The following is a 288,358-nucleotide window of genomic DNA, read 5'->3' as shown; positions in this document are numbered from 1 at the left end:
CTCTTGGAGAGGAACCAGGGACCCCCAACAGATATTGGCATTACAATTGAAGAAAGAGGTACGAAAAGGTGAATTAACATTCGTGGCTGCTATGAAGCTAAAGCCACTCGACGAGAAGGTCATTCATGAACCTCCTGTGGTGGCGAATGTCTTGAAGGAGTTCATAGATGTTATGTCACCCGAGTTGCTGAAGACTCTGCCACCATGCAGAGGCATGAATCATCATATCGAACTAGAGCCAGGAGTGAAGCCTCCAGCAAGATCACCCAACTGCATGCCCCCTCCAAAGTTGGTAGTGCTCAGAAAGCAGTTAGGTGAATTGCTAAATGGTGGTCTCATCCATAGTTCTAAAGCAACATTCGGAGCTCCAATTCTCTTCCAAAAGAAACAAAGATGGGAGCCTCTGACTATGAGTCGATTATCGAACCCTTAACAAAGTAATAGTGAAGAATAAGTATCCCATCCCACTCATCGTGGACTTGTTCGACCAATTGGGCAAAGGCAAGTATTTCTCTAAACTTGATCTCCGATCAGGGTACTAGCAAGTGCGCATTGCTGAAGGCGATGAAGCGAAGACTACCTGCATGACCAGGTATGGAGCGTTTGAGTTCTTGGTGATGCCTTTCAGCTTAACCAACACTCTAGCCATATTATGCACTCTTAGGAACCAACTATTCAAAGAGTATTTAGATAAGTTCGTGGTCGTCTACTTGGACGATATCATCATCTACAACCAAACACTCAAGGAGCATATCGAGCATCTTCGGACAATTTTCAAGGCTCTCAGGAAGAACACTTTGTTCATGAAAAGGGAGAAGTGCTACTTTGCTCAAACGAATATCTTATTCTTGTGGCATCAAATCGGTGATGACTCCATTCGAATGGACAAATCGAAGGTGCAAGCTATTGTAGAATAGAGAACTCCAAAGAAGGTGCCAGAGCTGAGATCCTTCCTTAGTTTCGTCAACTACTATCGATGCTTCGTAGCAAGGTATTCGAAGCGTGCAACTCTACTAATAGAGTTGCTGAAGAAGGAGCAGCCTTGGAGTTGGTCTGATAAATGTGAAGCTGCCTTTTAAGATATGAAGGCTGTTATGTTGGAAGAACCGATGCTCAAATTACTGAACTATGGGGAGCCCTTCGAAGTCCATACAAATGCTTCAGAACTTCGCTATTGGGAGAGTACTCATGTAGGAGGGTCATCCAATGACCTACAAGAGCCACAAGCTTAATGAGACCGAGCAGTGGTATCCGGTGCATGAGAAGGAGATGACAGTGGTGGTCCACTATCTACGAGTTTGGCGACACTACCTTCTTGGATCGCAATTTGTGCTTAGGACAAAAAACATCGCTTTGAGCTATTTCCAAACTCAAAAGAAACTCTCCCCAAAGCAAGCACGATGGCAGAACTTCCTAGCCGAGTTTAATATAGAATTGGAGTACAAGCCCGGAAAGGAAAATGTCGTGACTGATGCATTGAGTCAGAAAGTGGGGTGTGTAAATGTCGTACAATTGGAGGGTAGAGGCCAAGCAAATCAGTTGCACTACAACTTCCTTTCCAAGATCAGGGATGGACTGTACAGTGATCCTCAAGCAGTAACCCTAATGTAGCTCATTAAAGAAGGCAAGGTATGATGATTTTGGGTCCAAGAGGGACTCGTTTACATAAACGGGAATAGAGTTTATATCCCTCGAGTGGACAATTTGAGGCGTGAGCTCTTAAGAGAGTGTGACGATTCTCTTTGGGCTGGACATCTGGGCATTCATAGAACCTTAGCTCTCATGGAGAGGGCCTTCCACTGGCTTAAGATGGAGACTGATGTGGAGGAATATGTTCAAACGTGCCTCACTTGCCAACAAGACAAGGTGGAGCAGCGGAAGTCGATGGGACTTTTGGAGCCATTGCTCGTACCAGAAAGGTTGTGGGAGAGCATTTGCTTGGATTTCATATCAAGCTTGCCAGCAGTAGGGGGACTCAGATCGATACTCGTGGTAGTCAATCGATTTTCAAAGTATGCAACTTTCATTGTTGCACCCCTACACTATTCAGTAGAGGAGGCGACCAAGCTGATGATAAAGAATGTGGTGAAGTATTAAGGAGTCTCGCACAATATCATTAGTGATTGAGACGCTCGGTTCCAGGGATGATTCTGGATCGAGCTATTCAAATTGTTGGGGTCTAAGTTATACTTCTCCACAAGCCTCCACCCCCAAACGGATGGCCAAACCGAAATGATAAACTCACTCCTGGAGCAATATCTTTGGCACTACGTGAGTGCCAACCAATAAGATTGGGTGAAGCTGTTGGACATTGCCAACTCTTCTACAACTTGCAGGGGAGCTCTGCATCTAATAAGAGCCCATTTGAGATCATTACAGGACAACAACCATCGACTCCTCACACCTTGGCTATTCGATATACTAGGAGTAGTCCGTCAGCATATCACTTTGCAAAAAAATGGCATCGAAATATAGATATTGTACGTGCTTACTTGGAGAAGGTGGCAAAAAAGATGAAGAAGTGGGCCGACTTGGGAAGGTGACCACAGGAGTTCAAAGTCGACGATTTGGTATTGGTGAAGCTCCAACCAACATCACTCTAATTCTTTAGGAATAAGGTACACAAAAGTTTGGTGCGCAAGTATGAAGGGCCCTTCCCAATTATCAATAAGGTGGGAAACGTCTCCTAAAGGTTGCAGCTATTGGCATGATTCAAAATTCATAATGTTTTTCATGCCAGCAACTTGAAAGCCTACCAGTCAGATCCGCAAGATGCTTCTCGAAGTGTTCCAACTTGGCTACCCCCCCCTAGAGCATCCTACGAGAAGCGAGTTGAAACCATTCTGGCGGATCGCAAGATAAAGCTATCCAATGGAGTTGAGCGGACCGAGTACTTGGTGAAGTGACAAAAGCTTCCCTAAACTAAAGCCAATTGGGAGCCCAAAGATGCCCTATGATATGAAAAAGCAATCATCAATAATTACCAACAAGCATCGAAGAGAGCATCGACAGTTTAAGTGGGGGAGAATGTCATGAACGGTCATTACGCACTCGTAACAACTTCGTTTAATGAATTGTTCGACGCTTTTACATGCTTGTACAAAGATATGGCAGCCTGTTTTACCTTAGTTTTGTATGTTTTGGTATATTATTGGGCGTTGAAAAACTCTTCACAAGTTTATACATTAACTGGACAGGAACTTGCTTTCGTGGCCGTCACTCGGTGAGCAGTTGTTTGTGGACTTACAACTGTTCGTTCTACCTTTTAAAGTCCTAGTTTTTATCCTTTCTCTCTTTTCTCTAATGCACACAAAGTGCTTACTTAATTATTTGTAAAGCTTCTCTATTTGCGAGACGTCAGGATTTGTGCATCGCTCATTTTTAATCTAATCAGCTTTCTATTTTACATGCCCTTCAAGACTTATACGAGGTTGCAACTAGGCTGACCCTTTGCAGATGCGTATGTTGCAAAGGCGCCTTATGACTTAGGCAATCTCAGCTAAATCTGAGAAGTTAGCGCAAGGGTGCTTCACGACTTAAGCAACCTAAGCTAAGTTCATGTCTTAACTGCAAAGGTGCGCAATTTCAACCAAGTCCATAACAGTCTGGTGGAACAAAGCAAAGATGGTGTCGTTGGTGAGTTCATCGGAAAAAGTAAATTGTGCAAAAAATTGCTATTTGTCACTACATTAATTAAATAAGAAACATAGCTACAAAACTACCTGTCTGTCATTTAACCTCAAATTTTCATAAATGCATCCAAAAAGCTAAAGGTACTTTTGTGGGTTACAAGATTTGTGTGATACAAATGATCTCGTCGAGTTTGTATCGAGCTCTAATTCAGCCCAATTAGGTTCCAATTTGATCTAGTTCGAGCTCAAGCCTCACTCAAATTTGGCTCAAATTGAATTCCAATCAAAATCCAATTCAGCTCAGCTAGACTTTGGGTGCCGATTCAAATTCAATTTGGCCAAGCTCTAAGTCAAGTCCAATCTCAAGAAGTAATATCCGATCAGCTCCAACCTTCATCAAGCCCCAATTCTAGTTGGACTCGAATTGGAAGATGACTTTGGGTGCCAACTCGAACAACCAGCCTTCTTCAATCCGACTCCTAGGAGGAGATCGGCACCCCAATTGAAGAGGAGATGATGGCCAGCCGGTTCTTAGCTAAGAAACCTCAAAACTTAGGACTCTGCCCCATGCCTTATCTATTAAATCAAGGGATCTCAGCCCCCTTGAAACCATCGAAGCATCAAGAAGAAAACACAGTGCCAAAGAAACCAACGCTGGTTGTTTGAATGTGTGATCTAAGAGAGTTTTATGTGGGACGGAGTTGGAAAGGTAAAAAAAAACGGAGTTAGGATTTCATAGTTGCAATTATTTTGTTTCTTCGGATATAGAGAATAGCATCATCCATGTATGATCCATATCTAATAACTTCTTGATTTGGATTAGATATTTGGATTCGTTCATGTCAAAATGTGAGTACTTGTAACAAAAATTTTGGGTCAGATTTTGGATGTTATCGGTCTATGTTGAAACGAACCGAATGTATCCTGTTTTCGAGCTTGATCAATTAATGGATGAAGATACAAGTTAATCTTATGGTTCTTGTGAATCACTTGATGGAGGGTACAAATCTTATATTTCAAAAAAAAAAGTCAAAAATAATCAGAAGATGAAACCGAGAAAGTCACACTATCCTGCAATCCCGACTTAGATCTCTTGACGGATAAAGTCAAATGTTTAGACAAATCGCTACACCTTATGGTTGTCATTTAGCCAACAGCTACATATTAGAATTATGTAGATGAAGTACGATTTGATTTCTACGAGACTCCTTTATAGAAATGAACTAGACTCATGTTCTTCTTTCTTTATATCCTTTATTGGATAACTATCCAAGATAGAATAGGGACTAAAGGAAGATAGAATAGATATAATCTCAATTGTGTCATATTGTGTGTAATTATTAGGAGATTCTATCGTGAGAATAGAAGGTTTAAGATAAATGATTAGGAGAATCTCTTTCATCAATATCGGAATTTTGTTGCATACTAAGTTCTTATGTTGTCTATGAGAAGGCTTGGCCCTCTTATCCCGCTTATGCTCATTATCTGTCAGAGAGATTGGTTGCCGTTGTAGTAGACTTTCCGACTTTCCTTTTACATAGAACTAATTAACAATACACATCTGTAACTAAATTGGTATTTTGTGCTTTGCATACTATGGTCTAACTTGCTTTATGCAAATAAGTGACTTTCTTTTTATTGAATCTAATTAAAATTATAATATATTATGCCTAATTAAATAAGATCACATAAGATAATATTTTATTAAGAATCTTCTCATAATTCCTTTAAAAAAATGGAAGTAAATATATGTAAGTTCCACAACAGTCAACATATGATGAATTATTCTACACAATGTCAAAGTAGAAAATATTATAATAATACACCACATTCTACATTTGAACACTTCTATGAGCCAAAGATCCAGCGGCTTTCCCTTGGAAAAGGAGAAAGAGATCCGAAAGCTTCAGAGCACTTCTGCTCTCCTCCTATCGTCCCGATGTTCCTTCTCTCTGATGCTCGATCCTTCGTGCTTCATTGACTACCGCAGCACTATTGCCTTATTGCGTAGCTGCTGCACCACCAACTGCTGCTTTTACCGAGGGATCACCTAGCCGTGACATCAGAATGGTGCCCTCGCCTGTCGCACCCACTTGTTGCATAGAGCATTGTTGTTGGTCGCCTACATCGCCCTCCACAAAGCCACTACATGTATTAGCGGCCTCTAACCAATTCGGTTCTGTGCTGCTGAGGGCACCCACCTTGGGTCATAGCAGCCACCTCCGAGGGCTCCTTTGCCCGTCTCTTCTCTCATGTTCCCTGTGATATCTTTTGCTTCCCGTTGACCCGTCGATCGAAAACATGCGTGCTGATGCTGGAGATGACCAGAATCGTGCATGCAATGAAAGACGCTTGAGCCCGTCTCCTCACGGCCTACTGGAACACCGTCGCCGGGTTCTTCAAGAACTCCTACAGTGATTGGAGGAGGAAGATGACCGAGCTCAAAGGAAGAAGAGGGAACGGAAACTAAGAGGAGTCGTGCAATGTTACTCTGCATCCCATGATCGGCGACTCCACCAAACCACATTAATGGTTCTTCAATTCAGAGAGAGTATACGTACAGTGATCAAACAACATAAATTTTGAGGAAACACATAACTCATTGCTCAAGAGACATAGGCATTGGAACGAGGCCAAGAGCCTTCACTCCGTTTCCATTCCATGGCATGTCGCTGATCTCTCTCTTATTGCCGCTGCTATGCACTTGCCATGGCTGATGAGAACTGTTGGGATACAATCTGGATCTCAGTATTAGGAGATACCAAGACAGAGAGAGAGAGAGAGAGAGATGAGGAGGGTTTTGATTACAAGAATGTCGACAAGGAGAAATGCAGAGGAGAAGGGAATAGAAGTTAAGAGAGTTCGAGTCCAGTCAAAAGACACAAGTCTAAAGGAGGACAAACGACTTCTCTGCTATAGTTTCTTCTCTCCCTTGAGGGGGGATACTGCATGCTTGCAGAGAACAACACCAAATCCAGCAACACTTGGATCACTTTTGCTTACAACCAACTCGTGCTATGTCGAACAGTATCTAAGAAGAATTACCAAAGTCAGTTTAAACACACCCATTTCATGATGAACAGAATTAGCTAAATCAAATTGGCCAAAGAAAGCAGTAGAAAAGGCATAAATAAGCGTAAAAGCCATTCTGCACTTTATATTGTTTGCCAAATATGTGTGAAACTGTTGCTACAGGTACAGGTGATCTGAGCACAGCAAGTAAAATTAATCAGGAGCTGACCAAGGGATTGGAGAAAAAAAATGAAAAAAATAAAAAAAATCTAGTGAGATCAATAATCAAAGGAGTATCAGAAAGTCGATCTATAATTAATATGATTTGACAAATCCTATCTACACAAAGAAAATTAAATTCTTTAATATATAAAATTAACTATAAAACTCTTGGGTTATCCCCATCCAAGTACAACTGTATTTGTATATCTCTCACATAAATCTAAAAAATATTTTCTCGATTCTTTCTAAAAACCAGAAATCACCTTTAGAAATAACCAAAGTATCTTAACTCTTTCTATCGCCAAAAATTTTAAGATTCAAGATGCATTTATAAGAACAAATCTTAATTCACTAAGAATTTTTAATTTAATTAGAATTTATCAATTAATTTGAATATAATTAAAACATCTAAAAATACTTATTAATCTTAAGACAAGATGTTTTTGTTTTACTATTGGACTGTTGGTGGTGCATGTGAAATGAGACTGATAGATACAACAACCTCGCCGGTTGTAAGAATGGACTTGTATTCAGATTTTGTAGGTTATGGAGCTCCATTGAATATACCCTTATCTCTACTCTATTTCGGAGGTTGCTCAATTGGTGAATGAAGACACAAGCCGACCCTATGGTTCTTGTGAATCATAAAATTTATTTATTTGCATGCATGTTCCTTAGATTTGGCAGTCTAAACTAGTTATAGCAAGTTAAAATGTAGACATTAGGTTTTAGATATGTGAAAACTAGATATGGTGATTGGTTTGAATTAGATCAAATAAATTGATTTGGGGTAAGTTGGCCATTCATGTTAATCTGAAATTGGTTTCCTGTGGCCAACACCATCTATTGTTCCACATCTCTATGCTTAGAGACAATGCTATTTTAAGCGTCTGAACCATGTATTTGAAATTAAAAAAAATCCAATAATGGTATTATAAAATTAATACAAATTCTAAGAAAGGCATCATGCTTGGTAAATTATTAATCTTCCTTCCTAATACATCCTCATTGTTTCCATTTCATATCAAAATAAATATAATAAAATTAGATCAAAATTGAAATTTGACCATCCATTCTGCATTAATAAAAAATTATAAGGAATTAATTTATATACTATGCATTTTGCATGTACTTGGAATTAATCGATCGAGAGAAGTCAAACTCGATAGCCTTGAATCTGATCTGGTTCATATCAACTCATTTAGGTGAAATTCGAGTCTCTCTATATAGAATTGGTGCACTATAATATGTTTCTTGAGTCTAATTAAAAAAAAATTATTACATGATATAAGGGTTCGAAGCTACTCTTTATCTGATCATCATTTGTATAACAAATTCACTAATCAGCAAAAAGTCTCAATAGAGACATTTATTTGAGCCTAATATCTAAATAAATTGGTCAGGTTACCCTAAACAGATTTTGGATTCCAGTTATATGAAAATCAACCTAAAGTAGTGTTCAGGTTAACTCATATAACTCATTTTCCCACAATTAAAGTTTAAACCAAACATTTAAGTTAAGTTAGCTATGCCAATCTGAGAAAGAAAATACTACTAGAAAGAACAACAAATTAAGGTTTAGTCCTCAAATATAAGTTTAGATACTAATACAAAATTGGTTGGCCTGGAGTTGATCCATGATGGTCCTTGTCACAATCGAAGTTTTTTTATTTTCATGTGAGCCATCAAAATTATTTCCTTGCAAAAATATTATATAGCATAGATGAAAACAACCGATGTGACAATTTAAATCATTAAAAGGACAAAACTAGTCATCACAAAAAAAAGAAATGAATTCTAGTTGAAAATTATGGTTGTACTAATAGGACAAGTTGTTGAAAAAAAAAACTCTCTTGGGATATTTCTGAGAAGTGCCTCAGTTATTAAAATTCTATTATAACCTCAAGTTTGTATCTAATACCTAGAACATTCTTTTCCTCTCCTTTTTCTAAGGACTGATCTATTGGATGAATCCATATAGTTATTATATTTTTACACTATGTTATAGTAAGTTTTATGATACCATAAAAATACTATAACATAATATAAAAATGCTATTACATTTTATTAAAAAATTATGTTTATATTATTTTTACGTTATGTAACAGTGTTTTTATAATAATAGATATAATATTGTAATGTAGTGCAAAAATATTATGATATATTTTTTATTACATTAAAATATTTTATTGTATTATTAAAAATACTATAATATAATATAAAAACAGTATAACTTAATCAATTCACTGTATGGATTGATTCAGAGGAAAAAAAAAAAAGATACAAGAGAGAAAAAAGGTATATGACTAGGAGTATTCCATATGCTTTTTTCTTTCTCTATTACACCTTCTAATATTAGATTTTACTAATTTGGTATAGTTACAATAAACCATATTGAAAGGATGTTCCTTGGAATAATACTATGAAAGGTGTCTTTTAAGATATTTTTAGGCTCTATAAATATATACATAAAGAACCCTTCATATATGCACATAAAGATTTCTCTTTATATTTTCGATTGTACTGTTGAATTCTATTTAGTTGCTCGGTTATCTAAAAGATGAAATCTCGATAGTGCTCCCAAGAGAAGTAATTCTGATTGAAAATCATGCTTAGTTTCCACACACAGGTATTAGATTTTTCCTTAAGAATATGTTTATGCATCTTCTAAAATATTATCTTTCAATTTAATATTTAAATATTCATGATTTTCTTAATCATATCCATGTACTTTTATTTATTTTAAGATGAAATCTCAATAGATTTTGATTAAGGAATTAATGAAGAATTTTTCAAAATAAATTATTTTCATTTGGTTGCATTATTATGCCATATTCTTTCATTATTGTAACTTTGCATTTGATGTATATAGGGATTAACATCACAATATTTACAAATCATACTCTTCATTTGTTAATTAAAACTAAATTAGGATAAAACCAAAGTTGGATATTGAACCATTTCTTCCCATGATGAAATAGGGACATTGCTTTAGTGCTCAATTGATTAGAATGTCCTAAGAAATATTTGAAAGTAAAATATCAACTTTCAAGATTTTTTTTTTGTCCTATATGATTAGTTGAGAGCCTAAATTAAAAATTTTAAAATGCATATGTTCGATAGTAGATTTCATTATGTCTTGTATTTTATATATCTTATATTGTAATTATTTATAAAGGATTTTAACTTTTATAATATTTATCATTGTATAATTCAACATTGTAATGTAAACGGTTCTCTCTATGAATATAAAAGAAGAAGAAAAGAAGAAAGGTCTTCAAATGTAGGAGCTACGAACAAATCAGTTATAATTTAGAGTCGTGGTGATAAGCTTTGGTCCATAAGATCATATCAAAAATTCTAAAATCAAATTCTCGATAGATTTAGTTCATCAATTATGTTTTTAATATTTAATTCACTTCCCAAGTTATTTAAACTTATTCATCTTGAAGTCTGAGAAAAAAATTATTATGTTTATTATATTATCTAGGGAGAATTATGCTTCGCTTCAAATAATTTCCTTTTGCTATATTATAAAAATTATTTCTATGATATTATTTATATAGTTTATATCTTAAATATAATAAAATTATAATTTACTTTTAAAAATAAAAAAAATAAACTCATGAGGTAACCTAGTGACCTATGGTTCAAGAAATAGTGCAACAATATTGAGACCCATTGACATGAGGAGATTGTAGTGAGTTATGATTTATTATCTTTTGTCATTAATTTGGCGTCCAACGTCTTTTCTTTCGAGCTTTATGACCGTGTGCTAAATTGATTCAATAGTTCATGTATGAAGCGAAAGAATCTAATATTTGATTTGGGTTCTTTTTTCATATATTTTGGGCAGATTTTTGGTATAATTTTTATTATAAAAATATTTTTAACCTGCAAATATGGATTTATTATAAAATGTTAGGATCTCCCATATTTGATGTGTTAGTTTGGTGTAAGCATAAATTAGGTGACCAAGAATATTTAAATGTAGATTAATTATAATTTAACATAGGTTTGAGGATACGTGACAATATGCTCAGGGCCAATCTAATACAAGTGAAATATGTGAAACCTAATCTAGTGGATCCAAGTATCAATGGGGTTATAGATGCATGAACTTATAGGGGCAAAAAGTATATCACTCGGGAAAACACAAAGGTAAATCAATAATATAAAATCATGTAGCTCTATGTTCCTTCATAATGATCCTCCCATTAACACTAAATCAAAAATTAAAATAGATAATAAAAAATATTATCCTTACTATAAACGCTATATAAAGGATTGGATAAGAAGTTTAGAGTCACTCTTTACTCTAGTTTTTCTCTCTCGTGTCTTTCAAAGGAACAATGAGGTTTACTGTTCTTTCACTATGTTGCAACTATTTATTTGATCACATGCTGATGACATTTCAGTGCTTCGTTTTTATGTTTGTTCATCTTTTTCTTAGTGTATAACTTGTAAAACAAAACATCAAGATCGGATTAGATGAGGTTAGATTAGTTCGAGTTGGTTCATAGCTTTTGATTTATAATTTATTGGATTAACTTGAGTAATTAGTAACTTATTCATGGTTTATAACTTCTAATTTATAATTTGTTGGACTAACTCAAGTAATACGTTTCCTCTTCATTCTTTAAATGTTTGATGGTATTTTTCTTTGTTCTCTTTTCTTTGATCTTGTACTTATTTTATCTTATATTTCTACTTGATAGAGAATTAATATAATTGTTAGAAATAAGATAAGTTTTATGGCAAGAATACCTGAAGACATCTTTCTTCTGGAAATCCTCCCAAGGCTTCCTTATGATTCCCTCCTTAGGCTCAAATTCGTTTGCAAGAGCTGGCTTCAATTCATCACCCATGACCTTTTATTTGCACGACAACACTTAAGTTGCAATGGGACACCTGGCTTCATGTATGCATATAATAATTGTACAATTGAATTTCAACCTACCAATATTTTTGACAAATTCAACATTTGCAAACCAGTGTCATTCCCGGATTCCAATGGCATAGAGAAGGCAATTATTATTACCTCCACCAATGGACTCATTTTGTTGAAGTATTATGAAAGAGATTGTAATCAAAGAATCTATTATGTTTGGAATCTAATGACTAACGAGGTTCATGTCATCCCTATTAGCTTAAATCATCATAGATGGCGTGTTTCTGCTGGACTGGCTTTTGAACCATCAGCTACTTCGACTAGTTACAAAGTAGTGGAACTCATAGAAGAAAATCAATATGAGTTCTATGAGTATAAATTCAAGATATACTCCTCAGTCACAAGGAAGTGGATAATGTCGAATCAGAAATTTATCATCCCAAATAAAAGATTCTTTTCCAATCAATGGAATGTTTTGTACAAAGGAGGTGTCATATATTGGAATTCTTTTCCTCATATATTATGGTTTAACCTCAGTAAAAATATCTCAGGCTACATATTACCACCGATGATACAAAATATAACTAAGCATTCGATTGGGATGACAGATGAAGGAATTTTGACAATCTCTCAACTAGGCAAGAATTACCATTTGGTATGGATATTGAATAATGATGGAGTATGGGTCAACAGATATTTCGTATACAAAAATTACCTTTCAGATGACTACTTTTACTGGCACCTACCATACATGGGAGGAAATAGGTTATATATGGTGGCATGTGTGGGTTTCAAGAATATATTATATTACGAGGACATGACGACCGGAGAGCTTATAATGGTTCGTGAGATCAAATTTTGTGATATGCCACCTATATATACATGGTTAAACTATGATATCTTAACCAGGGTAGGCAGCTTGGAAAGCTGAATTTAGTGGGCCTTTACGGTTTGTAAGTGTTGCAAATACAGTTTTATATTACCATAGTGTGTATCTAACTACATATTGATACCTTCAAATTTATTTGTTCATCATCCTTATTCGATGTCATATTTGCTTCTTTCTTTTAGAGTCTATCGTTGTGTATATGTGTATAAGAGGACGATCTTATTTTGAATGGTGATTCTGCATCATGGGTTAGATCCTCAGGATCAAATTTTAATGTATGTAGTCCAAAATTAAGATGTAATAGGTGTTTTTTTGAATGTAATGTGTGGAATCTACGTATTTTGATGATGAAACCAATTGATAATTGTGTTTATGTTTTAATATACATTTTGAGTGACGTAGGATGCTTCGATCAGGATGAGATAATTAAAGTAGGAAAAATCATGTTGGGTTGGAGGAACATGTCAGAAGATTGGACATCGGGCCGATGGATCAATCGACGTATTGATAGAAGGCTTCGGGCCATGGATTCGGGTATCGAGCCAAGAAGAGTGGACATTGCGCCAAGGATATCGGAGTTGCAGAGTCAACTGGCCGATTGGACAATAGGCCATAGGAGAGGATAATATGTCGAAGAATCGGACGAAGCATCGAGGGACCAATGACATGCCGGACAACTTGATTAATGCTTAGTATTAATTGTCTAGATTGAAGTATGTTTTATATGTGCAGGATTAACTACAATGGCAAGGCATGGAGCAAAATGAAGTCCCGGAGTCAAAGATGCGATCACGTTGGGAGTTCGAGAGTTCGTCGAAAGTTCTGGAGGAACCAGCCGAGAAGTCTCGGAGCTTGCCAAAGAAGCTCATCGGAACTTGCCAAGAAGATCGTCGTGAAGTCTAGGAGCTTGCCAGGAGTCCGTCGGAAGTTTGCCAAAAGATCGTCGGAAGCTCACCGGAAGAAAAGACATAAGGACTTGTTTAGCTTAGCAAATGTCTTAGGATTTCGTAGTTAGCACGTAATTGGGCTTGGATTTGGGCCAACCCAATTAAGGCCCAGTTAGGCCCATGTAAGAACTGTGTTAGGCCTAATAAGAAGCCCAAACAATGCCCCAAGGAGTCTCATCGTCGTGGCACAGTCTTCGAGACTATCAGGTGGTGGTACCGCCCCTGGCAGGGTGCTAGACAATGGTACCGCCAGTTTGGGTGGTGGTACCACCCAACACTGGCCCCCAAGGGGTGGTACCGCCAGACCTGGGCAATGGTACCGCCTAGGACAGTGCCAGTCAAACTAACACTAGGCGGTGGTACCGCCCGTGCCCGGAGAACCCGGGATGAGATGTTTTTAGGCTCCAAGTTTGAATCAACTTGAAGCCTATAAATACCCCCCTCATCCTTGGTTAAAGTACACAAGCACAAAGTATTCAAAAGTGAGAAAACTTTGCTGTAATCTCTTTAGAATTCCCTCATCTACTCTAAGTGTTAGATTTCTGGAAGAGAGGAGTGTGAGCGCTTGTAAGGGTTGTCTCCTAAACCCGGTAAAAGGAGAAGAGAGGTGTAAAGGTGATTGGCCTTCGCCTATTGAAGAAAGGCCTCTAGTGGATGCCGGTGACCTCGTCGTATGAGGAAGTCGAAAGTGGATGTAGGTCATATTGACTTAACCACTCTAAAATCTCTGGGTTGCATTTCTTTTGTGTTATATATCTTAACTGTAAACTGCTTTCCTTACTTTACATCAAATACGTTTTCGTACGCTTCAAAGTTAAGATCTTTACGAAAAGGTTTTCGTCGAAAATGACTTTTATCGAATGAAGTTTTAATAGAGATATAATCTTTCCGCTACACTAATTCACCCCCCCTCTTAGTGCCAACCCTGATCGTAACAATTGGTATTAGAGCCCAGGTTTTCTAATTTGGTTTAACACCTAAATAAAAATGGCTATTTTCAGCTTTCAAGAGGGTCACTCTCTCATTTGTCCTCCTTTTTTCAATGGGACGGACTATACTTATTGGAAAACTCAAATGAGATTTTTCTTGCTTTCTTTGGATTTGAATTTATGGCACATTGTCGAATCCGGCTTTAAAAGGTCTTCTCTTCTAATGAAAGATTTGAATGATTTGGAGAAGAAGACTTTTTCTTTAAATGCTAGAGCTATGAATGCTCTATTTTGTGCCTTAGATAAAATGGAGTTTAACCAGGTTTCCTTGTGCGAAACGACTTTCGATATTTGGCGTACTCTTGAAATCACACACGAAGGCACAATTAGTGTAAAAGATTCTAAAGTAAATTTTTTGATGTATGATTTTGAGATGTTTTATATGGAACCAAGAGAAACTATTGGAGACATGTACACCCATTTTATGGATATCGTCAATAATCTAAAAGCACTCGGTAAAATTTTTTCAAACATTGAACTCGTGAACAAGATCTTGCGTTCTCTTTCTAAGAAGTGGGATTCAAAAGTAACGACTTTACAAGAAATAAAAGATTTAAATACATTTATGACATATGAAATGTTGCACAATGCACTTGATGAACATGATGAACAAAATCACTTTCCAAAGAACAAGAAGGATTTGGGACATAGAACATTCGAAGACCACTTTAGCATAAGCTCAAGTGATGGTGAACTTGAACTCACTAAGAAATTTAAGAACAAAAAGAATAAAACTACTTACTTTGAATGCTAGAAGAAGAATAAAAATTGGGATGAATTGAGCTCCTTTGAAGACAAAGAGAAAATCAAGAAAGGCGAGGTGTTAAACTACGCCTTAACCGCTTTCAATGATGAGGTAATCGAAATCCCCCTAATTTACTTCGAAATTACATGATGCTTTTCATCATGCATTTTTTTAAATTTAGTTTTGAATTAATTTTCTTGAAAATTAAATGTTTAAAAATGAAAATGCAAAAATATGATCATTGTCGTAATATTGAAAATGATAATGAAAATTGCATGTCTCATGTTAATGCAATAAAATGTTAAATATAAATCTAATTATTCTACACCTAGTAAGATTAATCTTATGTATGTGCTTGAGAAGTAAGAATGTGTATTTTGATGATATCTATATTGCTTTTCAATGACGATGCATGGCTTTTGTATGGAAGGCTTGATATTTTTTATGAACCTTGTCTTTATTTTTCAAACATGATGTATGGTTTTGACATAAGAACAAAAATTTGAGCATGCTAATATAAAGTCAATCATATAAATTAAAACTAAAGAAGTTCTAGGTATCTATAAGAATCATTCAAAATTATGTTCAATGAAACCTTGTTTGATGTTGTAATGAAAATATTGAAGTTTAGATACCATGATTTGATGATTTTATGCATGAGATTTTAAAGTTATATATGATGATTTTTGTGATTTATTGGACATAGATAGTTTTTATGACGAAATTCATTTTTCGATCCTAAACGTTGATGCATAATTTTATTTGGCATAAATGAAATAAATCACATAAATTTAAACAACTAAAAAGAGAAAAGCATTGGTTTTGAAAATTCTTTTCCTCTATCTTATTGATTTGTATGAATCTCTTGAAAATGATTTTAATTTGACGATTTGAATTTGAATGAGTTTTATTCAAATCATGATCTTAATCTCTTGAAATTATTTGAGATTTTTTTTAATCATGATCTCTTCTTTGTATTCCTATGTTTCTTTTTACGATTTAATAAAGAGGGTATCTATAAAACTAACCATGATCTTGATAATTATGTTTTGAAACTTTATGTGAATCAAGATCGTTCACCATGACTTCTTGCATTTTATTAAAAAATTTATTTATGAATCATGTCTTTTGGTATTCACGTAGTCTTATCTTTCATGACATGATTTCCTTGAATTTATGGCTTGTATTGCTTGAAATGTTTTGGGATGATGCATGCAACACTTATGCTTTTATTGTGATGATATGTGTGATGCATATGATGTGTATCATGATCAAAATGTTGATAAATGGTTAGTGTTTTTGTATCATGTATGATATGCTCATAATGATGAATGATTTATTTTTCGATATCGTGCATGAAAAATGAAATGTAAGGTTTTGAAATTATGCATGTCTTAATTTGAAAATGTGATGATGCACAAATAAGATTGATACTTACCTTTGTCATGATTTTGAAATTGATGTAAAGGGTCTTCTCTTCTTTTTGATAATGACAAAGGGGGAGAAATGTTGCTAGCTAGCTTACACAAGTCAAGAGAAGATGAAAACGTACTTCATGTAGTTTGCTTCATATAAAACATTGTCTCTTGCTAGCTTGTTATCTTGCATTTTGCTAGCTTGCACTTTGCAAGGGAAACAAAAAAAAAAAAAAAAGGCTCAAAAGAGAAGAAAGAACTTGCTATCTTGAAACATCACTACTTGCCAATCTCAAGAAGTAAAACTTACAACTTGCATATTGCAATAGGAAGCAAGAATCGCTAGCTTGCACACTTCAACAAGAAGCTATCGTGCATTACTATCTTAAAGCAGAAAAAATAATGTTGAGTCGGAGGAACATGTCAGAAGATTGGATGTCGGTCTGGTGGATCGGTCGATGTATCGATAGAAGGCTTCGGGCCGTGGATTCGGGCATCGGGCCAAGAAGAGTGGACATTGCACCAAGGATATCGGAGTTGCGGGGTCAACTGACCGATTGGGCAATAGGCTGTAGGAGAGGACGATGCGCCAATGAATCGGACGAAGCCTCGAGGGACCAATGACATGCTGGACAACTTGATTAATGCTTAGTATTAATTGTCTAGATCGAAGTATGTTTTACAAGTGCAAGATTAACTACGATGGCAAGGCATGGAGCAAAATGAAGTCCCGGAGTCAAGGACATGATCACGTTGGGAGTTTGAGAGTTCGTCGGAAGTCCGGACGTTCGTCGAAAGTTTTAGAGGAACCAGTCGAGAAATCTTGGAGCTTGCCAGAGAAGATTGTCAGAACTCGCTAAGAAGATCGTCGTGAAGTCCAGGAGCTTGTCGAGAGTCCGTCAGAAGTTCACCGAAAGATCGCCGGAAGCTTGCCTGAAGAATAGACATAGGTACTTGTTTAGCTTAGCAAATGTCTTAGGATTTCGTAGTTAGCACGTAATTGGGCTTGGATTTGGGCCAACCCAATTAGAGGCCAGCTAGGCCCATGTAAGAACTGTGTTAGACCCAATAAGAAGCCCAAACAGTGCTCCAAGGAGTCTCACCGTCGTGGCACATTCTTCGAGAGTTTATACACGCGATTAGACGACTTCCAAGTGATTCTTGGAATGGAGTTTATACACGCGACGAAGTTGGTGCCAATGTCGTTTCTAAACTCCCTATGTATGATAGGAGGTGATGACTCTTATGTGGTTCCCATCTCTCAGAGGGAACTAGGGACCCCCAACATATATCGGCATTATAATTGAAGAAAGGGATACGAAAAGGTGAATTAACATTTGTGGCTATTATGAAGCTAGAGTCACTCGACGAGAAGGTCATTCATAAACCTTCTATGGTGGCAAACGTCTTGAAGGAGTTCATATATGTTATGCCACCCGAGTTATCGAAGACTCTACTGCCACGCAAAGGCGTGGATCATCATATCGAATTGGGGCTAAGAGTGAAGCCTTTAGTGAGACCACCCTACCGCATACCCTCTTCAGAGTTGGTAGAGCTTAGAAAGCAATTAGCTGAATTGTTAAGCGATGGTCTCATCCGTAGTTCTAAAGTACTATTCGGAGCTCCAATTCTCTTCCAAAAGAAACAAGATGGGAGCCTTCGACTATGCATCGATTATCGAGCCCTCAATAAAGTAACGGTGAAGAACAAGTATCCCATCCAACTCATCATGGGCTTGTTCCACCAATTGGACAAAGCCAAGTATTTTTCTAAACTTAATCTCTGGTCAGGGTATTGGTAAGTGGGCATTGCTGAAGGCGATGAAGCGAAGACTACCAGCGTGACCAGGTATGGAGCGTTTGAGTTCTTGGTGATGCCTTTCGGCTTAACCAACACTCCATCCACGTTTTACACTCTTAGGATCCAACTATTCAAAGAGTATTTGGATAAGTTTGTGGTCGTCTACTTGGACGATATCGTCGTCTACAACCAAATGCTCGAGGAGCATGTCGAGCATCTTCGAACAATTTTCAAGGTTCTCAGGGATAACACTTTGTTCGTGAAAAGAGAGAAGTGATACTTTACTCAAACTGAGATCTTATTCTTAGGGCTTCGAATCGGTGATAGCTCCATTCGGATGGACAAATCGAAGGTGCAAGCTATTACGGAATGGTGAACTCCATAGAAGGTGCTAGAGCTGTGATCCTTGGTTTCATCAACTACTATCGACGCTTCATAGCAAGGTATTCAAAGCGTGCAACTCCACTGATGGAGTTACTGAAGAAGGAGTAGCCTTAAAGGTGGTCTGATAAATGTGAAGCTACCTTCCAAGATCTAAAGGCTGTTGTGTTGGAAGAATCAGTGCTCAAATTGCTGGACTATGGGGAGCCCTTCGAAGTCCATACAGATACTTCAGACTTCGCTATTTGGGGAGTACTCATGCAAGAGGGTCATCCGGTGGCCTTTGAGAGCCACAAGCTCAACAAGACCAAGTGATAGTATCCGGTGCATGAGGAGGAGATGACAATGGTGGTCCACTGTTTGTGAGTTTGGCGACACTACCTTCTTGGATCGCGATTTGTGCTGAGGACAAACAACATCGCTTTGAGCTATTTCTAAACTCAAAAGAAACTCTCCCCAAAGTAAGCATGATGGAAGGACTTCCTGGCTGAGCTTGATATGACATTGGAGTATAAGCCCGGAAAGATAAATGTCGTGGCTGATGCATTGAGTTAGAAAGTGGAGCATATAAATATCGTACAATTGGAGGGCAGAGGCCAAGCAAGTAAGTTGGACTCCAACTTCCTTTCTAGGAACAGGGATGGACTGTACAGTGATCCTTAAGCAATAACCTTGATGTAGCTCATAAAAAAAGGCAAGACACGATGATTTTGGGTCTAGGAGGGACTCGTTTAAATAAACGGGAATAGGGTTTATGTCCCTCGAGTGAACAATTTAAGGCGTGAGCTCTTAAGAGAGTGTCATAATTCCCCTTGGGCTGGACATCCGAGTATTCATAGAACCTTGGCTCTCGTAGAGAGGGCCTTCTACTATCCAAAGATGGGGACTGATGTGGAGGAATATATTCGAACGTGCCTCACTTGCTAACAAAACAAGGTAGAGCAGCGAAAGCCGGTGGGACTTTTGGAGTCATTTCCCATACCAGAAAGGTCGTGGGAGAGCATTTGCTTGGATTTTATATTAAGCTTGCTAGCAGTAGGGGGACTCGAATCGATATTCGTAATGGTCGATCGATTTTCAAAGTATGCAACTTTCATTGCTGCACCCCTACACTGTTCAATAGAGGATGCAGCCAAGCTAATGATGAAGAATGTAGTGAAGTATCGGGGAGTCCCGCATAATATCATTAGTGATCGAGATGCTCGGTTCCGAAGACGATTCTGGACCGAGCTATTTAAATTGTTGGGGTCTAAGTTATACTACTCCACAAGCCTCCAATCCCAAATGGATGGCCAAACCAAAAGGATAAACTCGCTCCTGGAGCAATATCTTTGGTACTACGTGAGTGCCAACCAACGAGATTGGGTGAAGCTATTAGACATTGCCCAATTCTCCTACAACTTGTAGCGGAGCTCTACATCCAATAAAAGCCCCTTCGAGATCATTAAAGGATAACATCCATTGACTTCTCATACCTTGGCTATCGGATATACTAGGAGTAGTTCGTCAGCATATCTGTTTGCAAAAAAATGGCACCGAAATGCAGATATTGCATGGGTTTACTTGGAGAAGGCAGCCAAAAAAGATGAAGAAGTGGGCCGACTTGGGAAGGTGACCACAGGAGTTCAAAGTCGACGATTTGGTATTGGTGAAGCTCCAACCAGTATCACTCCAATTTTTTAGGAATAAGGTATATAAAGGATTGGTGTGCAAGTATGAAGGGCCCTTTCCAATTATCAGTAGGGTGGGCAACGTTTGTTACAGGTTGCAGCTGCCGGCGTGGCTCAAAATTCACAATGTTTTTTATGCCAGCAACTTGAAAGTCTACCACTTAGATCCACAAGATACTTTCCGAAGTGTTCCAACTCGGCTACCCATGACCAAAGCCTACTACGGGAAGCGAGTTGAAACCATTCTAGCGAATCGCAAGATAAAGCTACCCAATGGAGCTGAGCGGACCGAGTACTTGGTGAAGTGGCGAAAGCTTTCCCGAATTGAAGCCAGTTGGGAGCTTAAAGATGCCCTACTGTAACGGACAAACTTCTAAACAAGATGTTGGATGTAATGCTTATGTCTGTCCGTTGTCTTTTGGCATGTTCATGCCTTGTACAGAATGTAAAGGGGCGGCCGAAGGCTTAATAGCCCCATTTTAGTTGGGTTGGTGGCCTCTTTAGGCTTGTAAATAAAGGTTGTGTCATGTGGACACGTTCGAGAGCTTTTCGGTCTGTAATGGACCATTTTACCCTTTATTGTGCAACTATTCAGAGCTTGTAAAGTCTGTTTGTAATTTGCATTGTCTATGAAGTGTTTTTCGGACATGTTTGCTTGTGGATCCCGATTGAGGCGTTCTTTTTAACCCGTTCTCTCTTTTGTTGGTCCTAAGGGACAATGGGAGGCTTCGGGGAGGCTGACCTTTGCGGACGGACGCGCGAGGGTGCCGCACGCCTTAGGCAAAACCAGCTAAGGTCGTGACATTGTGGTATCAGAGCGGGACAAGCACTCATAGAAACACTTGACATGCAAACGTGGGGGACCTAGCGGGGCTGCGTTGAGGGCAGTCAACACACGCGCGACCGTTTGAGGGAAAACGGGCATGGAGATGTAGGGAAAAGAGTCGCTCAGAGGAGCGGGCATCTAAGATTGGCATTCAGAGGAATGGCCAACCCTTCGCGCAAGAGGCACCACGAGAACAGGCAAGCTTGGAAGAATTTGGAGCGCACAAAGGTTGGGATGGCTGAGTTTGAGCTACGGCTCAACGTTGACAACTTTACTTGATGGTGCTCAAGGCAAGCGAGGCGCTTGGCAAAGGACGAGACCATGCAAAGTGGAATGAGTTGCTCAGCGACCGAAAGAGTTGTGCAAAGCTCACAGAGGTGAGGGGAATTGCTAACTCGAAGAATTCGGTACTCATGCATGGGCTTGTATGCGGACGATGGATTGTTCGTGGCCATCCCAAGGCGGTCGAGACTCGGCGCCATGGAGCATTGAAACTTTCTCTTCGACATGCGAAGGATACGTCCGGAGGAGGCTGAAGTGTGCAACGAGTTCAGCATGTTGCTAGGCCTTGAGGGGTGCAGCGGTGGCTGTATTGACGTGGAGGCGCAATCTAGTAAGTGCGTTTGCAAGAGGCAGAACAATGCACAGTTTGTTCAGCAGATCGGAGTAGTCCAAGGGGATAGTGGTCTCCGAAACGAAGAGAGATGTTGCTCCAACGGGACAGTTATCCAGGAGGGATAAGTCTCAGCTCTCCAGAGGGAGAATCATGTGAGACGGACTTCACATGTTGAGGAGGAGTACCTCACAAACAACAACTCCACGAAGCTCGATGGACTGAGCAAGCGGCGAGGAGTCGTCGCATGATCTCGCTTGAGAGAATGCATTGGTGGATGCATTGCGAGATCAAGTGGGGGAGCGACCCAAAGCAACTCAAATGGAGGCACACTTGGAGTCGATATGGAGATCGGACTCAAGGGAGGGCTGACCCGTGGAATGGTGGGCGCGAGGGCCACCATCGACTCAATGCAGAAACGAGGAGCGGAGCAACTTGGGTGTAACTTGGCGAAGTACCCAAACCGCATGAAGGGAGCCAGCATAGAAGTTGGAACATGGAGCAGAGGCACAGCGCTTTCCCTAGACAGAGGTCAAGGACATGAACTCTTGCAGAGGCAGGAGTAGAATCATGCTGTTCCCTGGGTCCTTCATTCTGACAGAGCGGACTCATCTTGCATGGTGCCAAAGACGAAGGGAGCTTCGGGGCACATGCACCTTATCTCGGAGGAGCATTCGATGGAGGAACTAAGGCGACTCAATTTGCGGAGGCGAAGTTGGGTACAGAAGGCCTTAGCACGGGGCAAGAGGACGCAGAGGCGGGTACTCTTGAAGAATATGCCACAGTGTTGTCATTCGAGTTGCTATGAAGGAAGCGGTGCGCAGTGGAGATTGTGCTGGTAGGGGCAGAGGCCCAGGATCCAGACAATGGTGCACAAATTACATTGAAGTCGGTGGACTTCGGGAGCTACTAGGCGACGGACTGTCCTAGAGCGGTGCTTCATCTAGGTGTGACCCAAGAGTGGGTGGATGAAGGTCGATTGCCAAAGGAGCGAACAAAATCGAAGGTGGAGGAGACCCTGCGATGTATTGGCAGAGGCCACACATGGAGGGTTCACAATTCGAGTTTATTCCACAAGGATCAGAATGCAATGGAGATGTCACCAGGAGGCGACATGGTGCAGCGGATCGTGGTGGAACAGTTCGTGGCAATGCGACACACCCGACATAGTCCCGTGAGGGATGAGATCATATGGAGGTATGATCGGGAGCTACTGGGAGCTCCGCTTTGGTGAACAACACGACGGCAAGAAGGGCTATGGATTCAAGGAGTGAAGGCCATGGTACCGTAGAGGCGGGTCTTCCGGGCGTGCACCGAATTTTGCATCGGATGAAAACCTTGGTCATCAGCATATGGGGGCTGGGTTCCACCAAGGGAAAAGTTCGAATGCAAGTACCAGTGAGTCCCATGAGAGGGACTTGATCATGCAGAGGTATGATCGAAGCAGCTGGAGAGTTGGACTGCTCCAGAGCTCATATTCGCTTAAGGGAGCCCGACAAGTCAGAGGACAAGGTCGAGTAAGCGAACGTTGCTACCAAGGAAGCTAAGGAGAACAGAATCGGTGCAAACCCTACAATGTGATGGCAGAGGCCATGCATGGGAGTTGCAGTCTGTCTTTCCATCGACCAAACAGACTGCTTGGAGAACACAGAGGTGTTGAAGCAGGAGGTCGAAAGGGGCGAGGAAGCGACGATGAGTCCAGAGGGACTTAGCTACCCAAAATCAAGCATCAGTTAGAATGGAGGTGGACTCAGAGGAGTGCCACGGAGACATCTCTACTGATTGTGAAGGAAAGGGATACAGAGGCGAAGCGACGGATAGTAGGGCCATGGGCATGGCAGCGCCATGGTACCGCAGAGGCGGGACTTCCGTGCAAGTCATTGATCCCTTGCTCTCACGGAGGGAGAGCGCTTGGTCGTGAAAGGGGCCGAGGAGGTGGAGCATGCAGAGGCAATCTCCAAGTACCGAGACAAGGCTGAAGGGCAGAGGCCAAGAAACTTCGTAAGACCGGTGTCAACAAGTTTCTCATCAAGATAGCCGTAAGTGAAGGACTTCGGGTCATGCAAGAGTGCACGACCAAGGAACGAAGCAGGCAGTACGTGGTGCTGTACCTTTGCTACTCAGTGGAGTAGGCGGCAGGGTTGATGGAGAAGACGGTACAATCCCAGAGGCGACCTCATCTATCAGAGAATTACTCCAAGTTGGGGTGAAAACTTCCTGCATTCCAGAAGTTCAATGGCATTGAGAAGGTGAATCACAGTAGCTAACTCAACGCAAGGAGTGCAAACACTTCAAGTGCTTCAGAAGTGTGAGCAAAGAGCAGGCGAAGGCCAGTAACCAGCTCGATGCACGAAGTACAACCTCGAGGAGGCGGGCGAAGTCAAGTAACCTTTGCCTTCTCAACTCTTAAGAGAATGGGCGAAACCGAGTACCCCAGTTCTCTTATCTATCCAGCAGAGGAGCTCTGCACAAGTTCAAAGACCCTTCGAAGATAATGGAAGACAATAGTTGTCAAAATCCTCACCAACGGTGATCAGTGCTACTGAGAGTAGATTGTCCGCTTCATTTCCCAACGAAATGCCAATCGAAAGCGGAAGTGATGCGAACCTACTTGGATGTGACAACTAACTGAAAGAAGAGTCAATGAGCAGATTTTGTGGAGGAAGGACCCAAAACTTCTGAAGTTTGCGAGGCGATGCTCGTTAAAGCTCCAACAAGCATCCACCCAGTTCAAGCAGCATGTGGAAATTTTGAGAGACTGGCGCAGAAAAGATGGTCTTTTCCTTCATTTGGTGGATCCGCAAGAATCGACAAGGATCAACACAACTCAGCCAACCCCACACCAGAGTCAGAGTCATTGGCGAGTTGAAGCAGCATGGCGGATCAAAGGTTCGACTACTCAGAAACAGCAGCGGAGAGCAGCTGGGAGCCAGGAGGCGCATTGCAGCTAGAGCGGAAGATTGAAGACTCAGCAAAGGCGAAGAGTTGCAGTGTTCACAAAGGCTTCGACGAGGACGTCGAAGGGATAAGTGGGGGAGAATGTAACGGACAAACTTCTAAACAAGATGTTGGATGTAATGCTTATGTCTGTCCGTTGTCTTTTGGCATGTTCATGCCTTGTACAGAATGTAAAGGGGCGGCCGAAGGCTTAATAGCCCCATTTTAGTTGGGTTGGTGGCCTCTTTAGGCTTGTAAATAAAGGTTGTGTCATGTGGACACGTTCGAGAGCTTTTCGGTCTGTAATGGACCATTTTACCCTTTGTTGTGCAACTATTCAGAGCTTGTAAAGTCTGTTTGTAATTTGCATTGTCTATGAAGTGTTTTTCGGACATGTTTGCTTGTGGATCCCGATTGAGGCGTTCTTTTTAACCCGTTCTCTCTTTTGTTGGTCCTAAGGGACAATGGGAGGCTTCGGGGAGGCTGACCTTTGCGGACGGACGCGCGAGGGTGCCGCACGCCTTAGGCAAAACCAGCTAAGGTCGTGACACTACGGCATGAAGAAGCAATCATCAACAACTACCAACAAGCATCGATGAGAGTATTAATAGTTTAAGTGGGGGAGAATATCACGAACGGTCGTCGCGCACTCGCAATAACTTCATTCAATGAACCGTTCGTCGCTTTTGCATGCTTGTATAAAGACATGATAGCCTGTTTTACCTTGGTTTTGTGTGTTTTGCTTATAAAAATATATGTTCGAATTGGTTGTAATGCTACAGTGTGATCGCTCACCGCACCGAGCCAAAAAGCCTCAAAATGGCTTCGTTTTGGCATGTCGCGAGCTGTTTTCTATAGCCCGCTGTAGAACCTAAAAAGTTAGCCATCTCAGCACCCTGGAACCCTTTAGGTGGCACAGAGCTAGATGGGGCTTTGGTATATTATCGGACGTTGAAAAACTCTTCATAAGTTCGAATGTTAACTTGACGAGAACTTACTTTCGCACCCAGCACCCGGTGAGCAGTTGTTTATGGACTTACAACTATTCATTCTATATTCTAAAGTCCTTGTTTTCGTCCTTCCTCTCTTTTCTCCTGTGCACATAAGGTGCTTGCTGAATTTCTTGTAAAGCTTCCCTCTTTGTTCGACGTCAGGACTTGTCCGTCGCTCATTTTCAATCTAATCAAATTTCTGTTTTGCAGGTCCTTCGAGACCTATACAAGGTTGCAACTAGGCTGACCCTTTGCGAGCGCGTATGTCGCAAGGGCGCCTCATGACTTAGGCAATCCCAACTAAGTCCAAAAAGTTGGCACAAAGGTGCTTCGCGACTTAGGCAACCTAAGCTAAGTTCGTGTCTTGGCCGCAAGGGTACCTTACGACTTAGACAATTCCAGCTAAGTCTGTGACGGTCTGGTGGAACGAAGCAGAGATGGTGTCATTGGAGGGTTCATCGGAAAATTGTGCAAAAAATTACTATTTGCCACTACATTAATTAAATAAGAAACATAGCTACAAAACTACCTATCTGTCATTTAACCTCAAATTTTCATAAATGCATCCAACAAGCTAAAGGTACTTTTGTGGGTTACAAGATTTGTGTGATACAAATGATCTCGTCGAGTTTGTATCGAGCTCTAATTCAGCCCAATAATTAGGTTCCAATTTGATCTAGTTGGAGCTCAAGCCTCACTCAAACTTGGCTCAGATTGAATTCCAATCAAAATCCAATTCAGCTCAGCTAGACTTTGGGTGCCGATTCAAATTCAATTTGGCCAAGCTCTAAGTCAAGTCCAATCTAAGTCAAGCCCCAATTCTAGTTGGACTCGAATTGGAAGATGACTTTGGATGCCAACTCTAACAACCATCCTTCCTCAATCCGACTCTTAGGAGGAGATCGGCCCCCCAATTGAAGAGTAGATGATGGCCAGCCGGTTTATAGCTAAGAGACCTTAAAACTTAGGACTCTGCCCCATTCCTTATCTATTAAATCAAGGGATCTCAGCCACCTTGAAACCATCGAAGCATCAAGAAGAACACACAGTTCCATAGAAACCAACGCTGGTTGTTTGAATGTGTGATCTAAGAGAGTTTTATGTGGGACGGAGTTGGAAAGGTAAAAAAAAGGAGCTGGGATTTCATAGTTGCAATTATTTTGTTTCTTCGGATATAGAGAATAGCATCATCCATGTATGATCCGGATCTAATAACTCCGTGATTTGGATTAGATATTTGGATTCGTTCATGTCAAAATGTGAGTACTTGTATCAAAAATTTTGGGTCGGATTTTGGATGTTATCGGTCTATGTTGAAGCGAACCAAATGTATCCTGTTTTCGAGCTTGATCAATTAATGGATGAAGATACAAGTTAATCTTATGATTCTTGTGAATTACTTGATGAAGATACAATTAATGGATGAACACATAACTCATTGCTCAAGAGACATAGGCATTGGAACGAGGCCAAGAGCCTTCACTCCGTTTCCATTCCATGGCATGTCGCTGATCTCTCTCTTATTGCCGCTGCTATGCACTTGCCATGGCTGATGAGAACTGTTGGGATACAATCTGGATCTCAGTATTAGGAGATACCAAGACAGAGAGAGAGAGAGAGATGAGGAGGGTTTTGATTACAAGAATGTCGACAAGGAGAAAAGCAGAGGAGAAGGGAATAGAAGTTAAGAGAGTTCGAGTCCAGTCAAAAGACACTAGTCCAAAGGAGGACAAACGACTTCTCTGCTATAGTTTCTTCTCTCCCTTGAGGGGGGATACTGCATGCTTGCAGAGAACAACACCAAATCCAGCAACACTTGGATCACTTTTGCTTACAACCAACTCGTGCTATGTCGAACAGTATCTAAGAAGAATTACCAAAGTCAGTTTAAACACACCCATTTCATGATGAACAGAATTAGCTAAACCAAATTGGCCAAAGAAAGCAGTAGAAAAGGCATAAATAAGCGCTGAAAGCCATTCTGCACTTTATATTGTTTGCCAAATATGTGTGACACTGTTGCTACAGGTACAGGTGATCTGAGCACAGCAAGTAAAATTAATCAGGAGCTGACCAAGGGATTGGAGAAAAAAATTGAAAAAAATAAAAAAAATCTAGTGAGATCAATAATCAAAGGAGTATCAGAAAGTCGATCTATAATTAATATGATTTGACAAATCCTATCTACACAAAGAAAATTAAATTCTTTAATATATAAGATTAACTATAAAACTCTTGGGTTATCCCCATCCAAGTACAACTGTATTTGTATATCTCTCACATAAATCTAAAAAATATTTTCTCGATTCCTTCTAAAAACCAGAAATCACCTTTAGAAATAACCAAAGTATCTTAACTCTTTCTATCGCCAAAAATTTTAAGATTCAAGATGCATTTATAAGAACAAATCTTAATTCACTAAGAATTTTTAATTTAATTAGAATTTATCAATTAATTTGAATATAATTAAAACATCTAAAAATACTTATTAATCTTAAGACAAGATGTTTTTGTTTTACTATTGGACTGTTGGTGGTGCATGTGAAATGAGACTGTTAGATACAACAACCTCGCCGGTTGTAAGAATGGACTTGTATTCAGATTTTGTAGGTTATGGAGCTCCATTGAATATACCCTTATCTCTACTCTATTTCGGAGGTTGCTCAATTGGTGAATGAAGACACAAGCCGACCCTATGGTTCTTGTGAATCATAATATTTATTTATTTGCATGCATGTTCCTTAGATTTGGCAGTCTAAACTAGTTATAGCAAGTTAAAATGTAGACATTAGGTTTTAGATATGTGAAAACTAGATATGGTGATTGGTTTGAATTAGATCAAATAAATTGATTTGGGGTAAGTTGGCCATTCATGTTAATCTGACATTGGTTTCCTGTGGCCAACACCATCTATTGTTCCACATCTCTATGCTTAGAAACAATGCTATTTTAAGCGTCTGAACCACATATTTGAAATTAAAAAAAAATCCAATAATGGTATTATAAAATTAATACAAATTCTAAGAAAGGCATCATGCTTGGTAAATTATTAATCTTCCTTCCTAATACATCCTCATTGTTTCCATTTCATATCAAAATAAATATAATAAAATTAGATCAAAATTGAAATTTGACCATCCATTCTGCATTAATAAAAAATTATAAGGAATTAATTTATATACTATGCATTTTGCATGTACTTGGAATTAATCGATCGAGAGAAGTCAAACTCGATAGCCTTGAATTCGATCTGGTTCATATCAACTCATTTATGCAAAATTCGAGTCTCTCTATATAGAATTGGTGCACTATAATATGTTTCACGAGTCTAATTAAAAAAAAATTATTACATGATATAAGGGTTCGAAGCTACTCTTTATCTGATCATCATTTGTATAACAAATTCACTAATCAGCAAAAAGTCTCAATAGAGACATTTATTTGAGCCTAATATCTAAATAAATTGGTCAGGTTACCCTAAACAGATTTTGGATTTCAGTTATATGAAAATCAACCTAAAGTAGTGTTCAGGTTAACTCATATAACTCATTTTCCCACAATTAAAGTTTAAACCAAACATTTAAGTTAAGTTAGCTATGCCAATCTGAGAGAGAAAATACTACTAGAAAGAACAACAAATTAAGGTTTAGTCCTCAAATATAAGTTTAGATACTAATACAAAATTGGTTGGCCTGGAGTTGATCCATGATGGTCCTTGTCACAATCGAAGTTTTTTTTTTTTTCATGTGAGCCATCAAAATTATTTCCTTGCAAAAATATTATATAGCATAGATGAAAACAACCGATGTGACAATTTAAATCATTAAAGGGACAAAACTAGTCATCACAAAAAAAAAGAAATGAATTCTAGTTGAAAATTATGGTTGTACTAATAGGACAAGTTGTTGAAAAAAAAAACTCTCTTGGGGTATTTCTGAGAAGTGCCTCAGTTATTAAAATTCTATTATAGCCTCAAGTTTGTATCTAATACCTAGAACATCCTTTTCCTCTCCTTTTTCTAAGGACTGATCTATTGGGTGAATCCATATAGTTATTATAATTTTACACTGTGTTATAGTATGTTTTATGATACCATAAAAGTACTATAACATAATATAAAAATGCTATTATATTTTATTAAAAAATTATGTTTATATTATTTTTACGTTATGTAACAGTGTTTTTATAATAATAGATAAAATATTGTAATGTAGTGCAAAAATATTATGATATATTTTTTATTACATTAAAATATTTTATTGTATTATTAAAAATACTATAATATATTGTAAAAACAGTATAACTTAATCAATTCACTGTATGGATTGATTCAGAGGAAAAAAAAAAAAAGATACAAGAGAGAAAAAAGGTATATGGCTGGGAGTATTCCATATGCTTTTTTTTTCCCTATTACACCTTCTAATATTAGATTTTACTAATTTGGTATAGTTACAATAAACCATATTGAAAGGATGTTCCTTGGAATAATACTATGAAAGGTGTCTTTTAAGATATTTTTAGGCTCTATAAATATATACATAAAGAACCCTTCATATATGCACATAAAGATTTCTCTTTATATTTTCGATTGTACTGTTGAATTCTATTTAGTTGCTCGGTTATCTAAAAGATGAAATCTCGATAGTGCTCCCAAGAGAAGTAATTCTGATTGAAAATCATGCCTAGTTTCCACACACAGGTATTAGATTTTTCCTTAAGAATATGTTTATGCATCTTCTAAAATATTTTCTTTCAATTTAATATTTAAATATTCATGATTTTCTTAATCATATCCATGTACTTTTATTTATTTTAAGATGCAATCTCAATAGATTTTGTTTAAGGAATTAATGAAGAATTTTTCAAAATAAATTATTTTCATTTGGTTGCATTAGTAAACCATATTCTTTCATAATTGTAGCATTTGATGTATATAGGGATTAACATCACAATATTTACAAATCATACTCTTCATTTGTTAATTAAAACTAAATTAGGATAAAACCAAAGCTGGATATTGAACCATTTCTTCCCATGATGAAATAGGGACATTGCTTTAGTGCTCAATTGATTAGAATGTCCTAAGAAATATTTGAAAGTAAAATGTCAACTTTCAAGATTTTTTTTTTCGTCCTATATGATAAGTTGAGAGCCTAAATTGAAAATTTTAAAATGCATATGTTTGATAGTAGATTTCATTATGTCTTGTATTTTATATATCTTATATTGTAATCATTTATAAAGGATTTTAACTTTTATAATATTTATCATTGTATAATTCAACATTGTAATGTAAACGGTTCTCTCTATGAATATAAAAGAAGAAGAAAAGAAGAAAGGTCTTCAAATGTAGGAGCTACAAACAAATCAGTTAGAATTGAGAGTCGTGGTGATAGGCTTTGGTCCATAAGATCATATCAAAAATTCTAAAATCAAATTCTCGATAGATTTAGTTCATCAATTATGTTTTTAATATTTAATTCACTTCCCAAGTTATTTAAACGTATTCATCTTGAAGTCTGAGAAAAAAATTATTATGTTTATTATATTATCTAGGGAGAATTATGCTTCTCTTCAAATAATTTCCTTTTGCTATATTATAAAAATTATTTCTATGATATTATTTATATAGTTTATATCTTAAATATAATAAAATTATAATTTATTTTTAAAAATAAAAAAAATAAACTCATGAGGTAACTGAGTGACCTATGGTTCAAGAAATAGTGCAACAACATTGAGACCCATTGACATGAGGAGATTGTAGTGAGTTATGACTTATTATCTTTTGTCATTAATTTGCCATCCAACGTCTTTTCTATCGAGCTTTATGACTGTGTTCTAAATTGATTCAATAGTTCATGTATGAAGCGAAAGAATCTAATATTTGATTTGGGTTCTTTTTTCATATATTTTGGGCAGATTTTTGGTATAATTTTTATTATAAAAATATTTTTAACCTGCAAATATGAATTTATTATAAAATGTTAGGATCTTCCATATTTGATGTGTTAATTTGGTGAAAGCATAAATTAGGTGACCAAGAACATTTAAATATAGATTAATTATAATTTAATATAGGTTTGAGGATATGTGACAATATGCTCAGGGCCAATCTAACACAAGTGAAATATGTGAAACCTAATCGGGTAGATCCAAGTATCAATAGGGTTATAGATCCATGAACTTGATAGGGGCAAAAAGTATATCACTCGGGAAAACACAAAGGTAAATCAATAATATAAAATCATGTAATTCTATGTTCCTTCATAATGATCCTCCCATTAACACTAAAGAAACAAATAAAATAGAGAATAAAAAATATTATCCTTACTATAAACGTAATATAAAGGATTTGACCAGAAGTTTAGAGTCACCTGAAACTCTTTACTCTAGTTTTTCTCTCTCTTGTCTTTCAAAGGAACAATGAGGTTTACTGTTCTTTCACTATGTTGCAACTATTTATTTGATCACATGCTGATGACATTTCAGTGCTTCGTTTTTATGTTTGTTCATCTTTTTCTTAGTGTATAACTTGTAAAACAAAACATCAAGATCGGATTAGATTAGTTCGAGTTGGTTCATAGCTTCTGATTTATAATTTATTGGATTAACTTGAGTAATAAGTTTCTCATTCATGGTTTATATCTTCTAATTTATAATTTATTGGAGTAACTCAAGTAATATGTTTCCTCTTCATTCTTTAAATGTTTGATGGTATTTTCCTTTGTTCTCTTTTCTTTGATCTTGTACTTATTTTATCTTATATTTCTACTTGATAGAGAATTAATATAATTGTTGGAAAGAAGATAACTTTTATGGCAAGAATACCTGAAGACATCATTCGTATGGAAATCCTCCCAAGGCTTCCTTATGATTCCCTCTTTAGGCTCAAATTTGTTTGCAAGAGCTGGCTTCATTTCATCACCCATGACCTTTTATTTGCACGACAACACTTAAGTTACAATGGGACACCTGGCTTCATGTATATATATAATCATTGTACAATTAAATTTCAACCTATCAATACTTTTGAGAAATTCAACATTTGCAAACCGGTGTCATTCCCGGATTCAAATGGCTTAGAGAAGGCAATTATTATTACCTCTACCAATGGACTCATTTTGTTGAAGTATTATGAAAGAGATTCTCATAAAAATATCTATTATGTTTGGAATCTAATGACTAACGAGGTTCATGCCATCCCTATTAACATAATTCATCATAGATGCCGTGTTTCTGCTGGACTGGCTTTTGAACCATCAGCTACTCCGACTAGTTACAAAGTAGTGGAACTCATAGAAGAAGTTCTATATGAGTTCTGCGAGTGCAGATTCAAGATATACTCCTCAGACACAAGGAAGTGGATAATGTTCAATCAGAAATTTATCATCCCATATAAAAGATGCTCTTCCGATCCATGGAATGTTTTGTACAAAGGAGATGTCATATATTGGAATTCTTTTCCTCATATATTATGGTTTAACGTCAGTAAAAATATCTCAGGCTACATATTACCACCGATGATACAAAATATAACTACGCATTCGATTGGGATGACAGATGAAGGATTTTTGACAATCTCTCAACTAGGCAAGTATTACCATTTGGTATGGATATTGAATAATGATGGAGTATGGGTCAACAGATATTTCGTATACAAAAATTACAATTCAAATGACTGCAATTACTGGAACCTACCATATATGGGAGGAAATAGGTTATATATGGTGTCATCTAAGGGTTTGAAGAATATATTGTATTACGAGGACATGACGACCGGAGAGCTGATAATGGTTCGGGAGATGAAATTTTGTGTTATGCCACCTATACATACATGGTTAAACTATGATATCTTAACCAGGATAGGCAGCTTGGAAAGCTGAATTTAGTGAGCCTTTACGATTTGTAAGTGATGCAAATACAGTTTTATATTACCATAGTGTGTATCTACCTTCAAATTTATTTGTTCATCATCCTTATTTGACGTCATATTTGCTTCTTTCTTTTGGAGTCTATCGTTGTGTATAACAGGACGATCTTATTTTGAATGGTGATTTTGCATAGTGGGTTAGATCCTCAGGATCAAATTTTAATGTATGTAGTCCAAAATTAAGATGTAATAGGTGTTTATTTGAATGTAATATATGACGTTGTTGTTGTTTATGCATGCTTGGAATGTTAATATATAATTACTTTACATTATACACACTATAAAGACTTTTAGAATGAGTCTTGAGAAAGTAATTAAATTATCAATACCAAACAGGATTTGTCTCTTGGCACAATGACAAAATACTTTGAAAGTAATATTATTGTCGTAAATCCATGTGATCATAGGTGACAAGTTGGTGCTAACGTAAATTCAAACAGCGAAAATATCATGGCCAAAAGATTGGAAGTAGAAATCATCATAGTTAATGTTATGAACATATTAGGATCATGTTTAAGGGGAACAACTCTTAACAAATCAATCTTCGAAATTAAATCTTGGATAGAAAGCCCAGAAATATAATTGTGAACTAGAATCAACAAGAAAGTCCATGAGGGTTAAATAATGATTAAGCCACAAATGTAGTCCCTAATCTTGTGGTTTTGGCATCAATAATAGCCTATCTTCTCGTATTCTTAATAAGAAAATGAAAAAAGCCTAATAGAAAATGATAACATCATCTAAGCTTGATTTTATCGTAAAAGATAAAAGAGGAGTAGAGCACCAAAGAAATTGTAGTGCCAATTGATTGTTAGACGGAAGACGCGGTCCAATATCATTCAAGTTGATAAGATGAGAGAGAGAGAGAGAGAGAGAGAGAGAGAGAGGATTTGGAACTGATGATTGCAATCATGAGATGGACGTGAAACAAGTGAGATAGGCTGCGTCTGGTCGAACGAAGTAGAGATGGTGTCGTTGGTGAGTTCATCGGGAAAAATAAATTATGCAAAAAATTACTATTTGTCACTATAATAATTAAATAAGAAACATAGCTACAAAACTACCTATCTGTCATTTAACCTCAAATTTTCATAAATGCATCCAACAAGCTGATGGTACTTTTGTGGGTTACAAGATTTTGTGTGATACAAATGATCTCGTCGAGTTTTTATCGAGCTCCAATTCAGCCCAATTATTGGGTTCCAATTTGATCTAGTTCGAGCTCAAGCCTCACTCAAATTTGGCTCAAATGGAATTCCAATCAAAGTCCAATTCAGCTCAGCGCAAAGAAAATGACCTCCAAATAGACATATCAACCTAAGGGACTTATCGAAACCGAAATGTTCGACACCAATAACAAATGGGATTAAATATTTTTAATTTTAATTAATTTTATATCAATTTTTTGGTTATATCATTAGACATTTATACTCATTAAATCATTATGGATGTACATCAATTTTTAAAAATTTAAAAACAAAATTATGATTTTTATATGATAAATTATTTTAAAAAATTATCGGTTCAAACCAAAATTGAAACCAGTCGAACTGGAATCGGAATCGAAACTGAAATCATTGATTCTAATTCTGGTTCCAAATTCAGCCCCTGTCAGTTCAATTTTGCTTCTTGTTTTTACCATATCAAAATCAGAAATTTTAGAACCGAAATCAATAGTTTTCTTTGAATATAGAGAATGGCATCATCGATGTACGATCCCGATCCTATAACTTGCAGATTTTGTTGGGATATTTGAACTCATTCTAGATGCGATGGTTCTATTGAAGGGACCTGAATGTACTCTATTTCAGACCTTGATCAATTGATGGATGAAGATAAGGATCATGTGAATCATAATATTTATTTTTTTGCATGCATGTTTCTTAGATTTTGCGAGTCAACCAAGTTAACATGCAGACTTTGGGTTTTAGATATGTAAAAACTAGATATGGTGATTGGTTTGAAGTAGATCAAATAAATTGAATTGGGGTAGGTTGGCCATTCATGTTAATATAACATTGGTTTCCTATCGCCGACACCATCCGTTGTTCCACATTTCTATGCGTATACTAATTGTCCATTATTACCATTAGTACTAGGATATGATTTATATTGTTATGCATCCATTTCACTTTTCTTGATGAGGCAATTTTAAGTGACTGAATCACGTATTTGAAAAAAAAGAAAAAAGAAAAAAATTATGGTATTGCAAAATTATATAAGAAGAAGTATAATGGTTAATGTTCTATGAAATTTGATTCCTATTATGCATTAATACAAATTCTAAGGAAGGCGTCATGCTTGATAAATTATTAATTATCCTTCCTCTGCATCCTCATCGTTTCCATTTCAAATCAAAATAAATATATAATAAAATTAGATCCAAATTGAAATTTGACCACCCATTTTGCATTATGATATATTTACACTATATTATAGTATTTTCAACAAGACCATAAAAAACCTATAACATAGTATAAAAATACTATTAAATTTTATAAAAATATTTTGTTTATACTATTTTTACGCTATGTTATGGTGTTTTTAGTAATAACAGACAAAATATTATAACATAGCACAAAAATATAATGAATGTTTTTTTCTGTTATATTAAAGTAATTAAAAACACTGCAGCATAGTGTAAAAATATTATAACTTGATTAATTCACTGTAAAAGAAATGACGAGAGAGAGTGAAAAAGGTATACAACTAGGAGTATTCCATATGCTTTCTTTCTATTTATATTATATATTTCTATACCTTCTAACATTGGATTTGACTAATTTGGTGTAGTTGCAAAAATAAATCTATTGAAAGGATGTTCATTGGAATAATACTATGAAAGGTATCTTTTAAGATATTTTTATGCTCTATAAATAGATACATAAGTATCCTTGATATATGCACATAAAGATTTATATTTATATTTTAAATAATATTGTTTAATTCTATTTAGTTGTTCAGTTCTCTAAAAAGTTAAGTCCATTCTCTCATGTACAGTGCTCGTATAATTCTCACACATAGGTATTATATTTCGCCTTAAGAATATGTTTTTGTATCTTATGAAATATTACATTTTAATTTATTATTTTAATTCCTTAATCAAAATCTATTGAGATTTCACTTTAAATTGTTATAAAATAATTAAAAGTACATAGATATGATTAAGAAAACTCATGAATTTAAAATAAATTATTTTCATTTGGTTGCATTATTATGACATATTCTTTTATAATTGTAACTCTGCATTTGATGTATATAGGGATTAACATCACAATATTTATCAATCATACTCTTTGTTTGTTAGTTAAAAAGAAAGGTAGGATAATGCAAATTTGGATATTGAACTATTCAAGAATTTTTTTTTGGTCCTATATGATTATGTATTCCTTCTATGTTTCAATCTTTACTTTGTTTCTTCTACTATGAGTTTTGATGAACTAAAGTTGTAAGTTTGTTTATTAATTATATTGGAAAGGAATAATTTCTTTTAACAAAATTCTTATTTATTTATTCTTTTGTGATTCATATGTTAACGGTAACTTCATTTCACAAATGCTCATTTATAGCCGTAGAGCTACCACTACCTCATTTTAATTTGTGTAAAGAAGGATTCAACATATTTTTGTCTATAATATATCAATATTATCATTTCTCTTAAGGTGGTGTATATTAAAAAGTATTTTTCACATTACTATCAAAAGTCTATAAAAATCTTATCATATGGATTTGTATTCCAATTTTTAATTTTATAATTTATTTAATTATTTTAGGAACTTATTGAATATTATAGTCTGAGTATTGCTGAGGTTATACATGCTTAAATATCTAATGTTGAATGTTAAAATTATTTAACAATTTTAGTTATCTATGAAAATATTTTTTATATAATTTGAACATGTTATTATTTAGCAAAATTGTAGTTGGTTATAAACTAATTCATATTATAAAAATAAACCATGATTAGTTGAGAGCCTAAGTTGCAAATTTTAGAATGCATATGTTTGATGGTAGATTTCATTTTGTCTTGTATTATATATATTATATTGTAATCATTTATAAATGATTTTTACTTTTATAATATTTATCAATATATAATTCAACATTGTAATGTAAAAGGTTCTCTTTTATTTATGAATATAAAAGAAGGGAAAGAATAGAGGTCTTAAAACGTAGGAGCTATGAACAAATCAACTAGAATTGAGAGTTACGGTGATATGCTTTGGTCCATAAAATCATATCAAAATATCTAAAATCAAATTCTCGAAGGATTTATTTCATCAATTATGTTTTTAATTCGTTTCCCATATTATTTAAACTTGTTCATCTTGAAGTATTTCAATGAGAAAAGAATTATTATGTTTATTATTTTGTCTAGGGAGAATTCTGCTTAGCTTCAAATAATTTCCTTTCACTTGATTATAAAAATTAATTCTATGATATTATCTATATAGTTTATATCTTAAATATAATAAAATTGTAATTTACTTTTAAAAATATTAAACTTGTGTTGTAATGGCCCACGGTTCAAGAAACAATGCAACAGCATTGAGACTCATAACATAAATGATTTTTGAGGGGATTATAGTAACTTGTGATTTACTATATTTTGCCATTAATTTGATGTCTATCATCTCTTTTGATGAGTTTTATGACCATGTGTGCTACATTGATTCAACGGTTAATGTATGTATGAAGTGAAAGAATCTAACATTTGGTTTGTGTTCCTTTTTTGTATCTTTTTTTGGTAGATTTTTGGTATACTTTTCATGATAAAAATAATTTTAACAAACAAATATAGTTTTATTATAATATGTTAGGACCTCCTGAGATATTTGATTTGTTTGTTTGTTGTAAGCATAAATTAGGTGACTAAGAACATGTAAATATAGATTAATTATAATATAACATAGGTTTGAGGATACATGTCAATATGCTCATATCCAATCTAATACAAGTGAAATATGTGAAACCTAATCTAGTGGATCATAGTATGATACTTAATGATGTGGTTATACATCCATGAACTTGATATTGGCAAAAAGTATATCACTCAAAAAATATAAAATCATGTAGCCCTATATACCTTTATAATGATCCTCCCATAGACACTAAATATAAAAAAATATGATCCTTATACATTTTAAGAAAACTCAATATAAACACTTGTTATATACATATGACAAATCCTAAAACTAGTATGATTGGGACTTCACTAATCTTGTCAAATCTTATAACCCAGATAATATGCTCTCTGAAGGATTGAACAAAGAAGTTTCATGCCATAGAGTAACCTCAAACTCTTTCCTCTTGTTTTTCTCTCTTCGTGTCTTTCAAAGGAACAATGAGGTTTACTGATCTTTCGCTATATTGCAACTATTTATTTAATCTCATGCTGATGACATTTAAGTGCTTCATTTGTATGTTTATTCATCTTTTTCTTAGTGTACAACTTGTAAAACAAAACATCACGATATGATTAGATGAGATCAGATCAATCGGTGTTGGTTTAGAGCTTCTAATTTATTAGAGTAACTCTAGTTTCTTTTAATGTTCATTGGTATTTTTTCTTTGGTCTTGTACTTATTTTATCTTATATTTCTACTTGATAGAGAATTAATATAATTGTTCGAAACAAGGCAACTTTTATGGCAAGAATACCTGAAGATATCTTTTATTTGGAAATCCTCCCAAAGCTTCCCTACGATTCCCTCTTCAGATTCAAATTTGTTTGCAAGAACTGGCTTCACTTCATTACCCAAGACCCTTCATTTGCACGACAACACTTGAGTTACAATGGATCACCTGGCTTCATGTATGTACAGTTTTGTCAGACAATTGAATTTCAACCTATCAACATCTTTGGAAAACTCAACATTTGCAAACCTGTGTCATTCTCTATTTTTGATGGCTTAGAGAATGCAAGTATTATTACCTCCACCAATGGACTCATTTTGTTTAAGCTGCATGAAGGGAGTCCTTATGAAAATATCTATTACGTTTGGAATCTAATGACTAACAAGGTTCAACGCATCCCTATTAGCTATAGACATCATAGGGAGCGTGTGCTTGTTGGATTGGCTTTTGAACCATCGGCTACTCCGATTAGTTATAAAATAGTGGAAATCATAGAAGAACGTCAAGAAGAATTCTACGAGTATAAATTCAAGATATACTCCTCTGACATATGGATGTGGGTGATGTCCAATCAGAAACTTATCATGGAACGTATAGATTACTCTTCAAATATAAGGAATGTTTTGTACAAAGATGGTGTCATATATTGGAATTTTTTTCCTTATATATTATGGTTTGACCTCATTAAAAATATATCGAACTACATATTGACACCAACAAGAGAAAATGTGAGAAATCATTTGATTGGGATGACGGATGATGGATTTTTGACACTCGTTCAATTAGGCAAGCATTACCATTTGGTATGGACGATGAAGAACAATGGAGAATGGGTCAACAGGTATGTGGTATACAAAAATAACATCGTTGATAAACATAATTGCTGGCACCTACCATACATGGGAGGAGATAGGTTATATTTAGTGTCAAAGGCTATGGGCTGCAAGAATATATTGTATTATGAGGACATGACGACCGGAGAGTTGATGATGGATGGTGAGATGAAGGATTGTGATATGCCACCTGTGTATACATTTTTTAACCACAGTATCTTAACCAGGATAGGTAGTTTACAAGGTTGAATTTAGCGAGCCTACAGTTTGTAAGTGATGCAAATGCAGTTTTATGTTGCGATAGTTTGTGTCTATATTTTGATGAGTTTTGCAAACCTACCTTCAATTTTTTTTGTTCATCATCCTCATTTGATGTTATATTTGCTTCTTTCTTTTTGAGTCAATCAATGTGTATAAGAAGAGGATCTTATTTTGAACAGTGATACTGCATAGTGGATTTGACGATCAGGATTAAATTTTAATGTATATACGACAAAATTAAGCTGTAATTGATGTTTATTTGAATGTAATATATGACGTTATTTTTGTAATGGGTGTAATATGTGACGTTTTTGTTTATGCATGCTTCGAATGTTAATATATAATTATTTTACATTATACACACTATAAAGACTGACCAAATAAGATTTGTCTCAAATCTTGTTTTAGAATGAGTCTTGAGAAAGTAACATGTTAACCAAAGGCAGACCTAATATTTTAGAATGAGCCTTGAAAAAGTAATTAAATTATCAATACCAAACAGGATTTGTCTCTTTGCACGATGACAAAATACTTTGAAAGAAACATTATTATTGCAAATCCATGTGATCATAGATGACAAGTTGGTGCTAACGTGAATTCAAACAACGAAAAGATCATGGGCAAAAGATTGAAGTAGAAATCTTCATAGTTAATGTTACGAACATATTATAATCATGTTGAGGGGAACAATTCTTAACAAATCAATCCTGGAATTTAATCTTGGATAGAAAACCTAGAAATATAATTGTGAACTAGAATCAACAAGAAAGTTCATGAGGGTTGCATGATGATTAAGCCACAAATATTGTCACTAATCTTATGGTTTTGGCATCAATAATAACCTGTAATAAGAAAATGAAAAAAGCCTAATAGATTATGATACTGTAAGCATAAAAATCATAATATATTATTATCATGCAAAAAATTTTGATGTCAAAATATAAAATCAAATAATAATATATCTAAATTTACTATACATACATTTCGATGCTATTTAGAAAGCTTTTATTTGAGATGTAGATGCACCATCGTTGAATACAGAAGCTATAGCAATGTCAATCTATAAGAAAAACTAGAGTTACCTTCTCCTCTCTTCCTATTCTTTACAGAACCGCTATGAGCAATGGATTTAAGGATAAATGATGAGAAAATATCTATAAACTCTTATTGATTGGTTCACATCATTAAAATGAGATAAGAGAATATATGTAATTTCTCAATCATGTCACGTATCTATGTATTTTTCACGTATCTAATTATTTGCACTAAGTTCCTAGGATGTTTTATTCTTTTATAAGCAAAGGTAGAGGGTATAAGATAACTAATTAAGGGAGTCTCTCTTATCAAAATCATCTCCTAAGGAATTATACAATTCACTAGATTACCTATTTGTTGGCTGATAACTGTAATCAAAATTTAATCATATTCATAATATATCTTACCTAATTAGATAAAGCTGGATAATCTAACATCCTCCTATTTGACCTATTAATAAGCAATAAAATAAAATATATTTAAGAATAATTTTATCCAAATGAATTCTAAAATTTTAAAAATTATTTATACACACGTGAATGTTATTTTAAAAATGAATTCTAAATTATTTTAAAAATTATCTGTTTGTACCAGAAATAAATAACTTTAAGTGTATAAGCAAGAATGTTAATTATAATATCCACTCAAACATGCATCATTATATTTTTTTTTGTGATTTGCTCACAAACCTAATCATAAGAATATATTCTTTCAAATACCTTAGGTTATAAGTGAATGGATCAATAATTAATATAGTAAAAGTTAAGGTATTAATTGACTTTAGTTATTTTTATACTCTTTTCTCTAACAATCAAGTATTTTATACCATAATGTATAGAGTTGCAATAGTACTTATCATTCTTAAAGAAGAAAGTTATTATAATATGTCCTGTATCTTCACAGTCACTTAGCAAATTGAGTCTGATCACATTAAGTTCTAAGATAAAACTTTACAATCATAAAGCTTGATTAGTGGCCTCAAATATATTGTTTTATATTTTTTCCTATAAATTGTCCCTTCAACTGATATAGATATAAAATGTAAAGTAGACTTTCTATTATCAAGGTAATTTTCAAAATCAATACATAAAAAATACTAATCATTTTAAGCTAATCTAATTTTATATATGTGAGCATATATTTATTTGTCCCTTTCAGATATCTTATTATTTTCTTTGTTATTTTTTTAATATTTTCATTTATAGGTAATTTTAATATCTATCAAGTATTTCAGCTACAAAAATGATATATAATCTGGCTTGAGTATATAATAGACTTATAATTATGTATACATAAAAAATATTTTTTATTTGATTCTTTACTAAGTCATTAAAAAAAATACTTGTTTTGATTGAATTTTTTTTATTTTTTTTATTTGTTGAATAAAGTTGTATACTAAATCTCTTTAAGACTTAATCAATATATCTTTTCTGAGACTATTCTAGTAATCATTGATATTTATCCCTAAATATCTTAGTGCTAATAATATAAGATGTCTTATACATATCAATCATCTTAAAATTTTTGGTGAAAAATTTTTTAGCTCAATACAATAAACTAAGATCACTATTAGTAAAAAAAATATTATTCATATATAAGATCAATATAATAAACTTGCTCCGATTGATCTAATCAATAATATTTTTCTTAAGGTCATAAATGAAATTTTTAAATTTACATACAAAATTTTATATTTATTTTATTTTCTCTACAAATCGTTTAGGTTAATACATATAAATCGTAATCCCCAATCAAAAAACTTGCTTTCACATCCTTGTGATGTAACTCAAAATTTTGATAAACCACTATTATCATGATGATTTTTAACTAGTTTATTTAGAAAGAAAAGAGATAAAATGTCTCGTTATAGTAAATGCATTCTTTATGATTAAAAACCTTTGACCATAAGATTGTTGTATCATTTGATATTATCCTTTGAATGATGTTTCTATAATAGACTCTTTTATAGTTGGACAATTAGATGAATTCTCAAACACCATTCGTATTATTGATTTGAACTTTTTTTTATTACATCATATCATTTTTTAGAATCACTACTTTTAATAATTTTATGAAAATAATGCAGGATCCTTTTGATTCTTATATCATAGTTTGATTCTTGTAAATATATCATATAATAATCAAAAATTATAGGTCTCCTTTCATTCTCAAAACTATCAATTGTAGTTATTCTACAAGATCATTAGCGGCAATATCAATATTATGTAAGAGTTCACTAACATTATTTTATTATTAATATTTATCAAATTATTTAATAATTTAAATAATAATAATCTCTCAAATAATAAAGGAGTATCATCTGTATCTCCTCAATATCAAGATGAAATTTTAAGATTTTCACTCCCATTGATTTACTATTTTATACGAATTTTATATTACCATATTCAATTATTCTTGTACTATAATTAAAGCAATAAAATATATATGCCTTTGATTTTTTAAATAAATAATAAATTATTTAAAAATAATTCTTGAATCCAATTCAGCTCCACTCAAAATCCAATTTAGCTTAGTTAGACTTTAACTTAGCATTTGATTCAAATTTGATTTAGTCAAGTTCAATCTCAACGAAAGAAGTAACATCCGATCAACTCCAACCTTCATCAAACCCCAATCCTAATTGGACTTGAATTTGGAGAAGACTTAGCACACTAATACAAACAACCAACCCTCCTCAATCTCACTCCTAGTAGGAGATCGACGCCCCAATTGAAGAGGAAATAAGGGTCAGTCAACTATTCACTAGGAGTCCTTAAAACATAGGACACTACCCCATGCCTTATCTATTAATCAAGGGATCTCAGCACCCTTGAAACCATCGAAGAATCAAGAAGAAAATATAGCACCAAAGAAACCAACTATGGTTGTTTGTTTGTGTGATCTAAGAGAGTTTTACGTGGGATGGAGTTGGAAAGGTCAAAAAAAAAAAGCAGGGATTTCATAGTTGCAATTGTTTTACTTCTTCGGATCTAGAGAATAACATCATCCATGTATGATCCGGATCCAATAACTTCTAGATTTGGATCGAATATTTGAATTCGTTCATTTCAAAATGTGAGGACTAATATCAAAAATTTTGGGTCGGATTTTGTAGATTATTGGGCTCCATTGAATCGACCCGAATGTACCTTGTTTTTTAGCTTGATCAATTAATAGACGAGAAGATAGTTGAGCTTGCAGTATCACATAAGGAAAGTCAAAAAAAATATGAACATAAATGTGTTGTATCTGACTTTAGTAGTGTCTTCTGATGAAACCTGTCATGATTCTTGGCCTCGATTGTGAAATATGATCATTCCATGTTAATTCCTTCATCATCTTCGATTAAAATTTGGTTTTAGATCTTAAATCAAACATTTAAGTAAAGCTAGCTATGCACCTGTGGGAATCAGAGTTACAAATGGAAAATTGGTTGGTTTGAAGTTGAAACCTGATGGTACTTGATACAACAGGAGAGGTCCTTGATGTGAATTATCAAAGGTATTTTCCTGCCATAAGTATGAGAATCATTAAAGGGACAAAAGAAGTATAATGAAAACATGAAGTTTGGTTGAGAAATTAGGTTATAATGATATATAGATTGCATGCACGTAGAGTTACAACAGTTAGTAACCTAAATGATAATTCTGAGTATAGTCAACTTGCAATCCATTTCACAATCGCATTCGGTCTCGAAGGTATCTGACTTTGAACATCATGATGAAGTGAGGTAAATATTTGAGATGCAAAGATCTAAGGTGGCTAATAATTTTGGAGGGACTCTAATATGCATTTTGCATGCACTTAGGATTAATTGAATGAGAGAAGACAAAATACATCAGAAATACAATAAATGATCATTACAGGTTAACCTGAACAGATTTTGGATTTCAGTGAAAATTAACCAAAAGGATAGGTTTGGATCAGATGAAACAACTTGAGTTAGGATGGGTTGGCAATTCCAAATTGAATCTAATCATGGCTTACTATTGCATTAAGTATGCCTTGCAATTCCAAATTGCTTACTACCATGCTTATTTTATGTTAGTGAATTAACTGCTTCAATTTCATGTGAATTAATTATTTAAGTTTCCTAATGAGTTCCCTAATATATATAAAGCTTAATTACAGATAACCATAGTTCACCTGTGGGTTAATAGAATATGCATTGGCAAAATTTTGTGTTTTGGAATATGATGTTTATGGATCCAAATCTCCATTTAGGTTCTACCATTTCTTTTTTTCAAACGTGGGAATGGATCCCGGGTGAAGCTGATCCGATAACATGTACAAAGGATGATCCATAACCAGTAATTTACTCACTTGCCTGCAATTAGAGCCTAAACCAAACATTTAAGTAAAATTAGTTATGCCCTTGCGAGAAAGAAAACACTGCTAGGCAGACCAGAGAACAAGAACAGACAACTCCTCAACAGGAGTAAATCTTCTTGAAGGAAGAATCACAATCGTCAAGTCCTTCCCCATACAAATCATTATATGAGTCGTTGATCGAAATTGCTGATATGTTGGTTGAGATTTGAGAAGGTATCAATGGAGTGGAGGTGACCTATCAAGTAATGCTGTCGATAATCTTTCACGTATTAGCCTTCAGCATCAGTTAGAATATATATAGCTAATGACTAGTTTGTTAAGAACTATTTAAGAGGTGTCATTTATGATTTTTTAATATGTGAGATTTTTTTGAAGGTGCCTTATCTCTTGATAGGATTTTTTTTCATTTCCTATATATTAATATAAGATTTTGATATGTCTATTATGACTTTTGTGATACAAAGTAGATGTCACTTCCTTGTGTCAACATTAAGTTATCAAGAGAACAACAACAGAGGCATTGTAATCAAGCTTTTTTTTATTATAAATTTATGTTTATATTTTAAGTTATTTTAGTTCTTCTATTATTATTGTGTTCTTAATATAGTTTGCCTTCCTGTTATAATATAACGTGATGATTCATCTTCCTGCCGTCGTCGATCTCTCCTGAGTCCAAAACAACCGGCTATATATATTGTTTGATAAGGCCAGAAAGCCAAGATCGCGTTCGTAGTTGGGGAAGGCACCACCTGAGGCAGTGCCGCAGGAATCTCTCCTCCTTTCGTTCCTTCCACTGTGACGTACGTCCCATCGTACTCGTAATAACAACGGATGCCGTCCTTTCTTTATCACCACCTGGGGCGGCCCATCTTACTCCATCCAGCTATCAACCAGACAAGGCACGGTTCTCATTGCTCCACTTGCGTTGGCGACTCTGCCGAGTCTTTGTGTGGTTCCTTTCTCTTTCTTTCTTCTGTTCCTTTTTTTTTTCTTTTTCTCTTTCAGAGCATATGCATGCAAGTCTTCATCTTCCGGTGGCCAACTTGGAGAGGCACTAAGTGGGGTGGGCGAGCATCTTCTCGTGGTGACTTTTCCACCACCACTTTGCCTTCTGCAGTAAGCATTAGTAAAGGATGATGAGACAATAGTATGTGTTACTTGGAGGAACATAAAAGTAGTGACACTTTTATGTGTGAGCCTCGCTCGGTTCCTCCTCCCAAATGCTGGTAGTAACGCCATGTAACCTATTTAATCATGTATTTTATAATCATGACTCGATCTCAATCCCACCTCCATGGACAAAAGGGCCATTTTATCTTTCCATTCCATGACTCCCTCAGACCTCTCCAAAACACATCATATCCCTTCATTTCACTTATATAAACCTACATAGCAGATCACATCAAGTCATCTCTCTCTCTCTCTCTCTCTCTCTCTCTCTCTCTCTCTCTCTCCAATTTCTTCTGCTCTTTTGTTTGCATCCTGAGCCAAAATCCCATCTTTGGCATGGGCTCAGCGGAAGGTAATTTTCAACCATTAACTAGGGATATGATCTGCTATCTTCTAGAGATGTGTATATCCATTTTCTTCTTTTTCTAATATTGCACATATACTTCCCATCTCAACAGAAGAGGTTAGGGAGCACCTGTTAGTGAACGTAGATGGTGCACGCGGCCTGGACTCGCCGGCGAAGAAGGCGAAGCTTCAGGTCCGGGACCTGACGAAGCAGTCGGAGGCGACAGGCGAGGTGATACTGTCGAAAGTGAACCTGGACGTGCCGGAAGGGGTGATCGTGGGGATCATCGGCCCCAGCGGTAGCGGCAAGTCGACTCTCCTCCGCGCCCTGAACCGGCTCTGGGAGCCGCCTTCCGGCTCGGTGCTCCTCGACGGACAAGATATCTGTAAGCTCGATGTCCTCACGCTCCGACGCAGGGTCGGCATGCTCTTCCAGCTGCCCGCTCTCTTCGACGGTAAGTGCTCAGCTTCTTCTCTCAGCCTATGGTCGGGTTTGTTCTTCACTGATGGTGGTTGCAAGCATTGATTGATCAATTGAATTCCACGATCATTGGTCGGGCAAATCATATCATATCATATCTAATTTAATTTGGTTTAATGTATGAAAAATAGGTTTCTTTTTTATTCCCCAATACTAATGCATTATTGTCTGATCATATTCTATAAGAGAAAATCGCATATAGCATGGCCGATCAAGCCATGATATGTTAGCTTGGTTTGACGCTGCTACTTTATTATTATTTATCTTTAGATTAGTAATGTTAGTACAAAAAATTATGTATATTAGATGCGGAGGTGACACATAGCATGATAGGTGAGGTAAAGTTGACATAATTGATACGACCAAATGACAACCACATATAAGATTCCCACCAACCATGATAAATCCAACCACCCATCATTGTAAATGGAATCCCTGTGATGCACACAGATCCCCAACTGAAGTGAGAACATGAACCGCAGTAAATGAGGGTTAAGGTGATGCTTGTGGTGGCTGCGCTAGCTTTTGGTTACGAGGGATAAGTAAATAGATGGTAAGGTGATTCTATTATTGTTAACATAAAATATGTAATCATGCTATATGTAATATGAAAAAAAAATTATATCAAAATTAAAATCAAATAAAATTAAATCTAACAATATATTACGATACGTATCTTTTATTGTTGTTCAGAAGAATAAACCTTATCTAATATATAAGTGTCTCCATCGTCGAATCTGAGATTGAGAGAAAGATCTTAATCTCTCAACAATATTGAGATACACTGAGATCACTCAAAACTTTAATCTCTCAGAGATGCTACACTTTAGCTCAAGAGGTCCTGTCTATTTATAGGCGAGAGCAATGGGTTTAGGACGAATTCCTTCCATCAAGGTTATCTCCTAAGGAATTCTACTTTAACTAAACTTCTTTTCTATTAGTCAATAATCATAATCAGAATTCAATCATATTTATAATATATCTTACCTAATTAAATAGGATCATATAATCTAACATATATATAATCTATATGTCAGTTGTTATAATGTCAACCATTAACTTTAGTTTCTTCTTCAGACTGTCCGTCTGTTCTGCAATATCAAATGAGCATGAGGTGACATGCATGTCATTAGCCATGAAACTAGAATTCGTCAAGATCGTTGTTTTGTGACGACCTAGAAGAAGAAAACCACGGCAATGCGAAGTCGACGGCATAACCGGTGATGAAAAGGAAGAACTAGGTAGGAAGAGATTGTCACAGGCTGCATATGTGAGATACAGTGCACAGTATTTACCCTCTTCAACTCTTGCATGAACCTAGTACAAGTCAGGTTGTGTGGATGAGCAGTTAAGCCATGGAGATTTGACAGTTTCAATCAACAAGTGTAAAGGTGAGAAGAACAACGAATCAGCTGGTGCAGGTAGAACTGCTGCCAGCGTAGATGTAGGAAGACCCAGTGCAGGGCTTATCCCATTCGTGTTCCATGGCACCGTCGATTGAGGGCGTAGCTCAAGTGTCGTGCCCTAGAATGGAACGTACTTCTCCATCTCACTAGCATGATGAGTCCCCCACCACTGTGCTGTGTCAAGAAGGAGACCTCGGTTGGGGATGGAGATGAGAGGGTAATTTGTGCTCCCTGTTTGGGGCAAAATATGGAGCCCCAGAAAGTGGCGTGGACTGGGAGTAAAGAAAGGACCAGTGGGGACTAAAACGAGAAAAGTGAGATGTTAGAAAAGCTAAAGGAGAAGAAAACTCCTTTCATTTCCTCGAGATTTATCTGGTAGTTCATAAGGATAACATCATTTGTGAAACAGGAAGTGTGGCAGAAAACGTGAGATACGGACCTCAACTGAAAGGGAAGAAGCTGACGGAAGAGGAGGTGAAGAAGTTGCTGAGCTTGGCGGATCTGGACCCTGCCTTCGCCTCCAAGGCGGCCTCCCAACTCTCCGTCGGCCAGGCCCAGCGCGTCGCGCTCGCCCGAACCCTCGCCAACGACCCCGAGGTGTGCTCAGCTCCTCCTCCTCCTCCTCCTTCGCATCTCGAGTCGCAGCAGTCAGAGCTGAGATGTGAACATGGTATTGTTTGAATTGATCGCCCTCTCAAGGTGCTGCTGCTGGACGAGCCCACCAGCGCGCTGGACCCGATTTCGACTCAGAACATCGAGGAGGCGATCGTGCGGCTCAAGGAGTCGCGGCGGATGACGACAGTGATGGTGTCCCACAGCGTCAAACAGATCCAGCGCATTGCCGACCTGGTGTGCCTCCTCGTGGCCGGCGAGATGGTGGAGGTACTGGAGCCCGCTCGCCTGTCGGAGGCCCAGCATCCGATGGCCCGCCGCTTCTTGCAACTCAGCTAGCCAACGATCAAGATTTTACCGATATATCTATCTATCTATTTGCTTCCTTTTATGTGGTTGTAGCCGGCGCCTGACTTTGTTCATCTCCCATTGTTGCAGTGTTAGTAGTTAGCTGCTGTAATATCCGCACTACCATGGTACTCCTACTAAGAGTTGGTAGTTTCGGAGCTTCCATGGCAATAAAGAGGTTACATGCTGCTCATTTTCAGGGTTGACTCAGTTTCGAAGCTTCACTCCTCCATTTCCATTCCATGGCATGTCTCTGATCTCTCTTATTGCAGCTGGTATGCACTTGCAATGACTGTTGGGAACTGTTGGAATACAACGTGGGATCACGGTAGTAGGCAATACAGAGAGAGAGAGATGAAAAGGGTTTTGATTGCAGAGGAGGAGAAGGGATTAGGATTTAAGAGTTAAAAGAGTCCAGTCAAAAGACTCGAGGCCAAAGGAGGACAAGCGACTTCTCTGATTTATTTACTTCTCTTAAGGAGGATACTGCATGCTTGCAGAAAACAACCGCAAATCCAGCAACAGGTACAGGTGATCTGATCACAGTAAGTAGAAATTAATCAGGAGATGACCTTGAGGATTGTTGCTGTCGATTTACAGATATGTACTTTGTTCATTGCCAAAGTACAGAGCCACACACAGAGGATAAAAAGAAAGGGATCAAGTTATAACACAAGGTGTTCTTGGTTCCTCTGTTGATGGTGCAGGTGAAATGAGACCGACAGATGCAGCAGGCGAGCTTAATCTCTATCATAGCAAATATACTTAGAAATAATTTATTATAACCATCAATTGCGGTCTTGCCCAATAGATTAGATGTGCAACATCAAGACCAAAAACATATCCCATATATAATATAAACTTGTAAGGCAAGTTATGAAAGTTCAAAATATTCTTTGAAGATGATTTTCCGATGAAATTAACATTTGAATTTGAGTCTCATAGTCATGCGAGTTTCAACTTTCTTAGAAATAATCTTATTAAGTATAAGCTCTCAAGCAACATCAGTCTTCTTATATAACACAACTCTAAATTGTTTTGAATATCGACAATAATCATGTTTGGAGCATAATCAATATTTATCATAACTTGGTTTTCGATTTGATTTGCAATAAAAGAATGACTGCATTCCTTATGATCTTTATTTAATCTTGAATTTTGGATGATGCACCATGCTGGTGTAAAGAAACAAGAAGAAAATATTCTTTTAAATTGACATTGTTTAAGTTGCTTTGATGTTTAAGTCTATAAAAATTCAAATGATTCGATCTAGTACCAAGTTAGAAAACATTCAATAAGAAAAGGTCCCTTAAAAATGCATCTAAAATATCTTTTTTATAGAGTATTGTGCAATCGCTAGGTTAAGACATCATTTGGCCATTAATGATCCGTAAAATTATGCATCAATTAACGAGGTAATGTCTTTATCGAGCTAGCTTCTTTAATAACATTACGTCGCTAATTCTATGAGACTAGATCTTGTCCGACATGTCCATTCAGTGAGTATGACATCTATAGGTGTATCTTATAAGAGACATAAAACTTCGCTCATCGTTCACCTCTTTATTTTTTTTTGTCTAGTAGGCCCTCATGGTTTTAACAAGTGTCGCAACTAATCCTTTGTGAATATATATTAAACTATATCATTTATAATTTTGAGTAAATAGAAGTGCTAATGCTGAAGAAGGATCTAAGTTAAATTATATAGTTAATAAAACCTTTCGAGATCTAAGGATTAATAGTCCCTACTTGGAATATTGGGAGAAACATTTCAACTCAAACTTTGAGATCAAGTTGGGAATTTATATAGTTATTGTGGTTTGGTGATGAGATAACTTCTCTTAACTAGCCAATTTATCCACCGTTAGAAATCTTGGAACGAACGGTTGATCTCCATAGACCATTATATTTTTACGACGGTTACATGAAGGCCCAACTTTTGCACTTTTGGGCCGGCCCAAAGGTTATGAAACATGCTCCATTCTTCTAACCTCGAAATCTCCAACATTCTTTAACGTGTTCTACAAAAGAACAGAGAGATCTTTCATGTGTACACTATGGGTGATTGCAGGTATGAATACTTGTCCAATTATTGAGTTTACGATTCTTGTAATTATTAAGCATGCAAATTTTGGTTGGTTAGTTCTATTGACAGATAGTTTTTGTGTTGTTGATAGTAGATTTGGTCAAAGTCAATTCAAATTCTCGCTCACTTTCCACACAAACATAAACCATGAAGGTTATAGTATGAAATCATAATTCTCATTGTAATTTCAACCAATAGAAACTTGACATGTGAAATTCAATCAGTATTGTGATAATTAAAATGATATGAAATTTGTTTGATATGCCAATATTTTCTTAATGGTCTTCTTAAATATATATTTTTTTGGAACTTAAGAAACAAATACATACAAGTTTTCGATTTGATCATCGGAGAAATTTTACCAAACAAAACTTTCGACATAATCTTTTGCGAGAAATATATCGTATAAGTTCAAAATACTCAACAACGTTTCCCTCTTTTTTGTTTTTTTGGATGTGGTAGTACTCCAAAAAATTGGGAAAGTTAGATCAATCTCGCTATGTCAAATTGATGATCAAATTTAACTTTATTATCCTTTGGATATGCTTGGGCTCATATCTATTTATAGATAGTGAATGTTTGTTTTAAAAACAAAAAACAAAAATAAATGCCATGCCTTCTCCATAGGTTGGTTATATTGAGTCAAACGTGGTGACTAAGGCCCTTATAAAAAATATTTGACAAGTTCAAAGTGGCTGTTTCTTGGAAAGTCAGCTAATTTCTTTTGCACCATATGATGTCTTTTTATGGAAGCAAAGGAAGAAGAACAAAACAAAACAAAAAGAGACCATTTTGACTGACAATACCAGAATAAATGATGAGAAGAGAACTTCATTATCTATGCATCAGATCACTTGTGGCAGTTCCTGTGCTAGTTGAACTTTCCAGGATACCAATTACCCATGGAGCTTGACTTGAAAGATGTGATGGAAGATACTGAAATGGGTCCGAAGACATGGAGATCTCCTCTTCCTCCTCGAGCTTTCTTACCACACTGTTCATGGAACGTCTCGCCTGCGGGTGATACTGAACACACGACAGCGCTACTTTGTACATTGTCCTAGATATCTCGCCCTTGGGTTCTCCTCATTCAAGCCTCTCTCCTCATCTTACATCAAGCTTCTTTCCCAGAACCACCCCAAAGCTGTAGACATAGCAGTTCTGAGTCATAGGCAATGGCATCCACAGCTCTGGATCAGCATATCCGGGATTTCCCCTGGTTCCTGTGAGTGTTGCATGAGCATTCATGCAGTCGCAATCTTTCCAATCCGAAGTCAGAAATCTTCGGCGTGAGGTTCCAATCAAGGAGTATACTGGGCTTGATGTCGTAGTGTACTATCTTCTGCTGGCACTACTCATGCAGGTGTCTGATTCCCTTGGCTATCCCAATTGCATTCTCTCGTAGCCTTCCCCAGTTGGTCTTGTTGTTCTGATGAAGAAGATAGAGATCAAGCGACCCATTCTCCATGAACTCATCAACTAGTGCTTTCACAAAGTTGTCAAAGCAGAACCGATAGAGCCTGACCAGATTGGTATGACAAGCTCTGCTGATTGAATCAACTGCCATAACTGCTCCTCGGCTCTATTGTCCAAGGTCAATCCATGGAGGACCTTGACTGCCACCTTCTGTCCATCGGGAAGCTGACCTTTGTAGACTACTCCGAAGCCACCTGATCCGAGTATCTCTGTCTAATTGTCAGCAAAGTGCATCAGATGCCAAGGTGTAAATCTCATGGGCATCTCTTTCTCAGTGTTTTCAACAAATTGAGAGATGGTATCCATTTCAATGCTCAAATCCTTTCGCAAGGCAGAGCTATGAGAACTAGTAGCAGTGTCATTGGTTGAATGCTCTTGCGCAGAGACTGACTGCAATTTGGTCTTCCGGACAAATTTTATGTTCAAAATAGCTATCACAATGAGCATTGCACCCCCTTAGATGATTCCCACTGCAAAATTTGAAACAATGTTGTTAGTGGGAGGATTCAAGAGTTAAAAGCTGGCATGAAGAGCAGGAACATTGGCTTACTGGTGGCAACAATGGTGGCCCCAGGAGAGACTTTGATAAAGGTTGATGACTCTGAATTTGGCATCTGATAGCACCACAACATATCGTAGATAAAGAGGGGGAATGTATGAGAAGAAATTCAAAGTATGCATGGTACCTTGTACTTTTAGTCTTCTCATATTCTCCATGTTTTCATCTAATTACTCTTGATGTCTTCGTTTCCGATGATGTTAGAACTTAGGAAATGAGAGTACTCACTATGTTATAGTTTGATGAACAAATAGCCAGAAGTGCTTTGAGAACAAATGGTTCATATACTGAAATCAAGGCTCTTCAGAACTTTATTTTCATGTCAGTATTAGGAACCTGTGCCCAAATGCAGTTGAGCATTGTCAAACTTCTCAGCTGACTAACAAAGAAAAGAGGAATAAAAATAATAATATATTTTAATAAATCCTATATAATTTCTACATAATATTCCTAAACCCTCTAACAGGATTCTAAACTTAAATGCAAGGCTAGGAATTATTAGCTCTATAAACCACCAGCCACCTCATTAGGCAATGTTTTGCCGTAAGTAAAGCCATCAGATCACAAATGGGAACCCAACTCTAAAATGAGAAAAGCCATCAATCTCACGGATTAACATCATGCCATAACAGAAGAGAAAGTAAATGGTGAGAAGGCTATGCTTACCTCTTCTGTTCCAAAGCTGAGGTTTATCTGGTTCTGATACCTCTTCTTTCTTGGACATCCAAAGACTGATGCCAAACTACATGGACTTCCATCAGCAAGCTCAATGAAGAAGCATTCAAGAGGTGAATCAGTCATTGTTTGGAATTAGTTGAGACGTGAAAGCCACAGAAAAGACCATCTCATGGCTGCATGCCGACTGGACCTTCTATGGATGGTGGCAGCACTACCAAGTCAACTATCCTTTTCTCAAAGCCCGAAACTTGCATCAGAGCATACTATATATATGGATCTTATAGAAGTTGCTGTCATCGTCTCTCTCGCTTGATGAACACAATAATAAGGTCATGGAAGCAGTGCCTCTTGGCTGATATAATAATAGAGTAGAAAGTTAAAGAGAGCAGCTTTTGTTGCAAATCACATGGCTTCAGACCTTATACAAAATTATGGTTGACCTTGTCATAGTAGTTAAAGAACACTAAACTTATGGTCAATTGATGTAGGTGGTGTGCCCTGAAAGATTACAGCATTAAACAAATGCCTGAAGGGCTAGCATTTCTCCAGTAGATCTATTATATATGTGCTGTTTCTTATATCTGAATATAAGCACTCCACAATTTTTTTGAGGATTCAGCAGCCGCCCTCGGAAATGGATGCCACAACTATTATTTTGAGATTAGTCAAAGCTGATACTACATAGGACATAAATAAGTCATAGGTGGCTTTTGACTTTTTCTGATATCAAAAAGAGTTGGATGAGGTACACGAACCTACGACACTGTTTTTCCTAACACTTAGCCACATTCTAAAGAAATTGATCTTCTTTTGGACAGAAGAGAATCATCCTGTTAACTGAGCTAATGTTGTTGCAGTCTTCATTTTTCTTTGTTCACAAGCTCAACTTTAGCAGGGATGTAGAACAAGTCAGCAGATGAACATGATCCTTCTCTTACCGTTCACTTGACCTTCTGACAGTAGGCAACATCAGAATGATATACAATCAATCTGCAGTGTGTTGTCAAAGCAACAAGTGTGAACGGATAAGCCTTTTTTGGCTTGAGATTAACCTGGTATGAGGTTCTTCTTCACTCAAGTAAGGAAAGAAACCTAATTTCAAGGGCCATTCGCATACTAATGAGCCACACAATAGATCCACAGTGCAACCTCTTCTCCACTTACCGATGGTTATTCTCCAATCTAAAAGGAAGCACAACTTACATGGTCATCAACTCATCCTCAACTAGAGAATGATTTGTAGCAGGCACATATCCAGTTCTCTTCATTTTGTCATGAAGATCATGCAACAGAGTGTAAATCCTCTGAGAGTCAATGTGAGATTTATCACGTACCACAAACACATGGACTCTATTGCCCACCTCAATCCAACTGCATCCAGGTTGTTTCTTTAGTCCTTTACCTTTCATCTGTAACCTTATCTTTGCTGCTTCCTTCCATCTACCAGCTGAAGCATAAATGTTTGATAACAGCATGTAAGACCCAGCATTATTGGGCTCTGCCTCCATGAGCTTCTTGGCTGCTAAGTTCCCAATTTGCATGTCCCCGTGGATATTAGAACCACTGAGAAGTGCCCCCCAAACACAGGTTGCTGAAGGGCCAATCTTTAGCCCCTTAATAAAGCTTGCAGCCTCCTGAAGTCGGCCAGCTCGGCCACAAAGGTCTACCAAGCAAGCATAATGGTCTTCTCGCACTTCAACTGATGGATCCTTCATTATAGACTTGAAAATATTAAGCCCCTCATCAAACAAACCCGAATGACTACATGCTGAGAGCAATCCCACATATGTCACATCATTAGGTTTGAATCCGTTCTGATGCATCTCTCTAAATAGGCTTATTGCCTCTTGCCCATTCCCATGATGAGCGTATGCTGCAATCATTCCGTTCCAAGATACCAAATCCTTCTGGTCTGATAAGTCAAACACTTTCCTAGCTGTTCCAATCTCACCACACTTGGAGTACATGTTCATTATAGCAGAACTCACAAAAGTATCAAACTGGAAGACGGTTTTGCTAACAATCTGATGAATCTGCTGCCCTTCAAGGAAAGCTGCTAAATTGCTAACAGCAGCCAAGACATTGACAAATGTTCCTTGATTTGGGTTAACACCATCCATTAACATCTCTAAGAACATCTTCAAAGCCACCTCATTCTGCTCATCTTCCACATATCCTGTGATCATTGTAGTCCAAGTGATCACATTTTTCTCGTTCATATTGTCGAACAACTCTCGAGCCCTCTTCAAATTTCTATTCTGTATAAACCCGGTGATCATCATGTTCCAGGATATGATATCCCTCTCAGGCATCTTGACGAAAAGATCCAATGCTTCCTCCAGCCTTGAATTCTGGGCATAACCCGAAACCATTGCGTTCCAGGAAACCACATTTCGCTCTGGCATCCTATCAAAGACAGCACGAGCCTCATCGACCCTCCCATTCTGTGACAAGCCTGTGACCATCGAAGTCCACGATATCACATCCCTCTGCGGTATTCTTTCAAAGAGACAGTAAGCTTCATCAACCCGACCAGATTGAGCCAAGGCGGTCACAATTGTGTTCCAGGACACAATATTCCTCTCTGGCATCCGTCGGAACAACTCACAGGCCTCATCAACCAAGCCGTTCTCAGCATACCCAGAGATCATCGTGTTCCATGATACGACATTCTTTTCAGGCATCCGACCGAACAGCTCCTCGGCCTCCCTGATATGCCTCGAACGGATGTAGCCAGAGAGCAAAGCGGTCCAGGTAACGACGTTCTTCTCCGAGTCGGAGCGTTCGAAGAGCGCTCGGGCCTCGCGGAGCATACCGCATCTTACATAGCCGGAGATCATTGAGGTCCAGGAGATGACGTCCTTGTGGGGCGTTTCGTCGAACAGCTGTCGGGCGTCCGCCATCTTGCCCTGGCGACTGAGTTGGGTGATGCCATAGTTGGCTCGTGCGACGCGCGGATCGACGCTGTGGTCAGGGCGTGAAGTGGAGATCCCCGGCGGTCCATTAATGGAGCGCGAGCACGGCGGTGGTCGCTGAGGATGAGAGGAGATGTGGCGTAAGGCGGAGACGGGGATCAGCTTTCGGGCGCGGAAAGAGAAAAAGAGCGATGGTAAGGCTACCCGTGGTATCCTGATACGAAGGTAAACCACCGCCACGAACATTTCATTTCATGGAGGAGTTTCGTGCGGCAGCCGTTCGCAAACATATACGACATCCCAAAAACGGTGCCACAAGAAAGAAGCATAAATTGATCCAAGATTGTGCATTAAGAATATTTTTTACATTAATCTAGCATATAAATATAAAATAAATATTCATATTTTTTTAAAAATTAAAATTGTTATATATATATATATATATATCACAGATTTTTTTATAAATATAATAACTATTTACAAAAATTATTGTTGAATAAAATTTCTCTTTTTCTTTCTATTTCGTTAATAATTATCTATTTTATTCCATGAAAGGTTTAATAATTTTTTAAAATTAATTATTATATCCAAAAAGGTAAATTCATGGGCTCTTTGGGCCTAATGGATGAGTCGCCTAACTTTTAATCGGGCAATTATGGCTTCGAGTTTCAACTGATGTGTTTTATTTTTTCTTATTTGATTTATTTTTTGGGTTAACATGTTAGTAGAATATAAATGAGCTAATTATATATTATCTCCTATAATTAACTATTTTTAACATCTCAGTTTTTATATTTTTAAAAATTATATTAAATCTATATATTTACAAAAGTAAAACATTTAACGAAAATACCACACGTGCTCCATAGAGTTAGCACATACTTAGTGATAAACTCTATTATATTTTCGTAAACAAAATTAACGATACGAGAAGAAACGAGATTAAATATTTTACTTTCATAAGATTCCAATATAATTTTTAAAAATATAAAAATCAAGATATTAAAAATAATTAATTATAAAAAATAATCTATAATTAACTCAGAATTAGGACAGCCACAGATTTACTGAGATAAGAATACCCATCATAATCATCTGAATCAAGGCAATGTAACATTCCAAATCACTACTGCTGACTGCATCTCTTCATTCTCTAGTATACCACTTTTGTCATTTCAGGTATATGATGATCAAAACTTTATCTTTCTTCAATACTACTTTATATCTTAAATAAAACATCAATGATCACTGAAGCAATCCTATATCCGCTTTTAATTTTTGCCACATTGTGTCAGGCTTTGACCATGCGGGAATGCTATTCTATATCAGAAACCCTCAGACCTCATCATTCTTGTGGGAGGAACAGACAGCAGCAGTTCAGTGTATGCTCTTCTAAACACTCATTTGATAAGGACAAAGGAGAGCAGTTCATGTCCATGAAACCACTCCCCATCACAACTCAAGCTGAACTAAACTAATCAGCTCCGCATAAATCTAAAAGGTTTCACAACAAGACCTAAAGGCAACCCATTCTTCAAGGGATGGCCTGAGTGCCTTAAAGATTGATGGAGAGGTTGTTTAGGTGATTTCTACTCCATTGAGCTGGAACTGACAGAAGTAGCAGGTCTGCTTACTTCTTGCTTCCAAGAGTTCTGGGTTAATAATGCTAAGCAGGAGCTTCAAGCATTTTAGCTTGTTGACTTTTGAATCTTTCTTTTTATAACACTGAATACAAGAGGAGGTGATCTCCTTGTGAGTCCAGACTTAGATAAGAACATATTGAAGAAGTAACTGATCACCTACTCACACTATCAACATATTTGTTATCTTAGTGAAGTTTGTGTGTGTTAGTCAAACATATTAATGGCCAAAATTTTGATCCTTATCATTTGCTATGCCAATGTATTTTTTTCATCAACAGCATCTGAAAATTGAATGTGATTGAAAGGGATATACTTCATTAAAAGCTAAAGAACACCATTAAAGTGAACAGGAAATTGCACATGAAATGAAGTTGATTAGGCTCTTCTTTGATCCACTTCCAAGGCCTCTGCAAGTCACAATTCTATCTCAAAGTCATGATCAGAAAGTAATCATCAAGCAAGGAGTAAGGAGATTCAAATGGGAAATGTGAATACAGGTCTCCTCGGTAATATTCTCCGGCTCATAATTATCACTAACATGATGAAGAGAGACTCTTCCGTAGCAGAAGGATGAATGCAATGCTAGTACAATTTAGCTAAATGTTGGTGTCTTTGATACCATATTAAGGATCATTTACAACTATTCTTTAGTTACTGATCTGACCACCATGGAAGCTAAATTTTGCTATTGTGTTCCATTACCTCTTGATCAATCTCTCAATCTGAGATTTCCATCTAACGAATGGAGATAAAATAGCTCATCTTTGATGCTACTTGTGAGATTTTGAAGTGCCTTATCTCTAGCAACTTCACCTGCCCCATAGACAGCATGAAAGAGAGCTTGTTTGCAGAGAATCCACGAGGTCAAAAGGTTGGCAACTAAATAGGTGAGGATAAAAATGAGGCAGGAAAAGATGGGTCAAATTGGAGTTGAATGCCGTGGATGAGTGACGTGGTGGTTGACTAATCGACGCGGTGCTTCAAAGGGAAGTAATGGCCTGTTTGAGCATCTTAGTTTGGATTCTCCTACCAACTAAAGTAGGAAGACAAGAGTTAACCCAAATCATATTATTATGGTATTTAAATATATAATGAATTCAACTGTCGAACTTTTGTTACATATATGAGTATTTCTTTTTTTTTTCTTTTTGCTAGTCTTAACTTGAATTATTATGTTACACTTGGATACCCATATAACAAATAAAATGAATTCTTTTGTTAGATATATATGGATATGTTTCTAGCATTGTTTTAGGTGAGCTAGTTACAAATTATCCTTTAGAATTAGTTATCCTTAGCATCTCGATTTCTATACCTTCAAAAGTTATATTGAGATCACTATACTTACGAAAGTAAAATATTTAACCTTATTTCTTCTTATGTTGTTGACTTTGTTGATGAAAATACTATAGGATTTATCACTAAGTATGTTACTTCACTTCGGTTTATCACTGAGCACGTACAGTATTTTTATTAGCAGAGTTGATGACGTGAGAAGAAATGAGATTAAATATATCATTTTTATAAATATAGGAATCCCAGTGTAACATTTAAAAATATAAAGACCGAGATATTAAATGTAGTTAATTACATGGGATAATATGTAATTAACCAATTTTAGGCGAAAATAAGACTTTTATAACAAATGAATTCTTCGAAACTATATAAGACTTCTTCAACAAATGAATTTTTTTCAATTTTAAATCAAATAAATTTCACTCGATTAAATTATTTTTTTATAGCTTCTCACTCGAAACAAAGAGAATACATCATTTTCTTTTGAATAGTATCATACCATGAGATCATAGTCATCTTTTATTTTTCATGAATAATATCACTTATTTTTTATGAATACCATGCATCTGAAGTGTTAGCTCAAAATTCTCTATCTTTCTTTCTTAACAAGAGCTCAAAATTCAAGATTAACCCTTACTAATGGCTATGAAGAGGGACGAAATCATTCGCATTGGAGCAAACATAAAAATCTAGATCCAGAGGATAAAAATCTCTCCAAATATAAAAAGCTTTATTGAATCTCGCATAGGTAGCCAACCAATAGATGATACAATTATTTTCCCCGAATACATGCATTATCTAATGCATACGATCCTATAGATAATGCATACGATCCTATAAAATGACATGTAATACAATATACTTATGACTTTCAGTTTAGAATATCAACCAATAACTTGTAACTAGTATTAAGATATACTCTAAAATCTGCAAGCACAACAAGTCTCAGCTCTTGTATATAGGTATAATGGTGGAGGTATCTTTCTTGTATCTTAGTTGGAAAAAAAATTCAAAACCATCAACATTCCGGATGCTAAAATCCAATTACGTTCATCAAAATAACAATTGATTCCCAAATGCTTACCCCTTTCCCATTTCCCTCCTCACTATAATATAATCCTTGTGCTTATCTCCTTAGACTAAGACAAGTCTTGTTGCTGATGCCATGATACTCCCCATGAGATTCCAAGTCCTAGGCAAGGACAAGGGAAAGATCACCTACATCTTTTCCCTTTCCTTTGTTTACTTATTTCTAGGTCTTCATGCTTTTTGTAATTAATTCTATCATTGCGGCAATGAGGGCCGCCTTTCCGGCTGTTCTACACCTATCTTTTAAAAGGTGGAAGTGCCTCAACACCAAGGTCAAATGCAAAAGGTTTATTCTAACAAGTGTTGTTTATGGAGAAGCTTTATCAATCACAAGTTCAAATCAGTGAGAGGTTCCCATCCACATGTCCAAGAAAGAGCAGGCATATGTTACCTGAGTAGACTTAGGTCCCTTTGTTCTTTACTGCAATTTGGATCCTTACAATATCAATTATTTTTGTTCATCTAAAAGTTTGAATTTAGCATGTGTATATCCCTTGTAAGGACTCATTATAACATTAGAAACAATATAATTGGTACCAATATTTGATGTTTTAAAACAGTTCTTTCACTTAAATAAACTAATGTTAAACATGATGAGAAGTAAACTTTGCAAGGACATCTATGCAAGAACCCCTATTGCTTAAAAGTATATATGATAGACTTTAAAGTGGTCGAGATATAAATGGGTCATAGGATGGTTGGATTACTGGTTAATCATGATGTTTGTTGTAATAGGGTTGTTGGGTTTCATCAAGAGTTAGGAAAATTTCTTGTTAATTCTATTAGATTAGTTGATAAAAAAAAAGTAGAGTGGGGTTGTGGATAGAGCATATAAGCTTAGCCAGCCCCTCAGCATATTCTCCATCCATCTTTCAGGTCTTAGTCTTCCAAGAATATCCATATGATTCAACAATTCTAGAGTAATTAATCCATGTAGAAGTGAGCTTAGTATACCTTGTAATAGTGTAATTGTCCTATGCATGATGAATGCTCTTTGTTCTAGTTAAAGGAGCTTTTAATAATGGAGTTCTTCAGATGAAGGTCATGGAGCTTTAGACATTCAGCTTTTCTGTTACCATGTCTCCATGCCTAATGTGATTTGATATGATTGATCAATTATATCTCACTGAAAAGATTTGCTACATCAAATGGGTTATGTTTCTTATGAAAATTTGATGTCGAGTTTCCGTAGATTTGCTGAGAATGCCTACATTCATTTGATGTTTGGTAGTTGGTAGAAGAGGAGTATAGTCTTCTCCATTACTTCTGTAGAAAAGTAAGTGTAGAATACTTAGTTCCATAGGCTCCAAGCCCAAGCACAGATCTCAAAGATGCCAGTCATCTGAAAGCATGATGAATGCAGATAACAGTGGATTTGTTCTGTAGATGTAATGCATGAAGAATGAGGTCAATAATGCACTTGTCCCTAATCTTATTATAAACTAGTAGCTTAATTAAGACAGTTTTAAGGAAAGAAATACAATGGATTATCTATATAATATCTTCAGTTCAGCACTATGATACTATTCTTGGCTATTGTAGATTATAATGTAGCTCTCCAATTATTATAATTAGTGCACGCAGTTGTCTCTGAAAGCATATCCCTGTGGACTTTGCAAATCTCATGAGATTTAGAATCTTAAGGTTTTAATATTGTAAAGGTGACAGGGAGCAGTGACTAATTAAAACAAACCCTAATCAGTTTTACCAGCAGCTTTGTCGTATGCAGCAAGCATCACATCACATCTACTACCTCTCTCCAAGTCTCTTCCTATATAGCTTGGCCTCACCTTCTTTGGTTATTCTCCACCAAAGGCTGACATCAAATTCCCTTTAGGCTGTCAGGCTCTGAGAGAGAGAGAGAGAGAGAGATGGGTAGAGCTCCATGTTGTGACAAGGCTAACGTGAAGAAGGGGCCATGGTCTGCTGAGGAGGATGCTGAGCTTAAGGCTTACATTGAAGAGCATGGAACTGGTGGAAATTGGATTGCACTGCCTCACAAGATTGGTTAGTGATTACTTCCAAACCTTTGTCAGCTTTGTCTTTGGCTTTTGATGAATGTACTTCTCTAAGAAAAGATCCATCATGACCAACAGATATATTGATCCGTCCGAAGAGAGTTGTTAATCCCAGCTAACAGATAAATAATATTGTTTTCTTGGAATTAGAAGATAACTCATCCTAAATTGGCAGAAGAGAGTTGCAAGACAACTGTTCAACCAAGAGATGATCAAAGTTGTGATCACATGGAGATGGAGATAGATCTTCTAATCATCAATAAGATTATGAGAGTTCGTGTTCTAATTTAGGGTTCTATTCTCTTTCTTTTCTGATCTCAAGAAACATCACAGGAAATTATGAGAATAAACTTAGCTAGAACCCATTTTTTTCCATCCAGACAAGTGTTTATCTATATGAAGTTTGGTGATTGTTTGCAGGATTGAAGAGGTGTGGCAAAAGCTGCAGACTGAGGTGGCTAAATTATCTAAGGCCAAACATCAAACATGGTGGTTTTACAGAAGAAGAAGACCAGATCATCTGTAGCCTCTACATAAGTATAGGGAGCAGGTGAATCATACAACTTTCTCTCCTCCTTTTCCATGCCCAGGTTAAAGTCTTTCTCCACACCATCAAATGCTATCTGCATCGAATCTAATCCCCAACTTCATGTATTATTGCAGGTGGTCAATAATCGCCGCCCAGCTACCAGGAAGAACAGATAACGATATCAAGAATTACTGGAACACAAAGCTGAAGAAGAGGCTACTCGGCAAGAGAAAAGAATCGTCCCGATCGCACCGCCTCCACCTTAAACAAGCTCTTGATGAGGAAGGCGATGGGACGAACCATGACACGCATTCTCAGGCCCTAAGCGCATCAGCTCTTGAGAGAATGCAACTCCAGATGCAGCTCCAAGGCCTCTGTAACGTTCCCTTCTCGTTCTACAACCCCCCTGCTCTGTGGCCCAAGTACCATCCACTAGGAGATAGGGTTTTCCAAACCCAGCTGACGGATGCCAGTGTTGCCACCCATGAGACTGCGATCGACTCGGCACAACAGGTTGTTTTCCCGATGAAGCCTGAGACACCAAAGTCGATCGGTGCAAACATGCAACGAGAACTGGACTGCTCAGCACTAGGGTTTCAGTCACCTTCGAGTGGGGGTACTCTCAGCATGCAAGCTTGTGTCGCCGCAGGTGGTCAAGCCGATCTCCACAGCTTGCTCTACTGCAAGAGCACATCCAGTGTAGGCGATGAGGAGCATCAACAGCTTGCAGACTTAGACTGTTACAAAGAAATATATGGCGAAAAGGAGAGTTCAGATTGGTGGACGACGACTGGCTTCGAGGATAAGTTGCTGATGGGACCTTGGGACTCAGCTTCTGCCCTCCATTCCGATCCAATGATTCCAGACTATGCACCACGCTACGAAGATCTATAAAGATTGTCGGTGTAGTTATTGTTGTAATTTTAGAGCTACGTACATGTGTTTCCACATGATCATGTATGTATTAAAGATCTATCAATATAAATTATTGTTAATGATACTGTAATGGCCTTCCAACGATAATTATTATTAAGAAAAATATTTTTGACCTTTATTTGAAATAATTTAAAATTTTTAAGACATGAATAGACAAAAAGTATCCTTATAGCTTCAAGTCTAGTCAAATTTTTAGCCACTCATATAGCCTTATTTCAAACCATAACACATTATCCATCTTACTTATTCCTAAAAATTCATTTAGTATCAATCACAAAACAATCACTAGGTTTAAGAACAAGCATCTAAACTTTAATTTTTTTTAAATTGATTTAGCTTTTTATGTATTGTCGAAAGTTATCTTTAAGAGTATCAAGCTCAATTTAAGATAAAAAGATCATATTTATAAAATATTTTTTTTAATGAAGAATCAGTTTAAATACCTTTTGATATATCTCCAATAATTAGTTCCTTAGTATATACATCTATATACTTTCATTCCTTAAATAAGTTTTTGTTTGAAAGTAGATGCATTCGAGTTACTTTGGAGTATTGAATCTTCATTCAAATTTAAAATTATTATAAAAATTATTTTTTTTAATTTCGAAATATTTATAGAAAATAACATGAATAGATTCTTCATCAAAAATATCCCTTATTAAAAACTCAATAAGCTTTAGAGATAAACGAATATCTAAGAAAAATATTTTCATCGAATTTTACATCAAATTTTTCTAAGACATTATTATCATTTAAAATAAAATATTTACAACCAAAACTTTTAAATATGAGATGTTGAGTATTTTATTGTTTCATAATTCATAAAATGTTTTAGATAGATAAGGTCTTATAAGAACCTAGTTCATGACATAGCATATTATATTAACGACCTTACCCCAAAAGTATTTATGTAGGTTATATTTATTAAGCATGATCATTATCATCTCTTATAAGCTTTTATTCTTTCTCTTAGCAACTTTATTTTGTTATGGATTTTTTTGAGTGGAGAAAGTATGATCATACCTATTCATATCATAAAATTTTTAAAAATTAAGATTTTTAAATTCATCACCTGGTCACTACAAATAGAAGAAATCATCAAAACTTTTTTAGTTTGAACTTATTGATACAACTTGTTAAAATATTTGATGTACTCATTTTTATGTGTCTAGAAATATGTTTATGTATATCTACTATAGTCATCAACAATCACAAATGTATATTTACTACCTCTTAGATTTGTAATATCAATAGATCTAAATAAATCCATATAAATTATTTGTAATAGCCTAGATGTGCTTACTTAATTTTTGGGTTTGAAGCTACCTTTTATATATTTTTCTAATTAATGTGTATCAAAAATTTTATCTTTAACAAATTTAATTTTAGGCATTACTCTTATAAGTTTTTTAGTTCTAATTTATGAAATTAATTTCATACTAGTATGTCCTAATCTCATATATAAAATTCATGCATTATCATTCAAAATTAAAAAATAAGTTACATTATGAAAATCATCAACATCAATAGTATAAATATTATCACTTCTTAAAGTTATCACTGATTTATACTTAGTATTTTTATGATATAAGCATGAGATTTAAATTTAATACTAGATCCCTTATCAAAAAGTTGATTAATGCTTATTAAGTTTGTTTCAAACAATATATGAAAAGCACATCTTCAATGAAGAAATTTATTTTATTACTAATATTTTTAATACCAATCATTATTTTTTTATTGTTATTTCTAAAAGTAACATATCCTTCATCTCAACCGTGAGCTGTGAGAAGTTTATAGAATCTTCGATCATATATTTTGAGCATCTGCTATAAAAATATTTTCTTTTGCTTATTATTTTTGAAGATAAACCTACAAGAAAGATAGTTTATTTTAGATACTTATTTAACTTTGGGTCTTTCGTACATATACATTTTAGCGTTAAATCCGTTCCTTTAAAAACGGAAACTAATTTAATATAACTATTTTTTTAAGAGAGCATGTGCAAGTAGCTAGTAGCCAAACTTTTTACAAAATTTATATTTAACTTTAGGAAAATTACGTAGTGTAGGCCATTTTATAAATTTGGTTGGCTTTCAATATGTGCTACTATTTATAAATCCAATGCTTTCTTTTCTAAATACACAATATTGTTTAGCAAAAATCATATCAAGTGACTTATTTTTAATTTTAAATTTTATTAATATTTATCATAAAACTTTTTTTTTTAAGATTCTATTATATTATTTATAACATACCATTAATCCCACATCGAAAGTGTGCAATGTGTATGATTGATTTATCTTGTGCTTCCTCAATTGGCTACCTCGAATTGAGTCTAGCTACAACTTTGAGCTGCCCGAATCTAGCTTTGGAGCTTGGGATTGGACCCTTTGAGTTCGAGTTTAAGCTTGAGCTGGCTTCATCAGATTGGGATCGAAGACTGGAGTTCGACTCAAACTTTGGTCGAGACGAATTAGAGTCAAACTCAATTTTTATTTGATCATCCCTGATCATGATCGAAATAAAGTATAGAGTTAATCTATAAAATAATTATCGAATGGAATGCACAAGGTGGCTAACATATTGGGATGAATGCACATTTATGTCCTCAGTTTTAAGTTGATATGGCTTATGAGATGGTGTGACCAAATCCACAAGGTGCTTTGGAGATGTCATACCCCATCGGATTGTAAACGTGTCATAAAGTCAGGCAAGTTTTGGAATGCTATCATTGCCGATGTAAGAAATGCTTTTGTTACGACAAACGGTATTAGCATCATAATGTTTGATCAGGCTAGTTATAGACTATTTTCTATAACTAATTATCTCTATCAACTCGATTTTTATATTTTTAAAAATTAAATTAGGATATCTATATTTGTGAAAGTGAAATATTTAATTTTGTTTCTCCTCATGTCATTGACTATACTGACACAAATATCATAGGATTTACTATTGAGCACATGTTGATTCTACTGCACTTCAGTTTATCACTAAGAATATATGATATTTCTATCGACAAAGCTATCACTAAGAATATATGATATTTCTATCGACAGAGCTAATAACCTTAGGAGAAACGATGTTAATTGTTTCACTCTCTACTTAAGATTCTTATGTAATGTTTAAAGGTATAGAGATTAGGATATTAAAGATAACTAATTACATAAGATTATATATATATATATATATATATATATATATATATATATATATATATATATATATATAACTATATTTGATGTGTTAGTGATTACATGTCAATGTTTATTTATTTCCTCATCTCAACCATCTGATTGTAATTAATGATGACATATGTCTCTCGATACATTGTGAAAGTAAAATATTTAATTTTATAAAAATAAAATACATATGTCTCTCGATACATTGTGAAAATAAAATATTTAATTTTATAAAAATAAGATATTTAGTTTTATTTTTCCTCGTATCGTCGTCACATTGATAGAATTTACTATTAAGCTAACATATGCTTAATAGTAAATTCAGCATATGTTAGCTCTAGAATTTACTATTGAGCATATGTTAGCTCTACTACACTTCAATTTATTACTGAACACGTGCGATATGTTAAATGTTTCACCTTACTTAAATATTTCACCTTCATAAGTATTGAGATCTTTATATAATTTTTAAAAATATAAAAATTAAGATACTAAAAATAACTAATTACATAGGATAATATATAATTAACTATATTTGATGTGTCAGTGATTGCATATCAATTGGCCTCGAGACATTCAATATTTTTCATCAATCAAAATACTGCTAGTCAGTCGAGTACCAATAGAATAAGCCATCAGCACTTGTCATGTCTTCTAATCCTATTACGAACGTATACAGAATCATTTTTTATATCAAAATATTTATGCCAACTGCATGTAATTTGGAATACTACACCATTAAAGATAATTAATTCCATGCCCTAAAAAGCTAAGTTCATGTCAATAAGAAAATAATTCCACCGCATCGTTCACATCCATGACGATAAGAAAATAATCTATGTGAGGAGGTTGCTACCATGTTTCAATCAGTGTAATCAATCATAGCAGAGTTAACTCATCACTAACATACCAAAAAAATACCCTCATTCTACATCAATAATGTGGAAATAACAGCAGCAGTTTACAAAGTAAATCACTTCTTATCTACCAACCATTAGGCATCTACAACAAGCTTAAACCCATCTCGGAAGTCTCAAGCTAACCTAGCACACACATATGGCAGGTCAAGTTCCTTTTGCTAAGCCAGCTTGACAATGTGGATGGTGACAGTACAGCAGACTAGGCAAGTTGAAAGTAAAAAATTTAAGAACAATTTAACTGACGCCCTGTCAGCCATGGTTTATTTCATCCATAAAATTCCTGCAATGGTAAGGTACATGAAGTTCCTTCTCTAATTGGTATTGCATCAGCGGTTAATGGGCGTATGCATCCGCTCAACGATCCTGCTAACAGCATCTTGAGTCATCACGAGCATGTCATGCAACAAGATGCTATAGACATTCAGTCCCTGAATAACCATGAAATAGATACAAAATGTTTAGACAAACATATAAAAACAAACTACATTGCACAAGTTGTGCAGTTACTCATGATTGCAACACTGTCCACTCATTTTAACCCAGATGCTAGAGAGAAGAAATTAAATCATCACTTACAATTGAAGGCAGTACATTCACATAATGCAGGTTTCTTGTCGCCAACTTCAGCTTGTCATCTATAGGACCACCATCCACCAACAAAACCTTCTTCGTGTTTTCCATCTGGGCAACATAATTGACAATATTCTTTGTCTTGTGGCTAGGTAATGCCAAGTCCTCGAAAACTATAAGCTGTGGAGTATTATCAATAGAATAGTTCCTTGTAGCAAAATATAGGGAACAGACATAACAACAAGAAAGCTCAAGGTACATTACTTAATATTGATGCATGTTAGTTAAAATACTCATTTTAAAATACACTGCATTAAATCTTCTAAATTATACTGGTAAATCTAACTTCAATATTTCTGTAGATAAAATATAGGTATTTCAAATCAATAATCTAAAGGAAATAATAATAATAATAATAATAACAATAATAAACAATATATTTGCTGCCATATTTGTTGATATCCTTCTTATGATTCATCTGCTTTTAACAAGTTCAATCTATGGGCAAGTATAATGCAGGAAAGCTTTTATATGAAAAGCTTTAACCTATTTAGAAGTTACTGCCAACGACAACTCGAATAGTAAACCAGCTTAATGATGACTATAATTCCCACATCCGAGTCCTGATTAATAAAAATGATGGGATTTTTTAATTCCACATCTTCATGTATTCACTTTCACAAAAGATGTCAGTCCTGTTAGCTAGATAATTAACAATTCCAGAAGAGGTTAGATCATCGAAACCTTTGTCTCATACCACATGGTCCTGATAGATTAAAAATAATGAGATTTTCTAATTTCACATCTTCACAAATTCTCTTTCACAAAAGATGTCAGTCCTGTCAGCAGGTAATTTCAATTCCCGAAGAGGTTAGATCTTTGAGACCTTTTATCTCACACAACACAGAAAAAGCAAGAAATTCAAGGAAAAGAAAAGAAATAACATAACCATCAGAATAAGGTCAAAAGGTAAAGGAAAGATGGATAGATCATTAAGAAACGACTTACCTTGCCTTCAGCTGTTCGAGCCGACAATGCAATTTTCAATCCCAAGCGCCGAACCTTCTTTTGCAGCTTAATTGCATGACTTCGTGGCTTAGGCCCATGCATGATGGCACCATGCCTAAACTGTTAATGTGCACTTGGTTAGGTAAAACATTGCTCTTAGAGAAACAAAAAAACCAGACAATTCTAAATCATGCCACATACAGTGGTATGCTAAAATTTTCTCCTAAAAGAAAAGTTTAAATAACCTGAGGTCCACGCAAAGTCCCATGCCTAGCTCTTCCAGTTCCTTTTTGCCTGTATGGTTTCCTACCAGTCCCACTTACTTCACTGATAGTCTTTGTCGAATGTGTACCCTGTGAAACACATTATATGCAGTGATGTGAAGAAACAAATGGTTGAATAAGTTAGTACCAAAAATGAGAACGTAAGATGTAACCGAGAATAATTATCTCAGTTTTGATGATACAAGTCATGCTGCAAATCTTCATACAGATGATGTGCATGATTCATTTCAGTCATCCACAAAAAGTATACATCCACATGCAAATAAACAGAGACATATCTGAAGCCATTTGGTGGGGCCAAGGTATCAGAAAGAAGCCAATTCACCTTGGTGTGACCCATCCATAACCCCTAAAAGCTTATTCAGAAGTTTGACTGATAAGCTTGGGCGTTTCTTATGGTAAGCTATGATGGAACCCAAGCTTCCATGGAACTCCAGCATGTTTCTGATGTTTAAACACACCCAAACCAGCTTTGAAATCCTATCTATTGTTGTTTTAATCTAACAAAAAAAATGCCAAGTATAAACTTGAAGCCATGGAAGAAAACAAGCTTCAATGTCCAATGGAAAGCTGAGGGAGCAAGTGTCCTAATCAAGATAGGAGCTATCATATGCCTATCTGACTCAGGACAAAGGTGCTGAAAGCCCTTTTGGGTAACAAATCATGCCCCAAACATACCAACAATTATAGGAAATGCACTTGGGAAATTTGTGAAAAGAAAAATAAGAGGAACAAGTATTTTAAGGATATTTTGCTGCCTTTTCCATATATCGTTAGTATAGTAAAAAAACAACATAAGAGATAAAGAGTATTATAAGCATCTTGGACATAATTGAGACTTCATTATTTCAGTTATAGCATTAAGAGATCTTATCATTTTCCTCCCTGACATTCTTTCTCTTCTCTCTGCCACTCTTGCTCTTCTTGAGGCACTAATCTCCCTTGAAAAAGAGTAGCTCCCCTTTAGAGGTGGTTGTTTCTATCTTGAAACAAAAGCAACTAGAACTAAGGGCATGTTATAACCAGTGGATCCAGTATGACAAGGAACAAACAGTGCAGATCTCTAAAGTCAATTGTAAAGTGACAGCCCACATTGTCCTTTTATCATGATACAACATTGAATTGTATGATAATTATGAAATATCTTTTGCATGCCAAATAAGATCATCCACCTATTAGCGGAGAATCTAAATATAAAATTTACATCATTGGTCAATAATGTTAGTAGTTCTACTTACAAAGAAAAATATTTTCAGATGACAGATTAGATCCACGATAATCAAGTATTAAAATGAGTATTACTAAGCTTATATACAAGCACCGGTATCAAGACCAATCAGGAATGTAATGTGCAGCTGATTTAAAAATTTGAATGCTGCAGATTACCTGTTGTCGTTTAGCAAGCTGCCACCTTACAACACGGTGGATAATATCCTTCCTAATAGGCACATCGAAAACATCACCAGCCAAAACCATGAAGCCCTTATCCTCACCATGAAAATTTGTCACTCTAGTAACTAAGTCTGCATATTGCCCTACAGTACAAATTCATATTTCACAGGAGATGTAAAACAGAAAAATAAGGAGAAGAAACCTCCATCCGAAACTAAGCGCATTTAGGTCAAAAGACTATGAAAATTACTGCTAACAGGTGGCTAAAAAAAATGACAGTTGAGATCCCAAAGGAAGATACAACAGTTAAATGATTATTGATGATGCTAAATACATGTAAATGATTATTGATGATGCTGAATACAAGTGACTCTTTTTATTGATTATAATAGACGAGCAATAACTGTAGAACATGTCTAAACTGAAGAGACTTTTTCACCAAAATCAATGATATAGCTACACAATACAATATAACTTGCTTCATGAGAAATCCGACTTATCAAAGTACTTTGACCTATTTAGGTGGAGATAACTAGGGACAAGAGAATGAAATTGGGCAGATGATGTATCCTTTGAAATAAATTCTTCCTTATATACACTTGATTCACGCCAAACTAAACGAGACAAAACATTGCATTTCATTTCTCTAATCTCCTCACATCAAAACAAACAGAGGTCCCTCTACTCTCCTCTTCTCCCCATAAGTTATCGTATTTAATATCAGCAATAGAATATTTCTCTAACTTACCCTGTGGCTTATACCCCATTTATTAGATATTTCAAGTATCCGATGAAGATGTATGGTTTTGGCATATAAAATTTATTGATAAGTCTAATTCTAAGTCATCAGATGTACGATCAAATGCAACTGGTTTCATTGACAACACTAAAAACTGATATCCTTGATGATAACTGCTACGCATGCAGGATTATCAGAATTGAAGAAAATGGATTCTTTTGGCAATTGCAATGATATGCTAAAGTATCACAACAAATGTAAAGTACGATAATGCAGCAATATAAGTACCAAAGCACGACACCACCACAACAAGGGAAAAAAGATGTTACCTATATCACGATCTGGCCTAAGAACACTCTTCTTTGTTAGTAACTCCGACGGAATCAGGCCTCCACTTTCTTGAGTCTCGAGGGTGGAAAAACCTTTACATGTGGTGAAAGGCAAACCCCGCTGCAAAAGAACACACATTCATTCCATAAACACAATGCATGATCATCTCAGCCTTAAACCTTACAAGTAAAATCCTAAACAAAAACCGTCACGAATCGATGCAACAGAGAAAGACAAAGAAGAACCTTAAAGAACGACGGATCGATTTGAGTGGCAGAGATGGAAGGCGGAATCGCAAAGGACAGTCTCCGAGACTGCCGCAGATTCCACGCCACACGGGCCAAATTCCACATTCTGTCTGCTCCACTCTCGTCCTCGATCGAAGGATAGAGCCTCGGCGGCTCCGCTTCGCCACTGCCGAGCTCGGAGGAAGGCGGCCGTGCGGAGACCCCTGTGCGGGCGCTCGCCGTTTTGGTGTCAAAATTAGGGCCCGAAGATGGTCGTTAGCGGGTTTCGGATCACCAAACTCGTTCAAAATAACCCGGGTTCGAAACCGCAACGATGCTGCAGGAGTCGGATCCTTATAAGCGGGTACGGGCCGCAGGAAGTGACTCCGAAAATTATTGAACGGTTCGGACGGGTTGCACCAACGGGAGATTATGGACCCAAATCCGATTGTGGAACCAATTCGATCGCAAAAACAAATCTTTGATTTTTCTTTTTTTTTTTTTTTTTATGAAGAACATGATTGATGAAAATGATAGATGGAGATGCTGACTTACTATAGGATATAAGTAAAAGATATATGTGAAATCGAAATATTATTTTATAGATTTTATAAGTATTTCTGGCATAATATTAAGAATGCATAAATGTATACTCATATAATATTAAGACTATCGCGTGGTAGGTATGCATTAGGTTAGCTATGATATTTCTCTCACAAACATCTTGAGATGTAAGGAAGCTATTAGGCTCCTATTAAGTCACTGTTTTGGGGAAAATAATGATATTATAGTTTGTATTAACAGCATGATTTGAAAGGTTTAAAATTAATCATAAATATAAAATTTCGTTCTTCATTTTTGGATTAAAGTAAGTAATTTTAAGACTAAGGTATCATTCCACCCAATATTATAGTCATCATTACTTAATTACTAAGGTATTTTAAGACTAATGAATCATTCCACCCAACTAATACTTCATTACTACTATTTAAGAAATAGTTCTAATATTATAGTCATCACAATGCTACTATATATATGAATTTTTATACATAAAATAACAGTCAAGTGGATGGAGACTTATTGGACTTTGCTACAATCCATTGTAGCTGTTATTATATATAAGAAAGATAAATAACATTCCAAAATTATTATTATTATTATTATTATAGAAATTCCAACATCCATAAATTTTTGAGAGAATTATGCACAGTAAAAATTATTGAGCTGGTTAACAACAGGTCTCTATTTTCTTAAGCTCAAAGGACACAATCCTAATCATCCTAGTTTTTCTTCTTTTTCCTCAAGAAAAAAAAGATCATTGAGAGAAGACTAGAATGAGATCAAGTAGTCCCCATCATCTAAAGCCTAGTTTAAGGTGAAAGCAGCTCTATAATTGAAAGAGTCTTGTATCACATCTGAGTTAAAGTACCTTTCTTCACACTTTTATCTACATGAAACAAAGCATAAATAATCAGGTTGTTGGTTGTCCAAGAATCAAAAAAACATTAAAATTCTCTATGTTAGATGATGATGATTTTTTTTCCCCTTGGGAATAGCTGACTGTTAAGGTCAAACATCATTTCCATTAGACAACAGTTGGTGAAGGATAGATGCCAGTGATGTCTTCTGAAATGTTTCTTCTTGGGAACAGAATACTGTCCATGATTTGAGATGTTCATTAGACACCAAGTGAATGGCTCCAAATATTCCTGTTTGCCTTGTGGCTGCCAAGAAATATGCTGATCTGAGAAACACTAATCTGATAAAAAAATGTATCAGCTAATTGCATATTTCTGCATTATGATCTATTGGAGCTCACAAAGTACCAATTTTTATGACTTGGAAAAGACCAGAAAGATCATTGCAAATCTGCAAGCATATATTGCAATCTTGATAGCAGAAGTTTCTTCTAGTCATAAACCTCATACCTTAATCCTCTATGAATAAAGTAATCCTATTAAGGTACAACCACATCCTTCAACTATGAGTAGTATAATAAAAAATTGTTTCCCCTTTGTAGATTTCTTCATTTAACAATAATAATCTTCTTGTAGAAGTTAATTATGTGGCAGTTTACTTAACAAATCTGGAAATTTTGGTGTATATTACATTATCTACTTGGAGTTTTTTCCCTACTTTTTATCTGGTTTTTTATCCTTTTACAATATTCTGGTTAATGAAGTAACACAAGAACAGAAATAGCCTTTTTGCTTTCCTTTTTTTGTTTTTTTTGTCATTAAGCTGATCAACTTCAGTTCAACCATGAAAAAAAAAAATCTACAAAAGAGATTTATGCAATATGGAAATATAGAAGAAAACAAAAAAATGAATCATGAAGGTTCAATTACTGCAGTTGCAATAAATGAGCCATGAACATCTAAGACAAAGGAATTATGTCCTTCAGTTAGCATGTAGTTGAGCTGTCTTTTCATGGTGCCCTTTCAAAAATCAGAATTAAATAAATAAATAATACCAATCTTTTTTTAAGATTTATGTTTGGTGATGATTTGGAAGAACAACATTGTTTCCATTCCAATTAATAGTGGCTTAGGTGGTGGTGGTTTCTTGGTCACTGTCGGAAAGTAACTTTGATGCTCAACACAATATGAACAAAAACCAGTTGACCATGTAGGTTTGATTCTTCATTATTAATTCTAGATTTGCAGTGTTCTTTCCTTTGTTAAAATATTATTATGTATGATGAAAATTTTAGTTATTTGAAGACTACATATTAGAATAATTCATAGGGGTATAATTATTTTTTATTTTTTCAATTTATAAAATCATATTGATTTTTATTATAATTTAAATCAACTTAACTGATGTAATAGTTTGATTAGTTTCTATGGTACAGTTTGCACACAACCACAATTAGGATTAGGGGTGTAAGTAAATCAATTGTTCATGAGAAGCTCCATGTTTTTCTAATTAATTCATCTAATTTAAAAGTTTTATACTTAAGTAAATTATATAATCTCATGAACAATTCAATAGTAAGTTCATATATAATCTCATTCATAAACTCATGAAAAGTTATAAGCTTGTGAATTATTTCACAAATAGGTGACACTCATCCATAGAGGTTGTCATAAAATTAGTTCATAAACTCATATGTATTCATCAATTAATAAAATGTATGCTTAGTAATTAAAATCAAATTTTTTAATCTTATTTTACAGATAGATTAAACTCATATAAAATAATATCTTCCAAAATTTTTCTTATGTAAACTCCATAAGCTGGCTTTTGGAGGTATTTTATTAATACATTATATTATATTATGTGATGGAGATTAAATCCTGAAGCTACAGAACCAAATTTCCAATGTGTTTGTTGTTGCCATAAAATGTAATGGTGTTGTCTTCCTAGATAAGATTAAGATGTTTCTCCTAACACAAAAGAACAAGAAACTGTCTAACAAATCCAAGCAGTCCTAATTGTCATCAAAATCCGACTTCTCTTTTGCAAGAAAAGCCACACATTTTCTTTACCATGTAAGATTGCCATGTTGTTCATTGAGATATGCTTTCATATTTTATCTGGGTTGGTGTCACCATTTCGAATCAAAGCTAAAGCTTCCAATAAATTATCTGGAAAAAGGAAAAAAAAGCTAAAGTCCAAGTATATTAATCAGGGGAGAGGAGGCTGTCCTCCATCTTTCTAATTCAAAAAGAGAGAGAGAGAGAGAGAGAGGGAGAAATGGTGATACTTGTCTTGCTAAAAGACCTCTCACCAAACTTCCTACTTGTGTTACTGCCATCCGCTGGTGCCCTGTCCTTGTCTCTTTCAGCAAGCAAGGAGATGCAACACTGGAGGCTGTGCTGCCATCTTTAACTTGCCTCCCCCAAATCACTAAAAGATGAGCTTGGAGTGTAGTCTCTGTAAAGCATCCCACCTCTCTCACCGCTCTCCATTTGCTAGTCATTAAACATCGCCAGCTGTTGCCTGATTTATTCAGTTCCCCTTTAGCTGATACAGTTCATGTTGGGAGATCCACTACGGCGTTGTTGAGCTACTTGTACTGAGGTGATCCTCCTCTCACCATTTCCTGAGGCTTCTTAGAAGTCGCCTGCGATCCTGATATGTTGGGAGTACAATCTGTGAGTTGTCATCTCTCTTTTTTATCTCTTTTACGCAGATATATATATGAGTGACATGTATTTGGTACGGGAAATTGGCGGAGTAAATACCGTCACATTCCGCCCATGGATGCATCAGGAAAGTTGAAAGGAATGGAGCGTTTGCTTGTTCGAGACAATGAATAACACCCACATGCATTCGAGCTTTACAACTGCAGATAACCTTCTCCTGTATGTTGTTGCCTTGTGGGAGGGGAGGAAGACGACATTTAAACCTGGCTCCTCTTGCTGTCTGCTCTCCAGTTCTCACTTGCATTCGATGTGGAATGCAGGAAGCTGTGCTGAATTCTTTGTTTCTTGCTTCAAAATCAAATTTTGATGTTAGAATTTGACGGGATGCTCCATTTCTAGATTTTGGTCTGTCAAGGTGTCTTCTGGTCCACTGTTTTTTCTCCACTTTCTTGGGCTGGGTTGGGTTACCCTTCAGGAAGGTGGCAATGGCTCCAAGGTCGGATTTTTCTGACTGGTGGGTAAAGGATTCGCGGAAAGGCACCCCGGTGGTGGTGACGATGGAGAATCCTAACTATTCGGTGCTCCAGATCGATGGCCCCGATGATGAACAAGAATCATTCCGATCCATGGACAAGGACCGAGGGAAGAACGCCAAGCAGTTCACCTGGGTGCTGCTCCTCAAGGCTCACCGCGCCATGGGTTGCGTCGCTTGGGTGGCGGCGGCACTCTGGACTTTGCTTGGCGTCATCAAGAGAAGGCTGGTCTCGCGGCAAGGAGCGGAGGCGCAGAGCGACAAGCCTCGCAAAGCCAGGCTGCTGTTGAAGCTCTTGAGGATGTTCTTGGCGTTGTCTCTAATAGCTTTTGCCTTTGAGCTTGTTGCTTACAGAAATGGATGGCACTTCCCGAAGCCAAATTTGCATCTCCCTGAAAACTTGCACATGCCAAAGAAGATCGAGGTTCAAGGATGGCTGCACTTGGCGTATCTCTCGTGGCTCTCGTTCCGAGCTGACTACATCGCCTACCCGATTCAGATACTGTCCTACATCTGCATAATTCTGTTCATCATACAGTCTGCAGATAGGATGATCTTGTGCCTGGGTTGCTTCTGGATCAAGTTGAACAAGATCAAACCAAGGATAGATGAGGATCCATTCAAGTCAGGTGATGGTCCCGAGTACCAGTATCCCATGGTCCTCGTTCAGATTCCTATGTGCAATGAGAGGGAGGTAATGAGCCAAATTCCAGTTTTCAGCTCCATATCTATGCGATGTCTTCAGTTGATGTTCCTAAGTTTTTGGATTTGTCAGGTGTACGAGCAATCGATTTCTGCTGTCTGCCAAATCGACTGGCCTAAAGACCGATTGCTGGTTCAAGTGCTGGATGATTCCGATGACGAATCCATCCAGTTCTTGATCAGAGCAGAGGTTTCCAAGTGGAGTCAGCGAGGCGTAAACATCGTCTATCGGCACCGAATGGTTAGGACTGGTTACAAAGCTGGGAATCTGAAATCAGCAATGAGCTGCCACTATGTCCGGAACTACGAGTTCGTCGCGATATTCGATGCAGACTTCCAACCAGACCCTGATTTCCTCAAGCTTACCATCCCACATTTTAAGGTAAACACATCCAGTAGTTCTTGATTGGTGTAAAGGGCGAGTTCGAGTGATGCTAGCTGTGCATTAATTTGTGTTCCAGGGAAATCCTGAGCTCGGATTAGTCCAGGCACGGTGGAGCTTCGTGAACAGGGATGAGAACCTGTTGACTCGTCTCCAGTACATCAACCTCTGCTTCCATTTCGAGGTGGAGCAGCAGGTGAATGGAGTCTTCTGCAACTTCTTCGGGTTTAATGGGACTGCAGGCGTTTGGAGGATCAAAGCATTGGAGGATTCCGGAGGTTGGCTCGAGAGGACAACCGTAGAGGACATGGACATTGCTGTTCGTGCCCACCTCAAGGGTTGGAAGTTCATGTTCTTGAACGATGTCAAGGTAGCCAAACCAAATCGATCTCGTAGTGTCATGTTTCTTCCATCATTCCATGAAATCATTCAGCTAACTCTGTGTGAGGAGGCAGGTCCTGTGTGAAATCCCAGAATCCTACGAGGCTTACCGGAAGCAGCAGCACCGATGGCATTCCGGCCCGATGCAGCTCTTTCGTCTATGCCTTCCGGACATCATCGCTTCAAAGGTTGGCGTCTCCTTGAAATTGAACCAGCTTAATGTGTTTGCAATGCATGTCTTAGAGATCAGAATGACGACTTCTGCAGATATCTATATGGAAGAAAGCAAATTTGATCCTGTTGTTCTTCCTGCTGAGGAAGCTGATCCTTCCATTCTATTCTTTCACATTGTTCTGCGTAATTCTCCCCTTCTCCATGTTCGTCCCCGAGGCTGAGCTACCCGTTTGGGTGATCTGCTACGTGCCTGTCCTCATGTCCATCCTCAATATCCTCCCTGCCCTGAGATCTTTCCCTTTCATTGTGCCTTACCTTCTCTTCGAGAACACAATGTCCGTCACGAAGTTCAATGCCATGGTCTCGGGCCTGTGCCAGCTGGGGAGTTCGTATGAGTGGGTGGTCACCAAGAAAACAGGCAGGTCATCGGAGTCGGACTTGTTGGAGGCAGCGGAGAGGGAGTCGAAGAGCTTCGCTCTTCCGACGCTCTACAGAGGAGCATCAGAGGGCGGACTCGGTGAGCTGAACAGACTGAAGGAACAAGAACAGAGAGCTGCCGCTACCCCTGCTGTCAAGAATGCGAACAAGATCTACAAGAAGGAGTTAGCTCTTGCGCTCCTCCTCCTGGTGGCCGCAGCTCGCAGCCTGCTGTCTGCTCAGGGAATTCACTTCTACTTCCTTCTCTTCCAAGGTGTGTCGTTCCTTCTCGTGGGGCTCGATCTCATCGGGGAGCAGATCAACTGAGAAGGTGAAGAATGGTTGTGGTCAACCATACAGAAGAGAAACACAAAGGCATGCAAACTATTATACCATATGCAAGTATCAGTCAAGAGATTCCAATCTAAATACTAGTTCGTCATCTTTGACACACTACACTGCAAATTGCTGTCTCACATTGGAGCAATAAGACCATATATAAGATTCTTGTCAACCTCGTCATCTCAGATCTTTCTGCTACATTCTTTTTTCTCAATCAATATGTAACTTCTGTAAGGCCATTTGTACTTGATGACTGAAAATTTTGGCTCCTGCAGTTCTTTTCAAATGCTGACAGAGTTTGAATGTTTTCAGATCATGTAATTCTGATGTGTATATTTGAGTTCATTCAGTTTATTCTACAGCCAAAGACAGAGTCACTTCTCAGTTGCCTTCATGGCCCTTTTTACTGCTGCTTTTTCCACACTTCTTTTCCTGTTAGTAGTTGCTGTGCCCTTTTCGTTCCTTTTGGTGATGATGACTGGCCATTGGAACTTAGCCTTGGACAGTGTCGGCAGATTAATCAACGGCTTAAACAATAGGCACAATTACCTTTAAGATATACTTATATTTCTACCTTTAGGATCGAAGAAAGAACACAATGCAGGTGAAGGTGAAGTAATAGCCTGCAACTTGCTTCATAAATTTACTGTCACGATGCACCAACCATTCGCCAGCATCTGCGTAAGCTCCAGCGAGGATCAAGGAGCAGACACGGACCGCTCAAACGACAAACATACGAGTGACACTGGTGAACGACTGCGAGTCCGTCCATTGTTATAGGCCCATGTCGAGGAAGCGCGACGGTCGTCTTCGTGGCCATGCGCGAGTAAATCGCCAGTGACCCACTAATCATGCCGACGGCGACAAATAGTGTTTTGTGGTCGTCTGGTGCTTCATGCGAACTTCTACCTCCAGAATTATAGTGTTTTGTGGCCGTCTGGTGCTTCATACGAACTTCTACCTCCGGAATCCTACTTCGCTCTGAGCCGAGCTCAGTAGGCCATGGATGGCGAAGGCATGCACGTGTTGGGGGACTGAGACATGGAGGCAGCAAGCTGTTGCATTCACCACGTGATTTCTTCTTCAGGATGGATAGCTGAGAGACAAATGGAACCGGAGTCTGAACCTCCAGACCCTTTCCCTCCGACGAATCCTTCCTCCCGTGCACCGCGACCTCCTCCCTCCCCCGTTGATGGAACTCTCTCCCAGCCTCCCACCCACACCCCTGTCTCCAGCACCTCATCCGCGGCCCCTATGCCTCCCCCGTGACTCTCTGATCCTGAGTCCTCCCCTCATGGTCCCCCTCCTCACTGAGCAACTCTGCAAAACCGAGGTGGTCATGGCGTGGGAGCGTGGAGACTTGAGATTGCCCTTGAAGTTAAATAGCTGAAAATACAGTTTCTGTCGTCTTTAACTATAGAACTCGACCCGACGGAGCTCATCCCTGCCTGGGAGGAACAGAGAAACTCCGTCTATGGTAAATTCCTCAGCAAAACCTTTCCCCTCGAGTTTCTCAGAACTTTCCCAGAGGACAGACCACTACTCTTCCCCTTCCTTGTCAAAACCTTCTCAACCACTTGCAATAGCATCTTCCAGGTTTCCTGAAGACCAACGAGAGGTAGGAGACGACACCTGGGTCAGACTCCAGAAGCAGCCCAACTGGAGGTGTAACAAACAACCCAATCACACCACCCCTCATTCCAATCAATCTGTTGATTCCGAAACGGCTGTGCATAATTGGATTTGACCCGATGGGTTGCCCTCCAAGATCCGAAAGTCGCCTCAGGAGAGGAGTTTGCCAATAAACCCGAATCCGATCCATTAACATCCCCATCTCATCTATCACACTGTACCTCCCGTTATTGTCCCTCGAAATGGACTTGCTCCTGTCAACTCCAAACCCACTAACCCCTCTCCCCTCGGTAAGGGTGGCGGCAACGTCATCAAAGGTCCGCAAACTTCTATCGTCCTCAGCCCTGCTACAGTGACTTCCCATAGGGTTAGAGGCAATTGGTCTATCTTCAGCAAGGACAGTAGTCGTTGCTCGCTGTCTCCCTTCCCATGCTCGTCGCTTCCCCTTCAATAGTCGTCCCCCTCCTGCTCCTAGCCTTAGCATGCCAATAGGGACCATTCTTGTAGGCGTTGGGTTCGTAACAAGGAGCTCTTCCAATACTCTGAAGCTTCCAACCCCCTGATAGCAGACGCTTTGGCAATGCTGGTGAGACTCAACACTGCTGCTACTCTACATCTTTCTCATAACTGGATTAAGTCTGACCCATTACAAGTTGTAAATTTCGTTAAGGAAGATGATGGTAAGCTAAGGTCTGAGAGATGTTGAAGGAGAGAAGACGGGCCGAAACAAGCTTTGTGCAGCATTCTGGACTCGTGAGTATTTTCCAGTCTCATGTCAAATTCTCTTACCATAGATGCGAACTTCCAACCCCATGGCTCTGAAGCAGCAAAGCAAACTCCACATCATGAACTTTAGCAGACAGAAACCATCATCTTCATATGTCCAGAAAATGTCAAACACCTAAATGCCACTTCAACTTCAACTTGGAGTGAAAAATAATAGACCATCAGTGCTCCCATGGCACTGTTTTCACTGATCTAAATGAAGCCACGAGACAGCTAATTGTTTCTTTCATCACCTTCCTCATCATTGCACTCCCACTTTTGCAAGGCCATGCGCGATAAATGCATCTTGTTTCATCATGATCTTCCAATGATCAGCAAATTTCGTTCTCAAGCCAGTTTCCACCGAAAGAAGAGGCCGCAAGATCGTAAATCTTTTTATTATTTTTCCATATACATTTCCAAGTCTTATGATATCATAATTCTTTAACACACGATATTCTGATTATTCAAATTCTTAATATTATGACAATAGGAGATTTTATTACTACGAAAATATCAAATATAGCCATGCATCTGTATTGCTAACTAGCTAGAAAATATTTTAGATCACAAAAGATACACCTAAAGACTGCACTATAATTGCCAGGTTTATAAGATAATGCTGTAAGCACCAACTATGATAATTGCAATAAACATGTTTATAGTGTTCAAAAAAAGTAGCAGCCAAGTGTTTAGATTAGAATTGTGTACATGAAAAGTAAAATGACATTTGTTTTTTAATCACTCAAAAGTATCACTTCTAAACACCAATTTGTCCAGTAAACACATTACTAAGTTCAGCCCAAAACCAAATAAATATGGACACCTTTAATACTGAAATATTTGCTAGCAGATGAACAAGGGAGATTACAAGAGAACTTTGAGAGTAGGAAGGAAAAGTAAATAAACGCATTCCCCAGTTAGCAATAAATTAGAACTTTCCATGAGTTCATGCATATTTATCATGCTCACACAAATTTCTGACAAGGCCTTCAGTAAATCCAACTCTGCCTGCAATTCCATTATCACTTGTAAGTTGTTTCATTGCTGCTCCACAAATAATTCATGCATCATTTGGCAGTGAAGACAACTGATGTGGCTTTTTTGTGGAAAAAACTATGTAATTAGAAGATGAGGACTCCTGCATTAATTAAATCTGAATGTATTTGTTTACTAAAAGAAAGATCTGATTCCTTTTAAGAGATACCTATATTCTGTCAATAGATCATTTTGTTTTCTTAATTTCAGAACAAAGTGAGACATTTGGCTGCTTGATTGCTTGTGCTTATATGTAAGCATGATGTCTTCAAAGGAAGTGATTACAAGAGATTGTTTCCTCGACAATTTAAGGATGGGAAACAAAAAATGGAGGCAGCCAAAGTCATGTGCAGAATATGTACAGTATTTGGCATAAATTTATTTCTGAGTTTGTAATGGAAAATTTACTACATAACAGCATTTACCTTTCATATTGTTCACAAACATAGTAAATTCATCTTTAATAATAAAATGGTCTGTATATATATAAATAAATAAATAAATATATATATATATATATGTATGTATGTAAATACATGTGTGTATATATGTATATATGTGTGTATATATATGTATATATGTATACATGTATATATATACATATATACACACATATATATATATATACATATATATATTTACATATATATATATACATATATATATATATATGTATATATATATATATATGCATATATATGAATGTATGTTTGTATGTATGTATATAAGATTGTAAGATTACTCTCACTAAGCCAATTAAGAATTTGCATGCTCTGTGATTTTGCTATTTTTTTTCTTTGTTTTGCTAGTTTTCTTCTTGGTTTGTAAGAACCTAGAAGCTAAAATTCTATATGATGCACAAGAATGAAATAATAATCACAAATATTTTTATCATAGAGAAAATATGATTCATACTAAAAGACCATCAATAATATCTTTATGGCAGACAGGATTTTTCTCTCTAAATAATTACTCCAATTTTAAATTCAAATGACACAAAATTCTTTCTGTCATATTTGAATATATATGCTATTTAAGACCGAATAAACTAAAGGAAAATCTAATTTATTTATTTATTTTAAAAGGACTTAAAATTTTGGATTCGAGTCTTTTCTCAATGAGCTCGCAAATCGTATTTGAAGCTTCTTAATTTTTCTATATTTTTTTTTTCCTCAAGACTCCTTTTTTCTATGGACTTCCTCGTGAACTCTTTCTGTATGTCGATATATTAATAATTATCGAAGTCCATTTTGAATTCCTTAAATCTTTTTTCATCTATTGATATAGTAATAATAATATCCCTTCAAGAGCTACAATTCTTGATTTTGCCTACAAGTTCAGCAAAGGGATGAGCATGGCTTGCGAGGTAGAAAACAGAGGGATGGACATGGATTGAGAGGTGGTAGATTATGCCATCTGATTGTACTAAACTGTCACTCCATCAACATTTACTGAATGTAACTTGAAGTAACACTGAAGCCCGAAAGTTGGTGGGGAATTCAATTTTTGCTGCTGGATGAAGTCAGAACCACCTCTTTACTCGATGCCAATTCACTACTGCAGGGTGGAGTAGTTTGTCACAGTAACACAACACAAACTGTTATGAATTGTTCAAATTAAAAAAAAAGTTCTTTTGAAAAAAGTTATTTGAAAAGATGATTTTCTTTATAATTATTTTGATAGTTATTTTTCAAAAGATTATGTTTTTAATAAAAATATCTATAAATAGATACTTAGAGTAAATTATGAATAATATCTTTTTTGGATTCTTCTTCTTTTTTATAACTCTGATTGAATTATATATCTTTTATTTTTTTTGAGAAAGTGTTTATATATGTTTCAAGCTTAAATATATTTTCTATAGTATTCTTAATCTTATGTTTGTTATTGATTTTCATAGTATTTATTATCCTCTTCTTTATTATATTTTTTAATAATCTAAAATTGATATTTTGTGAGTTTATCCAAATTCAAATTCATCGTGCAGGCCATAAATACTATCAAATTATTGAATAAAGATTTTATTTGTTTAGATCATTTAGATGTAATGAATTTTAGCTGTTGGCAAGATAAAATAAAATTCATGTTGATTGTTTTGAAGATCTTCTATATATTTGATCCAAATCTTCAACCAATTCTTAATACAACCAACAATGACGCCGATGAAGGAACAAAAGAAGAGAAATGAAGATAAAGTTATATGTGAATGACACATTCTTGATGATTTTTTTGATTTTTTTGATCGACTTTATGATCTTTATATAGTGGAACCATCTAAAAAAATATTTTGAAATATTTTGAAATTCAAATATCATACCGAGGAGAAATATCCAAAGAAATTTTTAATTTTTAAATATTTTGATTACAAGTTTGTGGATGATAAGCCAATCTTAGCATAAGTGCATGAGTTGCAAGTCATTATCAATCGAATGCTAAAAAAATCAAACTTCTTGAACCTTTTCAAGTAGGGGTTATAATAGTCAAGTTACCTTTATCTTGGAAAGGGTATAGGAATATGATTTTGCATGACTCCAAGGATATCACTTTGGAATAAATTTAAAAATATCTTCAAATCAAGGAGAAATCGAAGATGATAGATAAGAGTGATAACTCTTTTGACAATATAAAAGCAAATGCTATAAATCAGCCTAAGAATTTCAATAAAGACAAGCAAAATAAAGATAATCATTTTAGCCCCAAAAGAGATCAAGGAAAATTTAAGAAGTAAAAGAGTGGAGGTTATTTTATTTATAAAAAACCTAGTCATTTTGCTAGGGATTACAGATTTAGAAAAATAAAAAATCAGAAGTCAATTCCGTTGAAGGAGATGATAATATAATAGCTATGGTGAGCAAAGTGAATATCAAATTTGGCAAGGTTTATGGTTGTTGGTATGATACTTGTATTATTATCCATGTTTAGTATGATAAGATACTCTTTAAGACTTACAAAGAAATCACATATGAGCAAAAAATTCAAATGGAAAATAAAGTTCATTCGAAGGTGATTGGCAAGAGAAATGTAGAACTCACTTTTATTTCGGGAAAGAAAGTCACTCTTACTAATGTGACAAATTTAGAATTAAATTTGTATTTGAATCCGAAAAGTTAATTCTATCCTATAATAGAACAAAAGGCTATTCCGCTAAGAGAATAGTCAAATTATCAAATTTAATAAAGATGTTATTTTTGTTTATATTATTGATTTTCATTTATTATTACATGATATATTGGCACATATTGGAACTAGCTCTATTAAAAGAATGATTAAGTGTGGCTTAATAAATTATTATTTTGATGATATTAATAAATATAAAATTTGTGTTAAATTAAAAATGATAAATAAACTCTTTAAAAGTGTTGAAAGGTATACTAATTTGTTAAACTTAATACATTCTGATATATATAAATTAAATGGCATATTAACAAGAAGAGATAATAAATATTTTATTACTTTTATAGATGCTATATTTAGGTTCACGTTTACTTATTGAAATATAAAAATGATGTTTTTAATGCTTTTAATGCTTTTAAGGCATATAAAGTAGAAGTTAAAAATCAATTAGGGAAGAAAATTAAAGTTTTAAGAAGTGATAGAGGAGGATAATACTTTCATAATGAATTTAACTTGTTTTGTAAACAACATGACATAATTCATAAATGTTCAGTACCTAAAACACCCAAGCAAAATGGATCAGTAAAAAGAAAAATATAACTTATCTAGATATGATTATTGCTATGTTGTTGCATGCTAAATTATCTTATAATTTGTGGGGAGAAGTTTTATTGGATGTATGTTATATTTCAAATAGAATTCCCTCTAAAAAAATAAAATCTCTCTATATAAGTTATTGAAAGGAAGATAATATAATATTGGTTAATTTAAAGTGTCAGAGTGTCTCCATTTTACAAGAATAATGATCCTCAAATGACAAAGTTGGGACCTAGAGAAATCAAATGTGTATTTGTAGGCTATACCTCAAATAGTAAAGTTTATAGACTTCTTAATTTGGAGTATAATATCATAATAGAATCTCGAGATGTAAAGTTCTTTGAACATTTATTGACTTCAAGTAATAATATTCATCCTCCAACTAGTAAAGAGTCACCAATAGAGACATCTCAAAAGGTTGGTAACCTAATATTTCTTTGATTAGATATCAATCAAGTTCAAAAGAGGTTGGAGAGCAATCTCATCAATTAAGGAGAAGCACTTATGTACGGAAAGTAAAATATTAAGATCATATAAGATTAATTCTCAAAGTATTTTCTTTTACCTTGTAAAAGGAACTAATGAGAGTCTTAAAAATAATTTCTCTTATTTTATAAGTGGAATATGATCCTAAAACATTTAAAGAAGCTATGGTCTCTTATGATACTATTTTCTGAAAAGATACTATTAATGATGAGATGGATTCTATTATGTCAAACCATACTTGGGAACTTATCGATTTACCTTCTACCTCTAAACCTATTAGTTATAAATGGGTATTTCATAGGAAATATCATACAGATGATACTCTACATTTAAAATAAGGTTAGTTGCTAAAGGATTTTGACAAAAGGAAGGAATATATTATTTTGACACATGCTCATGTGGCTTGGATCACATCTATTAGAATTATTTTTTCTTTAGCATCAATTTTTTATCCTTATGTTTATCAAATGGATGTCAAGATGATATTTATAAATGAAAATCTTGATGAGGAGGTATATATGGAATAACCTGAAAGTTTTGTTCTACCGAAAAATCAATATAAAGTGTGTAAACTTATTAAGTCATTGTATGGTTTAAAGTAGGCTCCAAAACAGTGGTATAAGAAATTTGATATAATAATTCTTTCTAATAGATTTGTTCACAATGTTACGGATAAATGTGTTTATCTCAAAACTTATGATGACTATATGGTGATAGTTTATCTTTATGTTGATGATATGCTAATAGTGAGCAATAGCATCAAAGGTATTATAGAAATAAAGATATTTTTATCTTCAACATTTAAAATAAAATATTTTGGGCAAGTCGATACTAGGTATCAAGGTTAAAGAAAATAGTAAGGGATATGTTTTGAGTCAAACTTATTACATAGAGAAAGTACTAGAGAAATTCAATCACTTAAAAATCAAAAAAATAAATACCCCATTTGATCCAAGTATCAAATTAGTTAAGAATATTGAAGGAATAATAGCTCAATTAGAATATTTAAGTACTATATGAAGTCTTATTTATGTAACACAGTATACAAGACCTGATATAGCATTGGTAATTAGTAAATTAGTATTGGAAGACTCTTGAAAAAGTTCTTGGGTATCTTAAATAAACCAAAGATTATGACCTATAATACTAAAAATTTCCTTCTATTTTAGAATAATATACTGACGTAAATTGGATATCGAATTTCAAAGTTAACAAATCCACTATTGGTTGAGTGTTCACCTTGGGAGGTGGTATTGTTTCTTGAAAAAATAAGAAACAAATGCATATAACTTACTTAACTATGGAATCAAAATTTATTACTTTAATAGAAGTAGGAAATGAGGCTAAAGGTTTGAGAAACTTTTTATTAGAAATTTTATTGAGTTGTAAGAGTGTGAATTTAATTTCTATATTTTGTGATAGTCAAGCCATTTTAACTCATACATATAATGAAATATATAATGAAAATTCAAGACACATAAGTATATGATTATGTGAGAAAATTAATTAAGAATGAGATTATTTTACTCGTATTTGTGAAAACAAGTGAGAATTTGATTGATCTGTTCACCAAATCTCTTACAAGAGAAGTTATAAGATCAACACCAAAATGGACAAAGTTAAAACTCCTTTGAATAAAATATCCACCAATGATAGCAATCCTACTCAACATTATGAAATGAGTAATGAAGAGTTCAAATGGCAAGAACAAGTCATTAACATACGAAGTGGTTCAGCATTTTGAAATATTTTACTAGTTCTGTCTAAAGATGTTAAAGTGCTAGTTGTCATCGAATAATGATTGAGTTAATTATATTTTTAATAAAATTCAGTCAAGTTAAGATAAGTATATCAAAAAGTGATAACAATATTATAAGAACTTCATCTATATGAACTTAGAAGTGGTGCCTAAGAGTCGGAGTTTCTCTTATAAAAGTTCATAACTTGGTTGAGCATAAAGCCATATTAAGACTGAGTGAGAATTTATAAGGAATATAATAATATTATATTTATGTGTATGGCACTATCGATATTATCATTTGGAATAACAAATTCAAAACTTTTATGCTATTTATGATTTCAACTTCAATTTGTGATGTTTACATTGAGATAATATTCAAATTGAAAGATATATTACTTTATTCATAAATATTATTTAATTATTTAAAAAAATTTAAATTTGAACTAGTGAAGGATTGTTATAAATTGGTCAAATTAAAAAAAGGTTTCTTTTCAAAATAAGTTATTTAAAAAGGTGATTTCTTTTCTAGTCATTTTGATAGTTATTTTTTAAAAATTATATTTTTATAAAAATATTTATAAATAAGTATTTAAGAGTAAATTATGATTATTTATATATTCTCTAATTTTTTAAAAATTATTATTTACTCATCTTCTAAATGTTTATCATATCTATTAAAACTATTTATATCAAACTCATAGTAATTTTTGTTGAGAAGATGATATAAATATCAATTTTTAAGAAAGCATTTATACACGTTTCAAACCTAAATATATTTTCTATAATATTTTTGATCTTATTTCCATAGCCTTTATCATCCTCTTCTTTATTATATTTTCCAGCACAAACAAGGCCAGATTTCTATCAAGTTTATCTCAGTTTTGTGTGGCTCTGATGGTACATACGGATGATGTTGAACCATGGTTTGATAGGCATCGCAAAACAAATGATACAAATGTACAAAAGTGATAATAGTTGAGGGCCATACTTAGCACTACAGTGGACACAACCTAAAGATCTGACAGAGACTTCATTATCTCTTTTCCATTCGAAAAGAAAGAAATAAAATTAAAAGCATAAAAAATAAATGCTACCAAAGAACATTAAGCTCAAAGCATGCAGGACCAACCATCATAATAAAAAATATTAAGCCTCAATAGTTGGTCAGTTGATGATATACAACAGCAAAAGTGCAGCAACAATCCAAATCCAGCAGTAGATCTCATATCATTGATGTATGAACACTTCATACTCCAAAACTGGTGCATGTCCATTTACTTATTTGACACAATAAGATTGTAATATGACACTATAACAACAAGATCAAGGCACAATGAACACACACGATAAGCGTCTTGTAGTAGCTCGGATCTCATTGCAGTGCGTTGACTCTCACAGGAGCAACAGAGAAGCCAGAGCAGTCCAATCCATGGCTCTTCCTGCACTCGTAGTAGAACACGGTGTACACGGCCATGGAGTACAGGTCCCACAGCCCGTTCACGGCCGCGATGATGCATCCGATCCCCATTGGCGACTCCTTCGACCGAGGTGGCCATGAAGCCGTGATGACCGCAGCAAATGCGCCGTAGATCGCCACCTTGACGACCAACAGCATGAGGGTGAGAACCATCCCTCGCTTCTTGTTGCCTATGTAGAGCTCCACGGACCAGGACAGCGCGCCGATCCCCCACGTCTCCTCCACGGCGGTGATCGCCAGACTCATCGACCATCGGGTCGACAGATAAAGATACAGAAGAAATGAGAGGATCGCCAAGCTCACGCCAAATCTGAAGACAGGTCTTGAGACATCGGCCTCCAACAAGACGGTGGCAACACCGAGCGAAGACAGGATCCCGATGCCGATGGTGAGGAGGACTATATAGAACCTTGTGATCATAGTTTGGTACCAGCGGCGAGAGATCCGGAGGAGGAGGTCATTAGGCGTCAAGTCAATGTCGATGTGAGCCATGGCAAAGGTGTACAGGGTGGCCAGCGCAAGGAACAAGTAGCAGAAGAAGAAGAAGAGAGTGATCACAGATGCCAGGCCAGCGAAGTCTTTGAGGTCCCTCTCAATGTCAAGGAGGAGGTTGGGAGGGCGGTGCTTTGTTTCCTTGATGAGGATTGAGATCTTGGAGACTAAATCGAGGGGGATTGGGGCGATGGAGTAGAAGCAGTAAAAGAAGAGGGAAGAGGAGAGGAGGGAGAAGAGGATGAGGGGAAAGAGGAGTTGACCAGACTTGATGGGGAGGTGGAGGGACTCCCAGAGGATTCGGGAGACGCTAAGGGGGGCGGAGGAGACTGCCATGGCCTTGGAGCTGAAGCCCATGGTGGTGAGCAGTGGGAGATCTGGTATTCTTGGGGAGCTGTGAAGTTGCAGATAAACACAGGGTTGGATGTGGCTATGGATTCTTTGGTTTCGTGCAGTGAGAAGAGGGAGGCTGTGTGGGAAAGATGAGCTCGAATTATTGAGCTGGTTTGGCCTGGGGTGAACAGGACAAGAATAAGCATTATTGGAATTGGAATGAGAGGAAAAATAATAATTTGATGTATTAATCTGAGAAACTGAGACAATTTAAAACATGATTAAGAAAGTTATAATTAGATTTTTAAGAACAAAATATGTATTTCATCATTTGTCTTATCCTATATAGAAATCTATGATTAAAAATTATATTTATATATTACTAATCTTTAATATTTTTTATTTTTATATTTTTAAAAATTATATTAAAATATTTATACTTATGAAACTGAAATATGCTTATATAAAATTAAAAAGATAATTTTATAAGATTAAAAAATTAAAAAAATTATTAAGATAACGAAATTAAATATTTTACTTTCATAAATATAAGAATTTAATCTTGACTGTTAAAAATAATTAATTATATGAGATAATATATAATTAATCTAACATATTTATAATCTTTAGATATATCTTTGGGTGGATCCAACTTGGAGGCCCAAAAGATTATTGTATCATAAATTTTAATCGTTTTAAAACATATTACATATATTAGATAATTATTCTTTTATCAACTAACGATAAGACTTAATTAAAATATTAATTCATGGACTAACTAATGGCATAATTTACCCTTTTCTATTTAAATATTAGGAAGTTGTGTCAATCATGTTGGAAAAGACAAACTGAAGTGTTTCTTTGGCATATAAAATATTATGTAAGACACTTATAATAAGATTCAAATATTTGATTATTTATCCTCTATTTCCCGTCTCATACAATAACTAATTCATTAACTTTTGACTCTCGATTATTATTTTAAAATATTTAGTTCCATATTAATATTAATAGATTGATCAAACTCTCATGAGTTAATCTAAATCTTTATTTATTTTTAATAAATTTAGTCTTAATATTTCGTCAAACATAACCTAAAATCATTCGAAACGCATGTACGAATAATCTTTTTTTACTTAAAATTTATTAGACATTAATTGTCATAATCTATTATGTCTAACTCAATAACTTGTCAAGTAAATGATCAAACTGAAGCTAATCATAGTACATTTGTTATGATATTATAATTTATGCTGGTCATTGGGATATCTCCTCATATGGGTAGCATTTGTTTCCTTAACCCACCCCAGGGTGTGATGAACCCTAATTGCAGGACATCCTACTTGCTTCAGAAACAGGGGGCTGATCTTTATGAGGCAATGAGCCAAATCTTTAAGCACCAGAGTTTCATAGAAGTTTCTCTTTGATGTTCTTTGAGCTTTACCAGCATAAATGAATGCTTAGGCTCTTTGTTGGGTTTGGTACCCAATGCATGGTTCTCTGCTTTAGAATCAATGAATCCTTGGCACCGCCTTAGGATGGTCCAAAGTTAAGGAAGAAAGCAGCAGGAAGAAGACACACCATGAGCTGGGGAAGAAGGTGGGTCTAAGGTATTCAAGTGTGACCCTGCACCCACCCCACCGCCATAGTTCAACTGCTCCTGTGACCCTCACCAATGCCAGGTATAAATTTCCAAGCTGTTCTCGTTGAAGAATCTAAGCTTTCTGTGCCAAGTAGCGCTAAATCCACAGCCTGTAACATGGCCTCTTTAGCTTGGCAAACCCCAGCAGCAGATGCATGCTGGTGAATGCATGACTCCACAGCTAAGCAGATGTGGATTATTGCCTCTGCATCCAGTGTAACTTTGACTTACGGTGACAGGAAGAAGAAGTAGAAGTCAGAGGTACAATGATGGAGAAGTTGAATTTTATAGCACAGTTGGTGTGAAATCTTTCACGAGGCAGTACATTATTCTTCCTGGAAATACAATGACATGTGAACATGGACATGAAGTTTCCTTCTCTTCTCAACTTCTCTCAGTTTGCCAACACTTGAAAGGGGAGGGAAATAGAAGACACTCATGATACTATAACTACATGAAAGAACATTGATGAATCTCTAAATAAATTCCAACAGGAATAATCACAAAAACCATATAGAAATGGTCTATCTTTAGCTTCTTCTTCTTCTTTGATCACTTGAGAAATTGTAGCAATCCGAGGAACAAGTAATTGGCTAAAGATGGACATCAGAGATGGTCTCCTATCCTGTTCTGTCTCCCTACGATCCAGAGCAAAGTTCTTCTTGCGAATGAAGGTGTTTCATCCGCCCTTGATATTACACTGTTGTTGCAGCTCCCAGCATCCATCTCCAGATCCAGATCACTCCGGCTTTGGAACTCCGATGGTGCTGTGACTGTGCTGACACTCTTCTTCAGTTTCCGTTCATCTCTGTCTGCCATGCCAAGTGGCGACCGGAAAGAGAAAGCCCGCCTTGATGCGTCCTCAGCAATCGGCTCGTCCGTTCTTGATCGTAGCCAGATCTTTGAGACCGAGAAACTTTCCTTCTTGTGGAGATTGGCACTCATGCTTGCATTACCATCATCACCTCCGAGCTCCATTCTTCTTGATGCATCAAACCCGCTGAATCCATCTCTTTTCGAGTGGCAATCGCATTCTGACATCGCAACCCGGTGGATGGACTTCTTGAGAGCTGGCTTCTTCTTGGTTGGCCTTATAGCAACTCGAAGCAAAGATCTGTCATCCATCACATACTCGCGGGAACCCATGGAGAAACACCTCCTTTGATCCAAACCACTATTGCCGCTGGTAGTGCCTTGACATTGACCTCCGCCGATATCCAACCTCCTGAATTTTCCGAGCTTGACAGGCACTACTTTTGCTTCTGCAACCTCTGCAACTGAGATCCCCAACCCGACCTCCTCCTCTGCTGCGATTTCCTCCGGCTTCTGTGATGTATCGTTGATCAAAGACCGTAAGCCATCATCATCTCCAGGGAGACCAATGTTAGGACTTGGCCCATGTTCTCCCCTATCAGATGCAATCTCTCTGGAACTCTCACTGCTAGACTCGAGAACGAGGACTACAGGACGGCGACTGTCGTTAGGGGAGAAGTCAAGGAGGAGGCACCTTCGACAAAGAGGACAAGTGGAGTGGGACAGCAGCCAAGTATCGATGCATTCCAAGTGGAAAGCATGGCTGCACTTGGGGAGTAGCCTGAGCTTGTCATCAGCCTCGAATTCGCAGAGGCACACGGCGCAATCGAAGGGATCTTTGAGGCCTATAATGGATTTGTAGTTGAAGACAGGAAGAGAGTCTATGAAGGACTGATCCACCCCTGCGTCGTGGAGATGGAAGAGCTGCTGGAGTTGGCCTTGGAAGACTGTGACATTGCTTATAGCATCCGGTTCCCTGTCGTTAGGCTTGAGGAGGTATCTCACGAGCAGGTGGAGAAGACCAGATACGAAGAAGATGACTGCTAAAATGACAATTATGAGAAGGATACTAGGAGTAATCTTGTTCTCGAAGTTAACAATAGGAGGAGGTGGCGGTGGTGGTAGGAAAGCTAATTGAAGGGGAACTGGAGACAGAATGCTCCGTCCTTTGATACTTTCATACAAGACCAAGTCCATGTTTTGATCTCCGTCCAAGCAACAGCATAAAGAGAGACCACAAGAAAGAAGAGAAACGCCCTTAGTATGAAGGACTGAGCAAAACCGTAGACAGATCTCTGTGTTCTGTACTGCAAGAGGAAGAAGAAGAGGAAGGAAGAACAACTGTTGCAGGTGAATCTGAGGCAGTTTGGCAGAAGGGGAGTACTAAATGGGTGGAGAGATTAATGGGGTGTCAGCTGATGGGGTCGGCCATAAATACATTTATTGCGAATGGGCGGTGAGAGAAGTGAAGAGCAATGGGGCTTATGCTAGAAAGGGTCTCTTTTTTAATGGCAACGTGAGACGTGAACATGGTAATTGGTAACGTACTGCAGCCTTATTATGTTAATGGCGGATGTGAATCTTTTGGGAGATGCCGCTCTCTTCAAATCTAAGGCTTTCTCCTCCCCCTTCCATTTGACTTCCCACAGAGCTTCTCTGCACCGGTCTCAATGCTCCCCATTAACCTTCTCTTCCATGCAACTGAGACAGAATGGTTCTGTTCGACTCCAGAATTCTCAGTTTCTCTCTGGTATTGGGATTGCTGCGTGTGGCTCTTCAATGCCTATTCACATAAGAAATAGGGGAGAGAGAGAGAGAGAGAGAGAGATATGCATGGATTGCGGTGGGGTTGACATTGCAAGGGCGCAGGTTTCACGGCGGAGGGATCTCAACAATTTGTGCCGGCAAAAAGGGGAAGTCATGGACAAAACCAGAAGAGCTACGTTTCCTAGACCTTGTGTTTTATGGGGCTTTGGAGGTTTGGGGTAGGAGATGATGGGGTTTGACTTGGTTGCCACGAGCCTGGAGAGACAGATTAATTTGCCGGTGCGAAACATTGATCTTTCCAAGCCAATAATTCATGATTTGATGGTTCCTAATCTGCACTATCCACACTACAGGAGTGTAAATTAGGTGTCAGAAAAGGCCTGACATCACTTGAAATCTTTGCATGCATGAGGAACAAATGGATGCAGTGGCTCCGTTGCTGCACTTATCTTCACTACTGGAGTATGAAGTCACATCACTTGAGATCATGCACGAGAACAAGTCGCTGCTAATGTTCCTCTCCAATCTGTGCTCTGCTCCACCCAAAGACAATAGTCAAACTCATCGTACTATTTTATCTTGGACGACATTTTTGCGTAGTGCAGAAGCACTTGGTTGCTATGTAGAGCAGAGATACATGTAGCTGCAGTAGCTTTTAGAGTAGAGATGTTGAAGAGCAGCAATTAAGGCAGCGGCAGATGCCTAGTGCTTCTACATTTCCTGCTGCAAGTGATATGGCTGAATGAAGCTTTATTATATGTTTGAATACCGAATTTTAATGATAAATTAATGAATGAGGTTACGAATTAATGACCGTTTGAGAAGAATAACGTAGCATAAATTTTAATCATAGAAAGATATATCAATTGAAACGGGAGAATTAGACATTGGGTTGGAGTTCATCATGTCAGAGATCGGGGACCAGAAGGATCCGACATTACGTCAAGAAAATCGGATATTACGGGAGGTCAACATGACGATGGATCAAGTAATATGTCAAAAGAAAGGACGACATACTGAAAATTTGAACGAAGTGCCCGATAAACTAATGACATGTCGGACAATGTAAGTTTTTTTATTGTAATCGTTGTGTCTTGATTGAAGTAGTTTAAGTATCTAATTGAGTTGATTTTGGGTGTAACCATGCCAACTTGATTGGGAGCTTATTGGGCTACATCAATGTTGAATTAAGTTTATTGGAAAGTCAATTTAATGATATGAGGTTGGGCCAGACAGTGGCATTGCTTGTGAGTTGAAAAGTAAGAATTATACTTTTTCAAAAAACCTAATGGTGGTACCACCAAGATCAGTGGTGGTATTGTTAGAACATAATCTTCTAGACTATGTTAAGTAGTGATACCATCCAAGAAGGCAGTGGTATAGCACAGTGCATGCGAGATAGTATCATCAGTATATAGGGATTTAATTTTTTGACTCTATTTTTAAAATCATTTGGAGCCTGTAAATACTTCACTCATGTGGTAGATAAATGAAAATCTTATGATATTAAGTATGTAAACTCTCTTAAAGTGTTGAGTCTCTTCCTCGTTGAATTTAGAAGTCTTTCTAAGGAAGATATGAGGTTTTATTATAAAAGAGATACATGAAAAATTTTTTCTTCAGCAAGGAGAAAGGATTGTTACAAGGATAGTTGATCTTTGTCTGTTGATCATATTATAAGTTAAATATATTTTTAATATCAATTTTATCAATCAAAATTTTTAAATCAATACTTTATTTCGAAAGCATTAATTCACCGGGTGCCTTCACATTATGGTCTCTACGACTGCTCTTCCTTTTCTTTCCGCTGCCACTTGTATATATTGCTGTCTAAACTATACTGGTTTCTAGCAATTGTTAAGATAGACCAATGAACTTTAATAATGTAAATATGTCGAATAATTGAATGAATTAGCTCAATTTTGAAACTCGTGGGCCTTTTATGGCCAGAGGTTGGGCTTCGGACACTAAAACAAGGTCCAAAATTAAAGTGGCCTAAAAGAGTCGTTGAACTTATCGTGATGCCATCAAATCGAGGTGGGGCCTTATACGCACCACGAATCAAAGATGGAATTTTTCTTCTGCTAAGCGACAAGACCCAACTACAAGCGAAGAAGATGGGAATCCAACCTGTATCCGCTCCATTTCTTCTTCTCTGGCCTTCAAGCATTTGATGTCCTCATAAACCTCCATGTCTCGATCAAACTTGAACCACCAAAGTGTCTTTTCCTTCCATCATACTCGAAGCCAGATATTTTTATAACAGTGAACATGAGGTCTCCAACGTACACCAACAACAAAGCATAGTCTAAATGGAAAGTAGCAGTCAGCACCGGGATGTACAAAGCAAGCAAGCATAAGGGGGAAGACTCGTAAAGCTGCGGAATCCGAGGATCATCTTCTAAGCGTATCCTCCTTTCCATGCGTTGTCCCGCCTGTTGTTCCTGAAGGCGCAGCAGCCGATGGAGTAGACGATGACGAGGAAGACGAGGAAGATGATGTTGAGGATGGCGATCTTCTTCCACTTGTCCTTGATGTTGGCAATGACGCCGGCCTTGCAGGAGCTGCAGTCGTAGCAGAGGGTCGACTGATCGTTGTTCCACGTCTCGCAGTCGGTGTTGTTTGAGGCGAAGCCGGCGGCCGGCTTATTCCACACGGTTGCGTTCTCGTAGTCGAAGCGGCATTCTGAGGGAGGCTTGCAGCATCCAGACTACACGGAAAGGACGAAGATTACCAACCAAATAATTGCAATTATAGCAGACAACAATTGGCACACAACATTATTGGGGATGCATGTTGTGTGATATCATTCTATAAGAACTGTTTAAAGCATCATTGAAGGATATGTAAGTATTGACTTCACACGGTGTTGGATGCCTCGAACGATTTAGGAGAACTGACATGCCTTCCACAATGAATCAGCACTAGAACTAAGATGAACAGTGACAAGAACTTCAAGGGAACCCTCGATCCACATACCAAGTTGACAACAAACACAGGAAACTGTTCATCTACAAGTAATCGGATCTCTTGGATAGAAAATTTCGACCATAAAGAAAAAGGGAGATGAAGAAAAATCAAGAACCATGTAAAAAATGTCAATTATATGAGGTGGTGTGAAGCCATTGCCATCGATAGAGACCTATTAATTATGACAACCGGATAGCGAAATCCATAATGATTCCTTTTCATTCTTACGAACGAGGCCCACGCAAGGGAGTAAATTGTTAAGAAACATCACATTCAGATTTGTAATGCAAATGACAAAGTGAAATCCTGCAACAACAGACCAACATATCCAAGAAAATATCAAGATTGAAAACCATTGAAATTTATGCCGAAGAAACAAGAAATTTCGGAAAATAACAAAGAAGCGAGTTCACAAAGTGAGGGGAGTTCCTCCCTAAAAAAACAGTCAAGTAAACTAACAAGAATCCGAGTAAAAAACTCAAAGAAAGTGAAATTACTTAAAGATTTAGGAGGACATCAATTTGTTGGAAGACTACAAATTATTCCCTTATGAAATAATTTTACTTTAAGGTCAGTGGAGTAAAAGTTTTCCTTATGAAAAACACCCCAGAGAATAAAACCGTGTTTCCACGAGTCGAACAAAAAAGGTAACCCAAATCTGTGACTCAAGATTCGATCTTTACGCCTCAGATCGCAAAAAGATGAGATTTTGAGGGCACCTGGATGGGCGAGAGGTTGTCCTTGATGAACTGGTCGAAGGACAGGCTGGCCTCCTGCAGGCTCCGGCAGACCTTGGCGTCGGAGAGGCAGGTGCGGATCTTGGCCCAGTTCTTGGTTTTCTCCACCCGCTTCTGAAGCCAGTGGGAGTAATCGCCGAGGCGGTACTCCTTGTAGCCGCGGCCGGACACGACCTGGCCGGCGCCCTTATTGGTGACGACGAAGGCGAAGACGGTGAAGAAGAAGAGGAGGAGGATGAGGATAAACATGACGAAGAGGTAGATCCAGAGGAGGAGGGAGTTGCGGCAGCAGGCGCCGACGAGACCGGCGAGGGAGACGGCCATCAGGAAGGCACCCAGCACGATCATGGGTGTCTGCAGGAACTTCTCGCAGTCAGTTCCGCCGCCGCGGGTGGCCAGCCATATCCCGCCGCCCAGGATGGGCACCGAGAGTAGAAAGGTGATGAAGTTGAGCACCCCGATGAGGTTGTTGCTAAGCCGAAACATCCTCTCTTCCCCTTCTCTTCTCTTCTCCGAGCAGAGACACCAAAGAGGCTAGCCGACGGTAATAAGGTAAGGAAGAAGAGGTTTGAGTTGTATAGTGTGCTGGGCAGACGAAAGGGTGTGTGCGAATATATATATACATATATATTGGTCGAGAGGCAGGAAAGTTCTCAGTTACTCATTGCACGCGTCAACCTTTCAACGTACCCTCACGAACTACCCTCGTGGTAATTTCCTGCAGCTTTGGGCCCCAGAGGGCGTTCGTTCACATGGCCTCACCGTGTTCTACGAAGGGCAGGTGAAGTTACCGTCAACAGTTGACATCACTACACGACGTCGTCTTTTCTTAATCCGACGTGTGCGGCACATGGGCAGTTACAGTCCTTCAAAATTACTATACTGCCTAATTTGTTATAATTAATATATTAGCTAATTTAGCAGTAATATTGGTTATTTATATTTAATGATGGATCGATCGTATATTAAAGAGAGATTACACTTAACATGATTCTAATTGCGCTTTGAGTTGTGATGCTTGTAGTAAACGAGTCAAGCCCAACCTGTCGTCTTAGCACAATAGAAAACAAATATCTGATATAAATAACATTAGTGATCATAATATCACGCATCATATGATGATGATGATGATGATGATGAGGATGAGGAGATAAGAAGCTACGATTGACGACGGGCGGGACGCCGCAGGACGTGTCACATGTGCGCTTTAAAGACGTGCTAAACCGCAACAGCTAATGGTCACATGTTCTCTGTGTTCGGTACACGTGTGTGGGGAGGAATCGGCACCGGCGGTCCCGGGAGAAGAGCAAGGCAAGGAAGCAATGGAGAGACGTAACGAAGTTACTCCGTCCGCGTTACGTCAGTCGTCGTTTATCCACAACCGACGCGGTTGCGTTGGGATTTCGCGTTTCTTTTTTTCCATTTAAATGTGAGATTGCCACGAAATAATGAAATAAAATAATAAATCGAACTATTACACCCGTCATTTTGTATGTGATGTTTGTGTGGGTTATTTGTCGGTTGATTACGTCGCCTGAAGAGCCCAACCGAAGGATCAACAGAAGTTATATCCTCTCCGTGAGCATAGGAGGCCTGAGCATTCGCTTGGCCGCTATTTTGCAGCACACAAAAGCATTGGATCATTGACTCATTCGTAGTCATCTCCTTCAGAACACTATTAATTCCTCCCTCTCTCGCCCTCGTTACTTATACCATAGCATTCCACGTCCCTCGTCTGCCACAGCACTCAGCTTCCACGCATGGCCGAAGAGGCACCTGCCGATGTCTTCGTTCCACCCACAAAATGCCTGCCCAAATCGCCCTTCCCTCCGCCTCCTCTATCCATGTCTTCCTCCGGTAGGATGACGAGGCTTCTCATACCTCTCGCCGTCTTATCCTACCTCCTCTCGCTCCCGGTGCTGGGGCTCGCCGTGTGGCTCCTCGCCACCCGCGATTACAACTGCGAGGACCTCATGCAAGCGCCACAGATCCGCACGACCATCGGCGTCGGCCTGATCCTCGTGTTCGCCATCAGCAACTTCGTGGTGTACTTCGGGCCGCGGTTACTCATGCCGTGCCACGTGATCCTCTCTGTGGTGCTCGTTGTGATGCTCAGCTCCGGGGTGTCCTTGGTGGGGTTGTACAAGATGGAGACGAGGGGCCTGCCGGGGACGCCAATGTGGCTCCGCAGCCGGGTGATGAATGTGGGGACGTGGGTCGAAATCAAAAACTGCCTTTACGACGACAGGATATGCTTCGACATGGAATATCGATCCTCCCAGTTCACCTCTGGTGATTTCACCATGATGAAGCTATCTGCAGTAGAGGTAAACGAAGAACTCTACCAAATCAAAGAACAATATCGAAACTATCAGAGAAACTAACGATCATCCTTTTTTTCCTGCCCAAAACAAGTCCGGATGCTGTAAGCCACCAGAGATCTGCGGAATGGAGTACGTGAATGCTACATATTGGACATCTGCGACGAGGAAGGATGCCAACGACAAGAGATCGGTTAGAGATCCAACACCCTACGGTTCGTATGATGACTGCCATGTCTGGAGCAACGATTCTACGGTCCTTTGTTACAATTGTGAATCATGCAAGTCGGGCTTCGTGAGGGTCATATCCCACAGGTGGAGGAAAGTTGGTGTTTTCCTTATGGTTATGTCGATACTGTTTGTGATCGTCCATACCGTACGGTTCACCGTCCTTATGTTAGATAGATACAGCACTCACTAGGGACTAACAGCAGTTCCATTTGCTTTGGACTTCCGAGGAGGGTAGCTGAAGTTGTTCTTCTTCCTTCGAGTTCATCATGAAGAAAGCATTTCTTTTAATTTGCTTGTTAACAAACGCTGCATGCAACAACAGTGGCATGAACCTTCACAATAACCATTCTCAGTTTCATGCAAAAAACAGGATATCAGAGAAGAGTATATAAAAGATAAAGGAGAGGGAAAATGAGAGAGATGAAGAAAAGAATGAAAAGATGGATCTTATCATCAAACAGTTACATTTGCTAGATCTTATGAGTGCAACCAAATGTCCAAGAACTCTTTAATCTCAAAGATAATTGCAGTTGGAATTCCAATATTTTCAGTAGTACCTATATATTACGACCAGGGAAATTAAGGGCCTAATCAAAGATAAACTAAAGAAAAACCAAAATCCTTAAAGAAGAGACATTTTTCTGGAACCATTTATCTATTATGTCATTGAAATTGCCTGTTGATCCTGAAGTAGCAGTAACTCATATGGATTTGGCTCTGCAACTGATGGTGGAACAAAGTTGTAAGTTACAAGCAATATAAGGATCAAACCTAACCTGGAAAAAAGAATACTCACTCCATTAGAAATCATGCAACTTCAGAATTATAAGATGGCAAATTTAGTTTATGGTCTCGGATTATTGACTGATAGAAAATCATAGTGGATTAAGTCATGAAATGCTATGCAAGAAGGCTAAAAGAATTAATGGGATCAATCTAAAAAGCAAATAACTTGTAGAAAAAAAAAAAATTCAGCGACTAATTTGTTAATGGTGTCACATAATAAACACTTGTTTTGATATCAAATAAGATTTGTAAGAAAACACAAATGCACTTGTCTTCAGCTTTAAATTCAATAAAAAAAATAAAGGAACAAAAACAAATGCTTAGCATTTAAGAAGTTAATACTTGTGGCATGTCGAACACCACAGGAAGTATATACATATATGTGGTCCATATCAAATGAATGTACTTTTTATGTATCATATCAAATGAATTTTTCTTACTAATTTTCAAATTGCATCTTTCTATGTGGTCCAACTAAAAGAAGGTATAGAATTAGTACAAATGACACGAAGAGTGAAATGATATGGGATAAATAATTATAAAAAGATAATCCATCCTTCTTAAAGCCAATCTTAAGCTTCACTAAGCTTCCTTAAAAAAACCATCCATCCTACTTTTCTTTTTAGTCACAATTATTTGATAATTTTGAATAAAAATATCAAAAAATTGATTTGATCAAGAGAGATGAATAACTTAAATTAAATCAAGAAGCATTATAACACCATCCAAAGGAGTCTACAGAATTTATATTCAAAATTATCTCAGCAGGAGATTTCTTTGGTCTTTGGATGCTTTGAGACTTAATCTAAAAGCATCAAAAGACCAAGGAAGTCTCATACGTTCTTTCCATCCTCAATTATTGTAGTTTATTGGATCATCAAAAAATTATTGTACTTTATTAGATAACTAAAAAAATATTTTTTTTTTATTTATATGTTAGAAATATAATCTTTAGCACCTAATGTTGGTGATTCTAATCGAGGTAATTGATCAGATGACACGATCCAAATTTAGACGACATTGAGCTCTGAATCTCGATTGAAATTGTTATATCAATATTTGTATATTTTGTTATCGTGATAATCATGTGTTCAACTTAGGTAGAGAATAAATATTCTTTCCATTGACGATGATAAAAAAATATATCTTATACATTTAAAAAAAATTATTTGTTATTTAATATACTTTGTAAAATAACAATAACAAATAAAGAGGACGGCCTCCGGGCATCATATTCCAGTCACACACACATTCGATAAAGTATATAGCATCCATATCAACACGAAGATTCATGAGAATAAAGCAAAGGCAAGGCAAAGGAGGCTGCATATGCCGGCCATTATTGAATTCATCGTTGAATTGAAAGAGAGAGGAAAATGCTTCTCTAGGTTGGGTTGGGTTGGATGATGGATATCCACCTCACTTCTTTTGTTCTTTAAATTAAACGAGGAAGAAGAAGAAGAGGAAGTAAATCTATAGGGAAATTACACCAAATTTGTGCTTTTAATTTGATTGGATTTTAACCCAACACACAATCTTGTCTGAAAGAAAACAAACGTAGCGTGGAGAGTAGGCAAAGAATGGGAATCTCATCAACTCACGCCTAATGTGAAACGTATATATAATATGCAATAATACATAAATGTCATTTTTTTGCTACACCAAAACCCAAAGAGAAAAATAATCTCGTTTAAAATAAGAGTAAATTTCAGTACTAGTTTGAAATTTAAGTATAATAAATGTTTCGATTAAAATTTTATGTCTTATTAGTCAATAATTAAGACTAAATAAAACATTAATTAATGAGCAATCGATGTGAAACCCGATTCCCACGGCCGCTTGGCCCGTATCCCCTTGGGAGTCCCGAATGCGTAATTATTTGAGGCGGTGGATTGCCTTTGCCGCCCTATAAATGCGACATGGGCGACTCGCTCACCGCTCTCATCCCTCTTCTTTTGTCTTCGGATTGGTCGCTAGGGTTTCGGCGATCCGCCCCAAGCTTTTTTCTGCTGCTGATTTGGTTGCTAGGCTTTCGAGATCTCGCCGCAAAATTTCCTTGGGTTGCAGCGTTTCGCCATAGAAGCAGTCTCGTTTTGCTCCTTGGGTCGTGAGTTTTGACCATCCTTTGTTTCTTGTTCCTTTTCTACTTACGATTTATGTCTTAATCTTTGATCTACTTAATTTGTGCATGGTGTTGTTTAATTGATGCGATGTTTTCGTAAAAAAAATTCCAGAATTTGATGCTTCCTGTTTTTATGTTTTTCTCCATTCAAAATCTTTTTTTGTTATATAGATTTATGTTTATTACGACTTCTACCAAGCAGACGCTTTTCATCAGTATACTAAGGATTTTGCTTTTACAGGAGGTGTGAATGTTTAATGGAGTCTAAAGGTGGGAAGAAGAAGAAGTCTAGCAGTAGTAATTCATTAGACTACGAAGTTCCACTTGGCTACAGCATTGAAGACATTCGACCGCACGGGGGAATCAAGAAGTTCCAGTCTGCTGCTTACTACAACGTAAGAATCACAATGAGAAAGAAAAAAAGTACAATTTTCCAATTTGTTTATTGATTCCTAATTTGTTGTTTTGATTTCATTGGCTACAGTGCGTGAAGAAGCCATCCTGATAGCCTTTCAGATTTTCCCTCTTCAGTAGAGCAAGGGTATAAATAATTTGACTTCTACTGTTTTGAGAAATCCTTTTGGCTAGCTGCTTTCCGATAACCATACTCTCCTACCAAGCTTTTTTCTTGTCACCAATTCTCCCTCTCCTTTCCCCTGTACCATTTCCTGTATTCGATTCGATGGCAGTCATAATGAATGGTTCTCCAAGTCCTCCCTCAGTGTCACCGAATGGATTTGAGGGATACGAGAAGCGTCTTGAGATTACATTCTCAGAGGCACCTACTTTTGTGGACCCCCGTGGTAGGGGATTGCGCTCCCTTTCACGGGAGCAGATCGACTCTATTCTTGATTTGGCACGGTGCACAGTCGTATCGCAGCTCTCAAACAGTGAATTCGATTCATATGTCCTCTCGGAGTCGAGTCTTTTTGTTTACCCATATAAGATAATTCTCAAGACATGTGGGACTACAAAACTGCTGCTGTCCATCCCCAGAATTCTTGAGCTTGCTATGGAGCTCTCGCTCGCTGTGCTATCTGCAAAGTATTCCCGTGGAACCTTCAATTTTCCTGGTGCACAACCATCTCCACATCGTAGCTTCGCAGAAGAAGTTGCTGTCCTCAATCAGTTCTTTGGCAGCCTTAACTCGGGTGGTAATGCTTACGTGATGGGTGATCCAACAAAGCCGAATCGCAAGTGGCACATATATTATGCAACACAGAAAGCTGAACTGCCAATGGTTACTTTAGAGATGTGCATGACTGGGCTGAATACTGAGAGGGCATCAATCTTCTTCAACAATTCAGTGGATGGCTATTCTTCCGCTAAAGAGATGACGAAATTCTCTGGCATTTCTGATATTATATCTGAGATGGATGTATGCGACTTTGCCTTCGAACCATGTGGATATTCGATGAATGGGATTCATGGCCCAGCTCTATCTACGATCCATGTGACCCCTGAGGAAGGTTTCAGCTATGCTAGTTACGAAGCAATGGGGTTCAACCCATCATCCCTGGTGTATTCAGGCTTGATCGAGAGGGTCCTTAAGTGCTTTGGTCCATCAAAGTTCTCCACTGCAGTTACTATCTTTGGCAGACATGGGTTGTCTGGCACATGGGGAAGGAAGCTTGATCTCGATGGCTATGCCTGTACTGATCTTGTGGAACAGGAGCTGCCGGGAGGTGGGCTGTTGATTTATCAGGCTTTTGCGGTCTCTGCTGTGACTGTCGTCTCCCCTAGATCCATCCTGCATTCCTGTGACAGAGACCTCAAGTATGACAATAGAGGAATCCACTGGGAAAACGAAGAAACAGAGGGAGAGGAACCTAAGATAGGATCATGAAAGTAAGGTTGGTAGTGTATTCGAGTTTGGTTTGTTTTGTCAAGCAGCTAGCCAAGGTTACTAGTGTTAATGTCTATGTGAGAGTCAGCATCAATGCTCTAGGTGGCTTGCTGTGTCTGCCATGATGAGCAGTGCTTGTTTGAATCCAAAACCTTTGTCAAAGTGCTATTATCAAATAAATCCTTGTGATCCTTTTTTTCTGTTATCTGGAATGTGTCATCTCTTTGTCACCTGTTACTGTGGTTGAAATATGATTATGGAATGTGTGATACAGTTGATCTGTTCAGCTTTATGCTCCTGTGTTGGATCCTGCTTGCATTGTAATGTTTATATTCAATTCATTCAAGTACTTGTAATGGATGAAAGCAACATCTGCAGGTACTGTTTAAGACAGTGCCATCAGGACCCTCTTTTAAGAAATGGTAGCACTATTGCCAGAACAAAAATCATCTGAGATCTGTAGTATGGTTTTTCGAATCCAAGGGTGCCTATTCAGAAAAATTGATGCTTCGAGTGGATCATCATTTGCTGTGGTACCTTGTTCAAGAATGATGCAACACTCAATTCTATTATACACACATGAATATATATATATATATATATATATATATATATATATATATATATATATATATATATATATATATATATATATATATATTCTAGTAATGGTTTCTGTATCTTTCTCATCATATAACACTGCATATCCAAATAGCCTTTCTTGTACATAGACAAATTGGTTTGTCATTAATACTAAGATATGCTTCACATTATTATGCATGCATTTCTAGCACAAATCCTTTGTATCATCTCAATCATGTTTATTTTGGTTAAAATACTATCAAATCAGATGAATAATTTGATATTATAGGAAATGATGGAATACATGATTTTGAAATTATCCATTCTAACTTTCTTTTATAGGGTACCCTACACAGTATTATGTGCATTCCTTTGCATAAATATTAATAGACATCCTTTTAAATTTATTTGTCTGGCTTTTACTTTTCATCTATAGAGTTTACATGTTTATAATAAAAATAATTTTTATAAAGTAAATGATGTTGCTTTCCCACACACTATTATTAGCTCATTTATCTTCCTCGACATCACTATTATCCATATGGTATTATCATTAATAATAAGATACAATTCATATTATTGTTAATATAATTTTTTACTCTAAAATATTATTTTAATGGGTATTTCAAATCATCAAAATCAAGGATTCCAAATATTATCTTGTATAATTGAGACTATTTTCATTGCTTGTTTTTAGCCTAAGAAAACAAAGAAAGGAACTTACCAGGTTCCACCAAAATGACTAATTATTAAAAATCATCTTAATCATCCATCAAATTGATTAAAAAATTATGATAATTTATTTTCAATTAAATCAGATGGACGATTGATACAAAATGAAAGGATGATTTTGGAGTTGCAACCGTAATTTTCTCTGCACAATATTTGTTTGATCCTCAAGTTAAATAGTAGATGTAGTATTTATTATACGCTTTGATTCAGTTTGTATGCATCAGATCCTAATAAGATAGGAAGACAAGTGTAGCTAAACCTAATTAACATCGAGCCTCCTATCCAATCATTCTCATTTGGAGCCATGTTGGTCCAATTATTAATTGATTTCTTCGGATGTATGTATTACTTGTAATTCGCAATCTTATTTTTAATAACATAGAGTTTTCTAAATAAATTAGGTTATAGATACAAGAATATTGAATAAGATTGTTAATCCAAACTTTTATGATCCAATATTGAAGAATAAAATCAAAAGGTATCTATCTATTCAAAAAAACAAAGGGATAAAAATACATATTTCAAGTTAATCATTCATCATTTTTTACATGAAAAAAAGAAAATTCTTTTGAGATATTATAAAATGATGTAGTATAATTAGTTATCTTGACATCTGATATCATATATATTTCCCTTGATTACTGTCAACTAGATATTCGATGTGAAATCTCTCATTTCTTCTTTTGAAAACTCGTTATGATTCTAAGTTACTTGTTTTTGTATTTGTTCATAAGTATAATTCAAAGACTTGCTAGATAATATCTTAGAACTCTTCAAATCTTCAAAGGCTATAAACTATTTGCCTCCTGAGATGCCTAGCGCATGAGTGTGAATTCATGTCTTAAATACAATACATCTAAGAGAAGAATCTATTAGACAACTTAATGAACACAAGATGACATAAAAAGAAGAGGAAGAATGTGGTTATCAAATACCATTGCAAAGTTCTCTATAGCGGAAACCATCCAAGTTATTGTTTTACTAGCAAATGCAAAGGTAGCAAAATAATGACAATAGGCAAGGGGGATTTTGGAAATGTAGTTCACTCTTTGGACATACATTGTTTTGCTATTCCTTCAAGTAAATGTCATTTATCTTTCATGGCATCTAATACCACACCTCATCATCATGCATATCCAAATTATGTACATGGTATTGTTATTAATAATAGGATATAATTCATAATATTGTTAATACATTTCCAACATAAAGTAGTGTATCTAAAACATGCTACATTAGGTGTCCGAACCCAACATGCTATAAGATTTATTGGAAGTCATTTGGAGGAGAAACTATGATATAGACTTGATGAAATTTGAGCAAATATATGAATATAAATAATATATATATATATAAAGTACAGAAAAAATAAATCTAAAATATTGATTTGCTGATGATATACCAAATCCATTAACCAAGTTAGAAAATTCAAAATCTTATCTAATAAATTTTTATACCTTAATTATTAGTCTCGTGATAATATATTAGATCCACTCAAGGTTTGAAGGTTTAAATTTATTCAATAAATTATTAACTCCAAAATATTAATCTGATGGGTATTCCAAATCCATTTATCAAACCTTGAGGGTTCAAAAAATCATCTAATAAATTTTGAAGATATTAGCTAGTATAATTGATAAGAGTAATGACTCCTAATAATATTGTATTCACCATTTATCCTTTTTTAAAAAAAGTTATAAGGTTCTATCAATATAATTCATCTAAACCCCTTATATCATCTCAATATCCATCTATTTTGTTTAAAATATTATTATAATTTATTTTCAATTATATCATATGAATGATTGAAAAAATAGGAAAGGATAAAATGGATGATTTTGGAATTGCTCACTATTATTTTTATTACCACAGAGTCTTCTAGATAAATTAGGTTCTAAATAAAAGATTTTTAAAGATTGGTAAATAGTTGACTATAATATGTTTGAGGTTTTAAATCTAATTCACACTTTAATTTTGCACTGAAGAATATAAATAAAAAGATATTCATACACAAACAAAAGAGACAAATTGTAAATTTCAAATGAATCATACAAGATTTTTATAGGAAAAAAAAAAGAAAAATTTAGTACAATTAGTTGCCTTGGCATTTGATTTCAGCTTCTCTCTAAAACAAAGTTTGTCCAATTGAATTGTCTTGAGATATGACTAAAGTGATCTCTTCCTTTGAGCACTCATCATGATTCTTGATTTCTTGCTCTGATTATTGTAGATCATAAAATGATATTCAAGTTCAAAGACTTGCTAGATGAAATCTAAGAACCCTTGATCAGGAGTTAATGCTGGAATCATTTAACCCCATCAGGCTTTATCACCATAAAGCTCTCCTTCTTGATCAGATGTTGCAAGTCTTATTTCCTAACACCAAGTCAAAATAAATAAATAAATAAATAAATAAGCAATTTTCTATAAATAGAGAACAACACTATTAAGCACTAATGTGTAAATTGTAGTAACATTATGTGCACACTTTTAAGGGTTGAAAGTTATAGATGGCACAACAGTAACATTTTGGATTGTTGAAGACAAAGATATAGATGCCACAAAAAAAAAAAAAAGGAATATGGCAATTAGTTCAAGTGTTTGGTTTCATAATATCTAAGTGTGCAAGGAGAATAATAGATAATTCAATAAGATAATTCTTAAGAAGAAATAATGTGAAATTTGATAATATTTTCAAAATATGATAAGCTTACCTCTCATTTTGTAATCAAAAATGATGTTTTTGGGATCAGACCTTGAGCCTCAGGCTTGATTATTCTTACGACTCCTCCGGGAGATGAGGCCTCCATTGTTCTAAGATAAAAATTAATTATACTTTTGATCTTATGTCACTACTTTTTATAGGCTAGTAATGTTCATCGATCTTTCTCATAATATAATAGTGCATATCAAATTATGTTTCTGGTAAAAAAACAAAAATATTGTCATTAATACTAAGATATGCTTCACATTATTGTGCATGTATTTCCAGCACAGAGCAGCGTAGCTGGATGAGTTTATTTTTGGTGCTTGTATCTTCAATATGAAAGTTAATACATAGTTAATTCAATTCTTTCTTATTATCTCAAGCATTCATTTATTTTGATTAGAAAATTAGCAAATCAGATGAATAATTTGATACTATAGGAAAGGATGGAATGCATGATTTTGATATTATTCAATTCCTCCTCTGTATGAAATGTTAACAAATATCCTTTTAAATTTATTTATCACACTTTTACTTTTCATCCATAGTCTTTGCATGTTTTGAATAAAATGATTTAACTTTCACTAAATGGCCTTTCTTGCTATTCAATCTCAATAGCAATTATAAATTTATTTTATTGTCATCCCTTTTATAGTAATAACATAAATACAAATGGAAAAACTGTATGAAGAACACAATAGAGAAACAAAATCATCTAATGCTCATCAATCTTTTTTTTTTTTCTCTTTTGCATCATATGCTATTGAATCAATGAATCCAAAACCTTAAAAAAATCATTAACTATTTGTCTCTTAATCTGTCCATTGTAAGTAATATTTTCATTTTATATGGGAAGTAAGAGAAAAGTTGATTATCAAATATTTTTTTATCAATAATTTATGTTCAATAAGCTAATGATTCAATTATCATATTCGACTAGATTGTGATAAATGATATTAAAGCCGAACTACTATTTGATATATGATGAATCATCCATAAACAAAACTAAAAGATATATCATAGAACTACTGGAGTTTAATTCTAAATCATATTGATCCTCGGTGAGGATGCCAAGTCTTAAGTAGCTAAAATTATAATATTTTAATTTAATATCATATCAAATCATATAGTGATTTAGACTCAACAAGTTAAGGAAGATAATCGAATGGTGAGACACATCCAAAATTCCTTTTCTTGATGAGTTGGTATGTAAATGTACCTTTTAAATAGTCCATCGACATGCCTCCATTAGCTAAAGTATAGGAACATCAAACAGAAATGGGAGAAAGTTGATGATGATGGGGACAGCATCGACTCAATTGTACCTTCAGAAACAGTAGAGAACATCAAACATGAAAAAGAAAAAGAAGAAACATCCTTATCATGCATGACCAAATTCTCAACAACAGTATCATTTTATATCCCCAGGGAAGCCAGAGTCAGGCCAGCTGCTAAAAGCTCAGTTCTTGCAATTAATGTGGCATCCGAGTGAGGTGAAGTTTCGGTTCTGCATCCATTTCTAATGCTGTTGTGTATCGGTGCCATCAAATTCTCAAGCAGTTGAATGCATCTAAAGTAGGGTAGATTTTTCCATGGAAGTCAGAATCTGTAATTGTCAAGTGGACCAGCATGAACAACTCATAACATAGGCCAATAATGAGTTCCACATTGTAGTTAGATTCAGTTTCATATATCTTACTTTTGTTCAATGATTAAGGAAAGATTGCTGATAACTTTTTGTTCTGGTCAGAGTCGTAAGTTGAGTGAAGCTCTTCATCTGTTGGTTAACCATTAAAGGTAGAAATTTTGGTTGAACACAATATAAACTTTGGTAAAGCAACTTTTTCTATGCTTGCAGTATTCTCTTCTCTGTTTATATCAGAAACAGCTATTTTCATTAACATGGTGAAATCAAGTTCAGGAATCTCTCCATTAGACAGTTTTCATCAACAGTAGTCACCACTTCAAACCATGACTGCTTGATGTTAATGCAATGATCCATAAATGGAGAGTCAACACTTTGATCTACTGTGCTTGGAGCACTTGTGCTGCTCTTCACAGAATGGCCTGTGCTGTATGTGCAAGCAGGCAATTGATCGAATGGGGTTGAATGCTCTTACTCTTTCGTTTCTCAACTTAACAAGGAAGAAGGAAATGAGGAAAGAGTTTGTCAGCAAGCTCTTCTTCCTCGTCGGTGCTGCAACATAGCCACAGGGGGTGGATAGGAGTAGTTCTGTGAGCTGTGGAGGTAATAGAAGACAAGCACATCAATCCAACCGACCGTTGTCCCTTCCCACCGCATCTGAACCATCATTGCATGCGTTCACATGGTTGTTGGACAATGGAGAGGAGAAGACAAATGACAAGATTTGCATAGAAGCAACCATCACCACAGCAAAAACAAAGCAACATCTACAAGATGAGACAGTAAGGAAGAAGTGATTGAGCCTATTACGCCAATATCGCACGCCACGAACGCACAAACCTCAAAGCAAGACAACAGTCACCAGCTTTGTATCTTTATCTTCGCCTTCATCTTCATCTTCATCTTCATCTAATGTGTGTCGAAGCCTCCCATCAACTGCCCAATCCATCTTGAGTTCAGCTGCAGCTTCCTTGTGTTGGGCTGCAAGTCCCTCCATCTTCTTTCTTTCTTAGTTCTCCTCCTCCTCCTCCTCCTCCTCCTCCTCCTCCTCCTACTAGTTGGAGCGAGCATCCAAGTGTGCTGCCATGGCAGTAGAAGAAGAAAGCACCATCTCTTCCCGGAAAGCACCCTTCTCCTTTCTCTGGCTTCTCCATCACTCTTCTTCTGCTCTCCTGAACCAAAAGGAAAGATACAAGGACAAAACAGTGAATATATTTATTTCTTTACATTCTTTGACTCACTTACACCTACTATTTGCTCTCAATCTCACTCGCTCTCTCTCTCTCTGTTCGGTGGTAAACCCATCCCCTCCTGGAAAGCACTCCTCTTCTTTGTCCGCCTTCTACATGACTCTTCTTCTCTGCACAGATGTGGACCAGTCAATGTATTTAATTACTTCCATTGACACACCAGATATTACTCTCTCCTCTCTCTCTTCAGTGTTTACCACCATCCTTGTTGAATCTACCCTTTCTTCCTCAGCACCCAACACTCGAAGTAGGCAATAAAGGCAACTCTTGTACACCAGTACCTCCTCCTGCAACACAAAAAGACCTGCGTGTCCTTCTCCACTTCTCAGGGAAGAGACGAACACGAGAGAAGAGCCAACCGTTGCTCATAGATAGATGATCAGGCGGGGAACGCAAAGCAAATGTATCCCCCGGGTTTCACGTATCCAACACAGTCAACTGTTGGGAAGCTTCGGCCGCCACATCCACTGAGACAAGGAGAAAACAGTCTCTCTCTCTCTCTCTATCTCTCTCATACTCCTAATAGCTGAAGAAAAATGAGACCCACCCCTCTTTCTCACTCTAGGCTTCTCCTTTTCACCGTGAAAAGCTGTGAGCAGAGAGAGAACATTTAGCGAGGGAAACGACACAGCCATGGGGGGATTGCTTTTATAGACATCACTACGAACAAGATAGAGGGAGGCCAGCCTTACAATCCGGGCCAGAGTAAATTAATGAGACTTGACGGAAACATTCAAACACTATATTTGTGTTTGTACGAATCGGAAAACGACACTGGCTGCAGCAGTCGGCTGGCTGGTTGAGCTCTCCATCCCATGTGCCATAAAACAACAAGCAAAGGACTCTGCATCTCCTGGACCGCAGAGATGTCCACTGCATGATCCGTTTGCTGAACTTATCAGAAACATCCTCCTCCTCTTCTTCTGTATCTAAGCAGTCGTTTGAGGTATAATCTCATCATTTGGATCATGGATTCTAATGTTCAATAGTTGTAGCTCTGCCGAATCACACAGCATGTTATATGATTGACTCGACATAGTGTAAAAGTCATAATGATGAGGTCATTATTATAGTATAATATATATATATATATATATGTCATATCAACCTTCCCAGTGTTTGTGCACCATCCATACAAAGCAATTGTGATCATGACAAGAAGAACGCAACCAGGGAAACTGTTCTCTATTAAATTCAGACAGAGAGAAGGCTTCGGGTTCAGAGCAGGGCCAGCCATGAAAGGTCTCAAGGACATCAGATATGTCCAAGCTAAGCTTATCGATCTCAATGGTTGACAATTCAACACTTGGAAGATTACTCCTCCTTTGAAATGAGGAGGAACTGTGTGGTGCAGATGGGGAACACTGCGCGACCACTGCGCTCCCTGAGACGACAGACCTCAACACCAATCCATGCTGCTGTCATCTCGGTAATAGAGGAATAGTACTGTGATGGCTGTTGCGACCATGGAGAAGAAACGCCAGTATATGAAGGGGTAAAGCACTAACCAAAGCTTGTGTTTTCTTGTCTCTGTGGTGCCAGTGAATTGAAATCTTCACTACACCTCTGCAGTGATGCATGTTTAAGGTTTGCAGCAATATATAAGGAAATGAGAGGTTGTCATTAATCTCCTGTAGAACCCACTCTACCTACTGATAGGCAGCCCCCTATAATTACTGTAGCCATTTGTCTTGAGAATCCTCTCCCGTTGGTGCATTCATGTGGTCCTATTTAATATCAGGACTCCAATTCCTAATATTATTTGAAGTGACAACAGTAAGAGCAATGGCATAAATCTAACACATTAAATCGATAAATAGATTAAACTATGATAAATTCAAAGAGAGTTAAAGGAAGTAAAATTTTAAGGTACATAATCGTTATCCTAAGCGTATTTCTCACATCCAATATGTAATATAAAGAATAAATGTTAAGGAATATTTATGTATGTGATAAAGATAAAAATGAACTCAAAACTAATCTTGAATTGACAGAGTTTGATAATATATATTTTGGTTTTAACTATCTTTAACTTTATTTTTAACAAAACTATTTATTGATTTAGTTGGATTCTTGGAAGCCAATAAGAGAGATTGTTCACTAAGTCAAAGGTCATTTTATGGGGGAGTGGGGTGATGAATCCACCTTGAGCTTATGGTGATAAAGAGAATCACTGTGGCTGTGTTCCTTGTGCTAAGACTTGCATTTCATCCTTTATTTGTTGCAAAGGCTATATATATTTTGGCTGGAATCAGTGGGATAAGTAGCATCTAATCCAAATTTTATTGAGATGGCAAGCATGTTGTTCATGTTGATGGCAACTGACCTATAACTTGGAAATATCAGCCTTTCCATAATAAATAAATTAATATGAAAAGAATACACCTCTGCAAGAGATTTATTACGAACTTGAAAAGAAATACTTAAGATTGCTATAGATATATGCTTGATGAGAACATGACTAACCTTTGTTATGAAATCATTAATGCTCCATTTGGGTTGGCATAAATTATAAATAATTATTTATTTTTATTGTAATGGTTCTCTTGCTCTAATATTTGTAGACTGACTGATACCTCAAAAGCATAAGAGAGACTTTCCTTTCTCATGATTCTCAAGCAAAATAAAAATGTAAAGTTATACTTTTAGGACTCTACTATCATATTATATTTCTTTTAGTCATTAGCATATTTAGCATACGAGAGTTAATTATAAGTTACTTTATGTAATTAACTATCTTTTACTAAAGTGAAACATTTAAATTCATTGTTTCAACAAAATTTCTCTTTCTCTCTTAATTTTTAATCTTATAAAATTATCATTTTAATCCTCTATAGGGATATCAATGTTTATCTTTTATAAGTATAGAAATCTTAATAAAATTTAAAAGTATAGAAATCGAAATACTAAATGAGGTTAATTACAGTAGATAATTTATAATTAACCTGAAACACGAACATAAACAGTTGGTATAGTGAAGTGTTAAGTCCTATGACATAGCAAGCATAACTCTCGTGTTTAGTTATCATCACGTTTAAAACTCTTACATTGCTAAATAGAAAAAAACTATAAGGATGTGATCAAATCATTATGCCCTTTAGGTCTTGACCAACACATATTGTACGATGATCACTTGAATTATTATTATTATTAGAATTGGTCAAAGGAGTAGTCCGTCCACAATTATATATTTATTACCAATTGCAGTTAAAAGTGAACTGAGAGAAACACATTTGTGAATCACGCGTCTCACGAGCCTACAAAATCCATTCTCACTGCATCTCTGAAGAGAACCACTTGTGATGTGACAAGCACCAACATAGGCTAAGAAGAACTCGAAGTGAGAAGCCCTTCTCAGCTACACAGACCTTTTCTCACCTCATCTTTCCACACACCCAAATCGGTCAACTTTTTTGACCTGATCAGAGAGACAAAACCACGCATACTCAAGCCATCATTATAGAATGAAATATCTTAATTTATTATTACCAGACTAATAAGTGGTGCACCAAATGCACATTAGAGTCGACGTTCAACGTGCGCACGCACGCATGCACGTTCGACTGGACCACGCGCGCCACGCGAGGGTCTGACCTGCTTCCGTGGTCGGTGCACGCAACGTTCTCACGCCGCCTTCACCGACGCGCGTGTGCGTACATGTAACACGTGTTATGCACACACATGCGCAGTTGAGAGACTCCATCCTTCGAGCTTATTATCATAATATTGGCATCTCCATCATGCATTGGTGTCTTCATTGGCCCACCGTTGGGCCCAACCCACTCTTTTTCACCCATTCAATAGTTGAAGCGAGCACTATTGTTGTCTCTAATGCTATTATAACCCATAATGCCATATCATAGAGTATCATTTCCATCTAAAGCGACAACATGATGTGCTTCTCAATTTCCGCCACAAATATATTATGGTATTTGGGTCATTTCAGTGAAGTCTACTGTGCACTGTCCACAAGCCTTTTTTTCCCCTTCCAAAACCTTTTTTATAGCACCAACAACAATCCTTCTTCGTAAACGCCGTGTGTGGCTCACCTTCCGCCTCGCTCGTTCTCTACGCCTCGCTCCCTCTGTTCGTGCCTTCCTCCTCTCAAAACCCATTCCGGTCTCCTCGTCTCGCTTCACTTCTCTCCCTCCTTTAAACCCTAACTAAACCCGCTCATGTGCCTTCGCCTTCCGTCCAATTCGCCACCATGCCGCCCTCTTCCATCAGTCAGGAGCCATCCAGTCTCCTCGATCTCCAATGCCTTCTCCCCCTCGACTCCTTTCTAGGTCGAATTTCCTTTTTCCCTACTTCTTCCTCCTCCGTCCCCTTTAGCTTCCCCTTGTGTTCCGCCCCCCCGAGCAGGAGGAACCGCCGGCCGGCCGCTCTCGCCTCGCTCTCCGGAGGGGCCCCGTTATCCTCGTCGAGGCTCCACCGCCTCTGGGGCGAGTTCAATCGGTTCTTGCGGCTCCACTGCGAGCGCCGTGTCCCGATTGGGTTCGGCTCGATCCGTGTCTCGAATGATGAGATCCGGCTGGATGGCGAGGGTCCCGCGGTCGTCGAGGACGACGGCGTGCCGGTCAATGGCGTGGCAGAGTACGAGAGGCCCAAAAAAGTTCTGATCTTGATGAGCGATACTGGCGGAGGACATCGGGCGTCGGCGGAAGCCATCAAGGCCGCCTTCAATCAGGAATTCGGAGACGAGTACCAGGTAAGGAAGGTTATTCCTAGTAGCGTCTTGTCTTCTGGTTGTGTGATTTGGCTTTCTTGGTTTTAGCTTCGAAATTATGTGCCGATGCAGGTGTTCGTGACGGACCTGTGGACCGACCACACCCCATGGCCATTTAATCAGTTGCCTAGGAGCTATAACTTCTTGGTAAAGCACGGTGCTTTATGGAAAATGACATACTATGGCACCGCCCCTCGCTTGGTGCATCAACCTCATTTTGCGGCAACCTCAACATTTATAGCTCGGTGAGAATTTTTCTTTGTTTTTATTTTTCAATCACCTTGTCTTTGTCGTATAAAAAATTGAGAAATTTGCTTTTTTGTGATAATTAGTATTCTCTCTGATGGTCATTTAGATCCAGAGTTCGCTTACAAGATTTGGACTTTTTGGTTTTCGTGTGCAGAGAAGTTGCGAAAGGGTTGATGAAGTACCAACCTGATATTATTATTAGTGTACATCCTCTAATGCAACATGTTCCGCTTCGTATCCTAAGGGCAAAAGGTCTGTTGAAGAAGATCATCTTTACTACGGTTGTGACAGATCTGAGCACATGCCACCCGACATGGTACGCTTACTTTACAAATCAGTTGACATCATTAATTAGCTTCTGTTTATATTCACAATACTTCATGAGTTCATCATAGTTTTTCTTTCGTTTGGTATGTTGTAGGTTCCATAGGCTCGTAACAAGATGCTACTGTCCTTCTTCTGAAGTGACAAAGAGGGCATTAAAGGCTAGACTGCAGCCTTCACAGATCAAGGTCTATGGCCTTCCAGTGCGTCCTTCTTTTGTTAAGCCAGTGCCACCTAAGGTAGGTAATTTTTCTACCAAAAGAATCAAATTTTATTAGTCAGTCTTCCCTCTTCAAGTGTTATTAATAACTAATTTACTAGTCCTTCACTTGTTTTAAATATCTTTAGTCTTCCTTATTCATGACAGGCTGAACTAAGAAGGGAGTCAGGCATGGATGAGGACTTACCTGCTGTTTTATTGATGGGAGGAGGGGAAGGAATGGGCCCTATCGAAGCTACTGCCAGGGCACTTGGTGATACATTGTTCAATGAGAATCTTGGAGAACCCTTAGGTCAGATCCTTGTAATCTGTGGTCGAAACAAAAAACTTGCCAACAGATTGCAGTCGATTGACTGGAAGATTCCTGTTCAGGTACTATCATTTCTCGTGATTAGTGGTTCTATTACTTATTCATTGGAATCAGTTGATATCAGTCTGATCCAGATCGAAGTTGGCCAAATATGATCGGTTACAATATAAAGTTAGGTCATCCTGATTTGACATTGTCAATCACTCTTGGCTGAATTCTGATTAGACTATCAATTGATTTGATTCGATTTGTGATTTCAACATCTCCAGACTGAGGCACCCTGTTTCTTTTGTTTCCTATCCAATTTTCTTTTCATCCTCTTTTGTCGTTCACATACTTCATCTCTTTCGCCCAATGGAAGATGAGTTTCAGTACCTAAGGGGTGAAAAGAATAAAAAATTGGAAAAAGGCTGGTTAACCCTATAAAAGAGGCCCATAGGAAATTTCTTCAAATTTTCCCCTGAAATTGAGATTTCTGAACTTGTATGGGCTTCGGTGATGTTATATCCAATGACATACCTCTGCATTTTGCTTCATTTTAGTTGAAAGCTTTTTGCTTCTTCTTGGTTCTAAGCACAAATGGCCATAGGTTTCATTTGCAGTTTATTCTTGATTTATGACTATATCTTATAGTACAAAATAATTTTGTTGATATCAAGATTCAAAAATCATGTCTCTTGGTAATTCGCCATACCACAATGATGTTCTCTATCATTATATTCTATTAAGGAGGCAACCTCATTATATGCTCTCTGTTGCAACCAGCATTGAAGTGAAATATTATCAAGGGACATGGTAAATGTCAAATTATGCTATACTAATGCATCGGGAAGGAAAAATGATCCGGTTTTAAAAACAAGTACTACGTGAGAGAAAAGAAAACTGAACTGACTTGCTTAGGAGTATTGAGAAAGATATGATTAGTTTGTCAGAGAATGTGAAGAGGATCAATGGTGGAACCCAAATGGTTAATATTAAAGTCTGTTGTTATGCTTCTAGACATTGTCTAAGAAAGGCATAACTCGCATAAGCTTATTCTAGATATCGCTTCAATATCTATAGTTTAAATGTTCAGTGACTTTTGGCATTCTTTATTTGAAATGTAATTGGACGCAAATCTTGCATGATTCGTATGTTCTGTATGAAGCACTCTTACCTTTATTCATCTTGTTGAATTTCCAGGTAAAAGGTTTTGTTACTAAGATGGAAGAATGCATGGGTGCTTGTGACTGCATAATAACCAAAGTAAATTTTCTTATCTCTGTTTCAAATCTCTGACATGAACTTCTAAGCAACAAATATAATCAGTCTTTTCCTTTATAGGCAGGACCAGGAACTATCGCAGAAGCCATGATCCGTGGTCTCCCTATTATTCTAAATGACTATATTGCAGGGCAGGTAAGCTTGCTTGGATTCTTTAGGTGCACTGCCTTTTCAGTCATTTATGAGTTGGTTTTTGCAACCTTTTATGAGTTTGCTCTTTCAGTACTTTTTGTAAGAGTACACACCATCACAAAAGTACAAACTCATTAAATTGGTCCTTGTAGTTGTTTTTATGTCATGTTTCATGTGATATTAACTAATTGCAACTTTCTAAGCTTTCTCAATAAATCTTCTGCAGTACAATGCTAAAAGCTCTTTCATCATACAGACATGGACATCCCTAGGATTCTTCATCAGCTTTCTTTTATCATAGTAGATTGGACTTGACATCTCACTCAGATTTATGCATAATCGAGAAGAACAACCTTGCCAGTAGGCCCACATAACTTCATAACTTCACAATCCTGGCTAGAGGTTGGTGCAGTGTGTGCTGCTGGTGTGGCAAGTGACGGAAACTTTTGAAAACCCAAAAAGAACTTCTTGGTGATCAGATCTCTTGCCTAGCCTTCTCTATTCTCCTTTGCCATCCCTCATACGGTGTTGTAGAGGGGGTGGGTGCTATTTTTTCGAATTACAGGCTTACAGGCTTTGTTTTTGTACCGCATCAATCCACTGTTCCACTTGGGTTTTACATAGTGGTGTGAGCCACCAGTCCAAGTCGCGGTACTTGACTAGGGGCACCTCTATCGTTGATTTAACCCCCATAGACATGGAGATATTAGGAAGGGTGTATAAATTAAATCAAATAGGAGGAGATCTGATTAGTCTTCTTTCGCATTGGAAAAAGAAACTTGACTCTGTTACAACAAGAATGGATGGAGACAGAAATTCTAAAAAGTGATATGATTTTTCTGTGGTATAAAACAAAGCCTGTAATTCCATCTTATTATTAGTAGGTGATATGATTTGACCCTCCTTTACTATATTTTTCCCAGGGCCAGGCTCAATATTTCCTTTTTTATGTGACTGTAATCTTTTGTTCTTACAGTAACTGATGTTGGAAAGTTGCTCACAATTTTATGGAGACCATGTGAGCTTAAAGTTTGTCTTGGCTGTTCTAGTTTTCAGCCGTCCTTTCAGCAGTTAGTCTCAGTTATGCTTTAAGTCAGATAATAATTTTTGAACATAACAAAAAGTAGAGGAAGTTAAATAGATAGTTAAACTTCACTTCATGTCTCTTATATTGTTCGGGACCTTTATTATAAACTCAAACAAACAAATCAGTCAGTGTAGCTTATTATTTCTTTGTTTGATTACAATTTTTCTATTACAATTGGCATTATGCAGTTACACCATCTACACGCTGGCATGCCAGGATGCCCTTCAATTCTCTGGAAGAACCAATGTCTATTACTTTGAATATTCTGAAAATATAACTCAGGCACCTATAATCCACTTGCAAACTAATTGGATAAGCTTAGTTTATAGATTTCATGTTCCTTCCCGTCTGATGAATGTAGATATGAAAGTTGATATATAAGAAGAGAATGAGTATCAATCAATTCTATTCTTTGATCGTGAAAGGTGTCCTTTCCGATTGACTTATTCACTTACCTCCTAAAAGTCATGTTCTATTGTTGATTAAAACTGAGCTATATGTTTGCATGACAGGAAGCTGGCAATGTTCCTTATGTTGTGGACAATGGATGTGGAAAGTTCTCAAAATCACCAAAAGAGATAGCAAACATTGTTGCACAGTGGTTTGGTCCAAAATCTGACGAGCTAAGAGCCATGTCTCAAAATGCTCTGAAATTAGCACGCCCAGAAGCGGTTTTTAAGATTGTTCATGATCTTCATGAGTTGGTGAGACAAAGAACTCTGGTGCCTCAGTACTCTTGTTCCACCTGACCTTACTATTATCATACTTCACCGATCTGATGATCTGAGTTGTTGGCAATCTTGTGATTCATTTTCAACATTTTTTCTGTATCAATCAAAATAATCCTTTTGCGTGCTTTTTGCACTTTCTTGGAACTGATTCCCAATTTCTTAGTTGCAATCCACACAGGTTGAGTTTCTAGGTTTGAATACAAACGCACTTGAACAAATGAAGAGCAGACATTTTTAGTTACCAAGTCATGCCTACCCTCAATGGTAAGTTTAACAACCATATTTGGAATTTCAGATAACTCAGTTCCAATTTTTTGATGCTCTCAATGTAGATGTATGTCGAGTTAATTGTGAAGCTCATTAAATTGATAGGATACGATGATGACAATATGTACAAGTTAATAATAGTTTAAAATCTAACTTGATTGTAACATGAATCTATATAAAGTTAGACAAGTCTATTACTATTAATTTAAGGTTAAACTACAAGGACTAAGACAAGGCTAAATCTGACGGCCGGAAACTGATAAGATCTTAATGATGCTATGTTTGTGGCTTAACAAACTTGAGGTTAGATTTCGTAATGGATAGTCCAAATCTCCAATAAATCTAACAAAAATGAAGATAGATTTTGCAATGTGGTGGTTCTTTTAGTTCACCCATTTTTCTCTAAGTGTGTTTGGATGCATCTTCAAAACATCCTCGATGAAAAAATCTTCTGTTTATAAAGCTAGTGAATTAAATCTTTTCAAATTTGATCATAACAAATGATTGACATGCATATTAGAAGTGCCCAAATCTAACTCTACATCTATTTGTGTACAAAAAGGGGCTACTGATGTCTCGATCTACCTATTAATATAACCTCCTTTTGTGTTTACGATTTTTGGACGAATTAGGCTTCATAAAAATAATGCGACATATGATTTTTTTGCTTACGAATTCTAAAAAAAATCGCTATTCAGAAATCCTTAAGATCGTTGTTTTTTCTAATATCTGAAACTTCTCAGTCACAAGATTAATCGGTTCAATTATAATATTTTTATATTATGTTATAATTATTTTTAGTAATATCAAGAAAACACTATAATATTAATTTTGTATAGCATTAAATTGTTTTCTTAATATTACTGAAAATATTATAACATTATATTTGTGTTATGTTATAATATTTTTTAATATTATTTAAAAGATTATGTAAAAATAGGAATGATTTATAGAAAAAAAAGAAAAAGGAATTGAGGAAAAGATTATGTAAAAATAGGAATGCTAATTATATATTACTCTCGAAATTAGTTATCATCGACTATCATACTCGTTACACTTTTAAAAATTAGAATATTCATATTTATCAAAATAAAATATTTAATCATGTTTCTTCTCACGTTATCGATTTTACTTACGAAAATATCATACGTACTTAATGATAAATCAAAATAAAATAGAGTCAACATATGTTTATCGATAAACTTAACAATATTTTCATCAACAGAATTAATGATATGAGAGGAGAAGATATTAAATATTTTTATTTTCATAAGTATAAATATCGATTTCAATATAATTTTTGAAGGCATAATGATCGAAATACTAAGATAACTAATTAAAAAAAATAATATGTAATTAGTCAGAAAGAAAGATAGATGATTTATCATCAAATTAAAAAAATAAAGTATTTTCGTATTTGACAGGAAAAGTCATTTTTTCCTACTCTATTGTTCTTCGATAAAAGACCTGATTTCATCGTCGAGTGCCGTAAGATATTGCCAAATAAGATATAAACATTTTGGATTATATTTCCAAGACTATTTTCTTGAGGTGACTTAAATACTAATAAAGTGGACTCTTTATAGGCACGTGATCGTGGAATAGAATTGCATGTCTCCTATCGGCAACTAATAAAAGAAATATATCTCATCATTATTTTGGACAAACTTGCTTGTGCAGCAAGTAATGATGTGAGGTCTACAATCTAAGCGTGCCTGTTGTATATATTATTATATATATCCTAACACCTATATACACTTAATTATTATTAATTATGATTACTAATAAGTTTGAGTGATAAACTTTTTGAAAATCTAATATGTATTTTATTATTTTCATCATTTTATCTTTTTCTTAACCTTAAATTTTAAGTGATAAATATAAAATCAAATTTAGAATAATATATAATATATAGGAAGGAAGCTTTCTTGGGTTAATATATACAAATGTAGAAATTGCAGGGTTTCGATCATAAAAAAAAGATTCGTCTTTTTTAAGGGACGAAGTCACGCTGGGCATCGGGCGGAAGCTGAAAGAAGGGGGGCGATGGGAAGGATGGAGAAAGCAAAGTGTTCCCTACCCTTTCTCCTCGCCCTCCTCTTGTTAGCCTCCTCTTTGGAGGTCGGCGGAGCTTCTGCGTTCGAGCGGCAGGAGAAGGACCGGGTGCTTCGCCTGCCCGGGCAATCCTTCAACGTTAGCTTCGCCCATTACTCCGGCTATGTGACCGTCGACGATGATCCCGGAAGGGCTCTCTTTTACTGGTTCTTTGAGGCCGTCGAGGACCCCGCCTCCAAGCCCCTTGTTCTTTGGCTCAATGGAGGTCCGATCGTTGAAACCTTTCATGTTTGACACTTGTATTTGTGGGTTTGGATCGAAAATCCATTCTTTCGTCGAAATATTAACGATTTTTTTATTCATTTTTTATTCGATGCTTAATTCATTCTGTTTCATGGCATAGACAAAAGTATTTCTTGGTGAGATATTATTTCCAGTAGAGTTATCTTGTGAACCAGTAATATAGGATTCTTGACTAATTAGCATTAACATGGAATTTGATAAAAAGATCGGATTTTTCTAATGGCTTTTGGTCATGTTTCCGATGGCAATAATTTAAAATTGGATTCCTCTTTTGGGTGAACTTTTGTTTGGTTACCAGTATCTTTGAGACAGCACCTTCCAAGATAGGGGGTTTTGGGTAGCTAAATTTTCAATATATTAAACTAATGAGATTGAGATACCAGTAACAGCATTCTTGATAAAATGACAGAGAAATTGAAAGATTTCTTGGATTTGATTGCCTTTATTGGTTGCAGAAATGGAGCTTTAAGAGAACAATTGGCTATGTTTTCTAATCCTGCTTAAGAAAATGAGAAACCTGGCTTTGTTTGGGTCATGGTCGTTGTTTCTTCTCTTGCATTGTAGAAAAGTTGCATTTGGTACCTAATTCTTGGTTTGTTGAGCATGAATTGCTGGTCATGGAAATGCAATGGCTTAGTTTATCTTCTCGACTTTGGATTCACACAAAACTTCTGGCAGGACCCGGTTGTTCTTCTATTGCATATGGGTTGGCCGAGGAACTGGGGCCTTTTCACATCAATGCAGATGGGAAGAGTCTCTATCTGAACCCTTATACTTGGAACCAAGGTAATGCGAAAACAGATTATTTGGTTTTGGACTCTTTCCTTGTTCATGTTATGTCGTGTGGAAGATGACTTTTATTATGGTTTGTGGCTGTCCTATTCTATTAAGTGGACTTATCTGGTTATGCATTCTCATTGATTTTAGTCATCTAAACAGGTCATTGAGATTATGTCCCATCATATGGATATCCAATTTGATATCGTATCAGTCAGAAAAATGAGTGCTTTCTTGTCAATTGAACTGCAATATAATTAAACCGATTCATTCCATATTTAACAGTCCTTTTCATTCTATGTCAAAAATAAAATATATCTTTAACCACACTTCACTAGTTTAGTAAAATTGTGTTAAATGCATCAGTGAGTAAGATATCTGATATCTCTATGCATTCTGCAGTGGCGAACATATTGTTTTTGGATTCCCCCGTTGGTGTTGGCTTTTCCTATTCAAACAATTCTCAAGATGTGTTGACCAATGGAGATAAAAGGACTGGTAACAGTTTCCTTTTCATCATTTTTTTTTGTTTTTTTGGCTTTATATTCTGATAAATTAGGTAAATCTTTAAATGAATTTGAATTTTCAAGTTTGTTTCTTTTTGCAGCAAAGGATTCCTTGACATTCTTGAAGAAATGGTTCAAGCGTTTTCCCCAATATAAGGGACGGGAATTTTATATAACTGGAGAAAGTTATGCAGGTTCGGAGACTAAAAAGGCTTCTCCTTCTACTTTTTTGGTTAATTGTTTGTCCAAAGTGCTGGATTTCTTGCACATATCTATTGAACTTGTATTGTGTTCTTTTTCTAGGGCATTATGTACCACAGTTGGCACAAGCTATTGTACGGTCACAAAAATTGACAGGAGAAAAATCAATCAATCTTAAGGGTTATATGGTATGATTGTAAGATGTGGCTTGTGGCCTAGGTTTTCTTGTGAAGATATGATGACTATGAGACCTTTGTTCATAAATTGGGTGAATTATAACCCTAAATTGGGGGATTCTGTGCAGGTGGGAAATGCTCTGACTGATGATTTTCATGACCATTATGGAGTTTTCCATTTCATGTGGACAGCTGGCTTGATTTCAGATCAGACATACAAGCTGCTAAATGTCTTCTGTGACTTCCAGTCATTTGTACATACATCATCTGAATGTGAAAGGATTCTTGACATTGCTGACAAGGAACTTGGGAATATTGATCCATACAGTATCTTCACTCCTTCCTGTCCTGGAAGTGTCACCTTCTCGAAGAATAAATTACTGAAAAGAAGGCATGTAAGTGTTTTAATTCTGTACCCAGAAGACATGAGATTCTAAGTTGACGTTCTGTTTGTCTATTACAATTTTTCTCTATGAATTTGTTATTTTATAGATCTTCTAGAGCATGAAAAGAGAAAATAAAGCATTAGATGAATTACAATAGAACTCTGGATTGCTTTTTCGTTGTCGATGTTGTACAAGAATATGTTTTTATTCCCCTTACCAGTTGCCCTATTTTGACAGTCAGTTGGAAGCATAGGTGAAAAGTATGATCCATGCACTGAGCAGCATTCTACTGTTTATTTTAATTTGCCTGAGGTTCAAAAGGCTCTCCACATCAATCCAGCCTTTGCACCATCTAAGTGGGAAACTTGCAGGTAAATATTAATTTGCGACTTTTAATCGAATTTTCAGAAGTAATTGTTTGTTCTTGTAGATTATTTTAGTTCTATATATGACAAAATGTGAACTAAATCTGAAGAAACAGTCTCTTCTTGATTTGTAATCCTGGCAGGGAGATCAATATAGGTGATAGAATTAAAGCATATTATGGTAGAAAATTGATAAAGACATGGAATGAAAGAACAAAAGAGAATAGATATGAGAAAAAGTGAATCAATACAAAAGATTGACAACCCTTTTTTTCATGTATAATCAATTATCTAATCACTCTTTTAATCAGTTTCGACTTTTTAAATAAAAAAAAAATCAGGACCCTTCCTTAATAATTTAGGACTGTGAAATAACCTAATAATATAGGTGTTATCTTCCCAAGATAATCAGCTAATCTCTGCCAAGCACCTAACATCTTTCTATTACGAAGAATCAATCTGAAAGTCACTCACAGCAGATGGTGGGGGTAACCAAATTTATGACTTATGATGGTAGTTGGCTTACAAAACTGATTCTGCTTCATCTCTGAGCAATAACGAATTAGCCTTCCAGGTTTGACATTTAAGCAAGTCCTACAACCAAAAAAAATTGAAAATTGGCCAGATTTGATGTGTAGTCAATTCCTACAACCAACAAAAAGTTGAATAATTGACTACTGGTACAGGTTTATTACTAAGAAGATACAAGCTAGACTATAATACAATTTATAATCAAATATCTCTGTGTAGCTGCAAACCCTAAACCTGGACTGCATAATTAATCCATATCTGATGTTCTCACTTCTCTTGTTGATTTCTTGGTCAATTTAATTTGCAGCAAGGCACTCTGTTTCTAGAATTATTTGCATAATAGGCAATTTGTGATAATAAGGGTCTACGAGTCTTCGGTTGATTGTTCCCCTTTCCTTTGTTCTTCTGCAACTGCTGTTGCATTCAGTGGATTATATACATACTAAGTGATAGTATTTACCACTTAGTTATACAAGCATGTTGAAGATGTTGGGTCCAGCCCATATGTGGGCTTGGACAATTTGGGCCATAAGCCCAAATCAATAATTAAGAGAGAAACAAGAGGAAGGGTTCGGGGCAGCAAGTGTGTGCGCAGTGAATGTGTCCGGCGGCGCACAGAGAGGAAAGAGGAGAGAGAAGGAGAGAGAAAGATTAGATTTCTGAGTTTTCTGTTTGACGATCGGCGGCCAAACGTTATCAGTTTTGGCCCAAATTTTATGTGGAGAATCCTTGCAGCAAACTCTACAATCTTAACGGTGTTGATCTACAGTTTATCCTCTCTGAGGTACTTTCCTGTTATATCCACTTTGTGAGACCTAAAATTCTCTTTTGAGGAGATTCATCCTATATGATGATATGCTAGAGCCAAGATCTATGTTCTTGATGTTATTATGATCCTCTAGTTATTCTAGAGAAGATCTATTGTAAACCTGTTATCATTACTATTGATAGTGGAAGTTTGAAGTGGACTACGGTCCCGTAGTTTTTCCCACATTAGGTTTTCCATGTTAAAAGATTTTGTCTCACTGTATGATTGATTTATTTCTCTATTGTTTATGCTGTGCTGATTGATATTAGCATTTGGATATCAAGTTGGTATTTTGATGAGGAACCCATTTTGATACAAAGAGGGAAAAGAATATTTCGCTTTAACAGGTTTTTTCCCAATAAGTGGTATCAGAGCAACAGATTGTTTGGTGCTAGTTTTTCTTGTGTGATTGAAATGGAGCAGTCAGATGGTATGATTAAATTGAACTCATCAAATTATTCCACTTGGAGGCGTTTGATGGAAGATTTGCTTTATTGCAAAGATTTGTATAAGCTCATTAAGGTTAAAGATAAACCTTCTATTATGGACAATGAAGAATGAGAAGTTCAACATAAAAAAGCTATTGCTTATATTAGAAGATGGATGGATATAAACTTGCATGAGCATATTTCTGATGAAACCAGAGCTGATGTTGTTTGGCAAAGGTTAGAAAACCTCTTTGCAAAAAAGACAGTGGGAAATAGAATCTCTCCTCAGAAGGCTTGTAAATTTGAAGTATAAAGATGGTGGTAACATTTTTTGGCATTTAAGCCTATTTCAGAGTCTTGTAAACAAGTTGGTTGCTATGAAAATGAATATAGACAATGAGATGCAAGGATTATTACTTCTCAGCTCTTTACCAGAAAGTTGGGAAACGTATGTGGTGACTATTTGCAACTCCACGCCAGAGGAAACTCTAATTATAGATATGGTTAAAGACAGTTTGCTAAATGAAGATGCCAAAAGGAAAGAACAGGGTGAATCTTTTTCTGGTGCATTTATTACTGAAAAACAAGAAAGACGTAGAAGAAGTCATAGCAGAAATCAACATGGTTATAAAAGAAGATCCAAGTCTAAAAGAGATATCAAATGTTTTTACTGTAACAGGCTAGGTCACATGAAGAAAGAGTATAGGTTTTGGAAGCGAGAACATAATGAAATGAAGAAAAAATGAGAAAGAGATCAATACAGTTGCTATTGAAGGTAATATCACTATTGTCTGTGATGAAGGTTATGTTAGTCTTGTAGCTCAGGACAGTAATTGGGTAATTGACTCTGGTGTTTCATTTCATGTTACTTCTCATGGTGATTTCTTTAGATCTTACACTGCTGGTGATTTTGGTAATGTCAGAATGGGAAACAGTGGTACATATAAGATTATGGGTATTGGAAATATTTGCTTAGAGACCAGTATTAAGATCAAATTAATACTCAAAGATGTAAAGCATGTTTCAGATATTCGTCTTAACTTGATGTCTATAGGTAGACTTGATGATGAGGGCTTTGCACACTATTTTGATGAAAGCAAATGGAAACTTACTAAAGGTTCTCTGATTGTGGCAAGAGGAAAGAAACTTAACTCTTTATGTCATGGAAGCCAAGCTACACAAAGGGGAGATTAATGCAATTCAAAAAGGTGAAAGTATAGATCTTTGGCATAAGAGGCTTGGACATATCAGCGAAAAGAGACTTCAAACTCTTGCTAGAAAGCAGTTCTTACCAGAGTTGCAAGGTACATCTCTTAAATCTTGTGATCATTGCTGCTTAGTTGAAAAAACACATAGAGTTGCATTTCAGACATATCCATCATCTAGAAGATCAGATGTTATTGATTTAGTTCATACTGATGTTTGTACTATGCAAACTAAAACTCTTGGAGGTGTTCTTTATTTTGTTACTTTTATTGATGATCATTCTAGAAAAGTGTAGGCTTTTGCTTTGAAATCTCAAGATCAGGTACTCGATGTTTTCAAGGAGTTTCATGTTAGTGTTGAAAGAGAAACTGACATAAAACTAAAGTGTATTCGATCAGATAATGGTGGTGAGTACAGGGGTCCTTTTGAGAATTATTACAGGTTCTATGATATCAGGCTTAAGAAAACAGTTCCTTAAACTCCTCAACAGAACGGTGCGGCAGAAAGAATGAACAGAACCATTGAAGAAAGGATTAGGTGTATGCTTTCCCTCGCCAAGTTACCAAAGTCATTTTGGGGGGAGGCTATGAGAACTACAGTTGATCTGATAAATCTTTCTCCATCAGTTCCTCTGAAAGGTGATGTTCCAAAGAGAGTATGGAGAGGAAAAGATGTATCTTATAATCACTTAAGAGTCTTTGGGTGTAAAGCATTTGTTCATATTCCCAAAGATGAGAGGTCCAAGCTTGATAGTAAAGCAAAAATATGTATCTTCTTGGGATATGGTCATGAAGAGTTTGGGTACAGATTATGGGATCCAGTGAACAAGAAGATTATTAGAAGCAGAGATGTTGTGTTTCTTGAAGACCAATTGTTTGATGATGGTGATAATATTGAGAAGCCAGAAATCTCTGTTTATATTCCTTGGAGTTTGGGTTCAGTTCCTTCACCTGTAGTTCATGATGATCATGGGGGAGATGAACAAGAAGATTATGGTGAGAATACCAGTGATGATACACCTACAGTTGATGATGCTGAACCAACTGAACAAGCACCTCCACCACCAATTGAGATTCCATTGAGAAGATCCACTAAAGAGCGACAACCATCTATCAGATATCCTCCACATGAGTATATTATGCTTACTGACGGGAGAGAGCCAGAAACTTACAAAGAAGCTATTCTACATGAGAATAAGAATGAGTGGGTTAAAGCCATGCAAGAAGAGATGAGATCCTTGCTTGAGAACCACACCTATGACTTGGTAAAATTGCCTAAAGAAAAGAAAGCTCTCAAGAATAAGTGGGTTTATAAATTGAAGACTGAAAACAATAGCTCACAACAAAGATACAAGGCACGACTAGTTGTGAAAGGATTCAGTCAGAAGAAAGGTATTGACTTTGAAGAAATATTTTCTCCAGTTATGAAAATATCTTCTATCCGAGTTGTAAAAACAATATTTCTTCATGGTGACTTAGAAGAAGAAATTTACATGGAGCAACTAGAAGGTTTCAAAGTTAAGGGAAAAGAAAATATGGTGTGTAAGCTTAGGAAAAGCTTATATGGACTCAAACAGGCACCTAGACAATGGTATAAGAAGTTTGATTCATTTATGATGAGCCAAGGGTATGATAGAACCACATCTGATCATTGTGTGTTTATGAAGAAATTTTCTAATGATGATTTTATTATTTTATTGCTATATGTTGATGATATGCTGATTGTTGGTCATGATGTTGGAAAAATTGAAAAGCTTAAAAGAGAGCTAAGTAAGTCTTTTGCCATGAAAGACTTGGGATCGGTGAAACAAATACTTAGCATGAAGATTCTTCGTGATAGGAAGAAAAGGAAGATTTGGCTATCTCAGGAGACTTACATTGAAAATGTTCTTAAAAGATTCAACATGAGTAAAGCCAAAGCAGTTTGTTCTCCACTTGCAGGTCATTTCAAGCTTCGTTCGAAACAATGTCCTACAAGTGAAAAAGAAAAAGAAGAAATGTCTAGAGTGCCTTACTCATCTGCAGTAGGCAGTTTGATGTATGCTATGGTTTGTACTAGGCCAGATATAGCTCATGCAGTTGAAGTTGTCAGTCGATTTCTCTCAAATCCTGGAAAGGAACATTGAGCAGTAGTGAAATGGATATTAAGATATCTACGAGGTACTTCCAGTTTATGTTTATGTTTTGGTAATGATGAACCTGTATTAGAAGGGTACACAGATGCAGACATGGCAGGTGATACTGATTCCAAGAAGTCCACTTCGGGATTCTTAATGACATTTGCAGGAGGAGCAGTCTTTTGACAGTCTAAGTTACAGAAGTATGTTGCTCTATCAACCACAGAAACAGAATACATAGCAATTATTGAAGCCTACAAGGAAGCTTTATGGATGAAAAAGTTTCTACAGAAATTGAGCTTGAAACAGGAAGGATATACTGTTTACTGTGTCATTCACTTCTCCAAGAATTCAACATACCATTTTATATCCAAGCATATTGATGTTAGATATCACTAGATTCGTGATGTGCTAGAGATGAAAGAATTACAGTTGGAAAAAGTACATACCAATGATAATGGTTCAGATATGTTGACAAAGTCTTTGCCTAAAGAGAAGCTTGAAGCATGTAGGCAAAGAGCGGGCTTGGTACAGCCCATCATATGAGCTAGAGGGGGAGAATTATTGGGTCCAGCCCATATATGGGCTTGGACAATTTGGGCCATAAGCCCAAATCAATAATTAAGAGAGAAACAAGAGGAAGGGTTCGGGGCAGCAAGTGTGTGCGTAGTGAACGTGTGCGACGGCACACAAAGAGGAAAGAGGAAAGAGGAGAGAGAAATATTAGGTTTCTGAGTGTTCTGTTTGACGATCGGCAGCCAAACGTTGTCAGTTTTGGCCCAAATTTTATGTGGAGAATCCTTGCAGCAAACTCTACAATCCTAACGGTGTTGATCTACAGTTTACCCTCTCTGAGGTACTTTCCTGCTATACCCATTTTGTGAGACCAAGAATTCTCTTTTGAGAAGATTCATCCTATATGATGATATGCTAGAGGCAAGATCTATGTTCTTAATGTTATTGTGATCCTCTAGTTATTCTAGAGAAGACCTATTGTAAACTTGTTATCATTACTATTGATAGTGAGAGTTTGAGGTGGACTACGGTCCCGTGATTTTTCTCACATTGGGTTTTCCACGTTAAAAGATTTGGTCTCATTGTGTGATTGATTTATTGCTCTATTGTTTATGCTATGCCGATTGATATTAGTATTTGAATATCAAGTTGGTATTTTGATGAGGAACCCATTTTGATACACAAAGAGAGAAAAGAATATTTCGCTTTAACTGGTTTTTTCCTAACAGAAGAATCAGGTGCTCAAGAAGGAAGATGATGGCAAGAATTGTGGGAATTCATAATATTAGCAAAATTCTTGTAACAATTTAACCTTTCTTCAATATTGAAACTCAGTTCTGCTTCTTCCATTTCTGTCATGCAGTGATGTTGTGAATGAAAACTGGATGGACTCTGCAAGGTCGGTATTACATATTTATCATGAGCTTATAGGCTATGGGCTTCGCATCTGGATGTTCAGGTGACTCTTGTGTTCAGGTGACTCATGTTCACTAATATCATGCTGCCATACTAATGTTTATGATATATTTGTTTCTTCAGTGGTGACACAGATGCTGTGATTCCAGTTACTTCAACACGGTATAATATTGATTCTCTTAAGCTTCCTACGGTGACTCCATGGCATCCTTGGTATGATGATGGCCAGGTATATAATGTTCCCTTTCATACTACAAAGTCCATAGGATTACTCGTTATCAACACAATTTTTCGTTTTGCGTAAAAATCTTCTCTCCAAAATGGTCCTAATGTGCTCTTATTATCTGTTCATATATGTATACATATATGTATATATATATGTATATATATGTATATATATGTATATATATGTATATATATGTATATATATGTATATATATGTATATATATGTATATATATATATATATATATATATATATATGTATAAATACATAGACATCAGTCTTGCTGGTTAACTTTCTTTGATGTCATTGCATCCAAAATTGCCTGTATGTTGCGGCTTTCCTATTTGCCTCTTCAGTCTGTATTTATTTCCAGAAGAAATATTGCACCAAAATTTTTAAATACGGGTCCATTATGGGTTTCAACAACTTATTGAGTTGGTACGGTATCAAAATATCAAGCCCTAGTGTCTATCTGTAACATCCAAGTAGAGGATTTCACCGATAAACATCAACCGTCCAGGTGCACGCTCACTGAGCTGAGTTGTTATATTAAGTCACAAGTCAAATTCCAATTAATAGTCTGCTTTTAGACGAAAGAATGTCTGATTTCTTTTAATTTATTATGTAGTTTTATCACTGTCAGTTTCCAAATAAAAAGTACCTTGTTTAGCAAAGATTATATTTGACTTTTCACTTATATGATTTTCTTTATTTGATGTTGATTTTTGGCAGCTATATCTTTTTGCATCCTTGTGCATTGCTGGCTTAGTAATAATTCTTCTATGCAAAGCAGGTTGGCGGATGGACTCAAGTATACAAAGGGCTCACATTTGTGACCGTGAGGGGAGCCGGTCATGAGGTTCCCCTGCATCAACCAAAACTGGCTCTAGTTCTCTTCAAGTCTTTTCTATCTGGGAGTTCAATGCCAACTTTTACCGGGCTTGATGATTCGTAAGCTCACCATTTAGCTAGGCCCGTTTGTGCAAATTATCCTGTCGAGTTCAGCTATCCAGAATGAGGATTGCCAGGAAAAAACAATCACAGTACGTCATTGGATTTACTAATTCCAACTGTCTGTGAACTTTCCATGATCAAGGAACTACACGATAGGCATGGCACATATTGTTCCCTTCTGCAGTGTTTGTTGTGCTTGTGTTTGGTGTACCTTGAATGTTGTTGCTTGATAATAATCAGCCAAAAATGTTTCTCTTTCTTGAACCAAGAATGAAGTCTTTTTTTTTCCTATTTTGAATGGAAGGCCCAAAGTGTGCTGATTTCTTGTGATTTATACTCCTTTTATCTTTAGCAGATTCAAAGTAAAGTTGCTTGAATTATTAATGCTGGTCTTTTGGATGGTAACCCAATGATGCATGGTTCTTAAAATACAATACCTCTAGTGACGCATTGTGAGAACATTGTTGACGGCCACTGACGAAAGAATTCCTAAATGTTCTCCATAGGTTTCTTTGTTTCCTTTTACTTGCATGGGCCTCAAATCAGCTTCAGCCATTAACTCAAGCTCCAAGTTGGTACTCGAAATCGAAGAACACAATTGGAACTGACACCTTTTCTGACACCACACATTACAATAGCACCCTCAGCGTTCTTCTGCCAACTGCACTACGCTGCTGATGAGCACCACGCGATTTCGGTCTCTGAAACCTCTTGTGATTCACGTGAACACGCAGCAGAAGGATGGCAGTGATTCTGACGGGCCAATTGGGTACTGCTGAATCATGTGATTCCTTGCACGAGTAATTTATGCTGAGGCTTCTGCTCTTTAGTTTAGTTTGGGTCTTCATCAATCATCATAGATTTGATCTCTAATTACCAGATTAGCTCCCACAGTTATCTTCCAGATTTAAACCTTTACAGACATGAACACAATCTCCAAGCCTGAAGAAATTAAGTACAAATAGTATCCAACAATTGGACTAAAACAAACTACAAAAATATTATACTTTAAATAGACAAAGAAGAAAGTAGACTATGATAGCAAATAATATTAATTAAAATAGATAAAAATTTGAACAGACTTATAAAAATCTACCAATTGCTTGAGCTTAAATATTTTAAGTTCATGATTATAGCTGTTATTAACTCAAGATTAAACATATTGTATCAGTTTCAATTAATACAAGTCAGCTCGTATTGCAAGCTTTGGGAACAGCCAAGCCAACACCTTGAAAGAAGGATAATGGCACCCTGCGGCTGTCTCCTCTTGCAAGTGGAAACAACATGCCGGCCACAACCACATAAAAGTTTCTGCCACTCCTAACAAGTGAACGACAGCCCTCGTCGTTGTCCCGAATCTGCTCTAATGGCAGAGTCCACAAGCTCGGGGAATAGAGTAATAAATGATGGCCAAGGCAGCTTTTTGTACTCTCAGTGAACATTCTTATCATGTCTTCTCCACAACTTGGCCCATTCGCCCCCAATGAATTATTCTTAGAATGATTTCTATCCAACTTGTGTTATTTGTGGTTATGGTCTCCAAGGCGTTCAAAGGGGAGTATGGGTGCCAATAATACTTGTGACCTAACTTCCCAACTCACCATTTTGAAGAGAGGAGTATCTATTTGTGGATTAGTACTTCCCATGCATCTCAACTTAACTCAAGAATTATCATTTACTTATTTTTATGAATGCAAGAGGATAACTTTTCATTACACTAAGCAAAATTAAGTATCTCACTAATTTGATTATTCAAACGGTTAGATTATATAATCCTATCTAGTTATGAATTTTGAGTACGATTATCGATCAATAAAAAATAAATTCCTTGAGATGATATTGATAAAAGAGACTTTACTAATTAATTATTCTTGATCTCTGTTATCGTCTATAAATAGGACCTTATATGAACTAAAAATATAATAAACGAATACATGATATTATCGTAAGATTATAGATATTCTCTCTATCTCTCTTTTGTTCATAATCTATCGTTTATAGTGATCCTGTGAAAGATAGGAAGATAGACGATGAGTCTAGTTTTTTTTGTAGATTGATAACTTTTTGGATTCGACAACAATGCACTCGCAGATAAGATAAAACCTTTATAAACAACATCGAGAGATACACATCATAAATTTAAATATATTATTATTTGATTTAGATTTTAGTATTAAAATTTTCATACAATAAAAGTATAAGGATGGTATGTAACCTATTTTTCAATGTTTAGAGAGGCACATGGCATATTGGAATGTTCCACCTCTCACTCCAATATGAAAATATTAGTAACAATTGGCTTAAATTTATTTGGAGGAAAATTGTACATCGCACTGTAGCAAACGAGAATAGTTCACATAAAATATTATTGCACTATGTGTGTGTACGGATAGTGGTTGTGTCTCATCCAATGAACATTGTGTCGCGGCAAGCAATATCTATCTTTCCACCTACTTTATCTCCTCCGCATGCAATTAGATTCAGCCAATGTGCGGATTGTAAGAGAGTAGAATCCTCTACAATTATTGTACGATTCAATTATGATCGAATTCTTTATATTCAAAAATTATGCTCATCAATTATAAATGTTGGTCCATGGCAACCCACAACCAAAGTAAAATCCATTGTGGTGGTTGCAGCTACTCCAATTAATGCTTTCTTTTGTGTTTTTGGTGAAATTGATTTTCTAAACGTGGAAGTACGAGTCATCATCCACCAAAACCTTGTTTATTGTATGTTTGAAATCATGAAATGATTTATTTTTCTTTCACTTTTTGAATATAATGGATTTATTTATCCTCCTTTTACTTGTATATTTTTTAAAGTTGACTTTTTAGAAAAAAAATTATGTTTTTAGACTTCCAAAAAGAAACCCTCAATTTTTAATTTTTTATTTAATGTCTTATTTTCCTCTAACACCCTAAATGTTCTTTGTCATCGTTTCTTGCCTTCGTCGTGATGCCTTACCACATCCGCATAGCCACCACGAGACCCCTCTATGTAGAGCCTCAACCTTGCTCTCGTGAAGCCTCCATCTTAAAACTAGTTATTCATCTTATTATTGTCCTGTCACTACTCCTTTCTTATCTCTTTGTAATGACATCTATAATATCATCATCCCCCTAGGAGGCCCCTACCGTATGCCACATCCTCTTCGTACCGCCAACAACCATCACATCCCCCTCCTCTACGTCCTCTTTGATCTTCATGTCTAGTTCTTTATCTCTCACTTTCTTATTGTCATGCAAAACAATGAGATCTCACGATGGAGTAATATAGGTGACTAGTGATGAATAGCATCAAAGGTCATTTAAGATAGGATAAAAAAATATAAAATTAAAAAATTAAAAAATAGGGATACTCTGTGGGAAACACTCAAAATAGAGGTATTTTCAGATAATCATGCTTGTTTTAATCAGCATTGGTTGGCTTTAAAAATTAATGAATATATCATAATAAATAAACTATATTCTGGGGTCAAAAGTTATGGAAAAAAGAACAACTCCTTAACAAATTCTTGGAGATACTAAGAATGACATTGCTCAGTGTTTGGTCATTTTTGAGGGTATGATATATTAAAACAAGAGAGTTAATTTTATAAAATCAGCACTTGCACTTATAATATTTTTGAATAAAATGCATACAGCAAATGGAGTTTTTCCATTATTCAAAAAAATCGTAATTATTAGATATGATAAAATTTCAGGTTGAGTATAATATAAATTTTCACCTTCCAATAATGGATATATATATATATATATATATATATATATATATAAAATTCTTAATCAGATTATTAATAGTCAAGAGACCGTTATTGTCAGTGCACACGTACCTAAACATTAAAGAGCAAAATACTTAGCATACCCGTTGTGATTCACCCGAAAAATCAGTATTTGTTCCGATTGCATACGCAAGGTGAGAAGGCCGGTGGGGTCCGCGAGAGTAGGCAGGTAGCTAAGGCGGGTAAGACCATGGGTGATCGAAAATTTTGAGTTGGAGTGAAATCGCGCGCTTTCTTCTTATTGTCAAGAGATCATTTTTATGATGCCGAAGTAACGGCGAATCGAAGGCGTCATTGCGACGGCGAGATTAGGGTCCTGATTAGTATGCCCCCTGCGGTTCTTTTTCTTTCGTCCTTGTTTTCGCCTGCAAGATTCTCGCCTTCGATCGGTCGCCAGCGAGGAGCGAATCGCGTCCACGTTTTCCCAGGTCATGTGCTTTTCCAGAATCTTTTGTCTCTCATAATTTGTCACCATCGAAATTATATACTGTGCACGAATAAGATTAGGTCTTTATGTTCATCTTTGCGTTTTAGGTAGGTTTTCCGATTTCAAGTCTTGGCGAAAGTTCTATTTAAGTTTTCTCTGCGATTTTAGGGTTATTTGATTTTTGACAGCAAATGCAGATTTCTTATTACATATCTTTTAATTTTTCTTCTTTAATCTCTTGAAATTGTTTGTTTACTATGAGTTCATAGTGGATGATAAAAAGTTTGCTTCTTTGGTTTGCTTCTCGATTACCAAATCCCCTGCACGTGAATGTCAGTGATCGTCCCCCCACATCACAAAACATCCACATCTATTTCTCAGATATAGATAAAAGTACCCTTCTTCTCCGCGATGGCAGGTGAAACAGTTGTTTCTTGAGCTTTTTTTGCAATTTATTTATACCAAGTGCATTGAAGTTAGTCTCATCGTTCCTTTAAAAAGAGCAAGAAGTTTAACCCCTTCTTGTAGAGAAAGCGACTTTGCTCCCATTCCATTCATTCAATTCCAAGAGATCAAACAGGGGGTGTGAAGAGGCACCCCACCCGACCATGGCAGTCTCGTGAGGAGGACAGAAGACAGAATAGAAACATCAACTTCTACTTATTCCATTAAAGAATGACAAGGAGATGCACATGATCACATCCTTCGTCCCTCACACGTCTTCGGTTATCCCCATGTCTTCCTGCTGGTAGTTTTCTGGTGGCTTAATCTGCCACAAATTTCTCTTTGTGCGACGCATTTGTAGCTCAGATTAACTACCAAGTACTGCATTGCCCGATTCTTCCCACTTCAGATCTCTTCTCTATAGCCCTACGGGTGTGCAGCAACAAAAAATGTCGTTTTTTTCGTGTAACTTCTTGTTATAGGTTTCTGTTCTTTGGATAGCTTCGTTCTTGTTTGATGCCTTTGATTATCCTGATTCTTATAGTTTCTAAATATGTCAGATATGAGGGCATGCTGCTTTCGGTATGAGTGGGTTACACTTTTCTGTAGAGAAGAGCGCATGAACGTCAAGTAGCTACAATGCTTCTGAAGTCAGCTCAAAGAGAAGATACTTTGAGGCTGCCGCTGGTTCTTTCTGAGAACAATGCCATGCCTATCATCACCAGCAAATCCCGGGCGAGAGAAGTTTCTTCTAGGTACGGTGCAGGGATGTCATCAACTACAATTTCCAACCCCAGTACTCCGAGACGATGCTCATCTCCAACTGCCAGTCGCACATCCCCTGTGCGGGCGACATCGCAAACGAAGCGAGCCCAATCAGCAGAGAGGAGAAGACCAATTGCCTTATCACCGAGGTTTTCAACACCCACAACCCCATCTTCTAGGCCTTCCACACCCTCTCATCCATCTTCAACTTTGGCAACACCCATTCGTGATACAGTGACAGAGATGCATGACAAAACCAGGCGGTTGCTCAGCAGCAAAACCCCTGATGGATTGTGGCCTTCGATGCGTAGCCTGTCATCTTCATTTCAATCCGAGTCTGTATCAGTGCCTGATAGTAAGACGGAAAAAGTAGTTGCAGGTTCTTCCTCAGATCATACGGTAAAGCCTTCAGCCAACGGGGCACCAGAGAGGAAAAGGACCCCTTTGAGAGGGAGAAACACTCCTGAGAACTCTTGTCCAATGGATAACTTGAATGCTAGGGTCATTGATCAACACCGGTGGCCTGGTATGCTGGGCAGGAGGGTGTCTGCAAATGCCTTGGCAAGAAAAGTGATACCAACAGACAAGATTAGCAGATCTGCTTCTTTATCAGTTCCATCAAGAGGGGTTTCACCAAAGAGAACCACAACATATGATAGTGCAGCTAGAGATTTCCAGCAACCATTAACTGAGGCAGCAAGACGACCATATCCTGATGGAAGTGGAAGGATGAAGCAAGATGCAAAATTAGATGTAAATACTTCTTCACAACTTCCAGAGAGATCATCCTTAGTAGCATGGATGAGTACCACTCATTCAACACCAATCAAAGCTTCACAACGCTCTTCATCACCAAGTAGGATTTTGTCATTGTCATTAAATACTTCCAGGGGCATGCAGAGTCCATCACGAACAAGACTGCCGACTTCTATTTCATCATCTGGTAATGGAGCTTCTCAAGCATGTGATGCATCCTCTGTCCTTAATTATGCTGTAGAAGTTCAAAAGGGAAAGAAGAATGCTAGTCATATTGAAGCTGCCCATCAGCTGAGGTTGCTTCATAATGCAGTCTTGCAATGGCAATTTGTCAATGCTCAAGCCGATGACACTGTTTCCATTCAGAAAAACAGGGCAGAGGTAGGAACAATAACTGAATACTTTTATTAATAAACTAATTATCTGGATTTTTCAGATGGAAAATACTTTGATACTTCTATCCTGTAGAGAGGGATCCTTTATGTTATTAGTAACGGATATTATATAATATCAAGATATGTAAAAGCTGGTTTAGCTTTATATTCCATAGTTATGTTCTTATAGTTTACATGATATGAGATGCCACATGCTTTCCTTTCTACTTGTAATAAACTAATAGACATTTTTGCCATATCTTGACTTTGGACTTCCAGTTATTCTTGCATTACATCTTATGCATAATTGCAACATAGTTCTATGTGCAACTACCTATGTGATAAATATAGTTACTGTCATTGGATTTTATCATTAGTGGATGCTTGCAACAACTGCATGAATAACATGTCTGTCTTATTTTTTGCCAAACAGAAGATTCTCTATTCTGCATCAAATACTATTTCAAAGTTGCGTGATTTGATTATTAGGAAAAGGAATGAAGTGGAGCATTTGAGACGACAGATGAAGTTGGTCATGATTTTGAGAAACCAAGTATTGTTTTATTTAATGTTTAGTTCTTGTGTGCTATTTATCTAATATTTGATTATTTGCACATTATGTATTATCAACTCTTTGGCTGATTGGAACATCTCCCTGTAGCTGAAAAATAAATTTCCCTCCTTTCAGATCTCTTTGTCATTTTGAGAGGGAATTATAAAAGCATGTTCCTAGCTTTTAGGTTAAACCTTCTCCTATGTAGACTTATTTTGTCTAGGAACCTGACCAATACTAGATAGTGACTAATATTGATAGCCCATAGAAATTCTTTGAATCTTTCAGTGTGACCTTGTCAACTTTCAATTGACTTCATGGAACAGATGATATGATGATGGTTTGACATTGGTTGTGTTTTGTGCACTAGGTTTAAATAGATAAAATAGAGTCTGGCTTCAAAATTTTTTAGATAGAATAGTAATAGATAAATAGCAATCTCAGAAGTATACTTCTTGGGGCTTGAGTAAACTAATCATCAAGGAAATTGTTTCTATTTAATCTAATAAATTTACTTTGACAAAAAATAAAAAGAAGAATATGGAAAAGTGGTGATATTTAACAGAAAAGGCCATATTGGATATAGGGTCAATTTTTTTAAATGCCGTGCACTGTAATTTTTACATGATAAATCATATTAGCTCTTACATATCTCTTGTTTATGATGAATTGAGTAATGAAATCCATAGTGTGTAGGTTAGATCATGTTTTATCTTTTGTTTGTGCAGATATGGAAATGAAAGAGATCACTGAGATGATTTTTTATTATTCAGTTGTCAGAGGGGGTAGTTGATCGTGTGAACTGATTAATATGGAATTAGCAGGATGTCCACATCATTTAGGCACAAATAAAGGGTTGCATTCACATTGTAAACCTAGGGTGTCTATCTTATCCAATTTTGAACTTTCAAAAGATATATTATATTGATTAAACTCATATTTTAGTTGCATCTTGACCTCACATGTTACATCTATCACAACAATGGTGTTTGTGATGCTTGAATTGTGCTACATGCTTATTTCTTGTACTTCAAAGCCAAAACATAAATAAACCAATATGAAGATTGGCCTTGGTCACAAAAAGAAGTTGCAGCCTTTTTTACTTTTCACTAATTAGTATTACTATTTCTCTTTTAAATTTTTATCTAAAATTAAACTCTGAAATTATTAAAAAAAATAAGCTGTGTTTTTATCCTTCTTTTTTAGTGTTCTCATAGAATACTACATTCATTCAATTTGCACTATTAGTGAAGTTCTTTCACATGAAACCATTTTGATCTAGGTGGCATACCTTGACTGTTGGACACAATTGGAAAGAGAATATGATAGCTCCTTATCAGAATCAATTGAAGTTTTTAAGGCAAGCACACTATACCTTCCAGTTTCAAGAGGTGCAAGGGTATGTAAGCTCTAAACTTGTAGATTTCATGTGATCATTCTATGGTTATATTTCATTAAATTAATAAGAAGCTTACTATTTACAACCCCGACAACCTCTTTACTATTGACAACCCTTTAAAAATATAATAAAATATTTTTTACTATTTACAACCCTGATATTATTGATTTTACCCTTTTTTTCCTTCCCCCTTAATTCATCCTCATTGTCTCTCGATGCTGTCTGACTTTGCTCACCACCCTCTCGACGCCATCCTCCGAGGAAGAAGAAGAAGAAGAAGAAGAAGAAGAAGAAGAAGAAGAAGAGGAGGAAGAAGAAGAAGAAGAGGAGGGAGGAGGTATTTATGTCCATTTGGAAAGGGATAGTTTAGAAATATTAAAAAAAATTTAAAATGGGGTTGTAAATAGTAATAAGGGGGCTGTAAATAGTAATCTTTAATTAATAAACGTGCGACATGCGATTTCCTGCTAACTGACCAGTGGTATGTGTACGTATCATATATTGTACTGCATATTTTGCAGCATATACTGGCACAGATGTGTACCCAGTCCATATTCTGACATGAACATTTCATAGCACTGTTGTACACCTTTTGGTGATGACATAATATGACTGGATTGTACAGTTATATGCCTGGGTATTTAGATTATTAGCTTAAACAGTTAACAATTAGCAATTGAATATTTTTTAAAAAAGTTCTTGTTCTTTCAGGCAGATGTATTTTCTGTGAAGAATGCTGTTAGTTCAGCAGTTGATGCTATGCAAGCCATGGGTTTATCGGTTTGTTATTTGCTATCTAAGGTAGTAATTCTATGGAGCTAAAATAATATCAGTTGTCTCTTTGCTTCAAATTCAATTTAGGTCTCACAACTGTAGACACATGTTCTGCACAAAGCAATGTATCGAGCAAGTAGCTATTTGTCTGTTACAATATCATGTGATATTTAAAGTCTTGGAAAGAGAACATGGAATAACATAGTAATCTTGTCTATTGACAAAATCAGTTGGGACTAATATAAGTCAGGGAGTAGAAGAGAAGTAAAAGAAAGAGAGGATTACTAATATGTATAAACAAAGAGGTAACTAAATGATTTAGGTTGTGAATGCTATTTTGCTTCTTGTTGCCCATTTAATTTGAAACTAAGGTTTCCTAAAGGTAATAGACACACTTGTATAATAAGTTAAAGAAGCATCTTACTTGTCTATTACATAACCGTGTAGTGATAAAATATATCTATAAGCTATTAAGTAGTAGGCAGGATGTGTTTCTTTATGTGAAAACGAACTATTGACTTGGATTTATGATACACAGGTAAAGAATACACAGTCAATGATTTCTGAGCTTTCAGTTGTTTCAGCAAAAGAAATGGCTATGCTAGCTGAGTGTAGAGAATTATTAGCTTCAGTAGCAACAATGCAGGTAAAGATTTTTTTTTCTTTTAATCATGAAGAAAATGTTAGTTTTTGGTTGGTAAATTGTCTTCACTGTTATCTTTCTTGATGCCATACCTTTTAAACTATAATGTGCTTTTTTGGTTGTTTGATGGTCTGTTGGCATGACAAATATCAAGATTACTGCTTCCAAGTTTCTATTAGATATATTCTACTATTTGGTTTTAGAATTTTTTTCACAAAATTCACGATTATGATTTTGCCAACTGATTGTTGAATATGCCTCTTTAGATATCATCATGGCATCTCGAAACATTTGAATGATTCTGCTAAACTTAATCAATTCATCGCTCTCTGTTTGATGCCCTAAAAGATATCCTAGTGTGATCTCTGGTTTAGTCACTTTGAACTTTCTCATATATCAGAAACCTCAATACTGTTTTCTTCAACTTCTTTGATATATTTGAATGTTGATCCATGATTGATTTCTCCCACAATTAGAATAATGATGGTGCGAAGCAGATCTTTTGTGCCCTCATCATATTTGTTTTTATTTGTTTGGTGCCTTGAGAATCCTCTCTGCCTGGTTTACCTCTTCAGCTACCATACACCTTTGAGGTTCAAGCTCCCTTCCTATTGGCATAGCCATCAAAGGGGAACCTATTTCAATGACAGACTATTCATTTGATTGACAGAGTTTGAGAATGGTTCTTCATAAACAAATTAGGACATTACTTGTTGCTTTGTTGAGGAGACAAAAAAAATATAGATTTCAATAAGGGGCTAGTGATGATTGAATATATTGATAAGATAGATAACTCAAATTAAAATTTGATAGCACTAATTAGTTGTACTCTTATCTGTAAACTCAATGTGTTGTTCACCAATGATGTCACCATGGACATAATCTCATGAAATAAATAACATGTTGTATTGTATATAGTAAGATTCTAAATATCGTTCCCTACCGATGTACCAATCAACTGTTGGTACGATACGTATCGAGCTGTATCGAGTGTAGCGACACATGATACACTAAGGTGTACCAATATATTGTTCATACCAGTCCTTTATCAGACCGGTATGTATCGCCCTTATCGAGCGGTACAGTACGATATTACAAACCATAGTATATAGGTATACAAGACATCCAATCTTTAAATTCTCTACTATTTAGTGTTAAAGATGAGAAAGGATTGAATTGGTAGAGATAATCCAAGTGACTTACTGATCTGAACAAAGCATTTTGACCCACATGATTAAGACCATTTCGTACTATTTATGCTTGAGTCATGTTATTGGCATTACCTATCAAATTATTGGCTATGTTATAGACATGTTATAGACATGTTATAGACATGCATATCATCAATACATGGATAAGAACAATATATAGTATCCTTTCCATGCAACAGAAATCAAAGAAGGAAAATTTATGCAACGTTCTTTTATAAAAACAGGTACAGGAATCCAGTCTTAGAACATATCTCCTGCAACTGAGACATGGTGGTTACAAGATGAAGTAGTCAACCAATGGCATGCATCCTCAGCTAAACTCCTCTCTAACAACTTATAATCCGCAGAGTTAACAACTACGCTTGTATTATTCTTGTTTTTCCATTTCTTTTTTGTATATCTATCACCTTTTATGTGTTATTTACACATGTAATAGTGCTAACATGGAAAGAAAAATATATATATATATTACAGAGAGTTAAAGCAAGGTTAAAAATGTGGTGTCAAGAACATGGGTATTGATATTTAGAATCCACAGGTTCATAGTTGTTGTAAATAATAGAAATGAGGTTTTGTAGCAAGGACAGGGATTGTCATTCACTTTGGACACTCACTCTAAGAGAGCTAACATGTCTATCACCATTTTAATCCTAGAGTCCAAAAAACTTGGCCTCCATGTTCGTTGTTTTGACTTCAATATCTAAATGCTAGTATTTGATTCTTCTATTTGCTTTGCATCTTTGCTTTTTCTCTATATCGATCGAACCAACCCGGCTCAACAATTTATCCAGTATTTTTTTAGAAGCACAACTCTCTTTCAACGTTGCTTATTTCAACTTGCAGCTGGATAAGATCTTTGGCATTCTCCATCATTCATAAAAAAAGTTATAACATGGTAATATCATGAGATATATATATATATATATATATATATATATATATATATATATATATATATATATATATATATATATATATATATATATATATATATATATATTGAGAGAGAGAGTAGAGTTGTACTAAGAAAATTATTTGATTGACAAGTATTCTTGAGTTACTAGAGCCAATATTCTTGAGGGACAATTAATCCCAAAACTAAAGATTCTTTGAGAAGCTCAAATTATTCTATAAATACTTGATGATGCATCTTTAACTTTAGTTTTGGTGGGGTGAGTGTTCATAGATTACTCTCTAGTAGATATAGGAAGGATGAGAGAAAAGATGAGATAAGTTTTTTGAGGGTGAACAAGTAATCTGTTCATTTTAGTTACAATTGCTAAGCTCATATACAAAGAGACACCTTTCCAAACATAAGTATATGAGCTCGTTCGTCTCCTGTTAGAGGCAAATGCTTACATTCACAGACTGCTTGTCGATAGGAGAATCCTACACCACCATTACCTCTGTGCTTGTGTGCGAATCCTACCTAAAGCACTCGACGACAGAGGAAGTTGGTCATGATTTTGCGAGACCAACTATTATCTTATTTAATGTTTAGTGCTGGTGTGTTATTTATCTAATTTTTTTTTATTTTCACATTATGTGTTATCAACTTTTTGGTTGATTGAAAGGTCTCCCTATAGCTAAAAAGAAGAAAGAACTTCCATTATTTTTGTCATTTTAAGAGGAAATTATAAAAGCATGTTCCTAGTGTTTAAGGTTAAAATCTTCTCCTAAATGATAGAAGAATATGATACATAAATATGAAATTACAACTTTGAATTTCTTATATTTTGTAATCCTCGATCGATTTAAGAATAAGAGATTTGAGGATATGATTTAAGTATATGATTGAAAAAAAATCTCTCTCTCATAATTTATATAAATATGTATTACGTTAATAAATAAAATTATTTCTTTCATAATAAATTTTTCATACTATCAAAGCCATTCTTATTTCAAGCAAGGCTTCCTCTTTCTCATCCTCTCTGTTATTGTTTTACAATTATCGGTTTCTAGTTTTTCTTTCGAATTCGGGTGTTGTACTGAAGATAAAGATATGCGATTCTTGTATAGTAGATTTGCTTCAATTTACTGATCTAATCAGCCTCTTCTAGTATTCGAATAGTTTTTCCAATGATCCTTTATCGTTGTACAGTTTACTTGTGGGCATTCCCTCTGCTCCTACCTTCTACTCAAATCTTCATTGGCATCCTTGGCCCCTTCTTGTCATTGCTAAATTTACTAGCACCTCAAATCTACAATCAACCTTTGACAATAGTCTATTTCCTATCATCATTCTCTCAACTGTGCCATCAGCACTTGCGATCGAGAGAACTCAAAAAAGGAAGAAAAAGATCATCCTTTTTTTCACATCTTAGATCATATCATTCCTTATGCATTTCTCAAATTTGATCTCTTTCGTTAGATCATATCTTTTTCTATGCACTACCCAAATTTGATCTCCTCTAATAAATCAGATCTCTATCATTTGTGTATCAAAATTAGATCAACAATTTGTTCTGAATTTTTCTTATTGGATCACAGCATCTTTTTAGCATATCTTCCTCCTCTACACCATACACTTTAATTATTATTTCCTCAAGAAATAATAATTCCTCTCAACCTATAAGATGTATATCTATCAACGCAATAAACTTAATTCCCTTCAAGCTCTTGAAAGGTGTTAGGTAATATTTTTTAGATATAATCTATTAGATTACATTAATGGCCTTTTAGTTATCCATCAGAAAAAAATCCATATATTAGAAGAACCCATTCCAATGGTAAATCGTAAGTTATGGTTATGACAAGATCGTTTTATTCTATAAGTCGTTCAAGTCTCAATCATTGGCTCTATAGCACCACAAATCTCTTTATATAGCATTATAGAAGAAATATAATCTAAGTTATAAATCACCCTCGTATTGGCATGCCAAGTCTTTTATTTACTCTAATGAAAATAATACAAGAGAGAATTACTATTATTGATTTTATGTAAAATTTAAAAGTTATTATAGATTATTTGATTTTAATAGGTCATCCTTGATCGATGATAAAATCATTTTTCATACTTTCAATGACTTAGGAGTCAAATATAGGGAACTAGTAATAACAACTTAGGCACGTGACTCACAAATATCATTTGAAGGATAATATGACACGCTAATTGATTATGAAACATATATGAAACGAGAAGAGAAGAAGAAGAGACTAACTATCAAAGCTCAATTTAATCAAAAATCCAAAAGAAAAGACAATCAATGCAACTAGTACTTTAATAAAAGACCGAATAAGTAATCTTCTAGACACATGGATAATACATAGAGTCATCATTCTCCATCACACTATTAACTCTCTAACTATGGTGACAATTTCAATCCAAACAAAAAATAGCTTCAAGTGCAACTATTAGTAGTTCTAACATCCCAATAATAATAATAATAAGCAAAAGGTCATTTGTCAACTTTATAATAAAATTAGACACATTATAAAAGTCGGCCAATCTCAACAAGCCTACTACTGCACCCAATTGGCTTCAAGCAAATATTATAACTACTATGATTACTTATATAAGCAATTGGATTATTAACTCTAGTGTTTTTCATTATATCACTTATGATTTGTAGAATGTATCTAACCAAACCGATTAGGGAGATAATGAAAGCATCATCATTAGTAACGATAATGAAATCCCTATCACTCACGTCGGTTCCACAATACTTAATTCACACATACATATTTTTATACTTAAATGATGTTTTGTATACACCTAATATCAAAACAAATTTTATTTTTGTTTTTCAATTCTGTAAACAAAATAATACTTCTATTAAGTTTTTTTCTGATTCATTTCTTGTAAAGGATCTAAGCATTGGGACATCCTTGGTCTGAGGCTAGAATAAAGACAACATATGCAAGTGATCATCAGCTTCATAAATCATCTAGCCAATCGCTCTTGTTTTAGTTAGTGCTTCAATCAATGTGTGGCATCATCGCTTTAGTCACCAGTCAACCTTCATTTAGTAATAATTAATTTCTTGTTACTCCTTTTCAAATTTTAAATCAAGTAGAATTATAATTTATTGTGATGTTTACCTTAATAATAAAAGTCAGAGACTATCTTTTATAATGTCTTTCATATTTTGCACTAAATCACTTGAAATCATTTATAATGATGTTTGGGGCTCTGTCCCAATCACTCTCTTTCATAATTTCATATTTTATATCATTTTCATAGATTATTTCACTAAATATATATGATTATATTTTCGAAGTTACTATAATCTTTACTTATTTTAGAAAGATAGTTGAGAATTTTTTTCAATCTATCATTAAAATAATTTATTCTAATGGAGGAGGTAAATATCACTTACCTTACATTATGTGGCATATAACATCTCAAGTCATTATCATACATACCAACTAGTTAGCTCTACCGAATATAAGCATCAATACATAGTTGAGATTAATCTCACCTTTCTACACCAAGTCTCCATGCAACTTTAACCTTTCAAACTTTAATCTATCTTATTAATCATATGTTTATCCTAATCCTATAACACTAGTCATCATTTGAAAAACTATTTCACAAAATCCTAAACCTTTAAAAACTTAAAGTATTTGATTATCTATATTATCTCTCGTTATGCCCCTACACTTCACACAAGTTAGCACCAAGATTCAAGTTTTACATTTTCATTGGGTGCTTACTTTTTCTTTTCAAAATTTTGCTCCTTCAGTAATACGAGCTACTAGAATAACTAACCATCACTATATTCATATGAGTATATGTCAAACATATTCAAAATGCACCCTCACCACATCAACGAATAATTCTCCTCTAAACTAGTACTTTCTTATTACTCTAGTTCAGTAGCATCTTATAACTTCTCCATCTATCTCTCTACTAAATCAATCTATAATGCTTGATGAAGTAATGCCTTTGACACCACAAATGATATCTTGATCCTCTCCTTAGCTAAGTGACACCGAAGTGCATCAATATGATCAGGTATTGCTACTACTTATTCACAATTCTTATACCTTCAACACAACCCAATAATACCATCGAACTTGGACATCACATGATAATACACTCCAAAAATGAAATCTTTAAATCATATTAAATCCTTGATCTTCATATTACTATTAGCTCTCCACCTGTTTACAATCATCACTTAAGCCATATTATGGATCTTACACAGTACCGATAAGTACTTGATTCCTCATATTTATCTCTCAAATATCCAAGTGTTTTATTTGTAGTCAATAAATTATCAAAATTCATGTATCGACCCTTCACTGCACATTGGTCTATATTAAAATATGTTCTGTGATATCTTAAAGGGATTTAATCATGGACTTCTCCTTCATAAATACCTATTACTTTATTGTCATGTCTTCATCACTAATTGGGCAAGCAACATTGATAATGAAATATTTACATCAGCTTGTATTATCTTCTTTGGGGCAAATATGATAAGTTGAAGTTTCAAAAAATAAAACACAATCGTAAGATCTGCCACTGAAATTAAATACTAAGCCATCGCTACCATCATTGTAGGGCTCAATTGGGTTACTAATATGCCACACAAACTTGGCATTATTTGCTAATCCAATTTTATAATATTCTATGATAATATCAGTGCCACTTACATATGCATCAACCCAATGTTCCACTCACGTATGAAATATATTACCATCAACTTTCACTTTGTTAGAGATCAAATTGTTAAACGTTAAATACATATTTCTTACATCTATACTTTTGATCAACTAGTACTCTCTAGTAAAGACCCTCGCTCGTATGATATTTTAATTGTATCGATCCAAGATTAACATTGAAAGTTCAATTTTGTGAGGACATAATGGAAGATCGCAATATGCCTACAAATATAATAACAAAAATTTTTTAATCTACAATCAATCTATGATTTAATAATCGATCATACATTTAAATATAGACTTGAGGACATGATTGTGAAAGATCGTCAAAATCCATATAAATATATTTATACATTATCTTAATAATAAAATTATATTTCGAAATAAAATTTTCACTATACGGACTTGTTTTGTTTAGGAATTAGACCAGATAGTAGCTATTATTGACAGCGCAGAAATTCTTTGAATCTTCCAGTGAAATGGGATGAACTTTGGACCTAAAAAGTGTTGTTCGGATTTCCTTTTCAATTTCCTCTTTGATTTTAGCTAAAGCAATCAGCACTTTCTTTTCTTCTAAGCCAACCAAATCAATGTTGCGTAGGTGACGAAACACCAACACATATCCATGACGTGAAAGATTGGTAGCAAAAATCACAAGCAATCTTTTAGTATGAAATCCACGTTATCTTAGAAGACTTCCCACATTGTCTCAAACACAAAGCAAACCATAAGGACACGGCTCAGCAGTTGATTCCACATTGCCTGGTATCTGGGCCTTTGGATTTGATGATGAACGGGTCGATCCTCACCCACAGCAACGAGAAGATGGAAGCCAACAGCACCGACCAAATGACGACGATGGTCGGCGTCCGGTTCTGCCGCCCCATCAGCCCTTTGAGGAAGGGATAGAGATGGACGATCACCCAAAACGAGAAGAAGAGCTTGCCGAACAGTGGCCCCCATGACTGGTATCCGTTGTTGATGGCGTCGGAGATCCCCGCGACGACACCTATGATGTTTATGATCAGGACGGTGGTGGGGGGGATGAGCAGAGTTGTCCACTTGAAGGTGTAGAGCTCCCCGAACTCCTCGTCATCCGTGGCCTTGGAGGTGACGGTGAAGTTTGTGTCTATCCCGGCGAGGACTTTCAGCAGCCCTTGGATCACAGCGAAGAGATGAGCTGAGATGCCACCGATGACCCAGAACTGCTCGTTCCTCCACCATTCCTCGATGCTGACTCCGCTCCACCTTAGCTCAAGGATGCCGGTCGCGAAGATGGAGATGAAGAGCGATATGAAGAAGAGGCTGGCGAACGTACTAATCTGCACCACCACCCGATGCCGAAGCATCAGTAGCTAAGCGCAAGGGACGCGGAAGTTTGGAGGTAGCGTCACGTACCGTGGGCATGATGAACTTGTCGGTGAGGAGGCAGATGGCGGGGAGGGTGCAGTAAGCCAAGAGCGGGAGCGAGGTGAAGGGGTAGATGGTGGTGTTGACGTACGCGAAGCGCTCGAGCCACTTGAGGTGGCCGTTCTTGTAACCGTACCACACCGGGCTGTGGCGACTGAAGAAGATCTCCACGGAGCCGAGCGCCCACCGTAGCACCTGGTTGAGCCGGTCGGAGAGGTTGATGGGGGCCGACCCCTTGAAAGCTGGCCTCTGCGGCATGCAGTAGATGGACCGCCAGCCGCGGCAGTGCATCTTGAATCCTGTCAAGATGTCCTCCGTGATCGACCCGTAGATCCACCCGATCTGCAGTAGACAGCCGCCCAAAGCATACGCTCAGAGAAGGCAAACGAGCAGAGTTGTAGTTGGTCTCATCGGCATGATACCTCTAAACCCCATTCGGACTTGTCTTCGTAGCCACAGCTGATGACGTGAATGGCTTCCTTGAGCAAAGCTGCCGGGCTCGACGAGGGCGGAACTCCGCCTTCCTCCATTAGCGTTGATGTGACGAAGGCTGCGGATTGGCCGAATCTCTTCTCGAAGTTCATCTGTGACAACAACACCTCCTTGTCCTCGTCAAGCCCTGCGATCGAGTGCAGATCCTTCAGTGCATCTGAAACAATTCATAGAACACTAGTAGAAGAAGAAGAAGAAGAGACAAGCAAGCGTTCACCTGCATCTGCCGCAGGCTCGTTTGCGCCGCTCTTGGAATACTTCAGCTTCTTGCGACGCCCGAAGCATGGGCAGCAGTCACAGCTCACCATTTTCGGACGCTTCGGGCCCTTGGGAGGGTTGTAGCCATAGAGAGCTTGCCGCCTAAAGACACATCCAGTCCCCACGTACACTGGTCCTTGGATGCCATCCAGACCTTTCATGTTGATCTGATGAGAAACACAGAGCAGTGCCAGTTTATGTTATAAACATTGGTAATGAACCTTGTGATTTCTCCAGCTAACAATGCATCCTAGTTCGCCAGTCTTACGTCGAAGAAGACGGTGTTCCTGTTTGCGTATCGATCGTTCCTGTCGATGCCATCAAATCTCTGAGGGAATTGAACGTAGCAGACTCTTCTTCCAATCTGAGGATCCATCAAGAAGCACATGGCCTCTCGAACGGCCTTGCTGTTGTTGATGTAGTGGTCACAGTCCAGGTTGAGCATGAAGGGTGCATTTGTGAGGACTGCAGAAACACGAATCTGCCAATTGCACGCATTGTAATCCGAGTTAGAAGCACAAATCTAACGTCGTACTGTTCATCGAAAGCATAAGCTGTCATTATGTATATCAAAGAGGAAGCAGGGCTAATTCATTCACCAGAGCATTCATGGCACCAGCCTTCTTGTGATGCTGGAATCCCGGCCGCTTCTCACGGGAGACGTAAACGAGGCGAGGGAGCTCATTTCCCTCGGTATCATGACCTCCACTGTGGCCCAAGAAGACTTGGATCATGCCTGGGTGATCCCGCGTGTTGTTGCCAGGCCATGGCGTGCCGTCTTGCATGATCCAGCCTTCGGTGGGCACTTTCATGGCTTTCGCTACCAGTGCATTGATCCTAACTTTGAACTCTTCATACTCCCTCTGCTCAAAACAGAATTAACAGTACACCATAAACTTATCATCCACCAAATCTAAAAGATTAGAAAGATGAGAATTGCTTCAGGTGTAGATCTGTTCTACCTTCATCACACGGCGCTCCTTAACGAATGTGGGCTGGACTTTGTCCTTGAGGTAATCCACTTTCTGCGAGAAGTACATCTCAGGAGCGCGAGGCTCGATGTTGAACTTCTTGCAGAAGGGAACCCATTTCCTGGCGAACTCAGCAGTCTCTGAGAGGGACTCGAACGTGAGCATCGAAGCGCCATCGTCGGACACATAGCAAGACACCTTGTCCACCGGGTAGTCCACGGCCAAGATGGAGAGCACAGTATTGGCGGTGACAAGCGGAGGCTCCTTCAACGGGTCCACCGTGCTCACGAAGATGTCCACCGGAGATAGCATGGAAGGCTCGCCTTCCCTCTCGTACCTGCAATTGGCCGCGGTTGCAGCTGTTAGGACCGTCTTAACATCAGAAAGATGCAGAACGTCGAGAACAGAGCATGTCACCTGAGAGAGAGGCGATCGAGATAGGTCTCCCGGTCGATGGGAAACCATTTGGGGAACTGATCCAGGATCCATGAGAAGGCAAACCATATCTCACATATGATTGATGTCAGCCAGAGCCCAATGGCATCATGCACCGGATGAAGGATCCGGTAGCGGAGGAAGAAGCCCAGCACGACGAGTCGAAGCACGATCACCATGCGGTAAGGGTTGATCTTGCTCGAAGCGATGGCCACCTTCCTCGACAATGGCTGCCTCGCTTCATCCATTCTGCATCGTAATGGTGATTAGGATGACTGCTAAGGTTATCAGGTTGGATCATCGACGACTTGGAGTCGGCTGTAAAGGACATACAGTGCCATGTCAGGGTCTGCATCATCTGGATCACCTCCAAGGATGCCTTGCTTGGATTTCCACTCGTCCATGCGTTCCTTCCACCCACCATCCTTCTTTTCATCCCACCTTGCACTCCCTGCTTAGCTCCATGATAATTAGTACCTGCAAAATCTTACAAAGAACTGGCTCGAAGTGCCTACCAGGCTCGGAAACTGGGTAAGGATGAACACGCTTGTGCAGTGACGATGAGAGATCTCCATGGTGATGACTGCTAGCGATTTGAAACTCCTCACTCACCTGAGTTGCATTAACATATGATCAAATTGCATTACAAGAATGACTAACTAGTCGACAACCGAAAAGAAAAAGGGGTTGAGTTTACCGGACGAGAGCGACTGCTGGTGATGATGGGTGGGAATTGAGGAGTATTACTCTCGTCGTCGTCGGGTCCCCTGCCGTAGCTCATTTTGCCATATAGCATCGCTTCCGTGATGTGCTTGTTCGACTGCTGCTGCTGCTGTTTCTTGTTTTGCTCTTCTTCAATTTTGAATTCGTGTTCTATGTCATCAACATCTTCTTCGTCTTCATCTCCTTCCACTCTCGGACTCCCTTCATCACATGTAAAAGACGTTGTTAGCTCTGCTTCATGATATCGATTTCTGTGTTCTTTCAGACTGCATAATTTGGTCTTCATCTATACAATTAATAGCAAGACTGAATAATATATCTCGGACCTCCATTAGATCTGATCTCGAACTATTCTTAATCAGTGTTGAGCTTTCCGAGAATAGCTGACCTTTCAGTCGCTTGTAGCGGGTCTTGCACTGTGGGCAGAGTTGAGTCCCTTCTCGCCGTTCATACTCGTAGCACGGCCGGCAAACTGGGAACCCACACTCGTTGCACGCAACAAATAGATCCCCGTCCACCGTCAACCCGATCTCATCGCCGCATATCTCACATACCTGGCCATTCAGCGCCCTCAATGGCTTCGGCTGCACCATCAGCAACGATACATCGCCATTAACAACACCAGAGGAACGTCTACATTTGTGACAGAGGAATCAGCCCTGCATCTTGTCGAGCAATACGTACCTCTTCGTGGCCACGGATGAGCACGAGCTCGTTCCGGTTGTGAGACCCGGCGACCAGTCCGGCGCTCGCCTCCATCAGCGGGCTCACAGTGGATCCGGAGATGGACAGTGAGAGGGATGGTGGATGGGTGAGAGAAGAGAAGAGTCGGGGCTTTTGTAGGCTCTTGTGGCGGACTTCCCTTGGCCTCAAGCTTTAGGAGGGAGGGGTGGTGGCGAGTCCTTGGCGTGGGCCTCATTCCCACACCTAATGTGTTGGTGGCCGGATGCTGGTTGGTTGCAGAGTCTCCATTGCCGCCAAGTGAAGCTACGTCTCTGCTCATGCTCACTCAGCCTTCCCTTTCGCAACTCCGCTTTCCCGCGCTCTTTCAACTACCACATTGCCTTCCAAAGTATTCTTTTACATCCATATGCCATAACTATACCTCAGCTTTTCCTTCAAGCTTTGGGAGCATGTTATCACTAACCACAGTACACTTTCAGAAATTTATGAAAAAGAAACAAAATGTTTCTTCTATCCTTTTCATACGATCGGAATATTAAAAAATGATTGATATAAAATATTATCTTAATTCATCCTATTTCATCATATCTGAAGATGAACCAAATGTTTGACAATCTCAATAGGATTTCATTCTTGAATAAAAATGGATTGTAGAGATTCTCTAAGTCCAATACTTTACCAGGTTTCCACACAAAAAAATATGGGGATGATTTCCTTTAGGTTTCCATGCATTAATATAAAAATGATTTGTTTTAGATCATCATGGAGTTTAATCTTAAAAATCAGATCACATTAGTTGAAGAGTAACTGATCCAAAGGGTAGTGGAGACAAGCTAAGAGTAGTAGTAATTGACACTCAAGGCATGAAAGGTGTGTGTTGCTTGGATCCACCAAATCTGCTTACACAGCACATTGACAACCTTCTGCCACCCTAAATTGCTGGTTTGGATCTCTGCACTCAATAATCTTTTAGGTAGTTACAGAGTGGCCTGACAATTTCATGTCCTTTCCATAATGATGTTTTGATATATTTTTCCTAATGTGTCTGTAATGATGCTTTTTTCCTAATGATATTATGTTTCCCACACAAATTTTCCATTGGATATTTTTTTGATCCTAGTCACAAGCAAATTCTTTCATTGTAGGAACATCAGATCTTTTCAAAGCTTTAGTGACAATCTTGGCAGAAAAACAAACACAATTCATTGAATTATTCACTTCTATTCTCCCTCCATCTTGTCCATTTAGCAATCAAAGTTCCTGTTGTGTGTCCAAACTAGAAATGGAGCATGGTCAGCCATCAAAGTCTGCACATAGAACTAATAGTAGCATTTAGCCTCAGATAGCAAAACCAACCTCAGTTTATAATTGTCTGGCATTCATCACCAGATTATGTACTCCATTTTTTCTGCTGTAGCCAGAGAGTGACATCTCTAAATTCAGTGCTTTGAAAAATTAAATGCAACTTCAAAGATCTTACTGATCCAAATTCAACACCTTTTAGCTAGCAGATCCAAAGCAGGCAGAGATCATTTAATGGCGAAAAAAAAAAAGTATAATATTGAATCTTCAAATCCTTTATACAAGAGCACAAATTTTAGAATGCAACTGAACAACCTTATCATGCACAGAGTATACAGAATAGAGCATGATAGTTCATGTCAGAGAAAGATCCTTATCAACCAAAGTAAACTTAAGCTTTAATAATCCAAGGAAATTAGACATATTTTTCTACAATAAGAAGTGTATGAATAAGAGATGCCAATTAATTGAATTAACCATCACAAGTAACACTAAAATCTCATCATTTAAAATTAACTAATCAGTATCAAAGGCTTCAACAATTGGTGAGCAAACCATAATGAAGGATCATTGGAATATCAAAGAGGAAAAAAGCAACATCATCAAACATCACCTGCAAAGGTTTAAACAATAATATCTTGAAATTTTTTATTTGGCAGCAGCAGTTAGGGTGATATTCCTTTTACAACTGAGAACATTAATCATTGTTCAGAAAATGACATTTAATCTTGTGGTTGATGGCTGCACTCTTTCTATCAATAAAATTCAGACAAAGAGATGTTTTCAGAAAGAAGATATATATTACCTTCTGGCAAGAGCAAAAAATACTACTTACACAAATGTGAACATGCTTTAAATCGCTACTGCAATTGTAGCAAAATATTCATAAAATCAGAACTAGCCACAAGAAAAAGACATGCATGTATTTGACTGAAACATCCTAACAATAGAATGTACCGAAGAAAAGTATTGCATAATGTTATTCCAAGACCACCTAACAAGAAGGAAATGATTTAGTGGAGTTACTTTACTGGGCATGAGAGGTTTTTATTTTCAATATTAATGGGCATGAGAACCTTGACTGTGAAATTTTTTGCTGTACTTGGTTACCTGTCACTAAAAGCAATACAAATGATCAGGACTTACAACAGGCATTTCAATGGTGTGCAATTCATAGAATACAAGAACTCACAGGTGTGTAGCATTTCAATGGCATCTACGCTTGGCACCGCTAGAAAGACGATTGCAAGAAACGCATGCATAACTCAGCAAGTTGACGCAATGATTTATTCATGAGAATGGTAAATGCTACCTCGAGACATGTTGGTAGAGAACACTAAATGGCGGCTAACAGTTAATGAGGAATTCAACTCAATCAGGCAAAACTTGGGACAGCTACTGTGGTGAAGAGGGATTAGAAAGATATGTTGAGTGGGATATTCGGTGACTGAGATCAGAAAAGGGCAGACATATGAAGATGGGGAGAACGGGAAGCATCAGAACAGAGGAAGCACACGTTGAGAATTGATGACAGATAAAAGCAACTACAATGGGTTATTGAAGGGAAGGGCTGCAACAGGCCAGGGGTGTGAAATATGCAATATAGTGTGACAGTCGGCAAAGCGAGGCAATTTAAAGAAAAGCTATCAACTTTTTAACTTGACAATGTCAGCGAAGATGTTTCTATGGACACTTCAAACAGAAGATGGGTCTTCGGAAGATATTATAGAAAGTACACTAAATCCTCTTGCGAAACCCAAATATGCAGCCATCAGCAAGGAGCAAATTTCAAGATTACTCATGCAAGTGCGTCATTGGCAAAACATCAAGCAATACGCAGTCAATCCAAATAATCGAGAAAACAGTACATCATCCCGGAGAAAACGCAATTATTTGTAGCACAAGCAATGAGAAAGACGACAACTCCTTTAGTTCAATACGTGGGTGAAGAGCGATCCTGGCAGTCTCGGGCCTAAACAAGGACGTAGTAATCCACGGGTTGGACACACAAGATCACGTAGAGAGCGTAGATCACCCCGGGGATATAGCCGAGTATGGTCAGCACCAAACAGATGAAGAACTCCAGCTGTTAACAGGTAGAAGCCAGATAGGGATTCAAACAGATTCGACAACGATGAGTGGAGAAAAGGGGATGGGACGGAGGAAGATTGACGTACGCTGCAGCAGCCGTGCCTGAAGCAGACGCCGAGAGGTGGGAGGAGGATCGCGCACAGGATCTCTAGAACCCTGCAGCAGCATCCGGCCATCTTCTCTTTTCCGCAGTCTCCGGTAGAGTTCTGAAAAGATCCGTCGACACAAAGGTAGACAAGACAACAGAGTCGGTCTCCTCTTGGCCGGCGCAAGCAGACCCAGATAACATTTTGCTTACCTAATATGTCTGATATCAGCTATTGGTCCCTAAAATGATGACGAAACAGACAATAGGTCGCATATCTTCGACATAAAAAATGGAGTAGATTTTGGTCATTAGCTAAAAAACAATCATGTCCGATGATCAAAGGCACAAGATTATTTCGATACAATATAATTAATTATAAGTAATTTCGTGAGTAGTATGAATTGGACAAAACATATAATATTCCGATGATTAATAATACACTATTACACAAGTGATATATGTTAACATTATTTAATTTAATATTTTTTTTCTTAGTTAAAAAATAAAAGAGGTAATAAAAATATTTTTGTAATTTTAAAAAATTAAATGGAACAAAAAATCTTAATGTTGAACAGAACAAATCATCTCTTGATCATATCAATGATATACATCAATGTAAAACAAATAAACGAGATAAAAAATTTTGATGTTGAACAGAACAAATTATTAATCGATTATATCACATGGCAAATAAGAAAACTGACCATGAAATAATAGGAAACCAGAAGATCACCTTCAAAACTAATATGAGTAAACAATGTTAAGAGTCAATCTACAATAATAGACTACTGAAAAAACCATTTGTAGAATCAATCTACAATAGTGGATTGCTGAAAAAAAACAATTCTATAATCAATCTACAATAGTCAGAAATGAAAAGAGAGCCAACATTTCTGTCACTTGTTGATTCTAAGTCATTTATGGCATGATCTAACATCTGCATTAATTACAATTGCAAAGCTCGGATACAAGGAGACAACATCCCAAACAAAAGAATTGCCAAGCTTCTTCCAACTCCAGCACCATAAAAGCAAATGCCTATATGCACAGACTGCTTGCCGTAGGCGAGTCCTACAACACCACCATTGCCTCCACCACCTGCAACGATAAGGCGACAATGCTTAAAACCGTTGTCTCGATGGATGAAAGAAAGATGACCGGCAATGTCCCAGATATACATCTAGTTTTTTTGTTTTTAATATCAAGAAACCTTCATTGGAGTCTCCTTTGTGAAAGTTTTTGTTTGGTAGATTCACACGAAAAGAGGCTGAAATAAATTTGAGATTTATAAACTCAAGGTTTAGCAAATTTCTTTCTATAAACATTTGCACGTTTATAACTATTCTTGACCTAACTATAAACAATTAACAAATATTAATGGCCAAGCGAGGACATTAGCTACTGAATAAAATTTAGTTTGAACATTTACACCCATTTCAGCAGATGAATATCTGGAACATCTTCAATTTAAAAAATTAAAGGAATGAGACTAATTTTTCTCCATAACTTATGGTTTCATGACTCGTTAGATTCCATCATCGTCATCGTAACCGGAACATGAATTGTTCCATCATGAACCATATACAACTACAAAGAGAGTACGTATTTTATGCGTGGACCAGTGGAAAGGTACAGAAAACTAACCTTTCTCACCCATGAAATTGGATGCACCTCTAAACCTCCAAAGCTACCTGGTCTTGCCATGAAATTTTCCTCTTAGAAACCCTGTTTGAGTTATTTCCAACATCTCTACACATGGCTAACTTTAAATCATTTGAGCCTCCTCCATTCATTGAACATCTTTTCAATTTTCCCATTTTCAGAATATCCTGCTTCAATTGAAGCTCCATTTCTTCCCCATTCTGCAGTTGATAATAGAGTTCATAGTAAAAGAGAAATGATGCATCTACATAAACAAAAAGGCAGATGATAGTAATACCATTAAAGAGACTTGATTCTTATCAAACCGTGGAGAAGTGCTTGTATTCACAGCTTCCAACACTCGATATTTCTTATCTTGAGAAGGCACTTCCCTTGGAATGGAAACATCCATCGATTGTGCAACACAAAGGGATGAGCACAAGTTTCTGTGAGATTGCTTCTTAAATCGAAGTGGATTTACCGATGAAGACTCCATCGATTGCTTTCCCTTAGTAGGTACTTCATTTGGAACAAGCGAACTCATTGACAGAGCGATGTAGATGGATGGGGACGGGAATGGGACTCGATGAGATTGCTTCTTTAATCTAAATGGGATTCCCTGAGATGGATTTTCTGATAATGTCTTGTATTTTCTTTGCAAGAATCTAACATAACCATTAAAGTGATTTAATTGGAAGAAGATAAAAGTCTGAAACACCCATGTTAAAAGAATTTGAGTCAAACAAAATTAAGGGAGTAATACCTGACTTCAGCCAGGAGCTGCAGTTTCTTTAGTCTTGTCTCTTGTAGTTTCTTCTTCTTTGCTTCCGTTTCCTGAAAGTTCATAAACCAAATATTTCTTAACTGGGACAGATCCCTTCATCTATATCCAAAAATTCTGTAAATACTGGCTATATTTCGTTCTCCCAACTAAAAAAAATACTAAAAACTGTGGGAACATAAAGGTATCAACCCAAGATTCTGACAATAACACTTGCAAGAACCAAAGAATCCAGAAAGATCCTTTGGCAAATCTTAGAATCACTATACCTAGATCTTTCAACTAAATGGACCAAAACTATGAAACAAAGAAAAATAAATGCCTACATCACAAATCAATATAAAATAAAGTCATATAAAATGATGACATACAGGCAAAAATTATAAAAAAAAACAATCTTAAGGAACTAAATCTTGAGATCCACATAGCCAATAAAACAAGAAAAGCCATGGATCTCCAAAACCAGGAAACACGCACAACCTACGATACGAAATACCCTAAATAAAAGATCAATCAGATCCTACAAATCAAATATTTTTATGAAAAAAAAGAAACAGAAAGAGAGAAAGCACATCTCACCTTAAGCAGCTCCATGTAATCTTGCAAGAGGGATTTGTGTTTGAATCTTTGCCTGGCATAATCCCCAAAGGAGGAACAAGAAGTCGATGGAGATGTTTCCTTGGTAATCTTTCTCATCTTCTTCGTCATCCTGACCTCCATCTACAGATGAATAAAAAGAACAAGAGGGAAAGGAGATCAAGAAAAGTCGGATACAAGGCAAGACCCGGAATAGAAACAGGCCTATTCACAAAGAACAGGTCATGAACACAACTGATGGAGAGAGAGAGAGAGAGAAGAAAGAGAGAGAGAGGTGATGATGGAGAAATAAAGGTGTGTGGAGAGGAAGAGAGAGATGGAAAGTTCCTTCTGTTTTCACCCTCCATGTGGAAGGTCTGACCAAGACAAAACTGAAAGAGTCCGATGCAATTTGGGCACAGGAGAGAAGGCCAGCTTTTCCTTTGCCCTTTCTTCTTTGATGGAGGTGAAGGATTTTTCGGGTTGCAGGGGCACATTTCTGGGATGGGATGACGCTGTCGTGAAACACAAGGGTGCCACATTTCAAGACACCCTTCTTTCCCTTCCATGTTTGCCTCTTCCCGACAATTAATTTGTGTTCCACTCGAGGCACAGAGATAGATGACGATACACCGAGAGATTGACGGTGAGCAGAGGTCAGGTCGGGTCTCCTTTGGTTCGTTTGTTGGTGGTGAAGGGGGGAGAGGGTGGCGCGTGAGGTGAAGACACACACCACCCGCCCCCGCGTCCGTTTGACTGGTCGTGGCAAATTGGACAAGGCAACATTCTACCCTTGCAGAGACGTGTTCTCTCTTTATCTTGAGATATAGAACTCCAGGGAATTATATGCTTCAGAATACTCCTGATATATATTTCAGATGCAGGTAAAGGAGACGATTGGGAATGCATTAGCCACCCACGGAGGAAAGAGACCTTGTGTTCCTGTATGTACCAACGAGTGCCCGTCAAATGCTCGACGTAAAGCAAAGCATACAATGAGATGATTATTCAAATAGGAAAATTTCAAGTAAGAATATTCAAATAGGAAATAGAGGGTACTGATCACATTCGATGTTTGCTCTGCCTATTCCATTAAATCAACAAAGGATCTGTACGAGAGCAAAGAGTATCAAATGCCTTGCAACAAGAAAATCTCTATGGATTATGTGTGACCTCAGTAAAAGTGTGCGTTAGAGTATTATCATAATCTCAATGGCCTTCCAGCTTCAGACTTGCTACTCTGATGCATCAGACCTTGAAACCCTCGGCACGAAGGCATCGTAAATGAGCTTGGATCCATTTCTCACAAGCAGCCTCTCCATGCTCTACGATGCATTCATCTCTCAGCCTCTTTGTGTCTGGGCAGGCGCAACAGATCTTCTTCTTTGGCTTTGAATCAGGTGTTGGCCCTGCTGCAGCAAGAACTTGACTGGTCGCAGAAGGATCTAGAGACTTTGCTTGTAAAGGCATTCCAACTGTATTACCCATCGACTCCAAATTGTAGAGAAACAAAAGTACCTGAAACCCTTGAAGAAACAACAATTATTTTTGGCAACAGCAACTGTTGGTACAACAAAGTTATATCTCATAAACTATCAATACATGCATATATGTTCCAGGAAAACATTAAACAGACTACCACTTGAGTTGTCTATGTAACGACTTTTGTCTGTCCAATGTGGTACGTAGTCGTAATGAAATGTTGATTTATGTTCTTGGTAAACATCAAACAAACTAAAAGAATAGCTTCTAGTGACCTGGGTGGCACACCCATTTGATACGACGTTTATCGTCGCCTTGCCATATATTATTCGTGATCACAAAATGAATGTTCTAAAAGATCACAAAATGAACAAAAAGATGCAGAGACAGGCTAAAGGTTTAATAGCTCATTAAAGACCAGATATTCATCTCCAGCATTACATTAGATGCCTTCTTCCAGGAAAACAAAAGCCAAGTTATCTATGCTGTTAAAACATGACATGTACAGAATGCATCCACGAAGAAAGCATATTATCTTCCAAACGAAGGGCATCACTCTGTCACCACATTTCCAACGACCATGAAATGCAGCTGCAACTATTTAAAAAATGCTATTTTACCTATATCCTCCTGTGTTAATTGATATATCAATAGTGTAAAAATACACTAGGAGAAGACGAGAAATCAAATAACAGGACTCAAAAGCACTATCCAATTAAATCCTGGAATGATTGAAGTCATTTAACCACAGGATCTCAGGGAAACAGTGAAAGCACTTCAAGAAAAGTTCCAATGCCAGTATCAATGCAACATAATACATATCCCACTTGTTCGAAAGATAACATAAATTTTCATTTCAGCCTCAAAACTTCGAGCTTCTTTGAAGCCAACAGTTATTTTAGCATAGAACTACTTGGAACAAGCCATCCATACCAATTGTATTCTATTTTCAATAGCTCTTATAAAATCTGGAAATAAAAACAAGAACACTTATAGTACGTCAACAACTTGTCTATGCATCAGCCAACATCGATAGATACAACTGTAGTATTCAAATCTAAACATGGTTAAGCGCAAGTGTGTTGTCAACGTAATTGCATGTATTAATGTATAGCTATAATTATGTAGAGACTATGTATGTGTGCATAACTTTCCCATGCTACAAAATAGGGATTAAGACATGATCCGCCAATGTTTATTATGTTTGTCTTTTGGGGCAAGCTACACAATACTCATACTTCAAATTTAGGGAAAACTTTCATCGAGTTCCTAAATTCCAATTTTTTCACCAACTGACACATCCAGTCGAATCCTATCATAAACTTTCCTTCGGAGATCTTGACGGAAAAGGATTTGACTTAAACGTCAGTGCGAATATTATCCAAATTGCGTAGTATGGTTAACGACCAAGTTAGGGAACGTCGGATAAGATTTGCTAACCAGTACAAGTATGTCAAACAACTTTCCTCGCTATCATGTAAGCAATATGCAGTCAAGTCAGCTCTCTGTAAGACATATCTACAGAAGCTAATGACGATTTGGTTGAAGAGTTAAACTCTGGGTGGAGACGATCAGCAAAAGTTGATCTTTAGAGACCCAACTCAAGTTCTCCAGAATTCAGGGACGCGTCATCGTGCACTCGTTTATTTTGCAAGCAAATGTACTCTGGCGACTCAGATGTAAATCTTGAACCACAGGTTCCATCGCACTCAAGTTGATGCGAATGTATTGTTGGTCAGATACATCCTTCATCGCCCATAACTCAAGCACACGATCCAAATAACTAAGTGGAAGGTCAAGGGAAACGTTTAGACCAAGAGCAATAAAGAAGACCAAAAAATATACGCGAAACAAGCTTTCATCAACCCAGTTATTTCCCCCAGGATCAACATTCCCATTCTAATCCATACAAAAATTACGAAGGGCAATCTAGTTCCCTGCAATTCCTAGCAGAAACTATACAAGCAAAGGTGATTTCTGCCCACATGACCCTTTTCTTTCTCCATCCAACAAAGGGCACCGCAACTTTCAGATAAGAAAGAAACGGCCTAAGGATCTATGAAAGGAGTAACAAAACCAGGGAAAGAATTCTAAAATCAAAGCGAAATCATACCTTCAGAGCCTCCCGTCGCCGCCTTTGGGTTCTTCTTATCGAGCCTTCTCGGGGTATTTAAGACGATGCACCTTCTCATCCCAACCGTTTATCCAAGTCAACTGACGAATCCATTTTGATCGTGGAAGGGGTGATTGACTTGCGAGAAAACCAAGATCCGGTTCAATGAACCGGTTTCGAACCGGGCCTTCGGGCACTGGTCCAATGGACCGCGGATTTATTGAAGATTATTAAGCATTTGAATGTTAGATATCAACAACTATAAAAAATAGGTGAAAACACACACACCTAAATTCAATTTGAGAGGGATTCAATTCAAGTCTGAATACCTGAACTGTTAGAATGAGCTGCTACAATGTTTCCCATCTCAATGCTCGCCAATTAGTAATTTAATCAAGGGTTTTATCTTCTATAAAGAATCAGCCCTAAAATTTCATTATAATAGAATTTTTGGCAAGATTCTGGCAACCATCAGACAGCTCCACCAATGTCTATGAAAACAAGAGGCAATTGCTAAGACTTGTAAACAAGCCATTTTATTCATTGGTTCTTGATATCATGAAAAGATAAGTGAGACATAAGACAGCACTGAGTACACTCATTATTAGCTATAGCACAACTCAGAAAAGCACATAAGTTCTATCACTCCCTTTCCTTCCATTTCTTTTCCAGCCAAGCAGATTTAACAGTGTGCCAATATCATGTGCCCCTGGCGACTTCATTGTGTCATTACTCGAATTCTCTTAGGAGGAGTTCTTCATAACCCATTCGACCAAAGTAGAGACACCAAATCCAGTCGCAGCACGTTTCTTGTCGTTCCACACAGGTCCAGCCATGTCGATATGAAGCCATTGGACCTTCTCATTGACAAACTGCAACAAAATAACGATGTCAGTTTCAGACTGTTCATCATCATCATTATCGTACTTTGATATTACCAAAACATGTACGGGCTTAAATATTAAACCAAGGCATGAAGATCCAGAACATGCTTCTCTATGAAGGTGTTAGTGTAGTAGTCAATAGTCCACACGGTCCTGATTCCACGACATGAGTCAGTTCTTTGGTATCCACGACATGAGTCAGTTCTTTGGTATCTCACTTCAAAAACAATGTTTCCTTTTTATTCATATTCTGTGAGATGGTATATTTCACATTTCAACAAGCTCGTATATGGTTGCATAAGAATACAAGGAACATCATAACCAGGCAATTCCTTCTCACTTCCAGGACCTCTTCATAATTCTTGATCCAAACATTTAGCTAGGCAATTCCAAGCAACTAAACCTATGAAGTTTTATAACACAGGAAAATAGAATGCTTAACCACTGTTAAAAGTAAGTTCATAACTAGAATTAGTCTGAACATCTAATTCGATGGTTTCGTATCCTGATTTTGTGCCCAGTCTAAAATCAAGTACTAATAGTCCAAGCATCTTGTGAAGTAGTTTTATATCCATCCTTACAGAATCCAGGACTGCCATAAATAAGCAAATAGAAAACTAAATGATTACTTTCATTCTAACAAGGCAGTGCATGATTTAAATAACTTATAATATTACCTAAATGAAGCACAGCCAGAACAGCATTAAGAAAAAAGAAAAATGTAGAATTGTTGTGTCCATCTTGATGTAATAATGTAGAACCATATAATAACTTTTGCTTCCTGACATAATCAATAACCAAAACTCAAATGCCCCATGACCTTGAAATTCATTGGCCCCATTGTATATCAGTGATGTTCACATTTTATTTTTTGATTTGCATGTAATTAGGGGGTTAGGGGGTAAAGAAATTATCCTCCACTGTCAGCATTATCCTCCATGTTCAACTTCCATATTATGAGTGGAGCTTGGTGTTGGAGGTTTCAAAAGAATGGTTCATTAAAAAAGAAAAAGTGAACGATTAGGAAACATGTAACTTTGAAAAAGAAAACACCAGGCTTGCGTTTGATTATGGGTTAAGGAGTTTCAACCTGATAGTTATTAGTTTAACCTGCCAAATGCTCGTAAGTTAAATAAGTTTTAAATAAACCGAATGAACTGAGTTTAACCTAATCGGAGATTAAATTATGGGTTAAATAACCCACTCTTGACCTAGGTAATTGACCCTTTCACAACCAAAGAAAAAAGGTGTAAGACAATTTAACAAGGCTACTTTTAATTCCTAACCAAACACAGCCCAGAACCCTATTCCCTCAGCAAAACTTTGATCTATAACATATGTTCATTCATTGCTAGCTATAATAAAGGCTTAATTCTTAAAATTTTATTATCAGGTAGCATAAAGGAAAAAAAAAGGTATTTTAGTTTAAACCTGTTTCAGGAAGAGAGCAGCTGTAATAGATCCACCTTGACGGCCTCCAGTGTTCACCATATCAGCAACACCTGATTTCATCGACTCCCAGTAGCTTTCTTCCAGAGGCATCCTCCAAAACTTCTCTCCTGTAACCTCAGAAGCTGTGACAATCTCCTTGGCTAGATCATCACTAGGGGAATAAAACCCTGTAAAAGTAAAGATCACTTTATTGGCTTCAGATTGAAGAACACAAGAAATGTCAGACCACTAACTGATGCCCATTGACGAACTAAAACATAGTTAGACAAACATATTTCTATTTTTCCATGTGGAATAACTTGGTTCATGAAATTGAAGAATATTATAGCAAAATGAATAACCACGTGCAACCATGAGCTGTATCCTACTCCTACAAGCCTGTACCAAGCAGGTTAACTTGTAAAATTCCTTGTTAAAGAACAGAAAAGTTTGTTAAAGTCCTAAAAGCCAGTAGGAAACAACTCTTAAGTAACTACAGATATTTACATCCTTCCTTTGATTTCCGACCAATATGACCAATCAAAGTATCAAACATACATTCTAAAGCATAATACATGAAGAAAGTGAAGTCCAGAATGTGGCAATTTGAAATAGCCACCACAGAAGCATAAAGCAAAAATTCTTGAATTAAGAAAAAAAAGGAAAATGCATAGTGTAAGTATTAATTTGCTCCCTCAAATAGAATAACAAATAAATGCATTTTTCAAATGGCTTTCCGCTTTATGTTCTTTGCAGTGCCAGCTACAGTAGAGTTGTACCAAGTCGATTTAATTAACCATTTCATGATAACAACTACCAAGAAACTTAATTCATAGAGAAATTGCATTCTCAGGCATTGGATTGCGATCATCGAGGTTCTTTACCTGCAATGCTGGGCCCAAGGGCAACTATACAAGCGCCAGTAAGTGTTGCCAGATCAACCACCTGTGTTAAAGTTATTCAGAGTCAAAGAATTAGGAGTTACTTGGTGCAATGCCTCTAAAAGGAAGTGCCAGATATTAGTCAGAGTTATAAAGGACAAACATTCTACCACAGTTTTCTTTATAATTATAGGAACTAATGTAAAATTCCATTCATATTAATGAATCATTGTACTCATCTCTTCCATGTGATGCTTGTAAGAAACATGAACACAAAGAATAGGTTGAAAACTTTGATATCAATTCATCTTGCAAATATGACAGGCTTGGTGGCATCTGTATGAATGGCTATATGACTTATCTGCAATCATATTTCCAGAAGCTGCACACTTCAATTACATGTATGACCATCCACATGGAGATGTATATTCATCGTGGACTGATGATACATAATTAGTTCATTCAATCTAGCTATATTAAAAACCTAGCAGAAAATATATGCAATATCTCAACCTCAGAATGCTATAGAATCAATCATTCTCTCAGCTCAAGTAGCTCATCTAGAATTAATTATAATAAAATGAAAATAAAAACCAACCACCAAAAGTGCTTGAAACATCCTCCAGTTAAAGACAGAAGATACTGCCATGAAAAAGTAAAACCAATATATTTTCACAATACCTTATCAATGCCTTGGTTACAAGCATAAACCAAAGCATCTGCAAGCGTAAGCCTTCCCTCTGCATCAGTGTTATTGACCTGCAAAAGAAAATGGAAGTTGGACTTGACATGTCTGTATGAGATCTTCCACAAGTAGGTAATAGATATGAAATACATGATAGCCAGCATTATATGATGAATTCCTGCACAAAATTTATTTGGTGATGCCAATTTGTTCATAATGATATCCGCTTTGGTTTTAGAACAGATGTACCTCTAGTATCTTCAAGAACATCACTAGATATCACAAGAAGCATTTTTATGTCCAAATGCACAATTGGAAAAAAGTGGATGTGGTTTATCACAAACACACTAGTAGCAGAAACTAATTAAAATTTTTGAGTTATCAGCAAGACTAGATAATCTAGCAAAGCAACAGGAGTCCATAGCCCAAAGGTGTGCACCCTGGATATAATTAACATCATAGTAGGTACCATGGTTTGCCGTACCGGTCCATACTGCCCGGTACGGGCGGTACGTACCGGTCCGACAGGCTTCCGGTATATGGACCGCCTGTTACCGGTCCAGTACTGTAGCAGTACTGTAGCAGTGCTACAGTGCTCGGCACGCCTGAATATACCGCTCGGTACACCTGGGTGTACCGAGCGGTATACCGTACCATACCGGTACCGAGCCCAGGTCGAAACTCCGGTACGGTACGGTATTGCGAACCTTGGTAGGTATTAGGTAGTAAGTAGTGTGAAGGATTTCTAATAACATAGGACTAAATTCAACCACTTGCAGAAATCGGACAAACAGGACACTTAAACTACTAATGAAACATGATGCTACATAAAAAAAATGGGGCATAATGAAGAAATCACTTGAAATTATATAAGAGTCTTCTATACAAACATTAATGTATTCTGTAAAAAATATTCCAGGTCTTTTCTATTCATTAGAGAGGATTTACAACTAGCCACATTTTATTAGCAAGGCATAGACTGTTATAGAACATCTAGCTGAAAGGTAGAGAAATATGCCCTTTTGGTTGCAATTCAAGCATGCAGTTAGAAAGAATGCCTGATATTCCCTTAAAATGAGTTCACAATAAAAGGGAAACAACAAAAGCACTACTAAGCCAGATAGAAACTGAATCAAACAGCAAAACTATAATATTTTGATCGAACCAAACTACATAATCATTTGCATCTAAAGAGTCCCAATTGATGTATATCCAAGTAACTCATTATTCCAAGGGCCATAAATTATACCTCAATGGTTTTCCCATTAGAAGCAGTGACTATATCACCTGGTCTCATGCCTGTGCCACTGATCATATTTTCACAAGCAGCAGATATGAAATGAACCTGGAAACAAAAATCCTGGTCTCAAAAGCAAGATATTGCTTATGTCTAAAATATTAACATAGCTATGGACTTATTCCTTTTCACCAGATGCACAAAAGTAATCAACTTACTTCTACCCCTGGAGGTTTAATTTGGGCTAAGGCTTTTGCTGCACCAAAAGCGGCTGCAGCACCTCCCATATCAACTTTCATGGTCTCGATTGAACATCCAGGGCCAGTCTTTATGTTGTAACCACCACTATGCAGATAAATGGAATTAAGTCAAACAATTTATTCTGTTTCAGAATTCAAACAATGCTTTTTAGCATATGGTTTGAATACATGATACCTAATGGACAAACCAATTAGTTCTAAAACAAACTCTTACTCAATATAAATGAGACAACTAACAATGGACAACATAGATAATAGGATGAGAAATACATGTTTTAGACACAAATATAGGCATTGTAAGAGAAGAATCAACAGAAGGATTTATTTTAAAATTAAATAAATGGCTAAATTCTACCTCTCTATAAAATAACATGTACCTGTCAAATGTTAAACCCTTCCCAACAATTGCCAATTTTCTCTTCACATCACCATTAGGAGGTTTATAGCATAAGTGGATGAAATGTGGGGGGTTTGAAGAAGCAGCTGCAACACCTAAATATGATCCCATCTTCAACTCTTTGCACTGTTCTGCATCTAATATCGTTGCAGTAAGAACATCACTGTATAATGTAGCTATTTTTGAAGCTTCTTCTGCCAGTGCACCTGACAATCAGGAAAAGTCACTAATTGTAACTCAGTCCCTTCCATATCCAGTAAAGTTGGAGGGCATCACAAGGAGAAGAAAGATGAATCACACTTCTTGATGTTGTAACATCATTTCTCACTAACCAGGTGTAAGCACATTTGCTGGTGCATTTACAAGCTCTTTTCCAAAAATCACTCCAGAGCAGACATCAGTTGCATACTTGAGTTTCTGGTCCACCACTGTTCCTGAACCAAAACCAATGACGTCCACTGTTTTAAGCAGTGGCTTTTTGGAATCTGACCTAAACCTGTTGTCTTCATATACTCCTAGTATAGTTCCTACACACAAACAAAAAGAAGAAGAAGAAAAGAAAAACATAGAAGGTTAAAAGTGATAAAGAATCTGATCAGGCTATCTCCAACAATTACTTAAAAATTCTTCTGATTTCTATTCCACCAGTTAGCTCCCCAGTGATGTTGAACCCTCTCTCTTTACATACAGCACAAAAAGACAACTCAAAACACTGTAGTTCAAACCAACAGAAAAGCTACCAGATGCAATCGCTGAAGCAGCATTTATTTTCAATTCTTCTGATATCCCATCCGAGGATGCAAGACAAACAGCCACACTATTTGCTTGGGCAACCTTTGCAACTCCTGCAACAGCTTCCGCAATGCCTCGGTATGCAGCTGCTGTGGATGAGGAAGATCCAAGCCCAACTAATCCTAGCCTTTTAAAACCCAGCCCAGGTAGCCTGAGAAATGTAGACTGGCCAGCTTTCCCAGTGAAATCCTCCTCTGTAACAGCTTCTGCCAAAAGTCCACCAATCTTGTCATCAAGCCTTTTCAAGAATACATTCTGAAATTTCGAATCTGAGTCCTTCTTCGTATCTTTTTCTGATACAGCCACAGCAAGTAAATCTCCTTTCCATTCTGAAAAATCCATCTCCTTCACGGTGAATGTAATCTATAAAGAGGGATGGAAAAAGGCAAGTAGTGAGATAATTGATGGTGATTATATAAAGTCTGAACCTGTTGACATAAAACTGCTACAAGGTTTATGTTCAGTCTTTTGCATAATTACCATTAGTATGTCATGACTGATTTTAGAATAAAATGCGAGAAAAGGCAATAACAAATATATAACCATGAAAGCCTTGTTGCTGGAATGGGAATGATAAAAGCTGAACAAAAGGAAATGGCAGAAGTAAATAAAATGTCTTGGGAGGAAGGCAGATATCTAATGTCAGTATGTCATGACATGGTTAGTAACAAGAAAAAAGGGCACTTATTCAGTTATAGAATAAGCCCATATGGAAACGGCCACCAAGTTAACTTCTTGTCATGATATACATGAAATTTTATTAGTCAATATGGGATCAGTTCAAGTTTATGGTCCGTTAAGGAAAACTTAAGTTGTAATTGTCATTTGTTTAAAAACAATAAGAACATAAAAAGGCAGCATGATCAGCATGGTATTGATTCAATTTACAAAATTCAGTCATGGCAGAACACAATATGATAAGTTGCATACACACAACAGTCACACTGATGGGCTTCCTAGCAAGTTGAAATACACACAAACAGGAACCCTGCCACATTTATGTTTTTCAGTTATTCAGCAAGAATTAAATGGACCTTTGCATCCATTTTTATTGATAATGCACTGAAGAAACATAAAGTGATAATTTTTGCTTTTGAGGTTGTAAATAATCCATCACAACATGGCAATTGTGGGATAATATGACCAGAAATGGGAGAAATCAGAAGAAAGTAATCTTGAGTTGCATAAATATTAAATACCCAACACATATCCTTTAGGTCACTGGATAAAAGCAAAACTGTAATCATCGATAATTTTTTTCCTTAACATAAATTAATTACTATAAATGATATATTACTTTATTATTAACTTCTATATTTGTATATTATAGTTAAGGAAATGATTAGATTTGGTTTCCTTAATCATATGGATAAGTTAGGAATTCTACTAATCAATTAAATTATTAATTGATTTATTTCCTAATGAGTGATTTGATATTTAGGAAGTAAATAGTTAACATTCCATTTTTGTGTGTGAACTATAAGAAATAAATATTATATTACTTTTTTGTGTGTGAAAGCAAATGTAAAATAAATTAAAAATAAAAATTAAATTATTACTTACCTTTCGGGGAGATCTCATCTTCTCCTATATAAATGGACTATTCATCCCTCATTCTCTACTAGGCCTAACAATAGAAGGATTGAGGAGATGACTTTATGGGGAGATGATATCAAGGAAGGGATAATCGAAAAGAGGTAGGATCCTTTCTTTTTAATTAGTTTTGATTTGTTTTTTGAAATCTTGACATTGAGATTGTTACAATTTTATAATGAATAATGATGTTTTAATTTCGAAATTTCATGATTTTTGAATAATAATAATTGATTTGTGATGTTAGACTAATTATTTGATTTGTATTGATCTTTTAAGATGAAGTGAATTTTAATATTGATTTAATTATTAAAATTCTTATTTAGTATAATAGTTCTAATTTATTTAATTAGTTATATCTATATTTCAAGAATTATGTGTGAATTTCTGTAATGTAATTAGTTTTAAATTTTAGATCATGAATTTAAAGATTTAATTAATGTATTTGAATAATTCTTTAATAATTTTAAATATTAAAATCTAATTTGATAAGAGGAGTCTAATTGGGGTCTGACTTGAGTCAAGTTGATCGATCAGATCGAATCGACTCAGACCATGTGATCATGTACAACCTAGCTTATGTGACTAAGTACAACCTAACCCATGTGGTTAGGCATGACCCAACCCATGTGGCTAGGTACGATCTAATCCATATGGCCATGTATGACCCAACCCATGCGGTAAGGTACGACCCAACCATGTGGTTAGGCATGGACCAACTCATGTGGCTAGATACAATCCAGTCTATGTGACCATGTATAACCCAACTCATATGGTAAGGTACGACTCAACCATGTGGCTAAGCATGGGCCAACTTATGTGGCTAGGTACAACTCAGTCTAGGTGGTCAGATACGACCCCAACTCATGTGTCTATGATCAATTCGTGAGCCAAGCATGGCTTAGTTCAATGGTAAGGCCCAGCCCAACTTATAAGTGAGGCTTAGCCTAGTCCATGAAGTTAAGCCTGCCCAGCTACGTGATTGATATTAGACATATCACGCTCCTTTTATATAGCCCGTCGTACCTCAACTCAACCTAGTATTTAGAACAGGTATATGCAATGTATATAACCCGCCCAAGACTCAGGTGGATTGGTTCGATTTGGGTTAGTACTATACGACATAGTCCAATCTCCTTCTCTATTGGTTTGAGCTCATTAATTGACGAAATCAAACAGGTTTGATCAGTTAAAGCTGATTTAGGGTGATTCCAAACTAACTTGACTGGTTCAAACCTATTTGACCTAATCGAGATCAATCAAATCTAAATTAGACCGGTTTAGGGTGATTCAAGACTGGTTCCATAAGGATTTGGTATTGGTTCCGTTAGATCATAATCGAATTGAGTTTGGTTTAAGTCAATTGAGCTATTCCAATTAGGGTTTTGATTGATTGAGGACTATTTAGATATTGATATTTAATGCTTTTATGATATGATGAATTTAAAGGTTTTATGTGAAGATGTCATTTGGAAATGATTATTGGTTTTCTATGTTTATGATATTGATATGATAAGTATCATGTAGTAGATGTGACAAGACTAGTAGTTCACATTGGGAGTGCATCCTGTGAAAGGAGCTACGGGCCCATCATAGTGCGGAGCCACCAATGAACATAGTCTAGTAGATTTACATCAAGTATAGTCTCTCATAATATTTAATCATATTGATTTCTTGATGTATGCATGAGTGATTGAATGAGTATAAATGAATGATCATGGATGTTTATGTATCCCTGCCGAGGGCAGGTATGGCGATTCCCTTCGGGGATTAGCGGGCCGTCAGACGTGATGGTTAGACGGTTCCTCCATCCGCTGTTGGGAGGAACGTGTCCCCACTTGGGCGGGTGAGGGATACCACTCCATCCGCTGTTGGGAGTGCGATATGGATTATCTCCATCCGCTGTTGGGAGGAATCCATCCCGTGGAATATGCCTCTCTATCCGCTGTTGGGAGAGCGCACCATTGGGTGATGTACGCCTTTGTTATTATGTATATGTTGTATGTGGCTGATGCATGATTTTATTTATTATGCAAGAAATTATCATCATTTTTCTGATGCATAAGTTTTATGATGAATAGATATATTTTCATATTGAATTATTGATATTTGTTTATATTTCATGAATATTGAAGATTATTTTTATGACTTTTCTGAGATTCCTACCAGCATGTGTGGTTGCTGATGTGTTTTTATTTTATATTTATTTTCAGAGTAATCGACTATTGTGTAATAGATCTGAAGCTTGGGTGGAAGAGACTTGTGACCCTGTGAAGAAGATGTCATTTTTGTAGCTAATAGAATATCTACTACTGTAAAGACAATAATTTGAATTCAAAGACGAAAAGAAAAGGAGGGAGTTTATTATGTAAATTATGGATAATAAATTACTGATTTATTATTCTTTTTATAAATTCGGGATGTGACAAATTTAATGGTATCAGAGTAATGATTTTGAGGACCTGTTGGAATATGGGATCCTAGGACTAGAATATTAGATGACCCAATTTGTGTTTGAGATTTAGATTTTGAGAATTAGATTAAATACAACATATATTTAAGATATTATGATCATTTTTAGTCAAATATAATTTTTTTTATAAAAATAGTTGATTAAAGATGTTACTTGAATTTCGTTAAATGACTTGAGATAGGATTATAGAAGGTCAAAATTTTAATTTTTCTCTAAATTAAAATATCATATTAGTTTATCTTATAAACTCTCGTAAGATTTTATATTTTGAATGTGATTTTTCCATGATCCTCTTGTCCCTTTTTGAAAAGTAGATTAGGGATGTTAATTTAATTATAGAATATTTTATTTTTGAGATATATATGACTTAGTTATTCATTAAGATTATAGTAAGTTTCAGTTATTCTCTTAATTTAAAAGTTTTGATAATTTTAAGTGTAAAAATTTTATAGAAACTTTATAAATATAAATATAAAGTATTTACCTTTATAATTTTTGTTACTATATATTATTCTTAAAATTGAGATTAAATTTGACATGTAGGATGGTTTGTAGAAGTTATTGTTGGCACTAATAAAATATATGACTTTAAAGTTAGAATATATTTGATTGTGCATTGATATTTAAACTTAATTGTATGAGTAATTAATTTAAATATTGTTTGATTTAATGTAAAATTATCAAATATTATTTGTTTAATGAAGTGATGAGTCTAATGAGAATTAGATATAATGCTATTTCTTTGACACATATAAAATGTAAATCATTCGAAATTATAAAAGAATATATGTTGAATAGTTGGATAAATTTTCATCATTTCAATTGCTTTTGTTGAGTTATACCTCAACTTATATCTTATGTCAACAATTAATTAATTTTTAAAACTTAAAAATTTTATTGATTTATTAGATATAGAATTTGATATACTTGGGTAATCTAAAACCAAATTTATTCAATAAGTTTCATTAATCTGTCATATATTTTATGTTAAAAATATATATATTTTTGACTAAAAAGTTTTCGAGTGGTACATTTAATTAAAATATTTTTCAAGCTAATTTAGTTTTATCGAACTTAGTATTTCAAAAGTTAACTATATTGATTAATGTTATTCTTAATCAAATTTGAGGGCCAAATTTATATTAAGTGGGGGAGAAATGTAATCATCGATAATTTTTTTCCTTAACATAAATTAATTACTATAAATGATATATTACTTTATTACTAACTTCTATATTTGTATATTATAGTTAAGGAAATGATTAGATTTGGTTTCCTTAATCATATGGATAAGTTAGGAATTCTACTAATCAATTAAATTATTAATTGATTTATTTCCTAATGAGTGATTTGATATTTAGGAAGTAAATAGTTTACATTCCATTTTTGTGTGTGAACTATAAGAAATAAATATTATATTACTTTTTTTTGTGTGAAAGCAAATGTAAAATAAATTAAAAATAAAAATTAAATTATTACTTACCTTTCGGGGAGATCTATCTTCTCCTATATAAATGGACTATTCATCCCTCATTCTCTACTAGGCCTAACAATAGAAGGATTGAGGAGATGACTTTCTGGGGAGATGATATCAAGGAAGGGATAATCGAAAAGAGGTAGGATCCTTTCTTTTTAATTAGTTTTGATTTGTGTTTTGAAATCTTGACATTGAGATTGTTACAATTTTATAATGAATAATGATGTTTTAATTTCGAAATTTTATGATTTTTGAATAATAATAATTGATTTGTGATGTTAGACTAATTATTTGATTTGTATTGATCTTTTAAGCTGAAGTGAATTTTAATATTGATTTAATTATTAAAATTCTTATTTAGTATAATAGTTCTAATTTATTTAATTAGTTATATCTATATTTCAAGAATTATGTGTGAATTTCTGTAATGTAATTAGTTTTAAATTTTAGATCATGAATTTAAAGATTTAATTAATGTATTTGAATAATTCTTTAATAATTTTAAATATTAAAATCTAATTTGATAAGAGGAGTCTAATTGGGGTCTGACTTAAGTCAAGTTGATCGGCCAGATCGAATCGACTCAGACCATGTGATCATGTACAACCTAGCTTATGTGACTAAGTACAACCTAGCCCATGTGGTCAGGCATGACCCAACCCATGTGGCTAGGTACGATCTAATCCATATGGCCATGTATGACCCAGCCCTTGCGGTAAAGTACGACCCAACCATGTGGTTAGGCATGGACCAGCTCATGTGGCTAGATACAATCCAGTCTATGTGGCCATGTATAACCCAACTCATATGGTAAGGTACGACTCAATCATGTGGCTAAGCATGGGCCAGCTTATGTGGCTAGGTACAACTCAGTCTAGGTGGTCAGATACGACCCCAACTCATGTGTCTATGATCAATTCATGAGCCAAGCATGGCTTAGTTCAATGGTAAGGCCCAGCCCAACTTATAAGTGAGGCTTAGCCTAGTCCATGAAGTTAAGCCTGCCCAGCTACGTGATTGATATTAGACATATCATCGCTCCTTTTATATAGCCCGTCGTACCTCAACTCAACCTATTATTTGGAACAGGTATATGCAATGTATATGACCCGCCCAAGACTCAAGTGGGTTGGTTCGGTTTGGGTTAGTACTATACGACATAGTCCAATCTCCTTCTCTATTGGTTTGAGCTCATTAATTGACGAAATCAAACAGGTTTGATCAGTTAAAGCTGATTTAGGGTGATTCCAAACTAACTTGACTGGTTCAAACCTATTTGACCTAATCGAGATCAATCAAATCTAAATTAGACCGGTTTAGGGTGATTCCAGACTGGTTCCATAAGGATTTGGTATTGGTTCCGTTCGATCATAATCGAATTGAGTTTGATTTAAGTCAATTGAGCTATTCCAATTAGGGTTTTGATTGATTGAGGACTATTGAGATATTGATATTTAATGCTTTTATGATATGATGAATTTAAAGGTTTTATCTGAAGATGTCATTTGAAAATGATTATTGGTTTTCTATGTTTATGATATTGATATGATAAGTATCATGTAGTAGATGTAACTAGACTAGTAGTTCACATTGGGAGTGCAACCTGTGAAAGGAGCTACGGGCCCATCATAGTGCGGAGCCACCAATGAACATAGTCTAGTAGATTTACATCAAGTATAGTCTCTCATAATATTTAATCATATTGATTTCTTGATGTATGCATGAGTGATTGAATGAGTGTAAATGAATGATCATGGATGTTTATGTATCCCTGCCGAGAGCAGGTATGGCGATTCCCTTCGGGGATTAGCGGGCCGTCAGACGTGATGGTTAGACGGTTCCTCCATCCGCTGTTGGGAGGAACGTGTCCCCACTTGGGCGGGTGAGAGATACCACTCCATCCGCTGTTGGGAGTGCGATATGGATTATCTCCATCCGCTGTTGGGAGGAATCCATCCCGTGGAATATGCCTCTCCATCCGCTGTTGGGAGAGCGCACCATTGGGTGATGTACGCCTTTGTTATTATTTATGTGTTGTATGTGGCTGATGCATGATTTTATTTATTATGCAAGAAATTATCATCATTTTTCTGATTCATAAGTTTTATGATGAATAGATATATTTTCATATTGAATTATTGATATGTGTTTATATTTCATGAATATTGAAGATTATTTTTATGACTTTTCTGAGATTCCTACCAGCATGTGTGGTTGCTGATGTGTTTTTATTTTATATTTATTTTCAGAGTAATCGACTATTGTGTAATAGATCTGAAGCTTGGGTGGAAGAGACTTGTGACCCTGTGAAGAAGATGTCATTTTTGTAGCTAATAGAATATCTACTACTGTAAAGACAATAATTTGAATTCAAAGACGAAAAGAAAAGGAGGGAGTTTATTATGTAAATTATGGATAATAAATTACTGATTTATTATTCTTTTTATAAATTCGGGATGTGACAAATTTAATGGTATCAGAGTAATGATTTTGAGGACCTGTTAGAATATGGGATCCTAGGACTAGAATATTAGATGACCCAATTTGTGTTTGAGATTTAGATTTTGAGAATTAGATTAAATACAACATATATTTAAGATATTATGATCATTTTTAGTCAAATATAATTTTTTTTATAAAAATAGTTGATTAAAGATGTTACTTGAATTTCGTTAAATGACTTGAGATAGGATTATAGAAGGTCAAAATTTTAATTTTTCTCTAAATTAAAATAAGTATCATATTAGTTTATCTTATAAACTCTCGTAAGATTTTATATTTTGAATGTGATTTTTCCATGATCCTCTTGTCCCTTTTTGAAAAGTAGATTAGGGATGTTAATTTAATTATAGAATATTTTATTTTTGAGATATATATGACTTAGTTATTCATTAAGATTATAGTAAGTTTCAGTTATTCTCTTAATTTAAAAGTTTTGATAATTTTAAGTGTAAAAATTTTATAGAAACTTTATAAATATAAATATAAAGTATTTACCTTTATAATTTTTGTTACCATATATTATTCTTAAAATTGAGATTAAATTTGACATGTAGGATGGTTTGTAGAAGTTATTGTTGGCACTAATAAAATATATGACTTTAAAGTTAGAATATATTTGATTGTGCATTGATATTTAAACTTAATTGTATGAGTAATTAATTTAAATATTGTTTGATTTAATGTAAAATTATCAAATATTATTTGTTTAATGAAGTGATGAGTCTAATGAGAATTAGATATAATGCTATTTCTTTGACACATATAAAATGTAAATCATTCGAAATTATAAAAGAATATATGTTGAATAGTTGGATAAATTTTCATCATTTCAATTGCTTTTGTTGAGTTATACCTCAACTTATATCTTATGTCAACAATTAATTAATTTTTAAAACTTAAAAATTTTATTGATTTATTAGATATAGAATTTGATATACTTGGGTAATCTAAAACCAAATTTATTCAATAAGTTTCATTAATCTGTTATATATTTTATGTTAAAAATATATATATTTTTGACTAAAAAGTTTTCGAGTGGTACATTTAATTAAAATATTTTTCAAGCTAATTTAGTTTTATCGAACTTAGTATTTCAAAAGTTAACTATATTGATTAATGTTATTCTTAATCAAATTTAAGGGCCAAATTTATATTAAGTGGGGGAGAAATGTAATCATCGATAATTTTTTTCCTTAACATAAATTAATTACTATAAATGATATATTACTTTATTACTAACTTCTATATTTGTATATTATAATTAAGGAAATGATTAGATTTGGTTTCCTTAATCATATGGATAAGTTAGGAATTCTACTAATCAATTAAATTATTAATTGATTTATTTCCTAATGAGTGATTTGATATTTAGGAAGTAAATAGTTTACATTCCATTTTTGTGTGTGAACTATAAGAAATAAATATTATATTACTTTTTTGTGTGTGAAAGCAAATGTAAAATAAATTAAAAATAAAAATTAAATTATTACTTACCTTTCGGGGAGATCTATCTTCTCCTATATAAATGGACTATTCATCCCTCATTCTCTACTAGGCCTAACAATAGAAGGATTGAGGAGATGACTTTCTGGGGAGATGATATCAAGGAAGGGATAATCGAAAAGAGGTAGGATCCTTTCTTTTTAATTAGTTTTGATTTGTGTTTTGAAATCTTGACATTGAGATTGTTACAATTTTATAATGAATAATGATGTTTTAATTTCGAAATTTTATGATTTTTGAATAATAATAATTGATTTGTGATGTTAGACTAATTATTTGATTTGTATTGATCTTTTAAGCTGAAGTGAATTTTAATATTGATTTAATTATTAAAATTCTTATTTAGTATAATAGTTCTAATTTATTTAATTAGTTATATCTATATTTCAAGAATTATGTGTGAATTTCTGTAATGTAATTAGTTTTAAATTTTAGATCATGAATTTAAAGATTTAATTAATGTATTTGAATAATTCTTTAATAATTTTAAATATTAAAATCTAATTTGATAAGAGGAGTCTAATTGGGGTCTGACTTAAGTCAAGTTGATCGGCCAGATCGAATCGACTCAGACCATGTGATCATGTACAACCTAGCTTATGTGACTAAGTACAACCTAGCCCATGTGGTCAGGCATGACCCAACCCATGTGGCTAGGTACGATCTAATCCATATGGCCATGTATGACCCAGCCCTTGCGGTAAAGTACGACCCAACCATGTGGTTAGGCATGGACCAGCTCATGTGGCTAGATACAATCCAGTCTATGTGGCCATGTATAACCCAACTCATATGGTAAGGTACGACTCAACCATGTGGCTAAGCATGGGCCAGCTTATGTGGCTAGGTACAACTCAGTCTAGGTGGTCAGATACGACCCCAACTCATGTGTCTATGATCAATTCATGAGCCAAGCATGGCTTAGTTCAATGGTAAGGCCCAGCCCAACTTATAAGTGAGGCTTAGCCTAGTCCATGAAGTTAAGCCTGCCCAGCTACGTGATTGATATTAGACATATCATCGCTCCTTTTATATAGCCCGTCGTACCTCAACTCAACCTATTATTTGGAACAGGTATATGCAATGTATATGACCCGCCCAAGACTCAAGTGGGTTGGTTCGGTTTGGGTTAGTACTATACGACATAGTCCAATCTCCTTCTCTATTCGTTTGAGCTCATTAATTGACGAAATCAAACAGGTTTGATCAGTTAAAGCTGATTTAGGGTGATTCCAAACTAACTTGACTGGTTCAAACCTATTTGACCTAATCGAGATCAATCAAATCTAAATTAGACCGGTTTAGGGTGATTCCAGACTGGTTCCATAAGGATTTGGTATTGGTTCCGTTCGATCATAATCGAATTGAGTTTGATTTAAGTCAATTGAGCTATTCCAATTAGGGTTTTGATTGATTGAGGACTATTGAGATATTGATATTTAATGCTTTTATGATATGATGAATTTAAAGGTTTTATCTGAAGATGTCATTTGAAAATGATTATTGGTTTTCTATGTTTATGATATTGATATGATAAGTATCATGTAGTAGATGTAACTAGACTAGTAGTTCACATTGGGAGTGCAACCTGTGAAAGGAGCTACGGGCCCATCATAGTGCGGAGCCACCAATGAACATAGTCTAGTAGATTTACATCAAGTATAGTCTCTCATAATATTTAATCATATTGATTTCTTGATGTATGCATGAGTGATTGAATGAGTGTAAATGAATGATCATGGATGTTTATGTATCCCTGCCGAGGGCAGGTATGGCGATTCCCTTCGGGGATTAGCGGGCCGTCAGACGTGATGGTTAGACGGTTCCTCCATCCGCTGTTGGGAGGAACGTGTCCCCACTTGGGCGGGTGAGGGATACCACTCCATCCACTGTTGGGAGTGCGATATGGATTATCTCCATCCGCTGTTGGGAGAAATCCATCCCGTGGAATATGTCTCTCCATCCGCTGTTGGGAGAGCGCACCATTGGGTGATGTACGTCTTTGTTATTATTTATGTGTTGTATGTGGCTGATGCATGATTTTATTTATTATGCAAGAAATTATCATCATTTTTCTGATTCATAAGTTTTATGATGAATAGATATATTTTCATATTGAATTATTGATATTTGTTTATATTTCATGAATATTGAAGATTATTTTTATGACTTTTCTGAGGTTCCTATTGTGGTTGCTGATGTGTTTTTATTTTATATTTATTTTCAGAGTAATCGATTATTGTGTAATAGATCTGAAGCTTGGGTGGAAGAGACTTGTGACTCTGTGAAGAAGATGTCATTTTTCTAACTAATAGAATATCTACTACTATAAAGACAATAATTTGAATTCAAAGACGAATAAAAAGAAAATGAGGGAGTTTATTATGTAAATTATGGATAATAAATTACTGATTTATTATTCTTTTTATAAATTTGGGATGTGACAAAAACAAACAACATGGTAGGCAATGAAGCATAATCTGCTAGAGGGAAAGCTATCCTTCTTTTGGTTGCAGATGAAATGTACAGAAAAGAAAAGGACCATCTAGGCCTGCTCCTAACAGCTAAATTGCCAAGAAGAAAAATGCTCTTTATCCTTATTACTCAGTTTCCTTGTACATTTAATCTAACTCTTATGTACATATATGTCCAGATCAGAACAGCAAAACCGATTGCTGTTGTAGTTAGCAAGGTTAAAGCAACAACACAATTAGTTTCCTGTCTCCAAGAAAAAGCCTAGTCAACACGCAATTAAAGCTGGTAAGTCCCTGATGAGTTCATCAATTGATGTTACCTTGCCTGATGTTCAACTATACCTCAATTTACCTTTTTTTTTTATGGTCACTCTTACATATAGTTGTTTCTCTACAAGCTGTCATCACTACAAATCATGAACAGATGAACATCCTTGCAACCCATTCACAGATCAACCCTTTTATTTTTCCAGGTGCAAAGCAGGAAAATAGACTCCAGAGCAGACGAAAAACGAAACTTCTATACCCATTAACGCCGGTCATTTTACCAAACAGATGCCCTCCAAGAGCACCGAAGAATCATGAGACTAAAGATGGGGAGATAGAAGGATAAAGAGAAGACCTGAGGGATCTCGATGTCCGCAGGCTTCGTGAGCCCGAGAGTGGCGAGAGCCGCGGTGGCGGCGACGGCGGAGTGACCCATGCGGCCGAGTTGACGGCGGAAGACGAGGAAAAGGAGGCGTGGCAGAGAGGCGACGGAAAGAGAGAAGCGGCGAGACGACCACAGTGGCCGGACCGTCGATGCGCGATTTATGGATTGAATGGGTTCGCCATTCGAGATCGAATCGTTGGATCCATTAGCCGCACCCGTCTCTCCTCCCTCTTAGAAGTACTTGTAGTAGAACGATTAATTAGGAGATTTTGTCTCCTTCGTAATGTGCGGTTTGTATTCTATTGCAATGATTCATCCAATTCTCCAAATTAGTGAACAAGCAATAAAAGACGAACAAACAAAGATAAAGATGACCTAAACAAAAGGCTGCTGCAGTCGTTTCCCAATAAATGCCAATGTGAGAGGAACCTTTTTTTTCTGAAATTTTGTTTTTTATTAGATATTTTTAAAGTTATATATAACAATTAATAAAATCGTCCTGTACTGAGTAGGATGGGGGTGGAAAGTATAATATCCAATGTCTTTTTCTTTAAAGTGTGTTTGGTGGTTATAATTTTTACAATTTCAAGGTCTAAAAGCAATGGGAACGAAAAGTGAAAAAGTTGGTTTTAATAAAAATATGAAGTTGTATTTATATTATATATTTAAAAATATAAAATATTTATAATTTTGATATTAATATATATATATATATATATTATTGAGAAATCACAAATCGGCATCTCATGCGCAGTGAAAAACAAAAACAAAATCAGATTTCCTAATTGGTTGTTGTGCTAGATTCGTGTGTAAGAAAACTGCACGTATCATATTATAAATGTTACTTGGAGAGATTGTATATTTATAAAATTTTCAGATTCGATGAAGAGGATGAAGGAGAACTCGCGTACTCTTCTCTAACGGTGATCTACACAACAGATGCATGACGACGCTTCTCAGATTGCTGAGAGATCTCCCTCTCTACGCACACCACAAGGCTACCGGAGCGTGTCACAGATCTAAGAACAAATCATCCTCATTATCATGATCTCGATCCGATTCTCATTATACAGATCTAATAACATCATAATATATAACCAAATAATATATGATAAAATATAAATAATAATAAAAAAAGAGATCGTCGTAGCGTGTCACATATATCATCACTCACGTGATAGGACACCTATAACTAACATATATATATCTTATTCTAAATATTTTATCCATCTCAACATATATCTCTCTATTACCCCTCTAAACAATCTCTCTTCTTTTACTATAATGATGATTGAGAGGGTTAATTATATATTTAGTATTCAGGTCCATATACTTTAAAATGTTATATTGATATTTTTATAATTATAAAAGTAAAATATCTAGATCCATTTCTTATAATATCATTGGTTTTACCAATGAAAATATAAAATAAAAGATAAAAATATAATTTTAATATTTCAATTGGTGGTGACAGATGACAGCATCGCAGGGCCATGATAGCTATTATGAATGAGAAGAACAACGATAAGAGATAAGGGTTGCTCTACATTTGTATCGACATTGATGCAATTGTCAAGCAACGAAAGGGCCACTACTGATGCACACACCAAGTGGCCCTTTCGTCGCTTGATAACTATGTCGACATTGATACAGGTACAAAGCGGTGAAAAAATCATTCGGGAACTGTGTCGGTATCGATTAGATATAGAGAGACCCTCATCTCTCATTATTATTTTTTTCATTCACAATAATCATCACCAACATCGAATGTCATCCCGAATGTTAAAATTATATTTTTACCTTTTATTTTTATATTTTTATTAATAAAATCGGTGGTTTTATGATAAATAGGTTTAAATGTTTTACTTTTACAATTAGAATATCGATGTAATTTTTTAAAATATAATAATCGAGATACTAAAACTATCTATAACTATAGGGAATAATATGCAACTAGCTCGAACAGAAATATTTGCAAAATATGCGATAACACCATTTCCCTCGATCTGGGAATTTGGTTGCATAGAGTTGTGCTGCTGATGGCAAGCTTCAAAAGCTCTTCAATGTCAACTTCAATCCAAGTAGTTCATTCGGGCATCCAATTCACATATCATACATCCAAACGCAGAACACATGAGAACCGAGAGAATATGATACTGCACCTTTATTTTTGTTCTCAGATAGTTGCCCATCACTGCAGCTTGCTTGTAGCCATTGCAGATTAAGATTGTAATCAGTCTATGTTGAGAGTGACCAATAATGACAACTATTTTTATGATGCAAACCATTACTAATATTTAAAAAGAAATATATGTATATATATATGTAGTTTTTTTTTTTCATTGTGCTCTTAGATACATATTCACCAGTTTAAAGTCCCCAATGGATCTACCAGCTTAGTCTGAAAGTTTTGGACAATGACAATCTCTCACCACCTTACCCAATAGCTTTCTCTTTGTTCTCATGTGAGCCACACTTGTGCTTTTCTTCATCTCTGTGCAACTCCATTATTAACAATGGTTACTTCTAGACATTCAAATTTTGTTTCCATTCTGAATAAGCTTTTAAATTACTTATCATTCTAAGAAAATTATAGTCTTGATATCTATCTGACTATCTCCTGACACCATTGTTTTAGTTAGGACTTGTTTATATGGTCCTTACCAATCTTCAATTTTTCTCTCTGTAAAATTCTAATGCTATTGACTTGTTGGAAGTTGAGTGGTTGATTGAACTTAGAATGTTTCATATCTATCCAGTAGTTAAGTTACAAAGGGCAGGTTTTTTGGTACAGTAACCTATGGACATATAATTTGTAGTTGAATTATATCTCAAATTCTTCACAGAAGTGATCCTCCATAATAAGCTTTTAGTTTTCATATTGAACTTAAGTTCATAAAATTTCACACAAAAGATCATTGTCAGTTTTCCACCATACTGCATTGAGACAACAGCTTAGTCCATAACTTCACATAAGTGTTTTGGGCTTTCTTCAATGGCTGGGGATATGTTGGCATATGTGATTGTACTCAACTACAGCTTTTCTGCACATACATCATTGCCTACTGTCTGTAATGAGTTGTTCTTAATTTCTTCCCTAAATTGTGGAACAAGAATGACTATTTCACTATATATTAAATAGTGATCAAAGCACAACCTTGCAGTGTTTTGAAGTTATTGGTCAAGCAGGTACAGATGATCCAACATGGACATTGAATCAACAATGAATATGCTGTCAATAATTACACCAGAGGTTCACTAAATAGTGTTTCATGGGCCAACTGAGTAGATTTCCAGCATACTGTGCATCTTCATGAACACAAACTTTCTCAATCATTTTGGAGAGAGATTTGGGTGTGACTACATCTTTCATAGGATTCATCTTGCATAGCTTAAAAAGATAACAAACGAAGGTATGTCTAAATGAAGTTTTCCATACAATCAGTTTATTTATTTGCATTCATGTTTCTGTCATCCACATTAACTTTTGTTGCAGATCAGGAACTGCCACCTCCATTATATTATGAATAGATTTGCTGTGTGTATAGTCAGTCATAGATGGCCTATATATACTTCTACAATTGCATCTATTGTACAGAACTATTCACCACTGCTACTGTGTCTAAGAGAAAGACAACATGACTGAGCAAGTTCAAGACAGTGGTTGATTCACTATGCTGCAAAAAACATGCACTAGTAATAACTATGATCTCAAAATATGATATCTTTTGCTTATGTCCATGGATAAATAAACAAATTTTTTGAATAATAATATATAGAAAATTTTCTTTCAATTTAGTTAAATCTAATGTGAAAGCCTCTTCTACAAGGAAAAGCACCAAATGTTTTTTTTCCTTGGCATACATCAAAATTTAAAAGTATACTGATGAGCTCAGATTTGGATTTTTCATGTTAGGTAAATGATCAAAGTAAACTTATTTTATTCCTTGTATGAAAAATATCACAAAATTTCAAAAAGACTAAGTTTATCCTTAAGTGAATATTGAAATGAGTCCTTTATATAGACTTATAAGAAAGAGAGAGGCACCATGAATGTGTCTAATAAGATCCTTCTATTATCCTTAAGTAAGATCAGACTAAATTACATCTGGGTAGAAAATAATATATATAAAAAAATAAAATTATTTTTATAGTATAAAAAGACATCTTTTATAGTGTCACTCTAACTAAAATCTTCTAAAATATATTTCGAATCCAAATAATTACTTAAAATATTTTTTAAAGTATCTATTATTTTTTCTATAAAGAATAAATGATAAAAATGAGATTCGAGACCTTATAATAAACTATGAAAACTTTTATCATATAAACAAAGTGATATATTTAAAAAATATATCGGATGAGATTTTGAATCATAATCTCATATATTATCATCAAATTAATATTTAAAACATAAAATTTAAACTTAATTGACCCATACAGATTAAAAATAATATCCATCTTTTTCATTAAATAGGTGGAATGAGACATTGAGAACTCCAAACTCACCATTTAGAAGATGCTATGAAACCCAATCCCAGCTGCAAATTAAGTTGAGACACAAAAGACCCCCAAAGTCCATCAACTAAGGTTGAACACTGCACATTATACCCCACAAAAGGTCCTACTATCATTCTTTTCTAAGTAAAATTCTATGTATATATATATATATATATATATTTAAGGGTGATGAAACCCACTACTGTACTATATATATTTTTCTCTAGTAAGTGTAGCATAAAAAGGAGGAAAAGAAATGGGAGGCATCGATGCTCCCAAACTGCTCCAACAAAACTCCACAAAAACAAGCACAAACCACAGATCGGCCGTAAGTCCTTTTCGGGATCTTTTAGGTGTCATGACGCTATCACCGTATGAAGATGGAAATGGGGAGAGGGTCCACTTCATGATTAGCTCATTCCTAATCATGCATTAATCATGCTCTTCTCACCTTCTTTATCATATCATTTCTTAAAGCTGATGTGCATTATGCTTTCTAAACCCGCATCGGCCGACAGGACCTGAAATCCATGTCGGATATCGGGCCAAAACCCCACACACATAAACCAAGGGAAGAACTGTATCTATCTGTTGGTGTCATGTTTCCATAGCCTTGAGAGTTACTGTGATCGAATAAAAGGAAGAAAAAGGATAAAGACTTTGGTTGAATAATCATTAATCCCAACGATTTAAATTATAAGTTCTATAATCCTAAACTTTAGATGTGAACGAAATTCAAATGAAGAATAAATATTATATGTAATTAAATATTAGGTGAAATAGAAAAAAAAATAATTAAAGGATTTTGATTTAATCATTGATAATCTCATAATTATTAATTTGTCAGAAAAAATTAACATATTTATAATTTATAATTAAAAAAGAAGGTAAAATCATTGAGGGACTCTTCCTTGTATTTTGTGTTTGTGCTTAGCATTTTATTTGTTTTTGATCAAATTTATGTAAAAGATTCTTAGTCTTAAAAACTTTTAATATAATATTTTTATTTTTAAAAAATTATATAAAATAATAATTTTACCTCTACTATCCTTACAATCGTCGACCACCTCCGTCGCTATTGCTCTCCCCCCTCCCTCTAATTATACAAGATGAAGATAATCACTAATGAGATAGAAGTCGGGATAATATTATTAGTTAAAAAAAATAATTTAAAAATATATATATATATTTTTTTAGAAAATTGACTGTTGTCTTTTGGTTGAGAATAGATCAATAGGTGGTGAGTAGATGCTACAACCATGTCTCTCATAAGGTCTATTTTTGGATCCCACTAATAATAATATTTATATATGTACTTTTATAATATTGGTGGTGGTTTTTATGGTTGCATTTGATATTTGTATCAAATCAAAACGTGCCATTTAGATTGACCGAATCGCCCTATAACTTTTCGAGGCATGATGTGGTTTCTCACTGACCCAATACATATGGGGCTCAAACATAAGCTTCGAGTGATACTAGGTTTTAGGATGACCCCAGTAAACCTAAATAGCATCGCCATCTATTTTCCAAAGAGGGTGTACTTGCACACACTCCTAAATAATGTAGTTGTGAAGAGGGATATATATGTGTCTTTGGTTGTAACAATGCTATTTATTATTATATGAAGTTTTTAAAAAAATAGTTTTTTTATTTTTCTCAAAAAAAATATCGCTCGTTGTGAAAATTGTTTAACAATACTTTTTTTCATTAATATTTAAAATATTTTTTATTTGATAACTAATTATCTATCAATTTTCCTTTTCTTTCTCTCGTTTTTTTTATGGATCAGTTTATAATTATTATAATTATTAAAATATATATTACAAATTTTTTGTATTGTGTTGCATTAATTTTACACTATGTTATAGTATTAAAAATATTAAAATATAATATAAAAACTGAACTGATTCATAAAAAAAAAGAAAAGATAGGTGGCTAAGTTATTCAAAGTATTAAGAAAAATGAGAATTTTCTCGAGAATCTTTTCAACTATATAAATGTGTGAAAATTCGAAGGAATTAAGGATAATTAACTTTCAAATAGTTTATGTTATCTCATGGCCTACATATCGACGTGGTCGTCACCCAATCTATCACATCTCCTACGTCGACATTAATGGATGATTGAGATGTGATAAAAGAAAGAAATGTTGGAGCATAAATAACCAATCGAATTAGAGAGAGATTTGATGGATTCTCGAGGAGAAAGAGAAGGGATTGAGTTATTGATTAATAGATGATCGAAAGATCATCGGGATTTAAGAGTGAAATAAAATAAATATAAATAATATCAATAAACTTTTCAGCAATTTTGTTTAGAAAGTAAAATTATTTTTGAGAGATACATCAAAGAGTGTTGCTTATTTATTATAATTTCTAAATTATCTCATAACGAAATAATCGGAGTAGTTAGTACATACATACATACATATATATATAAGATTTAATATTATTGAATATACTTATAGTGTTTTTAATGTATCAATCAAAACACTGTAAGTCTCTTAAAAACATTATGACTTAAATAAATAAATATAAAACTCAATAAAAATCAACTCGTATACAAAAATATAGTTTCAAAATAAGAATTTACTTATTGGTTTAAAAATAAGAATAATAATCAAACAAAAAGATTTTCATGTTAGTTAGTATTTTTTTAATAATATTTTTGATACCTCTATTAAGCCTATTAAAAAAAGTTACTATTCACCATATCTTTTTTTACTATTAACAATCTCTTTGATAAATTTTTAAAAAATAATAATACTATATTATTATTATTATTATTATTATTTTAGAGTTCATTTTTATTTATTTATTTATTTTCTTCATAATCATTTATTTTCGTTGTCTCATTAATGATGTTATTCGACCGACGTAACTTATCGTTTTATTAGATATTAAAAATAAAAATATTTATATTCATTAGTAAAAGAATAACTGAAAAATATTAAAAAATATATAAAAATATTATAACTAAAGATTTGGACCGATTTACTCTACCAATCTATTCATACGATGTATCGCATAGATTATATACTTTAGGGATTACGGCAAATGGGAGACGCATGAAAGAAAAAGAACTCGCCATACATTAAATTTAGAGATAAATACTGAAATTTCTAACAATACAGATGGATATATACGTAATTTCATCTTATGTCGACGGAGCAGTTGCGGCTATATGCGTACAAAAGTGGTAGTTACGTAAATACAATGAAACTAGGATGGCATTTGGGTAGTAACGACCTGATTCACGCGGCCGCGGAAGGCGCCAGTGACTGCCTCCCGACAATGCCGCGGGCTACAGCCGGTGGCGCTGCCCCGTCTCCCGGTCACCCCGTTTTAAATTGTGGAACGCCCTCCACCCCCCCTCGCCGAGGAGGAGAAGTAGCAGGGCTCCGAAGGCCTGGATCGAAGTGGGTTCCTCCAGCGATCGGTTCGCGGCACGGGCTTTGATGCAGCAGGAGGGGTCGAGGTGACCCCTCGTCGGGGCTCCGGCTGTGGAGGGCTCCCGTGAGTGCACTGCGGTCGGTTTCGGCAGCGTCGGACGGAGTCCGTGCTCTCGCGAGGGTTCGTGCGGTGGTCGCGAAGTTCTGGTGAAGCTTACGGTGTCCTCGGTGTCGATTTCAAGTTTTGGTTCGTTACGGTAGGGGGTTTCTGCAAAAGAGTGATGATCTTGGGCTTTGGAAGTTGGATTGTGCCCCGTCCTTGCTTGATTTGGGTGGAAACGGTGGGGTTTTTCCTGTGCTCACCGAGATCTGTGGATAGGAAAGGAGGGGTGTTGTGAAAAGGTTGTTGCTTTTTCGTGGAAAAGAGAGGATTTTTAGCTCGGGAAGTTGGACCGAGCCCCATCCCTGTTTGATTCGTTGGGCAAGGAGAGGTTTCCATGTCGGGGGCGCCCAAGGTGCGGTCCATGAATGTTGACGAACCGGAGGCGAAGCCGGTGCTCGGGCCTGCCGGGAACAAGGCTAGGTTGGTGGTTGCGGCTCGGAAGACTGGTTTGAAGTCATCGAGGAAGGCGGAGAAAGTGGAGCCGGAGCTTTTAGATGAGAAGCAGTCTTCAACTTCTCTTGCTGATTCATCATCGCCGTCTCTTAATGCTGCTTCGGCGTTGAGAAGGCACGAACTACTTCTGCGGTCCAACTTGTCGCTTAATGCTTCATGCTGCTCGGATGCTTCTGTGGACTCATTCTGTAGCCGGGCGTCTACTGGGAGGATCGGAAGTTCAAGCTTCTTGAGGAGGCCGAGGCGGATCGTTTCAAAGCCAGGGAAGATTGGCGTGAGGCTGGAAAAGATGGTTCCTGATGGTATGACAATGCCGCCACCGGAGTACTTGGATGGGAAGAGGAGGTGTGCCTGGGTGACTCCAAATACTGGTACGTTTCCTCGCCACCCGGTTGTGAATTTATGCTGCTGCTTGACATTTATGAATCTCATTTCACCTTATATGTTAATCATAGAATACATATTTTTGCTAATGTCCTCCCAACCTTAAAGGTTAAGCGGGGTAATGCATTTTGCTGAACAAAAATGAGAAGTCATTCTTCTTCTTTCTTCTTATCAGATCTTCAATTTAATAGCTTTTGGCTATTTGTATCTGCAGACGTTCAGAACCTTGGTTAATGCAAAGGGTACTGTTGTAGTCCTATTGGGATTTAGTAATGCTTGTCCTTTTAGTTAGGTTGTTCATCATTTTTGTTAAATACCTTTCTCACAAATGGTAAAGTTTTTACTATAGATGCATACTTATAATTGCTTGAAAATGTTGGGTTACAGGCTCTTGAATGATTTTGTAAGCTCTTTTTCTTGGAATAGATTATGAGTGAAAACCTTCGATGCTGCAATAGTTCACTGAATATTTCAAACGGTTATTGTACCTTCATTTGTAATACCATTTTATTCCAACCAACAATTTTTTTCTGTCTTGAATTTTTTGGATTTTTTCCAAGCTATTGTCAGATTGGAAACCTGTAGCAGCTAAGGCATGTACTGCACCAGTTTCAACACAGTTCTAATTTTTTTGGTGGTATACATTTAAATTTTGTTAAGATTCTCAGATTATAGAAGTGGTCTCATAGGTTAGGTGATGAAAAAATATTAAGGGTGGGTCCATGGGACCACGTTCATGAAATCAATATTTTCTTGTGTTAAAATAAGTTGTCCATCGAATCCAGTAGCTTGGTAAGCCTTATTGGGACCATAAGCATTACAGATACTTCATGTTCTTTGTCATCTTATCCATGATTGTAGAGCACAATAAGTGTTTTCCATTTTTTCTTCCTACTTTCTGTCATTTTTTTCTTTATTGAAGTTGTTGCTCCTACTCATTTCTTTTATACATGAAACTTTTTTGATTCTATTGATCCCTTTCTTTACATGGAAAACAAATCATCTTGTCAAGTGAAAATGGAAAGCTTATTTATTTTTAGGAAGATCTCAGTTTTTATCACCGGATTGGTGAATTTTTTATTGATCACAGATGTTCTACCCCTGAATCTAATTGTGACTGCATGCTTTCAAGTTATTTGTCGCTTATGGTTATTTTAAGTGTCTCACTGTATGTGAATTGGGAACAGAAGAGTCTTTCCTAGTTTACTGTGTATTATACTGTGATATTGTGCTCATATAACCTTCTTTGGTTGTGTATTCTCTCTTTTCCACTGAAATTATTCCCTTGATCATCCTTCAATTTCTTCTTTCAATTCTATCCTCCATGAATTGCACCTTGGTTCCTTGTCATTCCTTGGCGTTTTATGGCATGTAGGATTTTATTATCAATTTTGAGAATCTGGTCTGAACTCTGGATATTGTTTTGCTAGTCTTTACAAGTTATTGCAAATTATCCTATTTTTTATTTTTTGAAGATATATCTGCAGTTGGAGACTTCCTCCAAATTGGGTTGACCAACAAAAATATCATATACTTTATTTGTATTATAGATACTATTATGACATTAAATCCTGTGGCATTCACCATCCATCAAGCAATCTGATATCCTGTATGGAACATCATCCACTCTCATCATTCTAGTTGTATTTGCTATTTTGTTCATCCCCATTTTCTGCATACTTTTCAATATCTCGTGGTCCACTTGATCTTTATTGACCTCTTTATCCTTTTCTGAACATGGTTCTGATATTGTGGGATGACAAAAAGGATTGACCACAATCAATAATAGCAAGAAGTCAAAATTTACAGCTTGCTGGATTATGATTTTTTTTTATTGGTTGGAAGATGCATATTATATCAAGTTATATGTTAATGATAGTTGAGACTAAGAGAACCAGTATCATTTCCAACATTAACCAAGGTAGTAATTATTTAAAATGATTAGAGTTTAAAGTATGTTAAAATGGTCAATGGATATTCTAATATCTTTATAATTACTAAAAGGGCATTCCACTGCTTAGGCTGTTACAAGCTAGGGTTTTAGGAGGATAAAGTATTTGAGCTTTGCCAAAACATGTAGAAAGCCTGTTTGGTTGTTTGAATGTTTTACACTAGTGGTCACAATGAAGCAACCTAACCATGGTGCTAAGACTCATCTAAGCAACCTATCTCTATGTCCTTTATGATTTGAATTTTCAATGCTAATTCATTTTTCGCGCTCTCTGCTCCTATTCTGAGAAAAAGATCTTCATTTATCTATTACAACAGATCCTTGTTATGCTGTTTTCCATGATGAAGAGTGGGGGGTACCAGTTCATGATGACAAGTATGCAATTTCATCCATCGTCTCGCTCTGTTGTAAATTTGAGAAGTTTGCAGTGGTTTGGTATATAACTTTTCGAGGTCTGACAATCTGAAAATATTTACAGGAAACTATTTGAGTTGCTTTCATTGTCAGGTGCATTGGCTGAACATACTTGGCCTGCAATTCTGAGCAAGAGGCACCTATTTAGGTAAATGTAACCTGTGCCATGTCCCTACTTAATTATTAAAGAGTACACGACCTTTAAATATTCTGGTATATGTTCAAGGGAGGTTTTCATGGATTTCGACCCAACATTGGTCTCCAAGCTCAATGAGAAAAAAATCATAGTCCCAGGAAGCACTGCAAACTCCTTATTATCAGAGCCAAAATTGCGGGCCATCATTGAAAATGCACCCCAAGTAATAAAGGTCTCTCTCTCTCTCTCTCTCTCTCTCTCTCTCTTGGTTCTATTTGGTATATAGGGTTATCTCCTGCTCGTATATTTATATGATAGAAACTTCTGATTATTTCCGATAATTTCTTAGCATGTGATCTATATTTTCTTTGGATCCTTCTGTATGTGCACTGATCATTGGAAGCTTTATGGGTATGGATTTCCTACTAATCTTGTCTCATGCATATCTGGAGAACTTTGTTTTTGTTTGTGATATTCACTGAAAAGTTGTTGGTTGGTGTCATGCCATTATCATCAAGGGTGACATGACTTTTGCTCTTTTGATGTAGATCATAGAGGAGTTCGGATCATTTGATAGATATTGTTGGAGCTTTGTGAACCACAAACCCATCTTGAGCGGATTCCGAAACTCACGTCAGGTCCCTGTAAAATCTGCTAAAGCAGATGCCATAAGCAAAGACCTGATGCGGAGGGGTTTAAGGAGTGTCGGTCCAACAGTCATCTATTCCTTCATGCAAGCCTCGGGTATAACCAATGATCACGTTGTAACCTGTTACAGATTCAAAGAATGTGCAGCTACTAACTTATCAACGGATGGGGGAGAAGGGAATTTGGTTAATGCTAATCATAAGGTGGAAGAGAATATAATTGGAAACGAGGAGGCAGGTGGTGTTGATTTGGAATTGTCAACGGCAGCGGCGGACAGACTGAACATTTCATAGCGACTACAGGGAGGTCTGTGGGGGTTAATAATTTGTAACTTGATTCTGGAAGGTGGTTTTGTGCTTTCTCGAGGGAGAGCGGCCCTTGTGTATGATTATGCACTAACTTTATGCAATATGTTGGATGTAGAGTGTTTAAAATGCATTGTTGATTTGGTTAGATTTCCTCGGGTGTGCAGTGTTAACCCGGCTGGTGCAATTAACAATTCTGTGAAGAAGGTAGTTGGCTGTTTTTTTTAAATTTTTAATCTTTTGTTAGATGCAGTGTCAGAAGTAGGAGAAGTTGCAAATCAATCAATAGTTCAGTCTGTAAAATCAAACATTAGCTCACCTAATATATTCTTGATGCAGTTGGCTTGTTGCAATCTTCTTTGTCAACATATTCTTCTGGTAATTGGTGCTGAACAGATGGGGATTGCTGAGAGGATGCAGCTTGATTCTTCCAGAGTTAAAAAAGTATTTGTTAAGATTGATGATAAAGTGAGTCAGATTTGATCTTTGTGAAAAGACTGAAAGGTGATAACTTTGGTCATTTAGCAGGAAAAGAAGTTCATGAAACTTTGGTTACTCTGCTTTTGATTTCAATGCTCAAAGCAATCAAATCTGAAAAGGCATTGCAGACTGAGATCACAAAGACTGCTTTTTTGTTTGTGCAAAAGAAAGCATGGCACTTGGGGGGGTGCCAATGCAGTAAGAGGAATTGCCCAAAAAAGCCTCCTCAGTTTTTTATGTTTTAGGTTTTGGACTAAATGCAATCCCCTCCACTGGGAGCTAAACAACTCATCAAATAATAGATGAACAAAAGAATAATAATATTTTTTATTCTTAAATAATAAAGCCAAATGTGCATATAGTATAGTAAATTTTTTTTTATTAAAAAATCAAATTTAAAGAAAAAATATACAGTAAAACAACAAATAAATTCATATTTAAGTCAATCAAGACATGTTACAAATGCAAATAAATCTTAAAATTAAAATCCCTATTTTTCAATAATAATAAGAATATTAATTTCAATACACAACAACTTTCACCCAACCTCTCTCTCTCTCTCTCTCTCTCTCTCTCTCTCTGACTGCTACTTCCTTCAACAAATAAAAAGTTATCAGAATATGATAATAAATCTATGGCATTCTAAAACAATATAAAAAGGACAATAATATATTATAGGCAGGGCCAGTTTTGACCTGGATTCGGCCTAAAAGTCAATTTGGGCCAGTCTTCGTTAGTGCATTTTAATGTAGCCTCATCTCCTCTGGCCCACCTGTTGCATTTTCCACATGAGGCAGCTCGAAGCAGCCCATTGGGCTCTGCCGAGCTAATTTTCCACCGGACCCGCTTGTGCTTTGAGATTCGTGCAGAATCCCGATAAACGGGTTCAAGATTCGCGCCCGATACGTGACATTTACTAGCGTCGAGCTAAAATAAAATATCTGTATAATAATTATGTGAATTATATATGATCATTAAGAGTGATGATTCGAATTCCTGAAATTTGATATGAGAATCAAAATTGATTGTTCTAATTTAAAATTAAAAAAAATATAAAATATAAATAGCGATTTAAAAGTCCAATGATCGATCAGTCCAAATTTTAAGATCAAAATCATTCGACTGTATATATATATTCGATTTCGATTCGAGCGATTCTGAAACCGCGGTCACCCGATGGCGTTGATCGGGTCGTGCACGAAGACGGCAACCATGACGTGATCTTTAAATCAAGTCAAAAGCCCAACCGAGTCGCCGCCGATTCTACAACGTTACACAAAGCACGGCGAGGTTTTCGAACGCAGCAGCCGACGTCGGCGATGACGAAAGACTTCGTCGCGTCATTCCCCGGACGTGATGATGACTATCGTTCCTTTAGTTTTATTTCCTTTTTATTCTTTTCTTTAGCCATAAGAAATGGTCTGTCTGGTCATCGAATCAATGGAGATCACACCGTATTCGATTTCTTTTGATTGTATAAATAAATATGGCGACGTTCAGTTTGATTCATTTCATCAAATGTGGTGAGATGTCAACCCTTCCGATCGGCTTCAAAAAAAATATATTTCATTTTATCGGGATTAGAGTAATTAATATTTAATATTTTCATCCATTTTTTTTTATGAAATGGATTAATAAAGACTAGTATGTAATGTACTAATTATTTTACATGAGATATTGTCTGTCATGCGGCGATCGAGTCATAAATGGGCAGCGGCTGTTGGCTTTTTGTACACATCTTTATCAAGTCATAAATGCCTGCCGATAAATAAACTCTAATATATGTACGAAATTAAAGAGAATCCTTGACTTTCAAGAAATGCCAAGTCAAGCAAAAAGAACATATTTATATTTTAATGAATGTATGAGTGTTTTTGTAAGCAATCGACAAGAACTATAATTTAAATAAATAAATATATATATATATAGTAAATATAATTTTTTATTTAAATTAAATAAGCAAATACATAAAAAATAATTGTATGTAAATCTTATAAGAAATTTTGTATGGTTAGAATATATAATAAATATAAATATAAAATAAATTTTAAAAATTATTTTGATAAATTTATAATTTTAGATAAAGTCATAATATATTTTTATAATTTAAAAAAAATATAAAATGAACATTTCGAATGCGAGAGCAAACGCATCTATAAAAATGCGTAGGCGGCTGATTCCTTTCACACGATTTGGTATAATAATTCCATATGCTCTCCGTTCCATGTCCATGCTTATTCCGTATTGTGCTTGACGGACTTGTGGTGGTAAGATGCCATGAACTTGACGTGCAATCTCTCTCCCTCTCCTCTCTCCTCTCTCACACAGTCAGTAGCGTTGGAAGCGAAGTCTGCTCGCTTTCATAGTCTCCGGATTGGTTGGGGTGTTGACGTGCGCCGGCGACTTGGGCGTGCTGCGACCGCTGGAATAATCGTGCGCGCACGCGGCTCCGCCCGCAACTGCGACGTGCGCCGGGAGCTGCACGCTACCTCCTCCCGCCCGATGACTCGACGGTCTTGTCCTCCTCCAAAGTCGTCTTGCTGGTACACCTCGCCCAACCACCACGCGTCAATTCCTCCTCCCTTCTTCCACTTTCATCACATCCATCGGTTAGCAGCTGAGCCATCATCCTGCACTTGTTTCTCTGATTGTTTTAAACGCTACCACCGTGAATTCCTTCTCTCTCTCACTCTCTCTCTCTCTCTCAAGTGGCGTGTATGGATGCAAAACCTGTGGAGGGAACCACTCTGATGTGACCTGAGCCTTCAATTACAGCAAACTCCGAGTAGTTTCCAACTGGTGCTACGTATTGCGGCTTGAGGGCCACAGCTTGTTGGCAGGAAGTCTTGGCTTGACCGTCAAATCTCCCAACTGATGAATCGGAAGCGTGTGAGAGAACCTTCTACCTAGGAGGAAATCTCGACTGAGTTGTTCTTTCTATTGACCCATTTCTGTAGGTGGAATTCACCCTCTAGACAAGGCACTTGCAGCAGTTCTTTTCATGGTACAACAGTCTCAACCAAAAACAATTAAGAACTTGTATTTAGTTGAAATATAATTATTTAGCTATTTTAAATCGGATTTAAATAGATTGAATATATGCAAATAATATGAATTCCCTTATTCCATGCATCTTGATCACATACAAATCACATCTTATTCCTTCTGATATGAACAGATCAAATAGAATGGGTACTCAAGAGCGATGGAATTTTCCTGTTTCTAAGCTTGATTACAAAGCATACTTCGAGAACAAGAAAACTGTTGATCGTCTCGAAGAATCAATAATCTACTCATCATGATCAAAATTTCTTTAAGTAGTCATTGGGAGAACAGTATGGAATTGTTGACTTGTTGAATTCTATGGTCATTTGGTCCCCATCATTTGATGTTACATATTCTACCCGTCTTTAATTTGTGTACGTTGGTGAGACATTTTGAGTCTTCGGTCAAGAGCACCTCATCTCCATGCATACTACCAGATTCTTATATCCCAAATACAAAGCAAAAAGATTGATCAAGAGATGCTTATTACTGTTTTATGCATGTATATTATGCAAGGAATTATAAACAAAAGATGTTGATGAGCAATAGCATTTCATAATCTATCTTTAATCTGACAAAATACGTTCATGTCCATGCACTGATAGATTCCTCAGTCAATCTTTTCGGTTTTTGGGTCCACAGACCAGAAGAACTTGCGCCCATTAGTCTTCTCCCGGTGGGACACTTGCAAACCTTCTCTTCTTGTGCCCAAGTGGGAGAAGAGAATTCATTTGGGGCCAAACGAGTGGGACATGAAACGTTATTCTGCACTGTGGAGAGTAGTGTGTCGCAAGGCAGAACTGAGGGAACCAATGGCCAGTGAAGGTGAGACTCTTTTCTGAGCTTTGAACTTGGAAACCTTGACTTCGTTGCCCACAATTTTAGACTCTTCGTGGTTTAGTTGAGATGGCACTCCAGTTTCGTTCCACTTCCCATCAATGTCGGGCCATCTTTCTGAGTGCAATAAATCTAATCCTTTTACTGGCATGAGCCTTCCGGTAAGAATATAGCAGAAAATTTCTGGCTCGATCCTGGAAGTGTTGTTCTTGAATGAGGAGGTGATGCTATGTTGACGTCCTTGTGGGTCTTCTGGTTCTTCTCCCCACCTGTTTCATCTTCATATCAAATTCTCTCCCATAAATTCGTCGCAGAATCCAAAGTTGCTTCTATATATACGAGAAGCAGCTTTGTGTCTTCCAACCTCCTTCACGCTGGTATTGCCTTCGTATGCAGCGAGCCACACCAGTTTGCTACCTCGTCATAGGCGATGGAGTCATCGTGGATCAATACATCATCTCTTGCTCTCGACCTCAGCGTCGGCCCTCGCTGGCTCCCCGACGAATCTTCGGTGAGTGAACATATGCATCCCGCTTGCATCCTTCGTCACTGTAATCTGCTTTGGGAATTCCGTTTGCTGAGTCCATCGGTTTTGAGTTCGCAGAGACAGCCTCAAAGTCGTTCGACGCATGCTCAGCAAAGTGTTTCGAAGAAAGATGAGGTGAGTTCTTCAAGAAGGTTGATTACAGACAGTATGCTGCTGCGTACTTACCCTCAAGCATGCTTAACCTGCTCGTTAAGTGGATGACAGGTTGAAGTAGGACTGGAAGCCAAGTTGAATCAGATGAGCAAGGAGAATAAGATGCTCACGGAGATGGTCAGCGCCATGCACTACAACTACAATGCTCTCTGTAATAAGTTCTTCAACCTAGTAGGCTCCTCTCCTTCCAAGGGAGAGGCGGAGTCGCCGAGGAGGAAGAGGAAGAGCGAGAGTCCTGAAATGGTCAACTATGGCGAAGTGGGTTCTGAGAAGATCGATGGGGTTGTCAGCTACATCGAGAGCAACTCAAACGAAGACAATATGTTCAAAAGATTCAGGGAAGATCCTAAGCTCAAGATATCCAAGGTTTATGTCCAAACAGAGCCATCGGATTCGAGCCTGGTTAGTTCCATTAGCAGCCATGAATGGCTAATTAGAGAAGCGAGTTCTGGCTCTCACGTTCTTCCTTTGCTGCTCTTAGGTGGTCAAAGATGGGTATCAATGGAGGAAATACGGGCAGAAGGTTACCAGAGACAACCCATCTCCCAGAGCTTATTACAGATGCTCCTTCGCACCTACATGCCCTGTCAAGAAAAAGGTGCAGAGAAGTGCAGAAGACAGATCCATCTTGGTGGCTACATATGAAGGTGAGCACAACCATGGACATCTTTCACAGGGAGCAGGTTCGGTGCAGAGTGGACCGCAGCCATGCTTGGTCTCCATCGGCCCTTCGTGCCCGACCATCACCCTCGATCTCACGCAGCGGGGATCTCAACCAGATCTTGGGAGGTTCTGCAGAGAGATGGAGTCACCGGTGTTCCAGCGGCTGCTTGTTGAGCAGATGGCCACATCATTGACGAAGGATCCAAATTTCACGACTGCACTTGCGGATGCGATTTCTGGGAAGATGCCTCAGCATCCACCAGCTCAAAACTAAGCATGCTGCTGTTCGTGTAAATAGAACTAGATTTGTAGCAGGGTTAGGTCAAATTTTGTTGGAGATTGCTGAGTTGAAGGCCAAAGAATTGCCCAGACACTGAGCAGCTTCCAGGTTCAAGCTCTTGGTCTTGGCAGCCAATAAGAACAAGTTCATACCTAATTTGATTTCTGGAATTTGCATATCCCTAGTGATTCAGTGTATAATGAGCACACTGTGCTACCGTTGTAAGGAGTAAGATTCGTTAAGGTTTATCTTCCTCTATCTTGGCAATGTCAAATGCTTAATTAATTAGAATCATATGTACGAATGATTCCTTGCCTCAGATCAAATTTTGCACGGAGGTGGCTTTTAATGCACCCATCATGGAGTGTGGTGCTTGCAGTTTCCATCACTTTTTGTACTTTCGCGTCTTGTTGATACAATTCCATGTGTAAGTCGTTGAATGTTAAATAGATATCTAATTACATTGTGGATATATACTATGTAGTGATGGGGAAGGATATCTTGAATACTTGTTTTACCTTTGCTCCCGTATCGATTCAGTTCACTGTATTTTTGAAAAAAAAAAAATTGAATAAATAAGATAAGAATCAAGGTTTTTAATTTTATATCATACCGAGCAAAGCTTGATATGACTCGATAGTGACGTATCGAGTGATATGCTAGGATGTATCAAGTGGTATGCTTAAAATAAGCATAAAACTTTCTAAAAATACTTAAAAATAGATAAAATTAAGATCAAATTTTTTAAGTTCGAAATAAATATATATTTAGTATAGTTTTAGCAAAACTAATGTAAATTAAATAAAAATAATGTCATATATATTTTTTTAGGTTTTCAGAAGTAATATTATGCAAGATTCCTAATCTCGGTTCGTTCTACATCGTCCTTCCATTAATATTGAATTATTTAAAAAAAATATTTGAATTATTAGATTATTTTGTATATAATTTAAACTTTAAGATTGAAATGAATTAAGTAATCACACATGTAGATATACTTGATTTTACTATCAAAACGAACGATAGACCTTCATGGGTAGTCGATTGGAGTCTTTGATCTTATATATTTATATCGATATGATATGTTTGCCGAACTCAATCTTGAAATTGATCCTATGACATAGTGTATTGATATATTGTATATCATTGGTGCATCAATATGGTGATGGTTGTAAGTTGATCGTCGTGAATCACATGTGTCCGAGGCGGCTCCTTAGGCACATATTGGTGAATGTTAGAACTTTTAATTTTACTACTAATTTGCTGCTTTATGTCATACTATTACTCGAAGAAATATGACACCAACTATCACTGTACTATTGTTAGCCATAAGTTCTCCATAATATAATAGTTGTGAATACGATAAGTTTCGTTTTGTATCTACATCGTATAGGCTCTATCTCATCTGTTAAAAATCATCCACTGGCTTCTCCTTTCCCTTCGGTGCATAAACTCGATCGATACCTTGTCGAGTTCCATAATCTAAATCTTGAGTAGTATGTGTAAAATATTGCTTCTCGGTCCATGTATCATTCTTAAATTATGTAGACGGGACCAACGACTCCTTGAAGTCACTGCTATCATTAGTCGAGGCACTATTATTCATGTTGCTACCATGTCTCTGGATTAAGTGAGTTGTTGAATGTGATTACGAAATTGTCTCATCACCCGACTCGATTTTTTTCCAACAGTGTAGTTAATGCTACAGCTTCCCCCTTTGCCTTTGCCTTTTGTACATTAGGCGGACAATTGTGGCGGTTGGGTGTTTTTAGCTCCTAGAGTAGTTTTATTCGATCTTGTTTGGCTCCTTCCATCATGTTTTGACTAAGGACGATTTTTCTCCTATTAGGGAAGTGCTTTTTATTATTCTATTACCTTAGTAATAAAATACGAAGGACGTTAATGATCTCTTACCTCATCAAGTATAGGATTCTTATGGTTCTCTGTCATTTCAACCCATTCTAACATTGGCTCTAAATTTTTATTATAGAAATGAAGGTCGATGGGATCAATCTTTAGTTTTTCTAACTTTTTGTCTAGCTCGGCATACCACAATCTTAGTTGCATGTTATAGTGGGTATATGAAAGTTAACCAATTATGGACGTTTATGTGAATCAATACGTTAACCAATTATGTTCGCAATTACTAGATATCGTCATTTGTGAAAGTATACAAAAGACAACCTTTCTTAAATATAGTGTGTCCCCTCCAAATTGTAGCCACCACTTAACTACAAAAAGATATAAATAAGATTTTATTAACATAATAAATAATTAATATTAAATATAATTGATAATCAATATATGTATTTTTTTTCTCACCATAATCCATAGTATAACAGAGAATGAACAAATTATATTTTGGAATAATCGACCCTCTATAAATATCACTAGCTACATCAACAATGTTTGGTAAGAGTTGATATGTAATATTTCTTAGTGCTATTAATAAATCATTTTACGTTCCAAGAGTATACTAAAATTGAATAGCCCGGTTTATATAATACATTGCATGACATAATTTTATTAGTAAAAAATTTATATAATAAAAAATTATAAATTAAATTATACTGAATATGAATTTATCTGTATTATGAATATCTTGGTCTATATAAACTTTAGTCCTACAATCAATGATATATAAGTATTAGTCGGTCTTAAAATCATCTTTGAATACTTTCCTGACCTCCTCTCTTGTTATAATCAATACATATTTAAGATAAGGCATATGTAGATGCTTATCTATCTCGACCTTATAGAGGATAATATAAAGTAGTTCCATACTTTTTATGATTTTAATTATGGTCTCCCACAATCTAGAAGAAGGAACGATCTTTTCCATCTTCTTTCCATCACTCAATCTCGAATACATAGAATTAGACCATTCTTGTGAGGTGATCATTACCTTGAAGCCCTACCTCTTTTGTTGTAATGACTTTAAAATAATAAAATTAGCAATAAATCAAGTGACTTCATGTCAGAGTATCTTATGTACTTTTGCATCAAAGAGTGGACCAAATGATGATTATATATAAACTTTATAATTGACTATGCTTGAGCTATACATTTGCTGACTAAAGCTAGCTCACCCATCAATATCCTTTAGTATTAGATCCATGTAATGAGTTGTACATACGACCCAAAATAATATTTTTTCTTCCACTAATTATAAATTGACCATATTAAAATTTGCTCCATTGTCGGTGATTATTTGGACAATGTATTATTGTCTGATCTGCTCTACTATGGTGTCCATCAAGTTTTCAATATAGTCTATATCTTGAATCTTGTTAGAAGCATTAATTTACTTATGAAATACTACCCTCTATTACAATAAATAAGAAAATTATTGATACACATTCTTGTTGGCCGTGTCCAATTGTTACACATCAGTGTCACCCCATATTCGTCTCATTGTCTTTTGAAAGATTTAAACTAATCTTTTAGTTCTGTTACATCCTCATCTAAATACATATCGTGGATCTCCCTTACTGTTAGAGGTTGAATCATGTCTTTTGAATAGAGGAGATCATAATATGGTAATATGTACCTTGGGCTGTGTTTGTTAGAATCGTATAGAAGTTGAATCATTTTAAAATTACTTACCCATTATCTCATTCTTTTTCTTTTATATATACATTATCAATATGTGTCTGTTTCGTTGTATAAAACTATAGAGTCCACCATGTCTCATACTACTTGTATGACTTAATTGAGGAGGGGTAGTTGGTTGCCTCATACTGGTTAGCCTTTGAATTCCACTACTACTACCATGCTCCTATTGTGAGTTAGGATGTCGATGCCTCATTGCTTCATTGTACATATATTGATGCTCCAATGATGCAGGAATACTAGCTATGAGATTTGGGTCGATTTCATCATTGTGACCCTCATAGTAATCATAAACCGGTTCTTGTGTAGCCATACAGTATTTTTCTTTAGCTCTTGTTTTTTTTTTTTTATTGTATCTTCTTTTGCTTCTTGTAACTTATTTATGAATAATTTATGGACCTTTGTTGGAACCTTCTTGCATTTTACAACATTAGGATATTCGTCATTCAAATGTATCTTCACCTATATGATTCCTCTACTAATTATAGGTGCCTTGCAAGCTAATCACGTGAGTGATGATATGTATTAAATGCTACATAGTCTTTTTACTTATTATTATTATTGGTATTATTTTACTTTATATTACTAATTACATATATTGTGATGTCCTTGGATCTATGCAATGAGAATTGGATCATAATAATGAGATCAATTCTCTTATAAACGCAAACCCTAAAAATTTTCGGTCATAGGTTACTCAAGAAGGATATTGAGATAGTCGAACAGATCGATGTGCTATATACCCATCTATATGATGAAGGCGACTGGTGATGAGGATAGTAATTACGATAAGACTCGGCTGACGTCAACCGACGCCTCACGCCTCGATCGACGCGATAGCACCCGGTCAAACGGACCAGAACACCGGCCGAGGCGCATTAACGCCTACTCAGGCTCAGTTCTTCACGCAACACTAACACCAATGTCAGACGCTACCAGCCTGCCCCCTGTAAGCGGGCACATCAAACAACAGTAAACTTCATTATAAAAGCCCTGGCTTCCGAACAGAACGGGGGGCCTGGGGGGATAACACAAAAAACATTTCTTTATTTGAAACCCCCTCCACATCATCTGACTTAAGCGTCGGAGGGGTCGGGCCGAGCACCCCGGCCCGACCTTTATGCAGGTGTGAAGTTGAAGGTCCCCGTTGGACACGCAGGCGAGGAGTTCCTGCCCGGAGGAATAGGCGATGCCATCCCGATCGGACACTGCACGCGACCACCTCGGCGAGCTCGAGGAACGCCCCAGGGAGATCCCCGTTGTCTGGACCCGAACCGAGTCGCGTCGGCCCCGAGGCCATGGCTCAAAGTTGTTTACACCAACATTTGGCACTAGAAGGAGGGCTCGGAATGTCGGGTGATCACCCGAGCGGCTCAGATGAGCCCACGGCTGACAGGTCGCACCCGACTGACGCCTTAAGGGAATATCCCCCGCACGGAGGCCATCGTGACGAACACCCCGCCGCGACCTTTGAACGATATTGGCAAATATTCAATGACCCGGGTTTGTCGCCGCCCGACGGCGCCCCCGCCGACTCGACGCCCGTGTCACCCGAGGCCTTTCAGGACCTCGCCCGTCAAGTCCGAGCTCTGATGAATGTGGTGCAAACCATCATCCCGCTCGTTCCTCAATCGGCGCACCCACCCGTAGTCCAACCACTACGACAATACGAACCGCCCATTCGGGCCCACACGACGCTTCCGGAGCCCCCCACTTCACCTCGGGTCCGACCGACCCCACTCGGGGATCCAGTGATGGCAAACCCGAGCGCCCGCCCGGATTTCGAGGCACTCTCTTTGGATCATCTACGGACCCAGTTGCGCTTCGTCAGCCAGCGACTCCACGAGGTGCAGAAAGAGGTTCGTAGGTCCAAGGGAGAGCTTGGGGAGGACGAACACCAAGGGTCTCCCTTCATGCCCGAGATACGGGATCAGACAGTCCCCCCGGACTTCCAGCTCCCGTCTCTCGACGCTTACGATGGCTCCACCGACCCGGCGGACCATGTGGCTGCTTTTCACGCCCAGATGGCGCTATGCGGAACCTCTGATGCCTTGATGTGCAGAGCGTTCCCTACCACTCTGAGAGGGCCGGCCCACGTGTGGTACGACGCCTTAAAGACCGGAACGATCACTTTCTTCAACCAACTCGTCAAGGACTTCGAGCTCCACTTCGTGGCCTATGCACGGCCGAAGCCTTCTGCGGCACTACTCCTCGGACTCAAACAAAGGGAGGACAAGCCCCTCTCCCATTTTGTGGATTGTTTGACCATGCAAATCCGGGGCCTGCCGGACACTCACCCCTCTCTGTTAGTGCAGGCGTTTATGATAGGCCTACGACCTTCTAGATTCCTCTAGTCCCTCGCGGAGCAACCTCCCACCACGGTGCCAGAGATACACCAGTGGGCTAACCATTACATTGCCACGGAGGCCTGGGCGGCCATGAGGAGAAGCGACGGCCCCCGACTGCGGGCTCCATAAGAGAGGTCAAGCACCCGTGGTGGCTACCCAATGTAGTCCTCATGAAAAGAAATCTAAGCCCTGCCTCAGCCTCTTTCGAGCCAAGGTCCAATATCTACCTGACCCCCTCTCGGCTCGTGGTTAGCCCCGGCTTAAAATCTTCTGAATCTACACGGCTCGGCCGAAGACTACCGAGCCCACCTCAGGACGGCTTGCCCACCTGAGTTGCATCCCTCGGCCATAGACTGCCAAGTCACCTCAGCGCGGCCTGCCCGTCTGAGCCGTGTCCCTTGGCCTGAGCCACGTCCCTCGGTCGTAGACTACCCGAGGCCACCTCAGCGCGGCCTGCCCGCCTGTGCTGTGTCCCTCGGCTTGAGCCACCTCAGCGCGGCCTACCCGCCTGAGTCGTGTCCCTCGGCCTTTGCCATATCCCTCGGCCGCAGACTGCCGAGCCCCCCCCAGGGCGACCTCTCAACCCGAGTCATGTCCGTTGGTCGTAGACCAGCCAAGTCCATCTCAGGGTAGCCTGCCCACCTGAGCTGCATCTTTCGGCCACAGACCGACCGAAGCCACCTCAGCGCGGCTTGCCCGCCTGAGTCATGCCCCTCGGCCCGAGACCACACCTGCGCGGCCTGCCCGCTTGTGTCGTGCTCCTCGGCCACATGATGCGCGAGACCACGCCTACGCGGCATGCCCGCCTGCGTCGTGCTCCTCGGCCGCATGATGCCCGAGACCACGCTTGCGTGGCCTGCCCGCCTGCGTCATGCTCCTCGGCCGTATGATGCCCGAGACTACACCTACACGGCCAGCCCGCCTGCGTCGTGCTCCTCGGCTCCATGCTTCCCGAGACACACCTGTGCAGCTAGCCCGCCTGCGTCGTGCTCCTCGGATCATGCCCTCGACCCCATGCTACCCGAGACATACCTGCGCGGCCAACCCGCCTGCGTCGTGCTCCTCGGCTCCATGCTCCCCGAGACACACTTGCGCGGCCAGCCCGTTTGCGTCGTGCTCCTCGAATCATGCCCCCGGCTCCATGCCCCCCGAGACACACCTGCGCGGCCAGCCCGCCTGCGCCGTGCTCCTCGGATCATGCCCTCGGCTCCATGCCCCCCGAGACACACCCGCGCGGCCAGCCCACCTACGTCGTGCTCCTCGGCTACACGCCCCCCGAGACCGCGCCTGCGCGGCCAGCCTGTTTGAAAACTGAAGCCATGCCTCGGACTCCCGTTACAACGACCGACGCATAGCTTCTTTCCGGGGGGGAATATGATGAGGATAGTAATTACGATAAGACTTGGCTGATGTCAACCGACGCCTCACGCCTCGATCGACGCGACAGCACCCAATCAAACGGACCAGAACACCGGTTGAGGCGCATTAATGCCTACTCAGGCTCGGTTCTTCACGCCACGCTAACACCAATGTCAGACGCTACCAGCCTGCCCCCTACAAGCGGGCACATCAAACAACAATAAACTTCCTTATAAAAGCCCTCGTTTCCGAACAGAACAGGGGCCTGGGGGGATGACACAAAAAAAATTTCTTCATCTGAAACCCCCTCCACATCATCTGACTTGAGCGTCGGAGGGGTCGGGCCGAGCACCCCGGTCCGACCTTTATGCAGGTGCGAAGCCGAAGGTCCCGGCTAGACACGCAAGCGAGGAGTTCCTGCCCGGAGGAACAGGCGACGCCGTCCCGATCGAACACTGCACGTGACCACCTCGGCGGGTTCAAGGAACACCCTAGGGAGATCCCCGTCGTCCGGACCCGAACCGAGCCGCGTCGGCCCCGAGGCCACGGCTCAAAGTTGTTTACACCAACAGTTGGTCTCATGGTTGTTCATGTGAGGACACTAAGGATATAGTATAGGTGCTCATTGAATGAGTTTACTAATTGATCCATTCACAGAATATTGGATGATTAAGAATGCCTCTTCATCAAATAATAGTCCTATGGTCCTAATTGTGTATCCGATCCTAGGACTTGAGATACTCTACTCTACTCTTTGATATTAGACTTATAGACTTGAGATATTGGAAGGATGTTCTGTATGAGTACTCTACTCTTTGATATTAGACTTATAGATTTGAAAGTTTCAGATCTAGCACATCTGGTCATCGGAAGTGATAGCCAACCTTACGAGGGCAATTGAGTATCGATAGAGGATCATCTACTCTCGGTGTTATGAGAATAATATCATATGTATTCTTCCTCAAGTAAATCCCTAGCTAGGGTTATTCGATTGAGAGAGAAGGAGATCTCCAGAAGAATTTGATTAGAGTGAGATTCGAGTAGATTCCGTATGGGCCTAATAGCACAATGCTCGGTATACGGTTTCTAGGATATTAGATGAATAAGAGACTATAGATATACATAAACTAAGGATAAACAAGTCTAATGGATTGGATCCCTCTGTATCGTCTAGGGATTATGGCGTAGTAGTCTAGTACGTTCATAATCGATGAGTCGAGTAAATTATTATAGAGATAATAATTTATTAGGTTAGAAGGAGTTATAATAAGTACGACCGCTCAATATTGGGCCTAGAGGGTCACATACATATATTAGGTGTTGCAACGAGTAGAGATTCAGATATGAGATATCCGTTGAAGCTCTTATTTATTGGATATCCAATAAGCCCTTATATTATTATGGCATAGTGTCCTAGTATGATGTAATGACCTAGTACATTCATAATCGATGAGTTGAGTAAATTATTATAACATAGTGGCCTAGTACATTCATAATCGATAAGTCGAGTGAATTATTATGGAGATAATCATTCACTGAGTCAGAAAAAGTTATGATAAGTGCAACTCATGACCAGCTTAATATTATTATAGAGATTTTTTGTGCATCAATCTTCGCACGATGATCCAATATTAAAACTATGGGAACCTATTTTATTTTTCTATTCTTCCGCTGCATATATGATGCTCTATTAAAGTTTCCCATCATCCTCCACCTTTGTTAATACAATCACAATAAATACATTACCAATAATAATGGTTTCCATTCATCTTTCGAGCATAAACCCAAGCATCATTATATGACTGTTCCTTTGGTGTCATGTTTCTACCAAATTTAAATTAAACAAGATATAAACATATCAAGTACCTTAATATGTATTAAAGTCAGTTAATTGACCCAATATTGATCTAATTTAATTAAATCATCATTAAAATTACTAATCATAATATTAAAAATTTTATTAAAACCTAATTAACTTTATTTTATCATCATAAACATGTTAAACACATAAAGGAAGTATTAAATACATAATTTTGATCTAATATAGGTCAAATTATGATGAAATCATTATTAGATACACTAATTATATAATTAACATAGTTAATTATCTACTAATTATTTCTCTTTCAATACTATAAATATGTCAAATACCCTAATAGAGAGTAAAGAAATTAAGTTGACCTAAATTTTGATTAAATTATTATTTAAACCACTAATTATAGTATTAAAATACTTTATTGAAACCTAATAAAACCTATTTTACCACCATAAACATGTGAAACACATAAAAGAATATGTAATTATTATCCATTAAATTATGATGAAATCATCATTAGATACATTAATTAGACTATTAACATATTTAATTACCTAATAATTATTTTTCTTTCAATAGTATAAATATATCAAACACCTACTAATAAATATTAAAGACATTTAATTAATCCAATATCGATCAAATTTTGATTAAATCATCATTAAAATTACTAATCGTAGCATTAAAAAACTTAATTAAAATCTAATTAAACCTATTATACCATCACAAACATATGATCCGGTACTTAATATGCATGAAATATAAATATTTTACTGTTTAATTTTGAATAAATCAATATTAACATGTTAATCATAATATTAAAGATCTTAATTATTTTTTAATTAATATTATTATACCATCAAAAGCATATCAAACAATATATTAGACATTAAGTCATACATCACACTTAGTCATCTCATAAATCAATAAAAATATAAAAAAATAATTCATATATGATTAAAAGTTTTTCTGTTTAATCATTCCAAATTAGCTTTATAATTGATTCAATTCATAAATCATTACTTTGTTGAGTTTAGGAAAATGAACACGTAAGAATTAGAGAAAAATTGTAAATAAAAATAAGTTTAAGAAAATACGAGAGTGAAATTAATTGAAAAAAAGGAGAGGAAATGATTTAAAAATCTTTTAAGTTGCCTCCAACGTAAATTCCAAAGCCGACGGACAAGACAAGACAATAAGTTGAATCTGATACCAATATATAAGCCAAAGCTCTCTTTTCAATACTTCCGACGGAGCTCCTGAGTAGACGAGAAATCCAGAGAAAAGCAAGTTAAATCAAATTGAGTATATAAGGGGTATAATCTGAAATCAATATCTTCTTTTCAGAACTTCAAGAATACGAGAGATAGAATCAGCAGAGTTAGACTCAACTAGCACGGTAATAATTCTTTACATGGTGCTAACATTAGGCTTGTTAGGGAGCGTTTTATCATTAGGTCACTTTTTGTAAGCAGTTCAATTTGTATTAAATTGATCGTTTGAAAACCGTTATCAATTTATAATGGTCGATTTCGATCGTTACCGTTCGGTACAGATTGATAATAATCGAAATTGATTGATTCTACCTAGCACAGGTCGGTAACAATTGAAATTTCGATCGTTATCTCCAGGTATAGTCTCGTATCGCTCGATACAAAACCAAAATTTTGATACTGGACGATAGCAGACGATCCATGTACCGATAAACTGACGGATCGGTACATACCACCCGTATCGAATGGTATGGTACGAAATTAAAAACCCTTATAAGAATATCACAAATGAAATAGGGAGTTGTCAAATATCATAAATAGGTTAACAAACCTCAATGCATAATTCATGAGAAGTGAGACCACCAAACCAATGATCTTTTACAATTTTCATCGAATCTTAGAACATAAAAAGAGTGAGAATTTATCCTCCACAAAATAAAATTATCCATGAATTTGCATTTTCAGTCCATCATTGCTAGATATGGCAAACATGCCATTTTACATTTGTTTTTCATTACAGATGAAAGCCAAGATGCAAACTTAATTGAGCTCATATATTTTCTGATACTTATTTAACAGGTGCACTAGCCTACCAGATCTTTCAACCCATGGTGTAAGATGGAGACGGTAGGTTGATAACAGTGCTCTTGATCTTCGTCATCATATTGATGCTGTTAGTAATCCCTTGTGAACCGATGCCACTGTCTTTCAAGCCCTGAAACAGAGACAGCAGAAATCGGAGTTGTCATGCGATCATGGTGCAGACCAAGGAAATCTACTAGTTCATCACACAACTGCTATCTCAGAAAGATTGCAATTACCTGGAAGGGGAAATGGTCAGGTCCTCGAGCTGGGGCCGAATTTATCTGAACAGTTCCCGTCTCCATAGCGTCGCTTATCAGCATCGCTTTGTTGATGTCTCTTGTGAACACACATCCCTGTGACAAATAGAAGTCAGTCCCAAGCAGTTTAAAAGAATAGCAAATCTCTTCATTAATTCAGATATCAAACTGCTTGACTGACTCTTAAGCAAGTGAAAGATGCATTACTTTGGATTATCTTTAGCAAGATATTTTGATCCGGCACAGCATTACTCTTCCTAATGAAGAGGGCTGCCATTTTCTTTTCTGAGAATGTAATTCTCATTTTCATTGGCAAATCAAGCATGAGCAGCAAAGTGTTCATGGAAAGACAGTTTAGTACTAATCTTAATGTAAACCTCAAAAAATGACTTGGTGTCTGTCTGTAAGGTCTGTCAAATTAGACCAATTGCAATACCTGGAGGCCAAAGTTGCTGGCATTGCAATGGTGGATGCCTTCCTCAACAGAGCTGATCCGGATCACAGGCAAGACAGGTCCGAAGGGTTCTTCCCAAGCAATCCTCATATCAGGCCGGACATGATCAAGTAGCAATGGCCAGATGAGATTTCCTTCCCTCCGGTACTCCTGGCAAAATGTGGCTCCTTTTTCCTTTGCATCCATCACCAATCCTTCTATGAAATTTGCCGAAGATTCTGATACAACCGGAGTGATGTCGGAGTCGTCCTCCGGTGATCCGACCGATAGTTTTGCCATTTTAGACTTCACTTTCTCCACAACAGCATCAGCTACTGATTCCATGACTAGAACTACCTTAACAGCTGTGCATCTTTGACCACTGTGATGAACAAAAGTAAAGCAATTTGAGACTGGATGGATGAAACAAGAGAAATAGAAGCTGCAACATGTCGAGTAAATCAAGAGACGTTCAACAAAACACATATGAACATTAACCAAGATTGTACTCTGATACATGACCTGTAAGAGTAACCTCCTTTCACTATATTTGAGGCAACCAAGTCGAGATCAGCATCTTCAAGCACAATGCACGCATCCTTTCCACCGAGTTCCATCTGTAAAGGGATCATTCCAGCTTTTTTTGAAATGGCAATTCCGGTATCACCTCCGGTAAAGCTGTCATAAGAAGCACAGAATTTTCATGATCAAGGCCTTTAGGAGATTAATACGGCAAAAGGGAAAAGAAATTGGTTAAGCTAGTATCTCCGGTATGCTATTACCTTATGCAATTTACTCCGGGGTGCATCGTTAGAAAGTCACCTATTTCGGATCCTTTGCCGGTGACACAGCTGATCAGGCCCTTTGGGAAACCAGCAAGGTGAAAGCATTGTATCATGTGAAGAGCAGCAACTGCACCCTGGTCAAGAAGTAACAGATGAAGTTGCTTCGTGAAATTTGCGAGATTAATCTCAAAAACTCGAAGAAAAGCATTTCTGATTGCACAAGTGGTTCATTATATATACCTGAGTTGGAGGCTTGAGCACCAGCGAGTTGCCGGCGATTAGCGCAGGGGCAATTTTGGAGACCGCTAAATTCACAGGATAATTGAAGGGAGGGATAGCTAATACAACACCAAGAGGGACCTACAACAAAACAATTTCAAGATCAGAATGTGTTGTTCTTCCTTGTGTTATCACAGAACATAAGAACTGTATGTACAAAAACATAAGGAATTCAAGCTATGTTCGATTTCTCTTTTTTCTGCATTGCTAAATGTTCTGTTCGTTTGACTTAGTTCAGTGTCACTAACAAAACCAAAAGAAAGAGAACACAGAATAATTACCTTGGAACTGAGGCAGTACTTGCTGCGTTCATTACCAGGGAAGCTATCTGAGACTAAGAGTTTGCCCTCTCCGAGTATCCGAACGCCTTCCTCTGCTGTGTATGACACCAAATCCCCTGATCTTACCACCTTCAAATTAACCACACAACATGAAATAACATAGCTATGGCCACAGAAATAGTTAAGCTGCAGCCATGAAGAAGAAGAAGAGAACACGCCAATTTACCTCGGTGACGGCATCCTTCGCGGGCTTGGCAATCTCCTTGACGAGGCACTCGGCTATGGGGGCCTTGTGCTCCTTGAGGATCGCTGCCGCTTTGTGGAGATGCTCCGCCCGCTTCCACAACGGTGTCCGCGCCCACAGCTTTTGCGCTGCCTTTGAGGCTTCCATCACCTTGTTCACCTCCTCCTGCGTGCATGCTGTTCCAAACACCCAGTCGACCAAACAGAGGAAAACAATGAAGAAGATGGAACCACAATGGAAACGAATGACGCATGTGAGATTTGCGATTCTCATAGCCTTACAGTAAAAGATTCCAAACGAAAACATATTATATTTTCATATGGGTTAATTATCCTGATTTGAGATGCATCAAAACCAAAGTAAACTTGAATCAGGGGAAAGCAGGGGATGCAGACAGACAAAAAAAGAGAGTATAACGAATTTTGTACTGAGAATCACAGCCTCGAATCCCAGAAAGGATCAATTTTTATGCGACAAATTAGTAAAGCCTCCATTTGTTTGTGAGTTTTTAGTCTCGAATACGAGAAAGCTAAAACTAAAGAAGAAAAGAAGAAGTAATCTTAGAAAAAACGAAAACCTCATCAAATCTGTAAGTCCGGTGGTTGCTCTCTTGCTGTGTAAATATTCGATCTCGAGAGAGACAAACAAATTAGATCCATCGCTCAAGAACTCGATGCGAACAAAAATCTCCGATTCAGATGCCTAGACACGACAACGAACGACAAGCTTCAAGAGCAAAATACTCCACCTTGGACCTTGTACTGAGTCTGCCGGGTGGTGGGATTGACGATGGAGACGGACTTCCCGGAGGCGGACTTCTTCCACTCGCCGTCCGCGTAGTACTTGTAGACATGTTCCCCATCAACGATCTCCGTGAACACGTCCGTCCCCGCCATGACCGCCCCACCACCGGCAGTTGCTGCTTCCCTCTTCCTCTCTCCCACCACCACCGGGATCAGCGCCGAGCGAGCGAGGAGCGAACGCGAGCGTGTGATGAAGAAGAGCTTGATAGGGAGGCGTAGCGGTGGACGCCAAGGCTGGGCCGAGAGGAATATATAAAGGCGACGAGAGCCACGACTCACCGAGGGCGAGGTGGACCACGGTTCCCATCAGTTCGGTTGGTCGCACGGAAAACGACGAGAGCAGCGCGGCCGCGGGTCACTCCTCCCCGGGGAGGGATACGAGTTCGACACCGTTGTATGGCGGGAACTACGTATCCGCCCTTGCCTCCCGCGCAGGCGACGTGGCGCCCCTGCCGCCCCCCGCTCGCCACAGAGCTCTCGTGGGCCCACCCGCCTGTGGGCACATCCATTAGCGGCTTGCGCCACTACTGGTAGTTAATTAACAGGATTAACGGCGCTGCAGGAGGAGCGCTTGGACGAAAGGTTGTGTGGCTCATTATGGAGGGCAGTTCCACCCAAATCTAACCCAACAATTAATTACTCATGTCTTAATCACATTGGCCCATTATTTATCAAGATAGAAACTTTATTAAAATCTAATGCCGATGCTTAATTTAAGTTTTTTATATTCCATTTTACGAAATACATACATATTTCATTAGCAATTTACTCCACATATTGATGTATTCGAATATATTTTCCATCCAAATTCCGTCCAACAGCTTCCGCATGTGCGATCCAATAATGGAGACCTACTTGGAGTTAACTCTGTGGAGGTTGATGTCTTTGGTTTGTCCGCCGGTGATGGAGCGGAAGGACAGAGAGGTGAGAAGGTCAGGCGAAGGGGAGCAAGGGAGGAGACAGGTGGTGATCATGCGGCGGTTTGGTGGAGGGATGGACTGTTGGGGTGGCTACCAACTCCCGCAGTTGTGTATTGATGATGCCTGGCATCACCATGACTGCTCTCTGAGCAGTTGGTGGTTGTAAACGCATGGGCGGAGGTCTTCTTCCTTGGAAGATTAAGTCACACTTGACGTCTCCGTGCGACATATTAGTCTTTCCAAGGTTTTGGAAGAGTAAAAATGTAGCTACAGAGATGGTAACTGATTCAAAGGCATCTGCTGTAACTTGGCTGCATGGAAGTGCACCTCTTGGAGAAGTCTGCAAGAATATCCTAAGCATTGTGCTCGTTTTCAGAGAACACACAGCAATTAACAATGCGCTCTGATTCCTTTTCTTTGAAGCATCTTCATAATGGTTTGCAGTCTGAGTTAACCGGTACCACTGCTTTCCAAGTTCTTTGCCTCAAAGATGAGCAACGAGGCAATGGTTAGGTGTGGAAGTTTCCATCAGAGTTGTTGGAACTCCCACTCTATGGGAAGGTGCATCCGATTCCATTTCCATGGCTCTTAATTTTCGTTGCCCTACTGGACCATCATTCATTCAAGACACACGTACAAGAGAGGCACTCCTGTCAACTGAGTTATGCAGTGGGGGTCGGTGGAGAGATCAACATGAAGATGTTAGAGAAGAAAAAGATGAGAGAATTCATTCACGAGTGTATGTAGCAAACCATGTGAATTACTTACAAGGTTAAAGAAGCAACAGTGATCATGTTTTCCTTAATTTCCTTGCTTGGAACTGAGATCTTTGAATGGTGAAGTCGAACAGCTTTCACTGTGGATGCTGCTACACTTGAGGTCGTTCAAATTGGAGAAGCTTCACGATGAAGGGAAGAACCAACCGCTAGGCACGTGAAGTGATACATCAGTCATCTACCTCCGTATTCATCCGATGATGCCATCTGTTACTGAAAACACACCTGTTGTTGTCGGAGAGCTGTGCTCCAACGGTGGTTCACAGAAGGCAATGCGCATGCTTTAAGCTCAGCCACAAGAACACACAAGGACATGGAATTATTGCAGGAGAATGGATCATGGACTCGCTCGCCACCACAATCGGAAGTTGTTGGGGAAGGCAAGGATTAAAGCAGTGGATGGCATCTCTTCTGATGGGGTAGAAACACATTGAGTGGATGCAGGCAGGAGAGGATCGGAGTGGTCAAGGATGCCAGCACAGTGAACATCAACCACAAGATTGCAAGGAACAAGGATTGGGTGTTTGTTTGTTTATATGGTCGTGTGATGATCTCATTGTTCCTTTCTCTCTTTTGATGGGCCATGCCACCTGTTTGACTTGGTCTCCTTCTTCCTGTCTTTGTTCCTTTGCTACATATAAGAACAAAAATTTCACAAACTCAATTATCTTTAAGAAAGTGAAGGTGGCTTTTACTAATGAAATGAGAGGAGCAGAATATAGTATTGAAGTATGGGTATCTAACCATGAACTGCTACATATTTCACGAGAAATCAAAACTGGTAACAAAATTTCCATCAAAGTAAATAGAAAACCAATTAATCCGGTGGTTGAGAGGGAGACTATCCCAGCTAACACCAATCAAGCTTGGAAGTTGAAGATGAATGATGTGATAAACATGTAAGGTGTGAATTAAAATAAAACTACTAAATTGCTTATTTTCCTGTGTTTAAAATCAAGTACAAAAGTATTCTTCCATTACTTCATCAATGCTGAGGAAAGCTGAGTAGAACATAAACGTCACTAGTACTCCAAATAGTAAAAGCAAATAAACACTTTAGTACCATCTGGGTTGAACTCAAGGTTGATTCATAGACCTTTTATAATCAATCAACATACCCCAATGGTAAGAACGAAATACTCACAGAAAAGACTCTTATGTGAACATCTGTGCTGTTAAGGTTCGTTCCAAAGAATAAATAAATAAAGGAACTTCAACAAATACAGGAGTTTGACATACAACAGGATCGAAGCTACTCTATTTGATCCACCTTCCTTTGTGTTCTTGCTGAATTATTCTTCATTTCATATTTGCCAAGTTCTTCTACATAAGATTAAGTATTCACTTTCAGTAGGAATGACACATCTTCGGGGACGAAAGGAGCTCTACAACCATTTCATTCTCCCTGGTACATTTCAATCAAGCTTTTGATATTTCTGCAATCAAAATATAGAATATTGATTTAAGAAAGGTAATAGTATTTCTAGATTGCTACTATTTGATTACCGTGGAGCAAACAGAAGTCACCTCATTATTTGTCTGCTACTATTCCTGTTATGATAGATAATCCTGATTACATGAAAGTAGACAAGACATCACATATATCATAGATACCAGAACATGTGCTGTACGGTTTTCCTTGATAAATAGATGGACAGGAATGCATGATGAACAAAACTTTTGCGGAGAACAGAATGCAAATTACAGGGCAAACAGTTCGATTAACTTCTTCTAACTAGAGAAGAACATCATCATAATTTCACAAGCAAGATGAGCATCATTCTTTTCCATAATTGTGTCCTATACTTTTAGTTACCCATGAGATAATTATAACAAAGTCACCTTTTAGTTAAAGCCTTGTTTTTATACGTCCCAAAATCTTCCAAACTATTTAGAGCAACTATTTTTCATCAGGCTAATTACATATTATCCCGTATAGTTAGTTATTTTGATCATTTTGATTCCTACACTTAAAAAGATTACATTAACATCCCTATAATTACGAAAGTAAAATATCTAGATCTATTTACCTTAATATTATTAATTTTACTAATAAAAATATGAAAATAAAAGATAAAGAAGATAATTTTAATATTCTAGTTGATAATGACGAACAACATCGATAGTGGTAGACGACGATATTATTGGGAGTCGCGGGTGATTATTGTGGATGAATAAAGTAACGATAAGAGGTGAAAATTGTTCTATATCTACATCGACATCGATGTAGTTGCCGAGCTATACCGCTCTCCTCATCTACAACAACCACTTGTGGCCCCCAACGGTATCGTCATCCACCACTAGTAACTAAAACGTTAAAATTACTTAAATTAACGTCGCTAGGATAAATGAATTAGATATTTTATTTTTATAATTATAAAAATATTAATATAACTTTTTTAGATATAGGGACTGAAATATTAAAGATAGCGAACTACGGAGGCTAATATATAATTAGCCCTTCTCTATATCATGAGATAAGTAATCACGATAGAGTAAATACAACTATTCACATTGATCATTCCCTATGCAATGGGGGATAATTGTGATCAAGGACAAGCTTTCAAGATATCAACTCTTCGTGTCCTTCATCATCTAACCTCAACAACTCTAAAAATTTGTAATCTAGATAGAACTTAAACTTGAGTAGAGATAGTTATATAAAAAAAAAAGTTTTTCATTCTAAAACACATATACCTTAAATATCGAGCTAACATCACAAATCAAATTATAAATAAAATTAAGCATGTATTTATTTCAATGATTGATAACATGTAAAAAAATTTTGGGCCTCAAGGAAAATGTAATGCAAGCTAATTTGCCATATAGGCAATGAAGCAGATAAATACTAACCCATCAGCAATATAAAATGGCAGAACCAAAACATATAGGATGGTAAACGAGAAAGCGAGTGAAATGGTAGAAAGAAGAAAAGCATATTTCAATTAGTATTATATGGTGCCTATTTATATATGGTAAAAGAGATGATATCCTCAATTGAGCAGCGAGATTTCCTCGTGTGGTTAAGGAAATCTCATCTACTATGCAGTTGATAAAATCTCTCTGTTATCATGCCTCCGCAAGATTGAGCTCTTGTGAAGGATACCGATCTTAGACCGATACAACAAAAATAGTTTGCGGGCTAGAGGCTTCGTGAGTGAGTCTGCTAGTTAATTAGCCATATATACATGAGAAACATGAAGTTAATGTTTAATAACTTGATCTCACACGAAGTGAAAATCGATGGCAATGTGTTTTATGCGTGAGTGGAACATTGGAATGATACATAAGTAGGTAGCTAACATTATCACAATATATTGTAGAAGTAATGGTATTGGAGAACTGGAGTGAGCAGACGATTAATAAGATAGATGGTAGTTTGAAAGACTACAGACCAAAATGTTACTGGCATGGAGGCTTGATATAGAAGTGTGAGACCAGTTTCTACGATATGTCGATATTTGCGTTCAATAGAGCCAATTAATTGAGGACTATGTGAGGGTGACTTAAAGTGTTGGATGCCACAGGTTGAGAGGTAGGATGTGAGGGCTTGATATTCGTCCCCACCATTAGAGTAGACTATTTTAATTGTAGACTGAAAGAAATTTTCGACCAGCTTTTTAAAGTTGGTGAAGATTGTTGAAACTTTTGATTTATGATGGAAAGGGTAAATCCATGTGTACTTAGTAAAATAATCTATAAAAATAATATAAAATCTAAACTTGTCAAAGGAAGTGATGGGAGCAAGACCCTAAATATCAGTATAAATAATTTTAAATGGTTTAGAACATAATATGGAAGAAGAGCCAAAAGGGAGTCTATGACTTTTATTACTGAGACCAACATCACAATAAATACTCACAATAAATGCTATTATTTGTAGGAGTAGAAAAAGAATAACGAGAAAGTAATTTATTTTAGATAGAGAGGAAGGGATGACCGAGATGACGATGTCACACATCGATTGGAGCTATCGCTGAGGAGTAAATGATTTGTGGAATTGATAGTAATTCATAAACATTGTTCTTACTCTGGCCTTAAACCAAGGATGCCCTCGTGTTCAAATCCTTGATAAGAAAAGAGTTAGAAAAGAATTCAATAGAGGTATTATTTTGTTTGCAAAATTGAGAAATGGAAATGAGATTTCGTTTAATGTGAAATGCACACAAAACATCATCAAGTTTAATGTGAGGTGCTAGTTCCTTATACTCGTCTCCTAGGCCGTTAAGGATATGGACAGTAACTTTTTTATCACTGAGAGAATAACTTGGCCAAGTTATCGATGATAATCTTTATGTTATTTAGATAATCAGCAATAGTACTTCCCTCTTATTTTGTTTTCATAAGATCGGATATGAGACTAAGCATGCGAGTGCGTGAATGATTTGCCGGTTTGTAACTTGCACCAGGCTTCAGCAGTAGTGTCACACGAAGATATGAGTGGGGCGAGAGATCGAGCGACTGAGGCTTGAATTGCTTGAAGGATAAAACGATCCTGGTATAATCATAGTTTATGGTCCGGATTTGGTACTGGACTAGGTACTCCTAGGATGTTGAGCATCGTTGGTGAACAACGAAGAGAGTCATCGACATAGCCTAGAAGATCATAGTTAAATAGAAGATTAGAGAATTGAGCATAAATAGCAGATTAGAGAATTGAGCATGTCAGGATACGTAGTTACCATCTTTGGATAATTTGAAGGGGATGAGGGTTGTTGTATATAAGAAAATACTATGGTTCCCTGTGGAAACAATAACTGGAGTATCAAAGGTAGATGATAAAGACATATAGAAGATATGGACTACTACGCGGGAGCAAGTAGAAGTCTACAGCAATGACAAAGGATAAAAAAGGAAGAAGTGTTGGTACAGATCAGTAAGTGTCACCTGAGGTCTTCGTTGAAGGAGGAGTTTAACTGCAATATTATGGAAAGTTGATCTTTGTTCAGTAGTCCTGCAGTAAGGAGGATGCTTCCAGTGATGAACAGCACGTTGTGTAGCAGCGATGGGCAGCAAGCGGCGTGGAAGTGGTTCCGGATGCCACTTGAACTCCGTCTCCTTTTTCGATCACGAAATGGGATGGATGGGGCTGGGAGTTTAGTTTCCGTGCAGACTCGCCACTCCCTAGGCTGGTCTCAGAGACGACAGGACCCTCGATGGGGGGGGGTTGGTGGGGGAGGTGCGGCGCAGGTGATGAATGAACTGCCGTAGACGAGCAGCGGCATGATGTCGGACAACAAGAAATTTTCTCGGCGTCGACTCGATGGGGTGCTGCAACAGCAACGATGGTTGATGAAAGAGAGGATTTCCTCAACTGAACAGCAAGAAGAAATCTCGACAGTTGAGAAAATATCTCTATTATCATGCAAGAACCCTGTAATCATGCAAGAACCCTGCAAGTTCATCGTTTACCCGTCTCTCCAAGTATTCCCGAGCAGCATTCTGCATTTCCTCATCCAATTCCCTGCTCAAACACGATTAAAACATATTGATCGAAAGAATTATCGAGATAATATGAGATTAAAATTACGAAGAAAGATCATAATGAATTCGGATGCACGAATCATTAGCTTAAGATGTATTCTTGGTATTCGTATAAGTTTGACCGATGGGAACATCTTGAAGATGTTCCACACCAACAAAGCCAAGAAAAAAAAACTTATTAAGGAAAAAAAAAGAATAATTAAGAGAAGGGAGCAAAGAGTGCTGGGTAAAAAAGCATCGTACCAAAATTATCAGGAAAAGAGACATTTATAGGGTCAATGGTATGCTGCTACATTGCTTCAAGAATTAATTTTGGGCGACTGCCTGCAGCTTAGTTTTGAGAATATTTCTGTAATAAAGATAATTTTTTTAAAAAATAAATTCATGTTTTTCTTAAAAAATAATTAAAAAAAGAAAGATATATTAAAATTTCAGCAAAAGGCGCTTTGCTGGTTGCTACGTGCAACGATTACCCCCAAACTTCTAATAAATAAAGATCAATTCAAAAATAATAAATTCATATTTTAAAAAATTGAATAAAAATAATAAAAAAGATGTATTAAAAATTTATATTTCTTATTAAATATTTTATAAAAATATGATGATATATAGGAATAAAAAGATTAATGATCATATTTTTTTATCCTAATTGATAAAATAGTAGTTCCAATACAAAGCGTTAACGTAACACGAAGGTGTTAACTGGTTTAGTTGATAAAAGTCTTGAGCTCGAATATCATCTTCATCGTTTATCTTTAAAAAAAAATAAAATCTACTCGAGTCTTATTAAGTCGTTCAATAACTTTATATGTCGTCAGGTCAGTATGTAAATCATATGGGTGACTTAACTAAGAACATTTATCATATTGTAATAGTATGTTATACCTTTAATTAACAAAATATTATAAGATCAAATCTCACCTTCATCATTTACTCTTTATAAAAAAAACTATTTGAGTTTTAACAAAATATGACACCCAAAATTTTAACAAATAAAGATAAATTTAAAAAATAAATTCATGTTTTTCTTAGAAAATAAATAAAAATAAAATAAAGATATATTAAATTTTTATATTTTTTTATTAATATTCTATCAAAATATGATGGCATATAGGACTAAAACGATTAATGGTCATATTTTATGTCCTAATTGATTGAATAAGTTATTCATTGATTAAGAACGAGTGAGACTTCCATCTAATAACCTTCGTTATTAAATTAAATAAGTAATTATAACACACAAATAATAGTATATCTCGAAGGTACTTAGCTAATAAAGAATTCGAATTGTCATCTTTATCATTTACACTTTGCACAAAAAAAAAATCATCTTAAGTTTTATTAAGTCGTTAAATAACTTTATATACCACCTCAGCATGTAAATCATATGGTTTGAAGATACTTAAATATAATATTATAATATTATGATACATTGGAATAAACTAAGGCATAAATTTTAAATACTATTAATTGAATTTTAGATTAATTCAAGAACAAAAATATAGCTCGAGTCGCGTTGAGATTCGAGTTCAAGTATCCTAGTAGTTCATAGGATTAGGAATTGAATTTGTAAAATTATTACAACTACATAACATTAATAAAATAGAAAAAATATATATATAGAAATTCACGATATAAATAAGAAAAAAAGGGCATAGGAAAGTTATAATAGACATATAATATATAGGAAAGGAAATAAATCACATTAAGATATTCTACTTATAAGGACATCCTAAATAAGGAACTATTGAAAGGATACTGTGAGCATTGAAGCTCGGACTTCTTAGGTACCAGCATTGAATTCTTCTAGTTTGCAAAGTTGCCATTGCCTCGAGCGTTCTCTTCCTTTTTTCTACGGCCGCCGACATCCCTTTCTGAGGTTGCATTGGTTGTTGCTGTTGCTCGATTTAAGCTGCGATTGCTGGGGTTGAACAAGTTGTTGGCACCTGATTGAGGAAGAAGAAGCTGTCCTGTGTTGCTGTTAAGGCTTGCTACTGCAGGTTGAATTGAAGAGGAAGTTGCTACTTGTTGTCTCTCTGCAACAGAGCTGCTGCCGGAGGCTGAATCGAAGAAGAAGTAGCTATGGTTGGTTGCTTCTTGGATGACTCAGTGCTGCTACAAGTTTTTAAGGGGGATTAATGTTGTTTTCTCTTCTTCTTGATTCTTCTTGGATTGGAGGTTGAGTCAACATCGAATCGAGCTGAATTTGACTTTGATCGAAACATGATTTGAGTAAGATTGAATCCCTATTAGAATTCTTGTTGGGTCGAATTAGAGTTCGACAGACACAAACTCGATTAGATCATCCAAATTTATTCAAGTTCATGGAACATCAGATAGTTTTGGTTTTGTTCATATAGAGACCTTCACTTGCACTGAATCATGTGTGTGAAATAGAATTTATCTAGGAGATTCAACTCAAGAAGGTTATGTCACACAAGAATGTTGATACCTAGAAAGACCACATGCATTAATGTAAAATTCAATCAATAATACTAGAAACTTTACTGTACCGCATCAAAAGAGTCACTTAGAATTCAAGATTGTCAAAGAAAGAGGATAGAAACAATGACATGAGCAGAAGAAAGAGATTGCAGAACATGAAATGAGATCCCAATATCATGATCCTTGAAAAATATTGCATGCATATCTCTGGGTAATCCTATGAACCTACGAGGGTGTTTAAGAGGAATAACTTTTGCAAGGGGAAACAAGTCTTTAACAGGGCTGTCAGTAAAAGCCTTGGGATGATAATGCTAATGTATGTCTAGTCCTTTTCCATAGACTTCATTGATGGCTTTGTGCTATGAAAAGCCTTGGGATGAGAATATTGCTCATGAGCAAATCTTTTGCAGGCAAACTTCAAAGATCAATGCAGGCTTTTTTCAGCATGCCAAGATAAAGACATAAAGCTTTTATGGCTTATCATGGAAGTCAGGTGGTGGGTCAAACAATATCCTTGTGTCAAGGATCAAAGTCCTAACACTCCCTACCATTGCTTTCCAAGGCAACAGTTCTTGGGCCAGACAGATTTCAAAACATTAAAACAGATGGTAGTAGAATTATGACATCCAGTGCTCTATCCATTATCACAAGTTTCAAGCTCTGCTAGCACTGCTAGGATTGTGATGCATGTATGTATGTATGTACGTATGTTTATATGTGTGCAGGCACATGCTATGATGACTGCAAAGATTTAGTACTGTCACACTAAGCTCTTCCAATCATTTAAAATACAACAGCCTTTTCAGATCTTGGTTACAAGCTAGCTGTGAATTGGACCACAAAATTGCCCTCAACAAAGATCAATGACAAAATAATACAGAGCAGGAGACTTAGTCAGAAACATCTATATTCTCCTACATAATGTGTAAATTAAAATGTCTGATATATTATGAGCCTGTCTATGTAATTGATATGCTCTTGAGTTGAGCACACCAACTTCTAAAACAAAATAGTTCTATGCTGGAGCAAACAAAAAGGCTGTGTGGAAAAGGAGTGAAAGAAACATTGAGATCATATAGGAGACAGCTAAAATATTAGTCTAAAGGCAATACATTTCTCCTTTCTCCTTAGGCCTTTCTCTATTATATTAACTAAACTAAAGAAGGCTGAATGTTTCAGTGTCATACTCTTCCCCCTCTATGCCAAGCTCTGATGTCCACTTAACACCCATCTGCAAAGCCACAAGTTTCTCTTACATACCCATAGCAACCATTAAATGAAAATTTGCACTAACTGGAGCTTGAAGCAAAATTATATGGAACGAGCACATATATTATGTAAATATATTGGACATGTACATGTTAGATCAGCTAATCTAATGCTCAGAAGGGGATTTGGGAAGTCGGAATGGTGTAAACCTCAGTAGGAGAAGGAAACAACAGGAAGTAGCAGAACTGACTACAGAGAGCAGAGCTCCATAGATAGGTTAGAGTCCAGCAGCTCTTCAATCATCTGTTCTATGTGACGTTCCTCTAAATAACTGAATTCCACCTCCCCATGGCCGTTCTCCTTCACAACCCAGTTGGTCTCTTCCTTCTTCCCTCCTGCAAACTCGGTCCTCGCCTTCGTCATATCATCGACAAACACCGAGCTCATGTTATCAGCTGCAGCACCATTAACCAGCAGAGCTGGCTTTCCCGGTGCGTCCTTGACGACAGGCTGCGTGGCTTGAAGCGACAGCAAGTTGAAGCGGTGCAGCTTCGCGGTGAGAGCTGCCGACAAGTACCGACAATTCGATGGCAAGGAGCCATTGGGACCGTAAGAAAAGTTGGTCCTCGCCCTCGCCCCGCACATCAGCCTTGCTGCTTCATCGTACGCCCTGGCGGCGTCCTCTGCCGTCTCGAACGTGCCGAGCCATATCCTCGTCTTCCTAGAGGAGGAACGCAGCATCGCTGAAAGTTAGTGACGGCACTAAGCGCTCATGAAAGTTGATCGTGGAAGAGATGTGAATCGCTTACAGGAGAGGGTGGCGGATTTCGGAGACCCAGGAACCCCAGTGCCTCTGCCGGACGCCGCGGTACCGCTTCTGAGGCCTGGCCATGAGGGAGGGCTTGTTGGTTTCTCTGCCGCGGCAATGCAGGGGAAGAGACAGCGAGCAGAAAGCCCTGTGACGAAGGCGAGCATTCTGAGACTGGGAGGGTCGGTTTATGTAGTTAGATTCGGAGGGGGTGGGGCCCTCCTCCATAGCCAACTGTGATCCAAATGGGGGTGTGGCCCACAGGGTTACTGTCATCGCGAACATGGACACATATGTCAATCTGATCCCCTTGTTTTGCGCTTGCACCACGCCAAGGGTTGGACTGGTCTTCAACTGAGCTAATCATGGGGCAATTTGAAGCTTAAAACATTGGAATAATCCCTACAATGTGCTGCAACAGTGATGAGACTATATCAAATCAGCTATGAGTGTATCACACGAACATCCCGAGGCATCATCTTTAACTGCATCAGTCACTTTTTCTGGGATCATCTGCCTGGGAAATGTGAAGTCTTGGATGCTGGAATTTATGATAACTCTGCGGATAAGAATTCTTCCCCTTACCAAATGCATTGCACCATCCCCAGATGTTGCATTTGGCAGATAGTGTTCTTGTTGCAGCTGATGACCACTCGATTTGGAACTTTGTGGATTGTGAGTGTGTGTTGTTCCCGTGTCATGCTGCTCTGGTAGCAGAAAACCTGAGAACAAGCCACATGGTCTGGGAGGAAGTATTAATGATGGGGTTGATGGTTTTGGCAGAAATGGAGTGCATGAATCTGCTTGTCCATGTGAGAAGAGACTCACTTTCAGTAAAAGGGATCCCAAAATATAGGCATAGATGCAAAAGAGTGGTGATTCTGCAGCTATTTTTGACCCATCATCATCCATACATCGCACAATGACTGCAACAAAAGCAGTTGTCATAGAAATCCTGCAACAGGCATTGATTTCTTCCCCATACCTGCTTGGTTGCATAAATGCATCCCCTCATGGGGATGATATGCAGAACCCACCTGATGTTGGTCTTCATGTGCACTATTTTTGGATTGAACCATTCAGAATAATGTTTTCTAGGAGCTGTTTGGTGCAGAGCAATCTCATCGTGGGTGGATACTGTGTGCCCATATCTTGGTTGTCCCTTCTCAAACACTGCTGGAGGCTGTTAATTTTCAAGTACAGGAATCACCAGAGCACAAGATAAAAATCCATCCAGATAGAAACCAAAAGACATCAAACTCGATAGTTCATAAAGATTGACAAAACCACAAAAAAGTTCCAAGAGAAAAGGAGATCAAACAGCATCTTCTGAATAGTTGGCCAGGTTTGTCCTCTGAATTGTTCAGATTTAGGAGGTCATTACCAGGTAATGCTGCCAATGAGCAAGCAAACCCATTTATTCCAAAGTGAATTCCATGTCTCCACTGTTAACTCATGTTGTTCAAGTGTTGCAGACATCTACAAAAAGACTGGATGTGTGACTTGATGCAGACTGAAATCAGAAGTGGAGATACAGTGTGAATTGTTCCTCAAAGCAAAAGAGCAGGTGCAGTTCATCATTAGTTAAAATCAAATAACTCATGATCAAGTTTCAGATAAATAGCTGACATGAAAAGTGAAACATATAGGGACCTAAAGGCTCCATTCTTCATTGAATGCTGGAGCATTTAAATGGCTACTTAATAGCAAAGACTTGTTAGTTTAGTTTTTAGTTGACCTTTGGCCTCTGACAAAATTTCTATAAATGTTTCCTTTTGAGTGAGTGAGCATACAAATTATCAACACCAACTCTGTAAGCTCAACCATTACTGATCTATATTGAAGAGTTCATAACAATGAACTCTTTTGAACAGTAGGGAAACTAGTCTTCTTTTTCTCTTTATTTGACTAGTTCCACACAGAACATCATGAATCACAGTTACCATTAGGTTTTCTATTCCATTCTCTAAATCCAGCATCCACCCAGACAGCAAGAACATGTTATTCGTAGCTTCCAACTCCGGTGCTTCAAACAAGTTTAGTGGATCAAAATACCGGAGAAATTTGCGGCGGACTTACCCAGCCATCGCCTTCTACACGATGCCAAACGACACAGAAGAGGAGGAAAAGAAAACACCATAGAACTCAGCTAGTTGCATCTGTGACTTCATGGAACGGGAACAAAGTGTGCAGAGCAATAAACTCCAACTTGCAAGCCTAATCTAATGATCGAGACATTCACAGCAGTGTTGGTTCCAGTCGAGAACGCGGTTTAAAGACTAAAAGCTGAGTAGGAGAATGGCCCTCTTCTTTCTTTGGTCTTGGTCTATGAAGACTGATGGATCCCGCATTTTATGGGATCTCTTTTGAAGAAGGAAAGCCGTGACAGCTTATGATGAGGACGTGATGTAATCAGTCGCTGTCACCGACGCTGAAACGTTGTGCACAATCCTTCGCCACCAGTAGGGATTGCAGTTTAGCGTTTGCTGCAATAGAAACAGCAGGAAGCTCGCAAAAGATCCATTACTGGGCTTGGGAGTCTCTCTGCGAAGCGTGTTCACTATATGGGCTTTTAGCAACTGTGACAGGAGGAAGTAAAAGCCTAAACGGTGAGGTAGCAAAAATCCCATTGACACAGTATAACAGAGACAGGTTTGATTTGGTTTAGTTTGACTTGGCTCCGCTCGATGTGACAATGGTGGAGCGCAAGTCCAACCCAACCGGCTTACATCTCTTTGTTCCACCGACATGGCGAAATGCTACTTCTCCTACTCCCTACTATAAAAGAGAACCGGGCCGCCCAAGTCAAGGGTTTCTCCTCGAGCATTTAGGGTTTTCGTCGTCGCCGCCGCCGCCGCCGCCGCAGCTGTGTTTCGGACCAACCGCGGAAATGGTACATCTCTGTACTCTTCCTCCTCTGCTCTAGCTCTCGTCTGGGTTTAGGGTTTCGATGTTTTGTGATGATTCGCTTCTGTTCGCTTATTTCTCCACGGTTAGCCGTCGCACAAGACGTTTCGGATCAAGAAGAAGCTAGCGAAGAAGATGCGGCAGAACAGGCCGATACCTCACTGGATCCGCATGAGGACCGACAACACAATTAGGTACTCCTTTTTCTATACGACCAGATGCGGTGACTTTCGTTGAATTTGCCCCCTTTTCTCTCATCCTGGAGGCTCTGATCGGTTCAAAGTTGGTTGTTTTAATGGTGTTACAGGTACAACGCGAAGCGCAGGCATTGGCGCCGCACAAAGCTAGGGTTTTGAGAATGCCCTAGGTGGGTTCAATGGCTTTCTGTTTTCCTCGTCCTCACTTTTAGTAATTGCAAGTTGTCGATCGTTTCTCTTTGTTGCACTCTAATGTTGTGGAAAGAGAAGTGGTCGTAATAGAATTTGGTTCATTTTGGCCGTATAGCCATAGTTTGTGTTATGCAACTTCATTGTACTTTCATTATGCCTAAAGACTGTCTTTATTTTGAGGATTTCATATTGCTTTCGATTAAACTTACCCTAAATGTGCTTAACCCTGTGGTGTTAATTATATGATGAACCATATCTTTGAAGACCATTTATATTTCTTGCCGAGGTTGGTTTCCCCGTGGTGTCACTATTTAGCATCATTTGTGCACTAAAGTGACTGCTAGAGATAGGTTTGTGTCAGTCCGGGAGACTTGAGAGACCCAGGCCCACAACCCTGATCCCACAATCAAACATATTACTCATGTAATTAGTTATCTTAGCACGTCGATTTCTACGTTTTCAAATATCATATTCAGATTTATATATACGAAAGTAAAATACTTAATCATATCTCTCATCATGTCATCGATTAAATATCGTAGGATTTATTATTGAACACGTGTTGACTCGATCTCATTTTGATTTATCATTGAGCACATGTGGTATTTTTGTCAATGGAGTTGACGATGTGAGAAGTAATAAGATTAAATATTTTAGTTTCATATGAATATGAATCTCAATGTAAATTTTGAAAGTATAGGGATAGCCTCTCTTTGTTATGATCCAAGTTTTGGAATAGCGCTCTACATTAGATCCATTGGTGTTTAATTTTGAAAATGTTCTCTTCGTCGTAGTGTTACGGACTTAGCTGGAATTACTTAAGTTGTGAGGCACCTTTGCGGTCAAGACGCGAACTTAGTTTGAGTTGGCTAAGTTGCAATGCACGCTTGTGCTAACTTCTCGGACTTAGCTGGGATTGCTTAAGTCTTGAGGCATCCTTATGATATATACATCCGCAAAGGTTCAGCCTAGTTGCAATCTCGTACAGGTCTCGAAGGATCTGTAAAACAGAAAGTTGATTAGATTGAAAATGAGCGACAGACAAGTCTCAATGTGTGCACAGAAGAAAAGGGAGAAAGGAGAAAAAGAAACACTTTAGAAGGTAGAACGAATAGTTGCAAGTCCACAAACAACTGCTCTTCGGGTGCTGGGCGCGAAGGCAAGTTCTCGTCAAGTCAACATGCAAACTTGTGAAGATTTTTCAACACCCGACAATATACTGAAGCCCCATCCAACCTTGTGCCACCCGGGGGGTTCCAGGGTGCTGAGATGGTTGATGTTTTGGACACTGCAGTGGGCTGCAGAAAACAGTCCACGACACATGAAAACAGAGCTATTTTGGGGCTTTTTGGCTTGACACGGTGAGTAGTCGTACTGTAACGCTGCAACCTTTTCGAACATGTATTTTTAAAAGAAAAACACATAAAACCAAGACACATAAAACCAAGTCATGTTTAGATTATTATCCTTCTGATACCATTCTCTTCAAGACACATGGACTAAGTGGCTTGGGTGTTCCACCTCAATAATCTTTGATCGTGAAGAAAAACTTAACTGTGTTTTTTTGCAGTCAATGATTGACCTTGCAGACTACTCATGCCTTTCTCCTGATGTTCTTAGTTAGGTTACTACTCTGCATGTTGATGATGCCCTGTACTTGTCTTAGATTGTCATAAGATTCATCTTTTGGTAAATCCTTTGATCATCTCTTGTCTCTAGCTCACTTGAGGACATCATCTGGTCCTAGCTGAATTATGTGAATATAAATTGCAGCAGCAATGAATCTCATTGACGTGTTGACAGTTTGTTTGTGCGACATGCTTGTCGATTCATAAAAATGCTTAGTGTGCCTTGTGATTGGTCAAATTGATAATCTTATTTTGCACAGCTGTTTTATTTAGAAATGTTACACAGATTAGCGAAATGACACACTTAAGCCATCATTTGTTGCTTTCTTCTTTGAGCATTATTCCCTTCTACATCAATTGTTATCTCGTTTATTATTGTTGCATCTGCTTGAAATTAGTTATCTTTATTATTTCGATAATTATATTATTAAAAATTATATTACGATTCTCATATTTATAAAAGTAAAATATTGAGATGCTTATATAGGATTAAAAAATTAATTTTATAAAATTAAAAATCAAGAGAGAAAAAAAAATTTTATTGAAGCAACGAGATTAAATGATTTATCTTATATGAAACTCAATATAATTCTTAAAAAAATATAAGGATCGAGATATTAAAAATCTTTAATTATATAAGATAATAATATATAATTATTTTTATCTATATTTAAATAGTTATTTTTTATTATTCATTTTTGTGGGCAATTGTTGCTGTTGTTTTAATCAGGCATTAATTTCCCAACTGCCAGGAGAGACACCGGCGATGCCAAGTTAATGATATCTTTTCTACAGACATTGGCCTCAAAGTCAGAACCATATCATGTAGAGGTTCGACCCATAGCTTGCTCACTCGTTCTGTATTGTTTCATCCGAAAGCTGACGAGCAATTTAGACCCTTTATTTACTACACGATGCATTGGTTCACCGTCCGATTTGAGACATTGGATGACTCATCTCCCTTGTTCTGGTCTTGGTTGGCCGAATCACCCCTGAAAAACTCGGCGGTGCTATCACCCTTGAGATAGTTTCCACGGATGCCGAACTAACAATAAACGCCCGTCGCCGCTCGACCCGCCACAACAGCTTCTTCCACAGGCCGATCGAAACGTGTCCCGACTCACCGCGCAGCGCGGGAGCATATGGCTCCGAGCCTCACCTTTAACCGATAGCCTCTCCCTCCCTCCCCACCCCTCTTCCTTTCTTGTCCTATAAATTTGGTGGCCTGTCGGCCTTCGTAGTTCCCGTCAAGCACGCATTGCTTGTTGCAGTTTTTATTTCTCTTACTCCTCGCACGAAGAAATCCATACAGGATACCCAAACACAGCCAACCGTGACACAGAGATCAGATCCAAGAGAGTGAAAGTGAAAGTAGAGAACGAGAGAGAGAAAGAGGGAGGAGAGAAGAACAGGATCTTCTTCTCTCCCTTGTTGCACCCCCGAAACTGACTCACTTTCTTCTCGCTAAAAGAGAAGAATTGGAGAGATGGCCACCGATTTCGGTGGAGGCGGCAGGTCCGTCTCCCTGGAGGACATCAGGAACGAGGCCGTCGATCTTGTCAGATATTTTTGGACGCTGAATTCTTTGTTTTCCATTTCTGTTGCTTCATCTGGTGGAACTAATCGTCTTCCGTCTTTGCTTCTCCTTTTATTTTCTTTGACTTCTCGTAGGAGAAAATTCCGGTGGAAGAGGTCTTCCAGCAGCTGAAATGTAGCACCGAGGGGCTCACCACTGCCGAGGGTGAGCAGCGGCTCCAGATATTTGGTCCCAACAAGCTCGAGGAGAAGAAGGTTCATATATACTTCCATAGTCCTCATTATTTGTTTTTTTGATGTGTTTTCTGCGTAATCATTTTTGTTTCGTGATCGTTTTCTGAATCAAAATCAGGAAAGCAAGTTACTCAAGTTCTTAGGATTCATGTGGAATCCGCTCTCGTGGGTCATGGAGATCGCTGCCATCATGGCCATTGCCTTGGCTAACGGAGGGGTAACTGCTTATTTCTTCTGTACATCCATTGATCAGTGGTCGTAGCTCCTCCAACAAGCGAGAAGCTTTTCCACAAGCAGCAATGATCATGCCTGCACTCATGCAAACAGGGTAAGCCACCAGACTGGCAGGACTTCATCGGAATTATCTCTCTCCTTATCATCAACTCTACCATCAGCTTCATCGAGGAGAACAACGCCGGAAATGCCGCCGCTGCCCTCATGGCTGGCCTCGCGCCCAAGACGAAGGTGCCCGCGTTGTCTTCGACTACAGTTCCATGGACCTCTGGTGCTTTTTCCTGCGTAGATTGCGAATTTTTGTCGACTTACATCGGATGATCGATGGCAGGTGCTGAGGGATGGCAAGTGGTCAGAGCAGGATGCTTCAATCCTTGTTCCTGGTGATATTATCAGCATCAAGCTTGGTGATATCATCCCTGCCGATGCCCGCCTCCTTGAGGGCGACCCGCTCAAGATCGACCAAGCCGCCCTCACCGGCGAGTCCCTCCCTGTGACCAGGCACCCGGGCGACGAGGTCTTCTCAGGGTCCACATGCAAGCAAGGAGAGATCGAGGCCGTCGTCATCGCCACCGGCGTCCACACCTTCTTCGGAAAGGCGGCACACCTTGTCGACAGCACCAACAACGTGGGTCACTTCCAGAAAGTGCTCACCGCCATCGGAAACTTCTGCATCTGCTCCATTGCCGTCGGCATGCTAATCGAGATCATCGTCATGTACCCGATCCAGCACCGGAGATACAGAGATGGCATTGATAACCTCCTGGTGCTGCTCATTGGCGGAATTCCGATCGCCATGCCCACTGTGCTGTCGGTCACAATGGCCATTGGATCCCACCGCTTGTCGGAACAAGGAGCGATTACCAAGAGGATGACTGCCATCGAGGAGATGGCCGGCATGGACGTGCTTTGCAGTGACAAGACTGGCACCCTCACCCTTAACAAGCTCACCGTCGACAAGACCTTGATCGAGGTGATGACTATATCTGTAGGGTCAACTACTCCATAATGTGAACCACTGTGAATCAGCGTCGTTTCCTGTTGGTTTGCTGCAGGTGTTTGTGAGGGACATGGATAAGGATGCCATAGTCTTGTATGCAGCAAGGGCTTCCAGGGTCGAGAACCAGGACGCGATTGATGCCTGCATTGTCGGAATGCTGGCCGACCCCAAGGAGGTAAAACATGGTTGATGTGAAGCAGAATGATAGGAAGGCAATTAATAGCATCCTTCTCTCTTCTACGATCTAATATGTTCACGTTCATGACCTTTCACAGGCACGAGCTGGGATCCAGGAAATCCACTTCCTGCCCTTTAATCCAGTGGAAAAACGCACTGCAATCACATACATCGAATCAGACGGCAAATGGCACCGCTCAAGCAAGGGTGCTCCTGAGCAGGTACACGGAGTTACGGTTTCGGCTGCTGGAACTTATTCTGAATTCCTTAATCCCACCATGATAAATTCGCTACCTCTCATCAGATCATTGAGCTCTGCAACATGCGAGGGGATGCTCGGACGAAGGTCCATGGCATGATTACCAAGTTTGCCGACCGCGGCCTCCGTGCTCTTGGTGTGGCGAGGCAGGAGGTGCCTGAAGCAAGCAAGGAGAGTGCTGGTAGCCCATGGCAGTTTCTGGGTCTCTTGCCCCTCTTCGATCCTCCTAGGCATGACAGTGCCGAGACCATCCGCCGTGCCCTTAATCTTGGTGTTAACGTCAAGATGATCACCGGCGACCAGCTTGCCATTGCCAAAGAGACTGGGCGCAGGCTTGGGATGGGCACTAACATGTACCCGTCCTCCACCCTCCTCGGCGAGAGGAGCGATGACACCACCGGCCTCCCCATTGACGAGCTTATCGAGAAGGCCGATGGCTTTGCTGGAGTCTTCCCTGGTACTAAACAACATGTCCTTTGCATAGGTTTGCTAACTGGCGTTCTCTGTCCTACGATTTACTCGATCCTCTCTTGTTTCAGAGCACAAGTATGAGATAGTGAGGAGGTTGCAGGAGAAGGAGCACATCTGTGGGATGACAGGAGATGGTGTCAATGATGCACCAGCTCTGAAGAAGGCAGACATTGGTATTGCCGTGGCAGATGCAACCGATGCCGCCCGTGGCGCTTCAGACATCGTGCTCACAGAGCCTGGTCTGAGCGTGATCGTGAGTGCGGTGCTCACAAGCCGCGCCATCTTCCAGCGCATGAAGAACTACACGATCTACGCCGTCTCCATCACCATCCGTATCGTGCTCGGCTTCATGCTCGTCGCCCTCATTTGGCGCTTCGACTTCTCCCCGTTCATGGTCCTCATCATTGCCATCCTCAATGATGGTACCATCATGACCATCTCCAAGGACCGGGTTAAGCCCTCCCCTGTGCCAGACTCATGGAAGCTCCAGGAGATCTTCTCGACCGGGGTCGTTCTCGGTGCTTACCTTGCAATCATGACTGTGGTCTTCTTCTTCCTTGTTCACGACACTGATTTCTTCCCTGTGAGTAACCGTGCTCCTAATACCACTGATCACAACATGAAGCTTAAGGCAGCTGATAGGCAAATCTAGAGGCCATTATTGATCTGCACATCTTAACGATGCAGAAAGCGTTCGGCGTGAGGTCAATCAATGGCAACAACGATGAGCTAACCGCAGCACTGTACCTCCAAGTGAGCATCATCAGTCAGGCACTCATCTTTGTCACCCGGTCCAGGAGCTGGTCCTTCATCGAGCGCCCTGGTCTCCTGCTGGTCTCTGCCTTCGTCGCCGCCCAGCTGGTAAGCTTCGCATCTCTCACTTGTGAGACCGAGCGCTTTCTTCGTTCGTTTCTAGTTCTCCTCCCACGAGGAAGTATTAATTGCTGAGGATTAGCACAGGCTAATGACCATCCTCACCTTCTCGTAGGTGGCCACTGTCATCGCTGTGTACGCCACATGGGGCTTTGCGAGGATGAATGGCATCGGATGGGGGTGGGCTGGGGTCATTTGGCTCTACAGCCTCATCACCTACTTCCCTCTGGACATTCTCAAGTTCATCATTCGCTATGGTCTGAGCGGCAGGGCCTGGGACAACCTTCTCCAGAACAAGGTAAACTATGTCTTCTCTTCTCTCTCTCTCTCTCTCTCTCTCTCTCCTACTGACACCAAAATGAGCTGAGGGACTTCATCGTTCATTCATAACGCAGACGGCCTTCACCTCGAAGAAGGATTACGGGAAGGGCGAGAGGGAAGCACAATGGGCGCTGGCCCAACGCACCCTGCATGGTCTGCATCCCCCAGAGACCACCGGTCTGTTCGACGAAAAGAGCTACAGGGAGTTGTCGGAGATCGCTGAACAGGCCAAGAGGCGCGCCGAGGTCGCCAGGTAAAAGCAACAAACTCCGCTCTACCGAACTCTTCATAGACGAGTATTCTATCAGGAACAGCGACACGACATTAACGCATGGGGGTGCAATATTTTGCTTCAGGCTTAGGGAGCTGCACACGCTCAAGGGTCATGTCGAGTCCGTCGTGAAGCTCAAGGGATTGAACATCGAGAACATGCAGCAGCACTACACTCTCTAAAGGGAGAAATAAGCGCTGTACCTGCGCAGGAAGAGTTGAAGACCGTAGCATCGCTGTTGTGGTCTTGTTTCTTAGGCAAGTGGTTCAAATAATTCAGCAGATCCAGACGTGGGTTTTGCAGACGGTCGATGTCACCGAAGCCACGCTAGTTTGCGTGGGGCTATTTGTTGTAGTACGACAACCATATATATTTGTGGCAATCTTTTCATTGCCATATGTTATTTGTTTTGCTGCTATTGGAACAGTAGAAAGTTTCCATGCTTTCTTGCTTATTACTGTAAGGTTCTGTGGCAGACAAGATTCTGATGAGCTAAGCATATTCACTTATAGATTGTGTGAAGCCACTCATTTATCTATTAGCAGATCGAAGGTGTGTGACTCTTTCAGAACAAATAACCTATGCACAAAACACCTCTAATCTCATAACTAGTACTAACTACAACATATACACTGTCGACACATTTGCCTGGCTCACCTGTGAGAATTCGAAATAATAATGAGCCACGCTTCCCAACCTAAAAAGGTCGAAGATTTGTTGACTTCAATTCGACATGGGGTCAATCTTTTAATGCCAAAGGAAAGCATTTGCATCGTTCTATGATTATGTGTTGTTCAAGCTAATATAATAATTTAATCATTAACCTATCTATATTTTAAGGTAAACTGAGTTTTCAACTTGATAATTTATTAGATTTATGGTAATCAAACTTTCTAATTGATCTTATTCAACATGATTTAATAATACTTCTCTCATAGAAAACTAAGTATTACCTATCTAATCTTTTACGAAACTGATATACGTTTAAAATAAATATCACTTCTAACTTGGAAATTATTTTTATCAATTATCTTCACTTTTATCAAAATTATAATTATGATTAAAAATTTGACATCCACATCGCGAGCCGACCCACCGTCAATCCTCGGTGGGCCCCAGAAGACGATGGCGGTTTAGCGTCACCGTCCTCGTGGGGTAGGCCACCGACCCAGCAGCTGTCGGTCGAATCGGCACACCACGCGTGACCACGGAAGCCGATACGTGTCCCGTCACAATTGCTCCTCTCGTTTGATTATTCTACAATAATACCCTTGCCGTCCCCTCGGCTCATACAGCATTAACGTCCGTACGATCGGAGATCGAGAACCTTAAAAGGATCACAGCCGCACGCAAAGAATCGTGGGCTTGATGTAATTTCAAGGAGAGTGGAGAGGAAGGGAAGATTGGTGATGGCGGCGATGATTCCGTCCACAAGTAGGTTTCTAGAGAGATCTATTCGAAGGTGCTCACTTGGATTTATATGCGACAAGCTTTACTACCGTACGATATATAAAACGAGAGAATCATATCGGTTCGTGGCTGATGGACGCTCCAGATATGCCCTACTTGAGTTAAGTCGGTCGGGGGCCAAGGTCCGCATAACCGCGGTCTCTATAAACGCAAGCTCAATCGCCTACTCCGCATCGCATCTTTGTTCTACAGCTCTTTTCCCTCTCTCTCTCTCTCTCTCTCTCTCTCACACACACACACATATTTGTGGTAGTTTGTCTTACACTAATGGCCATGGCGGTGCTCCGATCACACGATTGCCTCAAAATCCGCCTCCACCTCGATGCCTACGGATTCCATCGTCCGCCGCCGGCGAAGCCGCACCGGAAGAAATCCCCACCGCCGCCCCACTCCTCGCGTCCCGCCCATCCTCCTCCACCTAGAAAGGCCGGCCGGCAGGGCCCCCTGCCGCCTGCTCGCTTGCCGCCCTTGCAGGCGTTTAAACCCAGCTGCTCCGCCAACCATCCGCGTGACGGCTTGAGATCGCCGTCTCCGCCGAAGGATGGTGCCCAGTCCGACGGGGAGACCTGCCAGCGGAGGGCCCTCGTGATGGAAGAGGTGCGGATCATGAAACGTGGCGAGGAACTGAAGCCAAGAGCGTCCGTGGCCGCAGATCTGAGTCTGGAGGGTGATGATTCGGCCCTTAGAACCGCGAATCAGCTGAGGCCGGAGCCGGAGATCCTCCCGAGAAAGGTTGGGCTCGCCGTTCTGGAGTCAGCGTACGCGGGGCCGGCGTTCTTAGCGTCCCCCTCCCCCAGTTCCCTTCCTATTCCTTATTTTTTCTTGAAGAAGGCTGTGGTCAAGGGTGACGAGGCCGTGAAGGCCCTTCCAGCACGCGGCCTGGCATGGTAATTCGCCATGACGGCAAGTGGGCGTAGGGATGGAAAATTGCAGTTTTGGTGGCCAAAAAAGTGCGTTTGACCGGAAAAAAGTGATCTTGGTCGGAAAATTTTCAGCTTTGGCAAAGAACAAGAAAGGATTCTGTGGCAGGGGTGGTTTAGAGGGTTCAAATTTGGATTGCTGTGTCTTCTATTGGCTTCTCCGATTCGAGCATCTTCCTCAATTTTTTCGAAAGGAAGATGTGGACTTGGAGTTTCCTTGGTAATTATACTACAGTTAATTACATTTCTCTCCTCTCTTTATAGTTCAGTAACCTATGTCTATACCTTGTTAGGAGTAAGCGTGATGTAGATTCGTTGGTAGGAAAGTAGGCAATGCTTTGGTTAATCCGGGTATGGTGTCTGTTTGGTCAATTAGAAGTTATTGTATTATAGCTCTATAATTGTGTCCGGATTATGTTCACTTTGCTTTGACATGTAGTGCAGTGGTCTTATGGGCAAATCATAATAATTTCTTTTTCTTTATCCTTCGTTTGTGTATTCACTTAATGTTGTTGTGACCGGAGAGTGTGTTCAAATTTGTTTCTTCTCTTGCCGGTGGTTCGTCCAGCTTGTATTAGTAGCTAGTAAGCTAGCTTGAGCTGGAATGATTTGGTCAACATGAAAGAGAAATTTTATGCCGTAATTATATGTTAGTACCCTTACCGATTCTTGAGGTTGATCTTGTATGGGATCGATTTTCTTAGAAATCTATAGGGTTTTTTTTTTTTTTTTTTTTTTTTTTTTTTTTTTTTTTTTTTTTTTTTTTTTTCAAGTTGCTGCTCAAAAGATTGATAAAAGGATTGAAAAAATTTGTCAACGATGAATACATGATTATTTATAAAATTTTTAATTTTCAACTCTTAATAGGATTCTTACACAAGACCTAAGTCTTAATAGAGTTTCTATTCAAGACTCTTACTTCTAAAACTCTGAAGATTTATACTTCTAATCAATTCCTAATATTTTTTTAAAAAATAATTTTTAAACTAAACCTAACCTTAGTTGGTCTCTTCACCTCTTTAATAAGAGTCGACTATGTTGGTTTTACATAAATGTCCCTTTTAATAAAAATCAATTAGGACTCTCTTAGTTAGAGTTTTAATAGACCTATCCTCTTTAAATCAACCTTGTCCTCGAGGCTGACGTTTCATAAATTCTAAGAATTTAATCTTCAAGTCGTCATAGTTCTTCCAAGTAGCATATTCTATTGGTAGGTTCGCTCATTGTATTAGTATTTTAGTAGTGGGTCGTCATCGTCGAGTCACGATCCATCGATCAATAATAATACTCGGTTGGGTTTAGAGTTCTCCTTGGGTAGTCATATTTGGTAGATGACTTTGGACTGTCTCGTTTTGTCCCAACTTGAGTTTTAAACACGACACATGGAAGATTGGATAGATTCGGGAGTTGGCGGGTAAGTCCAATCTATATACTATAGCTTCGATGCGCTCCAAAATTTGGTAGGGTTCATAGAACCGAGGTGAAAGCTTCATAGATGTTCTCTGGTCTAGATTGATGTTTGCTTGTATGGCTGGAGCCGTAGAAAGACCCAATCTCCTACTAAAAATTTTCTTTCGCCTTTGTGTTGGTTATATTACTGTTTTATCCTTACTTGAGCTACAGTGAGATTATCTTTTAGCAACTTCTGCATTTTGTCTCTGTCTTGTAGTTCTCTATCTACTTGTTTTACTTTAGAGGTGCCCAACACATATTTTGGGATCATAGTGGGAGGTCGGTCATATGTAGCCTCATAGGGAGTATATTTTGTGGATGAATGATAAGTTGTATTATACCACCACTCAGCCCAGGAAAGTCACTTTGTCCACTCTTTTGGCCGGTCACTAGTGAAGCATCTGAGGTATGTCTCCAAGCACATGTTCACCACTTCAGTCTGGTCGTCGGTTTGTGGGTGATACATCGTACTCATTTTCAATTTAGTGTTATGCATTTAGAATAACTCTGTCCAAAATCTGCTCGTGAAGACCCAATCACGATCACTTACAATAGATATCGGTATCCCATGTAATTTTATAATATTCTCTATAAATATTCGAGCAATACTAGAAGTAGTGTAGAGATTACGAACAGCGCAAAGGTGAGCATACTTTGTAAGGCGATCAACCACGACAAGAATTGTACCTTTTTCTTGTGATGAGGAAGCCCTTCGATGAAGTCCATTGATATATCAGTCTATATTGAGTTCAGGACTGGTAGAGGTTGCAGCCTTCTAGGACTTGCTAGTATCTCGCCTTTATGTCGTTGACATACATCATATTATGCCACAAATTTAGCAATAATATTTTTCATCTCTATCCAATAAAAAATTTGCTTAATTCTCTTATAGGTTCTAAGGAACCTGGAGTGCCCGGCTGCAGGTGTGGAATGCGTCTCTTGAAGGATGGTCATTATGCAAGTAGAATTTGGCACAAGCACAAGGCATCCCTTATAGCGCAATTCTTTTGAATTTCAACTATAATGAGCCACCGAGCTTCGTGTTTCCTCTATTTTTTAATGATCTTACTGGTTTTCGGATCTTCCTACCATTTCCTCTTAATATCCTCAAGGAAGTCGTCGGTTGGAAGTGAAATAATCGAAAATTCAGCTTACTCGGGTAGCCGTGAAAGCACATCTACAATAACATTCTCTTTCCCCTTTTTTTAAGTTATTTCATAATCATATCCAATAAGCTTTGTTACCCATTTTTGCTGCTCGGGGGGAGATATCTTCTACTCTAAGAAATATTTTAGGCTTTTATGGTTGTTCTTGATTTAAAAACGTCGCCCGATTAAGTACGGTCTCAATTTGGCCACCGTATGCATAATTGCGAGTATCTCTTTATCGTAAATAGTCATCTTGAGATGGGAAGGATATAATGCCTTACTAGTATAACCGAGGGGGCGGCCATCTTGCATTAGTACAACACTAATTCCGACTTCGGAGGCATTGACTTCAATAACAAAAGTCTTGCCGAAGTCAAGTAGTGCAAGTATAGGCGTTGTCATCATTGCGGCTTTAAGTTCATCGAAGGCGATGGTGGCTTTGTTCGACCATTGGAAAGCATATTTTTTCAGCAAGGAAGTAAGGGGTGCACTAATCTTTCCATAGTTTTTCACGAACTTACGGTAGTAGCTTGTTAAACCGAGAAAGCCGTGTAGCGATTTTATGTTTCTCGGGGTCGGCCAGTTCTGCATTATTTCAATTTTGGAGGGGTCCATCGTCACACCTTCCTCTAATATAATATGCCCAAGATATTTCACATTCTGTTGAAGAAAGCTGCACTTCGATTTTTTGACAAAAAGAACATGTTCTCGCAAAATCGTCAAAAAAGTCATAAGGGCTGAAAATGACTTTCAAGAGAAAGGTTGTAAACAAGGATATCGTCGAAGAAAACCAGCACAAACTTACGAAGATATTTCTAGAAAATATCATTCATAAGGCTCTCGAAGTTGGATGGAGCATTAGTGAGACCAAAGGGCATTACCAAAAATTCGTAGTGGTCGTTGTGTGTTCGAAAATGCGATTTTCGGTATATCTTCTTCGTATACTCGTATTTGATGATACCCGGATCGAAGGTCCAACTTTGTGAAGACTCATGCTCCCTTTAATTCATAAAGCAATTCATCTACTATTGGAATAAGATATTTGTCCTTGACGGTTATGCCATTGAGAGCTCGGTAATCAACACACATTCGTTATGTTCCGTCCTTCTTTCATATGAGGAGCATCGGTAAAAAGTAGGGGTTGCAACCTGGCCGAATAACTCTTGTTTCGATTATCTCTTTTATAAACCTTTCTATTTCATCCTTTTGGAGATGTGGATACCGATATGGCCAAGTATTTGCTGGAGGTTTGTTCGGAAGAATCGGTATACAATGATCATGCCGACGGATAGGAGGTAGGTTGCACGATTCGTCAAATATATTTGAAAATTTAGCAAGCAAAGGAAGTAGGTTTGGATCTTCAAATTCTGTTGGCTCTCCCTTAGTTTGCTGCTCAAGTTGTACCAAAAAGTCGTTGCATGCTTTGTGCAAAACTTTCTCCATTCATTGTGTGCAAATCGTCCTTACGTCACCCCCATGTTTCCCGTGCAATATCATATGTTTCCCCTTACTGTAAAATATCATAATTAGTTTCACAAAATTTCAGGAAACATCATATAATGTCGTCAGCATTTGATGTCGAGCACGGTCTTATCATCATCAAGAGGGAGGAGGAAAAAATATGCAATTATCTCTTGGTCCTACAGCAATAGTTTTACCCACGAGCACATACGATCACACTTTAAAATTTGTCCATCTGCGACCTTAACGTCAAACCTACTGTAATTATTAATAGTAAGGCCATCCAGATAACAACCTTGCTGTTCATAAAATTATTAGTGCTCCTGATGTCAATAAGAATAGTGATAGGCTATTGCTTTAGAAGTCCTCTCACTTTCATCGTTTGCAGGTTCGCGTAACCAGCAAGGGCATGCATCGCAATATCAATCGACTGTTGTTCTTCATCCGCGACCTCTTCCTCATGCTCATAGACCTCCTCCATGTCTTTAAAAAGTTCAATTAGTAGGAGGTGGCCCCTTTTGTAGCGATGATCACGGTTCCATGGCTCGTCGCAATGCCAACAAAGACTCTTTGCTGATCGGTCACGTAGTTCTTCTCTTGTCAATTTTTTTGGCAACAAAGGATAGTTGTGAGCAGAAGGCGGTTTATATGCCACGGGCCTAGGAGAGGTTCTCTTCCTCCTAGCATCTTGGTTGAGTCGTTCTTCTTGTATTTGGACGAAAGAAATCACAGTTGTTACGGTACGGGGCTGTCGCGCCTTAACCTCCCTTTTTTATCTCTGACTTAAGTCCTTCGATGAATGTTCCTAACAATTGACGGTCAGTCCAATCATGAGCGAGGTAGGATAGCTTCTCAAACCTAGTTTGGTACTCTTGAATTGTAGAGGTTTGTCGAATCTTTGCGAGTTGGCAATTGACATTTTCATACTCCGGAGGTCCGAAATGATTTAATAGTGCGTTCTTAAATTAATTCAACGTCGGAGCCCCATGATTGTATTCCAGCCAATTGTACTATTGAATAACATCTCCTTCAAGGTGGATGATAGTAATTTCCACCATAGCATCATTTGACGTTCGGTAGTACCGAAAGTAATGTTCGACGCGCGCAGAAGTAATGTTCCACCCTCATGCGCAGCCTAATCATGTCCGAGAGCTGTCTCTCCTTCTCTGGAGGCCTCTCTGAACTCTCTCCTCATTGAAATTTGGTTGGACTCTATGGTTGTCCAATTCTGAATTCTGCAAACAAAGCACGCAATTTGTCCTCCAAGCGCGATTCAAGTAGCGATTCAATCTGTGATTCCAATGCTTCAAATTTGGCATCAATTGGATCTTGTGAAGCCATAGCATATGCTTGCAGATCACAGATGTCCCTGTCTTTTTTCTGTTGATGGGTTAATGACATGTGATGGTGGAAGGTTTAGAAAAATTGAGGATCAGGGAAAGGTACTGCAATAGATTTTTACGTCTAACGTGTAGCAGTTTGGACGTAAAAGATTAGTGATTTATATTAAATTTTTTTTGATAAAACCAAAGGGAAATCTGTTGTTAGGAAATGTCAAAGTTGTCATAAAAATTTCGTAGAGATTTGGATAGAAAAAATGTAGTAGCAAGATCAAATAAACTGTGCTATGCGGTTGGAATTCTGCAAGTACATCTTTCATCGTAAAGATGAAAACTTTACGACGAAAAGTTTATGCAGCAATATAGGAACAATTTTTTTTTTTGGATTTCTGAATAAGGATAACTAAATTATAGCAGTAGTAAGGTAGGAAACCAGAACTTGTTGCAATTCACGAGGAGATCAAAGGATGATTCGCGATGGTGGAGATGACGGTGGAATTCGGTGACAATCTTTTAAGCAAATGTGAGAATTGCTTTGGGTGACTGTGGAGGGCTGATGGATAGCTGTGGAAGGGCAACGAGACGCTAAGAACATTGTTCTGATACTAAGTGTTAGAACCCTTACAGATTCTAAGCTTAATGATGATCTTTTTAGGGGATTGACCTCCTTAGAACTCTATAAGGGTTCCTTCCTCCAAGTTGCTGCTCAAATGCTGCTAAAATGATTCATCTATTCATTGAGAAATGAGGATGAATACATGACAATTTATAGGGCTTCTAAACCTCAACTCATAACTCATACTTAAGATTCCTACTTCTAATCAACTCCTAATATGACTCATATTCAAGACTCCTACTTCTAACCAACTCGTAATGCTTCTCTAAGAAGTAACCTCCAAACTAAACTTAACCTTAGTCGATCTTTTCATCTCTTTAATAGGGGTCGGCTAGATAGATTTTACATGAATGTCTCATTTAATGAAACTCAATTAGGACTCTCCTTACTAATAAAATGCTAGCTTTGTCTTCTGTTGGTTAGTGTGTATATAAAGGGAGATAGAACGGGTGAATATGTGGTGTAAACGTTATTATAACCAAGGTGTCGAATTGTGTAGTTGGACGATGATGAATATTGCCTGTGTTGAATCATTGGTCATCGTTTACTTGCATTGATCTGTATGCATTATATCTGTTTTCTTTTGTATCAATGTTGGGAAAGCTTTATGGTAATACAAACTGCAGTGTCATATGTTGTCTGAGAAGATCTTGCATCTCACAATGGCTCTTCTTTCATGTAGATTATAATAAGATAATTTGTCGTTGTCAGTAGCTAGGCTGTTCTGCGTAAAATCATTACTGGGAGAGGAGACAAGTTGATTAAAAATAATATCATTCATTGCATGTTGGATCCACCAAAGGCCAATAACAATCAAAACCCATTTTATCATTTCACCCAGTCTACAAAGAAGAAAAAATTTTTATCTCAAATTTGGATTCAAAAAGATGCCACAAAGAAACAGAGAAGGGAGATTAAGAAAACAATGACTGATGGATTCAACAACGAAATAATAGAAAAAACAGGATTCAACAACAAGAAATATTATGAGGATTCCAAAACGAAAAATCATCATGTGACTGCAGAGAAATTTTCATATCACAAATCTGGGCATATAAATAGGGCCAAATAAAGAATCTAATAAATCAATATTTCATTGTCAATTTACAAGAAGATCAGAAACCACAAGAGAAGCATCCAAAACTTGTACATTACAAAATGTGGGCTTCAAAGCAATTAGAATATCCAAAATCCAAGTATCCTTTGAAACATTAATAGTAGTACCGTTGCCTATAAATTTAGAAAACTATCTCTCAAATGTTCAAGAGCAAGAAGAAATAAATGTCAACTCTAGCTTTGTTTAGAAGAAATAAGCTCATATTTAACCTTGGCGACATTATCCCAAATGACATCGACATTAGAAATGTAAAGAGTAAGCATTTAAGTTTGTAGAGCAAATTTTATACTGTATAAATTCTTAACCCTGAGACCCCCAATACACTTAGGGAGAGTAACAGTGTTGCATGAAAGCAAATGTAGACCCCTAAAATCACCACTATTAGCAAAAAAAAATTTCTGATGGACCTAACAATGCTACTAAGAATAGTATTAGGCATTTAAGTCGTACTTGAAGAACGAAGAAGCACAACATGAAAAGAAGACAATACTTCTAGCTTGGGATAATAGGGAACCATGCCAAAGATTTGAGTTTGGGTGTTCATGGATGAGATCGGAATCCATCCAGAAGCAATGAGAGTGCCAAGTAACTAAAAGTGAAGTTGTCCTCGTTAATATTAAACAAATTGCAAACATCCTTTCTTAAACCCTTACAAGCACTAGACTTAGACACACTAACATGTTGATTAATCAACATATTATAACACACAAACTGCATATATCAAATGATAAATTTTAATAAAATAAAATAAAATAAAATAGAAAGGAGTAATATTCCCTTAGTAGTTATCTCTTTAACCTTAGAAAGAAGTAATGAACTACCATTAAGCAAGCATGCAAAGTTAAGGGGAAGAAATACAAGGTTTCATTGGTGATTAAACTAGGAGAAAATTTGACCAAATGCAACATTTGAAGAATCATATTGCGGGATAACCTATCATGAGCCTTCTCTAAGTCAATCTTAATATGAATATAAGAATTCTTCTTGCCTTTAGAAATATAGAGAGAGTGAAAGACTCTTAAGAAACCAAAATATTATCATGAATATATTTATTAGAAAGAAAAGTTGATTGTTCATTAGAAATGAGGGAGTAGAGAGGTCCCGTAAGCCTATTAGCCAAAACTTTAGCTAATATGATAACTTTAGTTGATATTACACAAAGAAATCGATCAAAAATCCTTAATTTCAACAGGGTATTTAAATCTAGTCCAGCCTAATGATAATATATATATATATATTATTTTGTCTATTATTACACTAAATTTAGGATTGAGGAAACCAAGATCTCTTTTTAACAGGCGATGCATCCCCATGTAGTTTTGAATAATGTCATGATTCACTCTATCAGTATAGAGATATTAATGTTATCCGAGCCTCTTTGACAATGTAGAGGTGTTGGAGTGGCGTGAAATGACCTCTCCTCCCTATACTTACAATCAAACATAAAGAAAATGAGGACCCATACTTAACGTCAGTGGTTAAAAGAGAAGTATCAATCCTACTTTTTTCATTCAATCAATCAAACATTAAACGTGTTTGAAGGCATATGAAGTTGTTGCCCTCAATTATTTTTTTATGTCCTTAATATAGTACCTTCAAGTTGATCAAGTTTTCACTCTATGTTAGCAATAATTACGTAGGCAAAATACTTAATAGAATTTTTATTGTACGACACCTAGAAAAAAATAATGTTTAACTCAACAATTCATATGGAGAAATAAAACAAGCACCATTCGGCTTCCATCACCTCAGTGACATTGCTTTTTTTTTTTTTCAAAAAAGAAAAAAAAACTTCTATTAGCTTAAAATTTTATTTCAATCAATATCCTAGTTGAAAGAGAGCATAGGTCATTTAGTGACTGCTGACTTCTAAAGACCAATAACTTTATTAGATCTAGCAAAATTAGCTAACTAGTCGGCATACTTATTTTCTTCTCTAAATTCATGTATAATTGAATATTCAAATAAATTTTGTATTAAGTGCAAAACATCCCTAGTGATGTTGATCAGCTTCCATGGAGGTTTGGTTTTTCTCTCTAAAATATCAACCACTAGTGCATCATCTGTCTCAATTATTAGTTTAGTGATTCATTTCAATAACACACATTGGATGCCCTCTTCAGTTGAATATTCTTCATCCTTCAGTTCAATGTAGCAGCATTCTTCATCCTCTACAAAGTTGTACCCTTTAAGCAAATAAGTAGCTTTAGCATTCCTAAGAAGAAATCCAACTCCCCCTTCTTTAGTTTCATGTACAAATGATCCATCAGTATAAATTTAATCTAACCATCACTAGGTTGAATTCATCTTACTACAATTTGATAATTCCTTAAATAAATCTCCTCTACCTATAAATAGGTACCATTACTTAAAAAGCAAATGATACCCTTATATTATATTCATAGGAGGATTTAAAAAAAAAAACCATCATAAGCCTTCCAAATAAACCAAAAAAATACATGACTAAGGCTCTAAGGATCATAATATCTTGCTAGTTAGATTATCTCCCTCTCTTAGCTATTGACAAGTATACCGTTGATCTTTATATATAAATTTCAAATGTAGTATTTGTTCATAAATAACCCACACGTTATCAGCAAACATATAGTTTTTGAGTAGATGATCTTGGGAATCCCATACAAAATCACACAAGAAACATTCATGTGGTTGGACAATCCCAAGTCTATTCAGTCTCCATGTAGTAGGGAGGTGTCTCAAGAACAGTTTCCAACCAAATAAATGCACTCGAGATAAAATTAGAATTTTCTACAAATTATTCTAATCAAAGCACACAGAAGTGGTTAAGGCATACTGGTCTCTAAGAAAAATAATATGTTGGTCTAGTGTCGATCATTTATTAATGTCAAGTTTCCAAATCCACTTAATCATTATAGGGTATTTTAGGAATACCAATCTTAGATATTTGCTCATACATAATAGCACCATAAATATCAATGATTTTATTTTTATTCCAAGTACCAATTTGAATTAACTTTGAACTAAGGTAACGCTAAGAATAAGTGTTAATATTAAGAAATGTAGGCTTCAAGTAAAAGGTATATCAAACAATTAATTGGTAGAAAACACTCCCATAGACTTACTATTTCCAATTATTTCATAAGGCTTTAGAACATTTTAGAGGCGGATTTACTCAGTTAATTGGATGGGAGTTAATAACTCTATTATATTTAGCATAAACCATCTAAACCCAATTAATATTTCGTTTCAAGTGCAAACTTCCAAACAATTATATAGTCCAGTGGGGTTTCTATTATATAGAAATTAATCATCGCATTTTGACTGTATTGATAAGATGAGCTCAGAAGGGTTTCTGTTATGACTGTAGAAAGAAAGACCTATTATGGGTTGGTAGAAAGCTCAACGACGACGACGACCCTCATGATTAAAGGGGAAGGGTGGTACGAGGTTTTTGGTTAGAGATGCAAGTGATAGGTGCAGGTTGCAATGTTACCAACGATGCCAGCAACTTCTTTTGTGGAGCTTTCTCTAGGTGTGGACTTTGCATCGTACCTTATGTTAGAGCTAGTCCCAGAAAATTTATTATAAGGTAATTTTGGCAACCCAACAAGATAATAAAACGGAAAGAATAAAAGCGAGATAAGAATACCAGATATACGTGGTTCGGTCAATCCTATATCTACGGACGAAAGAGGAGCAAATTACTACTGCAAAAGATGGACAATTACAAATGCCTTAGGAAGATGTTCCTAGGCCATAAAACATCCGAAAATACTAAACAAGAAAAACCTCAACTATAAGCCCAAACTATTGAACTGATTATGGACTTAAACCCAAAGTAAACACTTAGGTTTTTCTTGTGGTGCCACTTGTGGTGTATCTGACTTCAAAGCTCAGGCCCTTATTTATAGTTCCAATAGGAGATAACAAGCCTGGTTTTCCCGATGTGGGACTATGGGACTTGCCAAATTAATAAATCTCTACCTTGGCATGTCCCAACAAAACTTGCTCCACCTTCTTCATAAAAGCCCCAACGGGCAATCACCAACAATTAACACCAACCAAGTCCAAGCACTGCTTGAACTTGTAAACTGGAAGAGGCTTCGTAAGCATATCAGTTGGATTGTCCTTCGTATGAATTTTCTGAACAAGGATTTTCCCTTCAGCAATGGTATCCCGTTTGCATCCAACAATTTTCTTACCCGAAGACGGCTTCACAAGATCCCAAGTTCTATTCCGATGGAGAGACTCAATTTCTTCATTCATTGCAATCAACCACTTAGCGAAATTATCATAAGAAACTACATCTGAGTAGGAAGTAGGCTCATCAACTTCACTTGTCTCTTCTGCAACAGACAAAACATATGCAACCAAATTTGCATATCTTTGTGGTAGTCGAATTTCTCTCCGTGGTCTATCCTTGGCTATGGAATATTGCTCTTCCTCTGGATCATCTGCGTTAGTAGACTCGGGACCACATACTGGCATTCTTTGAGTAGAAGAGTTCAACTTAAAAGAATTTGAACTACCAATCTCAAGCTCCACCTACTTCTGCGCACTATCATTTGTACAACTAATAGAATCCTCTTTGGAAGATAACATAGATAATTCATCAAAAGTAACATCTCTACTGATTATAAATTTTGGGGATTTGGGATCAAAACACCATAATCAGTATCCTTTCACCCCATAAGCATACCCAAGGAAAATACATTTTTTAGCTCGAGGCTCTAATTTTCCTTCATTTACATGCATGTATGCTAGACACCCAAAAATTTTTAAATCAGAATAATCAGCAGGAGTACCTGACCAAACTTCCTCCGGAGTTTTAAAGTTAAGTGCTGCAGAAGGAGCGCGGTTGACAACGTAACAGGCCATATTAATCGCCTCTGCCCAAAAGTCCTTTGTCAACCATGCATTTGAGATCATACACCTCGCTCTCTTCAAGAGTGTTCTGTTTATACGTTCGGCCACACCATTTTGCTGAGGTGTTATCCTAACAGTACGATGCCGAACGATTCCTTCATTTTTGTAGAATTCTTCAAAATCACCTTTACAAAATTCCATGTCATTATCTGTTCGAAGTCGCTTAATCTGTTTACCTGTTTGCTTCTCAATCAAAGCCTTCCATTGTTTAAATGTTAGAAAAACATCATTTTTATGCTTCAGAAAATAAACTCAAACTTTCCTGGAATAATCATCAATGAAAGTCAACATATACCTGGCACCACCCTTAGATTGAACATGAGCTGGACCCCAAAGGTCTGAATGAATATAGTCAAGAGTACCTTTTGTTTTGTGAACTGCCGGAGAAGTGAAGCTAACTCTTTTCTGCTTTCCAAAAATGTAGTGTTCACAAAAGTCCAGTGGCCCAGTACTCTGTCCGCAAAGTAGACCCCTTTTGCTCAATATGCTCAAACCTTTTTCGCTCATATGACCCAAACGCATATGCCATAATTTGGTGATGTCAGAATCAAACAATGATGATGACGAAACTGCAACCGAACCTGTGACAGTAGTTCCTTGCAGAATATACAAGCTACCAGACTTACAAGCTTTCATAACAATAAGGGCACTTCTAGAAACTTTCATAACTCCACCTTCAGCTGTGTATTTACACCCAAGGGCCTCTAGGGTGCCTAAAGAGATGAGATTCTTTTTTAAATCAGGAACATGTCTAACATTAGTGAGCGTCCTCACAATACCATCATGCATTTTAATTCGGATTGTACCTCTACCAACAACATCACATGCGGCATTATTGCTCATCAAAACAATTCCATCATTACAAGATTCATATGTGGAAAACAAATCCCTATTGGGACACATGTGATAAGAACAACTTGAATCTAAAATCCATTCATTTTTAGACCTCGTCCTATCATCAATAGCAGAAAAAAAATTTCCAACAATCTCATCAGTTGCTACACTAACTTCAACAGATTCAGTAGTTTTTTCAACAAAATTTTCCTTTTGCTTTAATTTATTTTTCAATTTAAAGCAATCAGATTTAATGTTCTCCATTTTATGACAATATCTGCATTCCAAATTTCTATGTCTGGATTTAGATCTAGATTTAGATCTACTACTATCAAATTCTCTTTTATCCATTCTCCCCCTAACAACCAGGCCCTCAGCCTAATTCTCTCTACTTTCCCCAGTGATATTCCTGTCAATCTGCTCATTAGATTTTAGTGCAGATTTAATTTCTTGATACAAAACTGTTTCTTTTCCATAAATCAAAGTATCACGGAAATGCTTAAAAGATTGGGGAAGATAACACAAGAGTAACAAAGTCTTATCCTCATCATCAATTTTTGCATCTATATTCTCCAAATCCATAACCGAATCAAACTTATCAAGATGCGAGAGTATAGATGTACCTTCAATCATCCAAAGCATATACAGACTCTGTTTCAAGTAGAGACGATTCTCCACTATCCTCTTCATGTACAAGGCTTTAAGCTTGTCCAACATGCTCTTAGCCGTAGTCTCTGTAGCTACCTCCCGTAAAACCTCGTCAGAGAGATTTAGAATGATGCTTGATCGGGCCTTCTTATCCATACCCGCAAGCTCTTCTTTTGACATATCCATCTTGAGTTGCCACAAGCCGAAGTTGACATTTCTGTCGAATTTCTCGACAACAATCTTTGTTATTGTCATCGTTGCCAAAAGATCCCAAAACCAGGCTCTGATACCAGTTTGTTAGAGCTAGCCCCAGGAAATTTACCACAAGGTAATTTTGGTAACCCAACAAGACAATAAAACGGAAAGAATAAAAGCGAGACAAGAACACCAGATATACGTGGTTTAGTCAATTGACTTTGACCTACATCCACGGACGAAAGAGGAGCAAATTACTACTGCAAAAGAGGGACAATTACAAATGCCTTAGGAAGATGTTCCTAGGCCATAAAACACCCGAAAATACTAAACAAGAAAAACCTCAACTATAAGCCCAAACTATTGAACTGAGTATGGACTTCAACCCAAAGTAAACACTTAGGTTTTTCTTGTGGTGCCACTTGTGGTGCATCTGACTTCAAAGCCCAGGCCTTTATTTATAGTTCCAATAGGAGATAACAAGCCTAGTTTTCCCGATGTGGGACTATAGGACTTGCCAAACTAACACCTTATCAGATCTGCTGTATGCTCACAGGTTTATAATAGCATCGAGCAGGAGAATAGTGGCTACAATGAAATAATTGCTATCAAATCAATCTGCAATTCAAGAAGAAATATAGTTGATGATCTGACTCTATCTAAAACCTTGTACAATAATGAAGAACCTCGTTAGCGTACCTTAAAATTTCAAAACATGATAGAAACCAACTCTATAGGTGCTCCGAAAAACCAAGCATCAGTATATATTTTTGTAATGAAAACCCACACTTATTGACTTATCTCACTGATCGTAAAATTTTGCATATATTTTATGAAGAACATTATGACATTTTATCGATGTCAATTTTGTTGAGTTTATAGTCTATTGGTTCAGCTCATAGTGGGCTTTAATAACTCACAGTCTATTTTAGTCTTAACTTTTTTTCTCTTTTAGCCTAAACCTAGATCTAAAAGGGAGTTAATAGTCACTACGAAAAGGGTCGAAAAACTACAACAATGTGATTTAGAAAAAGAGAAGAAAAAGATAGAAAAACAAGAGAAGAAGATAAGGATAACACAGACCTTAATCATCCATACAATGTTCTCATCACAGGTTCGATCAGATTTACAGTGAATTCTTATTGTGATCACTTGAGGAGATTTTGAATGTTATACACAATGACATAATTCTTGTATCCCAGTTATTCTCTTGTGATTGTTGCTTGAATTTTAGACAAGAGATTCTGATATTTGTATATTCATTATTTTTAAAATAAATTTTCTCTAGTTTGTTCCGTGATTTTTATCTTTCATATTGGAGGGATTTTTCATGTAAATCTTAATGTCTTATTTGATTATAATTTTTATTTAATTTCACTGTGTATTACGCCTTACTTGTATTTGTTCGTATAAAAAGTTTCTTCTTTTCATCCCATCAAAATTTTCTTCTTATGCCTAATTTGATGATCGATCACATAATCTTGATATTTTGATTATTACTAATACGAATGATTTAAAGATTCTTTTTTTCCTTTCCATTTATAGAAAAAGCTTTTACTTTCATTTATTAGGTCTCGATCAAGTAGTGAGAGAAAACAAAAAAGTTACTTACAGAGAAAAAGTATTCTTCACAAAAAGTGTAATAAGTTTCACATATCCGCATATAAGCACACACATACATACATGCATAATTTTGAAGATACGGTACTGGGATACATGTCCCGTTTGCTTCACATGCAACATCCATTAGACACACTGTAATACTTAAACAGAAGAAGGGATAGGAATTCGAGGAGTTGCTAACAGCTTCAGCTCAGTTTTCATTGTTACAGTAACTCCGTAGGTCTCGCTCATGTCCAACTCCTCTGGTTTCCTGCCATCCGGCAGCTTCCAGTCGAAGTAGAGGAGGAGCTGCGCCAAGGATAGGTGTACGGTAGCGAGCCCAAACTCCGTTCCAGGGCATATCCTTCTTCCAGCACCGAACGGCAAGTACTCGAAGTTACCTCCTTTGAAATCAATGGATTTGCCTTCGAACCTCTCTGGCCTGAAGCTCTCGGCCTCTTCCCAGTACTGTGGATCTCTGTTGATCGCCCATGCATTGACCAAGACTGGAGTTCCGGCATCTATCTCGTAGCCGAGCACCTCACACGTCTTCCTACACAATCTTGGTATCAGGCTGATAGGTGGGTGAAGCCTTAGTGTCTCCTTAACGATCGACTTGAGGTAGTTCAGGTCCACGATGTCGGTCTCTTGTATCCTTTTCTTTCCCTTCAGCTCTTCCATCACCTCCTTCTGTGCTTTCGCCATTATCTTGGGGTTCCTTATCAGCTCCGACATGGCCCATTCGATCACTGCAGATGAGTTCTCGGTCCCTCCGAGTAACATGTCCTATAGATAGAATTATGGAATCGAAAGAGTTAGATAACGGAACACTGGTTTCATGTACATTGTGGACACTAACGACTATCACAGGAAGTAGCACTCACAAGGATCACAGCCTTTATTCCGTCCATGGTCATCGGAACTTCTAGTTCGGATTCGTCTTTAAGCCTTAGTAGCGCATCGACTATGTCCTCCTCCACTTCGGCTACTTCCCGACCTTTGTTCATCTTGGCCTTAACCTCATGCTCCTTAACTATGTCATCTAAGATCTTGTCAAGCCTCCGGCGTATCCTGTGCAATTTGAACTTGGCACCTGACAGGACGTGGAGGATCTTCAGCGACGGAAACATGTCGGCGGCATAGAACCCTCCAAGCACGTCGACGACCTCCCTGGCGACCAAGATGAACGTCTCCTGGTGCTTGCTTCGTGAGCCAATCGCCGCCCTGGATATGGCTGCGTTAGACATTCTGTGGAGATTCTCTCTCAGGTTGATCGGTTGTGTTGCCGTGGAGATGTCTCGGATCAAGTAAAGGGTCTCTTCCTCCCTGATGGAGGCGGAAGACCGGATGCGCTTGGTTCGGAGCAGCTCCATGAAGCAGATGTAGCGCAGTTGCTTCCAGTAGGGGCCGTAGGAGGAGAAGATAACGTCGGAGCAACCGTAGAAGACGATATCTCCTACGACGAGCTCCGGCCGCGCGGCGAAGTTGGGGTCTTGGTTCTTCAAGATCTCTTGAGCGGTTTCCCGGGAGGAGGCCACCGCGAAGTCTACCCGGCCAATTCTGACAAGCATGAGAGGCCCGTAGGTGAGAGAGAGGCGGCGAAATGCGCGGAAGGGGATTTGGCCGGCCAAGTGGTGCATGCATCCGATGATGGGCAACCTCCACGGACCAGGGGGAGGTCGCGGATATTGGGCTTCGGACTTGCTGAATACTTTCTTGATGAAGATGATCAAGAAGAGCATGGTGGCTACCACAATGGGGACGGAAGCCAAGAGAAGATGCTCCATGGAAATGACGCAAAAAACTTGGCTATTCGCTAGTACGTTGGCCATCGGCCGAAGCTCTAATATATAGATGCACGCTTATGTTTGGCAGGTAACCCTCCAGTGCGGCACGTGCAAGTGCTGAATAAGACAGTAAGGTCAATTAATCCACCTGTAGTTTATCTATCCACTACATGTTGATAAGGGTTGGGAACCAAATGGAAAAGGTATTATTTTTATTTTTGTTCTCAGAGTTGAAGTTTTAAACAAGATAGGAGTTCTTGTGATAGCTGAAGTAAAAGTATAGATTAACCTCTCTTTAGACGGATAGTAAATTTATTTAAAAAACAACTCTAATAGGAGATATAGCTGAAGTTAAAGTATAGATTAATGTCTCTTTAGAGGGACAGTGAATTTATTTAAAAAACAACTCTAACAGAAGAGATGAGATAGATGCAAGAGAGTAGTCGGAAGATATACATAATTTTAGAGATTATAAATTACTAGGCTTAATATTTTTTTGTTTTTCCTCTATCTAAAAATTGGGAATTAATCATACATGGTTAGAACAAGATCAATAGGTAAGTTTCATTATCATATTGCAAATCATGCTTGTCTATCTTGGACATCTAGAATTCTTGGTTCTTTCTTTTTCGAACAAATAAAGAAAGGAAAAGGAAGATGTATCTACTGGATATATATATATATATATATATATATATATATATATATATATATATATATATATATATATATATATATATATATATATATATATATATATATATATATATATATATATATATAATTATTTTGCCTTCATGCTCTCTGTAATTATTTTGCCTCAGTCACGGATTGGACCCAGCTCACATGTTATGTGACTAACAAAAACTTAATAAAGGTTTTATCCTTTCATAAATATTACTTTTAATACTTTTCACCACTGTGATTGTGCCTATAGAATCTCATAAGGTTAACTTCTAACATATTGATTAACTTATTGATCATTTGTAAGGGGGTAAATCTTTCTCCTCAAAATGAATATACTTCTTCCTATAATATACATGATCCACACACTTTCTTATATTTATTTTAGTGTGCACACATATCTTCAATTAGTCAATTCATAGTTTAGCCAATTTGGTATTGTCATCTCATTTTGATAAATTGATTTATTAGTTTTATTTGGCTTGAGTGATTTAACTAAGTTTTATTGTTCAGAAACTAGACCATCCAAGTAAAAATATATCAATTTACTTTAATACCATTTTAGTAAATATGATAACTACTAATATAAAATTTTATTTACTAGTCATCTCATTTAATTTAAATATCATATATAAAGACTATGATTTTGGTTCTTTTTTACTTAACAGAGAAGATATACAATAGCATCAATCTAATATTTGTTTAACAAGAGTATGTCGTCCTTATTTCTGGACAATGTGTTGAGAGTGATTCATCGTATTATATTATTAGGTATTGTTCTTTCGATTTGTTGGATTACGTGTTGAAAGTGATTCATTGTACTACATCACTAGTATAAAATCATGTAGATCTATATAAAATTTGAGTGATTAATTGTACTATATATTGTCCTTTAGATTCATTGGATGACGTGTTGAGAGTGATTCATTGTACTATATCACTAGTAGGATCAAATAGAACTACATAAAAATTGAGTGATTAATTGTACCGTGTAATATCCTTTGGATTCATTGGATGGCGTATTAATAAAGGTAAAACTTCAAACCCTCCGTCGTGAGTTTGAAATTTTGTTCATGAAAAATAATGAATCAGTGCAAGATTTTCTTTCTCGAGTGACTGAAATTGTTAGTCAAATGAAATCTTACGGTGAACATTTTCCTAATCATATAATTGTTGCAAAAGTTTTGAGAAGTTTAACTCCGAAATTTGATTATGTTGTTGCCGCAATTGAGGAGTCAAAAGATTTATCTACATATTCATTTGATGAACTAATGGTTTCCTTGCAAACATATAAAGTAAGATTGAACAGGTCATCTGAAAAAAGTGAAGAAAAAGCATTTCTGGTTAAGGGGGAGTCTTCTACTTCAAAAGAAGAAAAAAAATCAGTAGGAAGAGGACGTGGCAGAGGAGGATTTCATGGTAAAGGAAATGGAAGAGGAAGAGGACACTTTTATGGACATGATGAACAAAGGCAATCAAGTTATGATCAAAGAAATTACAAGAGTGGAATTCAATGTCACTATTGTAAAAAATTTAGCCACATGAAGGCAGATTGCTGGAAAAGAGAAAAGCAAGCAAGCTATGTGGTGGAAAATGAAGAAAATAGTAAGTTGTTTATGACTCATTCACAAGTTCATGATATCTCAAATGATATTTGGTTTCTGAATAATGGATGTTCTAATCATATGTCAAGCATAAAATCAATATTTAGAGATATTGATGAAACTCACAAGTTGAAAGTTAGACTTGGAGATAGCAAGCAAATCCAAGTGGAAGGGAAAGGAACAATTGAGGTGAAGACAAATTAAGGGAAGGTAAAATACCTTGATAATATTTTCTTTGTTCCTACTTTATCACATAACTTGTTGAGTGTTGGACAATTGATAGATGAAGGATATTCAGTAATATTTGATAATGGTTCATGCACTATTAAAGATAAAAAATCTGGTTTGATTATAGTAAATGTTTGCATGACACAAAATAAGATGTTTCCACTTGATGTGTCAAATATTGAAAGGCATGCGCTTGTCACAACTCATAAGAACGAGTCTATTTTATGGCATTTAAGATATGGACACCTTAACATTAAGGGTTTAAGGTTGTTAAGTCATAAAGGAATGGTTTTCGGATTGCCCAAGATTAATACACTTGATGTATGTGAAGGATGCATTTATGACAAACAAAGTAAAAAACCATTTCCTATTGTAAAAGCATGGAGAGCATCTAATTGTCTTGAATTAATTCATGTTGACTTATGTGGACCTATGAATACAAAATCATTTGGTAGAAGTCAATATTTTCTATTGTTTACGGATGATTATAGTCGCATGAGTTGGGTATATTTTTTTAGACTGAAATCTGAAACATTTGATAATTTTTAAAAATTCAAGTTGAAATTGGAAATCTGCACCATTTTGCTCCAGTGTATATGGTGCTGTCAATTCTTTGTGAATACCATTTTTTTCACAAAAAGAATTAAACTCATTAGATAAAAATCCACCACCTCTATCTGTCCGAAGTGTCTTTATTTTTAAAATTTGATTATGTTGTTGCTGCAATTGAGGAGTCAAAAGGTATATTTTCTTCTATATTTTTTGAAATTGAAATCTGAAACATTTGATAATTTTTAAAAGTTTAAGGCACTTGTAGAAAGACAAAGTGGTAGATATATAAAGACACTTCGAACAAATAGAGGTTGTGAAGAAAATGGTATTCACAGAGAATTGATAGCACCATATACACCGGAGCAAAATGGTGCAGCTGAGCGTAAGAATCGGACTGTCGTTGAAATGATAAGAAGTTTACTTAAAGGAAAACATCTTCCAAATCAGTTTTGGGCAGAAGCAATTGCAATAGCAATTTATTTGTTAAATATTTCACCAACAAAGGCTGTTATGAATCGAACTCCTTTTGAGGCTTGGTCTGGTATGAAACCAAGTGTTAGACATCTAAGAATTTTTGGATGTATTGCTTATGCTTTGATGAATTCACAAAATCATCACAAACTTGATGAAAATCTGAAAAATGCATCTTAATTGGTTATTCCTTACAATCGAAAGTATATTGATTATATAACCCTATTAGTGGCAAAGTTATTATTAATAGAAATGTTATGTTTGATGAAAGGGCAAGTTGGAATTGGGAGACCAATAAAGATGGAACACAAATGCAGATTCCAGTAGAACTAGACACTCTGCAGACTCAAGTGACAGATCTTGCTTCAACAAGTTCATCGTCAACCTTACCCAATAGCAGTTCAAATTCTGATTCCTCAGATGAAACTCCTCCAAGAAATTTCAGATCACTAACATAAATTTATAACTCAACATTTGCTTTGTTTATTTCAGATCCAACAAATTTTGAGGAAGCAGTTAAAAAAGAGGAATGGAGAAAAGCAATGAAGGAGGAAATCAGGTCAATTAAAAAGAATGAAACTTGGGAGCTAATAGATCTACCGAAAGAAAAGAAAGCGATTGAATTAAAATGGGTATTCAAAACAAAGTTTAAATACAAATTATTTGGTTTCACTGATAGTGATTGGACAGGAGCTTTAGATGATCGAAAGAGTACTTCAAGCAAGTGGAGCCATAACAATGAAGTATTGTGGAACATATGAACAAGTTGCGGATATCCTCACCAAATCGCTTCCAGTTAAAAAGCATGTTTATTTTATGTCGCAAATCGGTGTATGCAACTATGAATCAAGGGGAGTGTTGAGATTTGATTTATAGTTATCTATCTAGATAGTTATCATGATTTAGTGGTTACAGAATGATTTCAATAACTACTTCAATCATGATCTAGTAGTTATAAAGTGGTTTCAATAACTATCTCATCTAGTAGTTATAGGGTAGTTATCACTAGGTCCTATAAATAGGACCATAGTTCATGATCTAAGGAGATAGAGAGTGTGTGCACTTGGAAATATCTTGTAAGTGTTCTTATGAATCCTCCTATTTTTAAATACTACATTAGTTTTGTTCAATCAAAAGGATTCTTTTACTTGCATCGTAGTATTCTGTTATTTCCTTACTCCTCCATCCCCAACAGTCTCGAGGTCGAGAGACACTTGAGTTGTTAACGGTGGTTTAAGATCGGCTGATGCAGACACTAGGTAATTCCTCGTAAAAGAGATGGCTTCATCAAGAATGATCTCCTCATGAGTCCCAAGATAGGCTGCGTTGTACAAGCTTAACAGTTCTTTCACATCACTCCCCAAGGTAGACATGAAACTCCCTCCCTCTTCTTTGAACTTGTTAAAGACAACTACAGAAATACATAAGATTTTCTGTTTTGAGAAAAAAAACATACAGTCATATTATCAAATTTATTTACTGTTTTAAGTGATTACGCGATAATCAATACAATGACTTTTGTGTGTGACTTTTATGTCTATTTTACCGGAGAAAATATTTTTGGTACTGCCAACGTCTATGAGTGAATTAAAAAAAAGATGATTAAAGAAGATCGTATTGTTTTGGATCACACATACAAATACTGCTTGGGGACACATAAAATCCTAGCTGTTAATAACCGCATCATGGATTTGACTTAATGCGTCGCTTATTCCCGTTTGAAAGTGATAACCCAATCCAAGTAGTATGATTGAACATGCTCTTTACTTGCCCCCTCAGCTCTTCAGCTCTCTATTTCATCCTTGCATCACACCTCATCAATATATATATATATATATATATATATATATATATATATATATATATATATATATATATATATGCGCATGTACACATGCATACACATACTCATAAAAACATAGCAAAAGTATTATCTAAGATATTCTATAGCCAGACATATATTTTGGCCATAGAATCGTAATATGATTAAATCAGAATATTATTAAGATATTAGCCATTCTACTTTAATATCATTTTAGAAAACATAACAAGTACTAATATAAAATTTTATATACCACACATCTCATTGAATTTAAATCTCAGATATAGAGATTTGGTTTTCTTTACTACAAAGAGAAAGGATGTACGATGGCATCTAATATTCTGTATTACAAAGTAAAACAATTATATTAATTTTTCATAATTATTTTTTTCTATGATTGCATTAGTTCGATCATGTAGATCTACATGTTAATTGAAAGTGATTCATTGTACGATTGTCCTTTGGATTGGTTGGACAACGTGTTGGGATTGTCAAGGAAGATAGTAGCCAATTTGATCTTGATTTCTTTTATCTCTAATGACAATGCATGTATAATTACATCAGTGTAAACTGCTTTCTCTAATTATCACATCAATCTAATTTCTATATAAGAAAATAAAAAATATTATAAGCCTTCCCATCGTCCACATTGCTTGCATGATTCAATTAATCTATGTCCCCATCAGCTGGATCAGCTCTACATAGCTGAGTGTGATTCATTGGACGTGTTGTCCAACATTTGTACTAGATTTCTTAATATAGTATGATTTAAGGAGTTCAGCAAAACTTTGATAATGCAATTGAGTGACACATGAAATGCTTTTTAGGTGATAAATAGAAGGAATATTGAAGACAACGTTTAGAGATTATCTATTAAATTTCATTTATGTTCCATCTCATATAATGGAAGAAGGTATGCTATTTTTTTTATGTTATCATATTTCTACTATGAGAGAAATCAATGCAAAATTTAGTATGAAAAATATTTATATGATATAAAATACAGGAGATTATATTATGACCATACCTCATGTGAAGTAAATATCATTCATGATATGACCAATTATTGCAGTAGCTTGGACAATCTTTGGGAAACTAGTAATCCACTCAAATGCCTCCTTAGTTGCTATTTCTCCCATTCCAACGAAAGAAGCACATTCCAGTATAGGATATGTTGAACTTATGAGGGAAATAGGTAGATATTTTTCCAAAGTTGGCACGCAATGTTGAGCACTCCATTTGAATTCATCAAAATAAGCTTCAGATAAATCTTTCATCTGTACCCAAGTAAAAGAAAACCATTCCTTAATGTTTGTAATTTATGAGTAGTGTCTATGAGTAGGACAATCTAAGTTCAATACTATCGCATCTGAAAAGTGAAAATAAGATGAATATTATAATCTCATCACTCATCGCTTCCTTTAGATAGGTTATGCGATATTTCTCACTAGAAGTCAATAAATCTTCAAACTCTTCAAAGGTGTGGATTAGATTTAGATAATAATCCTTCATGTACTCTAGTAATTGATGAGTATTAGTTTCACCATCTTTAGAAAAACATAACATAAACATAGATGTTGTTATTTTGCTATACATGATGAGTAAAATTATTATGCGATATTTTATTTTATTATGTGATATTATTAGTGGCACTTTTTGTTATCATATTTTGAGCCATGATAGTAAAAGGTAATCTGTCCATCGATATGAGATTTGCGAACCTTTGAATTGCCTTAGTGAGTTGTTGACTCTCCTCCAATGTGCTATAGACATCGTATATGTCATCCAGAATTGAAATAAGGGCAATCACCTTGGTCGTTATCACTGGTGCACGAGAATAGTAAAGTTCAAAGAATACCCCAGGATCCAGAAGTAGCATTCCACCAATCTATCTCGAGCAAAATTGAGATTTTTTGAGGGAGCTAAATCATTCCACCACCTTCAAGTCAATTCACAAATCAAAGTATACTCCCATGGCAACAGCATGCTCATTTTGTGGAGGCTATGCTCCTCCTCGTCATCCATCAATCATCTGTCAATTTCCTGTAATGAAAAATGGCTGCAATCTATAGGGTCAAGTTTTTTCATAGGGAGTCTCAGGTTGTATTCCTCGTGGTGGTCCATGAATAACATTTCAACCACTCTCTTGATGATAGTAGGCCCATCAATCTCCATGAAACTGTGACGGATACATGGGAGGGGATCGGATTGAGCGAGTTTATGGTTGTGTTCCTCCTACTGGTCCATTAATAATGATTTAACTTCCTATAAAGAAAGAAATCTATCACATTATATAACTCGATTGTGATTTAGCAATGGGATAAATTGAATTTTAATAAAAAAAAATATGCACTCAAATCTAATTTGAATATTCAAATAATAATTAGTTAGACTTAAATAAAAAAAAAGACTCTCATGGGATCATTTTCCTGACATAAATCTTAGACTCAAACTTAAATAAGCTTAAATTATACTTAACATATTTAAATAAAAGAAAACATGTTGGAATTTAACTTGAAGATCAGATTTGGATTTTACTTAATATAGAAAAATTGTACTCAAAACATGTTGGATTTTACTTGACTCAAATTCAAATAAATACATGTTTCCATCAACCAACGACGAGTTGTTTTCGGCGTCAGGTCTTTGTGAGTCTGTTTTTCTATTTGACGCCTTTCGGCGAACACGTGGCTGTGCTTATCTCTTCGCTGTGGTGGATAATCAGCTCCGGGAGTTCATTACGGTGGGTGACCTGTAACTGCAGCCTCAAATGGGACGTATATTTGGACTTAATGTCAGCTACAGCTACAGATACAGTTTTGATTTTGGTTTTCGAAAAAGGGAATGCATTAGCACTTAAGAAAGAGTGTTGCGGCTGCTAGGCAAGGCTGTCGCATCAGCCTTCCCAAACATAAAGATGATTGTGAGCAGTAGTGTTCAGTTGTGTGGGGATGAAGCTGAACTCCACAACCTTCAGCCTCATACGAAGAGTAGCATTATTAAAGACTGCAGAATCCATATCTTGCTTAAGCCCTCCTACAGTATTGTGTGCTTTAATTGCAGCACAGTCAACAGCTCTGACCGATCTGTTGGTAGGTGACTATCAACTTAAGAGTATTCCAGATATTAAACATATATATATTATTAAAAAATTCTAGAAATAAAAGATTCTTTTTGACAAAAGTTAAAAAAGAAAAACTTCTTTCCAAAATCTATCCAATTATGCTTAAATGGATAGGCAAAAACAACATGTTGGAGGATTTTCTTAATGTATATTAGAAGAAAATTATTGGAATTCATATCTATGATGGGATCTCCAAATATTAAAGACTGCTTATGGAATGTTCCGAACCCCACGGACATGATGGGACGTCTCGTGCCTCAATCTATTTCATGGAGAGCTTTTCCATCAGTCGGGCGATGAGTCTGTCCTCGTGTTTCAAGCCTTCCGGCGAACATGTGGCTGTGCTTATTCCCTTCTCTGTGGTGGATGATCAGCTCCACGACTTGGAAGTTATCTGGAACTGCAGCCTGACATGAGACGCATGTTATGTTTGGACTAGAAAAAGGAAACGCATTAGCCCCTAAGAGAAAAGATATTACAGTTGTTAGAATTAAACTTGTTGAAGTATTTATTTCATCAAAATTAAGATTCATTGTATTCATTACATCAAGAAGAAAAATATATTAAATATCTATAAAAGAATTTTCTTGAGAGAAATATAGAAGATTGAAGTTTGTCCTACTCTTCCTCGATTTGATAACTCTATCCATTCTTCCTATCAAGATCAACATTTGGTATTAGAGTATAGGTTAAGCTATGACCTTTTCCTCAAGTACCATCTAACTCCAAATCCCCAGATTGACAAAAGAAAATTATGACATATAGTGCATCCAAATGAAGGTTCTTCTAGGCTCCCAAGATGTATGAGAGTTTATAAAATATAGATTTGCTAAACCAAATCTAGCAAAAGAAGGAGCAATAAATGCAGAAGAAAGAAAACAACTCAAAAAAGAAGGAAAAAGGAGAAAAAAGGTTTGCTCACAATTTACCAAGGGCTTGATGATACAATGTTCGAGATCATCGCTCCAACAAATACTTCAAAGAAATCTTGGGAAATGTTTCAAAAAGCATTCGGTGGTGTTGATAAGGTAAAGAAACTTCGTTTACAAGTTTTACACATCGAGTTTAAAAAATTACAACAAGGTACTTCTGAAACTATTTCTGATTATTTCTCAAAAATCTTTTCTATTGTTCATCAAATGAGATGAAATGGTAAACACGTAAATAATCAGAGAGTACTAGAAAAAATATTGAGATCTCTAAATCCAAAATTTGATTTTATTGTTGTTGCGATTGAATAATCTATAGAATTGGAAAAATATCTTTAGAAGAACTTATGGATTCCCTTCAAGTTCATGAACAAAGGATTATAAAAGGAGAAGACAAAACTATGGAGCAAGCACTACAAACTAAGCTTACTCTTGAAAATAAAAGTGAATCAAATTCTCAGAGAGGAAGAGGACGAGGACAAAGAGGAAGAGGAGGCAGAAATCATACCAATCAAAAATCTCCAAACAATGAAAATGCTGGAGAAAATTCTAGCTAAAGAGGCCGAGGTTATGGTTGAGGATGTGGTCGAGGCCATGGACATGACAGAAACTCTAAAAGATCTGAAATACAATTCTATATTTACAAAAGGTATGAACATTACTCTTATAAATGTTATTATAATCTTAACAATCAAGGTGATAAGACAAATTTTGTTGAGAAATAAAAAAAGAATGAAAATCAAGTTTTGCTAATAAGTTATGATAATTTGAAAGATGATCAGTCTTTGACATGCTATCTAGATACAAGAGCCTTAAATCATATGTGTGGTATCAAAGAGCTATTTTCAAAAATGAATACAAGTTATTCCGGGAACATTACATTTGGTGATTTGTCTCAAAGACCAATAAGAGGCAAAAGTAAAATTCTCCTTGAACTTAATAATAGCAAAGATTTATATATTTCAGATATTTATTATATTCCTGATATGAAAAATAATATTCTAAGCTTATGACAATTATTTAAAAAAGGTTATGATATTAAGATGAAAGATATAGCTCTCTCAATTTATGACAAGAATAAAATATTGATATCACATGTGAAAATAACAAAGAATATAATGTTTCCTCTGTATTTAAGTATTTTTGATCAATCAAATTGTTTTAAAGCTGATATTGATGATATTTCTATATTTAGCATCTTAGATATGCTCACTTAAATTTTGAGGCTTCGAAACTTCTAGAGAAGTATAATATGATAACATGAATGCCAAAAATTGATTGCCCATCAAAATTATGTGAAGTATGTGTCATGGGTAAGCTAGAAAGAAAGCAATTTAAAGTCAAAATAACAAAAGAGCATGGCATCGACTTGATCTGGTACACTTCGATTTTTGTGGCCCTATCAATCTAGTATCACTTGGAGGAAGCAGGTATTTTCTTGCCTTCACTGATGATCATAGTGGTAAAACTTAGGTTTATATGTTAAAATAAAAGAAAGAAGTTTTAAGCAAATTCAAAAAATTTAAGGATTTGGTTGAAAGATAAAGTTATTACAAAATTAAATGTTTAAAAACAGATAGGGGTAGTGAATATATATCAAATGAATTTAAAATTTTTGTAGAAATAATGGAATTCTATATTAATTCACCATGCCATACACACCTCAATAGAATGGTGTCTTAGAAAGAAAAAATAGGACTATCCTTAATATGGTCTGATGCATGTTAAAGGAAAAAAAAATTCCTAAAATATTTTAGGAAGATGCTATTGCTTGTGTAGTTTATTTGCTTAATAGGTTTCTGACAAAACAAATTAATAATATTACACCAGAAGAAGCATGAAGCTTATAAAAACCAAGAGTTGATCGTTTGAGAATTTTTGGAAGTATTGCATTTGCTAAGATACCATAAGAAAAGAGAAAAAAATTAGAAGATAAAAGTCAAAAATATATTTTGTTAGGTTATCCAGAGAATTTCAGTTGTTACAAACTCTACGATCCTATCACTTGGGATACTGTAGCGCTCCCGGATGTGGCTGAGCAATTCCTCAATCACAACATAGTCAAAATCATGTAATGACTTTGAAACTTGAAGGGCTCGCCCGGTCCTCTCATTCAACGGGGAAATACTGGTCTCTAAAAAAACATTATGTTGTTCTAGTGGTCGATCGTCTATTAGTGCCAAATTTCCAAATGCAGCATTTTAGGAATACCAATCTTAGATATTTGCTCGTACATTAGATATTAGCACCATACGTATCACTGATTTTATTTTTATTCCAAGTACCAATTTGAATTAACTTTGAACTAAAGTAATGCTCAGAATAAGTGTTAATATTAAGAAATGCAGGCTTCAAGTAAAAGGTATATCAAACAACGACCCTTATGATTAAAGGGGGAAGGGTGGTACGAGGTTTTTGGTTAGAGATGCTAGTCACAGGTGCAGGTTGCTACTTCCCCCATTCCAACAAAAGAAGCACAAACAAGTAAAGGATAGGCTGAACTGATGAGCGAGATTTGCAAATGTTCTTCTAATTTTGGCACATAATGTTTGAAAGCCCATTTGTTTTCCTCGAGATAGGATCTTGATAAACCTTTCATCTATGATAAAGATGAGGAAACGGTGACGTTGCGTAAGAAATAAGAAGGCAAAAAACACTTAGAAGTATAGCACGACTTCGAATTAGTAGAGTAGATCAAAAAAAAGAAACGTGCAATCAGATTTTTCTTGTTTACCAAATATTAATTCATTACACTAATCTAAATTGAAATCCATTAAAATAAAAAAAATTACCTCTTCCTTAAGATAAAATAAATGATACTTCTCACTGGGTGCTAGTAAATTTTTGAATTCTTCAAAGGTATGGATTAGCTTCAGAAAATAGCCCTTCATATACTCTGGTAGCTGATGAACAGCCTTGGCATCCCACAATTAGCTTAGTTTTGCTTTATCCACAAAGAATCAAACTATTGTGGCATATTTGTCATGGCACCTGCTGTTCTAATCAATTGAGATAAGATATCTCATTCTCGACAATAATCAAACAAAAAAACGCTATCCAAAAGCAAGAGATTTCCAAACCTTTGAATTGCTTCAGTGAGTAGTTGACTCTCCTCCAATGTGCTATAGAGATCATAGATATCATCCAAGATGGAAGTCATGGTCATCACCTTGGTGGTAATCACTCGTGCACGAGAATAGTGAGGTTCAAAGTACACCGTAAGCATCCAATAATAACATTCCACCACTCGATCTCGTGCAAAACTTCGATTTTTGGAGAGGAATAAATCATTCCACCATCTTCAATACAAGCCACAAACCACAATGTTATTGTCAATCCAAACATCGATAAAAAAAGATGGACACAATCAAACATTTCTACAATGACAGTGTTCTACGTATTCAAGTGTACTCCTCAACCTGAACTCTCAATCAATCTAACTGTAGGAAAGAACTTACATGGAGATGCTCTTATTCTCTCGTCGCGATGAAGACATTGCAGTAGATTGAAGTCAAGCTTTGCCAGCTCTAGTAAGGCATCATTTCGTGTCGCACACTCTTGGTAGATGGAGATGAAATTTCGTGCCAAGACCCTTTTCATTCTTCTACAGAGAGGACTCTCAAGGAACAGTCTCACTTGCGTTGCTAACGGTGGTGTGAGATCACTTAACATGGACGCAAGCTGGTCCCTTGTAAAAGAAATAGCTTCATCGAGTATGGTCTCCTCATGTATCCGTAGACAAGCCGCATTGTATAAGCTTAAAAGTCCCTTTGGATCATCCTTCACGGTGGACACTAAATTTCCTTCCTCATCTTTGAACTTGTTAAAAACATCTGTTGATTCATAAAGTTTTAAGAAAACACAAGAAGTGGTTTTATTTTATTTACGTTATTGTAACAATTTCACAAAAAATGACATTGAGTCTCTTGAAATCGAACATAGTAATTTCATCTCTATAATATGCCAAATATAGGTCAAATATAAATCATGATATACGCCAAAGATGGTTTCAAGAGGAACTTTCAGTGACAAATGTGTATTATCTGATTGCAGGTGTTGGGTCCAGCCCATATGTGGACTCGAACAAAATTGAGTCGTTTGAGCGAAAATAAAAAAAATCAAATTATTAATTAAAAGATATGAGATAGGGCAAAACACTGAGCGTGAGGAAAGTTTTTTTCGTGCGTACAATGCGGCGGCGTGCAGAGAAACAGAGAGAGAAAGTAAGGTTTCTGAGTTTTCTACTTGACGATCGGTGGCCAAACATTGTCAGTTTTGACCCAAATTTTATATGAAGAATCCTTGCAGCAAACTCTACAATCCTAATTGTGTTGATCTATAGTTTATCCTCTTAAGGTACTTTCTTGCTATATCCACTCTGTGAGACCTAGAATTCTCTTTTGAGGAAATCCATCCTATAATATGAAAATATGCTATTCTTGAGCCAAGATCTATGATCTTGATGTTATTGTGATCCTTTGATTATTCTAGAGAAGACCTATTGTAAACCTGTTATCATTACTATTGATAGTGGAAGTTTGAGGTGGACTACGATCCCGTGGTTTTTCCCACATTGGGTTTTCCACGTTAAAAGATTTGGTCTCACTATGTGATTGATTATCTGCTCTATTATTTATGCTGTGCTGGTTGATATTTTTATTTAGATATCAAGTTGATATTTTGATGAGGAACCCATTTTGATACACAAAGAAGGAAAAGAATATTCCGCTTTAACATGTTTTTTTCCAACAAGTGGTATCAGAGCAACAGGTTGTTTGGTGCTAGTTTTTCTTGTGTGATTGAAATGGAGTAGTCAGATGATATGATTAATTTGAACTCATCAAATTATTCCACTTGGAGGTGTCTGATGGAAGATTCGCTATATTGTAAAGATTTTTATAAGCTATCAAGATTAAAGATAAACCCTCTACTATGGACGATGAAGAATGGGAAGTTCAACATAAAAAAGCCATTGCCTATATTAGAAGATGAATGGATATAAACTTGCATGAGCATATTTCTAATGAAACCAAAGCTGATGTTATTTGGCAAAGGTTAGAAAACCTCTTTGCGAAAAAGACAATGGGAAATAGAATTTCTCTCCTTAGAAGGCTTGTAAATTTGGTGTATAAAGATGGTGGTAACATTGTTGAGCACATAAGCCTATTTCAGAGTCTTGCAAATAAGTTGGTTGCTATGAAAATGAATATAGATGATGAGATGCAAGGATTACTACTTCTCAACTCTTTACTAGAAAGTTGGGAAACATATGTGGTGAGAATTTGTAACTCCACGTCAGAGGGGACTCTAACTATAGATATGGTTAAAGATAGTTTGCTAAATGAAGATGCCAGAAGGAAATAACAGGGTGAATCTTCTTCTGGGGCATTTGTTACTGAAAAACAAGAAAGACGTGGAAGAAGTCATAGTAGAAATCCACATGGATATAGAGGAAGATCCAAGTCTAGAAGAGATATCAAATGTGTTCACTATAACAGGCCAGGTCACATGAAGAAAGAGTGTAGGTTTTGGAAGCGAGAACAGAATGAAATGAAGACAAATGAGAAAGAGACCAATACGATTGCTGCTGAAGGTAATATCACTATTGTCTGTAATGAAGGTTATGTTAGTCTTGTAGCTCAGGACAGTAATTGGGTAATTGACTATGGTGCTTCATTTCATGTTACTTCTCATGGTGATTTCTTTAGATCTTATATTGCTGGTGATTTTGGTAATGTCAGAATGAGAAACAGTGGTATATCTAAGATTATGGGTATTGGAGATATTTGCTTGGAGACCAATATTAGGAGCAAATTGAAACTCAAAGATGTAAGGCATGTTTCAGATATTCGTCTTAACTTGATATCTACAGGTAGACTTGATGATGAAGGTTTTGCATACTATTTTGGTGAAAGCAAATGGAAACTCACTAAAGGTTCTCTGATTGTGGCAAGAGGAAAGAAACTTAACTCCTTTTATGTCATGGAAGCTAAGCTACACAAAGGAGAGATTAATGCAATTCAAAAAGGTGAAAGTATAGATCTTTGGCATAAGAGGCTTGGACATATCAGCGAGAAGGGACTTCAAACTCTTGCTAGAAAGCAATTCTTACCAGAGTTGCAAGGTACATTTCTTAAATCTTGTGATCATTGCTTAGCTGGAAAAACATATAGAGTTACATTTCAGACATATCCATCATCTAGAAGATCAGGTGTTATTGATTTAGTTCATACTGATGTTTGTACTATGCAAACTAGAACTCTTGGAGGTGCTCTTTATTTTGTTACTTTTATTGATGACCATTCTAGAAAAGTGTTGGTTTTGTTTTGAAATCTAAAGACTAGGTACTCGATGTTTTCAAGGAGTTTCATGTCAGTGTTGAAAGAGAAACTAGTAGAAAACTAAAGTGTATTTGATTAAATAATAGTCGCGAGTACAGGGGTCCTTTTGAGAATTATTATACGTTCCATGGTATCAGGTTTGAGAAAACAGTTTCTAAAACTCCTCAACAGAACGATGTGGCAGAAAGGATGAACAGAACCATTGAAGAAAGGATTAGGTGTATGCTTTCCCATGCTAAGTTACCAAAGTCATTTTAGGGGGAGGCTATGAGAACTACAGTTGACCTCATAAATCTTTCTCCATTAGTTCCTCTGGAAAGTGATGTTCCAGAGAGAGTATGGAAAGGAAAAGATATATCTTATAATCATTTGAGAGTCTTTGGGTGTAAAGCATTTGTTCATATTCCCAAAGATGAGAGGTCCAAGCTTGATAATAAGGCAAAAGCATGTATCTTCTTGGGATATGGTCATGAAAAGTTTGTGTACAGATTATGGGATCCAGTGAACAAGAAGATTATTAGAAGCAAAGATGTTGTGTTTCTTGAAGACCAATTATTTGATGATGGTGATAATATTGAGAGGCCAGAAACCTCTGTTTATATTCCTTGGAGTTTGGGTCCAGTTCCTTCACCTATAGTTCATGATGATCATGGGGGAGATGAAAAATAAGATTGTGGTGAGAATACCAGTGATGATACACCTATAGTTGATGATGTTGAACCAACTGAACAAGTACCTCCATCACCAGTTGAGAATCCATTGAGAAGATTCACTGGAGAGCGACAACCATCTACCAGATATCCTTCACATGTGTATATTATGCTAACTGATGGGGGAGAGCCAAGAAGCTATTCTACATGAGAATAAGAGTGAGTGGGTTAAAGTCATGCAAGAAGAGATGAGATCCTTGCTTGAGAACCACACCTATGACTTGGTAAAATTGCCTAAAGAGAAAAAAGCTCTCAAGAATAAGTGGGTTTACAAATTGAAGACTGAAAATAATAGCTCATAACAAAGATACAAGGCACGACTAGTTGTGAAAGGATTTAGTATTGACTTTGAAGAAATATTTTCTCCAATTGTGAAAATGTCCTCTATCCGAGTTGTTCTTAATTTAGCTGCCCGCTTGAATTTAGAAGTTGAGCAACTTGATGTGAAAACTGCATTTCTTCATGGTGACTTAGAAGAAGAAATTTACATGGAGCAACCAAAAGGTTTCAAAGTCAAAGGAAAAGAAAATATGGTATGTAAGCTTAGGAAAAGCTTATTTGGACTCAAACAGGCACCTAGATAGTGGTATAAGAAGTTTGATTCCTTTATGATGAGCTAAGGGTATGATAGAACCACATCTGATCATTGTGTGTTTATGAAGAAATTTTCAGCTGATGATTTTATTATTTTACTATTATATGTTGATGATATGCTGATTGTTGGTCATGATGTTAGAAAAATTGAAAAGCTTAAAAGAGAGCTAAGTAAGTCTTTTGCCATGAAAGACTTGTGATCGGTGAAATAAATACTTGGCATGAAGATTCTTTGTGATAGGAAGAAAAAGAAGATTTGGCTATCTCAAGAGACTTACATTGAAAAGGTTCTTGAAAGATTCAACATGAGTAAAGCCAAAGCAGTTTGTTCTCCACTTGCAGGTCATTTCAAACTTAGTTCGAAACAATGTCCTACAAGTGAGAAAGAAAAAGAAGAAATGTCTAGAGTGCCTTACTCATCTGCAATAGGCAGTTTGATGTATGCTATGGTTTATACTAGGCTAGATATAGCTCATGCAGTTGGAGTTGTCAGTCGATTTCTCTCTAATCCTGGAAAGGAACATTGGGCAGTAGTGAAATGAATATTAAGATATCTAAAAGGTACTTCCAGGTTATGTTTATGTTTTGGCAATGATGAACCTGTGTTAGAAGGTTATACAGATGCAGACATGGAAGGTGATACTAATTCTAAGAAGTCAACTTTGGGAGTCTTGATGACATTTGCAGGAGGAGCAATCTCTTGGCAGTCTAAGTTACAGAAGTGTGTTGCTCTATCAACCACAGAAGTAGAATACATAGTAATTACTTAAGCCTACAAGGAAGCTTTATGGATGAAAAAGTTTCTACGGAATTGGGCTTGAAATAGGAAGGATATACTCTTTACCGTGATAGTCAGAGTGCCAATCACCTCTTCAAGAATTCAACATACCATTCTAGATCCAAGCATATTGATGTGAGATATCACTGAATTCGTGATGTGCTTGAGACGAAAGAATTACAATTGGAAAAAGTATATACCAATGATATTGATTCAGATATGTTGACAAAGTCTTTACCTAAGGAGAAGCTTGAAGCATGTAAGCGAAGAGCGGGCTTGGTACAGCCAACCATATGAGCTGGAGGGGGAGAATTGTTGGATCTAGCCCATATGTGGGCTTGGACAAATTGGGCCGTTTGAGCCCAAATCAAAGAAATAAAATTATTAATTAAAAGATATGAGATAGGGCAAAACACATAGTGTGAGGAAAGTTTTTTTCTAACAAAATAAAGAGAGAAAGTAAGGTTTCTGAGTTTTCTGCTTGACGATCGGTGGCCAAACGTTGTCAGTTTTGGCCCAAATTTTATGTGGAGAATCCTTGCAGCAAACTCTACAATTCTAATGGTGTTGATCTACAGTTTATCCTCTATAAGGTACTTTCCTACTATATCCATTCTGTGAGATCTAGAATTCTCTTTTGAGGAGATCCATCCTATATGATGAAGATATACTATTCTTGAGCCAAGATTTATGATCTTGATGTTATTGTGATCCTCTGATTATTCTAGAGAAGATCTATTATAAACCTGTTATCATTACTATTGATAGTGAAAGTTTGAGGTGGATTACGGTCCCGTGATTTTTCCCACATTGGATTTTCTATGTTAAAAGATTTGGTCTCACGTGATTGATTATTTGCTCTATTGTTTATTCTGTGTTGGTTGATATTTTTATTTGATTGATATTTTTATTTAGATGTTAAGTTGGTATTTTGATGAGGAACCAATATTTTTGCTTTAACATTTTTTTTTCCCAACAGTAGGGTCATGAAAAGTACAGAGAAGACATTATGGACGATTACTATACTAGTCAGGCAGTAACAATTATGGACGATATATATATATATATATATATATATATATATATATATATATATATATATATATATATAAAACAAAGTACATCTTTTTAATATAATTGAAAAATATGTGTAGGAGATCAAAACTTTTGAGAGTGTGAGGTCACTCATGTACAGAGAAGACATTATGTAGCAAATTGATCAGCTAATATTGTTAGAAGCCATCGGATTGATTGTTCAGTGACTTGTTTTTTGATGGGCTGATTAAGTTGTTTTTTAAAAACAAAAATCCTCCATCATATCTAAAATACAAATCGAATTACTTCTGCAAACATAATTTTTCTATGCCTGAATTAAACACGAGGCGAACACAAAATTATAGAGAAAACATACAAATACATCTACTCCAAGGAAACGTGAGAGCATATTACCAGGGGTCACATGATACCCTTGTTGTCTCAGCAGTCGAATTGCTACAGCTATAGTTTTGTTTTTTTTCTGAAAGAGGAAATGAATTAGCACTTAAAAAAAGAGAGTTACAGCTGCTAGGCAAGGCTGTCGCATCAGCCTTCCAAGAAAAGATGATTGTGAGCAGAAGTGTTGAGTTGTGTAGGGGATGAAGCTGAACTCAACAACCTTCAGCCTCATCCGAAGGATAGCAATATTGAAGACAGCTGAATCAGAGCATATCCATATCTTGCTTAAGCCCTCCTCCTCTGTAAAATTTAGGGCTTCAAGAATTGCTAATCCATGATCTATTATCATGGTGAAGGGTCTATGATCTATGATCATGGTGGCATTGATATTTTTGGGAATGAGGGTTTTCTCCCAATGGGGTGAAATGTAGCAATCATTGTGAAAGCTAGAGAGCAGTGTCGTAAGGGAATGAACATGTTACCAGGGGAGACATAATATATATCCTTGTTGTCTCAGCCGTCGAAATCGGAGAGCAGTGTCACAAAGACCATGGTCGTCAATATGGGCATCATGGATATGGTTTAACGCTTCACTTATTTCCTTCTCGAAGCGATAATCCAATCCAAGAAGCTGGATTGAATCGACCAAATTCATAGTTTGCAAGATGTCAGTAGGATCCTTGGACATGCTTCTTATCTGCTCCATCAGTTCCGCAACTCTCTCTTTTATCGTTGTATCACACTCTTCCTGCAATAGACGAGAAAAGGGAGATTTTTCATGGTACTGAAACCGCAGGAAACCCCAACTCTGTCGATGAAGGACCAGTTTAAGCATGAGTGCTATTTAGCTGGAGCTAAATTTTCAACACCCCTCTTTCCAGGTGACCTTCTTGCTGAAAACTGGAAACATCTTTGGCAGATAGGATGGCCGGGTTACATACCGATGTTGGAGTGATGGACTGGCCATGTTGGATAAAGTAGTCCGCCCCAAACGTTCGGACGATAGCTTACAGACTTGCGAACCATCAGCTCATCATCTGGAACAAGTGATTGCAGACTAAGACTCTCCATTCTTATTTTATGTGAAGACTAATTAAACATGCGAGGTGGCGGAGAGCCTGCTGCCTTGTGTTGGAATTTATGAGGACATAAAATCTTCGTCTGTCGAGGAGGAAGACAAATATGAGCCACGACTCTCATCTACTTTGTGGAGATTACCTACTAAACCAAATTTCACACGACGCGAAAGAGAAAAGATATTATCATCATATATCTCTACTCACAGTTCATACTATCAAAATTGAAGTCGGCTGTATCTGTTCTAACTAAAATAAATAGCAACTTCGTGGTGATAGGGAAGCGACGCAAGGATTACAAATGTGTCAATTTGGCCACCGACAAAAGATATGAAGAGACGTAAGCATTACAAATGCCAATTGGTTTCCATGCATGGGCGCCATCGACATAAGATATGGAGACGTAAGGATTCAGGTCTTTTTGTGTTTTATTGCCTCTTGTGTCGCTCTCCGTTATTCATGTTTCTTATCTGCCACATCAATTGTTCCATATTTGGTTTGAGTGACTCATTGGCAACAAATCCGAATTGTGATGCCATGGTCGCCTGTGGCAGTAACTGTGGGCACTTCAAAGGTCTAAGTTGGTTGACGAAGAGACTTGGACGCTCCTCAAACCCTAATGTGGACTCGGATGCATGTTCCATGATCAATCTGCACGAAGGTTGATGTTGGATGGATTTCTCAACCTGATTCCTCAGACACTCAAACCATTTGACATTTTATAATGAGTTTAACCCGGGCTGGGCTGTCACATGTCTGAGTATATATTGGAACAAATATTACCCCTATCACATAGCATGACCACAAGATGCAGCTTAAGCAACTCTTGGATGGATAATGATATTTTGAATAATATTATTAGCAATCCTAGATACTTTCTGGGTTGATTGTGGTTCTTCCAAGGGTATGCACATTCTTTCAAGGGATTAGTATAGGGATATTCTTTCTAGATATGCTACATCTTGGGACTGATAACCTTTATTATGAAATATACACTTCAAGCTCAACAGAGACCAATATCTTTCCATCATTGATAGTATATGAGATAAAATGGTTAGAACTAAATATGCCGTGATTTTTCCTTGGAATATTCAAAATTATTATGGCAAAGCTAGAATCGGGTTTGTTTCTTCTCGCTCTTGAAAGTTTAAGAGGAGAGTTCACTAAATTTTTTGGTGATATTTCTATTGTTGATGTTTTCAAAGATAACTATATTTTAGATTCTCGTAGTCCATTCAAGCATGCTTTCAGCAATATACATGCTAGTGATAGATCTTTGGTGGTTCTAATCTCATTGTTAATCCATATATCACATGATCATTTTTAGTTTTAGAAGCTAGATAATAAGAGGGTTAGTTATGCTAAGTCTGCCTATCATTTTCTTGCTTCTCAGTTGGAATGGTTGATCCTAACGTGGACTAGTTGTGTTGTTTGTGGAAGCTTCCCGTGTTGCCTCAGGTTAAATTTTTTTGTTGGAAATTTTTGCACCGCCACCTCTCATTGATCATCTCAACTAAGAGCGTGCAGTAATGCTACTACTTGTCCCTTTTGTCAATCTAAAGCAGAAACCATTAATCCCTTCTTTCTGTGCGTCTTTCCTATTAAATTATGGCAACTCTTTAAATCTTAACTAGATATTCAATTTTTAATGAGGGGGCGCAGTGTCCCAATTCTGATGGCCAACCCTTGTGGGTTATAAATGATATTGGTCTTTGGTGAATATGGAGGGCTATGAATTATCTTGTTTTCGACCCCATTGCTTGTTCTGTTTACAAGATTTTCAAGAGATAGTAGCATTTGTTCTCGCTAATGACATGGCCAAATCTTCTGATAGTGTCCAACATATGATATCACTAACTTATCCAAAATGTAGCTTGAATATATATGTTTCCGAATTGTAATCATCCCAAACTTAACTAAGAAGTATCTTGATATCTGATGTAGGCATCTACAAAACCCAACCTCACCATCCCTACACTCTATTTAGCGTTACAGCTTCAAGAGCCTTTCTTAAGTTGGCAAGACTGAAAAGAGTGAAAATTGCAAATAGCTAATATAATTTTGTAACACATACCAGCAACTTGCAAATTGCTTTGAACTACTGTTAAGCAAAGATTTCTGTTTTCCATAGATAATACTGGCTTGAGCCTCCCAGGGCTAGTACAGTACATATTCATTTACAAAGGCTTACATATATTTCAGAATAAAGGATTCGTAGAAGAAGCAAGCATAGTACAATACACATTCATTTACAAAGGCTTACATATATTTCAGAATAAATGATTCATAGAAGAAGCAAGTATAGTACAATACACATTCATTTATAAAGGTTTACATATATTTCGGAATAAAGGATTCATAGAAGAAGCAAGCATAGTACAATACACGTTCATTTACAAAGGCTTACATATATTTCAGAATAAAGGATTCATAGAAGAAGCAAGCATCGTCATACAATCAAAGTGGAACAGGATGTACAAGTAACAAAGAGATATATTCCTTTGTCTTCGTAGAGGAGTTGGTGTATCCATCGATGTACTTATATATATTTTCCATCATTCGTGAAAAATTAACAATCCTTTGAAGTAAAGCAACAGGGAATGCAGTTTGATTGAGGCACTCTTCATTTATATCCTTCCATGCATCATCAACTAGAACTTGGAGCTTCTTACATGCCACATGCACATCTGTTCCATATTCTTTCATGTAGCATTGGACTGTGGAGGCAACATGTTCCCTAGTTTGTTCCAACTGTAAATTTCATGAAAAAAGAGGATTAATGATCTACAAACTAAATTCTAACGGATCCTTTCAGGATTTACATGTTCATTATATTAAAACAAATTGATAGACTATTATCAATAATAAGGTGTAGATGAAAGGAATTTGGGAATCTACAGATGTGGAAGCTTACGAACGGGGTTTTTTTGTTTGTACTAGATTTCTTAATATAAAATCATTTAAGGAGTTCAGCAAAACTTTGATAATGCAATTGAGTGAGATAAGAAATGCTTTTGAGGAGATAAATAGAAGGAATATTGAAGACAACTTTGGAGATTACCTATTAAACCTCAATTATGGTCCATCTCATCTAATCGGAGAATGTATGTTATTTTATTTTTCTTTTTTTTGTGTCATCATATTTCTACTATGACAGAAATCAGTGCAAAATTTACTATGAAAAATGTTTATATGATATAAAACACAGGAGATTATATTATGACCATACCTCATGTGAAGTAATGTCATTCATGATACGACAAATTATTGCAGAAGCTTGGACAATCTTTGGGAAACTAGTAATCCATTGAAATGCCTCCTTAGTTGCTATTTCTCCCATTCCAACGAAAGAAGCACATTGGAGGTAGGATATCCTGAACTGATGAGGGAAACATGTAGATGTTCTTCCAAAGTTGGTACGTAATGTTGATCTCTCCATTTGGATTCCTCAAAATAAGCTTCAGATAAATCTTTCATCTGTACACAAGTAAAACAAAACCATTCCTTAATGTTTGTAATGCATGAGTAACGTCTATAAGTGGGACAATCTAAGTTCAATACTGTCTCATCTCAAACGCTTATTCTTTATATTGGCCATTAGTGGATTCGTTTATTACTTATGTAATGCTAATTAATAAAAGTGAAAATAATAAGAACCTTATAATCTCATCACTCACCGCTTCCTTTAGATAGGTTATACGATATTTCTCACTGGAAGCCAATAAATCTTCAAACTCTTCAAAGGTGTGCATTAGCTTTAGATAATAATCTTTCATGTACTCTGGTAATTGATGAATAATCTTCACGTCCCACCTGCATATGTATTAGTTTCACCATCTTTAGAAAAATAGAACATAAACATACATATTGTTATTTTGCTATACACAATGACTAAAACTATTATGTGATATTTTATTTTCTTATGTGATATTATCAATGGCACTTTTTGTTATCATCTATTGAGCCATGATAGTAAAAGGTAATCTGTCCATCGATATAAGATTTACGAACCTTTGAATTGCCTCAGTTAGTCGTTGACTCTCCTCCAATGTGCTATAGACATCATATATGTCGTCTAGAATTGAAGTAAGGGCAATCACCTTGGTCGTTATCACTCGTGCACGAGAATAGTAGGGCTCAAAGTATACCCCCAGGATCCAGAAATAGCATTCCACCGATCTATCTCGAGCAAAACTGAGATTTTTTGAGGAGGCTAAATCATTCCACCACCTTCAAGTAGTTCACAAATCAAAATGATTACATATCAATTAATGTTTGATGGGAGGAGGAACCAAACTCAGCAATTAGCCTTCGCTTGTTTACATTTGCAACTTGATTGTATCTTTTTTTCTTTATAAAATTCCAGAAGAAATATAGCTCCAGGGAATTCAAAAGTGAGGAGGAGCTTACTTGGTGATGTTCTTAAGTTCCTCGCGATGAAGAGATTGCAACAAATTGAAGTCCAACTTTGCAAACTCCAGGATGGCATCAACTCGTGTGGCATCCTCTTGGTATATAGAGATGTAATCTCTTGCCAGGAGCCTTCTCATTCTTCTACAGAGAGGTGTCTCGAGGTCAAGAGACACTTGCGTTGTTAATGGTGGTTTAAGATCAGCTAATGCAGACACTAGGCTATTCCTCGTAAAAGAGATGGCTTCATCAAGAATGATCTCCCCATGAGTCCCAAGATAGGCTGCGTTGTACAAGCTTAACAGTCCTTTCACGTCACTCCCCAAGGTAGACATGAAACTCCCTCCCTCATCTTTGAACTTGTTAAAAACATCTACAGAAATACATAAGATTTTTTTGTTCTGAGGGAAAAACACATAAAGCCATATTATCAAAATTAATTTACCGTTTTAAGTGATTACGTGATAATCAATACAATGACTTTTGTGTGTGATTTTTATGTCTATTTTACCGGAGAAAATATTTTTGGCACAGCCAACGTCTATGAGTGAATTAAAGAAAAGATGATTAAAGAAGATCGTATTGTTTTGGATCACACATACAAATACTGCTTTATTTGAAGGAATTATGCATATTACTTGGGGACACATAATGTCCGTGTTGTCAATATCAGCATCATGGATTTGACTTAATGCTTCGCTTATTCCCTTTTGAAAGTGATAATCCAATCCAAGAAGCTGGATTGAATCAATCAGGTCCATGGTTTGCAGCCGATCAGTAGTATCATTGAACATGCTCTTTACTTGCCCCCTCAGCTCTTCAGCTCTCTATTTCATCCTTGCATCACACCTCTGCATCATCAATGAATATATATATATATATATATATATATATATATATATATATATATATATATATATATATATATATATATAGCAAAAGTATTATCTAAGATATTCTATAGCCAGACATATATTTTGGCCATAGAATCATAATATGATTAAATCAGAATATTATTAAGATATTAGCCATTCTACTTTAATACCATTTTAGAAAACATAACAAGTACTAATATACAATTTTATATACCACACATCTCATTGAATTTAAATATCATATATAGAGATTTGGTTTTCTTTACTACAAAGAGAAAGGATGTACAATGGCATCTAATATTCTGTATTACAAAGCAAAACAATTATATTAATTTCTCATAATTAATTTTTTCTGTGATTGCATTAGTTGGATCATGTAGATCTACATGTTAATTGAAAGTGATTCATTGTACGATTGTCCTTTGGATTGGTTGGACAACGTGTTGGGATTGTCAAGGAAGATAGTAGCCAATTTGATCTTGATTTCTTTTATCTCTAATGACAATGCATGTATAATTACATCAGTGTAATCTCCTTTCTCTAACTATCACATCAATCTAATTTCTATAGAAGAAAATAAAAAATATTATAAGCCTTCCCATCATCCACATTGCTTGCATGATTCAATTAATCTATGTCCCCATCAGCTGGATCAGCTCTACATAGCTGAGTGTGATTCATTGGACGTGCTGTTCAACATTTGTACTAGATTTCTTAATATAGTATCATTTAAGGAGTTCAGCAAAACTTTGATA

General features: G+C 37.0%; 25 protein-coding genes, 1 long non-coding RNA gene and 1 pseudogene across 39 annotated transcripts; 15 read left to right on the top strand and 12 right to left on the bottom strand.

Annotated features, from left to right (window-relative positions):
- The first annotated feature begins 47,302 nt into the window (after positions 1 to 47,302).
- LOC135617597 (protein STAR1-like) lies at positions 47,303 to 50,553 on the top strand. The gene is made up of 4 exons (XM_065117986.1): positions 47,303 to 47,514; positions 47,621 to 47,962; positions 49,804 to 49,991; positions 50,094 to 50,553. Exons 1-4 carry the CDS (start codon positions 47,499 to 47,501, stop codon positions 50,343 to 50,345), a joined length of 798 nt encoding a protein of 265 aa, XP_064974058.1. The 5' UTR covers positions 47,303 to 47,498; the 3' UTR covers positions 50,346 to 50,553.
- A 5,231-nt stretch (positions 50,554 to 55,784) lies between these two features.
- Positions 55,785 to 58,355, bottom strand: LOC135617596 (pentatricopeptide repeat-containing protein At2g35030, mitochondrial-like). The gene has a single exon (XM_065117985.1). It carries the CDS (start codon positions 58,312 to 58,314, stop codon positions 56,353 to 56,355), a length of 1,962 nt encoding a protein of 653 aa, XP_064974057.1. The 5' UTR covers positions 58,315 to 58,355; the 3' UTR covers positions 55,785 to 56,352.
- A 5,562-nt stretch (positions 58,356 to 63,917) lies between these two features.
- On the top strand, positions 63,918 to 65,584 carry LOC135616209 (transcription factor MYB36-like). Its single transcript, XM_065115402.1, has 3 exons — positions 63,918 to 64,103; positions 64,535 to 64,664; positions 64,778 to 65,584. Exons 1-3 carry the CDS (start codon positions 63,968 to 63,970, stop codon positions 65,535 to 65,537), a joined length of 1,026 nt encoding a protein of 341 aa, XP_064971474.1. The 5' UTR covers positions 63,918 to 63,967; the 3' UTR covers positions 65,538 to 65,584.
- Positions 65,585 to 69,671: 4,087 nt separating this feature from the next.
- On the bottom strand, positions 69,672 to 74,478 carry LOC135617595 (uncharacterized). The gene is made up of 7 exons (XM_065117984.1): positions 74,253 to 74,478; positions 74,007 to 74,127; positions 72,933 to 73,081; positions 71,508 to 71,615; positions 71,263 to 71,382; positions 70,261 to 70,434; positions 69,672 to 70,112 (listed from the first exon to the last, which is right to left on the bottom strand). The coding sequence occupies exons 1-7, from the start codon at positions 74,358 to 74,360 to the stop codon at positions 70,011 to 70,013; spliced, it is 882 nt and encodes a 293-aa protein (XP_064974056.1). The 5' UTR covers positions 74,361 to 74,478; the 3' UTR covers positions 69,672 to 70,010.
- Positions 74,479 to 77,914: 3,436 nt separating this feature from the next.
- Positions 77,915 to 81,622, top strand: LOC103992290 (probable xyloglucan glycosyltransferase 5). 3 transcript variants are annotated; one of them, XM_009411933.3, is made up of 7 exons: positions 77,915 to 78,115; positions 78,204 to 78,260; positions 78,373 to 79,551; positions 79,633 to 79,941; positions 80,021 to 80,311; positions 80,397 to 80,510; positions 80,590 to 81,622. In XM_009411933.3, the coding sequence occupies exons 3-7, from the start codon at positions 78,811 to 78,813 to the stop codon at positions 81,238 to 81,240; spliced, it is 2,106 nt and encodes a 701-aa protein (XP_009410208.2). In that variant the 5' UTR covers positions 77,915 to 78,115; positions 78,204 to 78,260; positions 78,373 to 78,810; the 3' UTR covers positions 81,241 to 81,622. The 3 variants fall into 3 exon arrangements, with proteins under 3 accessions (XP_009410208.2, XP_009410204.2, XP_009410202.2); XM_009411929.3 differs by having other exon boundaries at positions 77,915 to 78,334; positions 78,453 to 79,551; XM_009411927.3 differs by having other exon boundaries at positions 77,915 to 79,551.
- Positions 81,623 to 83,338: 1,716 nt separating this feature from the next.
- LOC135617594 (uncharacterized) lies at positions 83,339 to 85,037 on the top strand. The gene is made up of 3 exons (XR_010488790.1): positions 83,339 to 83,473; positions 83,558 to 83,640; positions 84,901 to 85,037. It is a non-coding gene; the product is annotated as an uncharacterized LOC135617594 (long non-coding RNA).
- A 6,782-nt stretch (positions 85,038 to 91,819) lies between these two features.
- On the bottom strand, positions 91,820 to 93,096 carry LOC103992289 (uncharacterized). The gene has a single exon (XM_009411926.3). It carries the CDS (start codon positions 92,952 to 92,954, stop codon positions 92,001 to 92,003), a length of 954 nt encoding a protein of 317 aa, XP_009410201.2. The 5' UTR covers positions 92,955 to 93,096; the 3' UTR covers positions 91,820 to 92,000.
- Positions 93,097 to 94,839: 1,743 nt separating this feature from the next.
- LOC135617591 (RING-H2 finger protein ATL13-like) lies at positions 94,840 to 97,295 on the bottom strand. Its single transcript, XM_065117978.1, has one exon. The coding sequence runs from the start codon at positions 96,580 to 96,582 to the stop codon at positions 95,179 to 95,181; it is 1,404 nt and encodes a 467-aa protein (XP_064974050.1). The 5' UTR covers positions 96,583 to 97,295; the 3' UTR covers positions 94,840 to 95,178.
- A 2,095-nt stretch (positions 97,296 to 99,390) lies between these two features.
- Positions 99,391 to 101,461, bottom strand: LOC135617593 (tetraspanin-8-like). Its single transcript, XM_065117982.1, has 2 exons — positions 100,842 to 101,461; positions 99,391 to 99,862 (listed from the first exon to the last, which is right to left on the bottom strand). The coding sequence occupies exons 1-2, from the start codon at positions 101,343 to 101,345 to the stop codon at positions 99,554 to 99,556; spliced, it is 813 nt and encodes a 270-aa protein (XP_064974054.1). The 5' UTR covers positions 101,346 to 101,461; the 3' UTR covers positions 99,391 to 99,553.
- Positions 101,462 to 102,533: 1,072 nt separating this feature from the next.
- LOC135617592 (tetraspanin-15-like) lies at positions 102,534 to 103,699 on the top strand. Its single transcript, XM_065117981.1, has 2 exons — positions 102,534 to 103,186; positions 103,275 to 103,699. The coding sequence occupies exons 1-2, from the start codon at positions 102,620 to 102,622 to the stop codon at positions 103,599 to 103,601; spliced, it is 894 nt and encodes a 297-aa protein (XP_064974053.1). The 5' UTR covers positions 102,534 to 102,619; the 3' UTR covers positions 103,602 to 103,699.
- A 2,440-nt stretch (positions 103,700 to 106,139) lies between these two features.
- Positions 106,140 to 108,370, top strand: LOC135584485 (S-adenosylmethionine decarboxylase proenzyme-like). 2 transcript variants are annotated; one of them, XM_009411923.3, is made up of 3 exons: positions 106,140 to 106,301; positions 106,561 to 106,714; positions 106,804 to 108,370. In XM_009411923.3, exon 3 carries the CDS (start codon positions 107,002 to 107,004, stop codon positions 108,163 to 108,165), a length of 1,164 nt encoding a protein of 387 aa, XP_009410198.2. In that variant the 5' UTR covers positions 106,140 to 106,301; positions 106,561 to 106,714; positions 106,804 to 107,001; the 3' UTR covers positions 108,166 to 108,370. The 2 variants fall into 2 exon arrangements, with proteins under 2 accessions (XP_009410198.2, XP_064974052.1); XM_065117980.1 differs by having other exon boundaries at positions 106,141 to 106,304.
- A 10,728-nt stretch (positions 108,371 to 119,098) lies between these two features.
- On the top strand, positions 119,099 to 124,256 carry LOC135617590 (probable monogalactosyldiacylglycerol synthase 1, chloroplastic). Of its 2 annotated transcripts, XM_065117976.1 has the most exons (8): positions 119,099 to 119,789; positions 119,880 to 120,052; positions 120,211 to 120,372; positions 120,478 to 120,619; positions 120,748 to 120,972; positions 122,093 to 122,155; positions 122,234 to 122,308; positions 123,905 to 124,256. In XM_065117976.1, the coding sequence occupies exons 1-8, from the start codon at positions 119,289 to 119,291 to the stop codon at positions 124,139 to 124,141; spliced, it is 1,578 nt and encodes a 525-aa protein (XP_064974048.1). In that variant the 5' UTR covers positions 119,099 to 119,288; the 3' UTR covers positions 124,142 to 124,256. The 2 variants fall into 2 exon arrangements, with proteins under 2 accessions (XP_064974048.1, XP_064974049.1); XM_065117977.1 differs by lacking the exon at positions 122,093 to 122,155.
- Positions 124,257 to 126,366: 2,110 nt separating this feature from the next.
- LOC135617589 (serine carboxypeptidase II-2-like) lies at positions 126,367 to 137,192 on the top strand. The gene is made up of 10 exons (XM_065117975.1): positions 126,367 to 126,710; positions 127,427 to 127,534; positions 127,928 to 128,023; positions 128,133 to 128,225; positions 128,335 to 128,420; positions 128,537 to 128,803; positions 129,032 to 129,165; positions 135,627 to 135,722; positions 135,803 to 135,908; positions 136,698 to 137,192. The coding sequence occupies exons 1-10, from the start codon at positions 126,437 to 126,439 to the stop codon at positions 136,857 to 136,859; spliced, it is 1,422 nt and encodes a 473-aa protein (XP_064974047.1). The 5' UTR covers positions 126,367 to 126,436; the 3' UTR covers positions 136,860 to 137,192.
- Positions 137,193 to 140,926: 3,734 nt separating this feature from the next.
- On the top strand, positions 140,927 to 148,632 carry LOC135617588 (AUGMIN subunit 8-like). 8 transcript variants are annotated; one of them, XM_065117973.1, is made up of 8 exons: positions 141,084 to 141,487; positions 141,598 to 141,945; positions 142,074 to 143,415; positions 143,845 to 143,961; positions 145,244 to 145,360; positions 146,072 to 146,161; positions 146,673 to 146,780; positions 148,213 to 148,631. In XM_065117973.1, exons 3-8 carry the CDS (start codon positions 142,153 to 142,155, stop codon positions 148,276 to 148,278), a joined length of 1,761 nt encoding a protein of 586 aa, XP_064974045.1. In that variant the 5' UTR covers positions 141,084 to 141,487; positions 141,598 to 141,945; positions 142,074 to 142,152; the 3' UTR covers positions 148,279 to 148,631. The 8 variants fall into 8 exon arrangements, 7 of the variants coding, with proteins under 7 accessions (XP_064974044.1, XP_064974045.1, XP_064974040.1 ...); XM_065117968.1 differs by having other exon boundaries at positions 141,085 to 141,487; positions 141,598 to 141,817; positions 143,842 to 143,961; positions 148,213 to 148,630; XM_065117971.1 differs by having other exon boundaries at positions 141,085 to 141,487; positions 141,598 to 141,891; positions 143,842 to 143,961; positions 148,213 to 148,630.
- A 5,604-nt stretch (positions 148,633 to 154,236) lies between these two features.
- Positions 154,237 to 159,049, bottom strand: LOC135617586 (cellulose synthase A catalytic subunit 9 [UDP-forming]-like). Its single transcript, XM_065117965.1, has 13 exons — positions 158,572 to 159,049; positions 158,276 to 158,471; positions 157,862 to 158,088; positions 157,680 to 157,776; positions 157,498 to 157,615; positions 157,147 to 157,413; positions 156,721 to 157,066; positions 156,358 to 156,621; positions 156,027 to 156,239; positions 155,718 to 155,925; positions 155,431 to 155,627; positions 154,997 to 155,350; positions 154,237 to 154,920 (listed from the first exon to the last, which is right to left on the bottom strand). The coding sequence occupies exons 1-13, from the start codon at positions 158,644 to 158,646 to the stop codon at positions 154,339 to 154,341; spliced, it is 3,144 nt and encodes a 1,047-aa protein (XP_064974037.1). The 5' UTR covers positions 158,647 to 159,049; the 3' UTR covers positions 154,237 to 154,338.
- Positions 159,050 to 162,758: 3,709 nt separating this feature from the next.
- Positions 162,759 to 166,301, bottom strand: LOC135617587 (uncharacterized). The gene is made up of 5 exons (XM_065117966.1): positions 165,054 to 166,301; positions 164,457 to 164,527; positions 163,992 to 164,358; positions 163,697 to 163,914; positions 162,759 to 163,150 (listed from the first exon to the last, which is right to left on the bottom strand). Exons 1-4 carry the CDS (start codon positions 165,192 to 165,194, stop codon positions 163,726 to 163,728), a joined length of 768 nt encoding a protein of 255 aa, XP_064974038.1. The 5' UTR covers positions 165,195 to 166,301; the 3' UTR covers positions 162,759 to 163,150; positions 163,697 to 163,725.
- A 2,854-nt stretch (positions 166,302 to 169,155) lies between these two features.
- LOC135617585 (leucine aminopeptidase 2, chloroplastic-like) lies at positions 169,156 to 188,245 on the bottom strand. The gene is made up of 10 exons (XM_065117964.1): positions 187,857 to 188,245; positions 175,161 to 175,575; positions 174,753 to 174,947; positions 174,401 to 174,626; positions 173,982 to 174,108; positions 173,776 to 173,871; positions 172,523 to 172,600; positions 171,845 to 171,905; positions 170,961 to 171,148; positions 169,156 to 169,517 (listed from the first exon to the last, which is right to left on the bottom strand). Exons 1-10 carry the CDS (start codon positions 187,935 to 187,937, stop codon positions 169,389 to 169,391), a joined length of 1,596 nt encoding a protein of 531 aa, XP_064974036.1. The 5' UTR covers positions 187,938 to 188,245; the 3' UTR covers positions 169,156 to 169,388.
- Positions 188,246 to 195,748: 7,503 nt separating this feature from the next.
- LOC135617584 (uncharacterized) lies at positions 195,749 to 200,587 on the top strand. The gene is made up of 5 exons (XM_065117963.1): positions 195,749 to 196,767; positions 199,049 to 199,106; positions 199,210 to 199,293; positions 199,372 to 199,513; positions 199,830 to 200,587. Exons 1-5 carry the CDS (start codon positions 196,278 to 196,280, stop codon positions 200,220 to 200,222), a joined length of 1,167 nt encoding a protein of 388 aa, XP_064974035.1. The 5' UTR covers positions 195,749 to 196,277; the 3' UTR covers positions 200,223 to 200,587.
- A 4,129-nt stretch (positions 200,588 to 204,716) lies between these two features.
- LOC103992276 (WRKY transcription factor WRKY76) lies at positions 204,717 to 206,533 on the top strand. 2 transcript variants are annotated; one of them, XM_018828638.2, is made up of 5 exons: positions 204,717 to 204,839; positions 204,993 to 205,107; positions 205,201 to 205,257; positions 205,348 to 205,698; positions 205,778 to 206,533. In XM_018828638.2, the coding sequence occupies exons 2-5, from the start codon at positions 205,027 to 205,029 to the stop codon at positions 206,231 to 206,233; spliced, it is 945 nt and encodes a 314-aa protein (XP_018684183.2). In that variant the 5' UTR covers positions 204,717 to 204,839; positions 204,993 to 205,026; the 3' UTR covers positions 206,234 to 206,533. The 2 variants fall into 2 exon arrangements, with proteins under 2 accessions (XP_018684183.2, XP_064974033.1); XM_065117961.1 differs by having other exon boundaries at positions 204,834 to 204,851.
- A 5,231-nt stretch (positions 206,534 to 211,764) lies between these two features.
- LOC135616396 (uncharacterized) lies at positions 211,765 to 212,205 on the top strand. The gene has a single exon (XM_065115586.1). It carries the CDS (start codon positions 211,765 to 211,767, stop codon positions 212,203 to 212,205), a length of 441 nt encoding a protein of 146 aa, XP_064971658.1.
- A 5,016-nt stretch (positions 212,206 to 217,221) lies between these two features.
- LOC103992275 (NADP-dependent glyceraldehyde-3-phosphate dehydrogenase) lies at positions 217,222 to 220,763 on the bottom strand. Its single transcript, XM_009411911.3, has 9 exons — positions 220,480 to 220,763; positions 219,714 to 219,907; positions 219,488 to 219,616; positions 219,168 to 219,287; positions 218,925 to 219,061; positions 218,665 to 218,820; positions 218,146 to 218,524; positions 217,689 to 217,805; positions 217,222 to 217,582 (listed from the first exon to the last, which is right to left on the bottom strand). Exons 1-9 carry the CDS (start codon positions 220,625 to 220,627, stop codon positions 217,469 to 217,471), a joined length of 1,494 nt encoding a protein of 497 aa, XP_009410186.2. The 5' UTR covers positions 220,628 to 220,763; the 3' UTR covers positions 217,222 to 217,468.
- Positions 220,764 to 231,113: 10,350 nt separating this feature from the next.
- LOC103992274 (ethylene-responsive transcription factor ERF003-like) lies at positions 231,114 to 232,324 on the bottom strand. 2 transcript variants are annotated; one of them, XM_018828609.2, is made up of 3 exons: positions 232,178 to 232,324; positions 231,578 to 232,089; positions 231,114 to 231,390 (listed from the first exon to the last, which is right to left on the bottom strand). In XM_018828609.2, the coding sequence occupies exons 1-2, from the start codon at positions 232,258 to 232,260 to the stop codon at positions 231,618 to 231,620; spliced, it is 555 nt and encodes a 184-aa protein (XP_018684154.1). In that variant the 5' UTR covers positions 232,261 to 232,324; the 3' UTR covers positions 231,114 to 231,390; positions 231,578 to 231,617. The 2 variants fall into 2 exon arrangements, with proteins under 2 accessions (XP_018684154.1, XP_009410184.1); XM_009411909.3 differs by lacking the exon at positions 231,114 to 231,390 and having other exon boundaries at positions 231,471 to 232,089.
- Positions 232,325 to 234,856: 2,532 nt separating this feature from the next.
- On the top strand, positions 234,857 to 235,659 carry LOC135617583 (uncharacterized). Its single transcript, XM_065117960.1, has 3 exons — positions 234,857 to 235,069; positions 235,174 to 235,277; positions 235,391 to 235,659. Exons 1-3 carry the CDS (start codon positions 234,872 to 234,874, stop codon positions 235,437 to 235,439), a joined length of 351 nt encoding a protein of 116 aa, XP_064974032.1. The 5' UTR covers positions 234,857 to 234,871; the 3' UTR covers positions 235,440 to 235,659.
- A 3,273-nt stretch (positions 235,660 to 238,932) lies between these two features.
- On the top strand, positions 238,933 to 242,930 carry LOC135616394 (ATPase 8, plasma membrane-type-like). Its single transcript, XM_065115585.1, has 12 exons — positions 238,933 to 238,962; positions 239,007 to 239,087; positions 239,198 to 239,335; positions 239,436 to 240,077; positions 240,160 to 240,279; positions 240,380 to 240,502; positions 240,586 to 240,997; positions 241,080 to 241,594; positions 241,699 to 241,872; positions 242,000 to 242,182; positions 242,280 to 242,458; positions 242,562 to 242,930. Exons 1-12 carry the CDS (start codon positions 238,933 to 238,935, stop codon positions 242,656 to 242,658), a joined length of 2,694 nt encoding a protein of 897 aa, XP_064971657.1. The 3' UTR covers positions 242,659 to 242,930.
- A 1,184-nt stretch (positions 242,931 to 244,114) lies between these two features.
- LOC135617582 (uncharacterized) lies at positions 244,115 to 245,349 on the top strand. Its single transcript, XM_065117959.1, has one exon. The coding sequence runs from the start codon at positions 244,214 to 244,216 to the stop codon at positions 244,835 to 244,837; it is 624 nt and encodes a 207-aa protein (XP_064974031.1). The 5' UTR covers positions 244,115 to 244,213; the 3' UTR covers positions 244,838 to 245,349.
- Positions 245,350 to 260,317: 14,968 nt separating this feature from the next.
- On the bottom strand, positions 260,318 to 261,423 carry LOC103973937 (desmethyl-deoxy-podophyllotoxin synthase-like). The gene is made up of 2 exons (XM_065115631.1): positions 261,069 to 261,423; positions 260,318 to 260,970 (listed from the first exon to the last, which is right to left on the bottom strand). Exons 1-2 carry the CDS (start codon positions 261,312 to 261,314, stop codon positions 260,347 to 260,349), a joined length of 870 nt encoding a protein of 289 aa, XP_064971703.1. The 5' UTR covers positions 261,315 to 261,423; the 3' UTR covers positions 260,318 to 260,346.
- A 23,241-nt stretch (positions 261,424 to 284,664) lies between these two features.
- Positions 284,665 to 287,559, bottom strand: LOC135616307 (alpha-humulene synthase-like; annotated as a pseudogene).
- Positions 287,560 to 288,358: the final 799 nt, after the last annotated feature.

Source organism: Musa acuminata, chromosome BXJ2-7 (assembly GCF_036884655.1).
Source record: "Musa acuminata AAA Group cultivar baxijiao chromosome BXJ2-7, Cavendish_Baxijiao_AAA, whole genome shotgun sequence".
Lineage (NCBI taxonomy): Eukaryota > Viridiplantae > Streptophyta > Magnoliopsida > Zingiberales > Musaceae > Musa > Musa acuminata.
Note: the sequence above shows the minus strand (reverse complement) of the source record. Positions and strands in the feature narration are given on the sequence as shown.

Bases quoted from the DNA above. Each gene is read 5' to 3' on its own strand.
- LOC135617597 (XM_065117986.1), top strand. The intron at 47,963-49,803 runs GTAAGTGCTCAG...TTTGTGAAACAG, and splicing joins GCTGCCCGCTCTCTTCGACG to GAAGTGTGGCAGAAAACGTG. The intron at 49,992-50,093 runs GTGTGCTCAGCT...CGCCCTCTCAAG, and splicing joins CCCTCGCCAACGACCCCGAG to GTGCTGCTGCTGGACGAGCC.
- LOC135617596 (XM_065117985.1), bottom strand. From the start codon at position 58,314: ATGTTCGTGGCGGTGGTTTACCTTCGTATCAGGATACCACGGGTAGCC.
- LOC135616209 (XM_065115402.1), top strand. From the start codon at position 63,968: ATGGGTAGAGCTCCATGTTGTGACAAGGCTAACGTGAAGAAGGGGCCA. The intron at 64,104-64,534 runs GTTAGTGATTAC...GATTGTTTGCAG, and splicing joins TGCACTGCCTCACAAGATTG to GATTGAAGAGGTGTGGCAAA. The intron at 64,665-64,777 runs GTGAATCATACA...GTATTATTGCAG, and splicing joins TACATAAGTATAGGGAGCAG to GTGGTCAATAATCGCCGCCC.
- LOC135617595 (XM_065117984.1), bottom strand. From the start codon at position 74,360: ATGTGGAATTTGGCCCGTGTGGCGTGGAATCTGCGGCAGTCTCGGAGA. The intron at 71,616-72,932 runs GTAATCTGCAGC...TGTGTTTCACAG, and splicing joins AGCTTGCTAAACGACAACAG to GGTACACATTCGACAAAGAC. The intron at 71,383-71,507 runs GTTATTTAAACT...GCACATTAACAG, and splicing joins GGACTTTGCGTGGACCTCAG to TTTAGGCATGGTGCCATCAT.
- LOC103992290 (XM_009411933.3), top strand. From the start codon at position 78,811: ATGGCTCCAAGGTCGGATTTTTCTGACTGGTGGGTAAAGGATTCGCGG. The intron at 80,312-80,396 runs GTAGCCAAACCA...GTGAGGAGGCAG, and splicing joins TGTTCTTGAACGATGTCAAG to GTCCTGTGTGAAATCCCAGA. The intron at 80,511-80,589 runs GTTGGCGTCTCC...CGACTTCTGCAG, and splicing joins CGGACATCATCGCTTCAAAG to ATATCTATATGGAAGAAAGC.
- LOC103992289 (XM_009411926.3), bottom strand. From the start codon at position 92,954: ATGGGCTTCAGCTCCAAGGCCATGGCAGTCTCCTCCGCCCCCCTTAGC.
- LOC135617591 (XM_065117978.1), bottom strand. From the start codon at position 96,582: ATGGACTTGGTCTTGTATGAAAGTATCAAAGGACGGAGCATTCTGTCT.
- LOC135617593 (XM_065117982.1), bottom strand. From the start codon at position 101,345: ATGTTTCGGCTTAGCAACAACCTCATCGGGGTGCTCAACTTCATCACC. The intron at 99,863-100,841 runs GTGCCCTCAAAA...CTTTCCGTGTAG, and splicing joins ACAACCTCTCGCCCATCCAG to TCTGGATGCTGCAAGCCTCC.
- LOC135617592 (XM_065117981.1), top strand. From the start codon at position 102,620: ATGGCCGAAGAGGCACCTGCCGATGTCTTCGTTCCACCCACAAAATGC. The intron at 103,187-103,274 runs GTAAACGAAGAA...GCCCAAAACAAG, and splicing joins TGAAGCTATCTGCAGTAGAG to TCCGGATGCTGTAAGCCACC.
- LOC135584485 (XM_009411923.3), top strand. From the start codon at position 107,002: ATGGCAGTCATAATGAATGGTTCTCCAAGTCCTCCCTCAGTGTCACCG.
- LOC135617590 (XM_065117976.1), top strand. From the start codon at position 119,289: ATGCCGCCCTCTTCCATCAGTCAGGAGCCATCCAGTCTCCTCGATCTC. The intron at 119,790-119,879 runs GTAAGGAAGGTT...GTGCCGATGCAG, and splicing joins AATTCGGAGACGAGTACCAG to GTGTTCGTGACGGACCTGTG. The intron at 122,309-123,904 runs GTAAGCTTGCTT...TTTGCATGACAG, and splicing joins ATGACTATATTGCAGGGCAG to GAAGCTGGCAATGTTCCTTA.
- LOC135617589 (XM_065117975.1), top strand. From the start codon at position 126,437: ATGGGAAGGATGGAGAAAGCAAAGTGTTCCCTACCCTTTCTCCTCGCC. The intron at 128,226-128,334 runs GTTCGGAGACTA...TTCTTTTTCTAG, and splicing joins AACTGGAGAAAGTTATGCAG to GGCATTATGTACCACAGTTG. The intron at 135,909-136,697 runs GTATATAATGTT...TATGCAAAGCAG, and splicing joins CTTGGTATGATGATGGCCAG to GTTGGCGGATGGACTCAAGT.
- LOC135617588 (XM_065117972.1), top strand. From the start codon at position 142,153: ATGCTTCTGAAGTCAGCTCAAAGAGAAGATACTTTGAGGCTGCCGCTG. The intron at 143,416-143,841 runs GTAGGAACAATA...TTTGCCAAACAG, and splicing joins TTCAGAAAAACAGGGCAGAG to AAGATTCTCTATTCTGCATC. The intron at 146,162-146,672 runs GTAGTAATTCTA...TATGATACACAG, and splicing joins TTTGTTATTTGCTATCTAAG to GTAAAGAATACACAGTCAAT.
- LOC135617586 (XM_065117965.1), bottom strand. From the start codon at position 158,646: ATGGAGGCGAGCGCCGGACTGGTCGCCGGGTCTCACAACCGGAACGAG. The intron at 157,067-157,146 runs GTGACATGCTCT...GGCCAATTGCAG, and splicing joins CTCGATCGCCTCTCTCTCAG to GTACGAGAGGGAAGGCGAGC. The intron at 155,926-156,026 runs GTAAGACTGGCG...GTTTCTCATCAG, and splicing joins GGAACACCGTCTTCTTCGAC to ATCAACATGAAAGGTCTGGA.
- LOC135617587 (XM_065117966.1), bottom strand. From the start codon at position 165,194: ATGGAGGTCAGGATGACGAAGAAGATGAGAAAGATTACCAAGGAAACA. The intron at 164,528-165,053 runs GTGAGATGTGCT...ATGAACTTTCAG, and splicing joins ATTACATGGAGCTGCTTAAG to GAAACGGAAGCAAAGAAGAA. The intron at 163,915-163,991 runs GTATTACTATCA...TATCAACTGCAG, and splicing joins AGAATCAAGTCTCTTTAATG to AATGGGGAAGAAATGGAGCT.
- LOC135617585 (XM_065117964.1), bottom strand. From the start codon at position 187,937: ATGGGTCACTCCGCCGTCGCCGCCACCGCGGCTCTCGCCACTCTCGGG. The intron at 174,627-174,752 runs GTTAGTGAGAAA...CCTGATTGTCAG, and splicing joins AGCAAATGTGCTTACACCTG to GTGCACTGGCAGAAGAAGCT. The intron at 172,601-173,775 runs GTATAATTTATG...TTTCTTTTGCAG, and splicing joins CTAATGGGAAAACCATTGAG to GTCAATAACACTGATGCAGA.
- LOC135617584 (XM_065117963.1), top strand. From the start codon at position 196,278: ATGTCGGGGGCGCCCAAGGTGCGGTCCATGAATGTTGACGAACCGGAG. The intron at 199,107-199,209 runs GTATGCAATTTC...AAATATTTACAG, and splicing joins GTACCAGTTCATGATGACAA to GAAACTATTTGAGTTGCTTT. The intron at 199,294-199,371 runs GTAAATGTAACC...TATATGTTCAAG, and splicing joins AGCAAGAGGCACCTATTTAG to GGAGGTTTTCATGGATTTCG.
- LOC103992276 (XM_018828638.2), top strand. From the start codon at position 205,027: ATGGAGTCATCGTGGATCAATACATCATCTCTTGCTCTCGACCTCAGC. The intron at 205,108-205,200 runs GTGAGTGAACAT...TTGAGTTCGCAG, and splicing joins GGCTCCCCGACGAATCTTCG to AGACAGCCTCAAAGTCGTTC. The intron at 205,258-205,347 runs GTGAGTTCTTCA...AGTGGATGACAG, and splicing joins GTGTTTCGAAGAAAGATGAG to GTTGAAGTAGGACTGGAAGC.
- LOC135616396 (XM_065115586.1), top strand. From the start codon at position 211,765: ATGCCCGAGATACGGGATCAGACAGTCCCCCCGGACTTCCAGCTCCCG.
- LOC103992275 (XM_009411911.3), bottom strand. From the start codon at position 220,627: ATGGCGGGGACGGACGTGTTCACGGAGATCGTTGATGGGGAACATGTC. The intron at 219,062-219,167 runs GTATATATAATG...CTTCTTGACCAG, and splicing joins TGCTCAAGCCTCCAACTCAG to GGTGCAGTTGCTGCTCTTCA. The intron at 218,525-218,664 runs GTCATGTATCAG...TGTTCATCACAG, and splicing joins AAAGGAGGTTACTCTTACAG to TGGTCAAAGATGCACAGCTG.
- LOC103992274 (XM_018828609.2), bottom strand. From the start codon at position 232,260: ATGGCCAGGCCTCAGAAGCGGTACCGCGGCGTCCGGCAGAGGCACTGG. The intron at 232,090-232,177 runs GTAAGCGATTCA...TTCCTCCTCTAG, and splicing joins GAAATCCGCCACCCTCTCCT to GAAGACGAGGATATGGCTCG.
- LOC135617583 (XM_065117960.1), top strand. From the start codon at position 234,872: ATGGTGGAGCGCAAGTCCAACCCAACCGGCTTACATCTCTTTGTTCCA. The intron at 235,070-235,173 runs GTACATCTCTGT...CTCCACGGTTAG, and splicing joins TCGGACCAACCGCGGAAATG to CCGTCGCACAAGACGTTTCG. The intron at 235,278-235,390 runs GTACTCCTTTTT...ATGGTGTTACAG, and splicing joins AGGACCGACAACACAATTAG to GTACAACGCGAAGCGCAGGC.
- LOC135616394 (XM_065115585.1), top strand. From the start codon at position 238,933: ATGTGTTTTCTGCGTAATCATTTTTGTTTC. The intron at 240,503-240,585 runs GTACACGGAGTT...ACCTCTCATCAG, and splicing joins GCAAGGGTGCTCCTGAGCAG to ATCATTGAGCTCTGCAACAT. The intron at 240,998-241,079 runs GTACTAAACAAC...CTCTTGTTTCAG, and splicing joins CTTTGCTGGAGTCTTCCCTG to AGCACAAGTATGAGATAGTG.
- LOC135617582 (XM_065117959.1), top strand. From the start codon at position 244,214: ATGGCCATGGCGGTGCTCCGATCACACGATTGCCTCAAAATCCGCCTC.
- LOC103973937 (XM_065115631.1), bottom strand. From the start codon at position 261,314: ATGTTTCCGTCGCTGAAGATCCTCCACGTCCTGTCAGGTGCCAAGTTC. The intron at 260,971-261,068 runs GTGAGTGCTACT...TTCTATCTATAG, and splicing joins GAATAAAGGCTGTGATCCTT to GACATGTTACTCGGAGGGAC.